The sequence below is a fragment of the Bubalus kerabau genome, chromosome 1, assembly GCF_029407905.1.
Source record: "Bubalus kerabau isolate K-KA32 ecotype Philippines breed swamp buffalo chromosome 1, PCC_UOA_SB_1v2, whole genome shotgun sequence".
In the NCBI taxonomy this organism is placed as follows: domain Eukaryota; kingdom Metazoa; phylum Chordata; class Mammalia; order Artiodactyla; family Bovidae; genus Bubalus; species Bubalus kerabau.
Genome location: NC_073624.1, coordinates 95882457 through 96168586, shown reverse-complemented (window position 1 = coordinate 96168586; position 286130 = coordinate 95882457). Strand labels below are relative to the sequence as shown.

At 44.0% G+C, this 286130-nt stretch overlaps 8 protein-coding genes, 2 long non-coding RNA genes, 1 other non-coding gene and 2 pseudogenes across 47 annotated transcripts; 6 read left to right on the top strand and 7 right to left on the bottom strand.

The window, feature by feature from the left end:
* Window positions 1-22078: 22078 nt before the first annotated feature.
* Window positions 22079-36304, top strand: CALCOCO1 (calcium binding and coiled-coil domain 1). Its single transcript, XM_055584615.1, has 15 exons — window positions 22079-22206; window positions 24346-24525; window positions 24864-24966; window positions 25909-26099; window positions 27548-27706; window positions 28113-28261; window positions 29898-29988; window positions 30940-31095; window positions 31298-31552; window positions 32010-32135; window positions 32620-32715; window positions 33062-33170; window positions 33370-33572; window positions 34119-34225; window positions 35199-36304. Exons 2-15 carry the CDS (start codon window positions 24370-24372, stop codon window positions 35374-35376), a joined length of 2079 nt encoding a protein of 692 aa, XP_055440590.1. The 5' UTR covers window positions 22079-22206; window positions 24346-24369; the 3' UTR covers window positions 35377-36304.
* Window positions 36305-47734: 11430 nt separating this feature from the next.
* On the bottom strand, window positions 47735-64410 carry LOC129654868 (uncharacterized). The gene is made up of 2 exons (XR_008715631.1): window positions 64271-64410; window positions 47735-48601 (listed from the first exon to the last, which is right to left on the bottom strand). It is a non-coding gene; the product is annotated as an uncharacterized LOC129654868 (long non-coding RNA).
* Window positions 63641-72372, top strand: ATP5MC2 (ATP synthase membrane subunit c locus 2). Of its 2 annotated transcripts, none has more exons than XM_055584594.1 (5): window positions 63641-63725; window positions 68407-68476; window positions 69537-69614; window positions 70296-70495; window positions 72114-72372. In XM_055584594.1, exons 2-5 carry the CDS (start codon window positions 68438-68440, stop codon window positions 72226-72228), a joined length of 432 nt encoding a protein of 143 aa, XP_055440569.1. In that variant the 5' UTR covers window positions 63641-63725; window positions 68407-68437; the 3' UTR covers window positions 72229-72372. The 2 variants fall into 2 exon arrangements, with proteins under 2 accessions (XP_055440569.1, XP_055440578.1); XM_055584603.1 differs by lacking the exon at window positions 63641-63725 and adding an exon at window positions 64094-64166.
* Window positions 72373-76953: 4581 nt separating this feature from the next.
* Window positions 76954-77840, bottom strand: LOC129641745 (60S ribosomal protein L19-like; annotated as a pseudogene).
* A 36496-nt stretch (window positions 77841-114336) lies between these two features.
* Window positions 114337-212461, top strand: LOC129654820 (cyclic AMP-dependent transcription factor ATF-7). 2 transcript variants are annotated; one of them, XM_055584518.1, is made up of 12 exons: window positions 114337-114935; window positions 132277-132345; window positions 182006-182102; window positions 186932-187050; window positions 191220-191357; window positions 195504-195661; window positions 196692-196791; window positions 197321-197434; window positions 198013-198165; window positions 200992-201189; window positions 202455-202563; window positions 206976-212461. In XM_055584518.1, exons 2-12 carry the CDS (start codon window positions 132298-132300, stop codon window positions 207191-207193), a joined length of 1452 nt encoding a protein of 483 aa, XP_055440493.1. In that variant the 5' UTR covers window positions 114337-114935; window positions 132277-132297; the 3' UTR covers window positions 207194-212461. The 2 variants fall into 2 exon arrangements, with proteins under 2 accessions (XP_055440493.1, XP_055440501.1); XM_055584526.1 differs by lacking the exon at window positions 114337-114935 and adding an exon at window positions 114981-115268.
* A 1165-nt stretch (window positions 212462-213626) lies between these two features.
* NPFF (neuropeptide FF-amide peptide precursor) lies at window positions 213627-216421 on the top strand. The gene is made up of 3 exons (XM_055584585.1): window positions 213627-215521; window positions 215885-216006; window positions 216119-216421. The coding sequence occupies exons 1-3, from the start codon at window positions 215294-215296 to the stop codon at window positions 216234-216236; spliced, it is 468 nt and encodes a 155-aa protein (XP_055440560.1). The 5' UTR covers window positions 213627-215293; the 3' UTR covers window positions 216237-216421.
* Window positions 216422-216567: 146 nt separating this feature from the next.
* On the bottom strand, window positions 216568-222136 carry TARBP2 (TARBP2 subunit of RISC loading complex). 5 transcript variants are annotated; one of them, XM_055584572.1, is made up of 10 exons: window positions 221717-222136; window positions 220999-221163; window positions 220102-220204; window positions 219732-219761; window positions 219411-219506; window positions 218772-218844; window positions 218426-218543; window positions 218003-218130; window positions 217153-217354; window positions 216568-216999 (listed from the first exon to the last, which is right to left on the bottom strand). In XM_055584572.1, the coding sequence occupies exons 2-10, from the start codon at window positions 221156-221158 to the stop codon at window positions 216842-216844; spliced, it is 1068 nt and encodes a 355-aa protein (XP_055440547.1). In that variant the 5' UTR covers window positions 221159-221163; window positions 221717-222136; the 3' UTR covers window positions 216568-216841. The 5 variants fall into 5 exon arrangements, with proteins under 5 accessions (XP_055440547.1, XP_055440515.1, XP_055440539.1 ...); XM_055584540.1 differs by having other exon boundaries at window positions 220999-221168; window positions 221717-222135; XM_055584564.1 differs by lacking the exon at window positions 221717-222136 and adding an exon at window positions 221469-221611 and having other exon boundaries at window positions 220999-221168.
* Window positions 222137-223571: 1435 nt separating this feature from the next.
* Window positions 223572-238067, top strand: MAP3K12 (mitogen-activated protein kinase kinase kinase 12). Of its 3 annotated transcripts, none has more exons than XM_055584222.1 (14): window positions 223572-223765; window positions 231867-232348; window positions 232687-232870; window positions 233062-233253; window positions 233528-233686; window positions 233841-233999; window positions 234697-234805; window positions 235059-235168; window positions 235295-235411; window positions 235533-235670; window positions 235847-236471; window positions 236637-236707; window positions 236797-237070; window positions 237462-238067. In XM_055584222.1, the coding sequence occupies exons 2-14, from the start codon at window positions 231904-231906 to the stop codon at window positions 237579-237581; spliced, it is 2703 nt and encodes a 900-aa protein (XP_055440197.1). In that variant the 5' UTR covers window positions 223572-223765; window positions 231867-231903; the 3' UTR covers window positions 237582-238067. The 3 variants fall into 3 exon arrangements, with proteins under 3 accessions (XP_055440197.1, XP_055440206.1, XP_055440215.1); XM_055584231.1 differs by lacking the exon at window positions 223572-223765 and adding an exon at window positions 231451-231753 and having other exon boundaries at window positions 231846-232348; XM_055584240.1 differs by lacking the exon at window positions 223572-223765 and having other exon boundaries at window positions 231451-232040; window positions 232140-232348.
* A 729-nt stretch (window positions 238068-238796) lies between these two features.
* Window positions 238797-260094, bottom strand: PCBP2 (poly(rC) binding protein 2). 29 transcript variants are annotated; one of them, XM_055584448.1, is made up of 15 exons: window positions 259958-260087; window positions 257508-257650; window positions 256927-256950; window positions 256806-256838; window positions 256163-256279; window positions 254061-254192; window positions 252976-253104; window positions 251862-251936; window positions 249957-250049; window positions 248809-248850; window positions 247507-247579; window positions 246985-247023; window positions 245991-246046; window positions 245078-245247; window positions 238797-239240 (listed from the first exon to the last, which is right to left on the bottom strand). In XM_055584448.1, exons 2-15 carry the CDS (start codon window positions 257574-257576, stop codon window positions 239204-239206), a joined length of 1089 nt encoding a protein of 362 aa, XP_055440423.1. In that variant the 5' UTR covers window positions 257577-257650; window positions 259958-260087; the 3' UTR covers window positions 238797-239203. The 29 variants fall into 29 exon arrangements, with proteins under 29 accessions (XP_055440423.1, XP_055440404.1, XP_055440413.1 ...); XM_055584429.1 differs by having other exon boundaries at window positions 251862-251949; window positions 252977-253104; window positions 259958-260083; XM_055584438.1 differs by having other exon boundaries at window positions 245991-246043; window positions 251862-251949; window positions 252977-253104; window positions 259958-260082.
* Window positions 255648-255754, bottom strand: LOC129642533 (U6 spliceosomal RNA). The gene has a single exon (XR_008709800.1). It is a non-coding gene; the product is annotated as a U6 spliceosomal RNA (small nuclear RNA).
* Window positions 260095-266229: 6135 nt separating the features above from the next.
* Window positions 266230-269553, bottom strand: PRR13 (proline rich 13). The gene is made up of 4 exons (XM_055584212.1): window positions 269411-269553; window positions 268767-268805; window positions 268048-268412; window positions 266230-266731 (listed from the first exon to the last, which is right to left on the bottom strand). The coding sequence occupies exons 2-4, from the start codon at window positions 268783-268785 to the stop codon at window positions 266690-266692; spliced, it is 426 nt and encodes a 141-aa protein (XP_055440187.1). The 5' UTR covers window positions 268786-268805; window positions 269411-269553; the 3' UTR covers window positions 266230-266689.
* Window positions 269554-269652: 99 nt separating this feature from the next.
* Window positions 269653-270856, top strand: LOC129654700 (uncharacterized). Its single transcript, XR_008715573.1, has 3 exons — window positions 269653-269909; window positions 270057-270142; window positions 270333-270856. It is a non-coding gene; the product is annotated as an uncharacterized LOC129654700 (long non-coding RNA).
* Window positions 270857-276640: 5784 nt separating this feature from the next.
* LOC129652340 (3-hydroxyisobutyrate dehydrogenase, mitochondrial-like) lies at window positions 276641-277953 on the bottom strand (annotated as a pseudogene).
* Between the last annotated feature and the right edge of the window lie 8177 nt (window positions 277954-286130).

Below are 286130 nucleotides of genomic sequence, written 5' to 3'. Positions count from 1 at the left end.
TACTCTTGCCTGGAAAATCCCATGGACAGAGGAGCCTGGTAGGCTGCAGTCCATGGGGTCGCGAAGAGTTGGACAGGACTGAGCAACTTCACTTTCACTTTTCACTTTCATGCATTGGAGAAGGAAATGGCAACCCACTCCAGTGTTCTTGCCTGGAGAATTCCAGGAACGGCAGAGCCTGGTGTGCTGCCATCTATGGGGTCGCACAGAGTCAGACACAACTGAAGCGACTTAGCAGCAGCAGGAGCAGCCCACCACAGAAGGGAGCTGCACTAGGGGCTGCAGAAGGAACCATTGTGAGGGCTTCTAAGGAACTGGGATTTAGGTGCAGGGAAAGAAAAAGGCTCCAGAGGGACCCTAGGTGAAACCTAAGGACTCAGGCCGGTGGAGACAAAACCTTCCCCCAACTTGCCGCCCCACAATACCCACTCTACGGATGACAATAATAAGGGCCATGATTGAAACTCAGGGGTTTGCCTTTCCCCAGCACCTGTGAATCTTGAGGCCCAAGCAGAGAGAGTTCTCCTGTGGACCACTTTGTCCCATCACCAAGGATCCAGCAGGACAGGGGAGTGGAGGATGGAGAATCTGAGGCAGAGTTGCCCTCCCTCAGAACCTTCCTCACAGGTTCCTTTCTCTGGCCACCTTCCCCTCGGCAGCCCTACTAGCTGTGTGGTGGTTCTCTCCATTTCCAGTGCTATAGGAAGGACTGGAGTTAGACCACAGAAGGGTCTTTCTAGATTAACCTCTTGGTCATAGCCACAACACAGGCTGGGGTAGCAAAGGCTAAGAAATCTAGGCTTTTCTGAATAGGCCCAATGAACTGAGCATGATGAAATCAGGGAATCCAGAGAAGATGGGCAATATCCTGGGTATGGTGGGCTTGGAAAGACTATGCAACTATCAGAAGCAGTGACATCCAAATACACATTGGGATTTATTGGGAAGTTCTTCTGAAGGTCAGACCTCAAATCCTCCAGCTTTAGTTTCAGGCTGTTTCTCTTGTAGGGCTCTTTCGGGGAGGGAGAATTTGAATAGTAGGTTTGAGATTTGAGGACAGAGTTTCCATTATCTCTCTCCATCTAGAAGTGACTTTGCCACTTTCCTCCCAGGTTTCAACTCCCCTGCCAATTAAGAATCCAAAGCTCCCTGAAGAAACCACCAATGTCAATTAGGAATTCTGAGGCCTGCTGCCCTCAGTGCACACCCCTACCGGCCTTCCCAGCTCTCTTGCCAAGGAGGTCCCATTCTTGGCACCAGGACTCCATCCCTGCAGTTCTCAGTTCCTGCCACAAGGTGGCAGCCAACACATCGACTGGTCTAGAACTAGAGCTGGTGCCTCACTAGCGCCAGGACCCTCTCCTCCACCCAGATCTCCACTCACCCCACCCCCTCCTCCCTAGGCAGGATGCCAACCCTGCCTAGGCAGGGTGGCATCACGGTGGAGCTTCCTGCCACTCCCCACACCAGGCCAGTGTCCCAAGGGCCCCAGGAGAGTAGTGTAGAGGGGCCTGTTAACTGGGCCAGAGGCAACCAAGAACAGGAAGAGGAACAGGAGCGAGGGGTGAGGCCTAACCCAGAATAAAGACCAAGAAGGGTATGTATTGCCACCTCCCTCCTCGGGAAGAGATCCAGTTGGACACCATTAGCTCTTCCATCCCCAGAGCACAGAAAGGGGACAAGGTTCAGTCAATTCTCCACTGCAGTCCTGACCCTTCTGGTGCATGGAGAGGGGTCCTGGGAGGGAAGAGAAATCAGTCCTGCCATTGAGGCACTTTCCATTCGGAAGTGGGAGCAGGGACAAGGTACACAGCTGGAAAGAGCAGGCAGAAGAACCAGGAGAGACTTGCAGCTACCCTGGCAGTAGTTTAGAAGAACATTTGGGATCCAGAAACAGGAGGATTAATCAAGGAAGACTTCCCAGAGGAGGTGAGTATGAGGTGATATTGCAAAGGGTTGAGAGGCTAGTCTGCCAGAAGAGGAGGAGAGGAAATGGTTTAGACTGGGCATAGACCATGAGGCTAGGAGAAGGCAGGGAGGACCGAATGACGTGAGGGCTGCCCCTGGATGCATCTAAGACAGCAGATGGTGGGGGCCTGCGGGGGGATGGGAAATTGAAGGAACAGGTGTTGGCGGGTGAGGGGCCTCGAAGCCCAGCTGGGAAGACTCGGAAGGAGTCGCTGAAGGCTTCAGAAAGAAGGGGGACAGCCTCCCATTAGCTGAAGTATTCCTCCCTCTCTCCCCAACTCCATAAAACCAAGAGAAGAGAAGCAGAGTTCAGGGTTCCCCACCTCTGAGGCTCCAGCTGCTGTCTGTAAAGTAAGTGAGGTGGAACCTATGGTTTCCAAACTCCTGTCTCTGATATTGTCCTGTGATCATTGCCTTCCTCTCTAAGAATGATCTGACCCATCTATGATCCTCCAGGCTTCAGTCCCCCATTCTCTGAGTGTCCCTAAACTTCAAACCCACTCCCCTATCCAGAAGAAGCTACTTCCATGCCAGGGGGTGCTAGGTTCCAATTTCACAAACTCAGCCTGGGCTTACTGGGCACATGGTATAGCAAGAGGATATAAGGTTAGACCCAGGAAGAACTTCCCAGCACAAGAGGTCTGAAAGCCTCAGCTTGTATGTCTCCAAGAGACAAGGACATTTGTTTTGGACCTGCCTGAGTAGTGCTAACTAGAGAGAAGTGTTCTCACTGTGGTTATGGATCACCACCACCCCCAGAGCCAGAGACCTTCACATGAAGACTTTCGGGGACTCTACCACCCTAAGGCAGAATGGGTGGAGCCTAGAGCTAGGACTTGCAGCCTGGGTAGAAGACACTCCTAAAACCTGGTGAGCAAAGATGTGCAGAGAATAGGCCTGACCCCTCCACTGCCCAGGCCCCTGTCTGGGCCCCACCTCCTCACCGCCCTCCTGGGTCAGAGCAGGGCCTCTGAGCACTTCCAATTCAAGCCCGGAATGAAGACCTCAGGGCCCGGGTCTCCACCCAGCCTCAGACCCGGGACCCTGACACCACCACCCCCATGCCTGGTGGGGCACAGGCACCCACTGTTCAGGCTACCCAACCCCCCGCGTCCCTAGCAGAAACAGCCTTCCTCCCCTGGCCTCTCACCTCAGCCCCACCACATACCACATCCTGGAACCTGTTAGAGATTTCAGCAAACGAAAGATATCTTCGGCTGTGAGGCTCCCCTGGGACATGACACACATCATACACCCATTCACCTGCATAGATGAAGATACACACACACCGAGGCACACATACATACACACAGACACCCTCAAAATACACACACATCCACACTTCACATTCTCACACACACGCAACACAGACACATGCTCATGAACTCATACATATACAGACAAGCATATACACACAAACTTACACATATTCCTGCACTCACCAAACACACGTATACACATACATACATGTGTCTCCACTCCTTCCTCCTGGCTAAGGATGAAGAGGCCAGCCCTCTAGATTCTAGAGGTTCAGAATGCCCCAGGGGAAGCTTAGAAACCCACAGGAAACCTATTTCCAGTTTCCTGACCCAAACTGGAACTCCTATGCTGTGTTCCCTTTCCTGCCTCCAGAATCTCTGGGATTCTCTTCCACTGAAATGGAATCTGCAAAGCTCATTCATTCATTTATACAACATACATGTTTGAGCACCTGTCTGCCACACACATGCCTATGTGCCTGAAGTTGAGGTGGACATATAAGAGTGAGACCTTCTCCCCAGTGGTGTGGTGGAAAGACCAAGAGTTCAGGAAGCAAGGACCTGAATGCAAATCCTACCTTTGCCTCTGAATAAGCTGTGTTACTTAAGACACAGTACACAACCTCTCTAAGCTTCAGTTTCACCACCTGTAAGGTGGGTTAAATAAAATTTACCCAATAATTCTGTGACGATTAAAAGACAGGGAAAGCCTCCATCAGCAATGTGTCCACTGTGGAAAGTCACCTTCTTTCTTTCCCAGTCCCCCTGATGAGGGTCTCCCCAACACTCTCCCAGTCCTGCATCCCTTGAAACAGAAACCCAGCCTCCCTCCGCCTCAGATCCCCAGGTGCGCGAACCTGGGGAAACTTGATCTCGGACTTGGCCGGCTCCATCCGACTCCCCCGCCCCCACCCAGTCCCCGCCCCTCCCGGTCCATCATGCCTCTCGCCCGTTTGCAGGTCGCGTTTTTCGTAATAACCTTTAATGCGGCTGGCCACGGCCCAAATGTTCGCGATGGAGCGCTGGGCCCCGCGCATCAGATGGACGATGAAGTGTTAATCATCCCCCAGGGAGCAGTCCCGCGGAAAGTCGTCATTAATTTCTCTGAATTACACCAATTCCGAGACATTCTTTATGGACAGACAGTGCGGGAGACAGTTATATGACAGGACTTGCTGTGCTAAGCAGATGTGGGAGAGATTGCGTCGTCCCATGAATACTAAACAATCGCTCGGAAGAAACCCCACCAGCTTCTGCTCTCAGAACTGGGAAGCCGCCCAACACACCCCCACCCTAATGTGCGCACCCAGCAGGTGCCTGCGGCTGGGGCAGGGAACAGGATCGCACCCCTACCCCAGCTTCTTAAGCGGCCTCCTCAACGCCCCTCCAGAGTCAGGCCTCAGCCTCAAAGTGGGAAGCGGCTCTGAAGGTCTGACGCTCACCTTCCTAGGACCCTCCAAGGACCCACAAACACCCTAGCTTTCTGTATCACAGCCTTTGCTCCCTACATTCCTTCCAGAGACCTGCTTTCTGAACTGCTGTCTGTCATCCCCACTCTGAGCCTCCTCTGGCTCTCCTTCTAGACAATTCACCACCCTAACCATCTCTGAGCTTCCATCAGGCATTGTCCCATCCTGGTTCTTCCACCTCCCCACCCTACCCCATGTCTCTCTACCACTCCATCCTCCTCCATCTGCTCCATCACTCCACCTCCCGGCCCATCTCCAGCTCTCTGACCCTTTCATCCTGCCCACCTCCCACTCTGCCCTCCTCCTCTCCTCCTCGCTCACCTCCCCAGCCCGATCACCTGCTTCTCTTGCCCACCAGCCCAAACCACCCCACCTCCCAGGGAGCTCTGCTTTCGCGTTACCTCCATCTCTGCAACCTGCTGCATTCTACCATTTTTGCCCCACTTCAAGTTATTGCCCCTACATCTGCTTTCACATCTCTGCCACTCTTCAGAATCTAGAGGGGAAGGGAAAGGTTCAGAGCAGAATAAAACCAAGGGCCGCACTCCCCTACCCCTTTCCTCTCTCCTCAAGCCCTCTGCCTGCCTTCCTCCCTCTCTTCCTTCTGGCAGACAGGACAAGTGTAAACGAGAGCTTAAGAGACTTCTCCCCTCGAGTAAAGCAGTGGGCGGGAAGTGGAGGAGGTGGAAGGTGACCAGGGAAAAACCTGCCGAGGCAATTCGGCCACACCTGAGGGAAGCCCCGCCCACTAGGGCGCGCCCCGCCCCCTCCTCAGTGGCCTCGCGAGGCCTGGCCAGCCCGCAGCTCGCCCCGCCCCAAGTCAGAGAGGACCCTGGGCAGCGCTGGGACCTCGGTCGCCCTAAAGCCACTCCTCCTCAGGAGAAGGCAGAAGGAAAAGGGGGACTGTTCCCCCATCGGGTGGTCTCACCACCCTCGCCTTCACTCGGGCTGGAGGGAAGAGCTCCCCCGCTGCTCCTAGCTTAGGATTGGGAGAAAAAGGAAAGTGCGCAGCCTCTGCGTCTTTTCTCCGCGCAGATAATTTATGTCTGAGAGCCGAGCAGATGGCGGGTAATTTAGCAATTACCGTGTGCAGAAATAGGACTCGCGCCTCCACACGGAAGCCGCAGCCTCATCTTCTTTTCTGCCCGTTTTCTCTGTTCTGTCTCCCCTTCCCCATTCCCGCCACACCTTGCTAAATCCCACCGCTCAAGGGGAGAGGATATCCTTCCTTCGGTCCCTTTTCCTCCTGACCCCTTCCTGGATCGGGCGGAGGATTTCTGCCTCGGGAAACGAGGAGAGCTGGCTGCTCCCTGGAAGTTCTTCCTCTCCTCTCACCTTCGTCTTTCTTGCTGCCATAAGTGACCGTACTGTCCTGGGAAATTATGAGGCTCTCTCCCAACCTTCTCTCCTCCCCCTGTTTCTTTAGGTTTTTCATGGTATTTCTTCCAGGTATCTAGGTTCCACATCCCAGGCTACAGAAGACACTCTGGGCTCTTAAGATAGACCCAGGAGCTGAGGAGTCTGAGTCTCTGTCTGCATGGGCAGCAAGGGGAAAAGAAGGCAGTGGTTATTAAGATGAGAACAGGAGAGAGCCTTTTGGAGCTCTGTGCACACTGTGAGCGGGTAATAAGTGTGAAATGGCTGATTGAGAAGCTGGGCTTAGTGAGGTGAGAGAAGGTAGAGGCAACAGGAATGAGGCTGGAAGGGTCTCGAATGTCTCCTCCCTGTTCCACTCCCTTCCTCTCTGGGCCACCTGGAGAAAGGATGCTCTAAGACAGGCCCCGAGCCTGGAGACTGCTCTAAGCTGAGGGGGCTGTCCCCCCTCCATCCACCTCCACCAGCCCAGCCCAGGACTCCAGGACACCCACCACTGAGAGCCCAGGCCACCGTACCCCACACACCCTCTCTTCAGCCAGGGCTCCCAAGTCTGTGACCCAAACCCTGCACACCAGCCTGATGCACCTATTCTGGCAGAACCTTAGGTGACCTCTGGGCTCTGAACAGCTGGGCTCTTGGGCTTTGAGACACCCCCACCATCAGCTCCCCCAGATCCTCTTCATTCCTCGACACCAGAGGAGCACTAATTAATTAGCGTGTGCAACCAGCCATGGGCACGATCTCGTTACCCACCACAGGGACCCGCTGTTAACACACCAGACCCCTGAGACGCGGGCACACACTAATTACACAGCCAGCAGCTCAGCTAATCACATCTCCTGGTGACACTGTGGCTCACAGAGGAATCCCCAGCTTTTCTCTCCACTCCCCATCAGCCCCTCCCCCAACCCTGCCACCTCCGTCCCCACCCCACCACCCCACCCCTGCTGTGCTCCTGCCTCCTAGAACAGAAAGCTGGAAAGGAGGAGGAAAAGACTGGTTAGAAAAAAGTTGAAACCTGCTGGAAAACAGGAGGCCAGCCATGGAGTAGCTGCAGGGAGAGTGGGGATGAAAAGTTGGGAGGAAAAGAAAATTTTCCTACTAATCACTTTGGGCTATAAACAGCCACTGTGAAATTAGTAACTACAGCAAGAGGGAGTGGTGGTTAGACTATAAGAAGGACTTCCTGAGAAGGTACTAGGGTAGAATTGAATCTGGGAGAGAGCAGCTTTCCCAGAGGTAGGACACGATGGCCACTGAGGTGGAGGAGGATGGGAGAGAGGGGCAGTTCCAGGAACTCAGGTATTGGACTCCATCCTGTCTCCAGCTGCAGTTCAAGGGTACAGAGAGGAGGCTGCCTCACTGCAGACGCAGACAGACGGCTTCCCCCCACACACGTCCCATTGACTTTGCCATTCTGCTGTCACTCCACAGCTTCTCCAAGATTTAACATATTGACTCTTCGAGCTGCAGAAAATTGAATTTTCTTCATTACGACTGTCTCCCGACAAAAGCAGCTCATAAATTCTCCCATCTTTTTCAGGCTTCTGACCCCCTCACCACCCAACATTTCTCGAGGGGATTCACATATTTGAACACACGGTTCACATAGGTGGAAAGACAAGGCATAGCCAGCACGCTCCAGAGACATAGCTCCCACCAGACAATCCCTGTCTGCCCATGACCAGAAGCAGTCTACACCTGGGCCAAGCCGCTGTGCTCAGAAAAGAGGGCACATGGGTTCTACAACCAGGGTCCAAAGATGTGATACTCAGTGCCCCATAGCACAGACACAGTTGGTCCGTGCCAGGGGACTAAAAGGCCCCATGCCTCTGTCACACGTGTACTTCTCCTGTACCCTAAAAGTACTCTCACAGATGTCATTCCCACATGCAACAGATTCATACATGCAGTATTCACGGCAGGTTCACATCTGCGCTGCCTGGGCAGAGCTAAAAGCCCCTCCCCACAGCATCAGAGCCCTGTGCATGGTCCCATCAGGGGATAAACCCATAAGCAGGAAACATGCACCAGCTCACATGATTTGCACAGACACAGAAAGAAGGGGAACATCTCCCAGGACCTAGAAGGGCGTCTTCCTTCACACCCAAGCAACCAATGCTGTCTCCTCCCAACACTGCCCCAACCCATCCCTACACTAAGGGAGTGCTCCATGGACTGCAGCCTGGCATCCACCCCAAGGTCCAGATGACCCTTTCCACTATGGAGGGTGGGGTTGACACTGGTTCCCTACCCAGGGTGCTCTCTCTCCATCTGATTCTCCTTCACTTTGGCCCCAGCAACAGAATTGGGGGAGGGCAGGGCCGAGTAGTAGTTCCTTTTGATACCTGTGCCAGTCTGGCAGCTGAGGCTATAATGGATGGGCAAGAGGCCAGGCTGATGGCCAGCACCATGTGGCTCATGCCCAGGGCCAGATTGGGGCGGGATGTAGTGGGCTGGGTGCCCAGGCACTCCACCCTCCAAAATGCCACACAATCTGTGAGAGGAAAGAGACAGAAAAAGGAACCCAGATAGATACAGACAAGGACACTCCCTAAGACCAGACTAAGCCAATCTCTCCCCCAGTCCTGGCCCCTCAACAGCTGCTCCCTCCCCCACAGCTCTGACCCAGGCATAAAGGGAAGTTCCCCTGAACTGGCAGGAGGGAGGCCAGCCAGTTCTTTCAGGTAAGACAAGTCCAACCTTACACAACAGGAATTAGGAGTTTGGGGTGCAACCAGAAAAGAGAAGGACAATTCCTAAATTAGGAGCGTGGTTGAGATTTGCAGGGGGAGTCTTTATGCATTTTTATGTGCGCTAATTAATGCGCAAATGTTATGAAGTGCAGAAGAGCATCTATTGTCTTTGTAACCCCAACCTGCTCCTAATGGTATCTACACATACACACACACTCTTTATTTCATCTGTGATTGACTCCTGTTCCTGAATTTCTGAACCACCCTCTGTCTTCTCCTTTAAGAGCATGTCTGGAGCAATAGAAAGATTGCAAGAAAGGCCTAGCTCCATAATACAAAGAATGACTCTCTGGAGACCAGGAAGTATTTCAAACCATCTATGTACAGAAGGAGAACAAATTCCTTCACCCAGCCTCACCCTGACACCTGCTCCTTCCAACAAGTTCCCCATCTCAAGGAGGAACTCCCATCTACTGAGCCAAGAACCCGTGATCAGCCATGACTCTTCCTTCTCCCTGGCTTAGGGATAGGACAAGGGAATCTTTTTTTAAGCTAAAAGTCAAACTTTTTTAGAGTCACATTCCATTGGCATCCAAATGACTTCAAAAATCAAAATGTCCTGCCTCCCTCTCCTTCACCCTCACACCCTGTCCATGACACCTCCTAAAGAACTTTTTTGGGCTGCACCAGATGGCAAAGAATCTGTCTGCAATGCAGGAGACAGGGGGTTCAATCCCTAGGTTAGAGAAGGAAATGGCAACTCATTCCAGTATTCTTGCCTGGGGAATCCCATGGACAGAGGTGCCTGGTGGGCAACAGTTCATGGGGTCGTAAAGAGTTGGACACAACTGATTGATTAACACTTTTTCACTTTGAGGTATGTGGGATCTTAGTTCCCTGACTAGGGATGGAACCTGTGCCCTCTGCAGTGGAAGCACAGATTCTTAACCACTGGACCACCAGGGAAGTCCCTAAATAACTCTTGAACCTGCCCACTTGGCTCCACTCTCTCTGGCAGATGAGGCGCTCTCAGCAAGATGACTGAACTGCCTCCTTACTGCTTTCCCAGGCTCCAGGGTTAACCCTCTCTATTCTGATGGCACTGGGGAAGCCCAAGAAGCTTAGAGGACATTTCACCCACACAATTTCCCAGAGAGAAGTATTCTGAAACTGCTAGAAAGGTTATAGAATTGTCAAGTGCATGAAATCAATGACTAAAATTATGACTAACACAGCTTTGTTTACTTTGTGATACTGTAAAAATTTTCAAACTTTTCAGCAGAGTATAAAAATCACAAAAACTACAGAAATAACTCTTTCTTGAGGGGAAAAGACCACTTCTATCACTAGTCACCTTGGGCCCTGATGCTTCACCAACATTTGAAGTTCTCCCCAGAGGCTTCTTTTCTTCCAGGACAACTCTTATCAAATCTTGAATGTTGACTCAACCCCATGTTGATGGAAAGTGGAAATGGCACATGGCTACATTTGACTCCGAGCCCCTTTGCAGTGAGGTAAAGCCATAGAACTGGTTATCTCCAATGGAATATAAGCAGAAGTGATGTGTTACTTCTGGACTGAAGAGGTTAATAGTGGTTACCGTTTCTCCACATGGTTTCTCTTCCCCATCTGCTGGCAGGATGACACCTGGGCAACCTGAGGTCACATAGTTAAGATGACAGATCCACAGCGTGAACAGATCCAGATTCCTGAGTTACTTGACCATAGGCATCCGCACTGGACTATGTGATACTGAAGTCTTTATCATGTTAAGATGCTGAGATCTGGGGGTTGTCTGCTACAACTGTTTTATCTAAAGTTACAAATTAAGGTAACAAGGCTGAAATAGCAAGAAACCAGGCCTAAGGCACCATAGAATTTGCATTGTAATGGATGTAGAAGGTAGAGGGGAGCACTTGGGATTCAGAAATTCTTTATTTTGGGGGCATGCTTTCAGCATGCAGAATCTTAGTTCCCTGACCAGGGGTCAAACCTGTGATGCCCAAAGTGGAAGCGCAGAGCCCTAACCACTAGATCACCAGGGAATTTCAAGGATTCAGAAATTCCTGATTTGAATATTGTACCATCTCTGTGACTCTGTGACTCTGGTCAAGTTATTTAGCATTTTAGTATTTTTGAGCCTTGGCTCCTTCATTGAGAAAAATTACACAGTAATAAACAGGGGCTTCCCTGGTGGCTTAGTGGTGAAGCCACTGGAGGCTCAGGGGTGAAGAATCTGTCTGCCAATGCAGGACACATGGATTGGATCCCTGATTTGGGAAGATGCCTTGGAGCGACTAAGCCTATGCTCCACAACTATTGAGCCTACGCTCTAGAGCCTGGGAGCTGCAACTACTGGATCCCACAAACCCAAGAGCCTGTGCTCTGCAACGAAAGACGCCCCCACAATGAGAAGCCCCCACACTGCAACCAGAGCGGAGCCCCCACTCACTACAACCAGAGAAAACCCCATGCAGCAGTGAAGACGCAGCACAGCCAAAAGTAAATAAATAAATGTTTTTAATTACATAGTAATAATACAGCCCACTTCACAGTATTGATTGTGAGGATCAAATCAGTCCAAGAAGGCAAAAGGCCTTTGAAACCGGAAAGCTACATTGTCATTGGCTATTATTCCAGCTGTTAACACATAATCCTTATTTTAAATGTTTAATAAATAGCTATAAATGAATGAGAATAAATGTATAGGTGAGTTCTCAGAGCCACATCTTCTCATCACTAATAAAGGAGGGACTGATGTGATATGAACACCTTCAGATTAGAGTGGGTCTGAGATTCAATATAGTGAAGGGGAACTCCAGGACCTGAGTATTACTGAAAACCCTGGATCACCCTTCCACCTAGCCTGAAGAAATAGAGCCAAAGAACTAAGAGGACAAAAGAAAATGGGCCAGGGGTCCTAAAGAGAAGTCCAAAAGAATCCAATTTTGCCCTAAAATAATGTTTATATTTTCCTGCTGGTATAGACTGTTTGTGTCCATTCAAAATTCATATATTGAAACCCTAAACAGCAATGGAGTATTTGCAGATGGGACCTTTGGGTGGTAATTAGGGTTAGTTGGTGATGGACAGGGAGGCCTGGCGTGCTGTGATTCATGGGGTCGCAAAGAGTCGGACACGACTGAGCGACTGATCTGATCTGAGGTCATGAGGGTGGGGCCCTCATGATGGGATTAGTGCCCTTCTAAGAAGAGATCAGAGAGCTTGTCTTTTCTCACTCTCTTCCACATGAAGAGACAGTGAGAACTCAGCTGTCTACTCACCAGGAAAAGAGTCCTCTGTTGCTGCTAAGTCACTTCAGTCGTGTCTGACTCTGTGCTACCCCATAGACGGCAGCCCACCAGGCTCCTCCGTCCCTGGGATTCTCCAGGCAAGAACACTGGAGTGGGTTGCCATTTCCTTCTCCAATGCATGAAAGTGAAAAGTGAAAGTAAAGTCGCTCAGTCGTGCCCAACTCTTAGCGACCCCATGGACTGCAGCCCACCAGGCTCCTCTGTCCATGGGATTTTCCAGGCAAGAGTACTGGAGTGGGTTGCCATTGCCTTCTCCAAAAAGAGTCCTCACCAGGAACCAAATCAGCTAGCACCGTGATCTTGCACTTTCCAGCTTCCAGAAACATGAGAAATAAATTCTTGTTGTTTGTGCTACTCATTCTATGGTATTTTATTATGGCAGCCTGAGCAGACTAAGCAGCAGACTAAGCAGACTAAGATACCTACTTCCCACAGAGTCCACAGTTTGGATACACTAGTAACAGCCTACAATGTCTGATGCACCAGCTGCTTCTGTATGTTTGTAAAGCACCCAGCAGAGCGCCTGGCACTGGCAGGCACTCAGTAAATATTAGCCATTATGATTTTCTGAGAAGGCATCTTGTTATAATGGAAAAAGTATGGGTTTCAGAATAAGATTGTTTTTTGAGATCTTGGGCAAGTTACTCTCAGAGTTTCAGATTCTTCATCTGTAAAATCTGACCGCATCTTGCAGGGTTTTTGTGATGATTCAGTGGGTGAAAGGACTCTCTTACACAGTAGGCACTCAACTAGTGGCAGCTCCTCAAAGCATTCCAAGAGTACAAGACTAACTTCCATTCAACATTTATTATGGATCAGGCACTGGGCTAGATGAAGCAATGCCAGAGTTAGGACTTTTACCAAAGAGAAAAGAGATTTTAAACTTCAGGAATATAGGATTCATTTTGTAGCAGCTCCTTCCACAGCCTCTAGAAAGCCTCCCCAGGATCATGGCAATCTTCCCCCAGCCCAATCAGGAGTCAGCCTGTATTCTGAAAATACCAACAGTCCCAAGATCTCACAACCTCACTCAGAAGGATTCTTCAATCCCTACAACTGTAATTTCCACTGGTCTTTTCTTTTTTCTTTTTTTAGGTTGCACTTGGTCTTGGCTGCTGTGCACAGGCTTTCTCTATTTGCAGTGAGCAGACGCTACTCTTCTTTGTGGAGCACAGGCTCTAGGCACACAGGCTTCAGTAGTTGCAGCTCAAGGGCTCTTTAGTACAGTCTCAGCAGTTGTGGCACATGGGCTCTGTTGCTCCAAGGCACGAGGAACCTTTCCACATCAGGGATCGAACCCATATCCCTTGCATTGGCAGGCAGATTCTCATCCACTGTACCACCAGCAAAGTCTAAATTTCCATTGGTCTTCACAATATTATTCCCTTTGTTAAAAAAATTCTCAGTGACTAACTTCTTACTCCTAATGGGAATCAAGTCCAAATCTCTTAATCTGATGGAAAAGACTAGCTACTATCAAACATAAGTCCCCAAATGTTAGTGCTTTAACAAAATAGAAATTGATTTTTTTCGTCAAGTGAAATCTAAAACACATGTTCCTGATTCAGTTCAGTTCAGTTACTCAGACCCCATGGACTGCAGCAACCCAGGCCTCCCTGTCCATCACCAGCTCCTGGAGTTTACTCAAACTCACGTCCATTGAGTCGGTGATACCATCTAACCATCTCATCCTCTGTCTTCCCCTTCTCCTCCCACCTTCAATCTTTCCCAGTGTCAGGGTCTTTTCAAATGAGTCAGTTCTTCCTATTATGTGGCCAAAGTATGGGAGTTTCAGCTTCAGCATCAGTCCTTCCAATGAATATTCAGGACTGATTTCCTTTAAGACGGACTGGCTGGATCTCCAACAGTCCAAGGGATTCTCAAGAGTCTTCTCCAACATTACAGTTCAAAGGCATCAATTCTTTGGTGCTCAGCATTCTTTATAGTCCAACTCTCACATCCATACATGACTACTGGAAAAACCATAGCCTTGACTAGACGAACCTTTGTGGGCTAAGTAATGTCTCTGCTTTTTAATACACTGTCTAGGTTGGTCATAACTTTTCTTCCAAGGAGCAAGCATCTTTTAATTTCATGGCAGCAGTCACCATCTGCAGTGATTTTGGAGCCCCTGAAAACAGTCTGTCACTGTTTCCATCTATTTGCCATGAAGTGATGGGACCAGATGCCATGATCTTAGTTTTCTGAATGTTGAGTTTTAAGCCAACTTTTTCACTCTCCTCTTTCACTTTCACAAGAGGCTCTTTAGTTCTTCGCTTTATGCCATAAGGGTGGTGTCATCTACATATCTGAGGTTATTGATATTTCTCCCAGCGATCTTGATTCCAACTTGTGCTTCATCCAGCCCAGCGTTTCTCATGATGTACTCTGCATATAAGTTAAATAAGCAGAGTGACAATATATAGCCTTAAGCACTCCTTTCCCAATTTGGAACCAGTCTGTTGTTCCATGTTCAGTTCTAACTGTTGCTTCCTGACCTGCATACAGATTCCTCCTCAAGAGGCAGGTCAGGTGGTCTGGTATTCCCATCTCTTTCAGAATTTTCCACAGTTTGTTGTGATACACACAGTCAAAGGCTTTGGCATGTCAATAAAACAGAAATAGATGTTTTTCTGGATCTCTCTTTTTTTTTAATGATCCAATGGATGTTGGCAATTTGATCTCTGGTTCCTCTGCCTTTTCTAAAACCAGCTTGAACATCTGGAAGTTCACAGTTCAGGTATTATTGAAGCCTGGCTTGGAGAATTTGGGGCATTACTTCACTAGCGTGTGAGATGAGTGCAACTGTGCAATAGTTTGAGCATTCTTTGGTATTGTCTTTCTTTGGGATTGGAATGAAAACTGATCTTTCCAGGCCTGTGGCCACTGCTGAGTTTTCCAAATTTGCTGGCATATTGAGTGCAGCACTTTCACAGCATTATCTTTTAGGATTTGAAATAGCTCAACTGGAATTCCATCACCTCCACTAGCTTTGTTTGTAATGATGCTTCCTAACTTGACTTCCACTTGACCTCGCACTCCAGGATGTCTGGCTCTAGGTGAGTGATCACACCATTGTGATTATCCGGGTCGTGAAGATCTTTTTTGTACAGTTCTTCTGTGTATTCTTGCCACCTCTTCTTAATATCTTCTACTTCTGTTAGGTCCATACCACTTCTGTCCTTTATTGAGCCCATCTTTGCATGAAATGTTCCCTTGGTATCTCTAATTTTCTTGATGAGATCTCTAGTCTTTCCCATTCTATTGTTTTCCTCTATTTCTTTGCATTGATCACTGAGGAAGGCTTTCTTATCTCGCTTTGCTATTCTTTGGAACTCTGCATTCAAATGGGTGTATCTTTCCTCTTCTCCCTTACCTTTCACTTCTCTTCTTTTCACAGCTATTTGTAAGGCCTCCTCAGACAACCATTTTGCCTTTTTGCATTTCTTTTCCATGGGGATGGTCTTGATCCCTGCCTCCTGTACAAAGTCACGAACCTCATTCCATAGCTCATCAGGCACTCTATCTATCAGATCTAGTCCCTTAAATCTATTTCTCACTTCCACTGTATAATCATAAGGGATTTGATTTAGGTCATACCTGAATGGTCTAGTGGTTTTCCCTACTTTCTTCAATTTAAATCTGAATTTGGCAATAAGGAGTTCATGATCTGAGCCACAGTCAGCTCCCGGTCTTGTTTTGCTGACTGTATAGAGCTTCTCCATCTTTGGCTGCAAAGAATATAATCAATCAATCTGCTAATTCCTGATTAGCAGACAGTTCTTTGCTGAGTAGTGATCCAGGGATCTAAGTTCCTTCCAACCTGTAGCCCCGCCATCTTTAACATTTAACCTTCGGATCACTGTGCATAAGGTCCTATGCATGAAGCTAAAAAGGAAAGAACATGAAGGGTTTCCCTTGGGAGGTTTCACAAGCCAGGTGTGAGAGTGCAACACATCAGAGAGAAACCAAAAAATGTGGTCCATCTTTATGTCCAGGAAAAAGAAGGAAAGAGATTCTGATAAATACGTAGGAGGCTCTGCTTTACCTGGCATTCAGGGTTCTCCACACCCTAGCTTAAACTTACCTATCATACTTGATACCATTACCTAGACATGTGCATTAATCAGCTTTGCTGCTATAACAACCAATCTCAAAATCTCAGTGACTGACAGCAACAGAGATTTATCTCTAACTTATGTACATGTAAGCCAGCTCTTCTCATCAGGGACTCAGGCAAAAGGAACAGCCCTCATATGGAATATGCCCATTCCAGTGGCAGAGAAGAACAAGAAAGTATAAATTCACACGCTCAAACATGGCATAAGCCACATCTGTTCACATTCCGTTGGCCAAAACATGAAAAGTGATCAAGTCCGAAGTCAGTGAAATGAGGGGACTTCCCTGTTGGTCCAGTGGCTCCATGGTCCCAAAGCAGGGGGCCCAGTTCGATCCCTAGTTGAGAAACCGAGTTCCCACATGCTGCAGCTAAGAGCTCACATGCCACAGCTAAGACCTGGTACAGCCAAAGAAAAAATGTAAACATTACAAAAGCAAAGTCAATAAAATGAGACATGTACTCCTTCCACAGGAGATACTGCAAGCCACATGGCAATGAGCAGAGAAGGAGAAAGTAAATAATCTCAAATAATAAAGTCAATCTAATATGGCCATCTTCCACCTAGAGTACCTGACAGACATTACTAATTAATCCTAGCACTCTTTCCTCAGAACCCTCAACACAACATTTCAGGCAGTCATTACCAATAATCTGAGTTTGGAGGAGAAAAGGTGAAATTGATGTGCAGTTCTTATGTGACTTCCTTGCTGTGCTGTGCTTAGTCGCTCAGTCATGTCTGACTCTTCGGGATACCATGGACTGTAGTCCCCCAGTCCTCTGTCCATGGGGATTACCCAGGCAACAGTACTGAAGTGGGTTGCCATGTACTCCTCCAGAGGATCTTCCCAACCCAGGGATCAAACCCAGGTCTCCTGCATTGCAGGCAGATTCTTTACCACCTACCAGGGAAGCCCATGTGACTTCCTAGGCTCCAGAAAAAGTTATACATTCCCACTGCTGCATCTTTGCTTCAGCCTGGTATAAGCTTATCCTTTTCAGATCCCATTCTATTCAACAAAATGTACTGAATACCTAGCATACTACCTGACACACCTATTTGCTGAATTAATGTTTCACATCACCTCACACCGTGTACACAAATGTTCAGTGAACACTTGTCCACTGAATAATGGCACTGTTCATTAGAACCAAGGGAGTTAGTACTCCAGGAGTTGCTGGGGTGGTAATAAGGTGTATCGACTAGTTTTGCTTGAATCCTAATCCTACCACTTACTAGTTGGATGACCCCAGGTAAGTCCCTTAAATTGTCTGTGCCTCAGTTTTTATCATATGGAAAATGGAAAATGGGGATAATAATAAGGCCTATATATAAGGCCAAAAAAGATGTCCTTTTCATTATAGGGGACTGGAATGCAAAAGTAGGAAGTCAAGAAACACCTAACATAACAGGCAAACTTGGCCTTGGAATACGGAATGAAGCAGGGCAAAGACTAATAGAGTTTTGCCAAGAAAATGCACTGGTCATAACAAACTCCCTCTTCCAACAACACAAGAAAAGACTCTATACATGGACATCACCAGGTGGTCAACACCGAAATCAGATTGATTATATTCTTTGCAGCCAAAGATGGAGAAGCTCTATACAGTCAGCAAAAACAAGACCAGAAGCTGACTGTGGCTTAGACCATGAACTCCTTATTGCCAAATTCAGACTTAAATTGAAGAAAGTAGGGAAAACCACTAGACCATTCAGGTATGACCTAAATCAAATCCCTTATGATTATACAGTGGAAGTGAGAAATAGATTTAAGGGACTAGATCTGATAGATAGAGTGCCTGATGAGCTATGGAATGAGGTTCATGACATTGTACAGGAGACAGGGATCAAGACCATCCCCATGGAAAAGAAATGCAAAAAAGCAAAATGGCTGTCTGGGGAGGCCTTACAAATAGCTGTGAAAAGAAGAGAAGCAAAAAGCAAAGGAGAAAAGGAAAGATATAAGCATCTGAATGTAGAGTTCCAAAGAATAGCAAGAAGAGATAAGAAAGCCTTCCTCGGTGATCAATGCAAAGAAATAGAGAAAAACAACAGAATGGGAAAGACTAGAGATCTCTTCAAGAAAATTAGAGATACCAAGGGAACATTTCATGCAAAGATGGGCTCAATAAAGGACAGAAGTGGTATGGACCTAACAGAAGCAGAAGATATTAAGAAGAGGTGGTAAGAATACACAGAAGAACTGTACAAAAAAGATCTTCACGACCCAAATAATCACGATGGTATGATCACTGACCTAGAGCCAGACATCCTGGAATGTGAAGTCAAGTGGGCCTTAGAAAGCATCACTACGAACAAAGCTAGTGGAGGTGATGGAATTCCAGTGGAGCTATTCCAAATCCTGAAAGATGATGCTGTGAAAGTGTTGCACTCAATATGCCAGCAAATTTGGAAAACTCAGCAGTGGCCACAGGACTGGAAAAGGTCAGTTTTCATTCCAATCCCAAAGAAAGGCAATGCCAAAGAATGCTCAAACTACCGCACAATTGCACTCATCTCACACGCTAGTAAAGTAATGCTTAAAATTCTCCAAGCCAGGCTTCAGCAATATGTGAACCATGAACTTCCTGATGTTCAAGCTGGTTTTAGAAAAGGCAGAGGAACCAGAGATCGAATTGCCAACATCTGCTGGATCATGGAAAAAGCAAGAGAGTTCCAGAAAAACATCTATTTCTGCTTTATTGACTATGCCAAAGCCTTTGACTGTGTGGATCACAAGAAACTGTGGAAAATTCTGAAAGAGATGGGAATACCAGACCACCTGATCTGCCTCTTGAGAAATTTGTATGCAGGTCAGGAAGCAACAGTTAGAACTGCACATGGAACAACAAACTGGTTCCAAATAGGAAAAGGAGTACGTCAAGGCTGTATATTGTCACCCTGTTTATTTAACTTATATGCAGAGTACATCATGAAAAACGCTGGACTGGAAGAAACACAAGCCGGATTCAAGATTGCCGGGAGAAATATCAATAACCTCAGATATGCAGATGCTACCACCCTTATGGCAGAAAGTGAAGAGGAACTAAAAAGCCTCTTGATGAAGGTGAAAGTGGAGAGTGAAAATGTTGGCTTAAAGCTCAACATTCAGAAAACGAAGATCATGGCATCTGGTCTCATCACTTCATGGGAAATAGATGGGGAAACAGTGGAAACAGTGTCAGACTTTATTTTTCTGGGCTCCAAAATCACTACAGATGGTGACTGCAGCCATGAAATTAAAAGACGCTTACTCCTTGGAAGGAAAGTTATGACCAACCTAGATAGCATATTCAAAAGCAGAGACATTACTTTGCCAACAAAGGTCCGTCTAGTCAAGTCTATGGTTTTTCCTGTGGTCATGTATGGATGTGAGAGTTGGACTGTGAAGAAGGCTGAGCGCCGAAGAATTGATGCTTTTGAACTGTGGTGTTGGAGAAGACTTTTGAGAGTCCCTTGGACTGCAAGGAGATCCAACCAGTCCATTCTAAAGGAGATCAGCCCTGGGATTTCTTTGGAAGGAATGATGCTAAAGCTGAAACTCCAGTACTTTGGCCACCTCCTGCGAAGAGTTGACTCATTGGAAAAGACTCTGATGCTGGGAGGGCTTGGGGGCAGGAGGAGAAGGGGACGACAGAGGATGAGATGGCTGGATGGCATCACCGACTCGATGGACGTGAGTCTGAGTGAACTCCGGGAATTGGTGATGGACAGGGAGGCCTGGTGTGCTGGGATTCAGGGGGTCGCAAAGAGTCGGACACAACTGAGCGACTGATCTGATCTGATCTGATATATAAGACTGTTGTATTAATTGGAAAAATCCTTAGCATGGTTTTGTTGTTGCTGTTGTTCAGTCGCTAAGTCAAGTCCAACTCTTTGAAACCCCATGGACTGCAGCACCCTAGACTCCTCTGCCCTTTACTGTCTCCCAGAGTTTGCTCAAATTCATGTCCATTGAGTCAGTGATGCTGACTATCTAATCATCTCATCCTCTGCTGCCCCCTTCTCCTTTTGCCTTCAATCTTTCCCAGCATCAGGGACTTTTCCAGAGTCAGCTCTTTGCATCAGGTGGTCAAAGTATTGAAGCGTCAGCTTTAATGTCACTCATTCCAATGAATATTCAGGGTTGACTTCCTTTAGGATTGACTAGTTTGACCTCCTTGCAGTTCAAGGGACTCTCAAGAGTCTTCTCCAGCACCACAGTTCAAAAGCATCAATTCTTTGGCACTCAGCCTTCTTTATGGTCCAACTCTCACATCCATACATGACTACTGGAAAAACCATAGCTTTGACTATACAGACCTTTGTCAGCAAAGTGATACCTCTGCTTTTTAATACACCGTCTAGGTTTGTCATAGCTTTCCTTCCAAGAAGCAAACGTCTTTCAGTTTCATGGCTGCGGTCATCATTTAAACACATTGTAAACACCAAATAAATGAAGTTATTATTTCTAGCTCCAGCTAAAACTGAGTTTTCCTATAAGCCTTTATTCTAAGTGGAAGACAAAAACCAAGAACAACTGAGACTTGAGTCCCTGGACAGGCCTCATTCTGCGTCCACCCCAGGACCTTGAGCCATCTCAGCAACCAGAAGCTTGTTCCCTAACTCATAAATCCTGACTAATGACACAGACATGTCACTTTAATGTTTGTGAAGCCCAATGACTTATTGTTAAGTGCTTGGTCATCTTCAGATGAAAGGCACCCAAGGGCAAGCACCAGATATCCTTTTCAGTCATAAAAGCAAAATACTACCCCCAAACTTGGAAAAGGCAGAGGCTCCATAACTTAATGCAGGAGAGAATTAAAGTAGGCACCCAGAAAGTGCAAATCAATTCTTAGACTGTAATTCCTTTATACAGAGACAGACACAAAGAGATCATTCTGAATGTCTCAGACTACTTGGAGGGTCCAGAGCGCACAGGGGAAGCAGGATACCCAAGTCTTTAATAAAACTCAGGGTGTGGAAGGAGTGTGAATCTTTCACCTCTCCTAAACAAAAACAGGAGCAACAATATGTCTCTTATCCTAAATTTAAGCCAGTTAAGAGGCTTGGACAAAGTAGTCCCCTAAGTGGCTTTTTCTGGTGTGTGTGGCCCGTCCTGTACTATGCCAGGTTTCCTTTCCAACTTGAACTTCATCTTACCTCCTTCTCCCCCCAACCACCACGTTAGACAATGGATCCTCCTGGACCTAGAGACCATTCCAGGGATGCCAGGCCAGGATTGTATTGGCAGACCTCTGGCACTGAGACCTTAAAGTTGGAAGAAAAAAAAAAGTCGTCAGCGGTGCCCAGCCCATAGTTTTTGCGGGGCTGAACGTGATGTTGAAGCAGAGAAACTACTGCCACAGATATTAGTTTCCTATCCCCTAAACGGTAGGGTCGCCCTGATGTAATGGCAAGGACACTCGGAGTCCTGCAATCCTAACATCTCATAGCTTTGATACTTTAGACCGGTTCCGTAACCATTCTGGGCTTTGGCTCCTACATCTGTAGAGAGTGGATAACAAAACTTCCTATCTCACATGTTGTGTTAAAAGTAAACGAAAGAGGAAAAAAAAGTAAACAAGAGGGTGTACCTGAACGCTTCGGCCGGCTCTAAGGAATTGTACAACGGCCGTTAGAGCCGTAACTCCTCCCCACCCCCTAAACACGCACATTACCAACCGGCAGTCGCCACTAATATAGCTTGCCCCCTCCCAAGGCATCTTGGGCCGTGAAGTCCTTTGGTGGCCCCACCCTCGTTGGCTGCAGTGGAAGTGAGAACTACGCCTCCCAGGATGCAGCGGTGAGGCAGCCACCAAGGCCGCCCTCTACTCCGCCCTCCTTACGCACAGCCTCTTGGGATATGTAGTCCCAGTTCTGCGCTGGTTCAACAGGAAAAAAGTGCAGGGGAACCACAAACCCCAGAAGCCCTCGCGCCCACCCATCTCCCTCCCTCTCGGAGTCCGAGTGCTGTTTTTGTTGTTGGTGAAAGGTGAGGGAACAGCTGATCCGTCTGTGGGGTAAGAAAACTTGGCCTAATTTGGGGGCGATCTTATGGGGGGGTCACCCCACTTTCCAATCTGTGAAAGGATCATCGAAGGGAACCGTAGAAGGGGGAGCAGGAGCGTTTGAGCGTTAACACTTTCCGTACTGGAGAAGCCATCCCCAATGTTTCGGGAGTTCGTGGTCTCATGGGGGGCCTGATCACGGGGGTGCCCTCTAACGGCTCTTGCCTCCCTCTCAGTCCTTCTCTATAAAGCGTGATACGCTTAAGGGAACTCAAGGGAGGCTGAAGTCTGCTCGTTCTCGGCCCAGCAAGACTTGGCCCCACAAACCTTCTCTTTCCCCTTACCCTCTACGCTGCTCCCCGCAACCAGTCCAAAGGCCTTCACTACGCTGGATCCGTGGGGAGGGAAGCCTTCCAAGATGTAGAATGTCAAAGAACTCTAGAGCCCTACAGCGTGGTGGGGGGATGGGAACCCCCCACCCCGACCCCCGCAAACACCTGAATCTGGCTACACATACACACCTTAGGTGCCCATAACTCTCTTTCAAACCTGGGGGATATTTCCAGCTGTTATGAATTTTGTGGGGAATATTGTCTTGGGTCCCCAGGACAATGTCTTTGAGAACAATTCAGCCCCTTTTAGAAAGCCAGAATTGTATTGAAGGGGAAAAACATAGATTAGTTTTCACTAGGGATTTTTCAGAGATGAAAATATAGAGACACCTCTTGTTGTCAATTAAGTCTCCATTTTGGAGGGAGAAGTAGCTCCATTTTATAGAGCTGGCCCACCTTCCCTTCTCTACTGAGTTTCTGTCTTTTAAAGTCCCTGCCCACCTGACTTAAGCCTGGTGTGGGTTTGTGATGTTTGAGGGTGTGCACATGACTAGTGGCTGTGGTTGACACAGGACTGAGCTCAGTGGGCTGGAGATGAGAGTTGACGAGGGCCATCTCACAGTCCTCCGCTGCAGAGTTCTCTTGATTATTGTTACCTTTCCTCACTCTACCCTCAGATTTTCCAGTGAACTCTCCTCACCCAACTTAGAACACCTTTCTTCTTAATCCCATCCTATAGCATGCCTCCAACTACCAGTCCAAGCAGATAGAAGGGTTCAGACATTTAGAATTGAGGCTAAGGGGAACAGAGAAAATGAGGGGGAAGGGGAAAACTAGAGATGGGTTAACAGTCAAACCAGTAGGTTTTGAGCCCTGCTCTAGACCTGAAGAAAAGAATGTGAGGTTCTTTTTGAACTGTTTCTCTTCCTCTCAACATTATGTGTACATTTCCCCATTCCAAGGGCCCATACTTCCAGGCTGTCCCTACTGGGGGTGGGGCTTTCCTGGCTCCAGGCCCCCACATTCCATCTCCCCACAGCACCACATTCCTACTGAGTGTTCCACCTCACCCTTGAAGCAGCCACCTCCAGAATTCTTGACTTTCTGGAGTAATAATTGAGGGAGAGAACCTGTATTTCCATCCTTTCCCTTTGTCTCTTGGATAAGAGTACAGTAGCTTTATTATTATTATTATTCATGGCATAAGACAGGCGAGAGATGGGAAGAGAGGGTGAGAGTTCACGGGCTTCAGGACTGGTCAGCCACATTCCGGCTCCAAAGACTAGCTTGTTACTTTCAGAAATGGCTGCTGTTTTCAGGTGTCATAAGTCATTTCTGGGTACAGCTGGAGTGAGCAAGGAGACCTGCTCAGGATGAGGGAGGGCCCACACCTCAGTTGGAAGTTAAATTCAAGAGCCAGAAGATGTGAGGGATGGGGTGAGGAGATGGAGGCTGAAGAATTTGGAATATCCAAGGCTATTAAGAGATGGAAAAGAAGGGACTGACTTCAGGAAGCAGATTCTGGGGTACTGAGGCTTGGTCAGTGAGGCTGTGAAAAGGGAGCAGAAATTAGATCTTAATTCTAGGAAAAGTCGATGACTCAGAGGGTGCAGTGTGAGCCAAGATTTGTACCGACCACGAAGGCCAGACCTATGCCCTAGAAACAAAGATTGATACCTTTAAAGAGTCCTATAACTCACAGGGGTTGGAAACCAGATACACCTTCATCTCCAGGGGCAAGGGCTGTGGGTGGGTAGGGACAGAGTTGTGGGACAGAGAGGGGAGAGACTTTTTAGAATATTAAATCTTTGTTTCACAGGAGGGCAGATAGCTCGAGACCAGAATGGAAGAGTCATCACTAAGCCGGGCACCATCTCGGGGTGGAGTCAACTTTCTGAATGTAGCCCGGACCTACATTCCCAACACCAAGGTGGAATGTCACTACACACTCCCGCCAGGCACCGTGCCCAGTGCCAGCGACTGGATTGGCATCTTCAAGGTATCCCTAGATCCCCTTTGGGCTCAGGTTTATGGGTCATGGGTGGTTTGGAATAAGGGGAATGACTTGGTTTCTGGATTCGCAACCTCATAATGATAGGGAAGAAGGGAGAAGGATGTCAGAAATGGCTAAGGCCATCTGTGTAAGCAGAGCCCACCTTCTCCCTATCTTAACCTTGCTCTCTCCTGACACACTAGCATCCCTCCACTTTCCCGTCTCTCAGCATCCTTGCCACAGCCACACCATCCTGCCCGCCCCCACTCAGTCCCTCAGCCCTTTGCACCACCCGGAGCTGGGAGGTGCATTGCCATACCCCTCTCCCACTGTGGCTCTGACAGGTGGAGGCTGCCTGTGTCCGGGATTACCACACATTTGTGTGGTCTTTGGTGCCTGAAAGTGTTACTGATGGTTCTCCCATCCATGCCAGCGTCCAGTTCCAAGGTACAAGGAAGAGGAAAAATCGGGAGGGAGGGGTCAAAGGGATAGAGTTTGGAAGAGGGTAATGGGCTCACCAGATATATTGATAGAATCATGGGGTTTTCACAGCATCAGGGGTTCAGACATGAAAGGAACAGTAAAGGGCCAATAACCCTGCCTCCTAAGAAAAAAGGAGGGGACTCCTCCTGTGGAATTAGGAGGTAGGGAAGAGGGAAAAGTGGCATCGTATTTTAAGAAGATGCTCATTAGATTCTGAAAGTGTCAAATCTCAGCTCTAATACTTATAAGCTGTTTGACCTTGGGCAAATTACTTACCCTATCTGTGTCTGTTATCGTAACAGTAAAAAGGGATGCCTGGCTTATAGGAACAATATGAAGATTTAAAATGATACAGATAAAGCTGTTAATACAGTGCCTGGCACATAATGGGTACTCAAAAAAATGATAACTAGTGTTATTACTGGGTTTCCCTAGTGGCTCAGTGATTAAGAATCACCTGCCAGTGGAGGAGATCTGGGTTCAATCCCTGGGTCGGGAAGATCCCCTGGAGGAGGAAATGGCAGGCCACTCCACTACTGTTGCTTAGGATGTCCCATGGACAGAGGAGCCTGGCAGGCTATGGTCCATGGGGTCGCAAAAGAATGGGACATGACTTAGCAATTAAACAACAACAACAGCATTGTTGTTATTGTTGTTGTTATTAAGAGGGTAGGTTTGGGCAAGAGAGGAAAGAGAAGGCGAGGCAGAAAGGAGGGAAAGAGTATCCCAGGGATCAGAAATAGCCTGTGGGAGACGGAGAGGAGAGAAAACAATCTATAGAACAGGGAGCAAGGGGCTGGAGCCAAAGACAGTGGCTAATAAGACACACCAAGGGGAAGAGGGTCTGCTGAGCACCTGAGGGCCTGGCATCATACTGGGGTCCTGGGTCTGTACTTTTCCCCACAGCCAGCTACCTGCCCAAACCCGGAGCCCAGCTCTACCAGTTTCGCTATGTGAACCGCCAGGGCCGGGTGTGTGGGCAGAGCCCCCCTTTCCAGTTCCGAGAGCCACGGCCCATGGATGAACTGGTGACCCTGGAGGAGACTGATGGTGGCTCTGACATCCTGCTGGTTGTCCCCAAGGCAACTGTGCTGCAGGTGAGAAGAGAGCAGCAGGGCTGCTCCCAGGCAAGGGCGCGGGAGGATAGCATTGCAGGGGGCCCCTCCCGCTTCCCTGCCCTTGCTGTAGCCTCAGCTGCGACCTCATTGGGAGTTACCCAAAGCCTTGCCTACAGGAAAGTCTCAGTCCGACACTCACAAACACATAGGATAGGAAAGCAGACCACCCACAGGCCAGCATCACTCAGTATTTCCTAAGAACTTTTTGAACCTCCTCCTTCTGGGGCTGCATCCTTCCCTGGGCTCTAGAGGAAGCTGCAGAGGGTGGAGGGAGGCTCCTTGGGGAAGGAACATTCTGAGGGAGGGAAGGATGAGACCCATTTCCAGGATGAGTGAGGAGGGATAGCAGATCGGTAGGGCCCCAGACCTGCGGAGCAGCTACCCATGTGTGGCTCTTCAGCACTTGAAATGTGACTGGTCTAAACTGAGATGTTCTGTATGGATAAAATACATACTGGGTTTTGAAGACCTAGTATTAAAAAAAGAATGTAAAAGATCTCAATAATGGTTTATATCAATTCCATGTTGAAATGATAACATTTTTGATCGACTGGATTAGATGAATTCCATCTGTTTCTTATTATTTTCCTTAAGCGTCTACTAGAAAATTTTAAGTTATATATGTAGCTTGTATTATTTTTCTATTGGACCAAATAGAGAAGAATTAGGGAGAGGAGGCAGATGTTAGCAAGGAAGACTTCTGAAGGAAGGGGAAAGAGAGGGCCTGATGGGGAGGATGTCCATGCCCCAGACAAGAGGACAGGCCTGGGGAAGGCTCAGAAGGTGGGAATGAGTAGTTTGAGATTTACGCAAACTCCTGCCCTCTGGAACCCTCTAAGTTTATGGAATCACCAGAAGGATGGGAAGAAGATGCTCATAGCTTACGTAAGTCAGCGGTGGGTGAACTCCTACCCACTTTCTGTTTTTACATTCATTTTTCTTATTTAAACCTTCCAACAATCCAGGCTAGGGAATCACACGACAGATGAGGAGAGAGACTCAGAGAAATTAAGTACTTTGTTAAGGTCACCTAGCTATTAAAAAAAAAAAATCATACTGGAGATTTAAACCCACATCTGTCTGACTCCAGAACAAATAGGGTAAAATTAGGGGAGCCATCCCTTTTGTCTGTGTGGATTGAGAAAGACTTCTGCCAGGTGAGGAGTTCCTGCCATTGCTGGGCAAAGAAGGGGCAAGACCTCAGGGGGAAAAGAGAAGAGGGGTGGGCAGTTGAGAGTTCGGGGATCCCGTGTGTGATGGGAGGTGGGCAGGATTTGGTAGCACACCAGGCCTCCCTGACTCTCCCCTTTATAGGCTGTACTGATGTAACTTCCCCACCCTGACACGCATCTGCAGAGTGGTGGGGACAGGACCTTGGAATGGGCGCTTCGCAGGCAGAACCCAACTTCTCATCCTGTCCCCTGTAGAACCAGCTGGATGAGAGCCAGCAAGAGAGGAATGACCTGATGCAGCTGAAGCTACAACTGGAGGGGCAGGTGACAGAGCTGAAGAGCCAAGTGCAGGAGCTTGAGAAGGCTCTGGCGGCGGCCAGGCAGGAGCATGCGGAGCTGGCAGAGCAGTATAAGGTGGGAGCTGGGCCGGTGGGGGGAAGGTCCTGGCTGCCTACCTGGGGTCCAAAATCTAAACCCAGTAAAATGAAGACAGTGAAAGGGAGATGTTAGTGGGCTCTTAATGGTTCTGGCATCCAAGACACAGGCTGAAGGGTTCACAAGTAGTAGTAAACTGGCTGTGATGGGACACTTGTCCCAAATTGGTAGTGAGACTCAGTTCTTTGAGTCACAGGAGTGCAGAGATAGGGTGGAGGTGGCCATCTTCACTGGAAGGGGATGTTCCCTTACAGTTTCTTCTTCAAGGAAGGTGACTGGGTAGAAGGGTAGGTAGTCAAACTTAGGAATTCTCCTCCTAAGCCTTTAGTCCACTCATTGCGAGGTGAGTCTCAGCTTTTCTCTTCTTGGGGAACCTTAATTCCAGGGGCTTTCCCGGTCCCACGGGGAGCTCACAGAAGAGAGGGACATCCTGAGCCGACAACAGGGAGACCATGTGGCCCGCATCCTGGAGCTGGAAGAGGACATCCAGATCATCAGTGAGAAAGTGCTGATGAAGGAGGTGGAGCTGGACAGGTGAGGCACCCTTTCCACCCCCATTACTTCCCTTCGCTTCCTGTGACCCTCGAACCTCAGCCTCCTGTATCAGGCAGGCAAGACCTGCCTGATGGTTTCTCCTTCCCTTCTCAACTTCACTCAGGGTATTCCAGTTCCTAAAGATATCTTTGTCTGCCAAGCTCTCTTCCATCTTTCAGAATAGGAATCCAACCTATTCTGTATTCCTTACCTTTAGAAATAATCATTAGTATTTATTGTGCAGCGAAGGTGAAGCAGGAGCTAGGAGTGCAGCATTTGGAAGAACGGAATGGATAGAATGGTCCAGGCAAGATAAGAGAGGGTGGATTTCAGATTTTACTTCAGCAAAGCATAAGATTAGACTCTGTTCTCATTATTAGGAAATGTTAGAACTGGTGATCAAGAAATGTTATGGGATCTTTGCCCTGAAAACAGGTACAAATCACAGAACCTTAGCATTGGGAGAAATGTAATGTATTTAAGAGGGTATGTGAGGGAAGATCACTGCCTCAGAAGGTGGCCTCTTTATCAGAAAGCCATCATTTTTTTTATCTCTTGTGTCATATTTACTCTGCTGTAGCTTTCCTGATTGGTCCTAGTGTAGACCTCTGGAGCCACATAGAATAAATTTCTATCTTCTGCTAGACAACTATTCTCTCTACCAGAAAGCACAAATATTGGCCACCTCCCTTGCCTCTCCTTCAGATTTTCACCAGGAGAAACACTTCTTTCATCAAATGACATAATTAAGTTTCTTTCATTCAGTGCTGGTAGATTTAATATCTTTTTAAAAACTCTTTGGAGAAAAGCAGCATGCTATCCAAGACCCAGAGTAAAAAGTGAGTTGGTCCCTAAGGCCTCTTCAGTCTAGGATGTGTTAGTCTTGCCCTAGGGAGATACTAAATGTCTAGGTTCTAAATCATGGAATAGAAACGTTGGGATCAAACCAAGCACCTGGAAAAGATCAGGGACTGTCTAGACCAGGGGTCAGCAAACTGTGGCCCACATGCCAAATCCAGCCTACCACGTGGTTTTGTATAGCCCTCAAGATAAGAATGGTTTTGACAATTTTTAATGCTTGAATAACAAAAGAATAGTCATATTATGTGACATGTAAAAATCAGATAAAATTCAAATTCCAGTTTTCATAAAAATTTCATTGAGACAGCCAGGCTCATTCATTTACATACTGTCTATGGCTGTTTCCACACTCCCGTGGCAGAGTTGAGAGGTTGCCACAGAGTCCACACAGCCTGCAGAACTAAAATACTTCCTCTCAGGCCCTTTACAGAAAACATCTACTGACTTCTGACCTAAATCAAAAGTTTGTCATTAACGATGACTGGCCCCTGTCTACAAAAATCTGGATTCCAGTCTCTTGATTGAGTGCGGACAACTGGGAAGCCATCAGCAGAGCTTCCCTCAAAGTGGCACACAGAGAGGAAGGAACAACTGTCTACTCCCAGACTGCGCTCCAAAGCCAGCAATCTCAGATACCTGGGGCTTAGACCTGGAATTTGGGTGTCCCAGAGAGGCTAGATGAGCCCCAGCAGAAGGGCTGATGACAGACTCTGAGTCTTTTTGTTCCTTCTCTGGAAACCGAGAAGTCACCTGACATTGTGTCCACCACTCACAGGGTTAGAGACACGGTAAAGGCCTTGACTCGGGAACAAGAGAAGCTCCTTGGGCAGCTGAAGGAAGTGCAGGCAGACAAGGAGCAAAGCAAGGTAAGGGCTCCAAGTTGGTTTGCTCTCTCAGTTGTCCATCCCATGTTTTACTATAAACTTACTTCTATAAATTCAGATGTATAACATTTCCTTATAAAATGATGAAAGCAATTAGATAATTTTGATGGATACCAAACTTTGAAATTGGAGGTTATGGATGATGGTTTTGTTGGCCTCAGCAGCTAACCTGTTTCTGTATCGTGTGTGGTTATACAATATTGAGTATACCTTGAGTCTCACAGACCAGTACAAATGATCATTTTTAAGCTTCTGCCTTGCAATCTCAGTTCACTCTTCACGTCAATAGAAAATACAGATGAAACTTTATTCTGAGGTTTTCACAAAAATGGATTAACCTGGAAGCACATGTCAGTGCCTGGGGCTCTCCAGTGTGCTAACATGTGAGTCTATACATTGTTTTCCAACATAATTTTTCATAATTTGGAAGAAACTGAAATCAAATATTTAAGCTTCCAAATGGCTTCATCAGAACCCAAGGATGGAGAAGCATCCATCCTCTGGGCTGCTAGGGAGAGAACAGAACTGCACATGGCACCAAGGTGTCCAGCCTGAACGACTTGGGAAGGAGTTGGTACCATGGACAGAAACAAGTGGCAAGGACGGGGCGGAGTGGGAGGTGGAATATGGCGAGTGTGAGGGCCCACACGACATCCAAGTTGAGTTTTGGTCTAAAAGGAAGTGTAGGGGAGCAGACATGAGGCATGGGATGCCTAGATTCACATAAGACCCCAGGCTGTGCCACTGGAGATAGGACGTTCAGGATTGAGTTGCTTTGTGCTGAGAACCCAGGAAGGGCTGGCCAGGGCTGATGGCTTGAGTTTGTGTTAAATCTGAGGAGTGGATCCTTGGCTTTTCTCATCACAGAGGTCCATCTGCCCAGTCACCCCAAATATGTATTCCCTTTCCTTACCTCCTCTCCACCTCCACCAGGCTGAGCTCCAGATGGCACAGCAGGAGAACCGCCGCTTGAATTTGGAGCTGCAGGAGGCCAAGGACCAGCAGGAGGAGCAGAGTGCTCAGGCCCAGCGACTGAAGGACAAGGTGGCCCAGATGAAGGACACCCTTAGCCAGGCCCAGCAGCGGGTGGTGAGTGAAAGCCCTGGGCAACAGGACGCAGCAAACGTTCCAGGGCTCGTTGTAAACAAATAGGGGGAAAGGCATGGCTCAAGACTAAAGAACCCAGGCCTGAGGTCCTGATGCAATGGGGGACAGGAAGGAACCTAGTTGTCTTCCTGGCTCAAGAGATGACTGCTGGGAGCCCTGATTCCATCTCCTCCTTTCTCCCGAGGCTGAGCTAGAGCCCCTGAAGGAGCAGCTTCGAGGGGCCCAGGAGCTTGCAGCCTCAAGCCAGCAGAAAGCTGCCCTTCTTGGGGAGGAGTTGGCCAGCGCAGCGGGAGCCCGGGATCGCACCATAGCTGAGCTGCACCGCAGCCGTCTGGAGGTGGCCGGAGTCAATGGCAGGCTGGCTGAGCTCAGTCTGCACTTGAAGGAGGAAAAAAGCCAGTGGAGCAAGGAGCGGGCAGGGCTGCTGCAGAGTGTGGAGGTAGTGGGATGGGGGATCTGCAGGTTCCTGGTCACTACTGCCCCCACCTCAGTGTGGTCAAATCCCCTGGGGGGACAGAAACAAGGGTGAGAACCTTCATGGACTTAGGGGTGAGGAGGGCCCATGAGGGAGGTATATTCACTGTCCCGGTGTGGCCCCTCCCTGCAAGGAGTGTCCAGTTCCTGATCTTCATAGCACCTGCCTTTGTTAACATCTTGATTCAGATACATGTTCCACCCTACGCCCCAGCCCTGCACGATACCCATTCCTACTCAGCAAGGTGCCTTGCTGTCAGAGCCCTTCCTTCTTTCAGGGAATGAGGAAGGCAAGAAGGGAAGATGTCTCTAAACGGCTCCAAAACATTCAGTCCAATAAAGAAGAGACACAGTGAGGAATGGCTCTGTTACCAGTGGCATCCTTACCCTTAACGTCCCGTTTGCTTCTTCGGCATCTCCAGGCAGAGAAGGACAAGATCCTGAAGCTGAGTGCAGAGATACTTCGACTGAAAAAGGCAGTGCAGGAGGAGAAGACTCAGAGCCAAGTTTTCAAGACTGAACTGGCCCGGGAAAAGGACTCTAGCCTGGTGAGGCACCCAGCCTCCCAAGAGCCCCAGGCGGGGGCCTCCAGAGGCATCAGTGCCCCTTCCCTCTGCCTTGGCTGTGGGCTCAGAAGTGCTGAGCACTCACTTCCCTGGTGGGCGGCATTCCACTTGCAGGCCTCCCAGCCCTCATTGGTCGGAAGCCTGCCAGTGCCTTTCTGCTCTCGGCACACATTCTGGGCCCAGTGGGGATGACTCAGGAGAATTCTAGGGTGGCCCTTCTCTGACCAAGGCCTCTGCACCCCAGTCCAGAGGCAGTCCTCCCAGTCCCCACTTGGGAGGTGGAGGCAAGGACTCAGGTGAGTCTCCTGCGGTTGAGACGGGGCTCTCGGAGGAGGAGAGTCAGGCCTCCCGTGTGTCGGGGCAAGCGAGGAGTGAAGGCATGAAGAGTCGTGGTTCCACGTTGTGGCATCCAGGTTCTAGGAGGCACGTTCTAGGCTCCAGATTCCATCTGGCCCTTTCCCCCCAGGTGCAGCTGTCAGAGAGCAAGCGGGAGCTGACAGAGCTGCGCTCAGCGCTGCGTGTGCTCCAGAAGGAAAAGGAGCAACTACAGGAGGAGAAGCAGGTAAGAGCCCAGAAGCGCCCCTGGATGCCTAAGAGGAGGACCGAGGGCTGGGAGCTCGGTGTCTTCTTGTCATCTCTCGACTTAGAGATGGGCATCAGTAAGAAGGGCCCAGAGGCTAAAAATGGGACCATGGCTCCTCTTAGAAGCCTACCTGGCAGGACAGGGGAGGGTTGCTGGGGGAAGCAGGGTGGGCATGGCGGGGTGGAAATCTGCCTTAAACCCTCCCACCCTTTGATGAAGGCATCAAATTCTCAGGAGCTCAGAGATCACCCTGGACGAGGGGAAGGCTTTGTGGGGCTGCCTGGTTCATACCTTCTCAGCCTCTCACACTTCTCCCCACTTCCAGGAACTGCTGGAGTACATGAGAAAGCTGGAGGCCCACCTGGAGAAGGTGGCTGATGAGAAGTGGAGTGAGGACCCTGCCACAGAGGACGAGGAGGCCGCCGTGGGGCTGAGTCTGTACACCCACAGTCTTGTGACACCCCCACCCAACTCTCCCTCCCCATGTGACCCTCTGGGAGCAGCCTCTGCCCTCCGTGTTTTGCCTTCTTCCTTCCCAGACCCTAGTCCCCGATTTGTTAACTATATTTTTCCTCCAGAGAAGCCAGAGCTGATCCAACCCTCTTTCTTCTCTGCCTGCTCCCTTGCCTGCAGGCTGCCCAGCAGCTCTGACAGACTCGGAGGACGAATCTCCAGAAGACATGAGGCTCCCACCCTACGGCCTGTGTGAGAGTGGGGACCTGGGCTCCTCCCCTGCCACAGGGCTGCGAGAGGCTTCTTCCCTTGTGGTCATCAGCCAGCCAGCCCCCATCGCTCCCCAACTCTCAGGGCCAGCTGAGGACAGTAGCTCAGACTCGGTGAGCAGAGAGGAGAGACTGAACAGGGGCAGGGACAAGGGGTAGGCCCAATCCCAAGTGGCCCAGCCTGCAGAGCAGGGAGCTTTAGCTATGCAGGGCTCTCTTTCTCTTGGAGGAGAGCAAGGAAGGCCCAGGCTGTCTTTAAGGCCACCCAGTAGACACCACCCCAAAACCCAGTCTGACCCAGTAGCTCACTGCTACCACCCCCCTTCCCATGCCCATTCTCTTCCTGTGCACCAGCCCCCATCCAAATGCTTCTCCTGGGACTTCCCTGGCAGTCCAGTGGCTAAGACTGCTCGCTCCCAATGCCCAGGTTCCATCTCTGGTTGGGGAATTACATCCTACATGCCATGATTAAGGCCAAGTACAGCCAAATAAATTAACAAAAATAAACATTAAAAAAAAAATGCTTCTCATGCCCCACTCTTACTGCAGCCCTCTTAACAACCTCAGCCTAGTGTGCTCGTCCCTTACCTGCCCCAGCACTCTGCTCCCCCCGTCTTGGGACATTACCCCAAGACTCAGCCCTATCCCTTTGGTGCCCAGGAGGCTGAAGATGAGAAGTTGGTCCTGATGGCAGCTGTGCAGAGTGGGGGTGAGGAGGCCAACCTGCTACTTCCGGAACTGGGCAGTGCCTTCTACGACATGGCCAGGTGAGTGCTCAAGGGGGCAGACAGCAGGGAGGATGCCCGTGGAAAGGGCACCCAGGTGAACAGTCCTCATGCGCTTCCACCACCTCCCTCTTCTTGGCCCCAGCTAAGAAAAGGAGATGTAGCTGTGTTGACACAGAGAATGACCCAGCACCCCAGATCACTGGTGCCTTCAGGCAGCGCTCCCCCATCCTATCAATGCACATGCGCACTCGGGCCCTGCCTTTAACTGGCTTCTGTGTTGTTCTAGCACCGTCCTTTGCGGAGCCCAAATTGCCCTGCATCCCCCCTCTCCTGCCCCTACCCCTTCCCTAGCCACCAGGTAAGTGCCTAGGCTCTGTCAGGGGTTGAAGGGAGGTGACCAAGGCCCCCAGGGACAGGAACAGAGAGAAGACTGGGGTCCAGCATCCCTCTGATCACCCCGCAGATGCTGTCGCTCCTCTCTGACTCCCCTGGGCAATCCTTTGGGTGGCGGATTCAGGTGTCAGATTGTGCCCCGCCCGCGCCCCCCTCCACCCTCCGCCTTCCCTTTTCCCCCGCAGGTCAAGAGGGGAAGGCAGGGAGGCAAGAGAGGTTTTATCGTCCAGCCCCCAGCTTCGCCTGGATATGAGATGGGCTCGGGGCAAGGAGGTGATGCTGTCATCCTTCCCGGCTGGAGCAGGAGATGAAGGACGGTGTCAGACTCATTTTCAGCCTCATTAGGCAGCAGACGGAGATGGAGGGAGGAGAGCAGGGGGTTGGGGGAAGGGCTTTGTACTGGAGCAACCAGCAGGGACTAAAGAAAAGAGGGCACGGGGGAGCTGGGAAGCTAAGGCTTCCAGTGCTGTGGGGAGACGGGACTGTGAGAGGCTTGGAGAGGACGTTAGGAACAGGGTCATCTGGGAGCCCCCGTATGTGGGTCCCCCTCCCTGAGGTCCAAAAGCCGAGAAGGCAGCAGAGCATGCTGACCCTATCTTTCCCATCTGTCTTTCTCTAGTGGCTTTGCTGTGGGTCCCTTCACAGAGGCCAGCACTGGGGGCCCTGCCACCCCGCCGTGGAAGGAGTGTCCTATTTGTAAGGAGCGCTTCCCAGCCGAGAGTGACAAGGATGCCATGGAGGACCACATGGATGGACACTTCTTTTTCAGCACCCAGGACCCTTTCACCTTTGAGTGACCCCACCCCCCACTCCCAGTCCACACAGACACACACTTACACACATACACACACTCATGCATAGACATACACTTAGGTTTCATGCCCCTTTTCCAACACCCTCCGCTCCATGATATTCTGTTGCCTGAAAACACCCCAGGCTCCCCAACATCATCCTCTCCCAGCTGGCTCTTCTGTCCAGGCAGGGGTTCCTTCTTGGAAGCAGTGGCTGAATTTACTCCCTAAAAGCGGTTTTGGAGGAACCAAGATGGAGGAGGCCTTCTCTAGGGGGAATGGAATCACCCCCTCCTGGCTCCAGTTGCTTCTGTTAGTCACACCAACCACTGCACCACCACCACCACACACACTCACACTCTCTGATGCCCCAAAGCCAATTCTTGGGGCACGCCCCCACTTTTGTTCGGGGTCTGTGTTTGTTTACCTGAGTTTTCTCTGGGGCCTGCATTGACATCATGACCTCTTTAGGTCTCTTCCGGTTCTGAGCTTCTCTGGTTCCTCCTCCTGTTCCCCCGCTGCCTTCCATACCCCAACCCAGCCTTTTCCATACCATTAGATATAAGTTTGGAGGTTTCTTTTGTATTTTTGAGGTTTTCTGTACTTTATCTCCTGTCCCTCTCCACCACCATCCCCCAGGGTCCTCACATGGAAAGAAATAATGTACTTGTGCCTTCTCTGAGGGATGGGGGAACAAATGGTCCCAAGTGTCCCCACTTGCCAGCCCTCCCTCGCTCACCACATCCCCCCTCAGCAATAAGAGCTCCTCCCCCCTTGCCCTCCCCCTGCCAGTAGTTGAACAAATATATTTATATGATATGTATAACTATTCTAATAAAATGTGTTCTTACCATGAGGTGTGACTAGAGCAAAGATGCTCAAGACCTCTGGCTCTTAGACCTTGGTGGAGGGAAGTGGAAGGGAGGAAGGGCCCCCCCGGCCAGCCCCGTGCCTTAGGGAGGAGGCTAGCAGTATTTTTCCATGATGCCTCCTGATATGCTGGCCACCGGTAGAAAGTGAGGAGAGAGGAACCTTTGTCTCAGATGGGGGTCTGGTTGGGGAACACTGCAGTGCAGGAGGGGGCAAACCGAGGGGGAGGGGAGGGTTGTTCCAAGGTGGAGCAATGTGGGACCTGGGATATGGGCCGAGGTGTGTGTCTTGAAAGTAGGGTGAAGTTTCCACCGCTGAGACCTTTACTCTCCAAAGCAGCCTTCACTGTACCTGAGCCAAAGGACAGACATTATTCCCGTTAAGAGTACACCCCTTTGAGTATCAGCTTTGTAAAAAATGTCCTAAACCTATCTCTAGAATTATTTGAATTTCTCCCAACCCTGCCTCCCTCTCTCCCTCTGTTCCAATCCTCAGATACATGCAGACTCTACAAACACAAAAACACATTCATCCACCCTAAGTAGCTTCACAGGCTAGACAGACACACACGCGGCATCACAAAGCATGAATTAAGGACCCACGTGCTCACCAAGGCTCTCGGCAGTACCCGGCATTAGCCATGTCTACAGCCCACTGTTCTCCACTCCAGTTGCTCTCTTATCAGCCACCCTCCATTCCCTTCAGGGCCCATGGATGGGCCACCCCCACCATTCCCTCTCTGCATCCACCTGAAACCTTCCTTGCCCACCCCCTTCCAGCCCCACCTGGGTGACATCTTACATCCTTCCTTCTCTCACGTTGCTGTCTCCTAGCAACCCCATCTCGTTCCCTGAATCCCTTCCAAGGAAATTAGAGATAATGGATCTCTCCTCTCTCCATCTCTACTCCTCTTTATTGATCCTCCTTTAATGAAAGTTAATTATAACAATGATTTAATTAATAGAATCCCTCTCTTCCTTTATTGCTTCCCGTATTAAGACTATTAATAAATACGAGCTGGGCTGACAGAAGCATCCATCACCCGCCTGGGATTCCCCCAACCCTCCTTTTTTCCTCCCCCTTATCGCCTCCCTCTCTTGGCCTATAAACTTGCCGGGGTAGTGGGGGTTAATCAGAGAGGAATTATGAGCCAACATCCCCAGCAGGAGGTGCATTTAATGAAATCACTTGTGATTTATGTCTGGGGGAGGTTGGAGAAGGAAGAATCTGGAACCCAGACATCCTGCTTCTAGAAAGGTACCGCCCCCCCAGTGCAAAAGAGGAGGAAGGGAAGCAGAAAGAGGGACCCAAGGCCTTTACTGCCACCCCACAGCCCCTGCAAAGCCACACACACCCTGGTAGGAGCCACAAGGGTAGCTGCACAAGGCCATTGACACAGAGGCTGCCAGACTTCAAGTGCTTCTGAGGAGTGTAGTGTAAGTTTCACTCTTTCCCACCTCCACAGCTACATAGGCCATTTTCACCTCTTTCCCTTCTCCCCAGCCCAGTTCTGCTTCACCTTCCCAATCTACTCCATACTCTCCTCCTTCATGAGGCTCCCCCAGTCCCTCATCAGACCCCTCAACCTGGGCATCTAGAATTTCCAGCCCCTCCTTTCTCTGCCCTTAGTATGTCTTCTGGTGTGCAGTCTGCACCTTGAGACTAGGAGTTCCCTGGAAAAGTAGAATGATTTCTCTTCCTCACTTATGATTTTCCTACCCCAGGTGCCAGTGCCTGACACGGGGCACTCAGGGGAGAGTAATTGACTGCACAGGCAGGGAAGGAAGACAGCTGGGTTCCCATCAGAGTTTTCTCCTCACAGTGTGGTATTTGGCAACTCAGCCTTCCTACTGTTCCCCTCCTGTAATGGATCGTCTGTCTTCCTCTGTTTCCCAGTACTCTTGCAGAAAGTGATGGACCTGAATGGGCTCAGACCAAGTAGCAGCAAATAGGAACTCAGGTGTCAGTATTTGGGGAGGGATGAATGAGTCCAAACATCACTCCTCCCTTACAGAAGCTCAGCGGCTGCCTGTTACCTACAGCAATGCAATGTGTGCAGTCGGGGCACTTCACCAACTCGCCTTTCCATTTCCTACCCTACCCTGGGGAACCCTGGTCTCCAGTTTTACAGAACCACTCCACAGAAATAGGCACTGCTTTTGTATGCCTCTGAGCACATGCTTTTGCCTCAAAAGACACCTCCTCATGAAACCTTTCTTCATCCCCTTCATTATCCTCTGAGGTACCACATGCTAGCACTTTGTCAAAACTCGCTATATGTATTTGCAAGTTTTTCTTCTCTCTCGATGATATGCAGCTTGAGAGAAGGGGTACTTAATTAATCAAGACTCGGGGAGACAAAGCTTCCTGTGGATAATGACATGGGGGCTGAGTCTTAATCAATGTGTACTTGTTAGCTTGGTGTGTGCAGGCAGACAGGACAAAATAGGGAAGACCGAACTCACTAAGAAATCCCAACCTTCAACACTAAGAATTCTTGATCCTCACTCAACTCTGAATGAGGATTGGATGTGACATGGGAAGTGAAGCTGGACAGATGGATCATAGACATCTACTCATACATTTCCTCAACAAATTCTCACTGAATGCCTACCATGTGCTAGGTGCTGTTCTAAGCACTAGGAAGCTACATGAACAGATAGGAATGTGTACGCTCAAAGAGCTTACACTCTATTGCAAGATCATGAAAGTCCAAAGAAACCAATTAGGAACCCACTGTAATAACCCAGGCCAGAATATTGAGCCTAGAACTAGGGAGTTTCCTGCTGGTCCAATGGTTAGAACTTGGCACTTTCACTGCAGTGGCCCATGTTCAATCCCTGCTTGGGAAACTAAGATCCCAAAAGCTGGTCAGCGAGGCCAAAAAACAGTGTGCACTAAACTTAAGCGGTGTCAAGAGACAAAGAGGCAGAATTCTTTAGAATGCAGAATTAGTGGGACTTGTTAATAATCAGATATGGGAATTGAACAGAAAGAGTCCTGTTGATCCCAGGTTTCTGCTTTCAGTGACCAGATAACCAGTAATGCCATTCACCAAATTAATAATACAAATGGAGAAATAATACATTTAGGGACAAGGTTATCAGTGCAATTTTGCCTTGTTGAATTCTCAGTGTCTTAAAGATCTTTCAAAGGAAACAGGACCCCAGTAGGCAATTGGATAGATATTTAAGTCCAGAGCTCCGGATGGGTTTAGAGCAGAAGAGAGAAACTTAAGATCCTTGTAAGTAAAGATGATACAAGTGAAGAAAGATTACCCAGGCCTCCTTGAGTGTAGAGTGAGAGGTCAGAAGACCAAGGGCAGCACTCAGGAGACCATCAACATGGAAGAGAAGGATGGGGAGTGCTGAGCCATGGAGAAGATAGAAGACTCAGAGAGGTAGGAAGCAACTCAGGGGAGGTGAGTCAAGGAAAACGGCCACAGCAGCAGGTGCAACAGAGAATACAGGGAAAGTTTCCCTGGAAATAGCTGGTTTGACAGCCAGGAGGTCACTGGCAACTCAGCAAGAGGCACTTAAGGAGAGTGTTTCAGGTAGAAGTAATTGTACAGCTGGACTTCATAGAGCCTGAAACAGATACCCTGCAATAGATATGCAATTCTTCTGACCCATGGGAACTGGGGACATGTCTCTAGTCTCACAGAAAAACAAGGACTCCTAAGTCAAGGTGTAAGAACAATCAAGGGTGGGAACCAAGATGTCTGGATCCCACATCAAAGATCCTGCTGCCTGTGACCAATCAGGTTTAGGCACTCTCTAAGCCTGCACTGCCCACATGGTGGCCACCAACCACATGCCACTACTGAACACTTGATTTTTTTTTTTTAATTTCTTTTGCTTTTTGGCCTTGCAGCATGAGGGATCTTATTCCCCAACCGGGGATAGAACCTGTGCCCCGTGCAACAGAAGCTTGAGTCCTAACCATTGGACCACCAGTGAATTCTCCACTAAAACACGCTTGAAATGTGACTAGTGCCGACAGATTTGTCAACTGCAAATCGCATAACAAATTTCATATTTAACACCAAAACTAAAACAAATTTAAAATAATGTTATATTGACTGCATGTTGAAGGGATATAATATTTTGAATAGATTGGGTTAAATAAAATACATTATTAAAGGTAGTTTCACCTAGTTCTTTTTCAAATGTGGCTATTAGAAGATTTTGGGCTTCCCAAGTGGCACTAGTGGTAAAGAAGCCACTATCCAACGCAAGAGACGTAAAAGATGCCAGTAAAAGATGGGTCCAGAAGAGCCCCTGGAGGAGGGCATGGCAACCCACGCCAGTATTCTTGCCTGGAGAATCCCATAGACAGAGGAGCCTGGTGGGCTATGGTCCATAGGGTCACAAAGAATCAGAGACAACTGAAAGCAACCTAGCATACATGCAGGCACTAGATTTTAAATTATGTATGTGACCCGTATTAAATTTCTACTGCACAGCATTGGTCTAAGCTCTGCCACTAAATAGGACCCCTACAACGTGGATATCCCTAAATTCACCCAGCCTCCCAACATCCTCCTAGCAGAAAGAGAAAGGCCTGGATCCAATCCCAAGATTGCATTCAGTAGGTACCTGTATGTCTCATGCTCCCAATGCCAGAACCCATAGCAAGAGATTCCAGTGTTCAGTACCCAAACTCCCAGTTTCTCTGTGCCTGTCCCTTCTTCTCCAGGTACCTGTTGATAATCAGATAAGAACAGAAATGTCCTATTGTAACTCCCAGAAAAGTAGATTTTTTCCGCCTACCTAAGAGTTCCAAATCTGTCTCCCATCCCTAAATTTAAAAGCCATGTCTTCCTGTTACCTCCATTTCTCAACTCCTTCTTTGCCTTTCTGAAACCTTGGAAATCTCTCAAACCAGTAGAAACACAGCGTGGTAGCAATCACCAGGATTTAGAGATCTTGGCAAGCCACTCCAGTACTCTTGCCTAGAAAATCCCATTGATGGAGGAGCCTGGTAGGCTGCAGTCCATGGGGTCGCTACGAGTCAGACGTGACTGAGCGACTTCACTTTCACTTTTCAGTTTCACGCAATGGAGAAGGAAATGGCAACCCACTCCAGTGTTCTTGCCTGGAGAATCCCAGGGACGGCAGAGCCTGATGGGCTGCCGTCTATGGGGTCGCACAGAGTCGGACACGACTGAAGCCACTTAGCAGCAGCAGCAGCAGCAAACTTAGTTTGCCGTATTTCCTAATCACGTGACCTGGAGTGAAACACCTCATCTCTCTGAACCCTCCTCTGCAAAACGGATCTGTGATGATTATATGAGAACAGCTGTGTAAAACACCTTGTGCAGAGCCAGGCCCACAATAGTTACTTTGTAACTTGGGGTTTCTCACTTTGCATCTTTCCCCTGAATATCTGGAGAATTAGGAAAAGAAACAGCAAACTCAGTTTCATGTATATGGACTAACAGAATCTTAAAACCAAAAAGGGGCTTAGAGGTGTATTTCCAGCTTCCCATTCAGTGCAGAAATCTCCTAGACTCCATCCTTCATTGGTAGTCATCCAACCTCTGCTTAAACATCTCCAGGGGCCATTCACTGGTTCACTCAATAAACAAGAACAAGGCACTGTGGGAGCCACAAAGAAGGGCCGACACAGCTCTCGCTGTTAAAGAGCCTACTTATATAATAGCAAAAAGGATAGAGAAATTACTATCACATAAGATAAACATTGGTATGTGCCAGTCAAGGTGTATACAGAGCCAACAACCTTACAGGTTAATATATGTGCAACAAAGTGTAGCTCTAATGTTGAAATCCCTCCTAAATCCCAGACCTCAGTGTTCCCATTCATTTCATGGAAAATGCAGCAAGATGCTTCCACATTAGATCTTGGGTCACTCTCTTTTTTTTATTATTTTGTTTTTGGCTGTGCTGGGCCTTCGTTGCTACATGCGGGCTTTCTCTAGATGCAGCAAACTGGGGCTGCTCTCTAGTTGCACTGTGTAGGCTTCTCACTGCAGGGGCTTCTCTTGCTGTGGAGAACGGGCTCTGGGCACGTAGGCTCAATAGTTGAGGCATATGGGCTTAGTTGCTCTGCTGCATGTGGGATCGTCCCAGATCAGGGATCCAAACCACGTCCCCTGCATTGGTAGGTGGATTCTTAACCACTGGACCACCAGGGAAGTCCCATGGGTCATTCTTAAGGAGGACACTTTTTGTAAAAACCTTTAAAATTCCAGGAGGGTGTGACCATGGAAAAGGCTAGAACAGATAAATGGTAGCACAGGTGTAGGGAGAACTACAAGATCCTCTGGCCTCTTCTGTCTCAGAATTTCTAGGAATCCCTAGATGTCTACCCTAGATGTACAGTCCCTTACGTACTACCAGCAATTCCTATCGCCTTGGGAAGCCCTGAACATCCCCACTCTCTGGGCTCATCCAAAAGTCTTCCTGTGTGCTCTTCTTTTCTTTTTCATCCGATCCCTCTTACATTTTTTCATCTTTTATCACCATCTCTATGATTTTCTTTGTGTCCATCTCTGCTTCAGTCTGTCCCTCTCATTATTTTGATTTGGCGTATCTGGTATTCTCAAGGTCTTTCTGTCTCTCAGTCTCCCTCTCTTTTACTCTTTCATCATTCTCGATTTGTTGGTTGGTTTCCATTTTCTGTCTCTGGCCTCGCTTTCTCCCCAGCTGCCGCAAAGCCATAAACCCAGCCGGCCCTGCAGCAGGCAGCCGCCAATCACTGGGCTCCAGGAGTTGCAGGGAGGGGGCTGCAGAGAAAAGGGGGCTTGGAAAAGCTGGGGCGTTGTTGCTACAGCATGGGAGGGGAGAGGCAGAAAAGAGCAGAGAGATGCCACTCCCAGAAGGCGACCACAGCTTTCCTGCAGGGAGCAAACGCCTGACCCCTCTTTCTGTTGGGAATCAGGGTACCTGGGTCCTTTCCCTGTACTCCCCAAATTGTGATTTCTCATCTAAAACCACAGGTCACAGGTCACTCACTCCACCAGAGATTTGCCGCCTCCTTCATTTTTAGGCTGTCCCAAGATGAAGGAGCTAAGGGACCCTGGGAGTCTCGGGATGTTTGGGACATACGTTACATGAACAATGGGACAATAAATGGATGATCAAGACATGGTGCTGGGAAGACACTGAGAAGAGGCAGACTCTTAATTGGTCAAGGGCGAACCAGAAGGTTGCGCAATCCAGGCTCCTTACCTGCTACTTGCATCCCCAAAGCAGGACTGACAGCCTAAAACCCTGGTCCCTAGCCTAGGCTGGGATTGGGCAGTTTAGGTGCTATATAAGGAGCAACTATCCAGCTCATCAACAGGAAACTACAGGGCCTGGGGAAGGGGAGGGGTGCTAGAAAGGGAAAGCAGGAAAGGGGGGCGATTAGCGAGAGATTTTAGAAGACAGAGGACGAACTTGCCGTTCTGTTCGGGCCCAGCGAGTGGTAATTCCTGGTGTGCCGGCGACCCCTGCTGGCTGCGCACCTCACTGCCTGGGAGAAGGGAAGGAACAGCCGGCCTGTGTGGGTCCCAGCGTGGGTTGAATATGACACGGCGTTTTGTGCGTGTGTCACCGTACAGCGGTCGCGGTGCCTATGGCACCCCACCTGAGATTATATGTGGGCACCCCTGGGTGATGGCAGTAATATGACCGAGCACAAAAGTCACAAAGTTCAGGCTCTGAACTCCTGGCTGCCCCTCAGGGAGTCCAGACTGGGAAGGGGGAGGTCTCTGAGCCCAACAGACGCCTCACTAACGTCATGTACGAACCCACTCGTTGAGGCTCTGCGGGCATCAAAGTAAAATTTACCTGTCCGAGTTTAGGGGGAAAAGTGTGGGCTTTCGAAGCAGACTTACCTAGGTTAAAATCCTGATTCCCTGTACTAGCCATCTGACCTCAGGCAAGTTACTTAACTTCTCTGAGTCCAATTTCTTCACCTGAAAGGCATGTTAATACCCATCTCACAGGGTTATTGTGAGCGTAGCCCAGTGCCTGGCAATGGAAAGCGTTTAATAGATGCTGATTTTCTGCCTCCCTTTTCCTTTACCTCCCACCCCGAAGATGTTTCAGGGATTGCAAAAGGCAAATGAACTGAGGATATTGTTGACACTGATGATGGTGGTGGTTTATATTTACATCACTCACGCAAATCATTTTAAACATATTTTTAATACGTGGCTTTTTTCCTTTTTATTAGCCAAGCACATCATGATCATGTTTTATTGGGATAGAAATATCCTGATGTTATGGCAGGTATGTAGGACAGCCTTATGAAGTGATAACAAGGCATGACAAATCTTTCTTTATTGTGATACATTTTCATTACTCAGGTTAATCAGGAATTACCCATTAGAACAAGGGCTTAAGATAAGTACATGACAGTCATCTGTGCAGATCAGAATCTCCTGATTTTCCAATGGGTATCTAATTGTTATTGCTGTTGTGGGGGGATGATTAATGCTTTGATTGAACTGGTCTTAAAACATTAGAATAACTCGAGATATGACAGGCAGTTAGAAACAGTATATTCTGAAATTTAAAAGAGGACGGACTTCAATTCTACCAAAAAATATCTAACCATTACAGCTGTCCAGTGACAGAGGGCAAACTGCTCATGAAGTAAAGAGCTCCTTTTGGGGAGAAGTACTGAAGCAGAAGCTGGCTGATGCCCTGGCAGGCTTACCGTGAAAGAAATCTGGGCTGCAGAGGGAGCCTGGATAAGAGGCCCTTTGAGGTGCCTCCACGAATACACTGCCGTGAATAATGAATACTTAGCTCTGTATAAGTGTTGTCCCAAATGACATTACTGCCACACCCAAGGCCATTGTTTGTTACCATGGGGTGGGATGGGGGGATAGTAATAATAACTATATACTTTTCCCATTCAAGACTGTTCTTCCCAAGGAAAGTCAAGATTCCGGGATCGTTCCCTCTTTAACCATCCCCACATTCCTCTAATTCTTTTTTTTTTTTTTTTTCTATCTTCAAATATCTTAAAGAAAATTTTGCTTTTTAAAAAAAAAAAAAAGACTTTTTTCATCTTTTAGTTTTCTGCCTCCAAGAGGTGGGCAAGCAATAGGTGGGGGCAGAGGAGGAACCAAACATTTATTGAGTTCCTATTTAGTGTAGCTGCTGTCTTTTTTGCATTTAAGAAGTGTGTATCTGTTCTCATGCAGGTTAAACATGAGAGCAGATACATGTGTATGTGTGTGTTAGTCACTCAGTCATGTCCAACTCTTTGCGACCCCATGGACTGTAATCCGCGAGGGTCCTCTGTCCATGGAATTCTCCAGGCAAGAATATTGGAATGGGTTGCTATTCTCTTCTCCAGGGGCTCTTCCCAACCCAGGGATCGAACCTGGGGCTCCTGCATTGCAGGTGCATTTCTTTACTATCTAAGCCACCTATAGTCTTTTGTAAATGTGATGGGGCCACACATTTTTTTCACTCTTCAGGCTTCTCTGTGGGATTTTGGTTATCTGGCTGCCTGTGGGGGTATCCATATGCAACTCCTCCAAGGATTTCAATTCCTCCTATGTATACACAGGAGTTATTCTTCTGGCTTCAGGATCTTTGTGCAGGACTCCAGCTTTGTCCCTATCCTGGGCACAAGGGTGTTACCATATTAGGACTCCTGCCTCCTCGCATTCCGTATGTGCATGATTTCCTTTTCCATCTTTGTCACAGTGCACGCAGATCCCTGGGCCCAAGCTCCGCCACACGAAGCCATGTGTGTCCCACAACCCCTCCTTCCACCTCTGCGAAGAGTCCTTGGCACCCTCCCCTCCTGGCCACCCCTACTCCCCACTTTCCATGCCAGGAGAGATCTAATTACACAGAAATTAGTACAGAGAAGGATCGTTTGCTTTTATGGCATCAGCGCCAGGGCAGTTGTAAATCTGGGGCTGCTGCTGCAACTGCCTCTGGGCACTGTGCAGGCTGTAGGGGGGCTCTCACCTCTGTACCCCGCTTTGCTCCATCTCTGCCCAGCTGCCCAGGGCTCTAACTCTGCCCAGGACCCCAGAGCCCTATCATATACCCCCTCTCAAAAGGAGGAGGAGGCCTGTGAAAGGGGCGGGGTCAGTCATAAGATGACACATACTAGCTGCTCAATAAATGTTCCCTGAAGAAGAGAAGGGTTAATCCTAGCAATGCTAACCACCACTAGGTCCCCAGCTCTGGTGGCCAAGGGATGACTATTCCTACTAAGATTTCTCCCAAAATATTTAACACTCACTAGAGTGTCTTCCCCACCTTCTTATAAACTCAGATGAAGTTTATGGGTCATCTTGACTTCCACTTTAGAGCTCTTGAACTCCTTCTCAGGCAGTATCAGATAATGAAAACAGCCCAGTTTACTAGCTAAGTGATCTTAAGTTACACACACACACTCACCTGAGCCTTGGTTTCCTCATCTGTAAAATGGCAGTCATGAACCTACCTTTCAGGTTGTTGTGAGACATCCATGAAAAAGCACTGAACCAACAGGAAAGTGGTCCACTAATTGTTATTATCACCATTGATTTCTTGTGAGCTTACACTTCCATTTTCTCACCACCCTTAAACTAGCCTTTATCCCAACCAATGCTCACACAAGTGCTACCACACGATTTGGCTCAATAGGGTATGGAGGCAAGGTTGTGTCCAACCTAGAATGAATGTTTCTTTGGGTTATGAGTCTTGTCCGGAGCCAGGGGTGAGGACAGGTGACTCCCACAATCCTTGGGTACCTGTAGACACTATTTCACCTGTAACCAACTTTCTCCAAGCTCTTATCTTGACAATGATTATTTTGAGCTCCACTATTCTCATGGAGGTTATGAATTTGTTCCTTGGAGTACCTGTGAGTACTGGGTAGAAAGAATCAAGGACTTAAGGAATTAGGAGAGAGCAGGAGCAAGGGAATTAGGGTAGTGACAGAAGATTTTAACCCTAAAGAGGGAGTAGCAAGACAGAAGCCAAAGATCCAGGCTTCCAATTTCCTCCCAACTCAGTCTCCAAACCTAGGGACTTGGGGTCTCCTTCTGTCCTCTCCTACTCTGATGTCTCTAGCCCAGGGCACTCAGCCAGGAATTTCTGACTTTCTGTCTATATGGATAACCCTGGAAAGTTCTAAATGATGTAGGCCAGGAAGTGAAGAGCCAAAGGAAGGAAGGGGTATTCCGCCTTTCTCAACCCAGGTCTGCGCAGATCTCCAAGCACCATTTGGACAAGACCCCCAGCTTCCATCAGTCAGGGGCAGGGAGAGCAGGCTGGAGAAAGCTGAGGCACATCATTGTCTGCGTTCGGCCTCTCACCCCATGATCTGCGTCCCAGGGAGGGTGAGGATTTGGCGTGAAGGGCAGAGTGGCGAGGGGATCTCTGGCCCCCGCCTCCCCCCAACCCCCAACCCCAACTCAGGCTGCAGTCTCTCCTCGTTGTAGCAGAGCGAGAGCAAAGGGACGGGCAGTAAAGATGAGTGATGGCGCGGAGACAAGCAGAAATACACCATCATGAAAATGCTAATGACTCCTTGCTCTCTTTCTTTATGGTTGGAGTAATACAGACTTCAATCATAAAAACAATCTCCCAACATTTTAATGGGCTCCATCATGCCCGCACTTGTCGGTATATTTGAAGAATAAATCACCCTCCCCTCTCGGAATGAATTCGCTGTCAAACTCGGCTCCCTCAGAGAAAATGGATGGGGAGCGAGGATGGAGGTTTTTTTGGGGGGAGGTGGGGGAGTCCTCTCCCCCTCTAACTCCCTTCTAAACTGGGCTTTAGATCGTTGTGCGAGGCGCCTGGATCCTGAGAGGGAGGAAGGGGGCAATTGGGAATTTGGTGGAGCTGAGCCCGAAGGGAGGGTTTGAGGCAACAGGGGGCAGGGCCCGAGGGACTCCACACGGAGAGAAGCCTCTCCTTGGATGGACATGGAAGAGAGAAAGGATCAAGAACTGTCATAGCATTAGACGGAAGGGGGAAAATCTTGATACAGAACCGAGAGAAGGAAAAGAAAATGCAAAAAAGCATACAAATTCGCCTTATTTTTTGCGAATTTCTTTCCGACTGGGCCTCAGACAGAGGAGCTGAGGGAAAAGTTTGAGATATCTCTTTGGCGGAAGAACAGGGAGAGAAGGCAGAAAAAAAGCCCAGGAGTTCTGGCTCTGAGCTTGCAGGTTTCAGTGCAGTAAGCCACAGGTCCACGTCGCAGAGAAGGCGCTGAGAGTCCCCTGTCATTCTCATTTCCATACAGGTGGCCGTCAGCCAATGAAAACTTAGGATGCGCTCACCGCCAGCAGCCAATCCCAGTGAAGGATGAGCCAAACTGCCAGGCCTAATTGCATCTTGATTGGTTGTGATGTTGCTAGGCAGAAATGAGGTCCCGGAGATCGCTGCGGGCAAGACCGGAGAGACAGGTGGATATGAGAATATCTGGAAACCTAGACTCTTGGATTGTCATTTTTCTTCCTGAGCTCCTTCATTCTTAAAGGATTAATGGGGTCAGGGGAATCACTCTTCCTTTTCTCCTCCACAGTGGGACAGAGCCAAATAGTTACCGTTTCCCCAAAACGCCTTCAGAGAAATCTGGCTGCCTCGAAGGTGTTCTAATCCAAAAAAAAATCCCCCGGAGGTATTCCAGCCTCATAGTCAGTCTCCCCATTTAGGAAGTCCTTCCTGAGGCCTACCTTCAAGCCTCCTGGCTGTAGTTTATGAACCATTTTCTCTAACATGCTCAGGAAACGAGAAATCTTGTCCCACGTTCTTCTTTCACACCGCAAGACTCAAAGAGCAAGAGATTTCCCTGCAGAATGGCCCCTCCACTACCACCCAAGGATGCCCTGCAGACCGCGCCAAGGTCGAGGCGGCCATATAGTGGCTATATAGTGGCATTCTCAAACCCGTGGTTTCTGCATCTTCATTTGCATCTCATTTGCATCAATGCCGTTTTTCCGCTACCCCCAAACTCACCCGCCTCTGCCCGGACTCGGCCCCCGCCTCCCCTCCACCCTACATCTGCAGTTCCCTCTCCGTGTGCCTGACTCGCCCCCTCCTCCTCACTCTACCCCCTCTCACCAGCCCGCTCGCCCCCACTCCGGTGTACCCCCGCCTGCAGCCTCCGCTGCAGGAGACCCGGCTCCGGAGCCTCCCGCGGCTCCTGAGTCACAGCATCCCGGGAGGCAGGAGGGGGCAGTGAGGGGAGCGGCGGGGGCCGCCACCGGGAACTGAGAACCCGCTGGTCTGAACTAGACCGTCCGCGAACAATATGCCACCATTTAAATCTGAACGCGCGCCAGCCGCCGATTGTGATGTTAATTCGGGGATGATTTAGGGGGGCGGGAAGGAGTTGGGGCTGGCCGCCTCTCTGTCAAAGTGCTGTCCGGGGGCTTAATATTTGTAATTGAAGCTGATGAGGACTCTGTCTCTGTTTCCACTGATAAAAAAAAAAAAAAAAAAAAGCAGGGAGGGAAAAAGAGCAACTAAATTATGGGGCCGGGAGAAAAACATGATTAATCAAAGGTTTGAACTGTCGTCGTGTTCGAGGCCCAGTAAATCTCGCCCGGCCGGGGCCTATGGAGGCCGGGAGGATAAATCTGAGCCGACCGGTGTTTGCCGCCCCTTTCTGTTTGCCTCTCGGTTAGCACATCAATTAATTCGATAATTGGATTTGAAGAGATATCAGGAGATTATCGAGGGGGAGCTAGGAGGAGTGGATGTGGAGGAAGGGGCCCGGGGATGACATGAGGAAGCGAGAGAGCCGGAGACATCGGTAATGGAGGGACGCAGAGAGCGGACCTGCCCAGAGAGCCCCTCACCCAGCTCGCCACCAGGAAACCCCGGGAAAGGCAGCCCGGGTGTGCGTTCCCTCAGCCACGGTTCCCAGCCCCCCTCGCCGCGCACTGCTCCCTCCAAGAAACTTTCCTAATTTTCTCAGTACTGCCCTTGTGCCAGCACTCTTTCCCAGTTCTGTCCTCCATTTGAAGCTGTGGGTGCCCTTGCGTGAACTCGTTTGTCATTGTATGTTAATGTTGGTTTGTAAACAAAGTTCAAGTGTTCCCTCCTCTGGTTCATCCCATTTGACCCAGAGATCTGCCTCCCAGAAGGCGGGTACCAGGACTTCCCTTTGAATCCCTTTTAAATGATAAGACAGGATTTTTGTCCTCACCAAAATTTCTCTCCCACACTCACAGTTAGAATTATAACCTACAACCAAAGTTAACTTCTGCTTAAGGAAGACATCTTTACAAACCCATAACACACAGGAATACAGGCAAAACTGACAGAAGCAGATTCTTCAGAAATTAAACCCTTCAATAACCTCAGGTGGATCCCCAAAAGGGGTGCATTCATCTCCTAGAAGAAAAGTGATTCTCTCTTTCTCTGTGTTGCTTTTAGGCTTGGGTTTGGGTTTTGGGAGTGATCTTCATTTGGTATTTGGGAGCATGATAAGGTCAGAAGAGAAATGAAGTCTGCCATCCATTCTGTGTGTGTTTGTGTGTGTGTGAGAGAGAGAGAAAGGGAGAGAAGGGGTGGGGTGGCCGGGGGAGAGATTGATTTCTCTTTAGTAGATATTTGTCCCTGTTCTCTGTAGAATTGTATGCAGGGATAGAGAAGGTTGGGGAAAATACAGGAGAACCATGCAAATGATTCTGGAAAACAACAAGAGGAAATTGGAGGCAGGGAAGGAAGTGAGGGCAGGGACATAAAAACCATCCTGCCAGGTTGCCTGGTATTAAAGAAGCTCTAGGAAAGGACACTAGTAGGCACCCCAGCCAGAGGATGCCCTGGTGAGAACAGAACACACGGCTACTCTTGATGCACAGACAAGATAGACTAAGCAGAGAGAGCTGAGTCAAATAGCAACATGAAGGGTACAGCAAGTCATTGGTATTTAAGCATACCAATTTAAAACACTGATGCCAGCTAACCAAGCACACTTGTTCAGATAGTTATTATCCTTTGTCTGCATACAAGGAAGGGAAAATTCCAGCTATGAAGGGACAAAATGGAGGATTTGAGCAGCTTCAGTTTCTATGTGGAGGCTCCTCAGAGAAATCGACCTTTCAAATCCACTCGTGCCTACTCTTTCATGTTACCTGGTCTCAATCTCTTGCCTGTGTTGATCAATCTCCACGCACAGAAATGAATCAGACCCACCACCTTCCTTTTGATTAGTGCCTGGTTTTGGCTGTGTCCTCTGAATGGATTCATGATAACAAGCATCCTAATACTGGGAAATATTTTTACTTAACTAGGAGTTGAGGGGTGGAGTCACAGGAAGAAATTGGGTTCAGGGGTCCTTCTGCAGCTCTATCAGCTGCAGCCATGAACCAAGACATTCAAGAAGTCATCAAGGTCTTCATATATAATGTCTCAGAAAAGGATGCTCCAGTTACGAATAACACAATATCACAAGCTGCCTCTTACACTACAAGGAGATGAAAGATGAGATTTAGGGGATCACAACCAGATTTAGGCAATTGATATTGGTGGAGAAGCAGAGGACTTGAATTCAAAAGAGTAGGCTTTAAGATTGGTGATCAGAAGGGGCCGAAGACCAGAGACCTGAGATGATTTTTGCAGGTCACACAGCAAGCACACAGCAGGGCGGGCTGAAGAACTCAGCTCTCCACTCTCCCAATTCATCGCCTGGACAGCACAGACTTCCTGGATTCAAGTTCTGTCTTTTCTTGCTTCCTACCTGTACCTGAGTTTCCTCTTCTGTAAAGTGGGATAATAATCATATCTACTTCATAGGGTTGTTGTTAGGATTTAAATAATTCATGTAAAGAAATCAGCAAAATATCTGGCACATAATCAATATTCAATAATAGCTGCTTTTTATTATGAAAAATGGACACAGTTCTCATAATTTACAACCTGAATGACCCAAATTGGCAAATGGCATTCACCAATGCCTGTAAAATGCTTTGTGTTTTAATCACTAGGCCTTAAGGGATGGAGTGAACACTGCCTTGAAAAGACAGTAGGCTCTCTGTTTTGATGCCTCTAGAGAGCACTTCTCCCCTCAAACCAGTCTCACACCTTTAAGTCTGTGAGAACTAGTTTCATATAGGAGGGATACACCTGGAACAGCTTGCAGGGTTGCTATCCAGTAATTTCATTCATTCATTCATTCATTGAATGCCTAGTCAAAAAGCAGCATGGTTCATCAATCCATCAAACCTCTGTTGAGGAAGCATTATGTGTTCAACACTTTTATAGGCAGTTATTAAACCATGAGTCCATTACTAGCTTCACTAGTGAAGAGGAAATATATATATTTCATTTTTGTATCCCCAGCACCTGAACCCCAGTTTAGGCACATGGTAACTCAATAAATGTATATTAAGTGAATATATAGACACTATGGGAAATGGAAGAGAAATAGAAATATAGTTCCTTCCCTTAATAAGCTTAAACTCTTGTTGGGGAGATAAGACTTGTGCACATAAAAGGATAAGTGAACAGGACTTCCCTGGCAATCCAGTGGTTAAGGCGTGAGCTCCCACTGCAGGGGGCATGGGTTCGATCCCTGGTTGAGGAACTAAGATCCCACATGCCACTCTGTCAAATAAATAAATTTTTAAAAATTAAAATAATTTTTAAACGATAAGAGAACAAGACTGAACATATTAAGACCATGAATAAATTCCAGGTGATATAGACTAGGGGCTTTCCAGGTGGCACTAGTGGTAAAGAATTCACCTGCCAATGCAGGAGACGTAAGAGATGCTGGTTTGATCCCTGGGTTGGGAAGATCCCCTGGAGGAGGGCATGGCAACCCACTCCAGTATTCTTGCCTGGAAAATTCCCATGGGCAGAGAAGCCTGGTGGGCTATGGTCCATAGAGTCTAAAGAGTCGGACACAACTGAAGCGACCTAGTACAGCACAGACAGACTAGGAAGAGCTCAGAGGAAGTGGGGAGGGTCATACTTACCATGGAAGGAGTGAGCCTGAAATAGTAGAATTTGGAACAGCTGAGAAGGAGCGAAAGGGCATTCTAGCTGCAGGAGTAGAGAGAGTGACAGCATGTGGTAAGAATCTATACATGTCACACAACAACACAAGATCAACTTAATGAGAGGACCAGGCTATGTCTGAAAGATGGAAACCATCTGTGTTTTCAACCATGTTTCTCTGACCATTTTCCTGGTCTCCAAGAAATTATGTTTGGATTTTCTATTCTTTTTCTATTCACACCTTCTTCCCCTGTCTTAACATGAAAACCAAGAATTGAAACAGTAACCAGCTGCTACTGTCAGCAAAACAAACAGATTGTAAAAGCAATTACGCTATTACCATTTCTCATTCATCTACACACAAGACAACTGACTCCCCCTTTCCCACATGGCCCCAGCCTGAGCTGGGATTACTGCTGCCTGGATTGTTACTGTTTCCTTTATAAACTCCTTTTTCCTGGACCCACTCCTCCCAGAAAAACAAAAAAAGAATTTACCTAGAACAAACTTCATATTTTCCCCAGCCTCCATGATTAGTTTGAGGGAAAGCAGTGATGAATGGGAAGAAAACAATGTAAACTGGGGAGGGGAGGAGGGGAATATTAAATACCAAGTGCTCTGCATATATTCAGTTCAGTTCAGTCGCTCAGTTGTGTCCGACTCTTTGCAACCCCATGAATTGCAGCATGCCAGGCCTCCCTGTCCATCACCAACTCCTGGAGTTTACTCAAACTCATGTCCATTGAGTCGGTGATGCCATCCAGCCATCTCATCCTCTGTCGTCCCCTTCTCCTCCTGCCCCCAATCCCTCCCAGCATCAGGGTCTTTTCCAATGAGTCAACTCTTCGCATGAGGTGGCCAAAGTATTGGAGTTTCAGCCTTAGCATTAGTCCTTCCAATGGACACCCAAGACTGATACTCTTATTTAATTCTCACAATAACCCTATGAGGTAGATATTACTATTGCCATTTTACAAGGAAGGAAACAGGCTCAGAGAGTTTGCCCAGGTTCAAAGAAGAGTAAATAAACATGAGAATAGGGGTTTGAACCCAGTCTGTATGATTTCAGAGTCTATGCCCTTAGACCAGGCAAAAGGGACCTCTACCCTGGGCGACAGTTTTAGAGGGTCTCTTCCTCTTGCAGGGGGCGGATAACTTTAGGCCAAGGGGGTGTGCCTACCCAGAGCTCACGCCTGCCCACTCCTAGACCATGCTCCAGTGGCCAGACTATCCTGTCAATTTGCCCCAGGCTGACTTCCAGGACCTCTTCCTGGGGTTTGATTTCCTGAAAACACAGAAGGAGCTGCTGGGGAGCGCAGCACCAGCCTTGTTGGTGTGGAGTTTAGCGGTGAGGCTGCCCCCAGCATGCACTTTGGTGTGAAGCCCCTCAGGTAGTGGGATGGAGTAAGAAACGGAGAGAGAACCCGAGGGTCAGACTGGGGCTGGAAGAGTCCCAGGATTCTAAATATAAATCTCCCAGTTGATATTGATATATTTGTCAAGATAAGAGGGTAGAACATGTTTTATTTAACAGTTTGTTAGCTTTGATTTATAACTTGTACATATTTAGACATTTGGTATGTAGGCTATATTTTTTACTTTGCCCTGGGCCTCACAAGTATAAGGGGTTGGCCTGCGCATCTCACTCTAACCCTCTGACTCTTTTCCAATCAGAGAATGGCACCACTCAGTGACCCAGGCCAGAGAACTGGGCACTGTCTTCACCTGTCTCACCTCCTTCATCCCCCATAACAATCAATCACTGAGGCCCATTCGTTCTTCTTCCTAAACCTCTTGAGCTCTGCCTACTTTTCTCCATCCCAGCTATCACCTCAGAGCTCAGGCCACCACCATCTCCCACCTGGATTCTGACGACAGTCCCCTACAGCGCTCCCTGTCCCCTGTCCTGCCCCCTCTCATCCATTCTGCACACTTGACCTACAATGGTTTTTCTAAAATGCAAATCTGAGCTCATTCTCTGGTTTAAATGGCTTCTGGCTGCTTTCTGGATAAAATCCAAACGGCTTGAGTTTGATGCTCAAGAGCCTTCAGGATCTAGCCACTAACAACCAGTCTCTGCGCTCTGCTGCACTCACAACTATTCATTCTGACCACACTGAATTACTTGCCTTTGTGGAAGAGACCACTTATCCCTCTCTTCAAGCTTTGTCCTTACTACTTCTCTGTGGAACATCCTTCTCTTTCCAGGTCCTTTGAGTTTCTTGTAAATGTCACCTCATCTTGGAAGCCTCCCTTGACTACTAGTTCTCAGGACCGAAATATATGTCCTCCCTATGCATTCCCACAGCATCCAGCGCTTATCCATCTTAGAACACTGTCAAATTGTGTTGAAATTATTTGCCTTTTGCTTCCCTGTATTCCCTGATAGACTAAAGCTTTTTAAGGGCAAGGACTCTATCTGATTCACCATTCAATCATTCACAAAATTTCTATTGAGAGCCTATTAAGTGCCAGGCACTTTTCTAAATGCTGAGGATACAGTGGTGACAAGGTCTCTCAACTAGTGGAGCTTATCTTCTAGTGAAGAAAAAAGCAATAAAAATAAAACTATGATAAGTGCTAAAAAGAAAAATGAAGGAGGATAATGAGATAAAGAAGGGAAGGTAGAGGAGTTTCCTGGTGGTCCAGTGGTTAAGACTCTGCGCTTTCAATGAGCGGGCAGCCGGGCCCTGGAATCTCTGGACCCCTGAACCCCTCCAGGACCCATCTCTGGTCCTGGAATTCAGATATCACAAGCAACGTGGCCAGAAAGTTAAAAGGGGCCGGGGAGTGGCAGCTATTTAGATTGGGTGGTCAGAAAAGCACTCTCTAAGGTGGTGATATTTGAAATGAGACCTAGACGAAATGAAAGTGAGCATAATCTAGGAGAACGATCCAGGCGGAGGAAACAGCAAAGGTTCCAAGCAGAAACAAGTAAGTGTGGTGTGACTGAGGGTCAATAGGAGCCTAGTGTAGCTGAACAATGAATTTTTTTTCTATGAGAACTGGAAAACCATTGGGAAGTTTTAAGTTGCATGATCTGATCTACATTTCATTAGATCACTTTAGCTGCTTATTGGGTGGAGTAGACCATGGTAAGACCAGACTGGAAAAGGCAGAACAGCTAGAAGGCCATAGTAGTGGTCCACCAGGAGATGTCACTGGCTTGAACCTAGATAGATCTTGGAAGTGGTAACTGGTGAGCAAGTGTGGAATATATTCGTATTCTCAGAGTCTAGCATGACGTCTGGCTAGACATTCAATAAATATTTGATGAATGAATTAAGAATTAATTAATCCAACTAAATGAGGACTCTGAGCTGGAACCGAAATCATCCATCCTTTAAGCCTCTACTAAAATCCCAACCCTGCTAAAAACTGGAAGGAGATAACTGATACTGACAAAGAATCAGGACTAGGCTATCTATATTTGTTAATTCCTAAAAATCCACAGGAGATGACAAATAACCCAATAGGAAATGGGCAGAAGACATACATGAATAGGCATTTCACATAAGGAGAAGCATGAGTGGCCAATAAATATATGAAAAGATGCTCAACTTCACTAATAATAAGGCAAATATAATTAAGTATAAATTCAAATCACCATTTTATATCCAACAGATTGACTAACCAAAATTGGTAAGGATAGGGTAGCAATCAAAACTCTTATATACTTTAGTAGGCATAAATATTGGAAAACAATTTGACATTATCCAGAGAGGTTAAAAAATTCATATGCTTCAACCCAGCAATTCATACATATGTACCCTGAAGAAACTCTTACCCTTGTGTACTAGGAGAAATGTTCTGAGCAGCATTGTTTGTAGTGGCAAACAGCTGAAAACAATCCTAAATATTCTTCAACAGGGAAATTAATTGACAAATTGGTGGGCTATGGTGCAGCTGCTGCTGCTGCTAAGTTGCTTCAGTCGTGTCTGACTCTGTGAGACCCCAGAGACAGCAGGCCACCAGGCTCCCCATCCCTGGGATTCTCCAGGCAAGAACACTGGAGTGGGTTGCCATTTCCTTCTCCAATGCATGAAAGTGAAAAGTGAAAGTGAAGTCGCTCAGTTGTGTCTGACTCTTAGCAACCCCATGGACTGCAGCCCACCAGGCTCCTCCGTCCATGGGATTTTCAGGCAAGAGTACTGGAGTGGGGTGCCATTGCCTTCTCCGATGATACATCAATGAAAGTAAATAAACTATAGCTACCTACATCAGCTTCAATGAATCTTAGAAACATAATGTTGAATGAAAAGAGCAAGTAAAGAAGGATACAAATAATATATCACTTTTAGAACAGTAGGGGGAAAAGACCAAAATAAGCAATATGGTAAAAATCTGAGAAAAAATCTTGAAATGATAAACATAAAATTCAAGGATTACTTTACTATAGGAGAGATGCATGGGGGAGGGGGGCTCAGTGGTATTAGTAGGGTTTTTTTTTCTTTTCATAAACTGGGGGTCATTTAATGGATGTCTATTTTATTATTATGCTTCATAATTTATATTAAAGTCACCTCTGAGGAGGCAAGGATTTTTGTCTTATTTTATTCACATCTGTGTTTCCAGCACCTAGAACAGCACCTGGCACATAGTAGGATCTCCAAAAATATCTGTTGCATAAATTATATTCATTAATTGCATTCCTTTATGTAATTCAAATACTTTAAATTTTTTTAAAAGAAGGAAAAAAACTACTTTTTAATCATAGTGCCCCCTTGATCATTCTAAATGGAAATCATACTGCTTCAACTCCTATAACCCATATAAACCATTAAATTTTGCTGCAAGTTATAGTTATATATGTACATGTTTTTCCTACTGATTATAAACTTATGAAGACAAGGGACTGTGCTTTCTCCTTTTTTATTCCTAATCACAATACATGGTTCAGCACCTCACATACAGTAGATGCTCAGTTAATACTGGTCGAATACTTAAAGTCACAGGAGATGAGGGCAAAACAGGAAGAACAGATCTATGCTATTTATATTTAAAGCCAAAAAAGAATTCAATAATCAGCAAGTGTTTTCCTACAATGTGCAGTTAAGAAAACTGAAGTCCAGAGAGGTGAATTGATGTTTTTCAAAGTCACATAATTAAGAACAATCCCAAATTTAGGGCTTGCCTGGTGGCTCAGTGGTGAGGCATCCACCTGCCGGTGCAGGAGACATGAGAGCAATCTCTAATCCGGGAAGATCCCACATGCCTTGGAGCAACTAAACCTGTGGGCCACGATTATTGAGCCTGTGCTCTAGATCCGGGGAACCTCAACCACTGAGCCCATGTTTACTATAGCCTGTGCTCTGCAACAAGAGAAGGCACTGCAACTGGAGAGTAGCCCCTGCTCTCTGCAACCAGAGAAAACTGCACAGCAATGAAGGCTCAGCACAGCCAAAAATAAATCAATTAATTAAATTATTTTTTTAAAGATATTCCCACATCTACATTCAGATCTCTAACTTTCAGTCTTAAGCTCTTTACAATGTATCACAATGACCTTTTTTTTTTTTTCCAATTGGAGTATAACCGCTTTACAATATGTTAGTTTGTGCTGTTCAAGGCAGTGAATCAGCTATATGTACATATAAATCCCCTCTCTCTTGGACCTCCCTCCCACCTTGCCCCTTTCCACCCCTATAGGTCACCACAGAGCACTAAGCTGAGCTCCCTGCGCTGTACAGAGGCCCCCACTAGCTATCTACTTTACATAGGGTGGTATATGTATGTCAATTATCACAATGACTTTCATTTTGTTTTGTCTCTGTGTGTGCTTTGGCTTGGGAGACAATAAATGGCAGGGACCAAATTTGTTCACATAAATACTTAATCATTGTTTCTAGATAAATATGTAGGGCATGTATAAGTTCATCTTACAAATTCAAAAGAACTTAGGTTCTTCCCAGCAAAAACTTGTCTGGCTATCTCTCACCAATCCTTCCACTGATCCCTGTCTTGGAATCCTGGATACCCATGACACTTTTTCTTCTTCCATCTACTTTTTTTTTTTCTCCAAGAGTAGGGAGGTTTACTGATGGCTTAATCCTGTTGTTCTGGGGAACTGATTTAGCAAGAGAAAATAGAAAAATCCATCAGTCAGTGCCTACCAGGCCCAAAAGCTTGAAATTAACAAACTCAAATAAATAGAGGAACATAGCACCCAAGAATAGTCCTTATTGGCAGTGTAAAGTTACCACTTCAGCTTTAGAAAACAGACTGCTTGTCAGAAAGAGAATCAGGAGAGTTAATATTGGATGGAATCTTACAGATCACCTACTTCTCCCCCTGATTTTTCCAAACAGGGACACTGAAACTTTGAGAGATGAAGTAACTTGCATAGCTACTCAGCTAGTTAATAGCAGAGCTGGGACCAAATTCCTAGTCTCCTGCCTCCAAGACAACTGTTCTTCCCATGCCACGTGCTGGCAACATGTGCATCTGACAAAATGCATCATAAAGTAACCTCCTCTTAAACCACCAGAAATGAAAACCAAATTATTCAAATCCATCCTCTTTGGCTTTTTTGTTTCTTTCATTTTTCTGTGTCTTAGTCTCTCTCTTTTTACCACTCTTCTGTTTCCCTCTGTGAATCCCTCTCTCTGTTTGGGTTTCACATTGAACTGTAGCATGCCTGCATGACTCTCTTGATTTTTCTTCTCTAAGCTATTGTTTCCAGTCCAAAGGCAAATATGCATAAGCCAGTCAAGACTCTTTCTTGGTGACCTTTGTGGAAAAAGAACTCTCAGAATTTCTATATGAAAGGTGCTGGACCTCCCTCCTAGCCTCTCCAGTCAATTAAAATGAGTCTCTGGCCCCACTGAGGGTTGTTAACCAATCCTAAGAAAGAAAAGATCAATCTCATTTCACCGTCACCACTGTGCAGGGAGGTGGCTAACCAGTCAGAATCTGCCACTAAGAGTCCTTAGATAAACTGGCCAATCAGGCCAACCTTGTTACATGGTCTGGTAGGAAAAGAAAAGGATTGATTGGAAAGGATAGTTCTGGCTCCACACCCTTTCCTTTCTGGACCCTAGTTTTCCCTCAGTGAAGTGAAGGAAGAACCCTTTCCCAAGCCCTTGGTTAAGAAAATCCCTAGACCCTTAGCTAATGTTCTCTTGGATCATATTTTGCTGTCTTCAAATTCACCCCTCTGCACATACTTCCAACCACGTTTTGTAGTCTCATGCCTCCGGATTTAATGTCTGGTTGCAAATCTGGTAGCAACAGCCCTGGGAATTCTCAGCCCTCGCCACAGATCCCCACCCACTAACCTGTCAAGTAACTCCTTTGTGTGATTTATGTAGGTAAATAAGTTCAGTAAGCCATAGTTTAGTTTCTTTCAGGAGCTATCGTTGCAAGAAGCTTGCAATAAAGTCTCTAGGAAGCAGAGCAGAATTGAGCTGCCATGCTCCCAACTATAACACTACTGCTGCTGCTGCTAAGTCGCTTCAGTCGTGTCCGACTCTGTGCGACCCCAGAGACGGCAGCCCACCAGGCTCCCCCGTCCCTGGGATTCTCCAGGCAAGAACACTGGAGTGGGTTGTCATTTCCTTCTCCAATGCATGAAAGTGAAGAGTGAAAGTGAAGTCGCTCGGTCGTGTCCAATTCTTAGCAACCCCAAGGACTGCAGCCCACCAGGCTCCTCCGTCCATGAGATTTTCCAGGCCAGAGTACTGGAGTGGGTTGCCATTGCCTTCTCCAGATAACACCACTACTAACACCAAAAAAAAAAAAACCAAAACACACCAACCCAGTATTATTATATTACTAGAATTTATTGAACTGTTACTAAGTTCCAAGCTCCTTGCTAAAAGCTTCAGGTATCTCTGCACAGTCATGTCCAACTCTTTGCAACCCCATTGACTGTAGCCTTCCAGGTTGCTCTGTCCTTGGAATTTTCCCAGCAAGAATACTGGAGGGGGTTACCATTTCCTCCTCCAGGAGATCGTCCTGACCCAGGCATGGAAACTGCGTCTCCTGCATTGGCAGGTAGATTCTTTACCACTGCACCACCTGGGAAGCCCAAAAGCTTCATGTATATTATCCCAATATTTGCTGCTGAGCAAGCATTATTATCGGGCTTCTCAGGTGGCGCAGTGGTAAAGAAATCCACCTACCAAGCAGGAGACTTGGGTTCGATTCCTGGGTCAGGAAGATCCCCTGGAGAAGGAAATGGCAACCCACTCCAGTATTCTTGCCTGGAGATATCCCGCAGAGTAGCCTGGCCGTCTACAGTCCATGGAGTCCCAAAAGGGTCAGATGAGACTTAGTGACTAAACGACTATGAAGAATTATTATCATTCCCAAATTACATAAAAGAAGATCGATATAGAGGGGTTAAACAGCTTGCCCAAGGTCACACAGCAATTTGGGAAGCCAGGTGTATGAATCCAGAGCCTACCACTGAATGGAGGTAAGGGAGAAATAAACATCAGACACGGGCGCCTTCTCCAATTCTCCTTTGGATTGTTAGATATCTGAGAGGGGTCTAAATTTTCGCAACAAACAGCTGCAACAACTGGCTAGGGCGCGGGCTAAAAGGAATTCAGTGGGCGAGCTTGGGGTGTCTGGGGACCTCAGGAGATTTATTTATTTATTTTTTTGCCAACTGCTTCCAGGCATGAGGCATCTTAGCTCTCAGACCAAGGATTGAACCCCCACCTCCTGCATTGGGAGCTTGGAGTCCTTACCGCTGGACCGCCAGGGAAGTCCCCCAGGAGATATTCTTGTAGCCTATTTTCCCTTTCTCCTCTGAGCATCTCACCCTGTGCCTGGCACCGCTTGGTACCTGGTAAATACCTGTTGAGTGATTCCCAAGGATACCAGTTCCATTTCTCACCTACCCACAACCTCACCCTCAGTCAACAACTGGAACTGGAGAGAGATCTGGGCATTTCAGGGGAACCAGTGAGAATCCTCATTCTCGAGCTGGAATCTTAGATTTAGGAAAGGCGGGAAGTCTCCCACCCTTCTCCTCCTCGCCCGCTTCTCCGATTTCTCCCTACTCCTTCCCCTCCCTTTCAGAAGCTCAGGGCCATAAAAATGCAGATGGAGGATCGGTGTGAAATAACGGGCCCATATAAATCCCTCTGCCGCCCGCCTGCAAGATGGATTGGCCGCATTGAAATTCCTCCGCGAGGATAATTAAACTCGGGGCCTCATCCGGGCAAAATTACATTCCTGTAATGGCGTCGCTCGGGGTCCCGGGAAATTGCTCCGTGGGCTTTCAGCGGCGGTTTTTATCGCCGGCCGGGGTGTGCCTGGCTGCGGCTCGCCTCTCCTCCGGGACCGTAAAGCTGCTGCCGTGATTTATCCTCCCCTTCTCCCAAATCCGATTAAATGGAGGAGCTCGGGGCCGGGGCGCCGCGGGGCCCGGGAGCCGGGAGGGGGCGGCGGGAAGGACGGGGCCAAGGAGGGGAGGACAAACGGCCCCTCAGAGGGTGGCGGATTTGGCTTTATTTACAGCCGCGGCCTTCTTTTTATTTTTTTATTTTTTATGGGGGTTTGGCGAGCTTTCCCCGTGTTTCTTGTGCTTAGTTCAAGACGATGCCCCTGGACGGCCGAGGTTTGGACGTGAGGGGAAGTGGGTAGGCCTTGTGGACCTCCCTCCAGAGGAACAGGTCAGACCTATCTGGGACATAAAGCAGCCTAGAAGAAGAGGTGAGGGCCAGGAGGCCCCCTACTTTCTCCCATCGAGGAAAGAACGAGCAAAAAGGTCAAGGGGAAGAAGCTGAGGGGCCTCCATAAGAGCACCTCCTAGGGGTGGGGGACTGCTTATCTCAACTCGTGTAGATGAAGCCTGAGCAGAGGCCCTGGCATGCCTGGGGTGACCTCCCAACCTCACTGCTGGTCACTGACGCCCTCTATTCCTCGACTGTCTCGGGCCTCAGGAAAGAATGCTTAGGGTCAGGGCTCTCGAGCCCTAATCATCTTTAGCCCCTATCTTCTGGTTCCCTGATGCTGATTTTCTCATAGTTGATCATTGGAATAAGGAGAGGGAAATAAAGGTGAAGCCACTAGAGGCAGCCGGGGCTTTTTCCTGACTATCCGCCTATTGAATAAGTTTTGCCATCCGTAAAGCCTGGGTCGTTGGCAACAGGCGTCGGGAATCCTGTGACCTCATCTTCCTCCTGCTAGATTTTGGACATTGAACCCCATCTCGATTGTAAGCCATTTAACACTGAAATTCTGGACAGTTGGGTTTTCTTCCGACCGCGCATGCTTGGAAAAGAGACGCAAATACAAGATCCCAGCCGCTGTGCAGAGCAAACCGCAGGCCACGTTACGGATCGGCTTACACTGCGGAGTGCCCTCATTTCTCAGGCTCTGCCTGCAGTTTCTCCTCTCAAACGCCAGGTGGAGTGACTGGCCGGCTACCGCCACAGAGCTGGCAGGCGGCGCTGTGGTGCCTGGGCCGACCCTCAAGTTTGCAATCTCTCTAGCCTTGGCGGAGCGACTCTTTGGTCCGGGCCGCGCCTGCGCTGAGCCTTCCTTTTCCTATTCCCGCCCCCTTCCCGCCCCTCTCTGTCTTCTCTGCACTGGGAGCAGGTAAGGCCTTGAGCCCTCGCGCCCGGGTTGCGCCGCGCACGCGCGCCGGGCGCCCACCTCGCGTGGATGGTCTGAGGCCCTTACCTCGCGTGCTCCCACCTGGGTCCTCACGCCCTCCCTTGCCCCCGTATCCCCGCGCGTTAGGGCTGCCCCTTCCGCGTGCCGGTGACCTCCACCCGCGCGGGTCTGGCGCCATCTTTGATGTCTCGTGGGTGGGGGGAGGGCGCCTTGAGCTGTCGAAAGTCAAATCCCAGAGTGCTCATTTCACCAGTCGCTTGCAAACGCTTTTTTCTCACCCTTTTGCCCTTTCAGAGCTGTCCCAACCCCCAGACTCTCCCCTCCTATCTCTGCTTTCTCTTCTCATCCAGACTCGTGCCTGCCTTATCCTGAAACCTCCAGACTTTTGGCCCCAGGATCTCAAGTGTCGAGCAGTGGAGTTTGGTGGGTCGTCTAAAGCCACCAGTCCCTCTAGGCAGCACCCCTCGATTTAAAAAATAAACCATGAAAGTGGTAGAAATGAACAGCACAGCCAAAGCACCCCCTACCTTCAGGCTGTGGACTGGGAGAGAGCCGTATCAGAAAAGAGGCAGGTTTCTTTGGTACCGCGGATTGTCTCCCAGTGGCGTTCCTTCTTCCACTGCGGTGAAGCGGGAAAAACACAAGTCGTGGCCTGTGTGAGGTTTTCTTCTGAGGCAACAGGCCTAAAAAGTGGAGGGGCCAGCATGGGGTGCTACCCAGCTTTCCTGTCAAGGTGTTTACTGAGAGTCCCCAGACTCGGCCCTCAAGAGGAAAAGAAGGTTAAGGAAAGGGAACGATTAACTAGCAGCCCTGTAACTCCCTGGCTGACCTCCACTGAGGAAGAAACCCATGAACCTGGGTAGTGCTGTTCCCCAAGGTGATATTGGTGAACAAGTGCAGACTTGGCCAAGTTTAGGTGGCCAGCAGAGGGATCACCGCTTCCTGCAGGCCTCCTTCAGTTCTGCATCAGGCTCTTTTCATATGTTATTTTCATTTCATTCCTCTAAGAACTATATTTTTTTAATGATGATACTGAGGATTTGTTGCCTTGGGGGAAAAACAGTCTCTCTCTTTTTTTAAAGCTTAAAAGAAATTTTGGATTTTTGACCTAAGAAAACCTGAATAGCCTGGCAGCAAAATTGGGTTAGTGTTAAATATGGGCAGAAATCAGAGTTCCGGAAAAGACAAGAGTTGAAGACATCCATTAATGTAAAAGTAACATTCTGGAATCGGAAGTTAATCTGGCAACGTATTAGTCCAGTTCATTCAAGGAAGTGTCATTTAACAGGCCTAAGTAATCACTGAGTATTTCAACCTGTAGCATATTAGAAAGCATTAAGAGTGCTGCTGCTGCTGCTGCTAAGTCGGTTCAGTTGTGTCCAACTCTGGGTGACCCCATAGCCCACCAGGCTCCCCTGAACCTGGAATTCTCCAGGCAAGAACACTGGAGTGGGTTGCCATTTCCTTCTCCAATGCATGAAAGTGAAAAGTGAAAGTCAAGTCGCTCAGTCGTGTTCGACTCTTAGCGACCCCATGGACTGCAGCCTCCCGGGCTCCTCCATCCATGGGATTTTCCAGGCAAGAGTACTGGAGTGGGGTGCCATTGCCTTCTCTGCATTAAGAGTGAGAAGAGTTCAAATTCTGATTCTACCACCGCCATAGTTTTAAAACTGTTTAAGACCACGCTCTCCCAAGTACCTAAGAATCATTTGGGAAGCTTCATTGAAATACAGAACGTTATTATTTAGTTGCTAAGTCGTGTCCCACTCTTTTGTGACCCTGTGGATTGTAGCCAGCCAGGCTCTTCTGTCCATGAGATTTCCCAGGCAAGAATACTGGAGTGGGTTGCCATTTCCTTCTCCAGGAATTGAACCTTAGTGTCCTGCACTGGCAGGCGGATTCTTTATCGCTGAGCCACCAGGGAACCCTGAAATAGAGTACTTGGGCCTTATTCCCAGAGATCTTGACCCAAAAAGTCTTAAGGTGAGACCCAAGAATTTGCATTTTTTGTTTTTTCTTTTTGTTTGTTTTTTGGCCACAGCTCATGGTCAAGGGATCTTTGTTCTCTGACCAGGGATCCCTGCAGCAGAAGTGCAGATTCTTAACCAGTGGACTGTGAGAGAAGTCCCACATTTTTAACACATACCCAGCCCCTACCCTCCTGTAACTAGTTCAGGTGGGACACCAGCTGTACTTGGAAAAACCCTGCCTGGAGATCTTTAACTCACCCACTCTTCTCTCAGTTCTACCAACATAGGTACCTCCAGGGTGTTAGCATTGTTTAAGGTCTTTTTTTTTTTTAAGTCTTTATTTGTTTCAACATTGCTTCTGTTTTATCTTTTGGGGGTTTTTTTGCCCTGAGCATGAGGGATCTTAGCTCCCCGACTAGGGATTGAACCCGAACCCCCTGCACAGAAGGCTAAGTCTTAACCCCTGTTTAAGGTCTTGAGGATACAAAATTGAATACCCCTTAAAACAGTGGTGGAAATGAATACTTTAACAGTCATTGCTAATTAGAGTAATGACAGAGTTTCTCCTTGGTCTGCCTTATCTAGTTAATTAACAAAGGAGATAAATATTTTGACAAATGCTTCCTCAGTCTGTCAGTTTAGTCGCTTAGTCGTGTCTCTGCAACCCCATGGATTGCAGCACGCCAGGCTTCCCTGTCCATCACCAACTCCTGGAGCTTATGGAAACTCATGTTCATCGAGTCAGTGATGCCATCCAATCATCTCATCCTCTGTCGTCCCTTTCTCCTCCTGCCTTCAATCTTTCCCAGCGTCAGGGTCTTTTCAAATGAGTCATCTCTTCGCATCAGGTGGCCAAGGTATTGGAGTTTTAGCTTCAGCATCAGTCCCTCCAATGAATATTCAGGACTGATCTCCTTTAGGATGATTTGGTTCGATCTCCTTGCAGTCCAAGGGACTCTCAAGAGTCTTCTCCAGCACCACAGTTCAAAAGCATCAATTTTTCAGCGCTCAGCTTTCTTTATATTCCAACTCTTACATCCATACATGACTACTGGAAAAACCATAGCTTTGACTAGATGGACCTTTGTGGGCAAAGTAATGTCTCTGCTTTTTAATACACTGTCTAGGTTGGTCATAACTTCCAAGGAGCAAGCATCTTTTAATTTCATGGCTGCAGTCACCATTTGCAGTGATTTTGGAGCCCAGAAATAAAGTTTGTCTCTGTTTCCATTGTTTCCCCATCTATTTGCCAGGAAGTGATGGGACCAGATGCCATGATCTTAGTTTTCTGAATGTTGAGTTTGAAGCCAAATTTTTCACTCTCCTCTTTCACTTTCATCAAGAGGGTCTTTAGTTCTTCGCTTTATGCCATAAGGCTGGTGTCATCTGCATATCTGAGGTTATTGTTATTTCTCCCAGCAATCTTGATTCCAGCTTGTGCTTCATCCAGCCCAGCATTTCTCATGATGTACTCTGCATATAAGTTAAATAAGTAGGGTGACAGTATACAGCCTTGATGAACTCCTTTCCCGATTTGGAACCAATCTGTTGTTCCATGTCCAGTTCTAACTGTTGCTTCTTGACCTGCATACAGATTTCTCAGGAGGAAGGTCAGGTGGTCTGGTATTCCCATCTCTTTAAGAATTTTCCATAGTTTGTTGTGATCCACATGGTCAAAGGCTTTGGCATAGTCAGTAAAGTAGCAGTAGATGTTTTTCTGGAACTGTCTTGATTTTTCGATGATCCAGTGGATGTTGGCAATTTGATCTCTGGTTCCTCTGCCTTTTCTAAATCCAGCTTGAACATCTTTAACAAATCTTTTGACATGTTTTGACAAATGCTTCCTGGTAATTCAATAAGAGGATTGTTAGAGACTCTTTCAGAGCCTTCACCTTCCACACGTATCTTCCAAGAGTCTTTTTTATTTTTTTTGACTTGTGCCATATGGCTTACGGGATCTTAGTTCCCCAGTCAGGGGTTGAACCCATTCCCCCTACAGTGGAAGCTCAAAGTCCTAACTACTGGACTGCCAGGGAATTACCCTGAGGGTCTTAACATTACGTTAAGTCACTTCAGTCGTGTCCGACTCTGTGTGACCCCATAGACGGTAACCTACCAGGCTCCCCCGTCCCTGGGATTCTTCAGGCAAGAACGCTGGAGTGGGTTGCCATTTCCTTCTCCAATGCATGAAAGTGAAAAGTGAAAGTGAAGTCCCTCAGTCGTGTCCGACTCTTAGCGACTCCATGGACTGCAGCCCACCAGGCTCCTCCGTCCATGGGATTTTCCAGGCAAGAGTACTGGAGTGGAGGGTCTTAAAGGGCATCATTTTGAGATCCAGGAAATGAAGGCTTGAGAAGAGTTCCTTTTCAGTAAGAGACTGGGGGGGAAACTTGGGCAAAAGATGCTGGGAAAATTCATCTACAACCCCAACTCATGAGGCTATGGAAAGAGATAACATGTCTTGAAGCTGGGACCAAGTGGCTTCTTGTTCAAACCAAGAGAAGTCACTTGATTATCAGGAAAGCTTAGAAGCTGTGTGGAGGAAATCCTGACTTCAGGGTTCTCATTTCATCTCTAAGACTTGAGGTCAGTCACTGCTTTCTGGGCCATTAAGTTTTCCAGAGCACTTGCTAATACGGCGGTCTTTTGATGAGCAAGAAAAAACATTTACACTGCTGCTTCTGTAATTGCAGCTCTCCTGCCGCAGCCCTTCATCCCCTGAAAATGTATACTTGCACCAAGTTCGTCTCCACCCCCTCCTTGGTGAGTACCCACCTTTCCCAAGAAAGTTTTTAAGGAGCGGTGTTTTGTCTTTTCCTTCTCAGACCTTATGCGTCACAGTTGGGCCCTTTGCTTTGCTAGCCTGACAAGAGAGTGAATGCTTCCTAGGCGTTCCTTGCCTTGTTTCCCATGAAGGCCGGTTGATATTTCTCATGCAGTCATAACAGAAGAGCATAAATGAGCATCTAGGCTAAGATCAGGTTATTCCTATCCAGAAACACTGTGTCCTTGTAAACTGGAGCCCCACCAGAAATGGTAAACATGAAATAAACTGCCTAAGTCAGACTGAGTGTGCACTGTGTACAGGATCTTGTCCTGAGTGTCAGAGAGCTGTAGCTAGGAGTTCCTCTGGAAGCTTAAATTTGGGTGGGAAGCTAAAATACACATAGGAAAAATATTTGATTCAAAAGCAACAAGATGGAAGAAATGGAAGAGTATTAGATAGTGGAGGCAATCGGTTCATTCACTCATAAGTGAAAAGGAGTTGGTATTATTTATTGAGCACTTGCTATGCCTGGCATTAAGTCTACCAGTTTATGTACATAATCTTATTTACTCCTCCAGTCAACCCTGAGATATGGTATTCCCATTTGATAGATGAGAAAGCAGGCTTAAAAAGATTTACATGACTTGTCCTAAGATCACACAACTCAGATAGAGCTAGGATTTGAATCTAGTTATATATGACTAAAGCCCTGGCTGTTAACCACCATGTTGTCTATTTTGGAGACGCTGGCTTGGAGTTAGAAAAGGGCTTCCAGGAGGGGGTACATTTTCAGCATAGGTCTTCATGTCTATTTTCCAGAACAGTGTGTTCAGGGAAAGATGTTCCGGTCATTCACTTCCTTCTAATGAGCTTGCCATTACCAGTATATGTGTAGATTTCTTATTGAGTGAAGTAAATGCTTTAAATGAATGATTCCAGATTCTTTTTTGAGGTTCCAGTTTAAGTTCTAGTGAATAAATGCGGTATCTCAGTAATAATTTGCAGTAGTTCTAAAACTCTCCACAGCCTTTTTTGACCTTGTATTATTCCGGCTAGATCAGGAGAACCTCGACGGCATTGAGCCGATCACTGTCTGCAGTGGTGGTAAGACAACCGGAGACACTGACGGATGAGGTACCTTATGAGTGGAACTGGGCCTGTGGGGACGGGGTGGGGAAGGGAGGGTTACCTGACAGAACCAGGAGGGGGGCTGCTGAGGACTCATGATACCATATACCATGTGATATGTTCCCTAGTGTTCCAACTTTCGCCACTGGCAGCACATGCCCCTGTGTGCTGCTTATAACTCCCATTTTACTTGATCTAGCGCTTTGACTTGAGTTGGGAGCATGTAGCCCAGGAAGATGATCTCCTCAAGGCATCAGGAACAGGCCAGGGCTGTAGTCTTCCATTTCTAGACTGTACCTGAGTCATGAAGGTATTTGACAGTGGCTCAGAGGTTAAAGCGTCTGCCTCCAATGCGGGAGACCTGGGTTCGATCCCTGGGTCGGGAAGATCCCCTGGAGAAGGAAATGGTAAACCACTCCAGTATTCTTGCCTTGAGAATCCCATGGACGGAGAAGCCTTGTAGGCTACAGTCCATGGGGTCGCAGAGAGTCGGACACGACTGAGCGACTTCACCTTCTTGGATTTAAGCGTTCTGCTTGGCAGTAGAGTTTTCTGGGGAGTTAAAAGATTTTCTGTTTGGAGGAGAAACGATGGGATTTGATAGCATAAAGGGATTAAGTGGTACAGAAGTTTTCCAAAGCAAAAAAAGGGTTTCCTAAAAACTTTCTATCTGCTGCTTCTTCACAGAGCCACAGCAGCTTGGCAGTAGTTCCCCGTCCCCTGACCACCTCACTTACTCCTAGCCGCAGCTTCCAAACCAGTGCCATTTCAAGGGACATTGACACAGCAGCCAAGTTCATTGGAGCTGGGGCTGCCACAGTAGGGGTGGCCGGCTCTGGAGCTGGAATTGGGACCGTGTTTGGGAGTCTCATCATTGGTTATGCCAGGTAAGATGGGCCCTCCATTGGCTCTCTAATGTGCTTCCACCGGTCTGGGCAGAAATATTTGGGGTTCTGGAGCTGCAGTATCCTATACAGTAGCCACTAACCACGTAGTGCTATTCAAATGTGAGTTTTAACTAAAAGTACACTGACTTAAGTGTACTTTTGTATACTTTCAGTGTAGCTCAGTAGCCACATGTGACTCGTGGCTACCATTTTGGAAAGTTCTGTTGGACAGCTTTGGTTTAGAGTAGGAGTTAGCAAACTAAGGCAGGAGGTCTGTATTGGGCCAACCTGGTTTTGTATAGCTGAACTAAGAAGGGTTTTATACTTTTAAAGGGTCATGAAAATAAAACAGGTAACAGGTTGTATGTGACCCACAGAGCCTAAAATATTTGCTGTCTAGCCCTTTACAGAAAAAGTTTGCCATGTCTACCCCCCAGTCTGAAGCCTCAGTCAGCATAGTAGCTTCGCTGCTGTTTTTCCCCATCCCCGGGAATTCCCTCATCACTCCTGGGAAAACTGCTTCTGCATCCAGCCCCAGTGCTCCCTGACACTTGAGACTATTTGGTCCCCAACAACTCTGGGCAACTCAGTGTTAGAGCTAAATTAATTCTTTAGAGACCTGCAAGTTCTCTCAGTGTCTTTGGGGAAATAAGTTTATTTCTTAGGATTTGTATGAAATAAGAAACTTCTATGTCCACAATTCTATTAAAAGCTAGTGTTGCTTTACCTTATCCATCAAGTCTTCCGGAGGCAACAGTAAGGGAAATAGAAATTATATATTGATTTTCAGAATTAGGGAGGGATTGAGGGCAGGAGGAGAAGGGGACAACAGAGGATGAGATGGCTGGATGTCATCACTGACTTGATGGACGTGAGTCTGAGTGAACTCTGGGAGTTGGTGACGGACAGGGAGGCCTGGAGTGCTGTGATTCATGGGGTCGCAAAGAGTCGGACACGACTGAGCGACTGATCTGATCTGATCTATCCCATTTTGACTCATATTGTCTAAATGTGTGCCCCCTCCCCTCCCCAAGGCGGTTTGTAGCCCAAAATCTTTTGACTATTTTGAAATAAGAGAAGTTATTTGTCCCTCTGATGTCCTTGTCCACTAGAATAGTGTTTCTCTAATTGTGTTACACAAGCCCTAGGGTTCTGAGAGTACACCCCAGAGACTTCTAGAGAATGAAGGGGAGACCAAACAAGACTTCCAACTCCGCCACTCCATTACACTTTAGCAGTTACACGTTTTGTATTATGGGGTTCTACTGCTTTAAGTTTGGAAACGCTGCTCTGATAGACTCTGCCACCCAGAGACGTCTTCCATCCTGATTGAGCCCTGGATAGTTAAGTGTCCAGACCCAGGGAAGATGTGGTGATACAGTAGAGGAAGTAATGTTTGTACCTGGGCTGTGTTGGAGAATTTTGGATTGTCCCCTCCCCCCTTCATCTCTGTAGGGACCTTAATGTGTCAGAGCAAGAAATGGGGCATGATGGTGTCACCCTGAGAGACTCGTTACTGAAATGTCAGCTTGAGATGGATTCTACCTGAGCTCTCCTTTAATGTTTGTCTTTTGCTTTATATGGACTAGAAATTCAGTCTTTTCTCTTCCCCTCCCAGGAACCCTTCTCTGAAGCAGCAGCTCTTCTCCTACGCCATTCTGGGCTTTGCCCTCTCGGAGGCCATGGGGCTCTTTTGCCTGATGGTGGCCTTTCTCATCCTCTTCGCCATGTGAAGGAGCCGTTTCCACCTCCCATAGTTCTCCCGTGTCTCATCTGCCCTGTATGTTTCTTTTCCTGTACCTCCCCAGGCAACCTGGGGAAAGTGGTTGGCTCAGGGCTTGACAGAAGGAAGACAAATAAATACTGTATTAATAAGATGTTTCTTGAGTCTCCTGTGTATATTTCTTTTCCACAATTGGCTGAATGCCTTGGTGAAAGTATAAGGCCAGAGGTTAGTGATGGTTTTAAACTCAACGTGGATCTGGGCTCACTTATTTTTCATTCTCTATGTTGGGAAAGCTTTATTCAAATTAGTGCTCTTTTTTAATAATTTTCGCTTGGGATGGCCTATTACCATGGAGAATTGGGACAGAAGCAACATACAGAGCTGGTTTAAAATTTTGACTAAAGTGGCTGTCTGTTGCCAGTGCCACTGCCCTGGCTGATGCCTTTATTGCCACCCACTGGTCTATTGCAATAACCTCTTAATTGGCCTTCTGCCTGCCATCTCTACCCTCTGGCATTTACTTCTGCCCACCACTGCCAGGTTAATCCGTAAATGCAGGACTGGTTCTGCCACTGACCAATTCAAAAATAGTCTGATTCAACTTTCTCAGCTTTATGTCTTATTCCCATTACACTCTACCCAAAGTGGACTGTTAGTCATTTTTCACTTTCCTGCTTTCCTGTCCTTACATATCTGCAGGCCTTGCACTTTGTCCATCTGTTTTCTTTGCCTGAATCTTTAGTCACTTTCCTCTTTTTTTCAAACTCTCCCTGTTATCCTGAAAGAGTTACTTTAAATGCTGCCTCTTATTCCATGAAGCTTTCGTCTGGTTTCCCTCTACTTTCAGTCAAACGAGCATTAGTCCATATAAAGGACTATAAAGCATGCTGCGTCCTTTGTAATGCTTAACTGTGTATGATAAATGTGGGCTTATGTGCATGTATGCACAAATGTGTGCCTTATCTTCTAAGTTAGATTGTTAGTTTCTTGAGGCAGGGACTCTGTCATACTCGTATCCTTAGAAGTATCTTAGCATGACACATCTCAGCAATATCTTAGTCAAATTTTCAATTTAATTGTCTAAACCAGCCACCTCACTTCACAAGTGAGGGAACAGACTTTGAGATATCAAAGGATTCTCCCACGAACATTTATTAGCAGAGCTTGAGTGGGAGCACAGGTCACGTGTTGTAGTCCAGGGTGTATGACGACCGCACTGTTGGTCTAGTTCTCTTCCAGTGTTGCTGGTGACTGCTGTTTTCTCAAGCAATCCAAAAAGAGCAGAATAAGCAATGATAAACCTTTTTCCTTAAAAATGCCTCAAGAGGGACTTTTGGACAAGGGTTAGTATAAAGGTAAAGGACTATTATTTTCTAAAGGCTAAATTTTCGGGTCTTTCCTGGTGGTCCAGTTGTTAAGAATCCACCTACCGGTGAGGGGACACGGGTTCCATCCCTGGTCCAGGAATCTGACGTGCCTTGGAGCAACTAAGCCTGTGTGCCACAACTATTGAGCCCACGAGCCACAACCCCTGAGCCCACATGCTGCAACTATTGAAGCCCATGCTCTGCAACAAGAGAAGCCACTGCAATTACGAAGCCCCCGCTCACCACACTAGAGAAAGCCCACGTGCAGCAACAAAGACCCAGTGTAACCAAAAATAAATTAAAAAAAAATTTTTTTTTAAAGGGCTAAACTTTAGAACTGCCCTAATGGTGCAGTGGCTAAGAATTTATCTGCCACCGCAGGGGACATGGGTTCCATCCCTGGTCTGGGGAAGATTCCACATGTTGCAGAGCAATGGAGCCCATGTGCCACAGCTAGTGAGTCCACATGCCTGGAGCCTGTGCTCCTCAACAAGAGAAGCCATTGCCATGAGAAGCCTGAGCACCGCAACTAGTTGGCCCTGCTCACTGCAACTAGAGAAAGCCCAAGCGAAGCAACGAAGATCCAGCACAGCTAAACTGAATTTTTTCTTAAATCTTTTTTGAAGTAAAGTGTTAAACTTCAACTAAGACTTATCTTACATATGCTTGAAGTTGGGTATAAAAGTCCTTTCATGATAATGTCGATGATCATAACAGTTTTTCTTTTGGTTCAATCAGTAATTAAAGCCTAGAGCAGATACTTGACCCCACAATAAACTGATGCTTAGGAAGCAGGTCACCTCGAATTATTCACCCTGTCCTTTCGCTATTGTCATCAAGGATTGAATGGGATCGTATCTTCAATTTGCTTCTAGATTGCTATACTATTCCAAAAAACTATACCCTACTGCCCTTTGGGGTTCTAGGCGGACCTCACAAGAATAGCTCCTCCAGCCATAAGTAGGTATGGGTATGCACATATTTGGGGATAATCAAAGTGCTCTCTCTGTTTTGTTCACTTAAGTTTGAACCTCTGGTGAGTGCTTCTCTTGCCAGTTCTGTTACCAAATCATCAGATCAAACGCATCCGTGTTTTATTTCTCTCCTTGGCCCTTTCTTTGGGATTGAAACTGACTCCTTAACAACTCAGGCGCTTGGAGAGAGCACATCTGGTGGCCCACGTGTTCTTGTTCTCTCTGAGGTGAATGATGAGATGGTGCTGCAAGACGCTTGGAAGCAAATTTCTTCAGAAGGAGCTGAGGCAACCAGGATCCTCTTAGTTTCAGGTCCCAAGAGGTATCTATTGGCAACCCAAGTTGCCAAGTTTGGGGTGGAGGAGTGCTTTGTTTTAGTAGAAACAGGGTCCAAGAGCAACTTTTCTGAAGATCTTTCCAGTTTTGATAACATGCAATGAAAGCTTTCTATTTGTCCTTGTAATTTCAAAAAGATTGCATGATTTGAAATTAGATGTTATTGTAATCTTTCTTCTCCCTGGGCCACTGTGATGGTGGTCAGATCACAATAAATAACTCTGGGACCTCAGTTTCTCCCCATCTATTAAATCGCGATAATAATTCTCATCCAAAGAATTAAGTGCATGTACACAAAGGTGACCTTGGGTATTTGTAAAAGGATGGTGACTTGAAAGATCAATGTATATTGATTATAATTTTCTTTCTCATTCTCCATGAAACTCAGAGCCTGTTACAGGCATTTCACACAGTTTCTCCCTCTTGTGGTTGGCAAGTCTGGCCATAAAGCACCTGGAGGAAAAAAACCCCAGGGATGCTGAAGGCAGCAAGTCTTGGTTTCCCTCTTTTTTAAAATTTTTATTGGAGTATAGTTGATTCACAATGTTATGTTAGTTTCAGGTGTACAGTAAAGTGAATCAGTTATACACATACATATATCCACTCTTTTTTATATTCTTTTCCCATATAGTTGGTCCCCTCTTCTTAGATTTCAGTTTCCCCAAGTTGTGTTTCTTCAGTACCAGGCCAAAGTATCATCCTAATTATAAAATGATGTTCTTTGAAAACCATCTACATGCTAAATATTAATAATGAGAAACCCTGTTCCAGCCTGCCTTCCAGGATGGATTTATTAGTTTGAGATCTTCTTAGGTCACCAGGATGAAAAAGCAGCTCAGGAACAACCCTGGTGTTTAGCCGAAGTTGGTACACAGGAACATAGAGGCTGCTCTGTGTGTTAACCTTCACTGAAGAGAAATGAGGTGAAGGGATGAATATCCACCTTGAATCCTGAAGTAGAACATGTAAGAGGAGTACTGAGGTGTTATCCTGGTCCTCCGAGTTTTGAGCAGTGAAATTCTCTCTTAGTTGAGCCATATCTAAAAAGCTGCACTTTCCAACGTGTTTTCTTAGGACAAGTTCTTGGAGGGTTTGGTGTTGACACCATTTGATGAGGAAAAACTAAAGCATGGCAAGAGTTTTTTAGTGCCCAAGCATTCCTTAAAATGTCTATTATTGACCATTTACCTCAAGACACTGTGATAGGACATTGTGACCAAAGTAGCCACTCTAGAGGTGGCAGAAGATATAATGGGTAGGACACCATGGATGAGGTCAGGACTCTCATCGCAAATGCTTGGCTTCTCCTGTTAGTATTTTACTTAGAGAGAGTTTATTCCCACTTCCTTCTCCCCTGCATCCCAAAAGAATTTCCTTTCATCTTTTGAATAAGTGCTGTGGCAGGCAGAATTTCTAAATGACCCCCTAAAAATAATCCCCAGAACCTGTGAATTTGATTAGCTATTGCACCTGTGGTAATGTGGTTTTTTTAACTTGGCTCGTAGAGCAGATACTTTATTGAAAAATTTATTGGTTATTACTACCAGATAAGAGGCAAGATAAAACCTACTTCTCATTTGCAAAAAGAGTATAAAGTCAGCTCAAAATGGCTGTGACAAGTGTGTATGTTAGGTGCTTTTATTCCAACTCTTGCCAAGAAAGATTTTTTTTTTCTTTGGACCACTTTTGATGGTTATAAACCGAAAAACAAAACAGGAAACAGTACTGATAAGGACAGGAAAGAAAAATAGGTTTAGAAATAAAAATAGGGATACTCCAAATGATGGCTTCAGTTCTGTCTCAATAAGGCTCTCTAAAGACAGCTCGGGCAGCAGGCAGCAGTTCAGGTCGATCATACCTTCTGGAGTGGTGGTGGTTCAGTCCCCACTGGCCTGGAGTTCTAAGGCAGCAGACTGCAACCTTGAACCTCAGTGCAGTTGAGGAGTGCAAGCATACTATTTTCTGTTGTTTTTAAATAATGTGACAACTCCCAATTGAATAACAACCAACATCTGAGGCTGTGTCTGAGATCCCACTCATACTCTGCTGTAAAGGGCAGTTTTGAAGCACAGTATCTGAAAGTTGGATAGAAGTCATTCCTCTCCTCCCTTCAAAGTAGGCCCCACACTCCATGGATGGAGGGGGCATGAACCTGACCAGAGGCTAAGAGCCAAGGAAGCAACAAAGCAGGAACCCAGAGAAGGGCCTGTATCCCGGTCCTCAGTTCCGGTCCAGTACACAGTGAAGACCCACCAGGCAGCCAGAGACTTTGGAAGCAGAGAGGTAGGCTTGTTTTTTATTGAATGAGTGATCTATGCAGTTGCCAAAGCCACTATGTACAGAGAAGAGGCGGGGAACTTTATTTCTTGGTCTCTTCCTCCTTGGACAGAGTCTTAATGATTTCCTCCTTGGCCTGAAGCTGCTCTTCACCACGCTTGCGGGTTTCCTTGGTCTTAGACCTGCAGGCCTCAGCCTGTTCCGCCAGAGGCTTCTTGCTAGCCTTGTCGCCTTCAGCTTGTGGATATGTTCCATGAGAATCCGTTTGTTTTTGAACACGTTACCCTTCACCTTCAGGTACAGGCTGTGATACATGTGGTCAATCTTCTTAGATTCACGGTTTTGTCTGAGCAGCCGGTGCAGAATTCTCATCCTCTTCATTCAGGTTACCTTCTCGGGCATTCAAGTGTTGGCAGTACCCTTTCGCTTACCTATGCCCATATGCCTGCCTTTCCAGCAAGCCAAGGTGTTTTCCAGCATCAAGCCCGTGAATGGACAGTCACAGGCTTCCGGATGATCAGCCCATCTTTGATCAGCTTCTGGATCTGCTGGCGGGAGTTGGCATTGGCGATTTTGTTAGTCTCATTGGGGTCCAACCAGACCTTCTTTTTGCCACAGCAGTGGACACTGGAGGCAAGCCTCTTCTGAAGCCTGAGCATACTCATGGCTGCGGCCACAGAGGTGAAAGGAAAGCTATTGTAATGTTATATATGGCACAGCTGACTCAGATAGGGAGGTTACCTGCGTGGGCCTGAACTAATCAAGTGGCCCTTAAAAACAAAGAGCTTTCTCAGACTAGTGGCAGAAAGAGAAATCAGATTTGAAGAAAGGATTTGATACACTGTTATTATTGGCTTTGAAGTTGGAGGGGACCATATGTAAGTGGCTTCTTACATCTGAAATTGACCCCTTAACCAACAGCCAGCAAAGAAATGGGACCTCAGTCCAACAACTGCAAGGAACTGAATTCTGCCAACAGCCTAAATAAGCCTGGGAAGTGGATTCTTCCTTACAACCTCTAGATAAGAGCCCAACTCAGTCAACACCTTCCTTGACTTGGGATTTGTGAGACACCAAACAGGAAACATGGATTTCCCAGGTGGCACAGTGATAAAGAACCCGCCTGCCAATGCAGGAGACACAAGAGACGCAGATTCAATCCCTGGGTTGGGAAGATCCCCTGGAGGAGGAAATGGCAACTTACTCCAGTGTTGTTGCTTGGAAAATTCCATGCACAGAGGAGCCTGGAGGACTACAGTCTGTGAGGTTGCAAAGAGTCGGACATGACTGAGCACACACGAACAGGAAATGTAAACCTGCCTGGATTTTATGATCTACAGAAAGTAAGAAAATAAATGGAATTTGTTTTAAACCACTGAGTTTATATAGTTTGTTATGTAGCAATAGAAAGGGAACACAAGTGCAGTTTTCCAGTCTGCAAAAGGAGTGAAGTTTCATCTGAATCTTGTGTTGAAAGGAATTCTAAGGTTGACTTATCTGACCCTCTGCCTCCTAACTTCATTGACTCCAACCTAGCTCAAGAAGGCAAAACAAGGAAAAATCTTTTAATTTTATTTACTTACTTATTTGCCTATTTATTTATTTTTTGGCAAGACCACGTGGCATGCAGGATCTTAGTTCCCTGCTGCTGCTGCTGCTGAGTCACTTCAGTCGTGTCCAACTCTGTGCGACCCCATAGACGGCAGCCCACCAGGATGCCCCGTCCCTGGGATTCTCCAGGCAAGAACACTGGAGTGGGTTGCCATTTCCTTCTCCAATGCATGAAAGTGAAAAGTGAAAGTGAAGTCGCTCAGTCATGTCCTATCCTCAGTGACCCCATGCACTGCAGTCTTCCAGGCTCCTCCATCCATAGGATTTTCCAGGCAAGAGTACTGGAGTGGGGTGCCATTGCCTTCTCCGCTTAGTTCCCTGACCAGGGATCAAATCTGTGCCCCCTTCAGTGGAAGCATGAAGTCTTAATCACTGGACCACCAAGGAACTCCAGGAATGACATATAAGCAAAAACTGTGTGCCTATAGCTATTTTTACTATAGCTGTTTCATTTGTGTGAGGTAGATATTTTTTTCTGGGCTTAACAAGTGAGAAAACTAAGACTCAGATTCAAGAATCATGACTTTTTTCTAGAGGTCACCCAGGTGGAAACTGATAGAACAGAACAGAAACCCATGACCAGAGCTCCTTGCATTATGCCACACCACAAGGTGTGGGGGCCAGGATATCATTGAAGGAGAGGGAAAGATGAATCTGGACAGTTTTTTAGATTTCTCAGTGAAGGAGACTGATCTGTTTTTCTTATAGTTATCGTCTCTGTGGTTACCTTGCAGATAGTTAGCATTTGCTTACCCTTGTGTTCATTTTATCCACTGCTGGTAATTTCCTGGCCTTCTGGGTAGGCTCAGTTTAGCTGGTTGGCTCAGCTCTTGCCCCAGGATAGATATTTTTTTTAACTATTGTGGATTAGAACCTTCTAGGAACTGTGTTGCTGCTTTTAGAGAAACCAATTCTGTAGATCTTACTGGGGAGGGTAGTTGAGGGGGTAGTGTTTATATGTATGTTGTGGAATGATATCTATGCCTAACAGATTTCCATCCCCATTGCACCCCTAAGGCTTTTCAATCCACTTCTTCCAATATCTGAAGCAAGGACTTTTAAGTTTCCAAAACATAGCTGCAAAGTGTAACAAACACCTAGCCCATAACTCCCTTAACAACAGGGGGATAGTCAGTGGGGATTTAGCTCAGGTAAAATCTGTACAATGCAAAAACTCATAAATTTTTCAAAAACAGCTTAGCCTATGGAGTTGACCAGATTGAAAGTCCCACAATCCTGGGTTCAAGTCACTTTTGGTTAATTCTTCTCGTGCTTCAATTCCTTCCCCTTTGTGAAATGAGACGCACATTTTCTTGAGATGTGCCTCCTAGAGATGACATAGAAATAAATTAAATCAGATTTTAAAATTCTTGCTGGAGGAAATTTCCCTGGTGGTCCAGTGGGTATAACTCTCGTCCCCAATGCAGGGGACCTGGGTTTGATCCCTGATCAGGGAACTAGATCCCACTTTCCAAGACTAGGAGTTTACATTGCTGTAACTAAAGATCGAAGATCCTTCGTACCACACCTAAAACCCAGGACAGCCAAATAAAAAAAAAAAAAAAAAAAATTCTTGCTGGAGACCTAGATCTTGTAAATTGTCTTTATCTCTTCTGTTTCTTAGTTACCAATTTACCAGGAGTAATTTAACACTAGGACTCTCTGCCAGGGCTAAAATTAGACTCCACCACTCTGGGGCTTCCTTTTCTCCTTCTTGCTTTTGTTTTGGGAGCTGGAGGGAAACATATGTGCTGCTGGAGTTAGTAAACTAAAGACCACAGAAAACTTTTCCTGCTAAAAAAACATTGTTTTCATCCTACCCACCTTAATATCCTTTTAAAGAAAGAACCCAAGTCTGCCCTGGATTTTGTCTATTTGATTCACTCCTAGATATGGACCTGGGAAAGCCTAGGAATCCCTGGGGAGTGAGAGAGAGAGAGAGAGAGAGAGAGAGAGAGAGAGAGGGGATAAACAGAATTGGAATGGAGACAAGTTAGGCTCTTGATTGCTCCAGCCAGCCTCCCTTTCCCAGCCAGACAGGCTTTCTGCCACCAAAACTGTAAGGTTTTCTGTCATGTCACAAAAGGGTCTGCAGTTACTCCTGTGGGCTGACATCTTTTCTGAGGGTGGAAGGCTTCAGATATCGGACACCTTTCTTGTCCAGGGGTCTAGGGAAAAGGATCAGGCAAGGAGGGAGTCAATCTTTTCCAACTTTAACCTAGAGAGAAACGGAACAAATTCTTCACCAGGGAAGACTGTGTAAACAGTGCCTTTGGCTGGAGCCATAGAGTTGGGGAAGCAAAGAAAGGGATCTTTGTTCTCCCCTACCCCAGCCAGAGCACAATCGTAGAGCTGGGATTGTTTGCTTTGGCAAGAGACTCCCTGCTTGAAAGGACTAGGCGTTCCAGAGACTGGTGAGGCCTCTGTTAGGTTTCCCTTATGGATCTGAGAAGAGGACAACCCCCAGCCTAAATCTTTTACCTAAGGAAGTGAGCTGGGAAAGCTGGAGGCTTAAGGCATCTGGCCCATTCTTCTCCAGCTTTGTTCGCTTCTTTCCTTCCCAACGTTACCGCAGCATAGGATGTTAGTTAACCTCAACCTTCCTGCCTTTGAGGGTGTTTTTGGTTCTTCTACTAGTGTTCTGTCCCCAAAGAAGCTACATTTTCACAGAATGCAAGACAATCCCAGGACTCCTTTCTAAGGAGTCCAACAGGAAATAGGGATCCCAAGATCATTTTCTCCAACCTGTTCCTCTTAGGTTGTATTGCACATGACTCTTATACTTGTAGTCAGTCTTTCCCAAAATGTCCAGAAATGTCCCATTTTCCTTAGATAGCATTGTTGTTGTTCAGACGCTCAGTCATGTCCAACTCTTTGCAACCCCAAGAACTGTAGCCCACCAGACTTCTCTGTCCATGGGTTTTCCCAGGTGATGATACTGGAGTGGGTTGCTATTTCTTTCTCCAGGGGATCTTCCCTATCCAGGGATAAAACTTGTGTCTCTGTGTCTCTTGCACTGCAGGCGGATTCTTTACCACTGAGCCACCAGGGATGCCCACTGGGTAGCATTGAAAGAAATCTTAGCTGCTCAATCGTGTCCAACTCTTTGTGACCCTGTGGACTGTAGCCTGCCAGGCACCTCTGTCCATGGGGATTCTCCAGGCAAGAGTACTGAAATGGGTTGTCATGCCCTTCTCTAGGGGATCTTTCCAGCCCAGTGATTGAACCCAGGTCTCCTGCATTGCAGGCAGATTCTTTACCATCTGAGCCACCAGGGAAGCCCAAGAATACTAAAGTGAGTAGCCTATTCCTTCTTCAGGGGACCTTCCCAGGAATCAAAACAAGGTCTCCTGCATTGCCGGCGGATAGCATTAGTGTCTCACAAATGTAAAATAGTATTTATGCAGTGCCAGATGATCTACAAATCCCATATCATTTCATCTCTGTAACCATTTTATCAGGTAGATACAATTGCCTCCATTTTACAGATTAGGATACTGGAGATTAGCAAAATAAAATAATTTGCCTAAGTCACACAGATGGTGTATTAGTTTCCTAGGGCTGCCATAACAAAGTACTACAAACTGAGTGGCTTGACAGAAATGTATTCTCTCACAGTTCTGAAGGCTAAAAGTCTAAGATCCGGGTGTTGGCTGAGTTGGTTCTTTCCGAGGACTATGAGGCAGAGTCTGTTCCATGCCTCTCCCCTCTCTTCTAGTGGTTTGCTGGTAATTTTTGGCATTCTTTGACTTGTAGATCTATGCTTTCATATTTAGGTGGCATGTCTGTGACCAAATTTCCCCTTTTGTATAAGGACACCAGTCATATTGAATTAGGAGCCTGCGTTACTCCAGTATTAGCTTATCTTAACTAATTACATCTACAATGACTCTATTGACCAAAAAGGGCACCTCTGAGGTACTGGGGGTTAGGACTTTGACACATGAATTTGGAGGGGGACACAGTTCAAGCCGTAGTAGATGGTAACTTGCTATGCCAAGATTTGAACTTGAGTCCCTCTGATTCCAAAGTCATTTGTGTTCTTTCTGCTGTACTATGCTACCTCCTAAAAATCAGAAAGTTACTCGTAATGTCTGCTGCCTTCCGTTATCTCTCATCTTCAATCCAAACTCTATATGGCTGTTCTCTAACGTGTAGATTTGATCAATCATTCTCTTACCTAAAAATCTTTTAGTGACTCCCAGTGACTAACTGGATAAGGACCAGACATTTTATGGTGATAAAGAGGGCCTTTCTTTCATGCCTGTCTTTTCAGCCTACTTTCTCATCACTCTCTTCCTATGCAATCACCATAAACTCCAACCATACTGACCTATTTGCAGTTTCTCAAATACGTTATGCTTATACAGTCCTTCAGTTCTTGATTTCATTCATCACCTCTCCCAATATATCCCTTTTTGCAGTTATCATCATTTCAATTATTCAGACAAAAAAAAACAAACTGTAGGCTAATTTTATTTTTAAATATTTTTTTTGGCTGCACTGCACTGCATGTGGGATTTTAGTTCCCCATCCAGGCATCAAACCTGTGCCCCCTGCACTGAGAGTGTGGAGTCTTAACCACTGGACTGCCAGGGAGGTTAGGCTCATCTTTGATTCCTCTACTTCCTTCACTCTATACATCCATCTCCACTGCTACCACCCTCGTCTCAGCCACCATCCTCTTACCTGTACTACCAAATGACCTCCTAATGGTCTCCTTGCCTTCATTCTTGACCACTCCATAGTGAAATGATTACTGAAAATGAAACTGGTATCGTGATTTGTATTCTTTGGGATTTGTAATCACTGTTCTGAAATTGTGATTCATATTCTTCTGAATAAAACCACCAGTGGCTTACCATTAGACTTGGAATCCAATCTGAAGTTGTCACAATGCCTGTTAAGTTTTTACAAGATCTTGTCTCTGTCTACCTCTCCAACTTTACCTCAGATTACTCCTCTCATCTCAATAATCTATTTACAATTGTCTAACAAATTACCCCAGACTTACTGGCTTAAAACAACAAATATTTATTATCTCAGTTTCTGTGGATCAGGAATTCAGAACTGGCTTGGCTAGTTGCTTTTGGCTCAGGATTTCTCATGAGGTTGCAGACAAGAAATTGGCCAGAGCTGCAGCCCCTGTTGACTCAAGGATTGAGGTTCAAGGATCTAACTCCAAGATGTCTCACCTAAATGGTTGTTGGCAAAAGAAGTCACACACTGTCCCTCTGCCATCGTCTGTTTCTTAGCAGTGTGTCACTAAGTCAGCGCAGACTACACCAAAGGGGAGTAGAGTTAGGCTCTGCCTTTTGAAGTGAGGCATGTCAGAGAATTTGTAGATAATCAATTCTCAGCCTTCTGACTAAGATCAAGTGTAGAATTTGTGGGAACATTTTAAAACTGCACTTATTCCTATAGGTAATTATTTTTTAATTCAGACCTAGTAAGGAATTTACGTACAATAAAGTTCACCATTTTTATTTTTATTTATTTTTTTAAATTTTATTTTATTTTTAAACTTTACATAATTGTATTAGTTTTGCCAAATATCAAAATGAATCCGCCACAGGTATACATGTGTTCCCCATCCTGAACCCTCCTCCCTCCTCCCTCCCCATACCATCCCTCTGGGTCGTCCCAGTGCACCAGCCCCAAGCATCCAGTATCGTGCATCGAACCTGGACTGGCAACTTGTTTCATACATGATATTTTACATCAATGCCATTCTCCCAAATCTTCCCACCCTCTCCCTCTCCCACAGAGTCCATAAGACTGTTCTATACATCAGTGTCTCTTTTGCTGTCTCGTACACAGGGTTATTGTTACCATCTTTCTAAATTCCATATATATGCGTTAGTCTACTGTATTGGTGTTTTTCTTTCTGGCTTACTTCACTCTGTATAATAGGCTCCAGTTTCATCCACCTCATTAGAACTGATTCAAATGTATTCTTTTCAATGGTTGAGTAATACTCCATTGTGTATATGTACCATGGCTTTCTTATCCATTCATCTGCTGATGGACATCTAGGTTGCTTCCATGTCCTGGCTATTATAAACAGTGCTGCGATGAACATTGGGGTACACGTGTCTCTTTCCCTTCTGGTTTCCTCAGTGTGTATGCCCAGCAGTGGGATTGCTGGATCATAAGGCAGATCTATTTCCAGTTTTTTAAGGAATCTCCACACTGTTCTCCATAGTGGCTGTACTAGTTTGCATTCCCACCAACAGTGTAAGAGGGTTCCCTTTTCTCCACACCCTCTCCAGCATTTATTACTTGTAGACTTTTGGATTGCAGCCATTCTGACTGGTGTGAAATGGTACCTCATAGTGGTTTCGATTTGCATTTCTCTGATAATGAGTGATGTTGAGCATCTTGTCATGTGTTTGTTAGCCATCTGTATGTCTTCTTTGGAGAAATGTCTATTTAGTTCTTTGGCCCATTTTTTTATTGGGTCATTTATTTTTCTGGAGTTGAGCTGTAGGAGTTGCTTGTATATCCTCGAGATTAGTTGTTTGTCAGTTGCTTCATTTGCTCTTATCTTCTCCCATTCTGAAGGCTGTCTTTTCACCTTGCTAATAGTTTCCTTTGATGTGCAGAAGCTTTTAAGGTTGATTAGGTCCCATTTGTTTATTTTTGCTTTTATTTCCAATATTCTGGGAGGTGGGTCATAGAGGATCCTGCTGTGATGTATGTCAGAGAGTGTTTTGCCTATGTTCTCCTCTAGGAGTTTTATAGTTTCTGGTCTTACGTTGAGATCTTTAATCCATTTTGAGTTTATTTTTGTGTATGGTGTTAGAAAGTGTTCTAGTTTCATTCTTTTACAAGTGGTTGACCAGATTTCCCAGCAGCACTTGTTAAAGAGATTGTCTTTAATCCATTGTATATTCTTGCCTCCTTTGTCAAAGATAAGGTATCCATATGTGCGTGGATTTATCTCTGGGCTTTCTATTTTGTTCCATTGATCTATATTTCTGTCTTTGTGCCAGTACCATACTGTCTTGATAACTGTGGCTTTGTAGTAGAGCCTGAAGTCAGGTAGGTTGATTCCTCCAGTTCCATTCTTCTTTCTCAAGATAGCTTTGGCTATTCGAGGTTTTTTTGTATTTCCATACAAATTGTGAAATTATTTGTTCTAGCTCTGTAAAGAATACTGTTGGTAGCTTGATAGGGATTGCATTGAATCTATAAATTGCTTTGGGTAATATACTCATTTTCACTATATTGATTCTTCCAGTCCATGAACATGGTATATTTCTCCATCTATTAGTGTCCTCTTTGATTTCTTTCACCAGTGTTTTATAGTTTTCTATATATAGGTCTTTAGTTTCTTTAGGTAGATATATTCCTAAGTATTTTATTGTTTCCGTTGCAATGGAAGTTCACCATTTTTAAATGTGCTGAGTTTTGGTGATGTGTATAGTAATAGCATCATTGCAGTTGAGATATGTGCATTTCTATGACCTCAGCATCTTCTTTTATGCCCCTCTGTAGTCATTCCCCTCCACCACCACCACCACAGCCTCAAGCAACCACTGAGTTGATTCTTGTCCCTATGGTTTGTCTTTTCCAGAATGCCACTAAATGGTATCATGCAGTATGTAGGGTTTTGTGTCTGTCTGCTTTCCCTTAACGAAATGCTTTTGAGATTCATCCATGTTGCATGTATTATTCCTTTTTGTTGCTGAGTAGTATTTCATTATACAGATGTACTATAATTTATGTATATATTCACTAGTTTATAGCCATTTAGGTAATTTCCAGTTTTGAGCTATTATAATAAAGCTCCCACAGGCACTCATGTACAACTCTTTATGTAGGCATAAGATACTTACTCCTTGGAAGGAAAGTTATGACCAATCTAGACAGCATATTCAAAAGCAGAGACATTACTTTGCCAACAAAGGTCTGTCTAGTCAAGGCTATGGTTTTTCCTGTGGTCATGTATGGATGTGAGAGTTGGACTGTGAAGAAGGCTGAGCGCCAAAGAATTGATGCTTTTGAACTGTGGTGTTGGAGAAGACTCTTGAGAGTCCCTTGGACTGCAAGGAGATCCAACCAGCCCATTCTAAAGGAGATGAGCCCTGGAATTTCTTTGGAAGGAATGATGCTAAAGCTGAAACTCCAGTACTTTGGCCACCTCATGTGAAGAGTTGACTCATTGGAAAAGACTCTGATGCTGGGAGGGATTGGGGGCAGGAGGAGAAGGGGCCGCCAGAGGATGAGATGGCTGGATGGCATTACCGACTCGATGGACATGAGTCTGAGTGAACTCCGGGAGTTGGTGATGGACAGGGAGGCCTGGCGTGCTGCGATTCATGGGGTCGCAAAGAGTTGGACACGACTGAGCAACTGATCTGATCTGATCTGATCTGATGGGTAAATAACCAGAAGTGGGATTTCTGGGTTATATGGTAAGTGTATGTGGAACTTTATACTGCTGCTGCTACTGCTGCTAAGTCACTTCAGTCGTGTCCGACTCTGTGCGACCCCATAGACAGCAGCCCACCAGGCTCCCCCATCCCTGGGATTCTCCAGGCAAGAACACTGGAGTGGGTTGCCATTTCCTTCTCCAATGCATGAAAGTGAAAAGTGAAAGTGAAGTCGCTCAGTCATGTCCGACTCTTAGCGACCCCATGGACTGCAGCCTACCAGGCTCCTCCGTCCATGGGATTTTCCAGGCAAGAGTACTGGAGTGGGGTGCCATTGCCTTCTCTGGTAGAACTTTATAAGAAACTGCCAAACTGTTTTCCAAAGAGGGTATGTCATTTTACACTCCTGTCAGCAGTGTGTGAGTGTTCCAGTGGCTCCTCACCCTCCCCAGCATTTTGTATTATCTGTTTTTAATTTTAGCCATTCTAATGGGTATATGGTAATATGGCACAGTGGTTTAATTTGCATTTCCATAAAGTCTAGTGATGTTCAGCATCTTTTTATATATTTGTTGGGTGAAATGTCTGTTCAAACCTTTTGCCCATTTTAAAAGTTAGATTGTTTTCTTCTGAGTTGTGAGAGTTCTTTTTGTATTCTGGATAGCAGTCTTTATCAGGTATATGTTTTTCATACATTTTCTCCCCATCCATGGCCGTGTTTTTCATATTTTTAAATAGGATCTTTTGGAAGACAGACGTTTTTAATTTTGATGAAGTCCAAATTTATCAATTTTTTAATGGCTTGTGGTATTTGTGCCCTAGATAAGAAATCTCTGCTTAACCCAAAATTATAACGACTTTCAGTTATATTTTCTCATAGAAGTTTTATAGTTTGGGGTTTCATAATTAGGTCTATCATCCATTTCAAGTTGACGTTTTTATGTGGTGCAAGGTATGAGTTGTAAATTCTGCAGCATGTGGGACCTTTCGTTGTGGTTCATGGACTCTCTAGTTGTGTGGCCCAGGCTTCTCTAGCTGTGGTGCACAGGCTTAGTTGCTCCACAGTAGGTGGGATCTTAGTTCCCAAACCAAGGATTGAACCTGAGTACCCTGCATTGCAAGGCAGATTCTTAACCCCTGGACCACCAGAAAGTCCCTATAGTAAATCTCTAAATCAGGTTGTGTGAGTCCTCTAACTTTGTTTTCTTTTTCAAAAGTGTTGTGGCTATTCCAGGTCTTGTTACCAGCAGCTCTTGCATTTGAGTTCCCCTCTCTCTCCCCATCTTTTCACGTCTGACTCCTCCTTGTCATTCAATCCTCACCTTAAATGGTTTCTCCTCAGAAAGACCTTCTCTTACCATTTTCAGTTTAGAGTGGACACACACTCATACACTGTGTAACACTCTGTCATTACCTTGCTCGGTGCCCCCACCACTTGAGTGTAAGCTCCACGAAAGCCTAGCTCTCCCCCTACTCGTTTATCACTGTATCTTCAGAATTTAGAACAGTACCTGCCATAATACAGATCCTTGATAAATATTTATTCAGTGAAGGAATTAAGTCCTTTGAATATGTCTAATCCTCCACCCTCCAAATCTCATATTTGTCCACTAAAATATCTCAGTCAAAAGCCCAAGTTCGTGAACTCACTCTAGAGTTTGTTGTTCCTCTTTGTGTCTGTATATACATTTATTATAGTACTTACTATTCATACTATCATTATATACGTACATGTCAGTCTTGGCCACAAGACTGTGAGCACCTATGATATAGTAGCCACTCAATAAATATTTTTTTAATGGATGAATGAATGAAAGAAATATCCTACATTATGGGTTATCTTACAGTTTATCTTTCTACAAGGTGCATGCTAAATCTCTTGGGGCAACTTAAAAACTAAAAAATACACATACACAAAATTTGAAAATAAAAATACCATAAAGGACCACTCTTACTATCAGATGTAAGTCATAAAAACTAACATTTACCAAGTACTTATAATGTGCCAAACAGGAGCAGACCCAGATGAGTAGGGCCTGAAGTTTATACAATTTGGGGATTCTCTTTAAGAAAAAGAAAAAAATTAGAAATATAAAATTAATTGCAGGGCCATGGAGGTACCCTGTGCAAGTGAGAGTCCCTGAAACTTAAATATCTTTAGTTTTCAAGGCAAATCCACCTCTAATGCCAGACACTGCTTTAAGGGTATTGCTTAATCTGCTTAAACAACCCTGTGATACAGAATTTCCATTTTAGAAATGAAGATGTTGAGGCCTAAAGAGGCTGAGCAGTTTTTGCAAGCTCCCACTACTGGTAAATATGAGAAGGCAGATTGGAAGCCAGTGTGGGTTCAGAGCCCATGCTCTTTTGTGCTGCTGCCTTCCTGAATCTGTGTGAAATATTTATCATCCATTATTGGTCCAGATCTGACATCTCCCATCTAAGATAATTCTCAAATCTTAAAACTGACTCAGTATAACAAAAGCTGCAGAGCATGGCTTATCTGTAAGTGTCTGAGGCATATTCTTCAGCTAGAATAGAAGCCTGTACTTCAGAGCTTAGTCAAAGATGAAAGAGTAATACTGAGTGGTAGCTCTCTTGGACCCAACTATTCTATTTTTCTTGTCTCCTAAATTTGCATATCTGGTTATCTGAAACATAGTTCTTTAGGCTATAACTATGTAAATCATTAAAAATACCATGAACACAGATTAACCATACCCAGTTTAATAAAACCTCATTTTCTTTTGGCCACAAGTAAAAGAGCAGCCATCAATACTCCTATGAATGACAATCAGCAATCAAAATGATTGGAGGCTTTTTTCCCCTTAGTGAAGAAATTATGAGCCTGCCTATCTTCTTACTTTCCTTCCTTTCTTCCTCCTTCCTTCGTGAATAATTCAGCCTAAAAGCCATTAAGTGGGGAATGTAGGAGTCCAGCTAGAATGAGTAGCAGCAGTGCCTCATGCAGTATGTTAGGGCCTGAAGAGGGTCAAGAGGGCTCCGATTCCATGTTTGGAAACCATGGTGGGAGCCTGGCATGGAGCGTTGGAGCTTACGCAGGCATCTGTGGTCAGGGAGAGGGAGCGGCAGCAACAACAACAGAAAACTGGTTATATGTAAGTGGGATTGGTCACATAAATATATTGAGGATAAAGGGAGCCAGGTTTCTTCTGCCAGATAAAAGGCTCAACTGTGGAAAAAAAGAAAATCAGAATGAACCCTGTAACATTAGGTTAGAATTATAGGTATCTGGGTAAAATGTATATACAAAAAATATTCCCAGGTGGCTCTAGTGGTAAAGAACCCGCCTGCCAATGCAGGAGACATAAGAGACACCAGTTAGATCCCTGGGTCAGGAAGATCCCCTGGAGGTAGGGCAAGGCAACCCAGTCCAGTATTCTTGCCTGGGGAATTCCATGGACAGAGGAGCCTAGCGGGCTGCAGTCCATCGGGTTGCAAAGAGTCGGACACGACTGAAGCAATTTATTTATTTATTTTTTCGACTGAAGCAATTTAGCACACACACACATACACACATTTCTCCCCAATTCAGTTCACTGAGAGGACTTGGGAATAGTGATACCCCAAAACATTGATCTATGGTTTCTAAATACTAATTCTCTACTGAAAAGAACCATTGCTCCATGGGAAAATGGTTGTTTCAGGGTCTGGGGAGGGAACTACAAGATGAACCTGAAATATATGGTTGTTCCAGGACAAAGTGTGGAATGCTCAAATAATGATGGGGACATGTCACTTATAAAATCAGTCACAGATGTGGTGTACAGCATAGGGAGTAGTCAATAATATACTGTAATAACTTTGTATGGTAACAGATGGCAACTAGACTTATCATGGTGATCATTTTGCAGTGTACAAAAATATCAAATCACTATGTTGCACACCTCTAATATAAAATTGTGAGTCAATTATATTTCCAAAAAATGATGGGGACATCATTTCAAAAGGATATAAAAGAGAGCTTTAAAGCAACTATTCCAAATAAAAAAAAGTAAAAAAAAAAAAAAAGAGCTTAAAGGGGCTCCCACTGGCCAAATCTGTGATAATTTGAACATCAAACTAAATAATAACAGTAAAAGATTATAATCCACTGAATAAAACAGGAATCTGTGAGTCATTCTGATAGTAATAATTAATAAATAGAAGGGAAGAAGAAAAAGGTTTTCTCAGTAAAATGACAACTAATTAATGCAGAAGCAATGATGGACTTAGAAAACGCCATTTAGAAGCCATCAGTAATAATTAAGCCACAAAACACCAATGAATACTAAAACAAATGAAAATTTGATGACGGGTAGGATATTTCCATACTCTCAAAGTACTTTCCCACACAATACTCATTAACTAAAAAAGGGAAAAGAATAATTTTACAGTGGAGAAATCTGGAAGACATCACCATAAGGGATGAAAGTTAGTAACATTACCATTAATGGGACAAATCAAAATAATATACAGGCTTGAGAATGCAATTAGAACATCACTTCCATTGTAATTCCTGACAAAAATGCATAATCTGAATAGAATCATGAGGAAATATCAGACATACTTGATTGAAGAACATTCTACAAAAAACTATCCTATAATCTTCAAAAGTGTCAAGATCATGAAAATCAAGAAAAGGCCAAGACAAATTCCGTATTGAAAGAGAATGAATGCAACACATGACCTCTGTGCTACCTGAGTAGCACACACAAAAAAAGGGAATCCTTTTGCACTGAGGAATATTTTTGGACAACTGGCAAAACTTGAGCAGGGTCTGTGGGTTATATGGTAGTAGTATATCAAATATCAATTTCCAGATTCTGATGGCTCTATTGTGGTTGTGTAGGAGAATGCCCTACTGGATAGAAATCAGACACCAAAGTATTCAGAGCTGATGAGACATCATGTCTCAAAGGCGGGGGAAGAGTTATTTGTACTATTCTTGTGTTTTTCCTTTAATTTTGACATTTAATTTAGAACATCACTTCCTTTACTATTTAATTTAGAACATCATTTCCTTTACTATTCTTGTGTTTTTCCTTTAATTTTAACATTTAATTTAGAACATCACTTTTGAAGATTATAGTATAGTTTTTTGTAGAATGTTCCACAATCAAGTATGTCTGATATTTCCTCATGGTTCTATTCAGATTATGCATTTTTGTCAGGAATTACAATGTAGGTGATGTTCTAAATGTCCTTTGAATTTGACATTTAATTTCAAATGTGAATCATTTGAAATATATAGAAATGTACCAAGAATTATAGAGATGTCTGCTCTCACCAGGCTTTCCTGGTGGCTCAGCTGGTAAAAGAATCTGCCTGCAATGTGAGAGACCTGGGTTTGATCCCTGGGTTGGGAAGATCCCCTGGAGAAGGGAAAGGCTACCCACTCCACTATTCTGGCCTGGAGAATTCCATGGACTGTATAGTTCATGGGTTTGCAAAGAGTCAGACACGACTGAGCGACTTTCACTTTTCACTGTTCTCACCACTTGTATTCAGTATCATATTCAAGATTCTAGTCGGTGCATAAAGAAAAAGAAATAACAAGCATACATTTTAGAAAAAAAGTAAAACTGTCATTTTGCATAGGTAACATGATTACTTTTACAGAAAATTCTAGACTCTGCTAAAAAACCACTAGACTTAAGAATTTAGTGAGGTTCACGGGATACGAGATCAACATGCAAAAATCAACTATTCTTACATTGGATTGGCCAAAAGTTCACTCGGTTTTTTCCATAAGACCTTTTTGGCCAACCCAATACATTAGCAAAAATAATCAGATGTTGCCACCCAGCAGACTATAATTGAGTCTCACTGTTCTATCAAACCAACTGCTTTTAGATGGTAGAGAACATGGTAAGACCAGTGAATTCCATGAGCATGGACCCACTGCTGCACTTATTCTGCTGTGAAATGAGTTCCTTGATCAGAAGCAATACTGTATGGAATCCCACAACAGTGGATTAAACATTCCGTAAATCCATGGATGGTAGCTTGGGCAGAAGCATTGTGTGCAAGGAAGGAAAAATTCATATCCAGAGTATCTATTCCAGTAAAAACAAAATGCTGCCCCTTCCATTGTCCAGGGTATTCAACCTGCCACCAGGTATCTGGCTGATCACCCTGAGGAATGGTGCCATAATGGGTGCTCAGTAATGGCCATAGTCAGGTTGGCTTTAGTGAATGGAAGTCCATGTTGTTGAACCCATGCATAACCTCCATCCCTGCCACCATGGCCACTTTGTTCATGAGCCCACTGAGTAATTACAGAAGCAGCTTGGGAAGGAGGCTGACCAATATCCACAGAATTATTAAAATTCTCTGCTGAGGTCATCCTTTGGTGACCTTTCACAATGTACACAGATATTCCAACTTTTTTTCTGCCTATTCAAAGAAGTCTGAATACATAACTTTGTTTTTCTTTCTTTCTTTGTTGTTGTTTTAATTTTTTTGATTGGGCCACATGGCTTGCAGGATCTTTAGTTCCCTGACCAGGGATTGAACCCAGGCCCACGGCAGTGAAAGCACTGAGTCCTAACCACTGGACTTCCAGGGATTTCCCTGTGTACATACTTCTTCCCTAAATTTCCTTGTCCCCAATTTTCCACTTACGTTCCTTCCAAGTCCCTGACCTCCTGGCCAAACCATTAACCACAGCCCATAAATCGGTATATATAATCACATGCCTGGCCATTTCTTCTTTCAAGCATAGTGAGCAACCAGGTGTACTGCTTTGAGTTCTGCCCCCTGGGAGGATTTCCCTTCTCCAATGTCCTTCAAAAATATTCCTGAAAGGGGCTGTAATACTGCAGCTGTCTACTGTGGCCTAATACCTGCACATCACATAGAACTGTCTGTAAACCAGGCCTACATCTCTTCCTTTGTCAAGTGATCACAGGATACTCTGGATGAGGCCATAGTTTCAGGCTGGGAGAGAGATGGCAGTGTAGCAGGAGTGGGGATCATGGGCATTTGAGCCACTTCATATAACTTACTGTGCCCTCAAGGCCTGGTCAAGCCCAATCTCATATCTACTACTTCCATCTGACAATAGAGTACTGCTCTGCACACACAACTTTCTCACTTAGTGGGCCAGGTAACACCCAGTTCATGATGCTGGGCAGCTGAGGTTACATGGTAACTTGGTTGCTCAGTGATAAGGATTCAGTCTCTGGAAAGGTCCAATAGCAGACCAAAAACTTTCTCAAAAGGAGAGGATTTATCTGCAGAGATGGCAGGGTGTTGCTCCAAAATTCTAAGGTGCTATGATGCAATTCACCAAGAGGAGCCTGCCAAAAACTCCAAAGAGCATATACACAACTCACATCAAGCACCGTTGGGTCTGCTAGATCATGTGGCCAAGTGCGAGAGCATCTTGCACAAGACTTGTTGCAGAGCCTTCTTGTGTCCTGGGCCCCTCCCTCCAAACTATCAACTTTTGAGTCACTTTGGAACACATCCAAAGGAGAAATATGTTGCCTCCAAAATTCAAAGAGGCCCACACTAAGCATTGTTCCTCTTTATTGGTTGCAGGAGGGGCCAGATGCAACAACTTACCCTTCATCTTGAAAGGGATATCTTGATATGCGCCACACCACTGGATCCCTAGAAATTTCACTGAGGTAGAAGACTCCCGAATTGTCAGATTTATTTCCCACCCTCTGCCATGCACATGTCTCCCCAATAAATCTAAAATAGTTGCTACCTCTTGCTCACTACATCTGTAAACATTCTGTCAATGATGAAATGAACCAGTGTGATATCTTGTGGAAACGAATGACCTTCAAGATCCCTGTGAACTAAATTAAGACATAGGACTGGAGAGTTAATACACCCCTGAGGTAGCACAGTGAAAGTGTATCACTGGCCTTGCCAACTTAAAGCAAACAGCTTCTGGGAGGCTTTATTGATAGAGGAAAAAAAAAAAAAACCCAGATTAAGAGTTGTGTGTTAATTTGCTAAGGCAATGAAACTACACCTCATCCTGCAGTTACAATTGGAGTGATCACCGGGTTAAGCCTATCCATTGTCATTTCCCAAGATCCATCTGTCTTCTGCACAGACCAAATAGGCAAGTTTTATGGGATTATGCATTCTGGAACTGGGTAAATAAGCACTGGATGGGTTTGGGGAAACACTGGGCCTACTGTGAGAAGGACCTGAGCTAAGTCTCCATTGATCACCTAACTTCCTACTCTGACTAGTTAGCCACAGTGATGTTTGTGTTTGATTTGAGTTTCTTGAAATTAATGTCAATTCAGAGTTAAGGCACAGTAGTCCCTGAAAGGTCTGATTATTTTCTTTTCCCCAATGCAGTCATCCTGGTAAAAGGCTTTAGGTCTTTTTGGGGAAGGATGAGAGAAAGATTATGAAATTTTTGGTGGTGTACCAGGGTGCTTCCTCAAGGGAAGGAACCCAGCCTCCCCTTCATTCAAGTGGTCCCAAGTCTGTAAAGTAGCTCAAGTGTGGGAATTGATTGAAGGGCAATGACTCTCTGTTTTCAGGATCCAAGTTATGTCTTTGTTTGCCTTACCTAGAAATTTTCTCCTTATACAGCTCAAGTAGGAAATTTAGTAGACTTCTTGTCTATTTCACTTCTAGGAATGTCATGATCAACTAGCCGATGTCATAGGTCTGTGAGAGTCAGACTATTCAGACTGCTGCTTTGACTCTGCTATTCACTACGGCAACTATGCCTACCTTGCCTTTGGTGTTGAGTGCTGCCACTTGGCCCCTGCCACCCCGAGATCCAATTACTCCCACCATATTTAGGTTTCCCAGTTCAGTGACTGTAATGCCCACTGTAAGGTCTGGCCTACAGAGAAGAGCGATCACAGATTCCAAGGATTCTGGGGCTCCCTTTACAAATTTCTCACAGTAGTGTTGAAAGATCTGTCTTCTGGGGACTACCCTGGTGGTCCAGTGGTTGAGAATCTGCCTTGCAATGCAAGGGACACAGGTTCGATCCCTGGTTGAGGAACTAAGATCCACATGCCACAGAGCAACTAAGCCCACACTCCACAACCACCGAGCCTGTGGACTGCAACTGGAGATTTCAAGTGCCACAATGGAGGATCTTGAGTGCCAATGCTGGGGCATGGCACAGCCAAATAAATAAACAATATTTTTAAAAAATGTATGTCTTCTGGATCCTCCCACTATGGTTAAGTCTTAAATGACAGATTCATTCCAGTTTCCCTAAGGCTTTGAATCCCTTTCTCTACATTAAACTAAGGCATAACTGGTTACTCTAATTTGCTCACTGTGCGTCATCTTTTGGTCCATATTTTAGACAACCAACCAAAGATTTGTTACAATTCTTTCTAATTCCCCTTGCTGCAATATTAAATGCAGACTCTCTGCTTAGTGTGGCCCTGTCAATAAATTTGGCCTGATCCAACTTTAGATTCCTTCCACCATTATCCCACGCCATTGGTATATGTAGTTCCTAGCTTTCTGTCTGCCTAAACCAAAAAATTCAAGTAGTTCTTCTGGAGCATAACACACTTTCTCATAGGTCCACTTGTTATCTCATCTTCAGGGGTCTGCTGGGACTTGAGTTTAGTTACCAGTCCAGAAGTAAAGAGAGTGGCAGTAAGTCTTGAGGAGAATCAACCTTGTCTTACATGGCGAATGTCTCAGGAGCAATCATTAGTTTCCTCAGGCAATGTAGGATTAGCCCCCTCAGATGGGTATAGGAAGACCAATACCACTGTGTGTGGGAAGCCACTTATGCTGGGGGTGGGGAGGTCTCTTCACTGGCAAAGAAGACTCATCAGAGTAAAGGCTCAACATCCTTACCATCATCAGGTTTTTCCCACATATCCCCATCCCATCTTAAAGGACCCCATTCTCTCCCAATCAATGCCCCACTTTAACAATAGATACTCTGCAAAGCTGGGAATTCAACTTGAGTTGTAATTCAGCTAGTCACGGAATGAAATTCTAGATTTGATTTTCTGAGACGTAAGGGTCTCCTTTAGGGTACACACAGAAGCCTTCATTTTATATGTGGTGACTGAACCGAAAACTTTAATCTCGGAACTCGTCCTTTTTTTCCAATGCTGTCCAGTAGCAGGAGCAATCAGGCAATTTCATTATATTTGTTAGTTTTCTTGAAATGTTTGCCATGTGTAAAATAGACAGCTGGTGGGGAAACTGCTGTACAGTATAGGGAACTCAGCTTGGTGCTCTGTGGTGCAACCCACCCTCTTAAGGTGGGATGGGGGAGGTGGGAAGGAGGTTCCAGAGGGAAGGGATATATGTACACAGATGATTAATTTACTTTTTGTACAGAAGAAACTAATAAAACATTGTAAAGCAAATATACCGCAGTAATAAAAAATTTTAAATAATAATAAAAAATGTTTGAGGTATCACATACCACAGTCAACCAGCTGTTTCTTTCTTTCTTTTTTTTTCAGTCAGGCTGTGCATATGGGATCTTATTGTTGTGTGTGTGTGCTCAGTCATGTCTGACTCTTTGGAATCCCATGGACCGTAGTCCGTCTGACTCCTCTGTCCATGGGATTCTCCAGGCAAGAATACTGGAGTGAGTTGCCATTTTTTCCTCCAGGGTATCTTCCCGATCCAGGGATCCCATCCATGTTTCTGATTGATAGCATCTATCAATCTAATTAGATTAGAGAGTCAGTTTCAGAAACCCCAGAACCAATTCAGAACTCATCCTTAACTTTCTTTTTTTTTTTTTGCTATGCTGTGCAGCTTGCAGGATCTCAGTTCTCAAACCAGGGACTGGATTAGGGCCATGGCAGTGATCAACTGGAATCCTAACCATTAGGCCACAGGAGAACTCCTTCATCCTTATGTATGAGATTTATTATAAGATGTATTAAAATAATTCAGTACCAGTAATTTGATTATTTGTTGATTTATTATAAATAAATAAATAATTGGCTAATGCAATTGTAGAGGTTATCCCACAATCTGCTTTCTGCAAACTGGAGACCCAGTCCAATGGTGTAGTTTGTTTCCAAATTCAAAGTCCTGAGAACCAGGAGAACAAATGGTATAAGATCCGGTCCAAGTCTGAAGGCCTGAGAACCAGGAGCACCATTGGTGTGAGTTCTAGTCCATGTGCAGGGGAAGGCTAATATCCCATCCAGAAAACAGCAAATTCTACCTTTGTGTGTGTGTGTGTGTGTGTGTGAGCTCAGTTGTGTCCAACTCTTTGCAACCCCAAGGACTGTAAGCCGCCAGGCTCCTATGCCCATGGGATTTCTAGGCAAGCATACTGGAGTGCTGTTTCCTTTTCCAGGGGATCTTTCTGACCCAGGGATCAAACCTGGGTATCTTCTTTACCATCTGAGCCACCAGGGAAGCCCCTATCTTACCCTACCTTTGTTTTATTCAGGCCTCTAGTGGATTGGATGAGGCCTGCTCACACTGAGGAGGGCAATCTGCTTTACTCAGTCTACTGATACAAATATTAATCTCATCCAGAAACACCTCACAGATACACCCAGAATAATGCTTAATCAGATATCTGGATACCCTATGTCCCAGTCAAACTGACACATAAACTTAACCAGACAAAAATCAACAAATTGGATTTCATCAAAATTAAAATCTTTTGTTCTTCAAAAGACACTGTAGGGCTTCCATGGTGGCCCAGTGGTTGAGAATCCATCTGCCAAAGGAAGGAACCTGGGTTCAATCCCTGATCCGGGAAGATTCCACATGCCATGGGGCAACTAAGCCTGTGGACCTCAGCTATTGAGCCTGTGCTCTGGAGCCCGCGAACCTCAACTATTGAGCCCGTGTGCCACAACTACTGAAGCCCGCATGTTCTAGAGCCCCTGCCCCACAAGAGAAGCCACCGCAATGAGAAGCCTGAGCACCACAGCTAGAGAGCAACCCTCACTTCCCACAACTAGAGAAAGCCCTTGCGCAGCAACGAAGACCCAGTACAGCCCCCAAAATAATTAATTAAATTCTTAAGAAGACACTATAAATTAAAAAGGAAGGCAAGCCACAGACTGGGGAGAAGTATTTGCCAAACACATAGCTGAAGAAAGATTTAAGTGTGAACTATTGTAAATAATCTTCATAACTCAAGAAGGCAAGCAACCTAATATTTTTAATTGGCAAAAATTATTAACAGATAATTCACCAAGAAGACATGTAAATAGCAAATGAACTCTTGAAAAGATGATGAACATCACTAGTCACTAGGGAAATGCAAATTAAAACCACAATGAGCTGCCACCACACACCTCTTAGAGCCAATGGAACTCTTAGACACTCCTGGTGGGAATGAAAAATGATATATTCAATTTGGAAAGTTCAAAAAATAAATCACATCTAACATATGATTCAGAAACTCCACTCCTAGGTATTTCCCAAAGAAAATGAAAGTGTATGGCCAGCCACTCCCATTGGAATCGGAAATGTATATGTTCACAGAAAGATTTGTACACAAACTGCAGTGTATCCAAATAATGGAATACCGCTCAGCAATAAAAAAGAATGGACTACTGGTACATGCACCAGTATGGATGAGTCTCAAAATAGTTATGCTGAGTGAGAGGCTGGATTTTTAAAAATAGTACATACCGTATGATTTTGTTGTACAGAATTCTAGAGAGTGAAGGCTCATCCATGGTTATAGAAAGCTGGCCAGAGGATGAGTAGGAGTGAAACTTTTGGCGGTGATCTTTTTCTTATTTGCTTTTTAAATTTTTTTACTGCACTCCATGGCTTGTGCAATCTTAGTTCCCCGATCAGGGATGGAACCCAGTTCCAAGCAGTGGTCTTATCCACTGGACTGCGGTCCATCTTTGTAAGTGAAAGTGTTAGTCCCTCAGTCATGTCCGACTCTTTGTGATCCCATGGATAGTAGCCCAACAGGCTTCTCTGTCCATGGGATTCTCCAGGCAAGAATACTGGATTGGGTTGCCATTCCCTTCTCCTGGGGATCTTCCTGACCCAGCGAATGATCGCGGGTCTCCCACATTGCAGGCCGTACTTTACCATCTGAGCCACCTGGGAAGCCCCCCATCTTTGTAAATGTCAATGTTATTCACTCATTTTAACTGCTCTATGGTAGTCACTTTCCCACTGAGAGACAGTTTCCAGCAGTGTAGCCATGAACATAGTATGCATGTCTCCTTGTGCACAAGAGTAAATATTTCTCTAGGGAAGATTCCTCCAACTGAAAATACTAGGTAAGGAACTATATGTATCTTCAGCTTTATGAAGTATTGTCAAATTGTTCTCCAAAGTAGTTATTCTTAACATTCCCACCAGCTATATTCTTACCAACAATTACTGCACTTCTCCAAGTTTTCATCTGGCAAATGGTATGAAATGGAATCTCATTATTTTAATTTTCACTTCCCTGATATTAGAGAGATTGAACATCTTTTTAAATATTTAGCATCCATTTGGATTTCCTCCTCTGTTTTCCCCTTCTTATCCTTTGCCCAGTCTATTTTTGTACTGTGGTGTTTGTGCTTTTTTAAAAAACTAATTTCCATGGACTTCCTTCGTGACACAGTGGATAAGAATCTGCCTGCCAATGCAGGGGACATGGGTCCAATCCCTGGTGTGGGGTGATTCCACATGCTGCAGAGAAATTAAGCCCGAGCACCGTAACTTCTGAGTCCAAACGCCAGAGCCCACAGGTCATAATTACTGAAACCCACATGCCCTAGAGCCTGTGTTCTGCAACAGGAGAAGCCACTGCAGTAAGATGTGAGGAAGAGTACCCCCTGCTCACCACAACTAGAGAAAGCCTGTATGCAGCAACAAAGAGCCAGAGCAATCAGAAATAAAATTTAAAAAATTAATTTCTAGGAGTTCTTTATATCTTCTCTATGCTAATCCTTTATGTGGAGTGCACATATCTTCTAGTTTGTGATTTATCTCTTTATTTTATGTTATCTTTTGATATCGAGAGTTTAAGTTTTTTTAGTATTTTACTTTATAGGTATGTTTCTTAGTTTTCTTCAGGATTCATTCCCTGGGGTTTCCTCAGTGGCGCAGCAGTAAAGAATCCTCCTGCAATGCAGGAAATGCAGGAGACTCAAGTTCGATCCCTGGGTTGGGAAGATCCCCTGGAGGAGGGCATGGCAACCCACTCCAGTATTCTTGCCTGGAGAATTCCATGGACTGAGGAGCCTGGCAGGCTATAGCCCATAGGGTTGCAAAGAGTCAGAAATGACTAAAGCAACTGAGCACATACACAAGATTCAGTCAGTATCATGTTGTCATAAAAATATTCTCCCATATTTTCTCCTGAAGTAAATCCCAGCTCTGTTACTTCTGTTCAGTTCAGTTGCTCAGTTGTGTCCGATTCTTTGCAACCCCATGGACTGCAGCACGCCAGGCTTCCCTGTCCATCACCAACTCCCAGAGCTTGCTCAAACTCATGTCCCTTGAGTCAGTGATGCTATCCAACCACCTCATCCTCCATTGTCCCCTTCTCCTCCTGTCTTCAATCTTTCCCAGCATCAGAGTCTTTTCCAATGAGTACACACACAGGATTCATTCGCTATTGTGTTGTCATAAAAGTATTCTCCTATATTTTTTCCTAAGGTAAATTCTACCTCTGTTACTTACTAGCTATGTAATCTTGGGCAAGCTTCTTAATCTTTGTGAGACTCAGAGTTTTCATCTTTAAAATGAGGATGGTAATAATGTCTACTTCGTAGGGTTGTTCTTAGGATTATTCATCTGTATGAGGCAGAGACACAAAGAAACAGATGTTACTTTTAAATTAGGATGATACAAGATGGGTTATTTACAGAGATATGGATAGTAAAGGGGAACCATAAGAGGCAGTACAATATCCTGAGGGTAGTAAGAGCAGTTCTAACACTGAGGCCCAAAGGGAGGAATAGGGTAGGTGGTGGTTATTGGAAAGATAGTGATCTCAGATCTAGGCATAGGGTAAATCTGAAGCAATTTGGCAGGGAAGAGCCTGTGAAATAGGTACTCTGATTTTGCTGTCCTTCCATCCTCCAAATGTCCCTCTTCCGTCTGTACAGGCTGAATCCAGAGGGCAGAGGAGTCCACTAATGTCCATACTAGACACTGAGAAAACGGTGCAGAGTGGATCTGGAGAAGCAAATGAAAGATAATGACATACTTTCAACCAGAATTTATTGGTTGCCAACATGAGCCAACTGTTCTAGGCACTAAAGATAGAACAATAAACTCCATAACAAAGTCTCTAACTTTATGAGCTTACATCCTAATGGGAGCAGAAAAACAATAAATATGAGTAAATATAGTGTCAGATAAGTGCTAGGAAAATATAAACCAAGATGAGGAGGATAGAGTGATGGGGTATGAGGTGTAGAGTTGTCAGAGGAGCATCTCTGAGGAGATGTCATTTGAGCCATGATTTGAAGGAAGTAAGGGAATGTGCATACCTGGTAGAAAAATGCAGGACCATGCTTGGCAGTCTTAGGAAACGTGAGGAGGTGGTGTTGTTGGAAAATAATGAGTGATTAGAAAGGAGAAGGTGGTGATGATTGGTGGCACCCTGGATATATTTTGAAAGTAGAAAATTTTTTGCCTCTACAGGATTTGTAAAGATATAGGATGTTGAGAAAGACAGACATCAAGGATGACTCTAAAGAATTTGACTTTAAAACAATTGGAAGGAGTGACATCAGCAAAAATGGTGGAATAAGAATCTCCAAAAATCTACTCTTCCATAAACAATGAGAACACTGGCATAATTGTCAGGATCAACTTTTCTTAAAACTTTGGAAATTAACCAAAAGTTTGCAACAATGAAGGGAGAGTTTATGCAAAAAAAAAAAAAAAAAAAGATTGAATCTCAGTAAGAACAGTGAATTATGTGGCATTTTAATTTGTCCTATTCCCATCTTCACCTCCTCCAAGCTCCATGATAACCTTGAAAACCAAAATCCTGTAACCACGGTAAAAACCCGCAGCCTCATAGCCTTGTGGAGGGGCAGAATGGGGCTGGAGCGCCTTCAAAGCCTCATCCTCAGAGAACTGTCATTATTCGAACTGCTTGGTGGTTCTCTGGAAGATCGCCACTCAAGGCTATCTTTATTTGATCTAACTCAGAGCTTTCCTCATGCAAACAGCTTATTTCCTGGAGGCATTAGTTTAAAATAATATGAGGCAATTTTTCAACATTACAGCTGCCTGTAGTGGTGGACAGCAGTTGAGGTAAAAAATAAATAAATAAATAATAGGCTACCAAAAAATTTAAAAGGAAAATCTGAGGATTATAATATCTGCTAGACTTAAATTGAAGAAAGTAGGGAAAACCACTAGACCATTGGGGTATGACCTAAATCAAATCCCTTATGATTATACAGTGGAAATGAGAAATAGATTTAAGGGCCTAGATCTGATAGATAGAGTGCCTGATGAACTATGGAATGAGGTTCGTGACATTGTACAGGAGATAGGGATCAAGACCATCCCCATGGAAAAGAAATGCAAAAAAGCAAAATGGCTGTCTGGGGAGGCCTTACAAATAGCTGTGAAAAGAAGAGAAGCGAAAAGCAAAGGAGAAGAGGAAAGATATAAACATCTGCATGCAGAGTTCCAAAGAATAGCAAGAAGAGATAAGAAAGCCTTCTTCAGCGATCAGTGTAAAGAAATAGAGGAAAACAACAGAATGGGAAAGACTAGAGATCTCTTCAAGAAAATCAGAGATACCAAAGGAACATTTCATGCAAAGATGGGCTCGATAAAGGACAGAAATGGTATGGACCTAACAGAAGCAGAAGATATTAAGAAGAGATGGGAAGAATACACAGAAGAACTGTACAAAAAAGATCTTCATGACCCAGATAATCACAATGGTGTGATCACTGACCTACAGCCAGACATCCTGGAATGTGAAGTCAAGTGGGCCTTAGAAAGCATCACTAAGAACAAAGCTAGTGGAGGTGATGGAATTCCAGCTGAGCTATTCCAAATCCTGCAAGATGATGCTGTGAAAGTGCTGCACTCAATATGCCAGCAAATTTGGGAAACTCAGCAGTGGCCACAGGACTGGAAAAGGTCAGTTTTCATTCCAATCCCAAAGAAAGGCAATGCCAAAGAATGCTCAAACTACCGCACAATTGCACTCATCTCACACGCTAGTAAAGTCATGCTCAAAATTCTCCAAGCCAGGCTTCAGCAATATGTGAACCATGAACATCCTGATGTTCAAGCTGGTTTTAGAAAAGGCAGAGGAACCAGAGATCAAATTGCCAATATCCGCTGGATCATGGAAAAAGCAAGAGAGTTCCAGAAAAACATCTATTTCTGCTTTATTGACTATGCCAAAGCCTTTGACTGTGTGGATCACAACAAACTGTGGAAAATTCTGAAAGAGATGGGAATACCAGACCCCCTGATCTGCCTCTTGAGAAATCTGTATGCAGGTCAGGAAGCAACAGTTAGAACTGGACATGGAACAACAGACTGGTTCCAAACAGGAAAAGGAGTACGTCAAGGCTGTATACTGTCACCCTGTTTATTTAACTTATATGCAGAGTACATCATGAGAAACGCTGGATTGGAAGAAACACAGGCTGGAATCAAGATTGCCGGGAGAAGTATCAATAACCTCAGATATGCAGATGACACCACCCTTATGGCAGAAAGTGAAGAGGAACTCAAAAGCCTCTTGATGAAAGTGAAAGAGGAGAGTGAAAAAGTTGGCTTAAAGCTCAACATTCAGAAAACGAAGATCATGGCATCCGGTCCCATCACTTCATGGGAAATAGATGGGGAAACAGTGGAAACAGTATCAGACTTTATTTTTCTGGGCTCCAAAATCACTGCAGATGGTGACTGCAGCCATGAAATTAAAAGACGCTTACTCCTTGAAAGGAAAGTTATGACCAACCTAGATAGCATATTCAAAAGCAGAGACATTACTTTGCCAACAAAGGTCCGTCTAGTCAAGGCTATGGTTTTTCCTGTGATCATGTATGGATGTGAGAGTTGGACTGTGAAGAAGGCTGAGCACCGAAGAATTGATGCTTTTGAACTGTGGTGTTGGAGAAGACTCTTGAGAGTCCCTTGGACTTCAAGGAGATCCATCCAGTCCATTCTGAAGGAGATCAGCCCTGGGATTTCTTTGGAGGGAATGATGCTGAAGCTGAAATTCCAGTACTTTGGCCACCTCATGCGAAGAGTTGACTCATTGGAAAAGACTCTGATGCTGGGAGGGATTGGGGGCAGGAGAAGGGGACGCCAGAGGATGAGATAGCTGGATGGCATCACCGACTCGATGGACGTGAGTCTGAGTGAATTCCGGGAGTTGGTGATGGACAGGGAGGCCTGGTGTGCTGTGATTCATGGGGTCGCAAAGAGTCAGACACGACTGAGCGACTGATCTGATCTGAGGGTTTGGAATGTTTTGACATGTTCCTAGGAGTCTAGGAGGCCATGCACATTCATAAGTTTGGGTGCATGGTCAGGTAAGACCTTAGAAGCTGTTAAACTCTCACCACTGACTAAACTTAAGGCTCTGTACAAGCAGAAAGTGAAGCTTAAGGTAGAGTTGTGAACTGCCTGGCTGAATGTTGAAGACAAACCCCAATATGTTGAAGACAAACCCCAATATGAAATCAGAGTCCCTTGGCAAAGACATGTTGGTCCCAGGCATTTAAGAAAATCTCTGTCAACTAATTACCTATTGCTAGGCTAACTCTGCAGAGGCTTCAGAGGATACACATGACAAAGAATACAGAATTTACAGAATTATTTCAGAAAATCCTCTAAAATAAACAACTACCAACACCAAGCAGCATCAAAACAGGCCTTGGGGGAGGGGAAGAATCTGATTTTTATTGTTGCCACATTATATTATTTTAAATGTCCAGTTTTCAACATAAAATTATGATATATTCAAAGAAACAAGAAAACACAGATTATACAAATAAAAAAATGTAGCCAATAGAAACTGTCTCTGAGAAGGATCAGATAATGAACTTACTAGACAAAGACTTTCAAACAACCATTTTAAATATATTCAAAAAACAGATAAAGAACATGTGATACACACATACACACACACAATGGAATACTATCCAGCCTTTAAAAAGACGAAATCTGCCAAATGCAACAATATGAGTGAAACTTGTGGGTACTATGCTAAGTAAAATAAGACAGATGGAGAAAGACAAATACCATATGATTTCACTCATATGTGAATATTATACGTATATATATGAATAAACCAAACAAAAGCAAACACATTGATGTAGAAAGAACAGAGATGGGGTGGTGGGGGACAGAGAGCAAAATGATTAATGGGGGCCAACTCTGTGGTGACAGAGTTGGAAACTATACTTTTGGTGTGAGCACACTGTCGTGTACAAGGAAGTCAAAATATAATGTTGTACACATGAAACTTATATAAAGTTGTAAACCAACGTTACCTCAGTTAAAAATAAATAAAATATATTCAAAGAGCTCAAATAAACCATGTCTACAGAAATAAATGAAAGAGAGTGTCTAACCAAATAGAGAATATCAGTAAAAACATAGAATAATTTTTTTAAGAAGCAAATAGAAATTCTGGTGTTTATTAATGCAATAACAAAAATAAAAACATTCACGAGAAGGACTCAACAGCAGATGTGAGCAAACAGAAGAGAGAACAGTGCATTTGAGGGCAGGTCAATTGAAATGATCCAGTCTGAGGAATAAGCAGAAACAATGAAGAAAAATGACCTGTGATATGCCATCAGTTGTACTGCAGGATGAGAGAAGAAAAAAATTACAGAAAAAATATTTGAAGAAATAATGACCAAAAATTTCTCATATTTGATGACAAAACTTAATGTACATATCCAAGAAATTCCACAGATTCCAAGTAGGAAAAATTCAAACAGATCCTTACTTATACACATGATTACCACACCATCAAAAAGCAAAGATTGAATCTTGAAAGCAGCAAGAGTGATGCACCACATACGTGGAATTCTCAATACAATTTCTCATCAGAAACCATGGAGGCTAGAGGCAGTAGGGTGTCATACTCAAAGTACTGGAACAAAAAGACTGTCAAACAAAAATCTTATATTCAGCAAAGCTTTCCTTCAAAAATGAATAAGAAATTAAGACATATCCAAATAAATAAAAATGAGACGAATTCATCACTAGCAAGCTTGTCCTATAAGAAATACTAAAGGGAATTCTTTAGGCTGAAGTGAAAGGTCAACTAGACAGTAACTCTAAGTCACATGAAAAAATTAAAAGTAGTAGCAGGTAAATATAAAAGATGGTAGAAACATAATTTTTGTTTGTAACACTGTTCCTCCTATAGTATTTAAAAGATAATTATATAAAATAATAATCATGAATCTATATTGATAATCATACTGATTCTGGCAGTGAAAAGCTAGAAGGACCTCAGTTCTCGTCTTCTTTGAAGAAAGAATTCAGCAAAGAGACCAAGATTGTGAAAAAGATAAAAGGGTTTATGAGAAGCATAGTGTGTGTGGAAGAACACATGGGCAGACTTGGAGTCAGTTATATGGGGGCAGTTTTCCGGGTTGTTTCTGGCCAATCATTTCCATATTTGGTCCTGGTGTGCATGCTAATCTCTCAGCTAGAATGGATTCCAGTAGCATTTTCTCTCTCCTTCAGTCCTTCCCCTAGCCTGAGGGCCTTCTCTGAGCATGTGTTGGGCTGGAAAATCCACAAGAATGCACCAATCAGGAGCCAGTGCTCCCACCGTGATACCATCCTGAAGCATCAGCAGGAGACCAGCTATAGTGGCTCAGCCTGGGAAGCTAGTTGCAGCTGTTCGGCCTGTCTATCCCCTACCTCAGTACAATACGGAGAGACGCAATTTGTATGACAACAGCAGCACAAATAGAGAATATCAGTTAAAATATATATGATTACAGCAGCAAAAGGAGAAAGGAAATAAGAGCAAAACTGTATAAGAGCAAAGATTTTGTTTGCTATTGAAATTAGGTTGGTATCCATCCAAACTTGATAATTATAAACAAATAACCCAATTAAAAAATGGGTAAAGGACTTGAATAAACATTTCTTTCAAGAAGATATATAAATGGCCAATAAGCACATGAAGCAATGTTTAGCATTATTAGCCATTAGGGAAATGTAAATCAAAATTACAATAAGATACCATTTCACATCCACTAGGATGACTAGAATCAGAAAGATGAATAAAAAAGTGTTGGTGTTAGGATGTGGAGAAATTGGGATTTTCATATAGTGCTGTTAAAAGTAAAATGTTCCAATTGGTATAGCGGTTTCTCAAAAAGTTAAACATAGATATAGATATGACCCAGTAAGTCCATTCCTTGGTATATATCAAGAGAATTGAAAACAATGTCCCTGTAAAAACTTATAAATGGATGTTCAAAGTCATATTATCATAATAGCCCCAAAGTGGGAGCAACCCAAAAGTCCATCAGCTGATAAATACATAAACAAAAATTAGTATACTGGGGACTTTCCTGGTGGTCCAGTAGTTGAGACTTTGCCTTCCAAGGCAGGGGGTGTGGGTTAGACCTCTGGTCAGGAAGCTAAGATCCCACATGCTTCTCATCCCAAAAAACGAAACATGAAACAGAGACAATACTGTAATAAATTCAATAAAGATTTTTTTAATGGTCCAAGTGAAAAAAAATCTAAAAATATTGGTATATTCATTCAATAGAATATTACTCAGCCATGAAAGATATAAAGTACTGATTGATACACATTACAACGAGAATGAACCTTGAAAATATTATGGTAAGTGAAAAGGCCACACATCATATTATTCAATTTATACAAAATGTCTGTAATAGGCAGATCCACAAAGACAGAAAGTAGGTAGTAGACTTGTGGTTACCAGGGTCTGATGGAGGTGATGCGGAGTGACTGCTAGTGAGAATAGGGTTTCTTTGGGGAGTGATGAAAATGGTCTAGAATTAGGTATTGGTGATAGCCACATAATTTTGTGAATATACTAAAAATCACTGAATTGTATACTTTATTTTTGAAATACAGTTGATTTATATGTACACTTTAAAAAGATAAATTTGGGGAGTTCCCTGGTGGTCTAGTGATTAGGACTCAGTGCTTTCACTGCCATGGCCTGAGTTCAATCCCTGGTGAGGGAATTGAGGTCCCACAAGTTGCATGGTGCAGCCAAAAAAAAAAACAACAAAAAAAAAGATGAATTTTATGGTATATGAATTTTATCACAATAAAAAAATACAACTGGAATGGTAACTTTTACTAAGACAGGGAAGACTAGGGAAGGGGCCCATGTGGGAGAGAAAGGAAGACTTTGTTTGGCACATGATAAGTTTGAAATACCAAACTTAGACATCCAAGTCAATCTGTTAAGTAGGCAGTTGGAAATATTAGTCTGCAATTCAGGGGAGATATATGGATTGGAGATATACATTTGGAGAAAAATGAATACATGTAATACACATAGAATGGTGCCTGGAACATAGTAAGATCTATAAACATTAGCTATTATATTATTTTGTATGTGTAGAGTAATAATCAGTTGGCCTAGCATAACTTGTGGAATCCCTTCTTCTCTGATTTGTAATGCCACCTCTGTTATACACAAATCTTCCACATACATTGAGGGTCAGTTTCTATCATTGCATTCCTTTAAGTAGGAATTGTTTTAGGAGAGAGTAGATTGAAAGCCAGCGCTTCCCTGGTGGCTCAGTAGCAAAGAATCCACCTGCCAATGAAGGAGATTCAGGTTCAATCCCTAGGTCAGGAAGATCCCCTGGAGAAGGAAATGGCAATCTCTTCCAGTATTCTTGCCTAGGAAATCCCATTGACAGAGAAGCCTGGTGGGCTATATAGTCCATGGAGTTGCAAAAGACTTGGACATAACGACTAAACAACAACAGATTGGAGCCAAGACTACTCTCAACTTTTCTCACTTCACACAAACACAAGGGACTATACATTTCTATTTCACCTTTGTTTGTTTGTTCAGTTGCTAAGTCATGTCTGACTCTTTGCGATCCCATGGACTGCAGCACACCAGGCTTCCCTGCCTTTCATTATTTCCTAGAGTTTGCCCAAATTCATGTCCACTGAGTCGGTGAAGCCACCCAACCATCTCATCCTCTGTTACCCCCTTCTCCTCCTGCCTTCAATCTTTCCCAGTGTCAAGGTCTCTTCCAATGATTCAGCTCTTCACATCAGGTGGCCACAATATTGGAGCTTCAGCATCAGTCCTTCCAATGACTGATATTTAGGGTTTATTTCCTTTAGGATTGACTGGTTTGATCTCTTTGCAGTATAAGGGACTCTCAAGAGTCTTCCCTAGCAGCACAATTCAGTTCAGTTCAATTCAGTTCAGTCGCTCTGTCATGTCCGACTCTTTGTGACCCCATGAATCGCAGCATGCCAGGCCTCCCTGTCCATCACCAACTCTCGGAGTTCACTCAGACTCACGTCCATCGAGTCGGTGATGCCATCCAGCCATCTCATCCTCTGGCGTCCCCTTCTCCTCCTGCCCCCAATCCCTCCCAGCATCAGAGTCTTTTCCAATGAGTCAACTCTTCGCATGAGGTGGCCAAAGTACTGGAGTTTCAGCTTCAGCATCATTCCCTCCAAAGAAATCCCAGGGCTGATCTCCTTCAGAATGGACTGGTTGGATCTCCTTGCAGTCCAAGGGACTCTCAAGAGTCTTCTCCAACACCACAGTTCAAAAGCATCAATCCTTCGGGGCTCAGCCTTCTTCACAGTCCAACTCTCACATCCATACATGATCACAGGAAAAACCATAGCCTTGACTAGACAGACCTTTGTTGGCAAAGGAATGTCTCTGCTTTTGAATATGCTATCTAGGTTGGTCATAACTTTCCTTTCAAGGAGTAAGCGTCTTTTAATTTCATGGCTGCAGTCACCATCTGCAGTGATTTTGGAGCCCAAAAAAATAAAGTCTGACATTGTTTCCACTGTTTCCCCATCTATTTCCCATGAAGTGATGAGACCAGATGCCATGATCTTCGTTTCCTGAATGTTGAGCTTTAAGGCAACTTTTTTACTCTCCTCTTTCACTTTCATCAAGAGGCTTTTTAGTTTCTCTTCACTTTCTGCCATAAGGGTGGTGGCATCTGTATATCTGAGGTTATTGATATTTCTCCTGGCAGTCTTGATTCCAGCTTGTGTTTCTTCCAGCCCAGTGTTTTTCATGATGTACTCTGCATATAAGTTAAATAAGCAGGATGATAATATACGGCCTTGACGTACTCCTTTTCCTATTTGGAACCAGTCTGTTGTTCCATGTCCAGTTCTAACTGTTGCTTCCTGACCTGCGTACAGATTTCTCAAGAGGCAGGTCAGGTGGTCTGGTATTCCCATCTGTTTCAGAATTTTTCACAGTTTATTGTGATCCACACAGTCAAAGGCTTTGGCATAGTCAATAAAGCAGAAATAGATATTTTTCTGGAACTCTCTTGCTTTTTCCATGATCCAGCAGATGTTGGCAATTTGATCTGTGGTTCCTCTGCCTTTTCTAAAACCAGCTTGAACATCAGGCAGTTCACAGTTCACATATTGCTGAAGCCTGGCTTGGAGAATTTTGAGCATTACTTTACTAGCATGTGCTGCTGCTGCTGCTAAGTCGCTTCAGTCGTGTCTGACTCTGTGCGACCCCATAGATGGAAGCCCACCAGGCTCTCCCATCCCTGGGATTCTCCAGGCAAGAACACTGGAGTGGGTTGCCATTTCTTCTCCAATGCATGAAAATGAAAAGTGAAAGGGAAGTCGCTCAGTCGTGTCTGACTCTTAGCAACCCCATGGACTGCAGCCTACCAGGCTCTGCCGTCTATGGGATTTTCCAGGCAAGAGTACTGGAGTGGGGTGCCATTGCCTTCTCGTGAGATGAGTGCAATTGTGCGGTAGTTTGAGCATTCTTTGGCAATGCCTTTCTTTGGGATTGGAATGAAAACTGACCTTTTCCAGTCCTGTGGCCACTGCTGAGTTTTCCAAATTTGCTGGCATATTGAGTGCAGCACTTTCACAGCATCATCTTTCAGGATTTGGAATAGCTCAACTGGAATTCCATCACCTCCACTAGCTTTGTTCGTAGTGATGCTTTCTAAGGCCCACTTGACTTCACATTCCAGGATGTCTGGCTCTAGGTCAGTGATCACACCATCATGATTTCAGCCTTCTTTATGGTCCAACTCTCACATCCATACATGACTGCTGGAAAAACCATAGCTTTGACTTTAAAGAACTTTGTCGGCAAGGTGATGTTTCTGCTTTTTAATATGCTGTCTAGGTTTTTCATAACTTTTCTTCCAAGGAGCATCTTTTAATTTCATGACTGTAGTCGTCATCCACAGTGATTTCAGAGCCTAAGAAAATAAAATCTGCCGCTGTTCCCATTTTTTCCCCATCTGTTTGCCATGAAGTGATGGGACTGGATGCCATGATCTTAGTTTTCTGAATGTTTGGTTTTAAGTCAGCTTTTTCACTCTCCTCTTTCACCTTCATCAAGAGGCTCTTTAGTTCCTCTTCACTTTCTGCCATTAGAGTAGTATCATCTGCTTATCTGAGGCTACTGATATTTCTCCTGGCAATCTTGATTCCAACTTGTGATTCATTCAACCTGGCATTTCAGCATGATGTACACCACATAGATGTTAAATAAGCCAGGTGATAATATACAGTCTTGATGTACTTCTGTCCCAATTTTGAACCAATCCATTGTTCCATGTCCAGTTCTAACTATAGCTTCCTGACCTGCCTACAGGTTTCTCAGGAGGAAAGTCAGGTGGTCTGGTATTCCCATCTCTTTAAGAATTTTCCACAATTTGTTGTGATCCACATAGTTAGGCTTTAGCATAGTCAATGAAGCAGAAATAGATGTTTTTCTGGAATTCCCTTGCTTTTTCTACGATCCAATGGTTGTTGGCAATTTGATCTCTGGTTCCTCTGCCTTTTCTAAATCCAGCTTGTACATCTGGAAGTTCTCGGTTCACTTACTGTTGAAGTCTAGCTTGAAGGATTTTGAGCATTACATTGCTAGCATGTAAAATGAGCATAATTGTACAATAGGGAGAAATCACCTGGATTCTGTCTACCTTTCAGAGGCTAGGAAGATAAATGAGATCCTAGGAAGGAAGTTCAGAAATTTGAGTAATATAAAGCCACAAAAGGAAGTTACCTGAGAGAAAATAGATTCCATAGGTAATATTTTGAGTTAACCCTCTTTATAATTACATTAACATTTTTAAAGTTTTTTGTTGTTGTTGTTAAGTTGTGGTTAAAAAAAAAAACAAAAAACAGAAAAAAACTGCATAATATAAAATTGTTACCCCTTGGTAACAACATGAGAAAATTTTAAATACAGCCTTTACATTTGATGTTCCACCCAAAATCTTCCCACAGCTGTCTCCTCATTGTTCAACTCAATACAATGTTTACTTCTTCAGTGAGGTCTCTCAATGCAGAAGTAAAGTTGCTTTCCTACTCTTGGTCACTTTCTGTCTCATTACCTGAAAGCCTTCTTCACTAACTGAAATATTTATGTTTATTAACTGTCTCCCCCTCCCCACGGAAGGGCTTCCCAGGTGGCTCATGTTAAAGAATTCACGGGTTCTAATCCTGGGTGGGGAAGATGCCCTGGAGAAGGAAATGGCAATCCACCCCAGTATTCTTGCCTGGGAATTAGAGCCTGGAGGGCTACAGTCCATGTGGTCGCAAAGTCAGATGTGACTTAGTGACTAAACAACAACAACCTCCCTGCTAAAACTGTAAATTCTACCAGAGTAGGGACCTGGTCTGTCTACTCTTCTCCCCATGCCTAGTTCTTTGTACACAGTATGTTCTAAGAATTTGTTAAAATACTTTCTGAGTAATAAGTATAGTGCCTTTTAATACCAAACAAGTTTCATATAGCTTATCTCATGATTATTACAACCCTGAGTAAAATGGGATTGCTGGCCCCACTGTAAAGATACTCAAAGAAAATGATAGAACTCTCCACCTCCATATACAGCAACCCCTTACTCCCATACACACACAGAGAGAGCAGAGACTACGGCTACAGTGATGCTATTCTAAGTGCCAAGAAGAAAATGCAACTACTCGACTGTTTGGCACACTGAATCACCTTGTGTAGCTGTCTCGGTTTTTCCCCCCTTTTAAAACGATTTTTTAAAAAAAAATTAAAAAAAATTTTTTGGCCGTCCCACAGGGTTTGCAGGATCTTTGTTCCATCCCCAAGGGTTGGAACCCGTGGCCCCTGCAGTGGAAGCGCGGAGTCCTCACCACTGGTAGGCCAGGGAATTCCCTTCCCCCGTTCTTTAAAAAAAGAAAAAAGAAAAAAAACCCAAACAGCTTTATTGAGGTATATAACCTTGTCTTGTTTTTAAAGTGTGCTCTTTTGTAATAATCTAATTCTCTAGTATGAAAATACTTTGGATCTCCATTACTACAGGCACCTGTAAGCATTCCCTTTCCTTCTTTTTATTTTTCTACCCTTACACTCTGCAGTCGAACACGTGTGACCAGCGCCTAGGGAACTCGCTCAGCCTCCCTCCCTAGCCCTGCCCACCGAAAGTCGCGCCCCTTCTTTTTCCGGAGTCCGGCCCCTCGGCTTCTTTCCGACCTGGCTCGGCGGATCTCGCCCTTCCTCCAGCCCCTCTCTACATCTCGCGAGAAGTGAGAGCGCCTGGCCGGACGAGAGAAAAGTATCTGCTCCGCTGAGGGGGGAAAGAAGGAGCTGGAGATAGATTGTGGGACCGATCGCGGGCGGGCGGGAGGCGACGGAGCTACCAGAGGGTGAGTCCTGTTAACATTAACTAGTCCATGACCTGACGGGCGTCTCCCCGTCAACTCTGGTCAATCCCAGCGTCCCAGACCGGGGTCTCCCCTCCCAGTATGTGTTGGACGGGGGCGCTGAGGCGGTGGCCGGGCCCTGTCTGAGGAAGAGGGTGGGGCATGGACTAACGCCGACCAATAAGAAAGAAGGAAGCTACGATTGGCGGCCACAACTACTAATGAGAGGTCATCTTTACCTTGCGGAGTGACGCCCCTCTTCTCTCCCTCCTCCCGCCTCCTTCCTTTGGGGGGGGAAGGCGGGGCCAGAGGCCTGAAGTGTGGGGAGAACTTGGGGTAAGTAGCCCCGGGGGGCACAGGGCGTGGCAAGAAGAGGGGAGTTGAATCCTGAGGGAATGGAAGTCTAGTGGAGCCTGGAATGGGGTGGAATGGGAGAAAGGGGAAGGGTACTAAACTGATTGAAGACGCTGGACTTCTCCAAAGAGTGGGGTTAGAGGCTTGGCATTGGAAGAGTTAGGGGTAATAGGCAGGAGGTAGGGTTGAGTAGGTGAAAACATAGCATTTGGTTTTGATGGGAAGATAGGAAGGAGTAAGTGGAAGTGAGAGCGTGGCATTTCTATTGAATTATAAGAAAACCTATCAGGGACAAGATATCAGAGAAAAAGTATGGATATGAAGAAAATTAAGTGGATGAGTTTAGGAAGATTTAATAGGGGTGGGTGTAGTGGCCAAAAGGCATCACTTTGGGTAGGGTATGGGGGAATCCAGAAGGGTAGGAGAGGTATTTGGTTGGGAGACGGCTGATATGGACAGGTGTTTAGCTTAGGTATCAGAAGTCTGAGAAGTGATTTTAGAGCTTTTGGTGAATATGGCATCCAGTCTGGTAACCAGCCTGCAAGAAAGCTGGGATAGTGGTAAAGAGAAAAATAGAACACTTTCATCACTTCTACTCTGATTTCCTTTCTCCGTCTCTTCCTCTTCCCGACTTCATCTGTTCCTCAGCTCAGGGATGGGGGATTGGGACTTCGGTGGCCAAGTCAAAGCCCCATCGGGAGTTATATGTTGCTCTGAATTGCTTGTTATGTTCTCTGACTGGGGTGTTTACTGCCCAGGGCACCTCCTACCCAGATTCCCGCGTTGCTACTTTCCTGACTCTAAAAGTTTGTTTTCTATTTACCAGAGAGTGTTTTAGTACCTCTGAGGGTTGTGTCATAGTTAAGTGTAGTTTTGTGGGGGTATGCAGAGTTTGCTCTACAAGCTCACTTGATTCCTATGTTTAAAAACTTTGCATTAGTGTAAGTAATTCTTGCAGAGACATCGGTCTTTATAGGTATTCTAAGCACAGAAAAATGTACTATACTGAAGTTTGTTTTGTTAATTGTTTCTTTCCCACTTGAGTTGCCAAATGGATGGTTGCAGTTAGTTTTAGCCAGCTTATGTTTTTTTTTAAGTGGTGTAAATAAAATGGACACGTATTTCAGGAAAGTGAAAATTTTTCAGTTTCTTCTTTTGTGTCCAGATCAGAAAGCTAAAGATATGTCATAATATCTTAGGGGCAAGGGTTGGGGAAATCAAACACAATTTGTACTTAAACATGGAGGATATAAGGTAAGTGGAGACTATTGCGAAATGTAACATGTCAGTAATAAAAGAAGCTAAAGAAAAGTCTGGCAGCTATACTAAGTAGTCTTACCAGTTCTTAATTCTATACAAAAAAGGGACAAGTCTTTGCCCTTTGTTTGATATTTGTTTATTATTTAATAACGAGCTAGTACAGTCAATTAATAACTTCTTTGCTGTTGCACAGATTTGTCTTTTACATTCCTTTTCTTCTTTTACTTTTGGAAGCAAAATGACATCTGAAATACCAGTAACGGTGTTATATGAAGAGAAACCAGAGTATGTTGCTTTGTATTAACCTTTGGTTTTCAGCAACCATTTATCCTCCTGGTCAGGAACTTACCCCTACAGCACATTGAGACTAATTAATTACTGTCCTTATAGCATTAATTACTTAATTGGGTTCCAGTATTTCACATTCAGAGCATTGCTCTTGGATATTCGGACATTTTCACAGTTTGCCTGGCAGTAGCACAAAGAAATTTCCAATGAGAGAGCAAAGTTCCTTGTTTTATTCTTCCATCCTAGAATTTGTGATGACTTTGACTTGAGCACTGTCTCGTTAGTGTTACCACCTAGCAGAAGGCTAGAGAATAATAAACACTGCTCATCTTTAAACTTGTTGATCAACGGGTACAACCTGTGATAGTTTCAGTGTTGTAACTTTTAAGCATTTTTGCTTACCATGGCTTTAAAATGTTAATAAATACCGTTGTATATCTCCTTTCTCTTCCCTGTCCCTTTCCTCTCCCTCTTTCGTCTCCTTTCCTTTCCCACGTCCAGTTCAGAATTAAATTTGTTTTTTCAACCAACTCTCAAACTGCTGCTTTAAGTCCCTGGCTCTGCCTGAACACAGCTGCTCTGAAATTCTCACAAGTTATTGTTTTGTACACGTCAAGAGTGAGTTTTTCCTAGGCTGCAGTAGGAGGGAGTCAGTGATACAGCAGCCTCCTATCCGTGTCTGATGAGGAGGAACCTTTTTGAAAGGAAGTTTTAGGTGGAGCAAATAGCATTGCCATATAAATGTCTAATAAAAACAGCTCTCTTTTTGAAACTAGTTGGCAGGCTGGCATACAGTCCCTTATCCCTTGATAAAGGTACAAAAGTTAAGGTGCATATGTTGTTTCTTTGAGAAAAACAAATGCAGGATTCATTTAAAAAGAAAAACAGTATTTCTTTTGTTGTTGGTTTCTCTGATTGTGGCAGTATGATTTTAGAGTTCATGGGAGAAAGTCTTCCATTTCCAGAAACATGACAAAATGATTTTTAGTCTTCTCATTTTTGAATGTTGCCTTCCCCTAGCAGGCCTATTTTTAGGATCAAGTATATTCTTGAAATGTGGAAATACATCATTTTGGAATGTTTGGTGGATGGTCTTTTAACTTTTGAATGCTGTGAGGAAGCGATCCCTACTTCATAGACACCCCGTTCCATTATTGGAGCTCTACTTTTAGAACATTCTTTACATTGTGGTGCTCTTTACTCCTGCCATCTGAAGCTACAATAAATAAACCTAATTCCTTGTCAACATGGTAGCCCTTCAAATGTTTGATGACAGTTATGTCCTGTTAAAACTTCTCTCTTACTGGGGTAAATATCCCATGTTCTTTCAACCATTCCTTAAGTTACATTTTTAATAAAGTTCAGCCTCCTTGTCAACCTGCTTGAGTTTTTAGAATTTCTTATTTAGATCTGAATATAACATTTGATATAATCTGATCAATACAAAGTACAGGGGAAAGTAGAGCTTCTTTTTTCACTGCACTCAATAGTTTAAAAAAAAAAATTGATTTTATTTATTTGGCTGGGTAGGGTCTTAGTTGTGTGAGCTCTTAGTTGCATCATGTGGGATCTAGTTCCCTGACCAGGGATCAAACCCAGGCCCCCTGCTTTGGGAGCGAGGAGTGTTAGCCACTGGACCACCAGGGAAGTTCCAGTACCTCTGTTCTTAAAGCCTAAGATCCAGTTAATTTATATAATTAATTTTAAAATTTCAGTTGAATTTGCATTATCCCTATCTATGTTTTATGTTTGAAATAAACTATAGCATTTGTGAAGAAAAAATGTACACATATATATGTATATTGTTGTTTAGTTGCTAAGTTGTGTCCACCTCTTTTGCTATCTGCACGGACTGTAGCCCACCAGGCTTCTCTGTCCATGGGATTTCCCAGGCAAGAATACTGGAGTGGGTTTTCATTTCCTTCTCCAGAGAATCTTCTGACCTAGGAATCGAACCTGTTGTTTCCTACATTGCAGGTGGATTCTTTACCACCAAGGGAAGCCCATATATGTAAATACATATTTAAATTATAGTTTATTAGTGTGGTGGTCTAAATTTGTCTTGCTCTGTTCTGTAGGTAAAATTGTGCTTACAAATGAGATAAAACATCAGAAGACATCTCTAGGGACTGAAGACTTTATGTTGGCAGCCAACAACTTCACTGTGTGTTAATTTTAGCCTGATAGTTCAATTTATGTTTGAGCAATTTTAGCTGATAAATGCAATTTTAAAGCATCTTCCTCTTTTGGGGTTTTAATTTTTACTTTCATTTTTAGCAAATTGCACATTCTGTATGGAAATGTTTGTGTGGAATGAAGTAGCACGCTATAGGGACAGAATACATTTTCTTCTGATACGTTCTCATCCATCTAAAATTGTAATTATGAATTCTCCTAGAAAGCAGAAATATGGACTTGATGACCCCTCAAAGTCCTTTCCAGCCCCAAAATTCATAAGTAGAGGCTCAGATCAAGGAACTTACTATTTAAGAATCAAGAAGAAAAGTAGAATGTAAAGAAAATGAAATTGAAATGGTTCTACTGACCCAGTGGGAATGGATAAACAAAAAGCAAGGAACATAAATGACAAGAAATAATAATTCCTGTGAGCTAAAAGCAGAACAAAAGTCATCAACAACAAATATTTTGCATTGGGGTCATTTTATGTCTTAAAGTATTTTATCATGACATTTTCTCTTCAGAATTTCCCTGGTGGACACTGTGTTGAAAGAATGTGGTTGGTTTTGTTTTTTTTTTCTTCTGTTAAATCATAGTATTTTGTTTCCTTTGGTTCTCTTGTTTGTCCTTTTGTTGAGAAACTTAAGGGAAAAAAAATCTGAATAATATATTCACTGCCTGTATACAGTGAAGCAAATTTCAGTTCAGTTTTGAAAGTAAACATAAACTCCTTGGCTTCCTTGGAGAGGAAGGATGAATGTTAAAATTCAGGAGAGGTTTTATGAAAAGACAAATTTACTATTCAGTTTTTAAAACTTTTGAAGCAGACATCTAGGAAAGATTCCCAACTAAACCAAAGGTGAGCTAATACAGTAGTGTCATGAGGGAAAACAAAACTCATTACAAACTCACAACTTTGTTAGCTTCTCATCTTTTGGTGAATTTAATCCTAAATGTTTTCATGTATTTGAAACCTGACTGTGCCAAAAGTTTCTCTAATTCAGTACTGCATTTATCCTTAATAAATATCAATTTGTGAAAGTCTAACAAGAGCCAAGATGTAGCTTGAGAAGTTACTTTGTGAGTTTATGTCATGGGCTTCCCTGGGAATAGTTTTCTTCTGCCATAGTCTCACCTCCTCACAAAACCCAACTTGTTTTCTTTGAGTGAAGTTATTTACTAATATCTTCTTATCTGGTATGGTGCTTCTTTCTGACCTAACAGAGAGAGATTTATGTTCTAAATTGGTCAGTTTTATTTGGGGCTTAAAATTTACCATGTAAGAGAAATGTCACTTTTTCAGATTAAAAAATAGAATATAACCATTCTTTTTGAAATACGAATATGCCTGCCTTTATTATAAAAACAGGATGATTTATTGAGTATAACACGATTGCTATAAATGATTTGTGTTGTCACCAAATTTCTTGCCAGTAATGTTTATTTAAGCTTTATCAAACTTAAATAAAACTAGGATTTAACATGATTTTTCTGGTATTTCTGGTACTGATATGTCTTTCATAGCACCATTTAATTTTTTTTAAGTTTTGGTCAAGCAGTAGTTTGCTAATATTTTACATATCTATGTTAGGGACTTTTGAAAGTCATTGAACATTGCAATACCCTAGATAGGTCACTGTGTTGCCAGTATGTGGACAGTATTAGAAAATAAATTTTTTTCTTGAGAACTTTTGAGGGCCTCCATGATTATCATTGTGGGATATTATAGCTATTTCCTATCTGGGACCAAACTCATACTCGGGTTTAATATTAAAGTCTATCAGGTTTGTTGTTGTTTGCAGCCTATTTAAGTCCATGAAGATTTAAAATTTATCCTCAAAGATTAGTGTTGGCCCTTTGATTGCTATTGCTTTGTTGTTTCAGGGAACACACTTTACCTGAAAATGAGTAGGAAAAAAACAAAACACAACACCAGATTTTTGACAGCCTACCAGTTTCCAGGAATTTTTTTACTTCTAAAATCTTATTGAGACCAAGCATAGATAGGTATAATGTTCTCTAGTTGTTTCTAACTCCGCTTCCTTGCTATCACTTTAGCAAGTTATTTCTTCTTTGTTTTTGCTTTATTAACCTTCCTGAGAATAGCTCAGAATAGTTGCTTGAATCCTCCAAAAGCCTGGAGAGGCTTTTAAAAAGTTCTAGTCTAGTAATTGCCTGTATGAAGCTACTTCCATACAGCTTCTAAGCTTTGACCATGTGTTGCCTAACTTATGATTCAGCCTAATTCTCACTCCCATCTGTTTTCAGTCATTTGCTACAAAACTATTTGGTCTATTTGAACTGGCTCCTTTCTTTGAAACCTGTCGCTGCATGTCTGAGCCTGAAATCCAGAAATTAATTTTAACCTTCCCTTTGATCAATTCAGGGCACTCTACTGTTTATTTCTCAAACTGTGGGTCTCAAACTGCTTTTGGTCTTAGTACCCACCCCTCTACACTCTTAAAAATTATTGAGGACTCCAGAGAGCTTTTGCTTATTGTAATTGTATCTACTTGTATTTACCATATTAGAAATTAAAATGGAGAAAATTTTAAAATATTTTATATACTTATTTTAAAATAACAGTATAAATGTATCTATAGTTTTAAAAAGTTGGGGAGAAGAACATCAAATGTCTGGCTGATAGAAAATATCTGTATTCTCGTATCTGTTTCTGCATTTAATCTGTTAACAATATGTTGTTTGGTTGAAGTATCTGAAGAAAACCTGTGCTTACACAGATATGTAATAGGAAAAGAAAAGATTCTTTTCAGATAACTGTTGATAATCTTTCTTCTTTGATAACTACATCAAAATCTGAAAAGTGATAGCTTCTTAAAAGTAGGCTGTTGTATAGAATCTGATACCACATCTGTGAACTTTTAACACCCAGACTTATGTTGCACCTTAAACAGGTCTTTTGCCCATGTATGTTCTGAATACCCATGAACCCTCTGTAAGGACCTGTAAGGATCCCTGGAGCCCTCTTTGAGAACCACACTTGAAAAATACAGCTGTTTATCATGTAGGAGGAATATCCAACCATCTTAATGCTTCTCAAAGGGTGGGTTACTGACCACGTGCATCCGAATTACCCAGGGTGTTTTTTAGTGTCGATTTTTGGGCACCAAAGCCAAGAGAATCCAGGAGGAGGTCTGGGGATCTGTATTTTTACACTGTGTCTACATGAATATGCTAAAGATTGAAAACTATGGAGATAGCTTAATCATATTTTAAGAAAATCTATTTTCTAAATTTTAAGAAGTCAAATAAAAAAATTGGTACTTGAATAGTCCTAATATAAGTCCTTATTATCAAGCACTCTGACATTTGTCATATTTGGGATATCTTAATGTTGTATTTTAATTAATAATAGTTATCATAATACCAAAAGTTTGCAAACTAAGGCCTCTTGGTAAATATGTTAGGCTTTGAAGCCATGAGGTCTCTGTTACAACTACAACTCTGCCATTGCAGCACAAAAGTAGCAAGCCAGGGACAACGTGCAGAGAATAAGCATGGCTGTGTTCTCATAAAACTATTTATGGACACTAAAATTTGAATTTCATAAAATTTTCACGTCACAAAATTTTTTTTTTCTTGTTTTACTTCTGTGTGGCTTTTTTTTTTTTTTTAATTTTACATAATTGTATTAGTTTTGCCAAATATCAAAATGAATCCACCACAGGTATACATGTGTTCCCCATCCTGAACCCTCCTCCCTCCTCCCTCCCCATACCATCCCTCTGGGTCATCCCAATGCACCAGCTCCAAGCATCCAGTATCGTGCATCGAACCTGGACTGGCAACTTGTTTCATACATGATATTTTACATGTTTCAATGCCATTCTCCCAAATCTTCCCACCCTCTCCCTCTCCCACAGAGTCCATAAGACTGTTCTATACATCAGTGTCTCTTTTGCTGTCTCGTACACAGGGTTATTGTTACCATCTTTCTAAATTCCATATATATGCGTTAGTATACTGTATTGGTGTTTTTCTTTCTGGCTTACTTCACTCTGTATAATAGGCTCCAGTTTCATCCACCTCATTAGAACTGATTCAAATGTATTCTTTTTAATGGCTGAGTAATACTCCATTGTGTATATGTACCATGGCTTTCTTATCCATTCATCTGCTGATGGACATCTAGGTTGCTTCCACGTCCTGGCTATTATAAACAGTGCTGCGATGAACATTGGGGTACACGTGTCTCTTTCCCTTCTGGTTTCCTCAGTGCGTATGCCCAGCAGTGGGATTGCCGGATCATAAGGCAGTTCTATTTCCAGTTTTTTAAGGAATCTCCACACTGTTCTCCATAGTGGCTGTACTAGTTTGCATTCCCACCAACAGTGTAAGAGGGTTCCCTTTTCTCCACACCCTCTCCAGCATTTATTACTTGTAGACTTTTGGATCGCAGCCATTCTGACTGGTGTGAAATGGTACCTCATAGTGGTTTCGATTTGCATTTCTCTGATAATGAGTGATGTTGAGCATCTTGTCATGTGTTTGTTAGCCATCTGTATGTCTTCTTTGGAGAAATGTCTATTTAGTTCTTTGGCCCATTTTTTTATTGGGTCATTTATTTTTCTGGAGTTGAGCTGTAGGAGTTGCTTGTATATTCTCGAGATTAGTTGTTTGTCAGTTGCTTCATTTGCTCTTATCTTCTCCCATTCTGAAGGCTGTCTTTTCACCTTGCTAATAGTTTCCTTTGATGTGCAGAAGCTTTTAAGGTTAATTAGGTCCCATTTGTTTATTTTTGCTTTTATTTCCAATATTCTGGGAGGTGGGTCATAGAGGATCCTGCTGTGATGTATGTCAGAGAGTGTTTTGCCTATGTTCTCCTCTAGGAGTTTTATAGTTTCTGGTCTTACGTTGAGATCTTTAATCCATTTTGAGTTTATTTTTGTGTATGGTGTTAGAAAGTGTTCTAGTTTCATTCTTTTACAAGTGGTTGACCAGATTTCCCAGCAGCACTTGTTAAAGAGATTGTCTTTAATCCATTGTATATTCTTGCCTCCTTTGTCAAAGATAAGGTATCCATATGTGCGTGGATTTATCTCTGGGCTTTCTATTTTGTTCCATTGATCTATATTTCTGTCTTTGTGCCAGTACCATACTGTCTTGATAACTGTGGCTTTGTAGTAGAGCCTGAAGTCAGGTAGGTTGATTCCTCCAGTTCCATTCTTCTTTCTCAAGATCATTCTGTTGTTTTTTTCCAGCCATTTAAAAGTGTAAAAACCACTCATAGCTCGTGGACCAAAAAAGACCAAATGGCAGGCTGGGTTTGACCTATGGGCTGGAGTTTGCCAATCCTTAATGTATACTGTAACTGGCTTATGAGTTTAAAAATTATTATGATAAAACATACTTATTGTTAAAGCCATAAACATTATTTAATTTTCCTAGACAAAAATAATGCTCCAAGAAACTGTAGTCCTTCAAAGTCATGTTTCTGGACATTCATTTATATAAGAAACACTTGTGTGTAAACTTGGAAATGCTCTATTCAGTTGAAAGTGGTCATACAATATGCAAGTTACCATACAACTTTCAGGTATTACAAAAAGATACGGTGTCCATTTTTATATCTTCTTTGGGATGTGTGAGAACAGGTAACTAGGATTTAGTCCAACTTCAACTACTTGACTTATCTTTTGCCTATTTTTTTTTAACTCTCTACCTCAGTTTTCCAATTTGTTACCAAAGTACCTTATAAAAGGCTAATTAAGTTTATAGAAGTATACATGCTTTTTATGTAATCCTTTTGAGGCATTTGGTTTACCTGCTAATGAAATAATGTGTTAAACTGTTGTTATGCTAAATCATACAGTGGCAAATGAACCCAGATTTTATGAACAGAAATTTCACTTCCTAAATAATCTACTGTCTGGTTAAACTTGAGTCTTCTATGGTGTCTGGGGTTAAATACCTTCATTATAGTCTCATATGTTTATTGGAATCCTTTCCTTAAGTCAGTGTTTTGGGTGTAATTCGAGTCACAGCAACACAGTATCCTACTGTGTGTAGAATAAAATGTTGAGACTGCTGTGGTGGACCCCTTCAGTGTTTGTGCTCTTTGCTCGGCAGCAGCTAAATTATCTTAGAATCTGAAACTTGGTAACCAGAGTTATGTTCTTAGAAGAGAACTGTGTATAATTTTTTTCTTTTCAGTATCATAGGGGCATAGAGCCTATAGAGCTCTGTTTGGGTGTCTGAATGTTTTAGCTTGTTTGTAGCTCACTGAAAGACATTCTGTACCTTGATTTCAGCTCTGTTCCCTTTGTGATGAATGGTTGGGCAATTTCTAGGTGTTTTAATAATAAGTACTACTTTTTATTGTTAGGCAGCATTCGTGGGTTTCTGAAAATGGATCCTAAAGGGTAACAAAGAAGGAATTATCTTGAAATGCTTGATTTACCCTGTGTATCAGTCTGAGTTTCTACCACATCTATTTCTATTGATCTATGATGCTGTTAGTTTATATTTTTAGAAAGCTTTTTTGGTAGTCCATTTTGAAGTTATCAGTTGACTCTATGGTTCTGTTGCTTTGTAATGTAGAGTGAACAACTTTGTATGGTTTTTAAATACTATACTGTTCGTGGTTTAGAATAGTCTAGCAGATACAAGCCTTTTTTTTAAAACTCAGACATTTTTTAGTCGTGCAAATCAGTATTTTTACTATTAAATTATATTATTATTTGATTTATTAGAAGCAATCTATGATCATTGTAGAGACTTTGGGAAACACTTCAGGTAGAAAGTACAGTCATCTAGACTGCTACTGTCCAGAGATAACCACTGTTAACATTTGATGATGTTGCCCTCATCTTGTTCTGTGCTTATTATTTTGTTTGCTTTTTTATAGATTTGGAATTATGGTGCATGTGCAAGTTTGTATCCTACTTAATGTATAGCACTTAATGTATAGCATTTTCTCATGTTGTTAAATAGCTTTGAGAAATGTTATTATTAACAACTTATATATATTGTAAGACAGTGTTTCAGTTTATATTTTTCCATCCTTTGTAAACATTTTATTTAATTCCTTTTCCTTTTTTTGTTATAAATATGACTGTGGTGAACATTTTCATATATAGATTATCCATGTTTCTGGCTTTAGCCTCAGAATAAAGTCCCAAAAGAAGAATTATTTGTTCAAAGGATATAAAACATTTTAAGACACTTAATATAAACATTGCCAGATTGCTTTCCAGAAAGATTGTCCAAATAATGTACTCCCCAAAGTCTCATATTAAGGTTCCCTCTCTGCTGCATCCTTGATTAGCAAGCATTCTTTTATACTTGAAAATGTATCTTAAAATCTGTGGTCTAGGTTTTGTTTTCAAGGGTCAATTAACTTGATGAATACCTCTCTTCTCCCCATTTTTAACACTCTAACCAAAAACTGTAGAACTTCTTCTATGTTATTTGTATGATAAGAACATAGAATTGATTGGGTGTAGTCACATAAAGTTCCTTAGGCACAAGGTAATTGTAAATATGTATTTAAAATAATGTCTTAAATATATATTGCTTTAACTACATAAATAATCTACATTGCAGTTGTCTTGTGAACCCAGCAGCTTTCTGCAAAACTTGGAAAGATAAGTGTAAAATTTCAGCAAAGTATACTTGAATATCGGAGAAGGCAACGGCACCCCACTCCAGTACTCTTGCCTGGAAAATCCCATGGACAGAGGAGCCTGGTAGGCTGCAGTCCATGGGGTCGCGAAGAGTCAGACACGACTGAGCGACTTCACTTTCACTTTTCACTTTCATGCATTGGAGAAGGAAATGGCAACCCACTCCAGTGTTCTTGCCTGGAGAATCCCAGGGACGGGGGAGCCTGGTGGGCTGCCGTCTATGCGGTCGCACAGAGTCAGACACGACTGAAGTGACTTAGCAGCAGTAGCAGCATACTTGAATACTGACTTCAGATTAAATTAATAAACATTTATTGAACATCAACTGTGTTAAGAAAGGAAGGGCTTCCAGAAGTTTTAAACTGAATCTCTATATTCTACCCCATTTTCCTTCTGGTCACAGATAATACAGCCATTTCCTTTTTATTTATGAAACTAAAGTAGTCCACTCCTTGTTACTAACACATTACCATTGCATCTTTTATAGCAATTATCTGCTATTAATGTGAAATTATTTTTACCTTGTATTTGTTTCATCTTTGTAGACTCTTAAGTAAGCACTATGAGGGCAGATATCTTGTCTGACTCATTGTTGAGTTTTGGAGCCTAGAGTGTGTGTTAGGTGCTGAATAAAGGTGTTCAGTGAATTAATGAACTTTTTAATTAAAGTAAATTTATATATTAATAATCTATTTCATTATTAATATATAATTACATATTAATAATTATATATAAATATATAAATTTACTTTTTGATCCCAACGATGAATCTTAGTTATTAGTTTCATACATCTCTTTGTCAAATATTTTACCAAGACCTAACCATCTCTTTTGTGCTCATGTATATATATTCTGGAATTGCTAGCAAAATAATTTGATAAATGATCTTAAGGAATAGGAGAAATAATAAGAGATCTAATATGTACACTGATCAACCTCTGACTAATTGAACTTGTAAATTAAGCCATCATTCTTATCTTAACTTGGCATGTTTCATGCTAGATAATAGGATTCTTTGCCTGGCCAAACTTTAGTCAGGCTCCTGAACCTTCTTTTAGGCCCATCTCCCTTGTAAAATTGAATTTTAGCAAGAACCTTGCTAAGTCAGTTTACCAAGAACCCCCTCCCCCTCAAAATCTGTTCATGCTCATATCTGATCAGGTTCTTCATCCTCTACCATCACTCAGGTGATGTCTGATCGTCCTGGCCTGTCTTTAGGAAGAATCTTGTTAGGTTAGTTTAACCAGACTCTTCCTTATCCCTTATAGCTCCTCTTGGTAATTTTCTAGTCACTGACCCCCACCCTATACCTTGGCTATAAATCCCATTCACTGATGGTATATTTAAAACTGAGCCCAGTTACGTACTGAAGTCTCTTAGCTTCTGTTGCAATGCTCCTAAATAAAATCTGCTTTTTACTGCTTAACTACTGTCTGGTGGTTTAGTCACGAAGGCGTGTCTGGCTCTTGCGACCCCATGGACTGTAGCCTGCCAGGCTCCTCTGTCCATGGGATTTTCCAGGCAAGAGTACTGGAGTGGGGTGCCATTTCCTTCTCCAGAGGATCTTCCCGACCCAGGGATCGAACCCAGATCTGCATTGCAAGCAGGATCTTACCTGCTGAGCTACGAGGGAAGCCCTGACTACTGTCTAGTTCTGGGTTTTTCACACAGATGAAAGATTGTTTTTTTGCAAATGACTGTTGTCTTTATTTTTATGTCTACTTTGCCTGGCACTTAGTAGTTTCTTCGTAATGTTTTTGAAAATGCATGATAGTTAGTCTGAACCCCTTCTAGATTTTCATGAATCTTTGATGTTTATGGTGCATATGCCCTTCTCATTTTTTTGTACTTAGGAATATCTGCTTTTTGTTATTAGGAACCTAAAACAGGCCCTTGGGTGTGTTTGTACGTGGCTTTTATTCCTTACCATGGCTTTTATTGCTTACCTAAAGTTGGGTCATCTTATTAACATCAGTTGGTTACTAAAGAAATGATCATTACCACCAGTTCCAGAGAACTGACTTTGTAGACCTCAGTGACAGACTCCATCCTCATTCTGTTTAAAAAAAGAACAGATAGATATACATATGTGTACTTATGTATATACATTTTATATACATTTTAGGGTATATTTCTGGCTCTGACAAAATTATATAAGAAAGATTCTATTAAATGACCCCAGTCATTAAAAATCATTCTCTAAACCTAGGATTTTCTTCACTTTTTTCCTGTCAGCATTCAGATAACTTTCTCTCTTTTAAGTGAGTACCAGTTTTATCATTCCTGCATTCTGGTGAATCTGAGTGTGTGAGCCTTTTTCTTGGCCCCTAGTACAGCCCTTTTTTGCATCTTTGTTTTCCTGTTTTGAGATCTCCATTGAGAGCATTTCACTTTTCCTTGGAAATGTTTCTAAATATATGTATCCTCTGTCTGTTATTTATTGCTTAGTTCTGTAAAATGCTTGAGTTTCATCCTGAAGAATAGATTGAGAAACAGACCACAGACTTGAGTGCCATGCCTGGACACGTGATCTACTTGTCAAGCAGTACAGTTACAGATGGGCTGTGAGTTAAATTCTAGTCAATGACAGCATCATCATTCAAGATTTAACCTTTTGTCTCAGTCTTTGTACTACAGAAATGTGTTGCTATTTGTTTTTTGAGAAGCATCAGTTTGACCTTTCGTAATTAGAGATTTAAGTATCAAAGAGGAATAGGCAATCCCATTCTTTAGGTGCAGCAGTTGATACAGCAGATTGGGAATGAAAGAGAAATTTTTTAAAGGATGCTAACTGGAAATTCTTTTTTAAGTGGGGAGACAGATCATTATTGTAGTTAAATATTTCTAAGAGACATCACTTTGAAGCTAAAAGCAAGAACGATGGAAATGAAAGAAGGCAAGAGACTGAGGGAATGAATTGTAGGGGGATTTTCCTGGCAGTCCAATGGTTAGACTCCCGGCTTCCAATGCAGGTGGTGTTGGTTCGATCCTTGGTCAGGGAACTAAGATCCCACATGCGTTGTGTTGCAGCCCAAAAAGAGAAGGAGAATTGTAGGTATTTAAGAGAGAGGGCCTTCTTCCTCCCATTGTGGTCTCCCTTTGGTGAAAATGGCAAAACAAAAGCCAGCAAAATGGGAAGGAAGCAGGAAATCCTAGTTAGTGACTGTCAAATTTGAGTATTTAAGAGGCATGAGAATGCTTGCTTTTGTTACATTTTAATGCTTTTCCCCCAAACTTATTTTGCCCTTTTCCCCACTTTTAGAAAATCATAGTTTTTCATCTCTATTTTTTAGTAAGGGTGCAATGAAATAAAATTTGAAAACCATATATTGTGATGTGACTGTGCAAAATCAAAACTTTTGAATTCTGTGGTTTGAGGAAAACCATTCCAGTACTGTCCCATTCCTCAGCCAAGACCCTTTTTTTCCCTCTAAATCGGTAGAAAACAGAAAACTTAGCCTCCAAAAACAACCGAGGTAAAAAATTAGGAATCCTGCCTGGTTCTTTGTGTTATATCTATTCTAGACCTTGTAGCTTGCTTCCTGGTTAAAAATATGTTAGAGGATCTTGTTGGAATAAAATTCTCATTTAGTGATTATATTAGGAAAGCAGGTTCTGGGACTAGGAAGTAGAATTATCTCTAGCAGAGCAGTTGTTAGGAATTTTTCCGGAGATCAATTGCTTTCCAGAAATGTTCTGAGTTTTCAGCCATAGTGGCATTGGTCTTTGCATTTATTTACTGTTATATATTGATATTTGTATTTATTTTTTGCACTATGATGTAGTTGTAGAAACTGCTAAAAAATCATCATGTATTTAAAATAAACAAACAAACCAGAAAACCCCCTTGTCCTGGGGCTATGTGAAGAATAAAGCTCTCATTTTCCCAGTACCCCGTCATCAGCTTGAACTGGCCTCTCCCAGGAACAGAATTTATTGAAGCAATTTATCCTGGCTAAATGTGAGATAAATCTGTGTACACCTATGTACATACAGGCCCTCTTCCATTACAGCAGTGCTGCAGCATCAGTTTCCTTCATAGTTAGACCCTGTTCCTATCACACTGAAGGATTACTAAGAAGCCCTTTCTATTTTATGGGGCACCCCACAATTTTAAACACCGATTAGTTGTGGAATTACTGATCAGACTACCAGAAATACGGGCTTCCAAACCCAGAGTGAGTCTTAACAGAGTAGGAAAGATGTTTCCACTCCCATCTGAGTTTTAAGCATGTTTTTAAGTTTCTGATTGTCAGATTCCATCTAGCACTTTAATATTTTATTTTGATGTAGACCTGACTGAGGTTAACCTGACATTTTGGTTTATCTTCAAGATAAAAATTCAAAGTTTGGCCACAGTTCTGAAATCGTTTCTAGGTATATTCAGATTGTAGTTCTTCTCTTTCATCTTCTCTTATTCTTGTTCTTTCATACAGCTTTCTCTCTCGTAGAAGGATGTTTGAAAATGTCCTTTAGGGGTTTTATTTTAAAAGACTATTTTTGTGACCCTCCATTTTTTCTGTTTTACTCCTTCAAAATATGGTATATCTTTTAGGAATATTTTTACTATGATTTACATTTCTAATCTATTCATCTCCACCTCTATTTTTATTCCTAGTTAGGATGTGAGAAATTTCCCCCAACACATACATTTGGAATTATTGTTCTTTGACAAAGAATTTTGATCAACATTTCAAGAATTTAGCTTCAATAATTAAAAAACAGCAACAGTATAAACCCTGTTAATTCTTCAGAGAAACAGAGAGGATGGATGGTGATGCCTTTTAGTGCCATTTCTTTTATCCCCTGCAGCAGCTCACATCTGTTGGCTGCAATGGAGCAGCCCAAGAACTCTGGCCGAGAGCAGCACAAACAGCCGGAACATATTCACCCAGTAAACCCCCAAAGAGTCGACATTTGTTTTATTGCTGCTTTTAAAAACCTAGCCATAAATAGAATCAGGGGGGAAGGGCACCGATATTTCTCCATTTGCCACAGATGATTGGTGGGGGGAGAAGGAGGCTCCCCATAGGGAGAGAAAGGTTTTATTTTTATTTTTTTATTAATGAAAGTCATTTCCCATGTAGCCCAATAGGATGGGTGCTTTGTTTTCTTTGGCAATAATCTGGGATAAACAGCCCTTGCCAACAGTCTCATAGTTTATACACCAGGGAGCCAGATTATGGCCCTGTAAAATGGAGCACCCCTCCTATAATCCCTTAATTAATTAAATGACAAATTTTGGTCTTCTCTAGTTCAGAAATATGGCTTCCGCATCAAGCGTTCAGTGGATTTATTGACATAGGGAACTACACTGGTTGTAATTCAGCAGACTGGAGAAGTGTGTTATATACTATAGCAGAAAGAGGGAAAATAGCAAAAGGTTTGAAATTCCTTGACTCTTCAGGTCTACATTTTTCTAATTAAAAGTTTCAATTGAGGCACAGTAGATCATATGCCACCTGTCTAGTGGGTCTCCCCAAAGTAGCCTGTGTTTACAGCTTTGATAGACAGCATTCTTGGAACACCTGTTTCTGGGCTTGATATTTTTGAAGCACTTTTTTTTTTAAACTCCTGCGTATTTAACATAACTTTTCCCCCTACCTCCCCCTCCTCAGCTCCGCTCTGCTCTATGAAATATGGGAGACGACAGACCGTTTGTGTGCAATGCCCCGGGCTGTGGACAGGTACGTTTACAATATACTTTATTGTGAATGTCTCGTTGTGAATCAAAGTGGCTGTTTTATCACTAAGGCAAAGAGTTTAAAGCCGGTGTTTTACGTGATCACTGGAGGTAATCAGATCAGAGGATTTGCAGTGTGTAAATCCAAGTTATGAGGAAGGGTAGGCACTCTACTGTAATGAAATCTGCCTTGCTCTCTTTCATATTGTTATTCTGCTGGTGTTTGTTTCCCAGTACACTGTGTTTAGGAATACATGTTGCTCTTGCACCCTTTCTAAAGCTGTTGATATAAATACAGAGCAAGTTTAGAAGTATCTTCTCTTCAGCCTTCATGAATATAAAAGTCTGTTCAACATATTTGGATAAGTAGCTGAAAATGCACCCATTCATTGTGAACCTCTATTTGGCAGAGCCTATTTTGGATTTTTTAAATAAGAAAAAAATAGTTTCTTTTGTTTGTTGACCCAGAAAATCATTGTTAGCAGCTAAGGCAAATACCTGTCCAGGAAAGACAAATCCAACACAGAACCCAAGCTCTCACAGCAATATATAAACACAGGAATTCTCAGCCATTTTCCCTGTCTGATGCCGTAAGATACCTCCTGTGTGTTAGCTGCCGTGTCATGGTTTGTATGAATATCATTATATATCAGTTTTTCATCATGTACTTTTTAAATAATTTTGTTGAAACTGCCTTTTTTTTTTTTTCATTTTTTTATTCAATACCTTCTTAACTCTTATTCCTAGACCCTCCCCTTCTGCCATGTTCCATAAAGGATGAAGAAAGGAATACAAAGAAAGCCTTATCAAGAAAGTTTTATTTCCCTCATGAGTTGATTTTCTGGAGCCTGAAGGGTTGAATTTCTGTTCAGTTAGGAATATGGCCAGAGTTTCCCTGGTAACTAGATTGTAGAGAATCTGCCTGCAGTGCAGGAGACCCAGGTTCAATCCCTGGGTCGGAAAGATCCTCTGGAGAAGGAAATGGCGACCCACTCCAGTATTCTTGCCCGGTGAATCCCATGGACGGAGGAGCCTGGTGCGCTACGTTCACGGGGTCACAGAGTCAGACACGACTGAGCGACTAACACACACACACAGGAATATGTCATGTGACTGTCCAGTGACACTTACAGGTAGTATGTGAGATTGCAGACTAGTTCTATTAAACATTGTAAATACTTTAGAGAAGTATAAAAAGAAAAGAGTTAAGTTCCAGAGATTCCTAAGAATTAGAATTTGAGAGGGGGATGGGGTGGATTGATAACAAGAAACAGTCAGAAGGGCGATTCCAGATTCCAATAAATGCTAAAAATTTCATAAAAGACTAAGAAAAACCAATATACTCTGAGTATTTATCATTGTAAGGTTTATATAGATATATATATAATTTTTTTTCAATAGAAGCCACTTGGAAAATTAGAGTAAATTTGTTTCACTTTTCAAATGGCCTTATTGAAGTACACACCTAAATTTGATTTATCCAAATTTTTGTGTGTGAATTTGTTGATAATTGTACTTACTGTGACTCCCATGATTGAAACCTGGTACCTTTTTTTTACAATACTTCTCTCACTTTAAGAGTCTGCACTTTTGATGAAAAGATTTTTCTTCACTGACTGTTTAAGCTGCTCAGTGCCCCCACTTAGATGTTGTATGCTTAGACTACCCAGACAAGGACTTAAATAAATAAAAATGGAAGATAAAAATAAAGGAATACATAGGAAGAGCATCTCTTAAACTCTCTAAGAAAGAAAATATAGCAGTAGGGTTTCTTCAGGCTGTCTCATCAGGAAAAAGTAGTTTTCACTGAGATTTGTGATATCCCAGAAGGGTTTTGTTTTTGTTTTGCATTATTTTTGAACTAGAGGTAGGAAAACAGAGACTCTTTACTTTAGTTCTTTCTTGTGTTGTCGGGTTCTGTTTACCATAAGCCTTTTCCTTCTCTTACTCCTCCTTCCCATTTCTGAAATTGTTTGTTGGTATTTGGGTTATTAGGATTCCTGTAACCTCTGGCATAGATTCTGAAGGCTTTTTTTTCCCCTCAGTGAATGTCGAACTGAGGGAGATTGCTACCTTCTTTTGGATTCGAGTTACTTGTTTCATAGAAAAAAAAGGATAAAAAGCTGTAACTTAAGGCTTTGGGGTAGCATGATTCATCCTTTACCTCCTTTGCATGTCAAAAACCTTATAGTCATGTGAGACTGCAGTTCTTTAGTAATGTTTAGTCTCCTTTCAAGTTTCCCCCAATATCTAGTAATAACTCTAGAGAGGTCTCTATAAGATTTACTGTGATTGCTTTATGTTATATAAAATAGTGAAAATCTGGCAAAGAAGATAAATTTGGTAAAGTGAACTACCCTTGGCTTGTTGTTCCAGCTTCCTTATATACCTTGAAAATGGTTTCATTCTGGAGCCTCCTTGAGGCCTTCAAGTCTGTTCATAATCGATCATCATTGATTCAAAGTCATTACTCCAGAAATGGAAGAATAATAAAAAGGTCATATAAGTCCCAGGAGAGGTAATAAGGACCATGGTAATTTACACAAGGCATGTTTAGAACTCAGCAACCATAGAAACCTCAAAAATCAGTGGCTTCTACCAGTTAGAGGAAGCAGGAATGAAAGCAAATTATAATTCAAGAGATCTATGCATAAAGCAAAACCTGTAGGAATCTTGTAATTATTTACATATTTGTTCTCTGCCCAGGTTTTACCCTGTATACCCCTAAACTCAGAAATCATCTTACACTTTAATATTAAAGGGAGGTGAAAGGAAAATTCACCTAAAATAGACTAGCGGATTATGCTGTCCACCATATAATCAAAACCACCGGGCCTTCAATGGATACGTAAACATGTTTTGGTTGCTAGGTCTTTAATGGCTGTTATTTTTGGATTCTGTTCATGATCCACTTCCCAAAAGTAAGTCTGATGTGACACAGCTGAGTTCTAAATACACTACATGTACTTTTTAAAAAAAGATGGTTGCTGAAGGTTGTGTTCTTTGCATTCTTATCTGAAAAGACAGGTGATCGGGTTTTCTGAGCTCTCTCATTCCTCTTCTTCTGTAGTCTCTGTTTCCCCTGAGCCCTCATCACCCTCAGGAAGAGGAACTTGGGGAAAGTAATATCCCTGCTAATATCTCTCTCTGGAATGTGGTAACAGTAGTAGTAGAACTGCCTTTAGAGAAGGGGTTAGTGTTGTTAAGGCAACAGAGCCCCAGATACTACTCTGTGGTAAACGGCTGGTTGAATTTGAGGTGTATGGGTCCTAGAAATGTTTATAAGATAGCATCTATTTTAAAATTCTGTAACTGTAAATAGCTTTGCCTCTTTGTTATTAAAATAATATGAATACAGTTTGATTCTAAATCTAGGAAGTCATAAGTTTTTAAAGCTTTGAGGGGCACTTTTACTTGAAAGTGGATTATAAAATTGTTCTTATTGCATGTGGAAGCAGGAAAAATTACTACTGTGTCTGTGTCAGTAATCTTGAATTTGAGGTGTTACTTCACGTGGATACGGTTAGATAACCTAACCTTTTGGATACTTTCTGTCCACAACTTTTTTTTTTTCTTTCCCATGCCTGTGGGATTTTAGTTCCCCAACCAGAGATTGAACTTGGGCTCTTGGCACTGAAAGCATGGAGTCCTAACCACTGGATGCCACGTAGTTCCTAGTCCAATTTTTTTACCAAATGTCAACAATTTCTATATTCCTAGACCTCCCTCTGAGGCACGTGACACTGGTTTGCAGTACAAATTATGCAGATTTAAGTAGCCTTTCCGGTTACCATAATCAAGTCTTTGAGCTGGTTGTATAAGCTTTTTACTTAGAATGTCTATTTCCTTAAGAACAGGAACACATTTCCTCTGAGAAGATACTATTAATGGACAATTAGTGTCATCCCATTAGCCATGGAGAAAGGTTTCTATCATAACCACTCAGTATCAATTTTGTCCTTTAAAGGAAAAATCCTTTGATTGTTTCTCTGTCAGTTGTGACCCTGAGGAGCTGTATTTTTTTCCCCCTTGAGGATATCTACTACCAGATCTTTTCTTCTCCCAGAGAACATTTAGGTACAGGTTGAGATTCTGTTCATATCTTTCTGAGACATGAAATGTATAACTAGCTCATAGACCTCCAGGGCTTGCTTTCCCTTTCTGAGGCCAAGGGTAGCAGTAGAGCCTTAGTTGTGGTGGGATGGAGGGCTGCTTCTTTACCTCCTTATCTTGTCATATAATAGGAATAATGTTTATGGTGCTGTAGTCCTGGCTTCACTTGGCATTTAACCAACCTCCAGTGCTGTTTATTGCTTTGTATCCTCTGCCTCCATGAACATTATCCCTTAAATCTCTATTGCTTTGTAATATATGAGGCAACAAATAGCTTCTATGATTGGTTAAATGCTGGCATGCTACAAAGGTGTGTATTTTATTGCCTATATAACCCACATCTATAGAGATTATTCCTGTTATCCCAGCCCTCCCATTAAGTGGGCCCTACTGGTACTATGGGACTCTGGATTTTTAATTCTGTCCCTTTGGCAAGTTTTCCTATTAACTGGCATTGGCACAAAAGAAAAGCAGGGAAGAATGACTGGTGCTGTTACTAATTCTTTATGTTAGAGGAGCATCTTGAATTAGAGAATTATATAGGAAAAAATGGCTCTGGTACATAAATACCATTTGTGGTGATATGTGCTATCTTTACATGCTTCGACAGGTGAGGACAGTTTCGGGCAAACAAATAAGCCTTTTTTTCTCACCCCCTGCCAAGAGTTTAAAAAAATTCAAATTTTTATTTAATAATTCATATTTCATTCAATAATTCATCCAGTTCCCATCTGGTAAGAGTGCCTGCATGCTGTCAGGCTGCTGAAAATACACTGCATTATACACAATTAGGCCAAATGCTAACCTTGTTTTTTGTAATAATATGTTGATTTTGCAGTAACTTTCAGTCCACTCTGAGAATGCTGCAGTTTTATGTAATCTTGTAATAGAAGTAGACATAGTAAAGAAGAAAACTGGGACTGGGATGAAAAAAATGTAGACATGTTAAGAGCAAGAAATTAAACCCTAGTTTTTTCATGTCAGATCTGGCACTCTTGACACTTGCCCTTAGAAACAAGTGGTTGGTTATTTTAGTTTTTTGTGTTGTATTTGTTATTATGTTACTAAGAGCATAGTAGGTTAAAAGCATCCCTGTTCCAGTGTGCCAAAAAGAGAGACTGTTGTATGAACCTAATTGGAGCTATATTCAAGAAATTAAGGTGAAAATTTTCAGTTACTCACTCTTGTTTTTCCTTGGATATGACTTAATATTTGGAACGGGAGCCCAGAAACTGTTCTCTGAATATTCCTGGTGGAAAAAAAATCCTCTATCTTTGCATCTCAGTTCATCCTTAGTCAGGAGAAGGGGCTCTTTCCTAGTCCCTTCTTTTACAAACTGCTGAGTTTATATACTGCCTTCTAGATCGGAGAGCCTGTCTTTCATTCATCCCTCTTTTGCCACCCCTGCAAAACCACATACGTATTGCTAGGCTGTTAACTTACAAGATATTGTCAGCATTATATAGAATTCTTCATTCTTTTATCGAATACTCCTCCAGCTAATGAGGCAGATTGGAGAACAGTCAGTGTGCTCCCTCTGTCTGGTTAGCATGTTTCTTTAATGCAGATTGACTTGCTCAGCAGTTGCATTTTGTCTGAAACCCTTGTTAAGGCCTACCCGGTATGTGGATTCATAACACATCTGTGTGTACATCTACAGTGCTGTATAAATAATAATAAGTAATCACCAGATGGCCTATAACTGCTCCTCTGGACCCGCTGGGTCTCTTGAAGCTGTTAGGAGAGTCTTCTGGCGTTTTGCTGGAGAAAACTTGTCATAGATTTATTTCTAAAAAAATTCAAACTCACAACTGGGTGTTTAGGACTAGCTATTGCTGTCTGTGTTGTAAATATTTAACAGGCTTTGTACAATGACAAGTAAAAGCGCCATTACTAACCACGCACAGTGGCTGTGGAGCTCTTCTTCCCTCCCAGCCATTTAGAAAGGAAACAAAATGCTGATAAATTGTGCATTATGAACAAGTTGCAGGAGATGTTCTTTGAATGCTTTTTCGTAGGAGAAGAAAGAGAACTTCAGTGTTCTGCTCAAAGGATGTAACTGGGCAAACTTAAGCATTTTAACCTTATGCTGGTGACTTAAATGAAACAAAATGCCCCTTTTAAATTGGACTTTATAATACAAGAAAAGCCCCTTCAGCTGAAGTTTGGTCATGGCCAGGTTTCAGTCTTAATTGTCTTTATACCTAAATGATAAATCCCTTTGAAAGAGTTATAGTTGCAAGTGTTAGTAAATGCTTAGCATTTAGCTAAAATTTTAGACTTTGGGTTATGTCTAAAATTTAAGGCATATGTTGTTTGTCCATATTATTTTTAGAGCAAAACATTTTAATTTTTGTCCTCTTCGTTTTTCTAAAAAGGGTTATGTATTTTGTTGGGGGGAACATATTATTCTGGTTTAGCCTGTTTATAATTTTCTATTCTATATCTTGTTATTACTAGTCCCCTTCCTCCAGTATCTGTTCTAGGATCCTTGCTCAGTACAATAATGCATGTTTTTGAAAACCAAAATAAAACTGATTACCTCTAAACATTAATGTTTTTAATCTTGTCTTACCATAAGGTAACATAAAAAAGGTTTTTTAAAAATTGGGTATCTTTTAACTCTTCAGCTTAATTTTCTTTTGTCTATTTAACCACAGAGGGAAGTCCTATAAATTATCACAGGTGGCTGTTACATCCCAGTTAGAATGTATAGAAAGCTTTTCTCTTTTAAAAATCTCGTCTCTAAGAAGTGACATACAAATTGTGAGCAAGAAATGCTGCTATCAATAGTTTATTGTAGATAGATTTTGCTTTTTAAGTCTTCACATAAAATTATCAGGTTAAGGAAACGATTTCAAGAAGGAAAGCATCATGGAGAAAAGATGGAAGTTTGGGGATTTATCTCTTTGTGTTTTTACTTTCAAGTTTCTTTGTGCAGTGAAACATGCTACCTAAGATTGTGCTTTGATAAGAATCTGGACTATTTGCAATTGTCATGTGAAAGTACAGAGGGAATGAGAATGAATTTTGTGAAATTAGCCCATTCCCAGTCTGGCACACCATGTGCCCTGTGTGGCTGCCGATTCTGCTGGCAGATTGAAGAGCTGAACCAACTTCTGCTCTAAAGACTAAAATTGCCAGCCATCATTCCAGCTTTTAAATCTTGTTGTTCCCATTGATGATGTCAGAACTGGGACACACCTGGTCCTGTCTTTCGATCCCAGGTGAAATTTGCGATTCCTTGGATTGGAAGGAGAGAGTTCTTCCTTTTTTGCCTTTGAAAAACTTAAGGAGCTCTGCAAGGAAAGTCAGCAGAATAAATGTGCAGCTTTGCCGTGTCCTTTGAGTCATTGTAGAAAGCTGAGTACTCTGTGCGGCATTCAGCAGATTGGCTGTCAGTGTTGCAGCCCTGCTTATCAAATACATAATCTCTCTGAGAGCCATTTATGTTATTCCGGAGAGAATCATCCAATGGCAAAAGGAACGCCTCTTTTCTCCTCCCAAGGGTCAGATCCTCTTTCTATACTGGTCAATTACCCCTTGATTTTTCCTAAAAAATACCTCAAGCTACTATAAAGATTGGCACCAGCACAGGCTGCAGACTCGGTTACAATGACAAGCTCTGATTTCTTAGCCACAGGGAGAGACATCAGGGTGACACTCATAAGTATGCCAGAGGCTTAATGGTGGTGGTTTTTCTGCTGAGTATCTCAGTCCCCTGTATAAGCTTGGCTTCTCTTCTCTCTCTCTCAGAGAGATAACATTTACTTTAGTGTTTTGCACACCAGTCACTATGAAAGTGCTGCAAGAGTTGTCTTTCTCAAGTCTCTTTCCTTGTCTTGAGTTACTGTCCTCTCCAGTTTGAAATCAAGCCCCATAGTCTTAAATTTATTACGTTTTTGCCTTCCTCTTTTACTGCTTATCTTGGCTCTTATGAGCCATTGTACCTGACAGGGATTATTAACCAATGTTTCCTCTAATTAAGAAAAATAAATAGGCTTTATTTTTTTAGAGCAGTTTTACATTTACAGAAAAATTGAGAAGAGAGGAAGCATATACCCCCACCTTGTTCCACCCTCAGCTTTCCACGTCTTGTATTAGTGGGGTAGATTTGTTACAACTAATGAGCCAATATTGATACATTCTTATTTAACCAAAGTTCAGAGTTTACATTAGGGTTCACTCTTTGTGTTGTACTTTCTATAGGTTTTGACAAATATATAATAACATGTATCTTCCATTTACCATGTCAAATAGAATAGTTTCAGTGCCCTAAAAATCCCCAGTTATTCCACCTATTGATCCACTACCCCATCCCAGACTTTGCTAATTACTGACTGTTTTACAGTCTTCATGTGAAAGTGAAATGTGAAAGTGTTAGTCGCTCAGCCCTGTCTGACTCTTTTGAACCCCATGGACTGTAGCCCGCCAAGCTCCTCTGTCCGTGGAGTTCTCCAGCAGGAATATTGGAGGGGTAGCCTTTCACTTCTCCAGGTGATCTCCCCAGCCCAGGGATCGAACCCAGGTCATCTGCATTGCAGGCAGACTCTTTACCGTCTAAGCCCAGAATGTTGTATAGAATCACGCCTTCCTCTGATTTTTTTTTTTGAAGTCGTGAGCAGATAACCATATAATTTGGAATAGCTGGGAAAAGGAGGAGAGAAAATTAAGCCATGTGAAGTCATAGCTCTGAGGTCTTTCTCAAAGTACAAGAATCAAATCTAGGGAGCTTTACGTGGCCAGCTGTACTGGGAGTCTCTCTGATGTTCAAGACTTGGCTTGCCTGGTGACATATTTACTGATTCTACGTATTGGGAACAAGAACTGGATGAACGCTGAATGGACTGTTTGGGGAGTCAAAGTATTAGGGCTGGGCAAGGTGAGAGGAAGTAAAACCTATGATTCCTTTTCATTTGTTGAAGCTGAGAGCAATAAAATCTCTCCTCTCCCATTGGCAGCCTTATTTGTGATTGAAAAAAATCAGTGTAAATAAACTCCTGTACTTTTAAATTAATTATTCATGTAAGTAAATATTATTTTAAAAAATGGGAGCTGACAATCACACTTAGGTTAACAAACACAGTTGTAATATCGGCTACATAAAGTAATAAAGTGAAAGTCACTAAGTCGTGTCCGACTCTTTGTGACCCCATGGACTATACAGTCCATGGAATTCTCCAGGCCAGAATACTGGAGTGGGTAGCCTTTCCCTTCTCCAGGGGTTCCCAACCCAGGGATCAAACCTAGGTCTCCCACATTGCAGGCGGATTCTTTTACCAGCTGAGCCAGAAGGGAAGCCCACATAAGGTAATAGATGTTTTTATTTGGGTTAAGGGTTAGTAGATGAGAACTGGCTTCCCTGGTGGTGCTAGTGGTAAAGAACTCGCCTGCCAATGCAGGAAATATAAGAGATGTGGGTTCAATCCCTGCGTCAGGGAGATCCCCTGGATTAGGAAATGGCGACCCACTCCAGTATTCTTGCCTAGAAAATCCCATGGACAGAGGAGCCCAACCAGCTACAGTCCATGGGGCCACAAAGAGTCACAAAAACACGACTGAGCAGATGAGAACTGGCTTAGGAGGAATGGCCCCTGAGCAAAGGAGACGTGGCAACTTATGAGGATGTCAAAAATAAACAGATTTACTTGTTAGCTTTGTTTGGGCTATCTTGACTTCCTTCTGCTAGATACTAGTTGAGAAGTAAAAATTGTGTGTGGGGGATGTGGGGGATCATGATGCATGGCTTGCAGAGTCTTAGTTCCTCAACCAGGGATTGAACCCTGGCCCCAGCAATGATAGCACCAAGTCCTAGCCACTGGACTGCCAGGGAATTCCCAAGAAGTATAAATCTTAAGGCTTCCCTGGTGGCCTTAGTCGATAAAGAATCTGCCTGCAATGCTGGAGACCTGGGTTTGATCCTTGGGCTGGGAGGATCCATTGGAGAAGAAAATGGCAACCCACTCCAGTATTCTTGCCTGAAAAATCCCGTGGACAAAGGAGCCTGGCAGGCTACAGTCCATGGAGTTGCAAGGAGTTGGACACGACTTAGCGACTAAACCACCACCACCATAAATTTTAAGGGCACCAATAAACATTAGAAACAACTTAATTCTTTTTTGATAGAGACATTTCCTGCTTGTCCTGGTTTGGAAATTTTATTTCTTATTACTGCTACTGCTAAGTCACTTCAGCCGTGTCCGACTCTGTGTGACCCTATAGACGGCAGCCCACCAGGCTTCCCCATCCCTGGGATTCTCCAGGCAAGAACACTGGAGTGGGTTGCCATTTCCTTCTCCAATGCATGAAAGTGAAAAGTGAAAGGGAAGTCACCCAGTCTGACTCTTAGTGATCCCATGGACTGCAGCCTTCCAGGCTCCTCCATCCATGGGATTTTCCAGGCAAGAGTACTGGAGTGGGCTGCCATTGCCTTATTTATTTTGGCTGTGCCTCCAGGCTTGCAGGATGTTAATTCCCTGACCAGGGATTGAACCTGTGTCCTTGGCAGTGAAAGCATGGAATCCTAACCACTGGACCACTAGGGAATTCCCATGGACATTTTAGATTGATAAAATATGAGAGAAATGGAGTGACATGATTTCTTTAGTTCTGGGATTCAAATTTCCTGTCACTTAGAATGTTAACTCCATAGTATTAGGCAAGATCTCTTTTCATAGAGATACTAACTCTTTACCTTTTAGATTTGGCTATATATGAGATTCATTCTTGGCCTCTGCTGCTGCTGCTAAGTCGCTTCAGTCGTGTCCAACTCTGTGTGACCCCATAGACAGCAGCCCAGCAGGCTCCCCCGTCCCTGGGATTCTCCAGGCAAGAACACTGGAGTGGGTCGCCATTTCCTTCTCCAATGCATGAAAGTGAAAAGTGAAAGTGAAGTCGCTCAGTCCGACTCCTAGTGACCCCATGAACTGCAGCCCACCAGGCTCCTCCGTCCATGGGACTTGCCAGGCAAGAGTACTGGAGTGGGGTGCCATTGCCCTTTCCGATTCTTGGCCTCAGTACTTATTTAATTTCCTTACTTGTTGAACTGAGATGACTTAATGGTAAAAATGAACACTAACCTAGGGTAGGCTCTATAGAATAATGTTTAGAGTTAACATCAGTTAGTGCAGGCCAACATTGTATATATGCATACATACATCTACAACTTAGAGGAAATATTGTGTTTATATAATGTACAGGAATTATGTGGAGATCATATGGGGGAAATGGGAGAGAACAAAAGCAAAGAAAAGGGTTTAACTTTATCCATGTCTAATAACAGCAGAATAATAATAACTAGAGCTAACTGAGCTCTTATATACTGTGCAGAAGTAGTTTACAGATATTATTTTATTTAGCCTAGAAATCCCCTGAGGGACAGTATAATATTATCTTCATTTTACAATACAGAGGAGAAAATTAAGGCTCAGAGAGGTTAAATAACTCGTACAAGGTCATATAGTACTTTGTGATGGACCTATAAGGCCAGACAGACTTCAGACCACTTTTACTAGAGTAAATTGCTTCCTTATTCTTTCCCATAAACATATAAATATGCACACCTAGCACAGAAGAAGAACAGAAGTGGTGGGTTTTTTTGCACTGGTCCAAATGCAATCTCTTAAGTTTAAGTCCTAGCTGTAGTTTGTTACTGATCTAGATAGACATCTGGCTGCCATACCAGAGAGCTGGATCAACAGCTGAGCTCTGCCTGTATGAAGAGGTAAGGGTTCTTACTAAAATGAAGAGCCATCTCTGCAACTGCCTCAGCCTTATTGATCTGCGTTTTTTATCTGCCTGGGAATGCTGCTGAGATGTATCTAACTCTCTGTGAGGCAAACAGCTACTGTTTAGTAGCAAGGGCATGATTTTAGGATGGGAAAGAAAACCAATTCTTGACTAACCAGAAATGTAGATAGAACTGGAAAACTGTGACCTAAAAACCATAACTTCAGCCTCCCCACTAATGGGCCCAAAGATGCACTGTGCTGTCATCTTTGTGAATTGTAGACTTAGTCACTTCCTGTTTTATATTCCCTTCTTTCCCTTCTTAGTTTTATGGCTGTAAGATGCAGAGGATGGTATCTGGGTGTCTTGCTTTATGTAGTGCCATGTAGCAGTGGGGCTTTTGTTATTGTGGCTGTAGCACTGATTGGTAACAAGAGGAAACATGACTAAGGTGGAATTAGAGTATGATTTGGAGTGTATCACCAGTGTAGTGTCAGTCAGTAAAGAATCTGCCTGCAGTACCAGAGACCCGGGTTCGAACCCTGGGTTGGGAAGATCCCCTGGAGGAAATGGCAACCCACTCCAGTATCCTTGCCTGGAAAATCACATGGACAGTGGAGCCTGGTGGGCTGCAGTCCCTGGGGTCGCAAAGAGTCGGGCATGACTGAGCGACTAATACTTACTTGACAGTGTAGTGAGATATGTGATTTGCCCAGTGGTTGATAACGCATTTATTTTCTGACTTTCTGGAGGTATGATTGCATGGAAGGTCTTAACTTGTTGACTTAATAGAATTCGTCTCCACTCAGATCTCACATTCTTTCCTTCTTTGACTTCGTAACACTTCCATGGATCTACTTTTTCCTTTTCTCTTATGAACTGTGGTGTGTTGATGCAGTGGACATTTTATCATTGGAAGTGGAATCACATAACCAAGTAGATACATGGAAATATTTATGTGAAATAATTTGTGATTTAAAAAATATGTACATGAACACATAAAGGATCAAAAGAGATTGGAGAGTCTTATCAGATCAAATCAGATCAGTCGTTCAGTCGTGTCCAACTCTATAGTTGATGTTTTTAGCAAAGGTATTCTTTGTATGTTTTGTCTAAATGTCTTCATTCTTTACTGGAAAGTTGCTTAAAATGTACATTTCCTTCTTGATTCTGATAGTGATTCATTATATAACTGTGGACTGTGTGAAACTAACTCTACATTCAGCTGCAGGATATGTCTGACTGGAGTCTTTTCTTTTCTACCTCTGACAATGAAGTCAAATTCTTGGCTTCAGAGCTGAGAATGCCTTCCTTATTGGGCAAGGTCACAAACTATCAAAATGATAACTCTGGATGTCCAAAGATCTCATTTGTTTATTTTGTTGGATACCTCTGACAAGCCAGTTAGTTGTGTGCGTGCGTGTGTGTGTGTGTGTGTGTGTCTGTCTGTCTCCTGCCAAAAGTTTCTGTAAAATTGTAAATACAAAGGAGAGGTGACTCAGAGCAACAGCCTATCAAACAGAAACTGCAAGCTTGGCTCCTAAGAGGTTATCAGGTAGACAGTGACAGCTTAGCAGGATAGATGATTATTTTTTTAAAAAGAAAAAGGCCCTACATTTTAATGCTAGCCTCAGTTACCTCCTTTTTGTATCTCTGTTCTCAAGCTTACTGACCAAAACAACAACAGCAACAAAAATCTTTCACTGCTATAAGTTATTTGACTCAAGTGAAGAGAGTTGTTAAGATAGTTTTAAAGATCTGTTGTGGTGTGTAGGTGGAGATAACTGTATAATACCAGAGTGGGCAAATAATATTACAGACATTTGTCACTTAAGTGAGCATCATTTTTTTTTTTTTACATGGTGGCAATCTGTGTGCATTAATTTTTTTCACTGTGTTAACATTTATTCAGTTTCAGGTATTTCTTGGGATTAAGGAAGAGACTGCAGTCCACTTAAACTGTGTTGAAAGGGAACAGTAAAAGTAGTTACTCTAAAATTTTCTGGGGTCTAGATGTCTACATATGTTCTCTAAAGCATCATGTTAGATTCAGTAATTTGCCTATTCCCTCTTCAGTCTTTCTTTTTCCTCCCTTTTAATTTTTACCTAGATAATTGCAAAAGTGAAAAGGAGAGACTATTTCATCATTCTTTTAATTTTACTTTATATGCATTTAAAGCTACAGCCAGACAGGGCTTCTTGGAGGCTTGTACTTTCAGTTATGCATGTGACTGCTCAGAGGAGAGAGTTGTGTGCGCACATATAGCAGCTCATGGCAGAGCAGTGGTTAAAGGTTTGAACATATTGTACCTTGCAGTCCTAAGGGAGGCATTTTGCTCCTCCATAGACAATAATCGGCTTGTCAGAGTCGAATGGCTTTTTGTTTTTTCTTTATCTAGTAAAATGCAGTGGGCTAAGCCTTTCTGGGAAGCAATTTCTTCCTCCACCACATGGACAGAAGGTCGTGGATGCTGTCTCTGAAACAAAGGGGAAGTGGTGATAGAAAAATCAGTGGCTAGGGCATAATTAGATTGGAGCTCTGTCACAGAGACAACAATTCTTGTTTGAAAGCTGGACTTTCTGCTCTACCATGCTTTTCTGTCTTCACAGTAGAAATATAAGCAATGAGTATTCATTCTACTTCAGGCTTAATTTTTCAGGCTCTTTTCTAAGCACTCTGAAAATAAACTTGGAACAATTTACTTTTCTTGGTGGTTTCCAAAAATATTTAAGATTGCTTTCCAGCAAAATTGAGAGGACGGTACAGCGATTCCCCATATACTCCCTGCTTCCCTACAGACGTAGCCTTTCCTGTGGTCAGCACGCCCCACCAGAGTGGCATATGTGTTTCAACTAATGAACCTCCACTGACACACCATAATCACCCAAAGTCCACAGCTCACCTAAGAGTTCACTCTTGTTGGTGTGCATTTGATGGGTTTGGAAAATATATAATGACATATAGTCATCATTATATTATCACACAGAATAGTTTCACTGCCATAAAAATCCTCTGTGCTCCACCTATTCATTTTCCCCTCATCCTCCCCCACTCCGAGCAACCACTGATCTTTTGCTGTCTCCATAGCTGTGCCTTTTCCAAAAAGCCACATAGTTGGAATCATATAGTATGTAGGTTTTTTCAGATTGCCATCTTTTACTTAAAATGCTTAAGATTCCTTCATGGCTTGGTGCCTCAATTCTTTTTAGCAATGAGTAATATTCCTTTGTCTGAATGGACCACAGTTTATTTATCCATTAACCTACCGAAGGATATCTTGGGTGCTTCCAAGTCGTGGCAGTTGTGAATAAAGCTGCTGTAAAAATCCATGTGCAGGTTTTTGTGTGGACGTAAGTTTTCAAGAGACTGCCAAATTGTCTTCCAAAGTGACTCTGTCTTTTTTCATTCCCACCAGCAATGAATGAGAGTTCCTTTTGCGTCACACCCTTGTCAGTATTTGTTGTTGTCAGTGATCCAGATTTGGGCCAGTAGGATAGATGTGTAGTGGTATGCCCTTGTTGTTTTAATTTGCATTTCGCTGATGTCATACGATGTGCAGCATCTCTTTATAGGTTTTTGTTTGCTATCTGTATATCTTTGGTGAGATGTCTGTTAAGGTCTTTGGCCTGTTTTTTAATTTGGTTGTTTGTTTCCTTATTGTTGGGTTTTTGTTTGTTTGTTTTTTGCTGCACTGAGCAGCATGTGAGATCTTAGTTCCCCAACCAGAGATCAAACCCACACCCCCTGCAGTGGAAGTGCTGAGTCCTAACCACTGGGCCAATAGGGAAACCCCATCCTTATTGTTGAGATTTAAGAGTTCTATATGTATTTTGGATAGCAGTCCTTTATCAAATGTGTCTTTTGCAAATACTTTCTCTCAGGCTGAAGCTTGCCTTCTCATTGTCTTGACATTGTTTTTCACAGAACACAGGTTTTTATTTAACGAAGTCCAACTTATCAATTATTCCTTTCATTGCTCATGCCTTTGGTGTTACCTCTAAAGTCATTGCCAAACCCAAGATTATACATAGGTTTTTTCCTATGTTATCTTTTGGGAGTTTTATAGTTTTGTGTTTCACATTTATGTTTAGGATCCATTCTGAATTAGTTTGCAAAAGGTTTAAAGTCTGTGTCTATATTCACTTTTTTGCTTATGGATTTCAAGTTGTTGAAAAGCACTATTTCAGAACTATTTGTTGAAAAGATTATCGTATTGCTTTTGCTCTTTTTTTAAATGAGGTGTAATTGGCATATAACATTATATTAGTTTTAGGTGTACAGCATAATGATTTGATATTTACATATACTGCAAAATGATCACCACAGTAAATCTTGTTAACATCCATCACCTTACATAATTACAGAATTTTTTCCCTTGTGATGAAAACTTTCTCTCTTAGCTACTTTCAAATATGTAATATATTAACTGTAGTCACCATACTGTACATTAAATCCCCATAATTTATTTATAACTGGAAATTTGTGCCTTTGACCCCCTTCCCCTATTTGACCCCCTTCACCCCCCATCTCTGGTAACTACCAACTTGTTCTCTGTAAGTTTGGTGGGGTTTTGTTTTGTTTTAAGATTCCATATATGATTGGCTCTCTGTATCCATGGATATGGAATAGTGTTGTCCAGTATCTTTTCATGTATCAGTTGGCCATCTGTATGTCTTCTTTGGAAAAATATTCGGATCCTCTGCCATTTTTAATTGAATCGTGTGAGGTTTTGCTATTGAACTGTATGAGTTGTTTATGTATTTTGGATATTAACTCCTTATCAGATATATGTTTTGCAAATATTTTCTCTTATTCAGTAGGTTGTCTTTTCATTTTGTTGATGATTTTCTTTGTTGTGCAGAAGCTTCTTAGTTTGTTGTATTCTCACTTGTTTTTGTTTTTGCTGCCTTTGCTTTTGGTGTCAGATTCAAAAAACAGTCACCAGTATGGATGGCAAGGAGCTTATTGCCTCTTGTTTTTTCCTTAAAGAGTTTTATGGTTTCAGGTCTTACATTCAAGTTTTTAATCCATTTTGAATTTTAATATTTGTATTTGGTATTAGATAGTGGTCCAGTGTTTATTCCTTTGCACGTGACTGTCCAGTTTTCCCAACACTATTTTTTGAGGAGACTCCCCTTTCTCCCATTGTCATAAATTAGCAATATATGCATGGGTTTATCTTGGGCTGTCTTTCATTGATATGTATGTTGGTTTTTATGCCAGTATCATACAGTTTTGATTACTGTAGCTTTGTGATATAGTTTGAAATCAAGGAGCATGATGCCTCCAGGTTTGTTCTTTCTCAAGATTTCATTGACTATTCGGATTCTTTTGTGCTTCCATACACATTTTAGGGTTTTTCTTTTTGTAAGAAATGCCATTAGAATTTTGGTAAGGATTGCACTGAACCTGTATATTGCTTTGGATAGTATGGGCATTTTAACAATATTAATTCTTCCAGTCCATGAACATGATTATCTTTCCGTTTATTTGTGTCTTCTTCAGTTTCTTTTGTCAGTGTCTTAAGAGTTCTCAGTGTACAGGCCTTTCACTTTTGTGGTGATATTTATTCTTGGGTATTTTATTCTTTTTGATGCAATTATAAATGGTATTGTTTTCTTAATTTTTCTTTATGATAGTTCATTATTAGTGTTTAGAAATACAACATTTTTTTGTATATTGATTTTATATCCTCAGCCTTTGCTGAATTCACTTTAAGAATTTTTTGGTGGTCTTTAGGGTTTTCTATGTATCATCTGCAAATAATGACGGTTTTACTTCTTCCTTTCCAATTTGGATTACTTTTATTTCTTTTTCTTGCCTAACTGTTGTAGCTAGGACTTCCAATACTGTGTTGAATAAAAATGGTAAATGTGGTGTTTTGTTTTGTTCCTGATCTTAGAGGAAAACTTTAGCTTTTCATTGTTTAGTATGATGTTATGGGCTTGTCATGTGTGACCTTTATTACACTGAGGTATGTTTCCTCTATACCACTTTGTTGAGAATTTTTATCATAACTAATGTTGAACTTTGTCATATGTTTTCTGCATCTAGTGAGATAATGGAATACTTTTTATCCTTCATTTGGTAAATGTGGTATATCACATTGATTGGTGTATTGGATACTGAACCATCCTTGTATCCCTAGAACAAATCCCATTTGACCATGGTATATGATTCCTCTTAAGGTATTGTTGAATTCTATTAATATGGTGTTGAGGATTTTTGCATTTATGTTTATCAGGGATATTGGCCCATAATTTTCTTTTCTTGTAGTATTCTGGTTTTGGTATCAGGGTAATGCTGGCCTTGTAAAATGAGTTTGTAAGTATTCCCTCTTCTTTAATTTTTTGGGTGTTTGAGGATTGGTATTAATTCTTTGAATGCTTGGTAGAGTTCATCTGGTCCTGGACCTGTGTCTGTTGGGAGGCTTTTGTTTACTGATTCAAACTCCTTACTGGTAAACAGTCTGTTTATATTTTCTATTTCTTCATGACTCAGTCTTGGATACTTGTATGTTTTTAGGAATTTATCCATATCTCTTAGGTTGTCCAGTTTGTTGACTTACAGTTGTTTGTAGTAGTCTCATATGATACTTTGTGTTTCTGAGGTATCACTTGTACTGTCTCCTCTTTCATTTCTGTTTGGTTTTTCTTGTTGCTTTAAATATTTAGTGCTCTTTTTTTTTGGTGATTCTAGCTAAATGTTTGTCAATTTGTTTATCTTTTCAAAGAACCAGCTCTTGGTTTCTCTGATCTTTTTAATTGTCTTTTTAGTCTCTAATTCATTTATTTCTGCTCTGATCTTTGTTGTTTCTTTCCTTCTTCTAACTTCAGGCCTTGTTTGTTCTTTTTTAAGTTCCTTGAACTATAAAGTTAGGTTGTTTATTTGAGATTTTTCTTATTTCTTGAGGTAGGCATTTATTGCTCTTAGTTTCCCTCTTAGAACTGCTTCTGCTGCATACCATAAATTTCAGTATTTTATATTTCCATTTTACTTTCTCTAAAGGAATTTATTTCTCTTTCAAGTTCTTTGTTGACCTATTGGTTGTTCAGTAGCATATGTCATTTCCACATATTTGTGAATTTTCTAGTTTTCTTCATGTGACTAATTTCTAGTTTCATACCCTTCTGATCTGAAAATATGCTTGGTATGACTTCAGTATTCTTAAACTTATTAAGACTGTTTTGTGGCCTAACATGTGATTCATCCTGGAGACTATTTCATGTGCACCTGAGAAGAATGTTTGTGTCTTTGCTCCATTGTTAAAACTAAATTGACTATATTTAGATGGGTCTATTTCTGGACTCTCTGCTCTGTTCCACTGATCTTTTAATCTGTTCTTTCACCAATACTATGTCTTGATTACCCAGAGCTTTATAGTGTATCTTGGAGTTAGGTACTGTTGGTCCATCAACATTGTTCTTCTTCAGTATTATTTTGGCTATTTTGGGTTTTTTGCCTCTTCATATGAACTTTAGAATCAGATTGTTGACATCCACAATAATTTTGTGGGATTTGCTGGGATTTTGATTGGGATTGCATTAAATATATAGATCAAGTTGGGAAGAAATTATATCATCTTTACAATAAATACCCGTTTAGTTGTTCTTTGATTTCATTCATCAGAATTTTATAATTTTCCTCATGTAGATCTTTCACGTATTTTGTTAGATTTATACCTATGTATTTAATTTGGGGAGGTACTAATGTAAATGGCATTGTGTTTTTAATTTCAAATCCCACATGTTTATTTCTGGTATATAGTAAAACAGATGATGACTGTGTATTAACCTTGTATCCTGAAATCTTGCTATAATTTATTCTTAGAGTTTTTTGTTATTTCTTTTGGATTTTCTACATAGATGATCATGTCAACTGCAAACAGTTTTCTTTTTTCCTTCTTGATCTCTATGACTTTTATTTCCTTTTCTTATCTTATTGCATTAGCTAGTGTATCCAGTACAATGTTGAAAAAGAGTGGTGAGAGTGGGGCATGTCATTGCTTTGTTCTTGATTTTAGCAGAAAAGCTTTGAGCTTTTCACCATTTAGTGTTAACTGTAGGTATTTTGTAGATGTTCTTTATCAAGTTAATGAAGTTCCCATGTACTCTTAGTTTGCTGAGAGTTTTTATCGTGAATTCATGCAAGATTTTGTCAAGTGCTTTTTCTTTATCTATTGATATGATCATGAGATTTTTCTTCTTTAGCCTGCTGATGTGATGCATTGCTTTCATTAATTTTTGAATGTTGAACAAGCCTGGCATACTTGAAATAAATCCCACTTGGTTGTGGTGTATAACTCTTTTTATACGTTGTTGGATTTGACTTACTAATATTTTGTTGGGGATTTTTGCATTAATGTTCATCAGAGAGAATGGTTTGTAGTCATATTTTCTTGTAATGTCTTTCTCTGGTTTGGGTATTTGAGTAATGCTGGCCTCACAGAATAAGTTAGGAAGTTTTCTCTCTGCTTCTGTCCTCTAGAGGAGACTGAAGAAAATTTGTATAGTTTATTCCTTAAATGTTTGGTAGAATTCAGCAATGAACACATCTGGGCCTGGTGCTTTCTGTTTTGGAAAGTTGTTAATTGTTGAGTCAATCTGTTTAAAAGATACAGGCCTTTTCAGATTGTCCATTTCTTCTTGTGTGAGTTTTAGCAGATTTTGTCTTTTAAGGAATTGGTCCATTTCATCTAGGTTATCAAGTTTGTGGACATAGCATTATTCATAATATTCCTTTATTATCCTTTTAACATCCATGCAATCTGGAGTGATGCCCCCTCTTTGATATCTGGTCCTAGTAATTTGTGTCTTCTCTCTTTCTTGGCCTGTCTAAAGGTTTATCAACTTTATTGACCTTTTCAAAGAATCAGGTTTTGGCTTTATTGATTTCTTGTATTTAAGTATATTTTATTTCTGTTCTGATTTTTATTAATTTTCTTCTACTTACTTTGGCTTTAATTTGTTCTTCTTTTTCAAGTCCATTGTGATCTGAGAGCAGATAGTGTATGATTATTTGTTAAGGTCTGTCTTAGTGAATGTTCCTTCCATGTGAACTTGAGAAGAACATGTAATCTGCTATTCTTGGATGAAGTATTCCATAGATGTCAATTATATTCAGTTGATTGATGGTGTTGAGTTCAGCTGTGTCCTTCCTGATTTCCTACCTGCTGATCTGTCCATTTCTGATAGAAGAATGTTAAAGTCACCAACTATAATAGTTGGTTTATCTGTTTTTCCTAGCAGTTCTGTCAGTTTTGGGGTCACATGTGTTGACACTCTGTTGTTATGTACATACATATTAAAGAATTTTTTTTTTTGTCTTTTTGGAGTATTTATCCCTTTATCATTATGTAATGCCTCTCTTTAGCCCTGATGACTTTCCTTGCTTTGAAGACTGCTCTCTCTGAAATTAATATAGCTCCTCCCCTTCCTTTTCACTAGTGTTACCATGGTATTTTTCTCCATTCCCTTACTTTTTAAAATTTTTATTTTAATTGGAAGATATTTAAAATAACTTTACAATATTGCAAAGAAATAGAGGAAAACAATAGAATGGGAAAGACTAGAGATCTCTTCAAGAAAATTAGAGATACCAAAGGAACGTATCATGCAAAAATGGGCACAATAAAGGACAGGGACGTAGCCATAGACCTAACAGAAGCAGAAGGTATTAAGAAGAGGTGGCAAGAAAACACAGAAAAATTATACAAAAAAGATCTTCATGACCCAGATAACCACGATGGTGTGATCACTCACGTAGAGCCAGACATCCTGGAGTGTGAAGTCAAGTGGGCCTTAGGAAGCATCACTATGAACAAAGCTAATGGAGGGTGAACAAGGGGGCCTTAGGAAGCATCACTATGAACAAAGCTAATTCCAGCTGAGCTATTTCAAATCCTAAAAGATGATGCTGTTAAGTGCTACACTCTGTATGCCATCAAATTTGGAAAACTCAGCAGTGGCCACAAGACTGGAAAAGTTTTCATACCAATCCCAAAGAAAAGCAATGCCAAAGAATGTTCAAACTACCACCGAATTGCACTCATCTCACACGCTAGGAAAGTAATCCTCAAAATTCTCCAAACTAAGCTTTAACAGTACATGAACCAAGAACTTCCAGATGTTCAAGCTGGATTTAGAAAAAGCAGAGGATCAGATCAGATCAGTCGCTCAGTCATGTCCAACTCTTTGCAACCCCATGAATCGCAGCACGCCAGGCCTCCCTGTCCATCACCAACTCCCAGAATTCACTCACACTCAACGTCCATCGAGTCAGTGAGGCCATCCAGCCATCGCATCCTCTGTCGTCCCCTTCTCCTCTTGCCCCCAATCCCTCCCAGCATCAGAGTCTTTTCCAATGAGTCAACTCTTTGCATGAGGTGGCCAAAGTACTGGAGTTTCAGCTTTAGCATCATTCCTTCCAAAGAAATCCCAGGGCTGATCTCCTTCAGAATGGACTGGTTGGATCTCCTTGCAGTCCAAGGGACTCTCAAGAGTCTTCTCCAACACCACAGTTCAAAAGCATAATTCTTCGGCGCTCAGCCTTCTTCACAGTCCAACTCTCACATCCATACATGACCACTGGAAAAACCATAGCCTTGACTAGACGGGCCTTTGTTGGCAAAGTAATGTCTCTGCTTTTGAATATGCTATCTAGGTTGGTCATAACTTTCCTTCCAAGAGGTAAGCGTCTTTTAATTTCATGGTTGCAGTAACCATCTGCAGTGATTTTGGAGCCCAGAAAAATAAAGTCTGACACTGTTTCCACTGTTTCCCCATCTATTTCCCATGAAGTGATGGGACTGGATGCCATGATCTTAGTTTTCTGAATGTTGAGCTTTAAGCCAACTTTTTCACTCTCCACTTTCACTTTCATCAAGAGGCTTTTGAGTTCCTCTTCACTTTCTGCCATAAGGGTGGTGTCATCTGCATATCTGAGGCTATTGATATTTCTCCCGGCAATCTTGATTCCAGCTTGTGTTTCTTCCAGTCCAGCGTTTCTCATGATGTACTCTGCATATAAGTTAAATAAACAGGGTGACAATATACAGCCTTGACAAACTCCTTTTCCTATTTGGAACCGGTCTGTTGTTCCATGTCCAGTTCTAACTGTTGCTTCCTGACCTGCATACAAATTTCTCAAGAGGCAGATCAGGGGGTCTGGTATTCCCATCTCTTTCAGAATTTTTCACAGTTTATTGTGATCCACACAGTCAAAGGCTTTGGCATAGTCAATAAAGCAGAAATAGATGTTTTTCTGGAACTCTCTTGCTTTTTTGATGATCCAGCAGATGTTGGCAATTTGATCTCTGGTTCCTCTGCCTTTTCTAAAACCAGCTTGAACATCAGGAAGTTCACGGTTTATGTATCGCTGAAGCCTGGCTTGGAGAATTTTGAGCATTACTTTACTAGCGTGTGAGATGAGTGCAATTGTGCGGTAGTTTGAGCATTCTTTGGCATTGCCTTTCTTTGGGATTGGAATGAAAACTGACCTTTTCCAGTCCTGTGGCCACTGCTGAGTTTTCCAAATTTGCTGGCATATTGAGTGCAGCACTTTCACAGCATCATCTTGCAGGATTTGGAATAGCTCAGCTGGAATTCCATCACCTCCACTAGCTTTGTTCATAGTGATGCTTTCTAAGGCCCACTTGACTTCACATTTCAGGATGTCTGGTTCTAGGTCAGTGATCACACCATCGTGATTATCTGGGTCGTGAAGATCTTTTTTGTACAGTTCTTCTGTGTATTCTTGCCATCTCTTCTTAATATCTTCTGCTTCTGTTAGGTCCATACCATTTCTGTCCTTTATTGAGCCCATCTTTGCATGAAATGTTCCTTTGGTATCTCTGGTTTTCTTGAAGAGATCCCTAGTCTTACCAGAGGTCAAATTGCCAACATCTGTTGGATAATAGAAAAAGCAAGAGAATTCCAGAATATCTACTTAAGCTTCATTGACTACGCTAAAGCCTTTGACTGTGTAGATCACAATAAACTGGAAAATCCTTCAAGAGATGGGAATACCAGACCACCTGACCTGCCTCCTGAGAAATCTGTATGCAGGTCAGGAAACAACAGTTAGAACTGGACATGGAACAACAGACTGGTTCCAGATTGGGAAGGGAGTACATCAAGGCTGTGTATTGTCACCCTGCTTATTTAACTTATATGCAGAATACATCATGTGGAATGCTGGACTGGATGAAGCACAAGCTGGAATCAAGATTGCCAGGAGAAATATCAATAGCCTCAGATATGCAGATGACATCACCCTTATGACAGAAAGCAAAGAGGACCTAAAGAACCTCTTGGTGAAAGTGAAAGAGGAGAGTAAAAAGCTGGCTTAAAACTCAGCCTTCAAAAAACTAAGATTATGGCATCCAGCTCCATCATTTCTTGGCAAATAGATGGGGAAACAATGGAAACAGTGACAGGCTTTATTTTTTGGGCTCCAAAATCACTACAAATGGTGACCGCAGCCATGAAATTAAAAGACACTTGCTCCTTGGAAGAAAAGCTGTGACCAACCTAGACAGCATATTAAAAAGCAGAAACATTACTTTATCGACAAAGGTCTCTATAGTCAAAATTATAGGATTTCCAGTAATCATGTATAAATGTGAGAGTTGGACCATAAAGAAAGCTGAGCACCAAAGAATAGATGCTTTTGAACTGTGCTGTTGGAGAAGACTCTTGAGAGTCCCTTTGACAGCAAGGAGATCAAACCAGTCAATCGTAAAGGAAATCAGTCCTGAATATTCATTGGAAGGACTGATGCTGAAGCTGAAGCTCCAGTACTCTGGCCACCTGATGCGAAGAACTGACTCATTTGAAAAGACCCTGATGCTGGGAAAGATTGAGGGCAGGAGGAGAAGGGGGCGACAGAATATGAGATGACATCACCAACTTGATGAAGATGAGTTTGAGAAAGCTCTGAGAGTTGGTGATGGACAGGGAGGCCTGGCGTGCTGCAGTCCATGGGGTTGCAAAGAGTTGAACACCATTGAGCAACTGAACTGAACTGAACTTAAAATATTGAGGTGGTTTAACTTTACAATATTGGAATAGTTTCTGCCATACATCAGTATGAATCAGCCATAGGCATATACTCATCCCCTCCCTATCCCATAGTTTGAATCTATATATGTCTTTATACTTATAGTGAGTTTCTGGTAAACAACATATAGTTGGGTCTTGTTTTATTTATTTATTTATTTATTTTTGGCTGTGCTGGGTCTTTAATCCTGCACGTGGGCTTTCTCTAGTTGTGGAGAGCACAGGCTACTCTCCAGTTGGAGTGTGAGGGCTTTGCAGAGCACGGGCCCTAGAGTCTGCAAGCTTCAGTAGTTGCAGTGTGTGGGCTCAGTAGTTGTGGCTTGTGGGCCCTAGAGCACTGATTCAGTAGTTGTAGAGCACAGGCTTATTTGTCCTGTGGCATGTGGGATCTCCCCTGACCCAGAATCGAACCTGTGTCCCCTCCATTGGTGCAGATTCTTTACCACTGAGCCACCAGGGAAGTCCAGGTCTTGTCTTTTGATCCACTCTGATCATCTCTTTTAATTGATGTATTTAGACTATTGACATTTAAAGTGACTATTGATTACTGATAGTTGGTTTAATATATACCGTATTTGTTATGCTCACAGTTCAGGTGGCCAGAAGTCCAAAATCAAGGTGCAGGCAGCGCCACACCCCGTCTGGAGGCTCTCAGGAGAATCCTTTCCTTACCTCCTTAGCTCTTCCAGCTTCTGATGACTGCCAGCATTTTTTGGCTTGTGGCCACATCATTTCAGTCTCTGATTCTGCCTTCACATCACCTTTTTCTTTGTCTATAAGCACCTCTCTTAACAGCGGTGCTTGTGATGGCATTGAGAGCCCAATTGTATAATCCAGGATAACCTCTTCATCTCAAAACCTTTAATATAGTCATCATATAAAGTAACATTCATGGGTTCTAGGAATTAGGACATGGGCATATTTTGGGGAGCTGTTATGAGTTGAATTATGCCCCTAAATATACATGTTGAAATCTTAGACCCAAGTACCTCAGAATGTGACCTTATTTGGAAATAGGATCATAGATGTAATTAGTTGATAATGAGGTCATACTGGAGTAGAGTAGGTCTCCAATCCAGTGTAACTGATGTCCTTATAAAAAGAGAAAATGGGACACAGATGTATACCCAGGGCATAAAAGGTGGAGTTATGCTGCCACAAGCCATGCAACACCAAAGATCACTGGTAAACCACCAGAAGCTGGAGAGGAACATGGGTTGGATTCCCCTTTACATCCTTCAGAAGGAGCAAGCCCTGCTGACATCTTGATTTCAAACTCTGGCCTCCAGAATTATGAGACAATAAATTGTTATTTACACCTGCAGGTTTGTGGTACTTTGTCAACTCTAGTGAGCTAGTATGGGAGCCACTGTTGGCCTACCATGTTGCGGTAGTGGTTTGTTGCCAAAAAGTGGAAACTAGGAGTACCAGCGTCTTATTAACTCCTCCCTGACACCCATTGGTATGCTTAATGGCTTTTATATTTATCCTTTCTCTCCTATCTTCCCCTAACTGGTGAATGGACATGCTGTAATGGGATATGATGGTTAAGAGGATCCCATTACCACCGAATGGATGGAGGTTCTATGTAATTGGAGCAATTTGTTATCATTTTAAACCACAATCAGAAATTGACTATTGGTTTTCACAAAGGTCTCTAGTAAGACTGTGTGCACAAAAAAGATCCATTGTTAAAATCAAGGCATTTCCCTTTGTGTATTTTGCTAGATACCTCCAAACTTGAGTAAGCCTGGAAACAGGTTTACAGAAACTAGTCAATGAATAATTTTCTCAGTTTCTTCAGATCTTCTCTTTAGCTTTTGTGGATTCAATTTAATTAAAAAAAATTTTTTTTAATATCTGCAACGTGCTCGGCATAACACTAGATACTGTGACAGAAAGATGTGTAAGACATCAACATATTCACTGTCTCATAGGGGAAGCAGACATAAAAATGTAGTTACTTGTAAGTATTCTCAAGTATTGAGAGGTCTATTTGACATCAGGGAAGGTTTCATGGAGGAAATGATGCTTTAACTGGTTTTGAAAGATAAGTAGAAATTTGCCAGACAGAAGGTGGATAAGAGTATTCCACACATAAGAGAACAGCATATACAAAAAAATGAAGCAGCATATCATGTTCAGAGAAACTGCATATAGTTTTATGTTGCTGGAGCACAAATTGTGATGCAGAGCAGTCGAAGATGAGGCTGGAGAGGTTAGCAGGGGCAGTTTCCCCACTACCTGATGTTGTTGCTATTTTGGATCACTATGAAAGTCAAGTAGCATGTGGATAAGTGTTACTGTTAGGCAGCATAGATTCCATTCTTTTCCTCTGCCTGCCTGTGTTCTTTTATTATAGACATCTATTCAGTGGCCAGCATTCTAAAATTTATCTCTAATGTCTAAAAAGCAAACATTCAAAGTTTAGTAAGTTTGCCATTTGCCTGGTTTTATTTAAAAACTATTTAGACACAAAAATATATCAGCCAAATACGTCAACAAATTGGGGTAAGAAGTTTTTGCTGTATTAAATTAAGGTTGCAAGGCAGAATCAGTATACCTGTGTTGCAGGAAGGGGGACCCTTCCGGGGCCCAAAAGGTTAACACTCGGAAATGAAGTACCCAAGGAGATACATGAGCTGACAAAGCAAGAGATGTTATTGGGAAGGGGGGCTGGGCGGAGAGCAGTAGGGTAGGGGAAGCCAAGAGGACTGCTCTGCCACATGGCTAGCAGCTTGGATTTTATGGTGATGGGATTCATTTCCTGGTTGTCTTTGGCCAATTGTTCTGACTCAGAGTCCTTCCTGGTGGTGCACGCATTGCTCAGCTCAGATAGATGTCAGCAAGAAGGATTCTGGGAGGTGATAGGACACGTGGTGTCTCCTTTTGACCTTTCCCAAACTTTTCTGGTTAGTAGTGGCTTTTTAGTTACGTGTTCCTTACCAGGACCTCCTGTCATAAAATAACTCACTCAGATGGTTACTATGGTACCTGGCCAGGTTGGGTGGTTTCAGTCAGTGTGCTTCCCCTAACAGCTATAAGGTGATTTATTCTAGAGGCTGCCAAACCATTTGAGTCTTTGTCTTTGCCCATTTCTTTATCAGCCTGTAACCTCTTCTGTGGTTGCTAAGGCTCTGGGCACTTAAGATTTGATAGTTTATTTAAAACAAAAATGCATTGCTGTGTTTTGGAATTATTTAGAGTGAGTGAGTGTAATCTTGTAAGCTTGCCCCAACAATCTAAGCACACTTTTAGAGACAGATCTCTCTCTCCTTCCCCTCTGCCCTCCATCTTTCTCTCTCTCTCTCCCTCAGCTTAATTTTTCTTTTGGCTTAACTGTTACAGTAGTAAGTTCTATATGCCCTTACAAGGCAGGGTTTTAGTTATTGTATACTCTGTTCTGTGACTCATATATGCTCTGCTCAGCTTATTGTAAGCATTCAGAATCTCCTGTATTTACAAGATGTGTTTCAGTTGGTTCAGTTCAGTTGCTCTGTCGTGTCTGACTCTTTGTGACCCCATGGACTGCAGCATGCCAGGCTTCCCTGTCCACCGACTCTCGGCACTTGCTTAAATTCATGTCCGTTGAGTCGCTGTTGCTATCCGTCCATCTCATCCTCTGTCTTCCCTGTCTCCTCCTGCCTTCAGTCTTTCCCAGCATCAGGGTCTTTTCCAGTGAGTCAGTTCTTTGCATCAAGTGGCCAAAGTATTGGAGCTTCAGCATCAGTTCTTCCAATGACTATTCAGGACTGATTTCCTTTAGGATTGACTGGTTGGATCTCCTTGCAGTCCAAGGGACTCTCAAGAGTCTTCTCCAACAGCACAATTCAAAAGCATCATTTCTTTGGTGCTCAGCTTTCTTTATGGTCCAACTCTCACATCCATACATGACTACTGGAAAAACCATAGCTTTGATTAGACAGACCTTTGTTGGCAAAGTAATCTCTCTGCATTTTAATACGCTCTCTAGGTTAGGCATAGCTTTTCTTCCAAGGAGCAAGCATCTTTTAATTTCATGGCTCTAGTCACCATCTGCAATGATTTTGGAGCCATTGTTTTCCCATCTATTTGCCATCAAGTGATGGGACGGGATGCCATGATCTTAGTTTTTTGAATGTTGAGTTTTAAGCCAGCTTTTTCACTCTTCTCTTTCACTTTCATCAAGAGGCTCTTTAGTTCCTCTTCACTTTCTTCCATAAGGGTGGTGTCATCTGCATATCTGAGATGTGTTTAGATGTGTTAGAGTATTCTTTTTCCATAATCAAATTTTTTGCACCCCAAGAGAAAAACACAGTGTAGTAGATTTTCCTAACTTTAATGGTTAAGGTCCACACTGTTCACACTGCATGTTTGTTCTTCCACCCATATGTGTGAGTCCCAGGAATGACATTTTTTTTTTTTTTTTACTGTGTAGGAAATTAAAAAATAAAAGTATTTGATTTTTTTAAGAGCTCATAATATCCTAGTAAGAATTTGGGAAGAGAAATGAGATTGAAAAATATTAGCTTGTAATATCAGTAAGAACTTAATAGGACTGTGTGGTAATCATTTGACCCAAAAAGAAGCTTTCCTTGCTTGGTTAAGAACTAAAGCTGTTCCTTAGGGAACTTTAATGGTACCCCAACTAAGTGGCTACATCTGGAAAGTAAAATATTAAAAGGTCTACCATTAGGCAAGAGCTATGGAGAAAGCAATTAACCATGTAACTGACACAGGACCCAGCCCTGCTGAATTGTCCCTGGGATTTCTGTGCTCTTAGACACTGGTCCTTTAAAGTTTGTTGAGCATTTAATCTATCCAGGTAGCTGCCATCTAAAGAAAGATAATGGATCTACTGTTGTTAAATCTTTAGCATAGTTCCCAAGAGTAGCCTGGTGTTTAATGAAGAGCCAGCCATTAAGTATTGAGGAAGAGGGGCAGCCAGGAATAAGAAAAGATGTGGTTCAGACTCAACCTCCGTACCTTAGTAATCTTCAACTGCTTCAGTTTCAAGAGCAGCATCATAGGTAGCTTCACTCTTACTGTTTTGCCCCTTCCCCAAACCCAGATAGTGTGTAGGCATTGTTTTTAAGGAGCCCGGGAGGCTATAGCTGATGATGAGATAGAATAATTTATTTGGTATACTGTGTGAAAGTGAAAATGGAATTCTGCAGTAGAGTACAATTGATAACTATTCTTGAAGACATAGAGCAAGATATTTTAGTGCATATTCCATATCCACGTTCCTTAAATAGAAAATGAGGAAAAATCTATATCCTGAAAACCATTATGTATGGGTTAGGAATGGTTTCAGTTGCTGATACCTAACAGTAACTTAAAACTTTATAAATACATGTAACACAAGAAGTTCTAAGAATTAAGGTGGAGCAGTTAAGCAAGGTTGTTGAAGACAGCTCTTTCTGCCTCTCTGCTCTGCCCTTTTTTTAGCTATTTTACCTTTCAGTCTCAAGTTTTGTTGCCTCACTGTCAGATAAGGAAGAAAAAAGGAATAGCACCAGAAGGCAATGGCACCCCACTCCAGTACTGTTGCCTGGAAAATCCCATGGATGGAGAAGCCTGGTGGGCTGCAGTCCATGGGGTCGCTAAGAGTCAGACACGACTGAGCGACTTCACTTTCACTTTTCACTTTCATGCATTGGAGAAGGAAATGGCAACCCGCTCCAGTGTTCTTGCCTGGAGAATCCCAGGGACGGGGGAGCCTGGTGGGCTGCCGTCTATGGGGTTGCACAGAGTTGGACACGACTGAAGTGACTTAGCAGCAGCAGCTTTCCCTTTTGTAAGGAAGTAAATGCTTTCCCAGAAATGCAGTCTTCTACCCTGACTCACAGTAGTTTTCTATGTCTCATTGGCCTGAACGGTATGACAGATTTAATCTTAGCTGCATGTGTAACTGGAAAAGTAAGTATCTGGCTTTTCAGCCTTTGTGATGGGAGGCATTGGAAATAAGGGTTGGGTTTTAAAACTAAAACTTATTGGGGTTTAGAAGCTAATAAACCTACTGGGGAGTAAACCTATTCCCCAAACCTATTGCCTGTCCCCAGACCCCATGCCAGCGCCCTACCTTCCCCCAAACAATCTAGTATGCAAGGCATTAATTGACAACAGTCTTCTCAGGACCAGAGAAGCCTAATAAGCTATATAGATTTCTACTTTTAAAGCCATTGGACATAGAATTTATTTATGGCCTTACTGAAAAAAAAAAAAAAGTCACAAAAATATTATTAAAAAGAGAAGTAGGGATTCTGGAAAGGTGGCAAAGTAGAAAGGACCAGGAATCTGTTTCTCCGCTTATGCAGCAGTTGCACAGGCAGAATCTGTCTGATGTAACTATTTTAGAACTTTGGAGTCTGTTGAGGGCTTACAACTTCCAGGGGAAGAATTGAAGGGTAAATTGTGGCTATTTCTGTCAAGTTTGGCTCTACACAGTAGCAACTACCTATCCTCCCACCCTTAGCCAGTGCCAGGCAGCTGTGCATGCAGTTTGCACACAGAACGTGAGGGAGCTGAGATGGGCAAAAAGAACCCTTTCTTCTAGGTATCAGGGCTGTATCTCAGGGTGCTGATTGTTGCTCTGATCACAGAGGGGTAAACAGGTAACCATTTTGTTGAATCTCCTCATATTGTTAAAGTCTAGGACATTCAAAAACAACCACATATATGTGGAAAGTTAGAAAGTGATTGTGCATGCCTGGGGAAAGGATCAAGAAAGACCTGAGAAAACATTAAATTTACACCTCAGGCTGATCCATAACACAAAAACACTCTACAACAATCATAAAAACAAAACAAAACAAAAAAAAGCAAAAATCAGCAAGTTCTGGGAAAGGGGAGAAAAAAATCTGATTTCCAGAGTTACTGTTTTATTAGATTCAAGTAACCAATGTTCAACAAAAAATGACAAGGCATACAAAGAAACAGCAAGATATGGCCCATTCAAAGGGGGAAAAAATCAACATAAACTGTCCCTAAGAAATACCTGATGGCAAATCTGCTAGACAGAGACTTTAAAACACCTGTCTTAAATCTCAAAAGAACTAAAGGAAGATGTGGAGAAAAACAAGAAAACAATGTATGAACAAAATGGAAATATCAATAAAGAGATAGAAAACCTAAAATGAAATTCTGGGGCTGAAAAGTTGTTACTGAAATGAAAAATTCACTAGAGGGTTTCAAAGGCAGATTTGAGCAGGTAGAAGAAAGAATCAGTGAATTTGAAAATAGGAGTTTGGGGAATTTCCTAGGTGACTACTGGTTAGGCCCCAATGCTTTCACTGCCAGGGCCTAGATTTGATCCCTGGTTGGGAAACTAAGATCCCACAAGCTGCACAGCATGGCCAAAAAAGGAAAATAGGAATTTGGAAGTTATCAGGTGTGAAGGACAGAAAGTGAATACTGACAAGAAGCAAGCAAAGCCTAAGGGACCCCTGGGATACCATCAGGCAGACCAGTATATGCATTGTGGGAGTCCAGAAATAGAGGGAAGGAGGGAGGCAGGAAAGAGAGAAAGAGGGCAGAACAGAGAGAAACATTGAGGAAATAATGTTTGACCACTTCCCAACCAAAAAATCTCAAACTCCAAGAAGGTGAATTCAGAGACCCACATCAAAACACATTATAAGCAGATTTTCAAAGTCAAAGAATCATAAGAGCAGCAAAAGAGAAGTGAACCATCACATACAAGGAATCATCAATAAGATTACAAGCAGACTTCTAATCAGAAATTTTGGAGGTCAGAAGACAGTTGACCAAATGTATGCAAAATTCTAAAAGAAAGAAACTGTCAACCAAGAATCCTATATCCAGCAAAATTGCCCTTCAAAAATGAGAGAGAAATTAAGACATTCCCAGAGAGGTAAAAGCTGAGGGAGTTTGTGACTGCTAGACCCGACCTGAAAGAAATGCTTGGGAGTCCTGAAAAGTGAAATGAAAGTGTACAAGACAGTAACTCAATGCCATTTGGAGAAATATTAATAAGAATCTCTAGAAAAGTAAATACATGGGCAATTATAAAACTAATATTATTACTACAAGAATGAATGACTTGTAATTGCACTTTTTGTTTTCTGTATGATTTAAGACAGTAATGCATTTAAGGAAAAACATTTCTATTGTGAAAGATAGTATTATTGTAACTTTGGTTTGTCACTTCAAATCTTGTTTTCCATGTAATTTAAGAGATTCATGCATTTATAAGAATTATTTATGTTTTGGGAGTTTGCAGTGTATAAAATTTTAATTGTGTGACATAAGCAATGGAAAGAGATCATCAGAGAACTGTAAAGGAGCAGAGTTCTTGCTTATTATTGATGTTAAGCTGGTAAAATTCAGATTTGAGTATTAAAACTTCAGCATGTTGAATGTAATCCCCATGGTAACCACAAAGAAACTAGTTGTAGAATATACACAAAAGGAAATGAGAAAGAAATTTAGACTTTTCACTACAAAAAATCAACAAAAGAAGATAGTAATGTAGGAAATGAGGGGTAAAAACTATAAGGCATGTTGAAAACACATAGACAGAAGTAAGTTCCTCCTTATCAGGAATTACTTCAAGTATAGATGGGTTAAACTCTTCACTCAGAAGACTTAGATTGGCAGGATGGCTAAAAACACATGATCCAAAAAAGAATGAAATATTGCCATTTGCAGCATCATGGATGGAGCTAGAAAATATCATGCCAAATGAAATAAATAAGAGAGACAACGTGATATCATTTATATGTGAAATCTAAAAAATAATACAAATGAATCTTTTACAAAACAGTAACAGACTCAGACATAGAAAACAAACTTATGGTTACCAAAGGGGAAAGTAAGTAAGGGCATGAATTAGGAGTATGGGCTCAACAGATAAACACTACTGTATAGGAAACAGATAAGCCACAAGATTTACTGTATATTGCAGGAAACTATTTAATATCTTGTAATAACCTATCATTTAAAATAATCTGAAAAAATATAACTGAATCACTCCCTGTACACCTGAAACTAACAAAATATTGTAAATAACTGTACTTTAATAAAAACAAAAGAAGCCCACATGATCCAACTATATGCTGTCTATACGAAACTCGCTTGAGACCCAAAGACACAAACAGATTGAAAATGAATAGATGAAAAAAAGATACTCCATGCAAGTAGTGACTGAAAGAGCACAGTGATGACTATACTGATATAAGAATAAATAGATTTTAGATCAAAATGAAAGTTAAAAAAAAGTTACAAAAGATAAAGAAGGATATTATATGTTAATAAAAGTTTCAGTGCAGTAAAAATACGTAATGACTGTGTAGAAAACTCTTAAAAGAAAAATAGGACAAACGCTTCATGATACTGGATTTGGCAGTGATTTCTTGGATATAACACCAATGGAACAATTAAGAAAAAAATAGATTGGATTTTATTTAAGTAAAAATTTTTTTATACATTTAAAGACAGTATCCACAGTAAAAAGGCAACCTATACAATGGAAGAAAATGTTTGCAAATCGTATATCAGATAACGGATTAATACCCAGAATATATAGAAAACTTCTAAAACTCAACAACAGGTCTTCCTTAGTGGTGTCCAGTGGTTGAGAATCCACCTGCCAGCGCAAGGGATACCAGTTCAATCCCTGGTCTGGAAAGATCCTGCATGCTGTGCAGCAGCTAAGCCGTGCACCGCAACTGCTAACCCTGTGCTGTAGAGACTGTGAGCCGCACCTACTGAAGCCTAGGCGCTCCAGGCCCTGTGTTTCACAACAAGAGAAGCCACTGCAGTGAGAAGCCCACGCACCACAACCAGAAAGTAACTCATGGTCAGCGCAACTAGAGAGAGCCCTCACACAACAGTAAAGATACAGTGTGGCCAAAAAAGAAAATAAAAATTAAAAATATAAAAAATAAAACTCAGCAACAACAAAGCAACCAATTAAAATATGGGCAACACTCTTGCCACTGTTATTCAGCATAATTATGGAAATCCTAGCCATGGCAGTCAGAGAAGAAAAAGAAATAGTAGGAATTCAGGCTGAAAAAGAAGTAAAACTCTCACTACTTACAGACAACATGATACTATCTGTAGAAAACCCTATAGGTATGATCAGAAAACTACTATAGCTAATCAGTGATTTAGAAAAGTCACAGGATACAAAGTCAATACACAGAAATCCCTTGTATTTCTCTATACTAACAATGAAAAATAAGAAAGAGAGATTAAGGAATCAGTCCCATTCACCATTACAATAAAAAGAATAACTAGGAATAAACCTACCTAATGGCACCCCACTCCAGTACTCTTGCCTGGAAAATCCCATGGATGGAGGAGCCTGGTAGGCTGCAGTCCATGGGGTCGCTAGAGTTGGACACGACTGAGCGACTGCACTTTCACTTTGCACTTTCATGCATTGGAGAAGGAAATGGCAACCCACTCCAGTGTTCTTGCCTGGAGAATCCCAGGGACAGGGGAGCCTGGTGGGCTGCCGTCTATGGGGTCGCACAGAGTCGGACACGACTGAAGTGACTTAGCAGCAGCAGCAGCAGCAAGGAGACAAACGAGCAGAAAACTATAAGACACTGATGAAAGAAATCAAAGATAACATGAACAGATGGAGAGATAGACCATGTTCCTGGATTAGAAGAATCAACATTGTGAAAATTACTATATACTACCCAAAGCAATCTACAGATTTGATGCAATCCCTATCAAGTTCTTGCCTGGAGAATTCCATGGACAGACCATGGAGTCGCAAGGAGTCAGACACGACTTGAGTGGCTAACACTTTCACTTTTCACTTTCTGTCAAATTGCCAATGGTACTTTTCACAGAAATAAAACAAAAAATTTCACAATTCATATGGAAACACAAAGACCCTGAATAGCCAAAGCAATCTTGAGAAAGAAGAATGAAGTTGGAGGAATCAACTTTCCTGACTTCAGACTATACTACAAAGGTACAGTCATCAAGACAGTATGGTACTGGCACAAAAACAGAAATATAGACCAGTGGAATAAGATAGAAAGCCCTAGGATAAACCCATGTACCTATAGGCACCTTATCTTTGAGAAGGAGGAAAGAATATGCAGTGGAGAAAAGATAGTCTCTTCAGTAAATGGTGCTGGAAAAACTGGACAACTATAAGTAAAAGAATTAAATTAGAACACTTCCTAACACCTTACACAAAGATAAAATCAAAATAGGTTAAAGAGTTAAATATAAAAGCAGAACCTATAAAACTGTTAGAGGAAAACATAGGCAGAACACTCTTTTGATATAAATCACAGCAAGATCCTCTATGACCTACCTCCTGGAGTAATGGAAATTAAAAACAAAAATGGGATATAATTAAACTTAAAAGCTTTTGCACAGCAAAGGAAACCATAAACAAGATGAAAAGACAACCCTCAGTATGGAGAAAATAATTGCAAACGAAGCTACTGACAAAGGATTAATCTCCAAAATACACAAGCAGCTCAGGCAGCTCAATGGCAGAAAAACAAACAATCAAAAGATGGGCAGAAGACTTGAACAGACATTTCTATAAAGTAGATATACAGGTGGCTAATAAACACATGGAAAATGTTCAATATTTCTTATTATTAGAGAAATGCAAATCAAAACTACAAGGAGGTATCATCTCATACTGGTCTGAATAGCCATCATAAAAAAAAAAAAAAAAAAAAAACTACCAATGGTAAATGCTGGAGAGGATGTGGAGAAAAGGGAACCCTCTTTCACTGTTGTTATTTAGCTGCTGAGTCGTGTCTGACCTTTTGCAACCTCATGGACTGTTGCCCGCCAGGCTTCCCTGTCTGTGGGATTTCCCAGGCAAGTATACTAGAGTGGGTTGCCATTTCCTTCTCCAGGAATCTTCCCAACCCAGAAATTGAACCTGTATCACTGTCATTGGCAGGCAGATTCTTTAGTGCTGAGCCACCAGGGGAAGCCCTGTTAGTACACTGTTTGTGGAAATGTAAATTGATATGGCCACTATGGAGAACAGTATGGAGATTTCTCTAAAAACTAGGAATAAAGCTACCATATGACCCAGCAATCCCACTACTGGGCATATACTTTGAGAAAACCATAATTCTAAAAGACACATGTACCCCTATGTTCACTGCAGCCCTGTTTATAATAGCCAGGACAGGGAGGCAGCCTAGATGTCCATCAACAGACAAATGTATAAAGAAATTGTGGTACATAGATATACAATGGAATATTATTCAGCCATAAAAAAAACACATCTGAGTTACTTAGTGAGGTGGATGAACCTAGAGCCCATTATAGAGAGTTAAATAAGTCAGAAAGAGAAAAACAAATATCATATATTAACACATATATATGGAATCTAGAAAAATGGTATTGATGAACCTGTTTGCAGGGCAGCAATGGAAATGCAAACAGAGAGAACAGACTTGTGGACACAGTGGAGGAAGAAGAGGGTGGGATGAATTGAGAAAGCAGCATTGAAACATACACATTTCCATATGTAAAATAGATAGCAGCAGAAATTTGCCGTATGACGCAGGGAGCTCAACCTGGTGCTCTATGACGACGTGGAGGTGTAGGATGGAATGGGAGGAGGAGGGAGGTTTAAGAGGGAGGGGACATATGTATACCTATGGCTGATTCATGTTGATGTAAGGCAGAAGCCACCACAACATTGTAAAGCAGTTATCCCCCAATTAAAAATAAATAATTTTTTTAAATGGGCAAAAAGCCTTGAATAGATATTTCTCCAAAAAAGATCTACAAATAGCCAACCAGCACATGAAAAAATATTCAATATCACTAATCACTAGGGAAATGCAAATTAACACTACAGTGATAACTACTTCACACCCATTAGAATGGATGCTTCAAGAACAACAACAACAAAAAAACACCCAGATAATAGCAAGTGTTGTCAAGGATATGGAGAAATTAGAACCCTTGTGCACTGTTGGTGGGAATGTAAGATGGTACAGCCAATGAGGAAGACAGTATGATAGTTCCCTCAAAAAATTAAAAATAGAATTACTATTTGTTGATATATAATCCAGCAGTTCCACTTTGGGTATATACCCAAAAGAATTAAAAGCAGAGATATTTATTCAACTGCATTCAAAGCATTATTCACAGTAGTTAAAATATAAAACAACCTAGCTGTCCATTTACTGATAAATGGATAAACAAAATGTGGTATATATACATACAGTGGGTTTTCATGCAGCCTTAAAAAGAAATTCTGCAGTATGCTACAACATGGATGTGCTGAGTGAAATAAGTCACAAAAAGACAAATACCACATGATTTCACTCATATGAGGTTCTTAGAGTAGTCAGAATCATACAGACAGAAAATATCATGGTGGTTGCCAGAGAGTGGGGAGGGGAAAATGAGGAGTTACTTTTTAATGGGTATAAAGTTACATTTCTACAAGAGGAAGAGTTATGGGGGGTGGATGGTGGTGATGGGTGCACAATAATATGAATGTATTTAATACCACAGAACTGTACAGGTAAAACAGCTTATATGGTAAATTTTATGTCATGTGTATTTTATCACAATTAAAAAAAAAAAGCAAGAGGAGGAGGAAAGATTTACACTTCCTGCTTTACTGTGATACTACGGAATCCCTTAGAAGTTGAGATGACCAGGACTTTCTAAGTACATTGAAACCTGAAGTAAAATTATATTTCTCAGTCCCATAGTAAGTAACATTCATAAATAAAGTAAAAATAAAATACCTATTTTTATTCAGTTATAAAACTCACAAGAAATTATATTTGCCATTCCCTTTTCTACACTGCCCAGTCCCTGGTTGGAGTTGGCCTGTATGACCTTTGGAGCTCTTTTCCTTTCTGCTGTGATTTATTAGGCACCTGTAACTTACTTGGCAAAAAACACTACCCATGGGGCTCATGATTTTTCACATTTGTCATAAACAGGAGGAGGGAACAGGAACAAAAATAAAAATGAGTGATGAGGTGTGGCTTAGCATTTAAAACTTTGCATCATTCGTCTGTATGTTATGAATAATGTGTTAGTATTAACCCCAGATCCTAACAGTGAAGATCCAGCAATTCAGTGTTGACAATAGGTATGAATATTCTTTTTCCAAATGCCAACTGGTTTGTCAGTTTGATTGTAATGTACCTTTTCCTCTTGTCAGATACTCCAGGGCAAACATTGTAAAGGGAGGGATCCAGTTCTTGATATGGCTTGATTTCTGTGTGTGTTGCTGATATTCTGCCCAATAAAATTCAAGTAATTGGGATCCTAAAAGAAAATGCTTAAAAGGATGTGGTTAAAACTACCACTGGTGGTTTGGGGAGTGAAGAAGGAAAAGGTTGCTGTTGATGAATTGATATTTTTTTGCACAGAACATTTTAGTTGGTAGTAAAGTTCAGTGAGGCCTTCCCAGGTGGCTCAGTTGGTAAAGAATCTGCTTGCAATGCAGGAGACCCAGGTTCAATCCCTGGGTGTTGAAATGCCCTGGAGAAGGAAATGGCAACACACTCCAGTATTTTTGCTTGGAAAATCCCATGAACAGAGGAGCCTGGTGGGCTACAGTCCATAGGGTCGCAAAGAGTTGGACATGACGTTGCAGCTACATCAACCAAAATTCAGTGATGGAATCAGATACCCAAAGACAGTAAATTGATCCGCAAGCCGTGGCTTGAATGCCCTTTCATACAACAACAATATAACTGCAGTTATTGAAAGTGTCCAAAGTGCCTTTCTATAATAAAGGGAACCTGGTGTCTTAACAAAATAGTAGGGGGATACATTGATTCTCATTTATTTGCTTAGTGAAATATACTTTGGAAATGGAGATGGAAAGGGAGCAGATCATTCTGAAAGTGTACCTGTTAAAGGTCTTAGAATCTAAAGGTGATAAAAGCTTTTCAACAATTATACCACTATATAAAACTTGACCTAATCACTGTGTGGATCACAATAAACTGTGGAAAATTCTGAAAGAGATGGGAATACCAGACCACCTGACCTGCCTCTTGAGAAATCTATATGCAGGTCAGGAAGCAACAATTAGAACCGGACATGGAACAACAGACTGGTTCCAAATAGGAAAAGGAGTACGTCAAGTCTGTATATTGTCACCGCGCTTATTTAACTTATATACAGAGTACATCATGAGAAATGCTGGGCTGGAAGAAGCACAAGCTGGAATCAAGATTGCCAGGAGAAATATCAATAACATCAGATATGCAGATGACACCACCCTTATGGCAGAAAGTGAAGAGGAACTCAAAAGCCTCTTGATGAAAGTGAAAGAGGATAGAGTAAAAAAGTTGGCTTAAAGCTCAACATTCAGAAAACTAAGATCATGGCAAATGGTCCATCACTTCATGGGAAATAGATGGGGAAACAGTGTCAGACTTTATTTTCCTGGGCTCCAAAATCACTGCAGATGGTGATTGCAGGCATGAAATTAAGACACTTACTCCTTGGAAGGAAAGTTAGGACCAACCTAGACAGCATATTAAAAAGCAGAGACATTATTTTGTCAACAAAGATCTGTCTAGTCAAGGGTATGGTTTTTCCAGTGGTCATGTATAGATGTGAGAATTGGACTGTGAAGAAAGCTAAGTGCCCAAGAATTGATGCTTTTGAACTGTGGTGTTGGAGAAGACTCTTGAGAGTCCCTTGGACTGCAAGGAGATCCAACCAGTCCATCCTAAAGGAGATCAGTCCTAGGTGTTCATTGGAAGGACTGATGTTGAAGCTGAAACTCCAATACTTTGGCCACCTCATGCAAAGGGTTGACTCATTGGAAAAGACTTTGATGCTGGGAGGGATTGGGGGCAGGAGGAGAAGGGGACAACAGAAGATGAGATGGCTGGATGGCATCACCGACTCGACGGACGTGAGTCTGAGTGAACTCTGGGAGTTGGTGATGGACATGGAGGCCTGGCGTGCTGCGATTCGTGGGGTCGCAAAGAGTCGGACATGACTGAGCGACTTAACTGAACTGAATCACTGGAAAAGGAATTTATTGAGTACCCATTGTGTGCTCTCTGCCAAGTTAAGCCCCAAGATGGCGTTGGTTGGGAGGGTAAAGAATATGTATGGAGAATTCCCTGGTGGTCCAATGGTCGGAATTCAGCGCCATCACTGCTGGGGCCTGGGTCAGTCCCTGGTTGGGGAACTGAGACTCTGAAAGCCACTTGGCATGACCAAAAAAAAATAAGTGTAGGATACACTTTTAACTGTCTGGTAGTTTATAGTCCACTTTAAAGGATAAAGACTGTGAGACCATGTAGACTAGAATTCTAAATTATATGGTGCAGATTGTTCAAAGTGCCATACAAGTTCAGGGAAGTTAGACTACTGAAGGTTAGAATCATTAGAGAAACTTTCAAAAAGCAGTTGGGTTTCAGCTGAGCCTTGGAAGGTTATAGTATTTAGATAAACTGAGGCAAGAGAGGAAGGCATGTCTGAGAGTAGAGGGATTGTGTGTAGGCACAAAATTGAAAACAAGTGCATTTTGCAGATCAGGAGAGACTCACCTGGATAGAAAGCACTAATGGAAGAACAGGAGAAAATAGTTATAAAAATAAAAGAGGTCCAGAAAACGAATACATTTTACATTCCTTTAAAATCTCCTTTGGGAACGATTTCAGCCCCCTCACCCTCAGAGTCGAGAAATTCTTCTCAGTGATTTAAATCCCTTTTGCTGTTGTTTTGACCTTTTCATGTTGTCTTAATTTTTGAAATTCTATTTTTTTCTTATTCTAAGCTCCTCCCATTAGAGTATTCTTGGTCCTCACTGGGCCCAGCCTTTAGTTCTATAGGAAAGATCTAATGTTTATAATAATATCAACTCCCCTTTTGAATATTGATAATGAAAATGCTCGCACCATTGTACACATGAATAAGAGTTTTCTAAGTTGGGGGTGCTTTGTCGCCCTTAATGTGATATGCTAGTTGGCATCTATTCAACAAATGTTTATTAAGCATCCACTGTGTGCAGGTACTGTTCAGTGCTCATGGTACTTCCATAAATGAATGAGGATTCTTGCACTTGAGGGGCTTGTATTCTATCAGATGGCTTCTCTGCCAGGCCAACTATCAAATAATGTCTCTCCTCTAAAAATTCTTTCTTTTTTCAATGGACTAATTTAGTCATCTGCCAAAATCTTCTCTTTAAGACACTCAAACAGCCTTTTCCAAGCAGAAAATGTCTCAGTCCACAGACAGAAGGATTTTCTTTAGGTACAGTTTGGTGGATTTTTTTCCCCCTCCCTTCAGTTTATATCCTTCATTCCCCTGACAACATTTTTCTCTTAGAATATTTTGGGAAGAAGTTTCCTGCTCTTACTTTTCCTCTATAAATTACCTTGCTCACACATGCAGCCTAGGAGCTGCTGCTGCTGCTGTGGTTGTGTTTATTTGCTGAACAATCCTGTGCTTTGAAATGATTCATTCAAGAGCCATGAAGCATTCAAAGCAGGATGTGTGACTCATTTCATAAACAGCAGCATCTTGAAGTAGAAAGCAGGAACCTAAGATTAACTAAGGTACAAATGAAAGTTATGTTGGATTGAGGTGTGTGTGTTTAGTCCCTTCCCTTCTCCCTTTCCCCGCTTTCCCAAACCTAAATGATATCTTGCATTGGGAATAGAAGTTCTCCAGTGAGGGTGAGAAGTGTAAGACTGTTGGAGATCTCCCAGTTTGTTCTTTCAGAATACATGATCAGTTGAAGTGATTAAATAGTGTTTTTGAAAAGGTCAGCTATTCTTTCCACCCTGCTCAGCACCAATATCACTATATTCTAGAGCTTTCTACCTATAGTTATCAGTTTTCTCCTGCCTTTTCAAACTATTTTCTTTCATCAGGATATGCTTGAGTGTAGATATTATAATAAAAGAAAGCTATTCTGTTCATAAAGTGCTGCCAAACCCACAAACTTTGGAGAAGAGTATAGTTAGGTTTCAGCATAAGTGATTTTTCAGACTATCATAAGTAGAAACTCAGTTCCCTGATAGTTTAGGCATCCAGGACTCATTTCCTAGTAACTAAAGAGTTCTGATTTGTCTCCTTCCCCCAGTCTTCTCTTCTAAAACAAGGAAAGGGACGTGAATTAATCATAGGTCAGGATATAAGAGCATTTTAAAATGTGAGGCAAATCCACATGGAAACTGGAGCTGTGGTGGCCAAAAACAACATTTCAGGAATGAATTTGGCTAAGGGTGGAGTGCATATTGCACAGAAATTTCATTGGTCACAAAAATTTACCAAGGACTTAGCTTAAAACTACTACATTTCTAATGCCCATATGCTTATGCCTGGCTCAAAGTCAATAGACAAAAATTTATCTTTAGTTTGGGCTAAGCTCTCATTTGCCCTGAGCCTTCTCTTCAGTTCTGTTTAGCGGTGCTATTTCAACAAGTGTCTGGGAAACTTGTCTTAACGGGATTAGGAAAAAAACTCTCTCTGCATTGACTCATTTAGAATTATTCTACAAAGAAAAACTCATTTTTAAATATACCTGTCTACCTTAAGATTTAAAAAGGGAAAGAGGGGAGAGCTAACTGAATATATGCTGTGTGCCAGGTACTAAGTTTTATATAACTATTTCATTTAAAAGCTTAAGAAAAGTGGGGTATGAGGGTTCCTTCTGGGGAGCCTGAAATGTTTTCTATCTTGACCTGGGTTGTGATTACACCAGCGTAGGCTTCCCTGTGGCTCAGACAGTAAAGAATCTGCCTGCAATGTGGGAAACCTGGGTTCAATCCCTGGGTTGGGAAGATCCCCTGGAGCAGGGAATGGCAACCCACTGTAGTATTCTTGCCTGGAGAATTCCATGGACAGAGGAGCCTGACACAGTACAGTCCATGGGATTGCAAAGAGTCGGGCACAGCTGAGCAACTAACGCTTTCACTTTATTTATTTTCATACTTATATAAAAATTCATTGAGCTCTACACTTGAGATTTTTGCAATTTATATACATTATACATCAACTTTTTAAAAACTTAAGGCTTCATTCACTGACATGTATTCCTGATTTCCAGTTCCCACTGTGCTTATTCTTCAAGCCATTCCTAACTTTTTACTTCGTTCTGTTTATTTAGTCCGTTTGCTAGCAGGTGGGAGTCCAGTTTCTTATTACAGGAGACTGGGTGAGAATGAAACCTCCTAGAAATGGAAAGTATTTTTTACCAAAACTGTACCTTCTGTGCCCATTCTGATACTATCACTTTTCAGATTGACTTCCTCATAGTCCTGTAGTCTATTTTATGCTTTTTAAACTAAAAAAATTTCCTTTCTTGATATTTTTTTTCCCTCTGTTGAGGAGTGAAAATCCAAAATAGCCAAAAAGGAAATAGCCGATTTGCTTTTTTGGTGTTACCTCTTTGCTACTAACAAGGCAGTGCATGACAGCTGCATTTAGTCTGTTCTTCTCCCAGTTACAGTGCCTTCTGTCTCATCTTCCTAATTTCCCTCTCCTAAGTATTTGCAGATTGGCAGTACATCAGCCATTTTCTGAAATGAGGTTGCGAGTTTTCTGCCTGTGTTTTTTTCCTTCCAAGTTTCATATCCAAAAACATGTGTTGGCAGTTCGGCAAAGGAAACTAAAAAACAGCTTTTTTGTTTGTTTGTTTTTTCTTTTCCCTGTTATCTTGAAGCAGAGTTTCTCAGCAGAGACACAAATGACATTTGGGGTCAGATAATTTTGTTTTTATTTTAGAGAGCTGTCCAGTGCATTTCCCAGGCCTCTGCCCTCTATAGTTCAGTAGCATTCCCTAGGTTATAATAAGCAAATGTTACATTGCCAAGTGTCCCCTGGGGGGCAGAGTTGCCCCTAATTGTGAACCACTACCATAGAGTGTAAACTGTATTTAGAGAAAGTGTTTGAGGGGAAAGAAGCAGGTTTGGGGACTTCACTAGCAGTCCAGTGGTTAGGGCTCCGTGCTTCCACTGCAGGGGACATGGGTTCCATCCCTGGTAGGGGAACTAAAATCCCACAAGCTGTGCAGTAAGGCCAAAAAAGTTAATTTGGAGGAAAAAAAAAAAAAATTAAGTGTGGCACATGATTAAAATTCCCATTGGATCTTCAGGCATGTTATCTAGATCAGAGCTCTCCAAAAGAAATATATTGCAAGTCACAAAATGCAAGCTACATAAGTAGTATTGAATTTCCTAGTAGCCACATTAAAAAGTAAAAATAAACAAGTGACATTAATTTTAATATATTTTATTTAAGCAAATATATTCAAAATATCATTTCAACATAGAATCAAAATAAAATTGAGATATTTTATGTTCTCTTTTTCATTTTTCATACTAAGTCTTCAAAATCCAGTATGTGTTTTGACTTAGTACATGCGTGAGTGGGTGCTAAGTCTCTTTAGTCGTGTCCAGCTCTTTGCAACCCTGTGGACTGTAGCCTGCCAGGCTCCCTCTGTCCATGGAATTCTAAAGGCAAGAATACTGGAGTGGGTTGCCATGCTCTCTTCCAAGATCTTCCTGACCCACGGATGGAACCCATGTCCTCCTGTGTCTCCTGCATTGCAGGCAGATTCTTCACCCACTGCACCACCTGGGAAGCCCTTGTGTGTACAGCACGGGACAGTACATCTCAATTTGGACAAGCCACATTTCGATTGCTCAATAACCACATGTGGCTAGTGGCTACCATATTGGATAGGGCAAATCTAAGTCATCTTGGGCTCTAGCTATGATGCAAATTAGCACATAATACTTTCCCTCTCCCATTTATGCCAAGAAGCTGTCCTGATGCATTTATTTGGGCAAATAAGACTCTCAACTGTTTAACTTTATTGTGTTACTATTTACATCTTCTCCCAAGGCATATAAACTGCCTTTGTGATCCAGTATAACTTAAATTCTTCAGTCCAATTTTGAATAATATCAACCCTCAGTTGTCTTGGAGATGGTTAATATCTATACATTTATTGAAAAGTATCATTTTTTACTCTACAACCAGAGTGAATATTCCCCTAAATTGAGTGGCTCTTTGCCAAAACCTTAGGAATAGGTAAGAGCAAAGAACAAAGGAAGACTCACTAACTGTATTAACACATGAGAGAGCTGGATTTTTAAATGGGCAATAATTCAAAAAGGAGATCTTTTTAAGAAGCCTCTCCACCCATTTTATTTAATTCAATAGAATAATCTATTTTTAATAAGGTCAAATTTTTATCACTGAATAATTTTAGACTTTTTAATTGAGAAATTGCTTTTAAAGGGATGGTTTCCTAAGCATGTGGTTCAAGATTCACCTAGAAGCTTCCCTCATAGCTCAGTCAGTAGAGAATCTGCCTGCAGTGCAGGAGACCCAGGTTCAATCCTTGGATCAGGAAGACCCCCTGGAGAAGGAAATGGCTACCCACTCCAGTATTCTTGCCTGGAAAATCCCATGGACAGAGAAGCCTGGTGGGCTGCAGTCTATGGGGTCGCAAAGAGCCAGGCACAACTGAGCGACTGACACTTCACAGAGAATTCTTGAGTTAACTCTTAAATATAACAAGAGAGAATATAAGGAACAATGAAAATAATAGCCAAATTGACATTCGCTTTGATTAAAAAAAAAAAAAAAGTTTAGGACTTCCCTGGTGGTGCGGCGAACAGGAATATACCTGCCAATGCCAGGAACATGGGTTCAATCCCTGGTCCGGGAAAATGCCACATGTCATGGAACAACTAAGCCCCCACACGACAGCTACTGAGCTGGTGTTCCGGGACCCTCAAGCCATATCTCTAACGAACCCCTGGGCCACAACTACTGATGCCCATGCGCCCGAGGCCTGTGCTCCACAACTAGAGAAGCCCGTGCACCACGACTAGAGAGTAGCCACTACCCTCCGCAACGAGAGAAAGCCCGTGTGCAGCAACAAACACCAACACAACTGGAAATTTAAAAAACCTCGACACTCTTTCACTAAAAAAAAAACTTTAGTAAACTTTTATTCTCTTCCTTACTCTGGCAGGCAGAGGTGACTGGAGCCAAACCATGCCAGTGCCCTGCTTCTTAAGCTCCTCCTCCTGCCATTTTCCCTCCTCCTCTGAAGCATACTCTGATTTAGTTCAGAAGGATTCTTAGTTTTTGTAGTGTCATAATCCACAGTGGCAGTTTGATGAAGCCTATGAACCCCTCCTCAGAATAATATTTTTAAATCAGTAAAATAAAAGACATAGGATTACAAACAAAGTGATTATTTTGGTATACAGTTATCAAAATACTTCTAAAATATTTGATAATACATGTGCTTTTTTAAGCATAATACTGTCTGTAAGTTCTAGTGGTAGGTCTGGTGACTGTCATAATTTTGAAATAGTGATGAGTAGAAAGGCTATTCTGAGATACTTACAATAACTGTAATGTAATATGAGAATATGTGTAATTTCTATGATGAATTAGGAATGCTAAATTTCAGAGTTTAGTGAAAATGAAGATGTAATTTTTTTCCTATGATCACAGTTTTCAAAACCCTATGAGATGCTGATGGGTGGGAGATCCCTTTAGTCATGTTCAGTTCTCTTCAGACGCCAGCTATTGGTTTGGAAAAAATAAACCGCTGAAAGGGGAATAGGGTAATGTGAAGGGAGTGGGGTTGTGTAGCAGAGAGGAACAAGAACTAGAGAACAAACAGATCACAACTATGCAGAAAAGTTGTAACAAGAAGGGAAGTTGCCTTTTAAAATACTAAATGATCCTAACTAGAGCAAAGCCTGGAGATTTAAAATCTTTCTCCAAGCTAGATTTCTGATAGTAGAAGAGGACTTTTTGCTTGAAAGTCATTCTTGTGTATTCTAGAACATTGTGCCAAATTTTTTAAACTACCTACAGAAAATTTCATTGAAGTACCTATAAATGTATTTTTGAAAAAAGATTGTCATAACATCACCAGTACATTTTGAAAACATATACCCTAATCCGCTACCCTTCCTGTCCCTGTAAAGTGATTGTTTTCTCTCTTTCGTAGACTAGTTCTGCTCATTTCCTTTTACCAAATACCCAGCAATCCCAAACCCTCTGCACTGATTTGTTTAACCTAGAAATGTCATACCCATGGTTAAAAGACTATTCCCCCCCTTTCCCACTCTCTCCATCCTTTCCTTAGGGAAAAATCTGTGACTGAAAAAGTTGATGCCTGTGATAACTAATCAATGTCTACGTTGCCTAAAGTTGGCCAACAATGGAGAAAACTAAAGTTCTTGGCTAAATATGCACACAGTCTATTCAGTTTTGTCCAGGATCCATTGCAAACAACGAAGGCAGTCTTCTTTTGATTCTTTTACTTCTTGATTCTTAATATGTTTAATTGAAAATTCCCTTTACCCTTCAGGCTTGTAGGCCTAGCCTGGAAGGATTTTAGGTCTTAAGCTTCAGTTATGATAGAGCTTAGAGAAAATGTGGGGAAAGCTACTTTTAGGTAAAATAAAGAAATTTTAAAAGTTCAGTTTTGCTTTCTTGCCTAGATAGGTGCTAGGATGGAGCCAACTCCTGACTGGTTTGAAGTCAAGAAGAGCTGTGGATAGAGAGCCAAAGGAAGAGTTTTGGTGGGAAATGTGTATCTATCTAATAAGAGTGAAAAAAAGAGGACTAACCAATCATTATTTTTAGAAACAAAAAGACAAATAGAACCATGTTTCAGAGCCTGGCTAGTGAAAGAGCTGTGGAAAACTGCGGCATCCAAGCTGTTAACTGTGTTGCAGGCATGTTTTAACGAAGGAACATGGCCAGGCAGCCTCAAAGGGAATTTTGAGGGTATCATTCTTTTGAATTACTGCTGTTCATCTGTTCTCTTCACCACCCCCTTCTAAAGAAAGGGGGGGAGCATAAATTACTGTCCAATAACCCTGTCTCACTTAGTCATAAACTGAGGCAGACCTAGCCTCACATTTTCATTGTCCTTTCACCAAACCCCTAAATAAATACAATTTCCATACCATCTCCTTTTTCTCTTCCCTCATCCTGCCTACAGGCTTCTCCCTACCCTAAAAAAAAAAATTTTTTTTTTTTTTTGCTTGCATTTTTATTCTACCATTATGTAGTCAACAGCATTGCACTGGCCCCTTTATGGCTGATGGAGCCCAGGCGGGCTGCCCGATGAAGGGAGACAGCATTTGGCCGATGGGGCTGGTGTGTGCCATTACTTCTGGCCATTGGGCCTCTGTCCTCTACAGCTCCATCCTGGCTCGTTAAAACCCTCAGCCAAATAGCTGGGCAGGCGCCTGCTGCAGCACTGTAGGGGCCAGGAAGTTAAATGGTTCTCCTAATCCTGCATAATTTATCTCTCTGTTAGGCCCCTCATAAATAGTCCAGTTCAGCCCTACCATGGAGAGCTTCATTCTGAATTTCCTATATTTTCGTGATGACCAACTAGTACCCAGCCTTTCCCTTCTCCTTTCTTTATTATCATTATTAAACATTATTTTCCCCTTGCTTGCTACGAGCTAGCCTTAATGTTTTTTTCATTTGGAACCTCCTGCCTGGATCCCACTTCACCAACAATCTGTCCATTTCTCTCATTTGGACCTGGTATTACAGAGCAGTTGGTGCTACGGTCTTCCCCTTCCCCTCTCCTCCAGATTTCTAGTGCTTCATTTTCTCCTTTCCTATTTTCTCTTTTTGAATCCATCTCCTCTCCTTTTCCATCATTTCCATTTTTTTCTTCCTTCCCATTCCCTCTCCAGTCCCTTTCCAGGGACCAACCTTACTGTAGGATGTTTGGTAGGACATTTTTAAAAGGGCACTGAGTCACTTCTTTTTTTTTTCACATCTCTGTTTCTGTTTCGTTTCAGAGATTTACAAACGAGGACCACCTGGCAGTTCATAAACACAAGCATGAGATGACATTGAAATTTGGCCCAGCCCGAACTGACTCAGTCATCATCGCAGGTATTTGCTGCCCCAGAAGCCACGTGCCTTGATATCACCAGACAGTTAAGATTAATACCAGGGACCAGATGTACTGGGAGCTGTACTCCCCTTCTCCCATTAAGAGCCCTTATGTGATCTGCATTTAATCAGGAGAAAGGAACAGTAAAAGCTCCCAAGTTTCTATTGTGCCCTCCACTCTCTCAGTTTTTAATACAAGATTGGGTTCTGCGGTTTTTGAGGTGGGTGTGTTGAGGTTTTTGTCTTAGCTGTTTTCAGTCTATTCCCTCCTTCCCTTCTTTTTATTAAGAGTTTGGAAGATTTGCAGACAAAAGATGCCTTTGACATTTTTCCCTACCCACAGCAAAGGGGTGAACAAAAGAGTGCAAGGAAGTTGGCCTGGCCTGGCTGCTTCTCTTCCACTGGGTGTCAGTTTCCCCCCAAGCAGGCAGGTTGTCGGTTCGTAGATTCAATTTCCCTTATGACCGTGGACATGACTGAGGGCAAACAGTGGGCTTTTCTAGGGCAGTTGGGCAACTGGAACCTCTCACCGGTTGCTCTAGATACTGTTTTGCTTGCCTGTGCCATTCTCAAGGGAGCATTCTCAGCAACTCCTCTCAAACACTGCAGCAGTTCTCTCATGCTGTTTTCAGCTAGACAGGCAGACAAAGTGGGCTCTTTCTTTTGCTACCACAAGGGGTTCTGATTTAGCCTGAGTTTAGCAAGCTTACCTCCATGTTTAACCAGTGGAGAATTTAATGATGATTATTGTATAGTATCAGTTAATAATACAGGTAAGGCACAATTTCTCTAAGTGTGCGTGTGTTCAGTCATGTCTGACTCTTTGCAACCACATGGACTGCAGCCCGCCAGACTCCTCTGTCCATGGAATTTTCCAGGCAAGAATACTGGAGTGGGTTGCCATTTCCACCTCCAGGGGATCTTCCCAACCTGGGGATCAAACCCACATCTCCTACATTGGCACCCCACTCCAGTACTCTTGCCTGGAAAATCCCATGGACGGAGGAGCCTGGTAGGCTGCAGTCCATGGGGTCGCTAAGAGTCGGACACGACTGAGCGACTTCACTTTCACTTTTCACTTTCATGCATTGGAGAAGGAAATGGCAACCCACTCCAGTGTTCTTGCCTGGAGAATCCCAGGGACGGGGGAGCCTGGTGGGCTGCCGTCTATGGGGTTGCACAGAGTTGGACACGACTGAAGTGACTTAGCAGCAGCAGCACCTGGAAAGCCCAATCTCTCTAAGTACTACTAGCCAAAGTGCTGTTTGAGACACAGAGGAGAAAAGAGAGAACCTCCTCCCATAGTTCTGTACATGAAGGAAGGGGCTTGCCCTACAGATCTCCTGTACCTTATTATTTGTTGAATATCTACTGTGTGTACCAGGCACTTTGCTGGGAGCTTGTGGATTGTAATTCCTGAAAAAAGACTAAAGTTGGGGACATTGTCATTAGTAATCCTTAAAAAAGCCTGGGGAAGGTCCTTGGACGAGTGGAGAGGGCATAAACATGTATGCAGGCAACACATACTTAAGTTTATTGTTGGGGCATGTATATGTGGAAAAAATTTTAGTATTTTAAGTCAAGTATAAGTGAATAATACAAACAGCATCAGTACTCAGAGAATTATTATTAAGTGAAATTGATCGAAGAAGTTTATGAAAGAGGTAAATTTGGGGCTCTTGAAAGTCCCTTGGACAGCAAGGAGATCAAACCAGTCAGTCCTCAAAGACATCAACCCTGAATATTCATTGGAAGGGCTGATGGTGAAGCTGAAGGTCCAAAACTTTGGCTACCTGGTGCAAAGAACCGACTCATTGGAAAATAAGACCCTGATGCTGGGAAAGATTAAGGGCAGGAAGAGAAGGGGGCGACAGAGGATGAGATGGTTGGATGGCATCACCGACTCAATGGACATGAGTTTGACAAACTCCAAGAGATAGTGAAGGACAAGGAAGCCCAGCATGCTACAGTCCATGGGGTTGCAAAGAGTTGGACACAACTTAATGACTGAACACACACACCAAATTTGGGGCAGAGTTATCAAGTTGGAGAAGTTATTCCAAATGCGTGGAAATGCCTATGCCACCCTCCATGAGTGGGGAGAGAAAATGACACAGGACAGTCCCAAAGAGATAAAATGTTTTTCTGTTATTCTTTGCCTTCTGTTTCAGGGCATTCATCCCACTGCCCATTTCAGCTCTCCTGTCTAGTCTGGTGATTCTCATATCTCCAAATTAAGACCTGGTACCTCACATGTATTTCAGCCCCTACTGAACACTTACTTGGCTATCTTTCTGTTTTCAGATATTAATGTCAGTGACTGTCAATTAAGGAATTCCTTGTCCCCAAAACCAGCTCCTCCTCTTTGATATTCAGTGATATCAATATTCTCACAATCTTGTATTGTTTTATTCTTTCAATTCTGACTGTTGTATTCCTTTCTATGCTTCCTGCCATCCACCATCAGTGTGCTTGAATCCCTCCATAGTCTCCTAGCTGGCCTTCTTGACTGGTCTCTCATTCTCATCCATCTTGCATTCTGTTGAAAAGCCAGACTTCTTGAAATTCTTGTCCTCTGCTCAAAATCTGTCATTATCTTTTAAGGCTATTTTTATTTGGGTTTTCAAGCTTTCTATAACATTGCCCTGTGGTATTTACCCATCTTAAATGCAACTTATATCCCTAACATGACTGTCTTTTGACCTGCACATACCTTTTTCTCCTCATCTATGTATTGGTGCCATACCTGCTTCTCTCTGTGCCTTCACCTGCCTGACTCCTCTTAGCCTACTAATCTTCTCTCTTATCTACCCTCTGAAGCCATTCTTTAAGGCCCAGCTCAAGTCCCACTTCTTGAAATCTTTCCTAATTGTTCTGCCATTAATTTGTCTTTATTTCTGTAACAGTTTTATTCTCTGCCATACATGGCACATATCTTTTGTATACTGTGATATTCTCTATATAAATTAATTTTATTTCTTCAACTAAAAAATATCCTCTTAGTTCTCTGTGGCAAGAACCATATCTTCTTTTTGGCCCAAACTCCTATACTTCTATCTCTCCCTCTCCCCCTCCCCCCAACGTACACACAGTTTATACATATAGCAGCAAAACACAGAAAGCATTCAATAAACACCTGTTGATTTCTCTGGAATCATCAGAGCAAGCTAAGGGTTTTCTTATATACATTTTCTGGCTGTTTGTTCAAGAATGGAAAAAGTTTATATGAGCCTCAGATCAGAGATCCAAAAGGCCCTCTTCTGCTGTAACCATGCCCTTAGCTGCCCCGTCCTGTTCCACTTGAGTTGTGATTTTTTTATGTGCCCTTACTGAAGTACTCTCTAAGCATAAGGGAATATTACCTCCACTCACCCGGGGATGGAGGGAAAGTGGCTTTATCGTTGGCCAACCAAAGCTGCCAGAGAACCTTTTAAAACTATTTTGGGAGGTTAGTGGTAAGTTTTCCAAACACTCTGATTCAGAAGAGGTTTTGTTTAAATTAAAAAAAAAAAAAAAAGTTACGTTGTTTCCATGGAAAATCCCACTGGACTATTCTCTATTGATCATGCTAGGAGGAGTGATTTTAGCCCCAGGTCTCACTCCTTAAAATATTGTTTAAACATCATTCTACCCCTATCATTCGGTTTAGCAGTTTGGAATATGAAATGAATCCCCAAGGTGATTAGCAGTGCAAGGAAAACCGTCATAATTGAGTTAGGACCAGAGAACAAGATTCAACTGACCTAAGAGAGAAAAGGGGCTTCCCAGGTGGCACTAGTGGTAAAGAACCCACCTGTCATTGCAGGGGATATAAGAGATACGGGTTCAATTCCTGGGTCAGGAAGATTCCCCAGAGAAGGCATGGCAACCCACTTCAGTATTCTTGCCTTGAGAATCCCATAGACAGAGGAGCCTGGCGGATACAGTCCATAGGATCACAAAGAGTCAGACACGACCGAAGCAACTTAGCATGGGAAAACTAGAAAAACAGGATGGGGAGAGAGAAGCTCAAATCTCAAATTCAAGTCGCTTGAAAAGTTCCCGTGGGTTACCCAGAGCCTCCTTCTTCCCAAGGGCAGAGGCAGCGTGCTGAGGAAAGATTTGTGCAGCCTCTGAGAGGATATTTTGGCTGGCAAATCTAAATCCAAATATCCTGGTTTCCGGAATTTGCTCTTGGTCCCAGGTCTCCGTGCAGTGAGGTCTATTGTTTGCAGTTTCCTTTTCTAGCTCACGATCTTGCTATCTTGTTCCCCAGCCCCTAGATGTGCCTGGAATGCCTTCAAGAAGGTAACAGACTCTTACCTTAGTGACAGCTGAAAAACAAGGCACCATTTCTTACTTGGTAGCTTTAGCAAGTAGACTCAGCCATCTGATCCTCAGTCTCTTCTCCTCATCAGATTTTAGTGTCCATCTGCTTACACCTACTCACTTCAGACCTAGCAGAGAATAAGTGTAAAGAAAAAATGTCACTTAACTGTACTTGATTTTCCCACCTAAAAGTTTCACAGACTCCACCTGGGCGGGCAGTTTTTGTTTTGTTTTGGGGGTGAGGGGGCTGAAACCAGCCTCTGAAAGGCGGTTACATATGGATGGTCACACAACGGAACACCGTTCTGTCGTCCCCCTGCTGGCCTTGAGGCGACACGGCGCAGACGCCCTCTGGTGGCCCAGCACCAGTCTTTACTGACCAGGGCTCCATAAAAGTGAACCTGCCTAAACACAGAGGTTCTTTCCAAACAGAAGAATAAAAATGTGTTCTTGATGTGCTCTCTAGTTTTAATTTCGGATCAAAACTAAAATAAAGGTTCCTTTTCTTTTCATGTCTACAGATCAAACTCCTACTCCAACTCGATTCCTGAAGAACTGTGAAGAGGTGGGACTCTTCAATGAACTAGCTAACTCCTTTGAACATGAATTCAAAAAAGCTGCAGATGAAGATGAAAAAAAGGCAAGAGGCGGGACTTTTGCTAAAAAATTGCTGGTGTTCAGATCTAGGCAACTTGCACTGTGCCCTGGGATAATTTGCATAATTGGTTAAAGCAACAAATTATGGGCTTGGTTCTATAGAACCAGATAATACTCACTTATCCTTGTCAGCCATTCAGGTCTTTAGGGGGTCCAGGTGATGGATAAGCACAAGTGTTGGGTCTTCATCAAAAACCAGTTTTCTTGCCCTTCTAGTGGACATTGTTCAGTAATCTATTTTTTAAACTATTTTTGTTCTGGATATGTTACTCAAATTTTGTTATATAATGGGTTTTTGGTTTTTTGCCAAATCCCACTCTTTTCTGCGCTAATCAGACTTCTCACCTGGATTGTTTTATTCAGTCAGCCAGTCAGTAGACATTTACTGAATTTTGACTCTTCTTTGTTTCAGTGTATGTAACTCCTACCTCCGAATAACTCTGTAGTAATAGTCAAGAAGACATTAAGCTTAAGGAAGGATGTTCTTAAAAGCCTTTCAAAGGAGATCAGCCAGGATGGTGAAAGAACCAGAAATTAGGTCACTTTGGGAACATTTAAAGAAACCGCTTTTTTTTTTTTCCTGCATACACATTTTATTGCATAGAAAGGATCATACTTGTCTCCTGTTTTATTTTCTTATTTTGATTTGGCCACACCCAGTGCCATTGCGGGGAGAAGGCAATGGCAACCCATCCAGTACTCTCGGCTGGAAAATCCCATGGACGGAGGAGCCTGGTGGGCTGCAGTCCATGGGGTCGCTAAGAGTCGGACATGACTAAGTGACTTCACTTTCACTTTCCACTTTCATTCATTGGAGAAGGAAATGGCAACCCACTCCAGTGTTCTTGCCTGGAGAATCCCAGGGATGGGGGAGCCTGGTGGGCTGCCGTCTGTGGGGTTGCACAGAGTCGGACACGACTGAAGTGACTTAGTAGCAGCAGCAGCAGCAGTGGCCTTGGGATCTTAGTTCACCAACCAAGGATCAAACCCATGCCCCCTGCAGTGGGAATGTGGAGTCTTAACCCCTGAACCACCAGGGAAGTGTGAAAAGAAATTTTATTGAAACAAAATTGCAGTCTTCAAATAGTTGAAGAGTTTTTGTGTAAGAGAGGGGTTAAACTTACTCTCTGTGGCCCAGAAGTAGAAATAGGACCAGGATAGGAAGCTATCACAAGGTATGTCCAATTATATGGAGGTCTCTTAGGATAGATATTGTGGAGAGGATTAAAATATTGGAATCACTTCAGATTCTGAGATGCTGTGATCATGATTTTAACCTTTATATTCAAGATCCCTAGAGAATCCTTTAGTTTGGAAGATCAGAGGAAATAGTTCAAGAAGCAGAGTCAAAGAAAAATAGTTCCCATGGAATAAGGGGTTTGGGGGCAAAAGAAAAAGTCAAAGTTTACTCTATTTTAGAATTATAATTCTGGGTTATTAGTCACTACTTAAAATCAGATATCTGTTCCATAATAATTCAGAAAAAATTCCAGTATCTCTATCTCAGAACATATACACATTAACACATGTACCTCCCATAATTGGATGGTGCAGTGAGGCATGGAATCTTATCAGAATACAGGAAAGCCAAGACTTAAGAAAAAATTTCCAGGGAGGACTCTTTCCCTCTAAGAGGGAGATAGCAGTGAGAGAGCTTATTCTTAGGTATGTCGATAAGGAGACCAGGGCCCTTGGAAAGCTCTGAGTTGTTATGGCAACAATCTGTTTCTACTGAGACCAACTTTAAGTCCAGAGCTAAGGATTACACAACAGAACAGCACATCTTGCTCAATGGTGTGTTTTTCCTTAAGCTCTGTATATAGTATATAATTATTATATAACAACAATATATCTCAGAGAAGGAAAGGGCAGCCCACTCCAGTGTTCTTGCCTGGAGAATCCCAGGGACAGGGGAGCCTGGTGGGCTGCCGTCTATGGGGTCACAGTCTATGGGGTCTCACAGAGTTGGACTCCACTGAAGCGGCTTAGCAGCAGCAGCAACAATGTATCTTTCTTGGAGACATGCTTCTCATTAACAGAAACCTTCTGACTAATCCTATTATTTTAAGATTATGTTGTGGGAGTGGGTCTGATAAGACCTTTACAACCTTAAGATACCCTTTTGATCTATTGTTGGTACCAACTGAAAAAGTATATAAAGCCCCACCCAAACTAGTGATTGGGGCACTCATTGCCCACTTCTGATGTCTATGTCTGAAGCTGTCTCTTTACACTGTAATAAAACTTCTGCTACCCAAAACTCTGAGTGATCAAGCCTTGTCTCTGGCCCCAGATCAAAATTCTCTCCTCTCGAGGCCACAAATCCAACACCATTCACTATAAGCTATCAGCAGGTAAATCAAAAGAGTTTGTGCACAATTTTTCCATCCATCTTAAATTATAAGAATGAAGTGTTCCTATCACTGGGGGTCCTTCCAAGTTCTATAGCTTTCTGTCATCTTCATTTCCTGTTATCTCCCACGTATTAAAAGAAAGTTGGGGGAAACTCAGTGGCATATATTTGTAGTTCTCCTTTCAAATGGCAGAACTTGCCGTGGTCTATCAGTCACTTGCTTACAATCTATGTGGTATAATTTTATTTTACAGTTTCTCTACTTCATCCCCCCTGTCATTTCTTCCTCGCCCCAAACAAAGAAATCAGTCAAATTGTTTCCACCAGGTTGTGAAGGATTTTAAACCAAACTCATTATAGGGAAATTCAAGAAAATTAGCCTCCTCTTAAAGGCTCCAAGTCTTTCCCACTGCCCTTTTAGCTCAGTTGACACAGTCATGCCTTTACTCACTGGGCATCTCTTGGTGTTTCTCCCTGCTTGGTCAGGAGTGGTCTTCACCTCTTCTTGATGAGAAGCATAGGCTCAGTGGAAAATTATCTCCAGGAGTGTTTTATGAGCCCAAAACTTCTCTGAACCACAACTTTTCTAGGAGATGCCTCTAGGAGATTTTAAACTTGTGGTTGTATTTACTTAAGAGGCCCCTCCTTCCCACCACCCTCTGACTTCAGGGATCCAAGAATTAGCCTACTTGGACCTGACATCTGTGTAGAAAAAAATGAGGGCAGAAATGGAAACCATCTTTGCTGTTGCTCATCCTTATCAGATTGGAGAGAAAGAACCATTACCACCTTCTCTAATGTAGTAGATACCAGATTATCTTCAATTCACTCAAATACCAGGATTTCTAGTGATTAAAATAGCAAGGGATAGATTAAAAACAAGCTCCTCTTTCACCAAGAAGCCTAGGATGTGGGAAGAATAGAACCAAGAATCCACTTTGTCATGAAACTGAACTGCAACGCCAGCCTCCCTGTTGTGCAGTATCAGGGTCATCTTAGACGGTTTATTGTTCTCTTCAAAGCCACTTACGGCTCCCCAGTTCTCTGAGGTGATTGCACCACTGCCAGAAGAGTGCTCTTTCCCTTCTCGTTTTCTCCAGTCCTGCCCCTAGTCCCAAGTTCTAGTTTCTTTGACTGATCAAATGATCAACCTTTCCTTTCTTTGTTACCCCAAAACCCTATCTTCCTAACTTCTAGCGCCTAGCATCAGATTTGGGGGTGAGAACACCATCAAGCATGGAGAGTTCCCCAGAAAAGATATTTCCTCTTTCATTGACAGTAGTTTAATAGCCAATTTTATTTTGTTTGCTTTTGATAATTGGGTAACCTAGTCATTCTGATTGGCAGAAAAAGTGTTCACAGCTCTCTAGTAGCCAGTGGAGCTGGTTGAGGATAGGAAGGCGCTGGATTCAGGAATCGTTGTGCTTTCCTAAAAAATAATCATAGAATTTGATGGATAAATGACATCTTTTTTTTATTTTCTCCTTTCACAGTCTTCATAGGCATTTAAAGGTTTTTTTCCCCTCCTTTCAGAATCTTTATCAGTGTTCATCCATGGTGAGGCAGGTGTAAATAACCTCATTTTATAGTTGGGAAACAGAAGCCCTGAGAAGTTAAACGATTTGGCCAGAGTTGTGTGTAAAATCTGGGTTCCACATTTCTTTGACTTTCAGTTTGGTGCTTTGACCAAGGATTGAACTTCTTAGAAGTATATTCCCTCATCTTTTAACTGGGAAGATATAGATCAAACCTGAAGGGAATCATGGGATTGAACTATGCTCATTTCTCTTTTTTAACAGGCTGCTTCTGGGCCCCTTGACATGTCTCTGCCTTCTACACCAGACATCAAAATCAAAGAAGAAGAGCCAGTGGAGGTAGACTCATCCCCACCTGACAGTCCTGCCTCTAGCCCCTGCTCCCCACCGCTTAAGGAGAAGGTAAAGCTGTTTACCAGGAGTCATCTGAAACTTTAATTGATAGATGATGTTTTGATGTGATAGTTGTATAAACATAGTGTGATACAGAAGGATTGATTATGTTTAAATAAATGTTAATTGTTTAGAGGATTTATATAAAAACACCTATTCTCTGACCCAGCAACTCCACTTCTAAGTCTGTATGGAAGAGAAATTAGTGCATATGTCTACCAAAAGAAGTATATAAGGATGTTCATAGCAGTTGTATTCATCAGTTCAGTTCAGTCACTCAGTCGTGTCCGACTCTTTGCGACCCCTGAACCGCAGCACGCCAGGCCTCCCTGTCTATCATCAACTCCTTGAATTCACCTAAACTCATGTCCATTGAGTTGGTGATGCCATCCAACTATCTCATCCTCTGTCGTCCCTTCTCCTCCTGCCCTCAATCTTCCCCAGCATCAGGGTCTTTTCAAAGGAGTCAGCTCTTTGCATCAGGTGGCCAAAGTATTGGAGTTTCAGCTTCAACATCAGTCCTTCCAATAAAAACCCAGGACTGATCTCCTTTAGGATGGACAGGTTGGATCTCCTTGCAGTCCTAGGGACTCTCAAGAGTCTTCTCCAACACCACAGTTCAAAAGTATCAATTCTTCAGGGCTCAGCTTTCTTTATAGTCCAACTCTCACATCCATACACAACCACTGGAAAAACCATAGCTTTGACTAGATGGACCTTTGTTGACAAAATAATGTCTCTGCTTTTTATTTATTTATTTTTTGTCTCTGCTTTTTAATATGCTGTCTAGGTTGGTCATAACTTTCCTTCCAAGGAGTAAGTGTCTTTTAATTTCATGGCTGCAATCACCATCTGCAGTGATTTTGGAGCCCCAAAAAATAAAGTCAGCCACTGTTTCCCCATCTATTTGCCAGGAAGTGATGGACCAGATGCCATGATCTTAGTTTTCTGAATGTGGAGCTTTAAGCCAACTTTTTCACTCTCCTCTTTCACTTTCATTAAGAGGCTCTTTAGTTCTTCTTCACTTTCTGCTGTAAGGGTGGTATTATCTGCATATCTGAGGTTATTGATATTTCTCCCCGCAGTCTTGATTCCAGCTTGTGCTTCTTCCAGCCCAGCATTTCTCATGATGTACTCTGCATATAAGTTAAATAAGCAGGGTGATATACAGCCTTGACGTCCTCCTTTTCCTGTTTGGAACCAGTCTGTTGTTCCATGTCCAGTTCTAACTGTTGCTTCCTGACCAGCATATAGGTTTCTCAAGAGGCATCTCTTGAGTGTTCCCATCTCTTTCAGAATTTTCCACAGTTTATTGTGATCCACACAGTCAAAGGCTTTGGTATAGTCAATAAAGCAGAAATAGATGTTTTTCTGGAACTCTCTTGCTTTTTCAATGATCCAACAGATGTTGGCAATTTGGTCTCTGGTCCCTCTGCCTTTTCTAAAACCAGCTTGAACATCAGGAAGTTCACGGTTCACGTATTGCTGAAGCCTGGCTTGGAGAATATTGAGCATTACTTTGCCAGCGTGTGAGATGAGTGCAATTGTGCGGTAGTTTGAGCATTCTTTGGCATTGCCTTTCTTTGGGATTGGAATGAAAACTGCCCTTTTCCAGTCCTGTGGCCACTGCTGAGTTTTCCAAATTTGCTGGCATATTGAGTGCAGCACTTTCACAGCATCATCTTACAGGATTTGGAATAGCTCCACTGGAATTCCATAATCTCCACTAGCTTTGTTCATAGTGATGCTTCCTAAGACCCACTTGACTTTACATTCCAGGATGTCTGGCTCTAGGTGAGTGATCACACCATCGTGATTATCTGGGTCGTGAAGATCTATTTTGTACAGTTCTTCTGTGTATTCTTGCCATCTCTTCTTAATATCTTCTGCTTCTGTTAGGTCCCTACCATTTCTATCCCTTATTGTGCCCATCTTTGGATGAAATGTTCCCTTGGTATCTCTGATTTTCTTGAAGAGATCTCTAGTCTTTCCCATTCTGTTCTTTTCCTCTATTTCTTTGCATTGATCGCTGAGGAAGGCTTTCTTATCTCTCCTTGCTATTCTTTGGAACTCTGCATTCAGATGCTTATATCTTTCCTTTTCTCCTTTGCTTTTCGCTTCTCTTCTTTTCACAGCTATTTGTAAGGCCTCCTCAGACAGTCATTTTTGCTTTTTGCATTATTTTTTCTTGGGGATGGTCTTGAACCCTGTTTCCTGTACAATGTCACGAACCTCCATAGTTCATCAGGCACTCTGTCTATCAGATCTAGTCCCTTAAATCTATTTCTTACTTCCACTGTATAATCATAAGGGATTTCATTTAGGTCATACCTGAATGCTTTAGTGGTTTTCCCCACTTTCTTCAATTTAATTCATATTCATGATAGTAAAAAAACTGGAAGCAGTCCACATGTCTTTCAACAAGGGAATAAATAAATGGTGGTATATTTCTAAAATGGAATACCACATGGCATTAAAAAAGAATAGACTAATGATATATACAGCAATGTGGACATTATGTTGAACAACAACAACAACAAATTTCAGACACAAAAGTACGTACCATGTGAAGCCATTTACATCAGATTCAAGAACAGGCAAAACTGGGACTTCACTGGCAATCTATTGGTTAAGACTCTGAGCTCCCAATGTAGCGGGCACGGGTTTGATCCCTGGTTGGGGAGCTCACATCCCACATGCCGTATAGCCAAAAAAAAGTAAAGAAGAGGCAAAACTATTTGAAGATGATAGAATTCATCTTCAACTCTTTACCTCTTTTTTTTTTTTTTAATTTATTTATTTTTAATTGGAGGAAACCCTTTACCTCTTGAGGGAAGGTATGAATTAGGAAGGAACACAGGAGAATGTTCTGGGGTGCTAAAACTGGGCTTTGTTTTTATTTTACATATGTATTTTTGTTTTATCCTTTAAATTTATATACTTTATGTATATTGTACTAGATCATATGTGTTGTACTACTTCAATTAATAAGTGAAAATGAAAAATCACATAATTCATAAATTGAACATTAAACCATTTAGAAAAAAAAATCTTCCCAAAGGAACATTTTTAAGTGATTCGAAGGAAATATTTATCAGAATTCTTAGTGTTACTTTTTTGAAGCAATCACTTTGTGAGATATTATTTTTTATAAATTTATTTAAATATAGTACACATACAAAAAAGCACATAAATTGTGAGTATACAGCTTACTGAATTTTCACAGTTTACAGTGTATATAACCAACACTTTGAAAATATTATCAGAACCTCAGGAGTCTCCTTATGGCCCCTTCCAGCCTCTACTGTGGTTATTATTTAGTATCCACTGTGGATAGAGCATCTGTACCTCATCTTAACCTCTCCAAAACTAGTTTGCTAACATCTCAAAACTATTCCCTCCATAAACATTGCAGCTATCCTCCCCTCCTCCTCTTTCCAGCAGCAGCCAGGTCCTAGAGGCTGCTTAGAGAAGTTTTCAGGGCCACTGTGGGCACTGGCAGTCTAAGGTCCTAATGGGTTAACAATGGGAAGCAGTTTGTTTTATCACAATATGGTCATTATTCAGACTTCCATAGCCCTTTTTTTAAGTGGTCTGTAGGAGATATTGGATTGCCTTATTACCAGTCTTATACTTGTCTTTTCCCATTAGAGATCAGTGGACACTTGAGCATCAAGTTTAGAATGAAAGTACCTAGATTACGAAAAATTATAATGCTCCTGGGATTTCCCTTTTGGTTCAGTGGTTAAGACTCCATGCTTCCACTACAAGGGGATGCAGGTTCAATCCCTGGTCAGGGAACTAAGATCCTACATGCTGCACAGCATGGCCCCAAAACAAACAAAAATTATATCACTCCTTAGAATTTATATGCTACTGTAATGCTTCTACAGAGATTTCAAGTGGTCTTCCAAACTGTCATCCCACTCATATTGCCATTATCCCTGGAAGGGAGATAACCAAAGGTCTTAACTCATCATTCCTTCTGAATGGGTTAGTGAGGTGTGGATCCATGATCACCATGGAATCAGGTCACGATTTACCTTAGTAGCCTGAGTGCTCTTTCTAATAAATTTATACTAGATTTTACCAGCTCTGTATTTCCCTATAAGCACCCCTTAAAGCATTTTGTGATCTGTTGGTTCTTCTCCCCAGGATGTTGCCCCAAAGTCTGTTGTGATCTCTACTCCCACGCCTACCATCGTACGCCCGGGCTCCCTGCCTCTCCATTTGGGCTATGATCCACTTCACCCAACCCTTCCTTCCCCAACCTCCGTCATCACACAGGCTCCCCCATCCAACAGGCAACTGGGGTAAGTATAGAGAGCAGGGAGAAGCAGCAAAGCTTAAATCTCTTTGCTCTGTATGAAATTATTTTATAAAATAGAGACTGTTTCTGAATTCTCAAGGAAAACAAGTTACTGAGATTGTGTCTCAAAATGAATTTTTTTCACCCCATAAACAGAATCTTCTTTACCTTTTTGGTAGGCAAGCAAGTATTTATTTGAGCGTGTACTTCCTTAATTTGGAGGTTTAATACTTATTCAGCCTAAAAGAAGAATCCTTTGAACTTTAGGAAGTTCATTATAATGGTTGAGGTCACACAGGAAAGTATATATTTAGTTCTTGGCCTCAATTTTATAGAAGTTTATGGAGGAACTACTGAATGAGGGGCTGAAACCCATTAAGTCATCTTTTTTAAGTCGGGTTGCTCCCCTCAGTCCCAGTTAAGGCTCTTGGTCTTTGCTATCCCTAATTTTGTCTATTTGTCTTCACTCCTAGCGTGGCCCATGCAGATTTCCTAATGGGATGACTTAAGATCCTGTCTCCAGGTACCCATGGGTTAAAGAGGCTGTTGTCAGGCTTCAGCCTCTGAAAGCTTATTGTTCTCTAGACCCATTAAGAACAATACAAAGGAATGGCTAGAGTAGAACAAAACATGGAAAGGAACAGGAGTAACTTACTCAGATTTGGCTATCATATGACACAGCCTTGCAAAATGGCAACTTTGATAGAAGTAGTCCTTATCTAAGGTAGCACAGAATTTATACATGCCAGTGTAGGAATGTTTATTTATTTGTTCTAAACTCAGTAGTTAGCTTCCCACCCACTTGAATTCAGTAGTGTTTGCTTAATTTGCAAGGTGTAAAGGTCTTGCCATTTCTCTCCATCTATAAGGTAAGGTAAGTAGCATTCCCTGCTTTATCTGCCATCATGAGGGTGTCAACATTTTACAGTGTTACCATAACTAGAAAAGACTGGGGAAATCTGCTATAATTACAGGAAGAAGATCATTGGCAAAGGAGTCTGCATTGTGAGCATTTCACTTTATATCTCCTCTAGGTCTCCCACCGGCTCCCTCCCTCTCGTCATGCATCTTGCTAATGGACAGACCATGCCTGTGCTGCCAGGGCCTCCAGTACAGATGCCTTCTGTTATATCGGTGAGTTCTGTAGTTGGGGCAGCCAACCCTACCAACACACGAACCCCTCCCTTCCACCTGAATGCTCATAAACACACATGAGCCCCAGGGAAACATGGGCTCTGGTCTGTATTAGTTGAGCATGGCAGCCTGCCCATACTTTTCACTAACTGCTGCCAATCCAGCACTATGGAACACTAGACAAAGGCTCATCTGGACCGTTGGCTCCTGGTCTAGGAATTGATCTTGCCAGCCTGCTGATTGGCTTATTTCACTTGGCACTAAGTACCTCACAAATTGCCCACCGCTTTCCTCAAGACACAGCCTCAGCCTTTCCCATAGAAACTGTCACAGCGCTGAAGGATTAGATCCCCTATCCTGTGGTGCTCCATGAGGGAAGGTATTTCCCAGACTTTCTGCATGCCCCATGGACAGGGTGCATAGAACAGGCCCTAATGTGCCAGCCTCAAAAGCACTTCATTTGGGGACGCTGTTGCCCCACTAATAGCATTATGTCCCCTTCTGATTTTTCTTCCTTTTCTTGATCCAGCTGGCCAGACCTGTGTCTATGGTGCCCAACATTCCTGGTATCCCTGGCCCACCAGTTAACAGCAGTGGTTCCATTTCTCCCTCTGGCCACCCTATGCCATCAGAAGCCAAGATGGTGAGCACATCCCAACCTGGAGCAGTGCTGGCCCCTCTGAAAGAAGTGGTATCTTCTGGGGCTTGCAGAGCTAAAAGACCTACCCAGTTGCCGGGTCTGGAGAAGAACAGACCCTGATTCATGACTCTTATCTCCTCTCTTCCACCTTTAGAGCCTGGTACACAGGCCATGGCAGTGAAAAGAAGCAGCACAGATTGTTTGGATGGAACTCTTGCTGTTTCAGTTCCAGGGTGACAGATGGAGGGTGGATGAGTGGGCAGGAGAGCTGGCCAAGAGGTGAATAACTGCGTAACCAGCCCCTGGCCAGGTTCCAGGGTAGAGCTTTCATCTGGACTCTATCGGTTCAACAACCCCCACCTTCCAACTGTGCCCAGGATGATAGTGAGGGAACAGAGTAGGTATTTTAGGGGTCATGGGCACTCTTTCTCTCTATGTCATTTTCTTTTAATCCCTTTGTTAAGGGAAAATCACTGTGGGAATTTTGTCTGTAAGGCCAGTAATAAAATCTAAGCCCACTTTTCTCACCCTTAATAAAATCTCACCTTTGACAAGCTATTTTTTCTTATCCTTTACCACAGAGACTAAAAGCTACCCTAACCCACCAAGTCTCCTCAATCAATGGTGGTTGTGGAATGGTGGTGGGGACTGCCAGCACCATGGTGACAGCCCGTCCAGAGCAAAGCCAGATCCTCATCCAGCACCCTGACGCCCCATCCCCGGCCCAGCCACAGGTCAGTTAGACCCTTGATGGGGGAACCAGCTTGTCGCTGTTACTCTTTAGGTCATATCTGTTTTTTCAAGGAGCAGGAAAATGAAGGAGGAATGGATTTCAGCCTTCTGGGCTTCGACTTGCACTTTGTTTCTTGTTGACAGTTTGACAGCAAAATGCACTCTGCTTTATCCGTCCTTTTGTTAGACAAAATGCAAGCAGACTGGATAATGCAGAACTGCCGCAGAAGAGGTCTCAGTTTTTGTTTTCTGCTTTTTTGTTATTTCTACATGTGAGTGCTCTATCTGTAGAGTCCTCTAAAATGTGACTGAACCTCATTTCAAGCTACTTTATACAACAAAGTCTCTAGTCTCTCCTATTTTAACCCCCACCAACCCCCAAAAAACTTAACTGATTATATTTATAAAAAAATCAGATACTAACAATATATTAATAAAATATGATGTCACAGCATTAAGATGGCTCAGTAAACAAATACATATGCTGAAAAACACGTTTTCCTTATCAATTTAATCTTTCTTTATCAGGAGAAATTAAAGTCTTAAAAAAGCCAGAGAGATCTTTAGAAGCCCAATTCTTTTTTTTCAAGGAGGCCTCAGTTTTACTAAGTTTCTTTGGAAACCGAGTAAGCCTTGGTTTCGTATTGTCTGTACTGGTTAGGTGACAACAACCTGATATCAGTTTGTAGAGTTACGTCTTTGGCCCATCCCCTTTTCCTGATGTCACCACCTACTTCATCAGTTACCACCACATGTCCTAACATTTAATGACCATATGCTGCCTTAAAGCTTGGCCAACAACAAAAGCTTTCATTTGAGTTTTCTTGTTAGAAGCTAAGCCTGCCCACCTTCCTGTAACCCCTTCTGATGCCAGTCCCTTCTAGAAATGGTAAAGCAGCAGCCCCCTTGCCCAAACTGTGCTGCTTCCCCTTGAGGAAATGACATGACTTCGTTTTTAGTTACCACTAATTCCTTTCCTTCTATTCTTCCCAAGTTTCTCTTGGTCTGTTCTCTTACCTCCATTCCCTGCATGTATTATTAAGTTGCCTATGAGAGAATAGGAATCCATCATTTCCTTTTCCCCATTCTCCTCCTCAATTGCCAGTCTTTACGTGTGCACCAGTGAGCTTAGAACAAAGAGCAAGTTGAAAATCACAAGAGAATCTGTGTAAACTTCCCTTAGTACAGTAAGAAGCAGCAACCCCAAGGCCTGTAGCTCATTAAAATGAGTTTGAAATTTCTTCTCCACTTTTTTTCATTTGGGGGAGAGACTATTAATCTGAATAATTAAAATTATCTCTTCATTATCTGTATTACTGGAGACTGTGATTCAGTAGGGCCCAAAGTAGAATAAGATTCTGCTTTCTTATGAGTTTATGTTTATCCTCATGCAACTGATTTGAGCTCTGGCATTTGGAAACTACCAATATAGATGTTCTCTAATAGCAACAGATTCGGGAAGAATTAATTTTTGGCATTGTTTTACATTACATAGTTTCTTTTATACAGATGGCTGACCTTTCTATATTTTAATTTTGGCCATTATTATAAGATTGGTCTATCTTCTTTGAATACATACCAGCTAACAGAAAAGGAAGATGATTCAAAAGTGCTTTAGAAACAAGAGACATCAGCCTAAAGTTTAAAAACAAAAGAAAGGGCTTTCCTATTGGTCCAGTAGTTAAGAATACACCTTGAAATGCAAGGGATACCAATTTGATCCCTGGTCTGGGAAGATCCCACATGCCATGAGTCAGCTGAGCTCGTGCACCACAACCACTGAAGCCCGAGTACCCTAGGACCCATGCTCCACAACAAGAGAAGCCACCATAATGAGAAGGCCTCACAAAGCAACTGGAGAGTAGACCCCACTTACCACAACTAGAGAAAGCCCACACGCAGCAACGAAGACCCAGCACAGCCGAAAATAAATATTTTTTTAAAAAAAGATGGTCTCAGGGACTTCCCTGGTGGTCCAGTGGTTAAGACTTCACCTTCCAATGCAAGGAGTACAGGTTTGATCCCTGGTCTGGAAGCTAAGTTCCACATGCCTCGAGAGCAAAGAAACATTTAAAAAAAAAGCTAAATTGTAATAAGTTCAATAAAAACTTTAAAAAATAAAAAAAGATGGTCTTAAATCACCAATTTGTAAAGGGATTTAAAAATGTTTTTCTCTTTAAAAACAGAACAAACAAAGCAGGAAGCAGGGCCATTGTTGAGGATGACTAATAACTGATTGTAAATAAAAAGAGTATACTAGGGGTTCCCTGGTGGCCTAATGGCTAAGATTCCAGGCTTTCACTGCCACGGCCCAGGTTTAGTCCCTGGTCAGGGAACTGAGATCCCTCAAGCCTCGTGGTACAGCAAAAAAAAAGAATATGTTAATTCATATATCTCCATGATAGCTCGTATCTCACTGATGGTAAAATCTCTTCTCCTTTTCTGAAATTTGCAGCATGCAGTTGTGTGTCTATATTGCTGGGCCAAGTCAGTAGTTCTCCAATTTTTTATTCCACAGTCTCCCTGAAAGTTCCCCTGACACTTCTCCTGATTATAATTTCCCTGCCCACCATATTTACTGTTAAGAAACAAAAAATGATCCTAGTTTCATTTTTGTCTGTCTGTCTCAGAAACAATCAGAGTTTCCAATTGAACGGTAGTTTGTCTAAGTATGGAACTGAGAAGACTGAAAGGAAACAGGAGGCAGAATGAGGAACTACTGCAAAAGAGAAGCTAAGGGACAAAGTGAGGAGACTTGCTGTGGTGACAGAGGCTGGTAGATCCTTTAACCAGATCTTCAAGTAACTCCTCTTCCTTCTGGGCAACAGGTCTCACCAGCCCAACCCACTCCTAGTACTGGAGGTCGACGTCGGCGCACGGTTGATGAAGATCCAGATGAGCGGCGACAGCGCTTTCTGGAGCGCAACCGGGCTGCAGCCTCCCGCTGCCGTCAAAAGCGGAAGCTGTGGGTGTCCTCCCTAGAGAAGAAGGCTGAGGAACTCACTTCTCAGAACATTCAGCTGAGTGTGAGTGGGTCCTGGGTGCTTATTAGGATTGTTGAATCTGGAAAGTGATGTTGAATCATGAGAAAGTGGGACAATATAGTAGAAGATGATAATTCTTTAAATTAAGATGGATTCAGAACATATGCCAGGAAGAATACAGAACGAATGTCTTACCAGTCAGACTTGAAATCTCTTCCCTGGGGACTGGAAAGGACACTCACCATCTAATCCCAAGTCAGCTACAGAATGAGTCATCCATAGACCCTTTTGGATGAAGGAAAATAAATGAAGTGCCCCAGGGTGCTCTCTTAAATCATCAGTAAAATCTGACTGGTAGTGGAACACCTAGAGGGAAAGTATTTGTCCAGATAATGCAGCTTAATAAAAGAAAGAAAGAAAGGCCTCTCTGACCTTCTGAGATGGCCTAACTCTGTCTATGAAGTGTGTTTCTTTCCTAAATGAGCTTTCTTTCACTTAAGAAAAGAAAAAAACCACACAAGTACAAATAGAACAGTTATAATCCAGATATTTTCTTGAATATTTTTCCCTTCTTCTGATTTTTAAAAATATTCAGTTACAAAGGTAATATATTTATATAACATATATGTAGTATACACATACATACACACACAGAAGTATAGATTAAAAATAAAGTCTCTCTTCAGTATGTCTTTCCCAGTCTCATTCTATTCCTTGTAGATAAGTTTGTACCTACCAGATCTATATATATTTCTAATATTTTTTTCATTTTTTAGCTTTTGTAGGGGAGCCATAGAGGGACTATATGTCTGTTTTAACATAAAACAGTTATCTTCTGGAGATCTAGTCATGCATACAGAGAACCTACCTCATTTTTTTCAATAGCTGTACAATGTAGCATTCTATAGTTTGGTTATAAGATTCAGATCATGTTTTTAATTTTTTGCCAGAACAGCAGTGTTGCAGTGTACATTGTATGCACTTGAGTAAATAGCTCTGTTAAATAGATTCCTAGAAGTAGGCTTTACTAGTCAAAGGACATATGTATTATTAATTTTTGTATAATCATATTTACCCTACAAAGGAGTAAGTTTTCTGTGTAAAATTCCTACTATCATTGAAAGCAGCTTCTGTCATTGAATTTGTGGCCATGTTGGCCCTGGGCTGTCTGAAGCCTTGCTGGATCTTTTCTAGATTCGAAGGGGAAAATCCAGGCAGCCTTCTGTCCTCACTCTGAGGATAGTCACTGGGGCTTCAAGAGTGGAGCATGCATTTTCTTCATATTCTTTTCTTACCTTTCTCCTCAGAATGAAGTCACATTACTACGCAATGAGGTGGCTCAGTTGAAACAGCTACTACTAGCTCATAAAGACTGCCCAGTCACAGCACTACAGAAAAAGACTCAAGGCTATTTAGGTGAGTGGCTCACAACCTAAGCAATGTCAGTCAGTCAGTAAACTGCATGTAATGAGTGTCTCAACTGTTTATAATTTTATAACCCCATTCTGAATGTTCTGGGGGGCCCAGACAGATGAGTGAGCAGCCTTTGTGGAACAACCAGTCCTGCCAAAAAAAATTTTTGAGAACAACGTAGTTATCCTAATTATCTGTCCTTTTGGAGATAAAGGGTAGCAATATATATTGGGTACCTGTTTTGTATGAGGCACTGAACCATCTTCCCAGTTCTCTCATGAAATAGATATTACTTCCATTTCTACTCACTCATATTAGTCTCGTAACTGAAGTTACGCCACTGGTGAAGTGGCAGACCCAGGATTCACGTCCAGCTCTTCCTTACTCCAAAGCCGCCATCTTAGTCTAAAGAGGATATAACAGCAGATGATATCTTGGGGTTTGTCAAGCATTGAGATTTGGCGGTATGTTTTATCTTTCTAATGACAGGATAATGTTGGTTTCTTCTTGTAATCTGTGAACGCATAATATAGGGCTAGGAAGAGCTGGTCACAGTCATGCTCAGGATAAGCACAATCCTGAAATTAAAATTACTGTGAATAATTTGTTTATGGACAGTAAAAACTAATGATTTCCCTTTACAAATTAAATTCATAGAAATGTTGGCTATCAAATTTTGATATATTGAATTATTTTTCCACTAACTCTCTTTATCATTTCAAAGATATGTTCCCATAGAAAGAGAGTGACCATATCACCAGTTTTAAACATCTCTATTTAAATTTAATTTAAATAAAAACTCAGTGGAAAAGACCCTGATGCTGGAAAAGATTGAGGGAAAGAGGAGAAGGGAGCGACAGAGGATGAGGTGGTTGGGTGGCATCACCAACTCAATGAACATGCATTTGAGCAAACTCTGGGAGATAGTGAAGGACAGGGAAGCCTGGCGTGCTGCAGTTCATGGGGTCACAAAGAGTCAGACACGACTTAGCAAATGAACAACAATTTTAATTTTAATGTGTACTTCAGAGTACATTCATTCATCCAGCAGATATTGATTGAGCCTGTCCTAGGCACTGTTTTACATGCTGAGGGCGTAATATGGAACCAAATAGATTAAAGTCCCTGCCTGTAAGGGGCTTATATTTTAGTGGGTGAGACAGACAATAAACGAGATAAATAGGTACAATATATATTATGTCAGATAAGAGTAAGTGCTTAGAAGAAAAAAACAAAACGGAAGACGAACATGAAATGTTAGCAGCAGGGTTGAAATTTTAGATGAGGTGCTTTTTGACTTTTAAGGAATTGAGAGAGCTAGCCACACATTAATATGGGAGAAAAGTACTGCAAGCAAGAGCAGCAACAAATGCAAAGATCCAAAGTGGAAGCATGTCTCACACATTCTGGAATCATCAGGGAGGCTAGTGTGGCCGGACTGGAGAGAATGGGGACTAGAGAGTATTTGGAGATGAGGCAGGAGGAGCAATGGGAGCATTTTTCTGGAGGGCCTCATCGATCATAGAGAGGACTTCAGGTTTCGCTCTACTTTGGGGACCCACTAGAGGGTTTTCAGCACAATAGTAACGTGACTGATCTGACTTAGTTTGAACAGGGTCACTCTGTAGAGAATGAGGAATGAACGGGCAGGAGCAGGCAGTCTGCTTAAGAGACTGTCACAGTCCTGAGCAAAAGAGGATGGAGCCTTGTACCAGTTGGTGGTAGTGAAAGTGGTGAGAAGGGATTTAATTCAGGATAGATTTTGAAGTTAGAGTAACAAGGTTTGATGATGGCTAGATGGGACAGTATATGTGAGGAAAAAGAAGAATCAAAAATTGCACCCCCCCCCCAAAAAAAATGCACCAAATTGTTTGGCCTGAGCACCTACAGGAACAGAGCTGCCATTGACTGAGATGGGGCAAGTGTAGGAACAGGTGGACTCGCTGGTATATTAGGAGCTCAGATTTGGAAGCCTCTTAGGCTTGCAGGTGGTGCTGTCAACCAGGCAGTTGTATGGGTCTGCAATTCCAAGGAAAAGCCGAAGGTACAACTTTGACAGTCAGCAGAAGATGGTTAGTTTTTAAAGCCATGAAACTGGATGAGATGCTATTGTCAAGACAGAGTGCATAGGTAGAAAAAGAGAAGTTCCGAGACTGAGCCCTGGGTACTCCAACATTTAGAGGTCAGGGAGATGAGAAGGGACCCATAAGAGACACTGAGAATGAGCAGCCAAACAGGTAGGAGGAAAACCAGCTGAGTTAGCTGGGTGTGGTGTTCTGTAAGCCAAGATAAGAAAGTATTTCAGGAAGTTTAGTGATTAGCTATTTCAAATCCTTTTGATGAGCTAAGACAAGGACTGAGCATTTATCAGTATGAAGTCTATATACAGTAGGGTTTCTATTCAGTCCCTACAAGAACTCTGACAGGTAGTTAGTCTTTGAAATCACTTGTTACAGCAAAGATATATTTAGTTCCTACTGGGTGGTGTGGACATTGCAGTGAGTGCCTGACACAAGACCAGCGAGACACTGTCCTTATCTTTGAGAGACTCATAGGTAAGGTAAGCACAGATGTGCCAAAGACCCCCTAGACTGGGAACTTCCTGAGGACCGGAAGCCTGTATATTCTTTGTATACCCCAGTGCCTGGCACACAGCCAATACTTGGTAAATCTTTAGTGAATAAATGAAGTATGCTCTGAAAGCACAAACAATGAAATAGTTAAATTTCCTGAGCATAACAAAAAGAAGGCTTCACAGAGGAGGTAATATTTAAGTTGTGAAAGAAGACACAGGCATTTATCAGGAGGTCAAAAATACAACCAACTGTTGGAATTTGCCCTTACTCTACACATCTCTGTTTAAAGAGCCAGAGAGGCTATCCAATGTTTAATGAAACTCCCTGAATGTTGAGCAGCATGTGGATATCTTTGTATGCACCTCAGACACTTGTGTTTAGTAGTAAAGTGTTACTGTCACTTTACATGGGGTGGTATAACTCAGAGTAAATGTGTTAAATCATTAATGCCTAGCTAGTTGACAATCAGGAGGGTCTGATAGACCTCATGTAGTTGGTTGTGTTAACAGCCTTGGCCAAGGACTGGTCATTCATAACATGATTTGAGTGTAGAAACACTGGACTGGAAGAAACACAAGCTGGAATCAAGATTGCCGGGAGAAATATCAATAACCTCAGATGTGCAGATGACACCACCCTTATGGCAGAAAGTGAAGAGGAACTAAAAAGCCTCTTGAAAGTGAAAGAGGAGAGTGAAAAAGTTGGCTTAAAGCTCAACATTCAGAAAACAAAGATCATGGCATCCGGTCCCATCACTTCATGGGAAATAGATGGGGAAACAGTGGAAACAGTGTCAGACTTTATTTTTGGGGGCTCCAAAATCACTGCAGATGGTGACTGCAGCCATGAAATTAAAAGACACTTACTCCTTGAAAGGAAAGTTATGACCAACCTAGATAGCATATTCAAAAGCAGAGACATTACTTTGCTAACAAAGGTCCGTCTAGTCCAGGCTATGGTTTTTCCTGTGGTCATGTATGGATGTGGGAGTTGGACTGTGAAGAAGGCTGAGTGCCAAAGAATTGATGCTTTTGAACTGTGGTGTTGGAGAAGACTCTTGAGAGTCCCTAGGACTGCAAGGAGATCCAACCAGTCCATTCTGAAGATCAGCCCTGGGATTTCTTTGGAAGGAATGATGCTAAAACTGAAACTCCTGTACTTTGGCCACCTCATGCGAAGAGTTGACTCATTGGAAAAGACTCTGATGCTGGGAGGGATTAGGGGCAGGAGGAGAAGGGGACGACAGAGGATGAGATGGCTGGATGGCATCACCAACTGACATGAGTCTGAGTGAACTCCGGGAGTTGGTGATGGACAATGAGGCCTGGCATGCTGCGATTCATGGGGTCGCAGAGAGTCGGACACGACTGAGCGACTGAACTGAACTGAACTGATCCTTAGTGCAACTCCATGCTAAAGGAATATTAAAAGTAATAGAATGATTGCAGTGTTGTGAGCATTAATGAGAGGATAGCTTAAAAAGAGAGATTTATTTTAAATCACCTTTAAAGACATGAATAAGAGGAAGAGTGTTCCAATGGGTTAATGAACTATGCAGAGACCAAGAAGCCAGGTAGTGTAATTAACATGTTGGGGATTTCCTTTATTGGGATGAATAGGTGAATTTTGGCCTAGCTTACTTCCCTTCTCACAACTAGTGGTTTCCTAGCCCATTTGTGCCTTAGAAGCCAAGATTCTGGAAAGTTTCTCCCACTGAAAATATGGGCTTCGTTTTCCTTTGGGGCCCTTTAGAATTTTGGGGAAAGGTAGTTCTGCCTACGTCCACGTGGATTCTGTTTCCTAACCACTTGCTCTGTTTTTTGCCCTGCTTCCTGACAGAAAGCCCCAAGGAAAGCTCAGAGCCAACGGGTTCACCAGCCCCTGTGATTCAACACAGCTCAGCAACAGTCCCGAGCAACGGCCTCAGTGTTCGCTCTGCAGCCGAAGCTGTGGCCACCTCAGTGCTCACTCAAATGGCCAGCCAAAGGACAGAACTGGGCATGCCCATACAGTCGCATGTGATCATGACCCCACAGTCTCAGTCTGCAGGCAGATGATGCCTCCCCTGGTGGAGGGGTCCCCAGCCAGAGCTCGCCCGCCCGAGAGTCAAGAGAGACGTCATCTTACGCTCTCCCGTCTGCCTTGGACACGGCAATATGGGGGAGGGAATTGCGTATTGTGAGTAATGGTCAGATGTGGGGCTTTTCTCACACAGTCATGTACGTTGACACCTGTACTAGGAGCCTCCCAGCCCCAGAGCCACATAGATCATTCCCCAAGAGGGGAGTTTCTGATGTACCCACAGCCAGAGGCCTTTATGGATGGTCTGAACAATCACCCTGCCCATGCACGTGTACCTGTCTCTTAACACTAACGCTTGCACTTCTGGGATTCAGTTTCTCAGTTGCCTCTCTTCCCACCCAGCCATGGATGATACCTTCTTGATCCTTAGCAGCATGCCACTTCCTGCTCGGTAGAGGGAGGCTAGAGTCGACAGCATATCACTGCTGACCCGTCCCTAGCCACCCTGTGGACTCAGGACTTCATCTCCCAGTAGCTGCTTATTGGTCCCATTTTCCCCTTCATAAATTCTAGTTAAAACATTGACTTACGGAGAATGTAAGGTTACCTCTAATGTATGAATTAGCAGTATTTCCCAGCTCTTCCATAAACTTTAGCCCTTCTCCCTACCAGCCACCAAAAACAAAAAGAAATGAAATCTTAAAAGTTCTAGTACTTTCTCATTTATTTCAGAGCTATTTGGGTACCTCATTTTTTCTCTTGAGTTTTCCCAGTCTGGTGGTGAGGTCTTTTCCACCTCCCACTAAGCCTTAGCAACTTCATCTTATGGCCTTATTAGATACTGCTCAGTAGTGAAAAGAGAAAACGCCCAGGATCTGACTGGCTGATTCCCTTCCCCTCTATCCTCCAGGACAGAGAGGAACAATGTAGTTTTAAAGCTTGTTCCATCAGTTTACTGGATTGATTATGTTTTACAACAGTATATCAGCCAAAGCATACATACTCCTTTTGGTCATCTTTACACTCCTGTGTCTCTGTCTCTTTGTCCCCCTGCCTGCATCCCTGCCTCTGTCTCTCTTCTGTAATTGGTTCTGATGCAGCCCTCTGGAGGCTGTCATGTGGGGGACTTTTGTGCTCCCTCACTCCCCTCACCCCCATCTCTCAGCCTCACATGCCTGTCTTCTTTTATGAGCAAGGGTCTTACATGCACGAACGAGCCTCACTGATCTACCTTCTTTCTCGCACGCGACTCCAAGCCTGGCCTCTAGGTCTCCTGGTTCTGTAGTGTTTCTTTCGCTCTTTTCTGCTCTCTGCCCCCGGGATGTGATGCTCCTCTGTAGTCTAAGCCCCAGGACTCAGGCATCCTAGCCAAGGTCCGGAGTGGGTTTTCTTGAGTATGAGATAGGTTGGAAGGAGGCACGGGAAGGGGAGGTGGAATACTGATGTCCACCAAAGAGCCCTGTTTGTTGAAAGGTCCAACCTGCTGGGAAATTAGTGACTATTGCTCTCAGCCATTCTTACTTTGAAAAGTTGGGTTGCAGGGGGGACATTTTTATCCTTCTTGCCCCTCTTTCTTCCCCATTAAGACTTCTCGTCTTCCTTTGGCTCTGAACTATGCAATTTCTACCAAGGCCATAGGAAGCAGTCCAAAGCCAGAGGCCTGTGGATAGATAGGTCAGCTTTAATAGCCCTTCAGTATGAATCCCTTCCAATTGTCCCAGAGCCACTTTCTGCCATCTGCCTATGTCAGTAATGTCCCTTTCTCTCTGTCTCTCTCTCTCTTTCCTACTTCCATCTTATACATGCATACAGAGTAACTGCCAGCTTCCTTTCTTATCTTCCAAAATTGGCTGTCAGAGACGAATGAGGAAATGGTCTAAACTACAAGATCCCTGTCTCCTCAGACTGATAAACTGGTGAGCCAGCCAGATGACATGTTTACTGCATTTGTTTTTAATTTCCCTTCCTGTGTTCAGAGCTGGTGCTGAAGAAGCCACACCTGGTGAAGAGAAAGGAGAGAAAAACATGGTTTTCTCATCCTCCCCCACCTAGGACCCAACAGGAACAGCCCCTGTGGTGACTCAGACTAGCAAACGGCACGGCAGATGGTCAGGATACAGGTTACCACCTCCAGGGACTCTGCTTGCCTTTAAAACTTCACAGCCATACTTATGCTCAGGACATTTCCTGTAGATGGCTGCTGTCTGGGATTTTCTTCTGCCTTAGCTGTGTTTCATTTTTTTGTTACCTTGATTTCCCACTAGTAGCCTTGCCCTAAAGCTTGACTGCGTTTATGGCTCCTAAGGAGCCTTCATAAGGCCCTTGGCTAATTTTCTTCCCCCTTTAGTCAAGTGTCTTCAAATTAAGGATCAGGCTGGCACTGCACGTGTGTGCCTCACTGCCTAACCTTGAGGGAAGTTGGAGTCCCTGCTGGTCTTCCCTGGGTAGGAAGTCTAATTTATGGAGCGGGTCTTAATTTCTTAGTCCCCATGTCTAAGTAAGTCCTTATTTTATTTTCGTCAGTGGGAAGTTAGTCCTGGGGACCTGAGAGGCATTGGCAGAACCTTAGTGGAGCAGCAGTGAGTTGTGGAAGGGACTCGACAGGACCGCCCCGACCCGTACAGCTCTCTTGTTGGTCCTTGGTCTCACTGAGAAGGCAGAGCAATTGCTTGAGCTGAAGCCTCTCCTGTAGTCAAGGAGAATGACACTTACCTTGTTACTGCAGCCAGCTGTGTGGCCACTCACCCCGCTCCTTGCCTTCCAGACCCATATGAACCAGAACAAACATCATGGAGGGTGTCACTTACTCCTTCTGAAGGACCATGGCCTTTCTATGGGCCTAAGGGAGGACACATTCTGAAAGCGGCTGGGAATGGGCTTCCCTGGGGGCTCAGATGGTAAAGAATCTGCTTGCAATGCAGGAGACCCAAGTTCCATCCCTGGGCCAAAAAGATCCCCTGGAGAAGGGAATGACTACCCATTCCAGTATTCTTGCCTGGAAACTTCAATGGACAGAGGAGCCTGGCAGGTTGCAGTCCGTGGGGTTGTAAACAGTTGGACACAACTGAGCGACTAATACTTTCACTTTTAAGGGAAGACATTTTCTGAAAGGGGAATAGTGATGCCTTGGGACTTTCCTAAGTGAACACAGGACTCAGTCCTCCCACTCACCCCAAGGACACAGCTGCTAGAGATGCAAGGCCATAGAGGAGGGGCCAGAACCAGGTCTTCTGGTTCACAGACTTTAAGCCACGTTGTCTTAAAGCTTGTTTGGAGTTGAAAAGTCTGGGAAAGCCTCCCACTCTATTAGGAAGGACTAGAAGGAGTAGGACCTCCTTTGCTTCATCTTACCCTGTTGGTTGTATGTCCCAAATCTGGCTTCCTTTGGCCTCTGGTCCCCTCCTTGGCCCTGAGCCCTAGACTCTACACTCTTGGTGGCAGTAAGGAGGAGATGGCGTAACTGAACCACATTTTGCTGCCTTCCCTATGCCTGTTCTGCTGTTCAGTTCCTTTCCTGATTTACTGCCCTCCCGCACCACCCATCCTGGTAGACGGTGCTTTACCATAACAACGCCCCAACTACAGCCTGAAACCACCAAGCAGACACCAAAGTATTCCTCCCCTGTTCGCTCACACTGAGAGGCTCCTTGAAAGGTGCTAGCCCTGAGACAGCTCTTCCCCACAAGGATCCCATTTCTTTCCTAACTTCCTTCCCATCCCGAAATCATTATTTTTCAGTAATATTATACATTGTATACACAGGAAGGAAATGTACTCTTTTTTTTTTTTAATGTCATAACCAGTCTGTTTAGAATCCAGTCCTTCTAGCTGTATATCACATATGCCTTTGTTGATACGCTCTTTCTGCTTTCTTTAGACATTTTTTGACAGGGGTGGAGGGAAGAGCAGGACAGGTGAGGATCCTAACGCAAATTAAAGGATCCTGCCCCGCAGTCCTACTTCAGCCTCCCACAACCCTAATCATTCCCTTCATTGTAGAGAACTGATTTCTCTGTTTCTGCATGCACGCATGCAGGCGCACACAGGCCTAAACGCCACACTCCAGGGCGGTGACCCGGCAGGAATGAGCAGAGATGGTTGCTGGCCAGCATTCCCACCCTCCAGACCCGTTCATTCGTTTCTGTTTGGGGTAAAGTTCTTCCCAGAATGAGAAGGGGCTGGGGAGTGTAGGGCAGCTTAGGGCAGCTTCCGTCCTTGGCAGATGCAGGTTTGTATCACAGAGTTTCTCTTTTTAATGGGGGCTGGTAGCCTAGAGCTGTCTCATCAGCATTAACCTCTGGTGAGTGCTGCTTTAGCTGTAAGAAGTGGCTATGAGCACTAGTTTCACTGACTTTCCCTTAGGGCAGTGGTTCTCAGAATGTGGTCCGGGGCCAGCAGGACCATCGTCTGAGAACTTGTTAGACATGCACGCTCGGGCCCCATTCCAGACATACTGAATCAGAAATTCTGGGGATGGGCTCTGACAAGCACTCAGAGCCATTTTCAGACACACTGAGGTTTGAGAACCATTGCCTTAGGGGCGAGCTGGGAAATCCTTGTAGGGTGTCCCATCCTCTGCCGTAGCACTAACATTTTTCCATTTTGTCCAGTCCCTCTCTCCACTGCCATTAAAACAATAACAACATCACTCATCTCAAAACCTAGATTTGTCTTCCTGTACTTACCCCCAAAACCTGTCCTGCATGGATCCGGACAGGAGTTGGCCCATACCCCCTCGCGGACGGATTACTCCATGTTCTTTGTTACAGGAAGGACCAGCTGTCCTGTTCTCCCACCCACCACACCCCCTAACACACCTTTCAGGCAGGGAGATGAGCCTCCAGCCCCAGCAGTGGAAGCCATAGTCTCCTGACATAGTATCTGTTGAAAAGAAAGCTGTGTGTATCTATGGTTCTTTCTCTGTTCATCTGTATATCTTTGACATGTAGCAACACCTCTCCATGTCATTAAGGAACTTGACTCTGGGTCTGGGTTTCCCCGGGCCCCAGTGGTGGACTTTGACAGGCAGGAGGATGCAGTGCTACAGGCTGTTTTGTTACAAAACTGTCTTCCTTTCTCCCCCCACCCACTTCAGCATGATCCCTGTGAGCAGGTTCTCACAGTCTCCTGGGACGGGGCTGAGGCGGAGGCTTCACTCTATTCTCCCTTCCCGTCCCTCCTCCTCTCCCCTCGCCACATAGCAGTCACCCCAGCCATGCCTTCTCCCTCTCCCAGCCTTGCCCTGACGTATATTGTGCCTTATTTATGCTGCAAATATAACATTAAACTATGAAGAGAACCACTGTCCTGTCTGATGCTTCAGTCTACAAGTCCCGTTCTTTCTGGGAACTCATTGGGCTCATGCCTGTGATCTTCACTCTCCCAATTCTTAGGACAGAAAGAGCTGGCATTCTTATCCCTCCTTTTTATGCAGGGGAAGACACAGCCTAGAGGAGGTGGGTGGTTTGTAGGAATTACATAACACACCAGAAGGCTCAAGCTGTGCCCTGGGGACAAGGGCCCTCGGCATCATGGGAGCCCACCTAGAAAGAACTCGGAGATCAGACGATGTTGGAAGGCAGGTGAAGTGGCCTCTTAGCCTTTCAGCATTTTGTCCCCACTTCCCCACAATTAGAGAATAATAAGCCCTACCCTCAAGAAGCTAGGAGTACACGAAGACTTAGAGAAGCATTCTGTGAATCTATGGGTGTGGGAAGAACAGAATCTAGAAATGAGAGGTGGAGTTTCTTTAGAAGCAGATAAGGTAGTTCACAAGAAAATCAGGTAGTACTCAGGAACTGTGAGGAGGTGTGGGCAGTCACTACCAATGTCTTGTATCTCTGCGTTCCTTGATACCACAAATGAGGAGGGTGAGCAGGCTGAAGAAGCCGACTGGGAGATAGCCAGCTGCCTCCAGGGGAGTGTCCAGGAGGAGAGGCGATTTACATGCCGTTCATGGCTGATGTTTGGTGCAACTGACACAAACAGGGAGCTCCAGTCTGCGGGAGAGCAGGAAGGCAGGGTGGTCCTCACTGTGGTCGAGAGCACGAGAATCCAGCGAATGGCAAAGGGCGTTGCCAACGGCCAAATACCAAAGCCGAGACAGAGGCTTGGGAGGCTGAGATGAAACTGAGAGCAGGACAGTTTCCCAAGGTAGAAGAACTAACCCATTCTAACTTCTCGCCGAAGGAGAGGCCCATCACCTCCATCCGGGACACAGGAAGCAGCTAGAACAGCTCCTTTCTGAATCAGCCTCAGCTCAGATCCATCTGTAAGTGGTGATCAGAGAAATAACAGGATAAATGTGTTCGGTGAGCCCGCTCCGTGCTTGGTGGAGTGCTAGATGTTTGGCATTCATTAAGTCACTTACCGTTTGCAAGCGCTCTGGATAACGAGTAGTTGCCTCCTGTCACGGATGATGAGGTATAGGTTGAGACCCTTGACCAAGGCACACAGTGAAGTGTTAACAGCTGCATTAAAACCTTTCGACCCGGGAGCTGCTCTGCAGTGCGCCACCGGCCTCATACCCTGCTCCTCTGAACTTTGTCGGAAAAGAATGGACAAGGACCTCAGTATGGTGCACAATCCATTTCCCATGGAAAACCATCTACCCGTGGACATGACACTTCCTTTTAAGAAGTGGTGAAACTATAAGACACGATGACGATGAAGGTCAGGTTCTGTGCTTGGCACCATCCAGAAGACAAACCTCACAGAAAGGCGCACCCTAACTGAGGTTGCACGGATAGAAACGAGTATCTAGGCCATCCAGATCAAAACCTGCTCTCATCTACCTTTCCAAAGTGTGAGTTGGTTTCTAGATGCCTCACTTTAAAGAAAGTGAATGCTTCCCAAGTCTACAGAGTGGAAGAATCGCAATCTGTCTTCAAACATGGGAAAGGCTTGTAATGTGAGATGACAGGTCCACTCAGAGTGGGGCAAACCAGAACCCCTGGTGGAGGCCACAAGATGAAAGCCAACTCCTTGCAAGGATGATTCTGTCTGGACTGCTCAGGAGATGGTAAATTCCCCGGGACCCGGACGTGCAAAGACAATCACAGCTAGTGTTTTAAGGACCCCTCCTCTATGCCAGGGTTACCAAAAGCGTCTCAAATAATTTCCCCTTTGAAAGTGCTTCCTTTTAACGCTGCCATGTTTTAAGTGAAGAAACTTCACTTACAGAGAGCTAAGCATCTCTCCCAAAGCTGATTCATAGGCCCTTTATGTCATGAGACCTCTCTGGCATCAGCTAAAGAACCACACTGGCGGGAATACTGAGGAAGGACTAGGATCAAAAGGGTGACTTTGAAGGGAATACTTCCTGAGAGGCAGTGACTGATTTTTCCTAAGGGGGATTCTAGGTACCTGCCCCAATCGGTCAGAGGCAGAGCCAGGAAGAGACAAAAACAACAATCTAACCCCAGGATCCTGCCCCTGCCTTTCTGGGACTCTGACGTCAGGGCCTTGGGACCTCGCCTTCATTGAACTCTACTCCAGAGAGAAGACGGCCAGGCCGGGCGTGCACAGCCGTGGCCGCAGGGTGGCAGCGGTGCTTCGGCCACAGAGCCCTGCTCCGCACTCCAAAGTGGGGCTGCTCCAGAGCAGTGCTGGTGAAGATGGGGTCTGTCTCCAAACATCTGATGCAATCTCCACTTTCTGGGGGGCTCTGAGACTTCTTTTGTCTCCTGTACCTCACTTTTCTCTCCACAGGCACATCTCAGAGTAGTGACTCCATTTTTAACCCTCCAAGAGGCATGTCCACGTGGGTGTAAATGGGCCAGGAGGCCCTGCCTGCAGCCTCCCAAGTCCCCAGACGGGATCACCCTGGCTCTTTCCTCCTTCCTTTCCAGGACATGATGCCTAGCCTGACAGGGCTTTCTCTGTGTTTTATTTTACAAGCTAGCAAAGAGAGGAGGTGATCCATGGGAGCTCTCCAACCTGTTGAGGGATTGGGAGTTCTTGAAGGCCCCCCAGGGCTCTGACAAAGCATCTGCAATTAATGATGCTTCTTGAGCTCTGGAGACAGGATTTATGCATCTAATAAAGTCTGTAACTCCAAGCTTAGGGGCTGGGGCCGGAGGCTGAGAGCAGGAAGTCCCACAGGGGCCGGGGAGGGGGGTCCCAGGCGGCTCTTAATGGAGCTGTGCATTTCCATTGCCTTTTCTAGATTCCCCCTCAGGCGGCTGTGGGAGGTGAGGAACAGGGGGACAGCAGGTATAAGAGGCGGGTGTGGCCACAGCAAGGCAGATGGCAGCATGGACGCCAGGCAGGCAGCAGCGCTGCTGCTGGTGCTGCTGTTAGTAACAGACTGGAGCCACGCTGACGGACCAGGGGGCCGGGATGGAGGAGACCAGATCTTCATGGTAAGTGAGCATGCCCGTCCCCATCTCACCATTTTCCTGGACCTTGGTTTGAGACTTCTAGAGAAGGAAATGGCAACCCACTCCAGTATTCTTGCCTGGAGAATCCCATGGACAGAGGAGCCTGGCAGGCTACAGTCCATGGGGTCACAAAGAGTCGGACACAACTGAGTGACTCAAAACAACAGCTTGAGACTTACACTCCAGGTTCAAATACTCTGGCTCCCAGGGTCACTGGGTCCTCACATCTGAGGAAATGACTCCTTAGCCTCCTACAACTTGTCCTGGAGGTCACTCCCTTCCCTTTGTGATCTAAATGCCCAAGGCCCTCACCCATCTTCCTTCCTGGATGGCTCTATACCACAGGAGGAAGACAGCGGCGCCCACCCAGCACAGGATGCTCAGACCCCTAGGTCGCTCCTGCGCTCCCTGCTCCAGGCCATGCAGAGACCTGGCCGGAGTCCAGCCTTCCTGTTTCAGCCCCAGAGGTGAGTCTAGGAGGGTCAGAGGTAAGGCCAGGGCTGAAGGGAGAGGAGTGGGAGGAGAGGAGGAAAGGGGGGATCTGGAAGGACCCATAGCTGAGGGTGGATCTCTCCTAAGGTTTGGCAGAAACACCCGGGGCTTCTGGAGCAACAGAAGACTGAGTCCTCGAGCTGGAGAGGGGCTGAGTTCCCCCTTTTGGAGCCTGGCTGCCCCTCAGCGCTTTGGGAAGAAGTGACATGCCATCCTCTGAGGTTTGCATGCAAGGCCCACACCCCAAACTGCCATGTGTCCCCTGCAAATAAAGCTGTCTGGCTTCTGAATCCGTGTGCATGTGTCTGCATCCACATGAGACATGGGAGGGAGTCCCAAGACAAGAACCACAGCCTCCCCCACCTCCACTAAACCCAACTCTCCGGGAACACAGGCGATGGTGTGCCCAGACGTCAGCGCACCCAGCAGAAAGGGAAACATGGGGACGCGTGGGGAGCAGAGCGGGGAGGCGCACCGGGGACGCCAGCTGGCGCTAACCCCCCTGCTGCTGACCACTCAGGGAAACAGACCAGGACTGAAGAATCCAAAAAGCAGCACATTTATTTGGGGCTCTATTGGGAGAGCCCCCAGTTTCATTCCCCTTGGTCATCACCAGTTACATGACGGCAGAACCTGGGCCAGCTGAGGCCCTGTGGTCCCTGGCTCCTGGCCCTGTGCCCTCCTCAGCCTGCAGTCTGTGTCAGAGGTGGAGGGGGCACCTCCAGGGGGTACCAGAGCTGGGCAGGCGCACAGGCCAGGTGCAGGAAGAGCAGGGAGCAGAGGATGTATTTCATGAGTCCTGTCGTGGCTTCACTTGCTGCCCGCCATGATCTTGAGGTACTGCAGGGCACGGCGTGCAGCCTCGCCACGGGCTGCCTCCCTGGTGGCTGCAGAGCCATGACACACGGTGGCCGGCTGTGTGGACAGCTCCACCAGGCACTGGCACAGCCCACTCAGGCTCAACTCCTCTGGAGACCGAGAGAGAAGAGGGAGGCAGTGTTGGGCAGGAAGGCAGCACCGGGGCAGGTCCATGTCACTGTCATGCCCTCCGGAGCCCTCATTCCCATCCATACTTGCTCTGGTCTAGTCCCCACCGGCCCCCGGCCCCCGACTAGCCATACCAATATCCAGGTAGCTGACATGGAAGGCCTGCTCCTCAGAGAGCTCACTGAGCACACTGCAGCAGGCAGGGCCCAGAGCGCCCAAGGAGCCCAGGGAGCAGCTGCGGAGGGACAGGATCTTCTCTCCCACAGAATTCCGCAGAGAATCCCAGGTGCAGCCCGGGCCCCGGTTCCGAAGTCCATCTAGGCGGGAGCCCACACCCTGACAAGACAGGGAGGGGGAAGGATGCAGCCAGGGGCTCTGAAACCAGGCCCTGAAGAGACATTCTATGCCCAAGGAGAGAAAAGCCCAAAGAATGCTTCCTCCTGTTTGCCTCCCACCTGCCAGTCAATCCCTGGATTGTCTGGTCTCTAAGTTGTGTCTGACTCTTCTGCAACCCCACAGACTGTAGCCCACTAGGCTCCTCTGTCCATGGAATTTTTCAGGCAAAAATACTGGAGTGGGTTGCCATTTCCTCCTCCAGGGGATCTTCCTGATCCAGGGATCGAACCCGTGTCTCCTGCTTGGCAGGCAGATTCTTTACCACTGAGCCACCTGGGAAGCCCAATCCCTGTGTGGCCCCTTCTAACTACTAGACTGTGGACCAGATGGTCAGGCAGCCTTTCTTATTCCAATAACAGAAGCCTACAGGTCCCTTGCCCTAGGCCAGCTCCCTCCCCCAAAGCACTCACCACGCAGGCCTACAGCTGAGGCTGAAAGGGGGCCCACGGGTCCCTGTGTCCAGAAGGAAAATGGGCAGAAGGCGGCCTGGGGCCCAGGAGGCTCACTTCCAAGTCACAGACCTGAGTCCTCAGTGCCCTGCCCTGGCATGGAGGATGGAGCACGGGGCATGGCCCACAAGCCACTCACAATGGAAAAGTGATCGTCTTCGGGCTCTGCCTCGTTCCCGTCCCGGGCATCCAGAGGCACTGTGTGCACTCGAAGCAGCATTTTGGCCGCTGCGTTACGCTTTGCCAGCTTTTTGGACGTGCCACTGCCTGCACAGGGGAGAGGGCTGCTGAATTATGGCTCCCAATAGACCCGTTGCTTCCACCCAGCTTAAACTTGGGCTGAGGGTCCCCTCAGTGGCTGTCAATTGAAAAGGGGAGCTCAGGACCTGCCAGGCACCCGGGAACCTGGCTGGCCAGAAGAGAAAGGCAAGAAAGGGTGCAAGGAAGCAGCAGCCAAGCTGGGGTCTCAGCCAGGAGTGCAGAGAGAAGCTGGGAGCGGCCCCTGGCCAGGGCTGGAGTGCTGCGGGGTAGTCACTACAAGCACTCCCCTCCGCCCAGTTACCAATCTCAATGAAACGCTCCACTCGGCAGGTCATAGTAAACTCTTTGCGGTGGGCTGGCCCAGACTCCTGGGTCACCGTGTACTCAGGCAACCGCCAGCCTTTCTGCACCACCAGCTCCTTGGAAGGGAGAAACAAGGGCGCGCAAGAGTGTGAGAGAGGAGTCCTCACATCCTCCCCGCTCCCGTCCTGGGAGTCTCAGGTTCCACGTTAGAGGAGGAGTAAAGGGAGGTGGGTGGGAAAAGCCCTCAGAACAGGGTACCCGCCCCCAATCAGCTTCCGCCACAGCCCCGGGGACAAGCAAAGGCAGGCAGGCAGGCAGGAATGGGAAACGAGGATGCGGCGCACCTGCAGAGCACCAACCGGGTTGCACTCAGACTGCTGAGGAGAGACTGGGGGCTGCACCTCCATGGGGGAGCTCCTGAAGGAAAAAGGGCCCGGGGCCAAAGCTGAGGGGGCTGGCTCCTTCTGCAGCTGCCCAGGAGTCCTCCGCCCTGCTCTTGTTTTCCCCACTGCCAGCTCCCTGCTCCCCACCAGGCAGGCAGCTGTCTCTCCAAACATCAAGACCGCCTCCCACCCCCTCCCCCCAACGAGGTCTCCTCCAGATCCCAGGCTCATTTCGATTTTCTGGAACACTTGATCACCACCTAGACAGGACAGTGGAGAGGAGGGTATATCCAGTCCCCAGAAGCACCTGATGGGACTCAAACACAGGACCATCATGCGGCCAATTCAGAAGAAAATGGGACCAGCAAGACCTTTAGTGTGGTCAAATACCATCCACATGGTACTGCCAAATTATAAATTACCTCCTGTCTCAAGAGCTTACCAGCTGGTGCAAATTCTTCAAACTCTGGTCCCCAACTATTCCATCCTCTGTTCACTCTCAGACTTCCTCATGCCTGACCAGCCTGGGTCTAAGGGCTGGGAGGCCGGGAGCCAGGACCCCTTTCCACCCTCCTCAGGCAGTCAGGAGAGACAAGATACCTGGTTGGGACAGCAGATGGAACGGGAGTAGCAGCCGCCGCAGCTGTAAAAACCGGCACGTCCTCAGGCAGTGAAGAGTCTAGGGGAGAAAAAGAACTTCCCGAGGGGAAGGGGGCCTTTGATTCACACCCACATGGGGTGGTGGTGGGGAATAAAAGGTGGGGGACCCAGGTCCTCCTGACCTGCCCTCCCCTAAGAAAATCTCTTCCCACTGAAGCCAAAAACTCAGGGAAGCTCAACCACCAGTTCCACCTGAGATCTTCTGGTGTCAAACACTTGATCAAAAATACTAAGAAAAGTGGGAGGGGTGTTTCTTCCTACCCAAGAACCGTGGAAGCAACCAACGCCAACCTGAGTGCGGAAGAGGGAACAACATCTTGCTGGAGAGAAGAAGTATGTTGGGGAGCAACCCCCTCCAGCCTCAGCCTCCACCCCTCTCCCTCTCCAGGCCCAACCTGGGACCCAAACCACAGCCACAACCCCACACTGCGGCTGGCCACTGCCTCCCAGCATCCCTCACAGCAGCAGGAGCCCTGGAAACATCCTGCTCAGGTTTCAGGGGAAGCTCTCAGGAAGCAGCCACGTCAAGGCAGTACAGTGTCACCAAGCGAAGCCTATGGGGCAGAGGGGCTGACGCAGGGGCCTGGGTTCCTGACAGAGCCTCTAGGATCCTCGGCCGTTCCTCCCTCACCTGCTGTCCTCCAGGGCTGGCTCCAGCATGCTCCCCCCTTTGAGGTGTTTGAGGGCCACCTCAGCTGCCTTGTGCTTGGCTGCTTTCTTGCTGGGGCCCTGACCTGAGAGAGGGGGTGTGGGCAATACTGGAGGTCACTAGAAGGATGGAAGAGAAACCAGCATCCCACAGCCTCTCTCCTCACAACCAGAGGGAATCAACCAAGCCCCATCTCACCAACCTCCCCTTGCCCAACGCTGAAAGTGTTACTCTAACTGCTGGAAGGAAGGGCCCTTATCTTTCCACAAGTTCCCCAAATCAAGTCATGCCAGGTAGAATTATCCTTGAGGTTAGCCATCTGGAAGTTTTTGCTCTGCCTTACTTTCCTCTGGGGAGCACTTTCTTTCAATAGAGATTGCTGGAAAAATAGTAAAAGTGTAGGCTCCAGAGTCAAAGCCTGGTTCTGCCATCTACTAGGCATGTGGTCTCACCCCAGCCATTGAATCTCTCTCTTGGTTTCCTCGCATTCAACATGAAAATACTACCACCTACATCACTGGATTCGACCAAGGTTTAAGATTAAGTTGAATTTGATTAAGCACCTGGAACAGAGTCCAGCACAGCAGGCACTCACTCCCCCAAATGCTGCACTGAGATTTCGATTTAATCTCCTTTTTCCTCTAGGATGACAACGATCTGCCCGATCACTGTGCCAGTCCTGCTTGCTCCTCTAACTCTCCTAAGTCCTACGTACCTCCTCACAGACCTGTTCTCCCAATCCAGTCAGTGATTTTTCCCCTAAAATTTCTCCTTCCCTTACTGGTCTTGGAGAAGAGGACCGTGAAGAGACTCCAAGCAATAAAGCCAATGGGGCCCTGTGAATGCACACCCCAGCCAGGCTGCCCAAGCCTTCCTCACCAGTGCAGCTGGTGTCGCCAACGGTGACCCGGAAGGTGAAATTAGGCTGGTGGGCTTGGCCCTCGGCTTTGAGAAGGTCGTACACGGGCGTCTTCCCTATTCTGGTCCCATACTCCTGCAGAAGGCTGATCGGGGTCTTGCCCGGGTTGGCTGCCAGCATTTGCTCTATACTGGGGGGAGGGGCACAGACCCTTCATCACATCTCCCCTCTCTGCACCCACCTGGCCAAGCACTGCCATTATCAGACCCATGCACACTATGGGGGACACTGGGTCCAGGAAACCTCAGGCAGCCACTGGCTGGGGTCAAAGTGGAGTAGAGGTGCAGGCTGGGAAAGCAGGGTCCACTGCCCCAGGGCAAGCAGGGAAAGCACTGTTCCTGTCTCAGTTAGGGCGGGGGATCCTGTACCCCAGTGCAGGTTGGAAGTGCATGTCCCCTGACACAGTGCAGGCCAGGAACCCAGTACCCACCAAATGCACTGAATGTCGGGGGCATAAAGCCCAGTGCCCCAGTGCAGTCTGGGAACCGGGCCAACCCCCAACTAGCTAAAGCTGGAGGCAGTGGCCACTGCCGGGGTGCATGCCGGGAACCACGGCCCACTACCCCAGTGCTTGCCGGGAACAACCCTCAGGCCAGGTGCATGCTGGGGCCGCGCCGCTACTCTCTCCGCACCGCGGCAAGCTCTGCGCCCTGCAGGGATCGGTACCAGGCGGCTCACCTGGGCAGCCCGCAGCCCGTGGTAGTGCCGGAGCCTTGCTCCTCTTCACTCATTCCCTCCTCCGTCCCCGCAGGCGCCACCGTGACTGCAGCCTCCACGCGCCCCAATACACCGCCGACGAGCTAGGGCCGGGGCCAAGCCCCAAGTCGCAGCCGGTCGGGCCCGCCGCGGGGCATGCTGGGATATGGAGTCCCCCGCCCACCGGACTCTATGAGCCTCCATCAGGAGGGGAGCTATCCGCCCCACAACCCTCCGCGTGGTTCGTTCAGGCAGGCAGCACCGCCTTCTGGGAGGAGTGGACCCTTCCACTGTCGCTTCCCGAGTTGAGGGTGGTTTTTTGTTTTTTTTATTTTTAACAACGTCCCGCCTCCTTCCTTCCGCGTCTCCTCGCCCCGGGCTGGGACTCGGGGCATGCGTACCAGCAGAGTGGAAGTGGCTGGGGGCGGGGCAGTAAGGGCGAACTCAAGCCTAGGAAGGTGGGGAGGGATACTTCGGGTACCAAGAAAACTACAGAACCCAGGAGCTCGCGCGCCATCATTGTCGCAGCTGGGAGGCAGCATGCGCGAAAAGTTTCGCGGCATAATTGGCTAGTCCTAATTTTGCGTGCTCGCTCCAGGTGGATTGCGATTGGTTACCTCATCTAAAGGGGCGGTGACAAAGGAAGAGTCAACCCTCTTGACCCCGCCTCTTTCTTGAGAAAAGGTTGTGATTGGCCCAGGTGAGAGGCCGCTGTCGGTTGCTGACTCTTTGCAGTCTAGGAGGGTGGGCCCTGCCTGGACGCGGGAGGCGACTATTCCCTGCCCCTCTGAGCTGGGGCAGTTGTAAATCCTGGTGCACCTCAGTCTCAGTTCGCCCTCAGCCTTTGGCCTAATCCTCTGGCGCTCGGGCCTTCGTCTTATAGAACCTGCTTCTTTTTCCTGTGTTGTCCTTCACCACCCTTCTCATTAATTCTGCAGGCTGTCGATTTCCGCTTATTTTCTAAAGCCTTTTTAAAATGGACCTACACCTTTTCCCCTTACACCACGAGATACCTCCGGGGCCTGAGAATCAAGCTATAAGGGACAAGATAAGAAGGACTAAGGCACATAGTGGTCTTAATACCCTCTGCCGTGTGTCCCGGGTCTCAGCTCAAGAGAGGGCAAGAGAGAATTCTGGCCTCTTAAGATTAATCGACTAATCTGTGCGGAACAGAACCCGTATTTTTGGGTCCCAGAGTTCCATTTTCTCCTCGCCAAAGTCTCAGCCACTAGCGTGAAAGATGTAGGGAAATTTTTGTGACCTTGGAGAGAAAGAAATAACGAAAAATGTCTGACTCTAATGAGGCTTCTGGGAATGGGTCAGAGACGAGATGGGCTTGCTCCGTGTGGGGCTAGAGGTCCGATGGAATCTTGGAATAAAAACGAGGGGTCATCCAGGAACACTGGAAAGGGACGGGGCGTTGAGCTGAGTGGATTCCAATTGGTGGACCCGGAGTGGTGGCAATTAGGGAAAAGAAGACAGGCAAGATCGTTTGACAGGGGGAGCGATGCAAGAGCGCTGAGCGGAGGAGGGGGTTCCCATCTGAGGGGTTGCTGTTTCAAGGTATAGGAGGGAGCTTATAAGACCGGTCATAGGGCTTAAGGTCGGGGGTGGGATCGCTCCAGGTCACCGCCAGCAGGGAGGTGCGAGGACCAGACGGGCCAGGGACTAGCCTGGAGCGTGCCGGATGGCAGCAACGGGCTCCTTTAAGAGGCCGTGGCTCCAGCGCAGCATCCCCCGCTCAGGGCGTGTCCGTCCCGGGGGGCCTGGGGCGGGGGCCTCGGAAGGAGCGGGAGTTCAAGCCGTGTGAGGACTGGGTTTGGGGTCGGGGGGTGGGGGGAGAAAGCTGGAACTGACACACCCGTGCACCCGGACACCTCACGAGCATCGCCTGTGACGGCGCCCCTGGTCCGGTCGAGGGCAGTGGGGGGAGGCGGGAAGGAGGAGGAGAAGGAGGAGGAGGCGGGAGCAGCATCCGGAGCCGAGCTGCAGCAGCGCCGCCTTTTGTGCTGCGGCCGCGGAGCCCCCGAGGTGAGAGCCGGGCCGAGTTGTGGAGGGTGGGGGGCAGGGATGGGTCTGGGTCCTGGGATCCAGGTCCCAGGGAGGGTCGGGACGCAAGATGTGGCGGGGTGTGGGGAGGGTGGCGCGGGGATGCTGAGACGGGATGGAGGAACTGGGGACCTGGACCCGCCGCCTGTGGGGATGGGAAGGAGGGGAGCCGAGCCGAGGGACGCCGCGGCCCAGCTTGGAGGCGAAGGGCCTCCAAAGCTGGAAAGGAATGTATGGGGTGGGGGTAGGGGGATGACTGGGGGACAGACTTAAAGGACAGCGGGCAAGAGAACATCTTCCTCTCCTCCCACTCACCCTCAGGAAGAGGGAAAGGGAAGGAGGAGGAGGAAGAGTTTCGGCCCCACAGGGAAGGAGAGGAAGGACAAGGCCTCATAGGCCCCTCACTCCCCCTCCCCACCCCTTGCGCGCACAGGCACACTTTGCAGGCTGGACCTGAGGATTATAGGCAGACAGCACCTGTTCCTGGATGCCCAGGTGATGGTCATCTTCCCCTCCCCCATCCATATATGGCTTTCTCCCTTCTCCATCTCTCCATCTGCTCTGGCTCCTCTAACCCATTTCCCCAGCCCAGGCCTTTCATGAACCTCCTCCCTTTTCCCTACACACTCTTTAAACTCCTTGGCCTAAAAATAAGCAAGAATCCTTTCCACAGAGTTAAAACTCCTCTAACCATGGCCTTGGCTAAGGGGTCAGAGTGTGCATGACAATGGAAGGAAATAGTGGGGTGTCCCTTAGAACTGAAGGAAAAGTCCCACCGTTAGCTCCGTCTTGGGAGGAGAGTGGGTCAGGGCCTTAGGAAGGGGTGCACACGAGGTCTCTCCTGCACTCAGGGTCCTCTCAAGCCACAGTCAGTGCCTCCCTCTAAACACCATTTCCCTTCCAGCTCACAGAATGGACACCATGGCTTTGAGAGCTCTGCTTTTTCAGCCAGAGGGTCATACCTAGGGAAGGCAAGTAGCAGGGATTCAGGAAGGAAAGGACTTGAGTAAAAGCCCTGGGTCTTCCTGTCCAGACACTGAAGTTTCTCTGAAGCTTTAGGGCCTGCTCTGTCCTATCTCACACTTAAAAGTGGAAAAAAATTCTGCCCTCTCCAGCCGGGCAGCCCATCCACTCACTCACTATAGGGACTACGGGATGCTGGGAAGACCAATGGTGTGAGACACTAACTCCAGCACTTGTGAAAACAAGCAACTAAATATCCACCCTGTAATTCAACCCAGTTACGGGCAGGAGAGTCAAGAAGTTTACATAAAAAAGTGGCTCAGGACTTCTTGGGTGTCCTTCCAGCTAAGGAAGTCAGAACCCGTCTAAAATCCAACTGCTGTTTGTAGGCTCCTCCCCGAGAGGTGATGATGTGTTACTCTGGCTTTGCCAGGAAGAGGACCCTAAATTCTAGTACCCACTACATGGACTCGCCCTGTGACTTAGCACAGGCAGTCCCACCTTGCCCTGCTGGGCTGGGAGAAAGAAAGGATTAGGGAATCAACCCTTTCAGGAGTCCCTGTTGGGGCAGAACAGAGGATAGTGTGGAAATGACACCAGCAGGGGACACAGGAGCTTCACGATGGCTGGCCACAGACACTGGTCTGTCTGCTTCATTTGCTCCCAGAAGAACTAGGGGCAGCTGTGTGTTGGGGAAAGGTGATGAGGAGGCAGGGGCGCTTACTCCAGAGTAGACTAAGGATCTTTCTCTGGTTCCTTCTCTCCTTACTCCCTTTTCTATCCCCTGTGTTTACCCAACTCTCTCTCCATTTGTACCTTCCCCGCTGCCTCTTGCTATGAGGAGGCAGACAGGGGAAAGAAGGGAAGGGACACTGTTTATAAAAACCTACTGCTGCTTCTTAGGTCCTTTCCATATGCTAATGTTTATAGGGAGCTTCCTGTATGCCAGGTAACAGGCCCACAAACTTTATTTGGATTATCTCAATACCACTCATAACAATACTGAGAGGTAGTGTGATCATCATCTCTATTTTAGGGATGAGGAAACTGAAACTTAAAGAAGTTAAGTAATCTGTTCAAAATCAAAAAATCAGTGGCCAAAGAGTTTAGGATTTGAATCCAGGTGTGTCTGACCCAGAGCCTGTGTTCTCACCCTCGTAATAGCTTGCATTGCCACCGTGTGAATTAGTGAGTCCCCATTTAGAGATGAAGAAACTGAGGTTTGTTAAGTCTCAGGCAGGGACTCTGCAGGTGGTCCAGTGGTCAAGACTCCATGCTCCCAATACAGGAGGCACAAGTTCAATCCCTGGTCAGGAAACTAAGATCCCACATGCCTCATGTCACGCGGCCAAAAAAAAGTCTCGTAGTCCAGGTCACCCAGCTGGAGACTGCGGTCAAGAGCAGAGACAGGCCCTCAACCAGGCCACTCTGCTTCTCAGGTCATCCATGCTCCCTCCCTATCTTACTGTCCAAGGCTGGGTGACAGAAATCAATAAAAGGCATTCTGTAATTTTCATTTCTTCTTTTTCAACTTAAAATAGGTTTTTAAATTTCTTAATAAAAATACCCACAATTCCATCTACTTAGCAATGGTTATACATTGGTATCTGTCCTTCCATATCTTTTTCAATAGCACCCGGCTCAGGAACAATTTGTTAAAAATACACAGAACTTCTTCCAGGCCCACCTGAAGTCCTGAGTAGCAGGGACCCCTATGAGCCACCATACCTTGCTATTTGCCTCCCCTTCCCCTCACATCTTAACGGTAGGGCTGAGGGGTGATCCTGGGCCACGAGAACCATGGGGTGACGACAGGGTGCAGAGAAGGAGGCCTTCCCCCTCAGTTCAGAGGAGGTGGGATATAAGGATTTGCAGAGGAAGGACGGGGGGCCTCTAAGCACACCACTGCCATTGGGACCTGAAAACAAGTTGTGTCCTGGGGAAATAGGTTGGAGACCCAAGTCTCCCTTCTGACCAGAGAGAAGAGACGGCCTCTCCAGACTCCAGAATCTACAAAGACCTGGTGTCCAGCCAACCAGAAAGACAAAGCCAGGAGCCCGGCACTGTGCTCATGGCATTCCCTACATCATCTTACTTAGCCCTCACTACCCCATAAGGTAGGGGTGGGAATCTCAGAGGGATTATGGTCCTTAAACTAATTCGTGGCAAAACCAAGGTTCTAGTTCTGATCTCTCCAAATCCAAAGCTGGTTCCTTTTTTCCTAAGCAGTACTGCCCCCTCCCAGCCCTTTCAGTACCCACTCTACTGGAAGAAGTGGTGCTGGCTAGAGGTTTAGGGGCTGGACCTGTGTGAGGCTGGGGGCCTGGAGTTAGGGGTGATCTCCAGTTTTACCCTGGCTCTCAGGGGAAAGCATTCCCCCCTCAGGAGGACATAACAGACAAGCTACAGTTCTTTCCAGCTGAGAATAACCCTGGGGCCAGGACCCTTGGCCAGGAGGGGTTAGAGTCCTTTATTCTCTCAGGATCTCAAATCCTGCACTGAGATCATTCCCAGTCCCATGTCTTGGGGCTCCTTTCCCTGGGAAGACATTCCTTACACCCCCACTCAAGAGAGATGGGGAATCTTCCTCCCTTTCCTGAGTGCAAAACAGAGTCCAAGACAGTGGCGAGGGCTCATTATGGGAGCCCAAGACTTAGACAGATGGCCTGGCCTCTCAACTGAACCCCCAAGACAGCCAGACAAGCAGCCTGGCGTTGACATTCTGCTGTTAAACAGGAGGGAGAGAGAAAGGACTTAAAGGCTTACCTTGCCACAGGCCTCCAGCCTTTTAGGCAGGAGAACCAAGGTTGGGGGGGGGGGCGGGTACTTCCTGCCCCCACAGTACCATCAGCAAACAGAGAATCTGGTACCTGAAACTGATCTGGCCCCCCCCCCCGGGTGCTCACAGAGCCTCTTTTGCATAATTTACGGGCCACTCTGCCCCATACCCAATCTGAAGCAGAATTCTGCACTGTGAGCATTTGATAAACATGGGTGACAGAATGACTGACAGGTCCACCCGCTCCCATCACATCCCAGCCCTTCCCCCACACTCTGCATAATTGATGGCCAGGGAGACAGCTCCCCTCCCCCCGGGTGACCGGGTGTCTGGGCCAGGGGCTCCTAGCCGTGATATCCCCCTCCAAAGCCTCGGCGCCAGGGCCCAGCTGGGGGGCAGTGGGACACAGCTGGCAGGTCAGAGATAAAGGACACAGAGAGGGTGTGCACGGGGAGAGAGGAATCTCTCCTTCACTAGAATTCCCTGGGGCCTCAGCTCTGCCACCTCCACTCCCCTCAGCACACACACGCACGTGCACACCACACTCACTCCTTCAGGTCAATCTGGAAGAGCTGTCATTAGCCTGAGAACCTGGAAAGGGTGGGTTGAGCCTGGCTGGGTTCTCTCCCTTTTCTTTGGTCCCATCCACTACTTCTTCAGCTTCTTCCGCTGCCCGAAAAGACAAACAGGTGAAATGGCTTCTCTCGCTCCCCAGCTGCCGGCCCTGGATACAGGAGGGGCCCCTGGGGAGACCTGGGCAGCTGGAGGGAAGATTGGCTTCAAGTGTCATGGATCGTGTCACCCTCTCTATGCCTAAGCCTCCTGGTTGCCAAACACCAGATGAAGGCTGAAAAATTCCTTTACAAAGCCAGGTGTTGTACCTACTCAGAACTCAGCTTCTAAATAGGAAAGGAATCAGGGAGGGCACAGATCTCCTGTTTTTCAATCCCCTTTCATTCAGCTCCTTTTTCCGTGTCCTTTGCTTCCCAAATCAGTTTTTCAGTCCATCCTTCTTAGGACTGCCTCTCCCAGTGTTTCACGCTCTTCTGTTTCTCAGCTAGACAGGTCCTCCTTTTCTGGTCTGCCTTTCGCCCTTTCTCCTGTCCAGTCTCCCAGTTTTCCCATTTCCTGCTTTCTCTATGGCACCGCACCCCCAATGCCGACCCAAGTCCGCTCTCTTCACCACCACAGCTCTCCCTCCGCTGCACTCGGGGACGGGGATGAACATGGGGAAGACGGGACGCAGACGCGGTGGGTGGCTGGGGTCAGTGGTCCCTGCCTGCGAGCCCGCAACCAGCACGTGGGCCAGCCCAGGTCAGGGGCGGGGCCCTGGCGCGGCCCCACCCCCGCGGTCGCCGCTCACGTGACTCCGGGCTAATCTTGTCCCGGTGACTTCACGCGCCGCCTCGGGTCCAGTCGTCATGGTTACGCCGCAGCGCCCAGCGCTTCCCCCAACCCGCTGCGTCCCCTCCCGGACCCCCTCCTCTCACGGCCGGGCCCCCGCCCCGCCCCCAGCTCCGCTCCACGTGACGGCCAGGAAGGAGGTCGGGAAGGGGAGGGGGCGCTGGGGCCGTAACCCCTTCGTCTCCGCTGCGAACCGCCCTCACTCTGGCTTCTAGCTGTCTGAGCGCCCCAGTCCCGCCAGCCCTCCCCGCAGACCCACCCGGGCGGAGTGCCGGGAGCCCCAGCCTTCGTTCTCAGCGGCCCCAAAGGGGCGGTCGGCTTGAGGGGGCACAGGCAAAAGCCCTCGGGTCCTCCAGCGGACGTTCTCCAGCGAATTGGCCTGTCGTTTGTCTTACTATGTGCATCTCACTCCTTGAAGCCCCCGTTATCTCGCAGGATATTTTGGGGGTCCGGAGGCTGGGATTTCATCTTTCTGAGCCTCGGTTTTCTCAAGAGTGTAAAGAGACCTATAATAATACCTCCTTCCCTGGAGAGTTCTGAGGAGTGAGGGAGCTAATGCTTGCGTAGAGTACATGTGGTCCTTAGGACGATCCTCGGATGCAAAGAACAGTGGTTGCACCTAACTGGGCACCTTCATGCGCTCTGGATGCTGTTGGAAGCCCTGGGATCCCGTGTGGCGTCGTCACTCTCAGGAGTACAGGCTCTCAAAGGACGCCCGACCGTACTGTGCCTCCAGCATGATGGGAGCCATCATGCAGGAAGCACAGCTCAGACGGGACATTAACTCAGAGCATGGGGAGGGGGGGGCACTTCCAGGATGAAGTGAAACTTGGAGGACAACAGATGGTGTGTGAGAAGCGCCTTCCAGACTGAGAACGACTGGGCACTGAGCTGGAGCCTCATCCTAGCTGAAGTACTTAGGACAGGTTATTTAAGCCCTGTAATACCTCTGTTAAATGAGAGTAACTTAGACGCCTAACTTAAGAGATTTTAGGATTAAATAAGCTAATGGACCTATAACAGAGGCTAATATGGGCGGCGGCTTTCCATAAGTGTGAGCCATTCTCATTAGGTGCCCTGGCCCAAACACCTGATGAAGCTTGGGAACAGGCTCAGTTCAGTAGGGCCTGGGTACAAACAGCAATGGAAGATGAGGCTGGGGAGGGGCCAAGAGCATGGAGGTGAGGCTACAGGACCAAGGAGGGGCTACTAGAGGGTTTGAAGAAAAGGGGAGCTCCAAAAGGCCAATTTGTGCTTTAGAAAGATCCTTCTAAAGGGTGGGTGGAGAATGGGGTGGAGGGGGATCTTGGAAGAACTTGGAGACCATTCAAGGGGCAGTTGTCCTAGGTCACGTGACAGCTACTGAGGCCTGGATTAAGGCAGTAGTGTGGAATAGAGGAGAAACTAGTAAGGCATTGGTTCTGGTCTTTACTGATGTGCCAGGCGTAAGTATCACCTCAGGTGCTTGTTAAACACTTAGGTATTTGAGAGGCCTGGAAATTGTTAAAAGAGCTGAGCCCATCAGAGGTGCCAGGCCTCTCTGTGCATACATCCCCACCCAGGGAGTCCTTTTTATTGTAGATTCCTGCCACCCCTCTCCAGTAGTGACTCAGAAGCTCCGGTGCAAGGGGTCAAGGAGGGACCCTACTATACTGAGTAGTGTTAGAGAGGCATTTTGGCCTCCGAAATCCCTACCTCTCAGAATCTGGTAACTGGTAAGATGTGGTGGGAGATGGGAGATGAGATGACTTCTGTCAGGCTGAAAAATCTGCTGTGCCTGAACGATAGCTAGTCTGTCCTTTTGTGCAGTTGGAGAAATCAAGGCTCAGATACAGCTTGGCTGAGGTCAGCTATCAATTGGGACAAATCTCCACTGATTGGAAAGCTAGGTAGTAGGAGACAGAGTAATGAAGAGGAAAGGAGATAGGCCCTTCTCTAAGTGAGCCCTGAGGGAGCAGCTGGACTAATGGGAGGGATAAGGTGGGTGGATGGTGGAGAGGGGGGACCCAGCGAGCAGGCTACACAGCCTGCCCTGACAGCTTCTGCCTCCTCCTTGGACAGTTCTACCTTTTTCCCTCTGTGTCTGTGCTGGGCACAGAGCTGATCAGCTGTCGCTTGGATCAGCCCAGGTGTGTAGCTGTGAGCACCTGAGAGACCCAGATGTGAGCCTTGAGTGTGCCTTAGGATAAGACTCTCAGCAGGATCACGTATCAAGTACATGAGTGTGAGGCCCCGGTGTATCACATGCACGCAGGAGGGGTGGAAATGTCATTGAGAGTGCCTGAGGGCAGAGTCTGAGCAGTGTCATCTGTCTTTGCTTCAGTGCGAGGGAGGCCTGCATGTTACTGTTAACATGTGTAAGATTGAGACTCAAAGTAAAAGTTGTGTATCTGAAAGACCCTAATACAACACTCGTGTGCATGTGAGCCTCAAGTGAAAGAAACATGTTTTCCAGAGGTGAATTACAGCACTCTTACAGGGAGAAGGGATCTAGTCTGTTACCATACTTGAGATTGGGATATACTTCCCCAGTATCTACCTGAGCAGGGCTGTTAGCTGTATCCACCTGAGAGTGATACTTAGGTATGTTGCCTATATACCTGAGTAAGGAAGACTCCGGGAGTTGGTGATGGACAGGGAGGCCTGGCGTGTTGTGATCCATGGGGTCGCAAAGAGTCGGACACGACTGAGCGACTGAACTGAACCGAACTGAAGGAAGACTTATGTTACTAATAGATGCTAGAGAGGAAGCCTGTGTATCAGGTTCCCCAAGATGGGTCCCAGCTGAAACTTGGAGGAAGGTGGGTACCTGAAGCTAAAATACGTGTTACTTCTAAGAGTGTTCTTGTGTGCCCAGCTCCCCAACTTGTGCCTCTGCCTCTATGTACCTGAGCTGGGCACCTGTGGCTTTGACAGCTCCTCCCTCTTTTTCCACAGGGCCCACCGCTTACCACCACACTGGGGCCCAGAGGCCATGGCCTGCCTCCATGAGACCCGCACACCCTCCCCTTCCTTTGGGGGTTTCGTGTCCACCCTAAGCGAGGCATCCATGCGCAAGCTGGACCCAGACACTTCCGACTGCACCCCCGAGAAGGACCTGACGCCTACCCAGTGTGTACTCCGAGACGTAGTGCCGCTCGGGGGTCAGGGCGGGGGCGGGCCCAGCCCCTCCCCAGGTGGAGAGCCGCCCCCTGAGCCTTTTGCCAACAGTGTCCTGCAGCTCCACGAGCAGGATGCAGGGGGCCCAGGGGGAGCCACTGGGTCCCCTGAGAGTCGGGCGTCCAGGGTCCGAGCGGATGAGGTACGGCTCCAGTGCCAGAGCGGCAGCGGCTTCCTGGAGGGCCTCTTCGGCTGCCTGCGCCCTGTCTGGACCATGATCGGCAAAGCCTACTCCACGGAGCACAAGCAGCAGCAGGAAGGTAGGCTGTGTCCATAAGGGGGCCCTTTCCCGTCTCCCTGAGCCCGAGATGTGTTTGGACAGCCGCACCAAAGTCGCCTGATGACCCTTTCACCCCCCAGAGCCCAGCCCCCGCCCCTTATTTGTCCATCAGCCGCTGAGTCCCCAGCTTTATTTTAGGCCACCTCTTCATTTCCTCCTGTCCCCTCAAATCTAACCTTCTTGGCCTATTTTAGCTGCTTTTCTACCTCACCCTCTTTGAGTCATTTCAGCCAACCCCAGGCTTTCCCCTGTGCCTGACCACCCCAAGGCCCTGAGTGTGGCTCTCTGAGCCTATGGCACTGTGCCTCCTGTCCACAGACCTTTGGGAGGTCCCCTTTGAGGAAATCCTGGACCTGCAGTGGGTGGGCTCAGGGGCCCAGGGCGCCGTCTTCCTGGGGCGCTTCCATGGGGAGGAGGTGGCTGTGAAGAAGGTGCGGGACCTGAAAGAAACTGACATCAAGCACCTGCGAAAGCTGAAGCACCCAAACATCATCACCTTCAAGTAAGGTCCAGGGCAGGGGCCGTGGTACTCTCCCCTCAGCGCACTCTTCTGAGGGCAGAGACCTACTTGGGTAGCAAGGGATCTTCCTGAAGTGGGTATCAAAATGGCACAGTTGGGAAGGGGGTACCAGGTGTGAATCACGGGGCTGTTGGGATGGCTGAGGCCTTCATCCCACTGTGTTCGGCCCCCAGGGGTGTGTGCACCCAGGCTCCCTGCTACTGCATCCTCATGGAGTTCTGCGCCCAGGGCCAGCTGTACGAGGTGCTGCGGGCTGGCCGCCCCGTCACGCCCTCCTTGCTGGTTGACTGGTCCATGGGCATCGCCGGTGGCATGAACTACTTGCACCTGCACAAGATTATCCATCGGGACCTCAAGTCCCCCAAGTGAGTAAGCGAGCGAGCAGGAAGACGCGCCTGTGCAGTCTCCCGTAGGTGTCCCCACCCAGGGCAGTGTGGCCATCTCCCTGCTTTCAGACCCTGTCCTAAAGTCCACATGGCCATGTCAGAAACCCTTCCCAAGTGACAGCCCTATCTTGAGAGGGCTGTGGTAAGCCCTCCATTTCCGGGTGTCCCAAACGACTTCAAACAGTAAGAGTTGCTGCAGCTAGAGGAGGCGCGTGGAGGGGCGCGGACCCCAGCTGACTACACTCTTTACCAGCATGCTAATCACCTACGACGATGTGGTGAAGATCTCCGATTTTGGCACTTCCAAGGAGCTGAGTGACAAGAGCACCAAGATGTCCTTTGCAGGGACAGTAGCCTGGATGGCCCCTGAAGTGATCCGCAACGAACCTGTGTCTGAGAAGGTTGACATCTGGTGAGGGCCAGGTTGAGGACCGAGGGTGGCAGGTGGCCAGCGGTGGGTGGGGAGAGGGTTGTTCCAGGGCCTGAGTGCAAGTGAGATGAGCCTGCAGTGAGCAGGGCCTCTGGAGGAGGGCCTCCTCCAAAGTGCTGTCCCCTCTCATCCCTAGGTCCTTTGGCGTGGTGCTGTGGGAGCTGCTGACTGGTGAGATCCCCTACAAAGACGTAGATTCCTCAGCCATCATCTGGGGTGTGGGAAGCAACAGTCTCCATCTACCTGTGCCCTCCAGCTGCCCAGACGGCTTCAAAATCCTGCTTCGCCAGTGCTGGTAAGGACCACCTGGGAAGCAAGGGAGTATGGATGATGGTTAGCCAGCACCCAGGATCCGGGCATCCAGGCCCAGAATCCTCAACAGGGAAAGGGGAACCGGGCTCCCAGATACGGCTCTCCAAGACCCTAGGATTCAGAGTATGGATCAGGGGCGCTAGGATAAAGAACTGAGAGGAGCTGGGGAGACCAGTAGTCTGCAGGGGTGTGTGTGACCTGTTTCCTTATCTGCAAAATAGGGACAGCAGCATCTGATAGAGAGGGTGCTTATGAAGCGCCAGTGCAGGCCCAGCACAGCCGCCGAGCACGGCTGGCTGGACCTCAAGTAGACTGCCTCAGGACACTCCCTGGAAGGCCAGGGCCCTGCATCCTTGTTTGGAACCTAGACCGTGGAGGAAGGTGGGAGATTTCTAATTTTTCACTAAGCCATTTCCCAAAGTGTTTTTTTAATGGAGTTACTCAAAAAGGTTTGTTTTGGCAAACAAGTTGCAAGGTAGGATTAAATAGGTTTCCTTACTGCAGGACTTTGAGGTACTACAGACAGCTTGTAACATGTCCTGGCTAGTTGACCAGGGAATCCTTTTGTCACAGCAAACATTCTAGGGTTGGATTCTCCAGGACCAGGACACACTTCGGGAAAGGGTGCTCTAATTCCTTTCTGAAATGCCTCTCTCCCCCACAAACTTTATTCCATCTAGGAACAGCAAACCACGAAACCGCCCATCATTCCGACAGATCCTGCTGCATCTGGACATTGCCTCAGCCGACGTACTCTCCACACCCCAGGAGACTTACTTTAAGTCCCAGGTGTGCTGTGGAGAGGAAGATGAATGCCCCGGCTCCCTCTCTTTGCAGAGATAATGATACCCTTTGAGGGGAGGCTGGGAAGAAGGGTGGCTGGGGATGGGTAGATCAGCTCTTGAAGGGCTGGGACCTGTCTTGGTTGATCCCGTGCCCCAATCCTTTTTGCTCCCACACCACAGTCTGCAGCAGCGCAGGCACCTACAGGTGTGACAGGTAAAGGGATGTCCCTCACTGCGAAATGTCTCTCCACCCCCAGGCAGAGTGGCGTGAAGAGGTAAAGCTGCATTTTGAAAAAATTAAGTCAGAAGGGACCTGTCTGCACCGCCTAGAAGAGGAGCTGGTGATGCGGAGGAGGGAGGAGCTCAGGTGCGTGCCGTGTTTGGCAAGGTGACCTCACCAACTGCAGGGCCGGTAGAGTGGTTCCCAGAGACTGGGATAAATGATGGCAGCAGGTGAAGCCAGCTCACCTCTCAACACTTCTACCCATTTCAGACATGCCCTGGACATTAGGGAGCACTATGAGCGGAAACTGGAGAGAGCCAATAACCTGTACATGGAACTTAATGCCCTTATGTTGCAGCTGGAGCTGAAGGAACGGGAGCTACTCAGGTAACCACACACGCCCTCACCTCAAGCACCAATTCCCATCTTCTAAAGCTGTACCTGACTCCGAGTCTACTGAGCCTTGGCCCAGCTCCCTGGTCACATGCCTAAGGCGTTTTGTCTTTAGGAGGGAGCAAGCTTTAGAGCGGCGGTGTCCAGGTCTGCTGAAGTCACACCCTTCCCGGGGCCTGCTGCACGGGAACACAATGGAGAAACTAATCAAGAAGAGGAATGTCCCACAGAAACTGTCGCCCCACAGCAAAAGGTAGGACCAACCAGAGTTGACAAGTGCCACAGTTCCAGAATGGCAAGGGGGTGCTGGAGAGACAGGTGTAGGGCTCAAGAATGCCAGGACAGACGATACTTAGGTGGGAGAGAGGTACCTTTTACTGCCTAAGTAATGTGTTAAATCTCCAACTTGCACTTTCCCTCTCCCACCAGGCCAGATATCCTCAAGACTGAGTCTTTGCTACCCAAACTAGATGCAGCCCTGAGTGGGGTGGGGCTTCCTGGGTGTGCTAAGGGCCCCCCCTCACCAGGACGGAGTCGCCGTGGCAAGACTCGTCACCGCAAGGCCAGCGCCAAGGGCAGCTGTGGGGACCTGCCTGGGCTTCGTGCAGCCGTGCCACCCCATGAACCTGGGGGACCAGGAAGCCCCGTGGGGCTAGGCGGGGGACCCTCAGCCTGGGAAGCCTGCCCTCCAGCCCTCCGCGGGCTCCACCATGATCTCCTGCTCCGAAAGATGTCTTCATCATCGCCAGATCTGCTGTCAGCAGCATTGGGAGCCCGGGGCCGGGGGGCTACGGGGGGAGCTGGGGATCCTGGCTCACCACCTCCAGCCCGGGGAGACACGCCCCCAAGCGAGGGCTCAGCACCTGGCTCCACCAGCCCGGATTCACCAGGGGGAGCCAAAGGGGAGCCGCCTCCACCAGTAGGACCTGGTGACAGTGTAGGGCTGCTGGGAACTGGAAGGGAAGGGACGGCGGGACGGGGAGGAAGCCGGGCTGGGTCCCAGCACTTGACCCCAGCCGCACTGCTGTACAGGGCTGCCGTCACCCGAAGTCAGGTAAAGTATGATGCTGCCTGACCTCTTCCCCTTCCCTTCTCCCCAGTGTAGCTCCCACCTTCCGTTCTTTTTCTCAAGCCATTCTAACACTTTATATAACCGTTTCCTTATCCTGAGTTCTTGACCTCTTTCCTCCTCTGACCAGTCCACTCATCTTTCCTGTAGAAACGTGGCATCTCATCAGAGGAAGAGGAAGGAGAGGTGGACAGTGAAGTGGAACTGACCTCAAGCCAGAGGTGAGTGATGGAATTAGGAGGTAATGGCATTCTTCGCTTTCCACTGCAAGGTGTAGTCAAGCTGTGACCCTGGTTGTTCCCACAAACAGGTGGCCTCAGGGCCTGAAAATGCGCCAGTCACTATCTACCTTCAGCTCAGAGAATCCATCAGATGGGGAGGAGGGCACAGCTAGTGAGCCTTCCCCCAGCGGCACACCTGAAGTCGGCAGTACCAACACAGATGAGCGGCCGGATGAACGGTCTGATGACATGTGCTCGCAGGGCTCAGAAATCCCACTGGACCCACCAGCTTCTGAGGTGGTTACTGGCCCAGAACCCAGCTCCTTGCCCGTCCCACACCACGACCTACTCAGAGGGGAGCAGGTACGTCACACCAACCAGGTACCGACCAGGGAGGAGACAGCCTGATCATTTGAGGGCCACTGGGTTGACAGATGCACAGGCCAGAGAGAGAGGTACTTAGCCTCTGTCACTCTGTAGCTGAAGCTGTTCCCTCCCATACTGAAGAGCAGATATTCACCTGATCGACTCTGGGAGGTTTAGAGTACTTAGTAAGGTTGCTTGCATGCTACCTATAAATTGCAACCAGGGGGAAATCCTGACAGTCTGGTGCCTTGGAGAATGGCCTGAACCACTGAAATTTAGAGACAGTAAAATCACTAACTTGTTACTACAAAGATCTCAGTGAAGGATTCTGAAGCAATCTATTTGCCAAGAGACGCCGAGTCTCACCTCACTGTCTTCTGCCTCACAGGGCCCTCCCAACTCTGAGGACTCAGACTGTGACAGCACTGAACTGGACGCCAACAGCGGTGAAGCCTTGCGGCCCCCGCCTCCCTCCCTCCACGAGAGCCACCCTCGTCCCTGTACATAGAGAGATATTTATATAAGTAATATATATGCGCCACATAATCAATACAGACAGGGCTGTCCCAGCCTTAAGTTGGGCTCAAGGGAGACTGACCCCTAACCAAGTCACCTGATAAACTCTAGGGACACTGGCAGCTGTGGGAACGAAGGATAAATACTGCCCTAGAGATATGGTTAAGGGCAAACTGGCCCCTTCCTGCTTCACCCCCATGAGTTAAACCAGTGGTGAGGCAACATGAAAGCCCAACTTGCCTATGTTCCTTTACTTTTTCTACCCAACCCCTAAGGAGCAGGAAAGGGAGCCATTTAGACTGCACTTTTTTTTGTTTTCTGTTTACTCTGTTTACACATTTTGCACTTGGGAGGAGGGAGGCTAAGGCTGGGTCCTCCCCTCTGAGGTTTCTCAGGTGGCAATGTAATTTCTTTGTCCCTCCATTTCTCTGCCCAAGCCCTGGCTTAAGGGCCTAGGGGAGGCCAGGAGATTGTGAAAGCATGTGATGGCTCAGGCTGAAGAACTGGGGTATTGTTTTAAGTCCCTACTTTTATCTTGGTGCCTGACTGGGGTGGGGACTGTCATATTGTAACCCCTGTGAAAAACCTTGAAATATAACCACTCCATGCAGGCCCAGCTGTTGAGGGTTTTCTTGGTGAATGAATGGGGTAGCTTGCATGGTTAAGTAGGAGCCGTGGGCTTTGGAAATTACCTAAAACGCTGAATGACTTGCTCCTTTCATGCTTTAAGTGATGCTAACCACTTAGAGCACCAACCTAAAACCTGCATAAACAGGTCTATCTTTATAAAGGATTGTACTAGGACAGACCTTAGATAATATCCATCCTTATTAAACAGAGTGATTTCTGGACAAGGGTGTAGGTATTCCCAGGAAGGTGAATCCCAGTGAGACAAATTCTGCTGCTTCTGTGTGTATGCGTGTGCACCCTTCCAGTGGGAAGTGCTTGCTTACATTTTGCAGGCATGTCTTAGAAAACTGTAATCCCCCTTCTTTTGGACCAAGGGCACAGCCAGCTTGCTATAGCTATTATTAAGATCACTCTGCAATGCACGCTCAAGGGCTACAGAAAAAGATGGGAGTGGTAAAACAGAAGAAAACATCTTCACTGGAACAAACGCTTAAAAACCCAAGCAGGGTACTTATCCTTTTGAGGGATAAAAGGTGCAAAAATAACAGCAAGACACCAGAATAAAACCCACATGAAATCACTGTGGCATCCAGTTTCTATTCACAAAGAAAAAGCTCCAGTCCATCTTTTAATTTTTTTGAAAAATTCCTGACATTACAGAACTAAACTGAAATGTATTAATATTCCACTCTTACATTTCCATGACAAACAAAAAAAATTCATGAGCCAAAAAAAAAAAAAAAAAAAAAAAAAAAACAGGGAGAAGCTTATAAAACTAAATATGGATCTCAGCATTAACAGCTGAACAGAGAAAGGAATTAAAACGCTTTAATTAAAAAATCACGAGTGGATGATAAAAGTGTGTAGAAACTGAAAATTTACAAACTATTTAAAACCTGGAATCGCTGACTGTTCAGAAACTACACAGATGGATCATGGGTGGTGGTGAACAGCAGAAAGGATTATGGATGAATCTGCATTGTTCTAGCTGCTCCCCATGCCACCCGTCTCCGAGGAAAGCCTGTAACACACACACAAAAAAAAAAACTCGAAGTTAGTTTCCTGAGTGCCCGGCAGTACCTCACCTCCAAAACTTTTAGTCTGGTTGATAAGATGTGAAGGAGTACATAAATCTGTTTCTGCATCAAGGGAGGCATTGATTTTAAGATTTCTTGGGTTAACCAGTACCGTGGTCCTATATAAGCCCTGCAATCCAAGCTTCCTAGGGCAAATTACCTCAGAACCATAGTTCTCTCTCAAACTATGCTCTTCTTAGTATCTCTGTGGGATACATTAAGCATTCTCTCAAAAATACACCACACACACAAAAGCCTCCTCTTAGGACTTTACTGCCCAGCTTTATTTTGGCTTCTTCTAAGCTGATAGAACAGTCCTGGGTTTCTCTATCAATGTAAAGACTATTACTATTAAGAGATACTAGTGTTTTATAACTAAGCCATGTTAAAGAGGGAGCAAATACAGTAAATTTGGATTAAGAATTATACTCAACCTAAAATTTTTAGGTCTAGTTTTCAAGACTTGGAGTGGAAATCAAAACCATTTTCAGCAACTCCCTAGGCTTGCTCTAAGGGCTCCCCAATTTGTGGTCTTATTAGGCCAAACTCTCCATTCAAATACATGTGGCAACAATGCCTGTTTCAAATAGATCATTCGAAGTCCTGGAATCCAGCTTGGGGCTTTGAAGGAAAGGTCTTTTAGGTGTTCAGTGATCAGCTTGCTTCTCTGATACTAAGTAGGCAGCAAGACTTGGCTCCCATTTTGAACAGAGCTAAATGTCTAAGACCCAGTCTCATTTTTACTTTTTTTTTTTGTGGGCGGGTGGCGCACTTCAGGGCTTCCCCAGTGGCTCAGACAGTTAAGGAATCTGCCTGTAATGCAGGAGACCAGGGTTCAATCCCTGGATTGGGAAGATCCCCTGGAGGAAAGGATGGCAAACCACTCCAGTATTCTTCCCTGGAGAATCCCCATGGACAGAGGAGCCTGGCGGGCTACAGCCCATGGACACAGCTGAGCAACTGAGCACCTACTAAGCACAGCACACCCTCACCTTGGGGCGTGTGGAGCTTCTCCATCCCCCTGCAAAGGAAGTGTGCAAGCTGAACCAATGGACTACCAGGGAAGCCTTGCACTTTGTAACTTTATTTTGTAAAGATTTAAATGTAATGGCATTCTTTGTCAAGAGAACATGAATACTTCCCCATTTGAATCTCTTCCAGAATAATGCAAATTGAAAAACTGGCCAGGAGGAAAGCCAGGAAACACAGAGCTCCTTCAATTACAAACTGCATATAGTTTCAAGTCAGAAATGGTATTTTGACCTCAGTATAAAGGAAAACAGTTAATAGGGGACAGATTCTTGCCAACCTCAAAATGGGATGATCTAGGGCAACATAAAAAACAGACCGTTAATCAAAGACTTAAGTAGGAACTGAAGGTTCAGGAAAGGAGCTGCTGCAAACAGATCTAGGACTTAAAAAAATTAGTAAGTTCACACAAGAAGGTGGTGGCACTCTGACACCAAAAAGAACTCAAAAAGGACTGTCCAGAACTTACGCCCTGTATGGGCAGGAATTGGGGGTGGCAGGGACAGAGAACAAAGAAAGGGAAAACCCAACTAAAATATATTAAGGACTCTACAAAAGAAAGACCACATGGGGGAGCTGTAAGCTGCTAAAAAAAATTGAACACCAAGGACCTCTGGATTTTAGTCAGCACTTAGGAAAAAAAAAACCTCTGACTTTCTTCCCAGCAATCCTTTAGGGAGTACTCATTAGGTCAAGAACTAGGTAAAAAATAATAATAAAAAAAAAAAGGTTTCTGGGGAGAGATGGTATCAGCAAGCTATTAAAAAAGCTTATTAAGGGGCACTGCACCACATGATAAAGCATCATCTAACAACCAACAAAACCCCCATCTGGACAATGAAACTCACCCCACTAGTCCTTCATGCAGACTTTTTTACAGCCCCAATCTTAAGGCCAACAATATACTGTAGTTAATATACTACAATATAATTAGGTTTTTTTAAACAATGTAAGCTGAAGGGGGATGTGGGAAAAGGTCACCGGGAAAAAAATGTCTCCACACTGGTTCTCATAAGCCCTAAGAGCACTGTACTTTCATTACCCTGGCAATATATACTCAGGCTAAGTGGAGACTATCAGAGGCCTTCCACCATTTTACTCAGGGCATCTCTACTCTTATGGAGAGAGAACTGTGATCTTGGGATACAAAAAAGAATAAGGCTTGGGAGAATTTAGAACAATCTTAAGTGGATCAATGAGTTAAAGTTGATCTTACAGGTCTTTAATCCTCTAAGTATGACAGGGTTGGTACCGAGGGACAGACAGGTTGGTGGGGATAAAAGGGTAAAGGGTCCTGTTTGAGTAATCAGAGTTGATTTAGGATAAACAGGCAGGATCTTGCCAAATTTGAGGCAATGTCACTGGTTGGTTGGTTGAGATTTAAGTAATACTAGTTCAGAGGAATGCAGACAGAAGCTGGCAAACTTTATTAGACTTTTCCCAACTTGCCTCCCCATTTTGGGTAAAGAAAAACTTCTTTCCTACACAGCAGTCAACTAAGGTTCTTACTGTGGCAACTTTATTACAACTAGAAACACAAATCTGGCCAAGGAGGACAGCTGATAACTTAACCATGAAATAATTAAAAGAAAAAAAAAGTTAACTGAAAATTTTTTATTCATTAACACAGAGCCTAACACATTGTTATATTGCAAGGCAGAATAAAGCTACAAAAAGTAACAGAATGAGAAAGAAGAGCAAGAACTGTGGCTCTAGATAAAGAATTCAACAAGTCAGACTCTGAAACAGGCACTCAGCAGAAATGGCCTAAACCTAAACAGTTTCCCATAGCCCCTACCCCCACCCTGTCACCCCCCCGAAACAGTAAAAAGGAAACGGTCACAAGCTCACAATTGTTTGGTTCTCACCAATATTTAACAAAGGGGAAAAAAAAACAAGAAATACTTGAGGGGGTGCCCCAAGACATATGCCATCAGTAGGGAGAGAATCTCTGTTTCTCGCCTTTCAGTTTGTTAGTTACACATGGCACAGCAGAGGTGGTGGTGGTGGTAGCTGAAGCCCCGGTACCCTTAGCAGCAGACACAACATTTAGAGCCAGGAGAGGGATGGGTTTCATGCCAAGCAGACTGGAGACACAAGGGGCGGTCGGAAGAGGGTTGGGGAGGCTGGAGGGTGCGTCGGAGGTCCCCGCTGTGGCGAGCGAGGGGGTGGTGGTGGAGGAGGAAGAAGAAGAAGAAGGGGTGGAGGGTTGAGAGAGGTTGATGCTGAGGTGATCGGGGATCGTGACGGAGGCTGCCTGGGAGGAGGGTTTAGCGTTTTCTAAACTGTAACAGAGGAAAAAAAGGAACAAAAAAAAAAGGGTGGGTGGAAGGGAAGACCACAAAAGGGAAAAAGTACAGGACAAAATCCGCTTCAGTTATCAGTAAGTGCCTCTGGTTGCCAACTACGAAAACTTCTATCAGCTTGTGACAAGCTTTTATTCTGTGTCCCACCCTCTAAAAATGCATTCTTTGCCAAATTCCATTCCAATGCTATCGAGAACTTCTACGTGAAGAAAAGGCTGACAGACTGAGAAAAGACATCACACACTTTCATGTACCTGACATACTGATGCAACCCAAAAGGCAGAAAAAGATTTCAAGCAGAAAATGAAAGAATACTCATCAATTCCCAAATAAATGTTTCATCCACCAAGCACTTGTGAAGCTTTAGGACACTAACCCCAAGAATTTTTCAAATTGTTTTTTTTTCCCCTGTAATTAATATCAAAATTTGTTTCCATTGCCAGTCAACTAACTAATATTATCAGGATAGAAAGGGACAAGAGCCCAAAGTAGGTCACTCATTTCAAACTCTGTAGCATTTTCAATGAAAAATGCTGAAAACAGAAGCACAGATAAGCCTTATTTCTGGTGATGGGTGAGGAGAAAAGAAGGTTCTTTTGTTTAACTGACCATGCTTCTTACACAGACTTTACAAAACTAGAGAAGAGAAACTTCATGCACTGCTGAAAAATTCAGTTTAATGAACTAAAAACATCACTTCTACTTCTAAAATGAGCTCTAAGTAATAGTGATGACCTGTAGCTCCCAATGCCTCCATGGGCCTATGCCAGAACTGCAGCTATGTGCTGAAGTCTGTTGGACATCCTATGGCATAAGACTAACTCTTCCAAGGCAGGGAGGCTCCTCAAGACTCCCATTTTGTCTACCTAAATCCAAGGACAGTTAAAATCCATAAAAGCTGCCACAATCAGCAGAAACTCTCAAAGTCTATTACTAAAAACAGAGACATCTTTCTTGCCTAATATTCATAATAAAATCAGTCTTCTTTCTGTGTTCAAATTGGGCCAATATGAGTTAGCTGCGTGCATGCATAGTCCTTGATTGTTAATAAATCAAGTTTTTTAAAAGTTTTGTCCCAAATCCACAGCTTGGGCAGTTTCATGTAAAAAGGATGGTCCTGAAAAGAGTGACTAAATCAAGAAATGAAGGTGGAGCCAAGTTTTGCTTCCTTAAGACTTAGCCATCAACCTAGTAGAGGGGTCAGGCAAGCAGGTTACATGGAAACACTATCTGACAATATTCAGTGCACATCTACTCAAGCAGACGCGTCCAGCTTCCAAGAACGTAATTCTTGCCTCTTAACAATACAGCACCACAATCAGAAACAGGGGAACAAACCCTTGCAAACAGCAAGAAGATAGAAAGCAGATCTAGGTATAGAAATCTTTTCTACACAAAGACAAGAAAATACTTCAAGGCATGAAGAGATATGGTAACAGTTGGAACCACTACTGGGAAACTGATAAATTCTTACAGGGGATAAAAGACCATGGAATAAATATATGGTCAGCGTAAGCATGGCAAAAAATAGACCCCATACCATACTTATGAATTCCTTTCTCTGGCACTACATTTAGGAACCCATAAAATCTGTCTATACAACAGAGACCAACTAGTTGTGACAGAGATAAACAACTTAGGTAAAAGTCTACATAAAAGGGAAAACTAAGTCCCTTACGGAATGGGCTGCTTTAAGATGTTAGTAAGCAATTAAGAACACGACTTAAGTACATGTGCTGAGAAAGCAAGAAATACAAAATGCCCTGCAAGATGCCCACTAACTGTAACAGTGCTGCTACAACTGTGTGTGTTAACATTAGCTACCTTTGGATAAGAAAAGTAAAACCTCAGCAGGTCAATACGGGATGAGATGAGATGGTGGGCGGTAAAGAAAATACTAAGCATTTCTAGAAATTTCCAATACCTGTACCTCTCCTTTCACACAAGCTCTAAACAATGGAACACAATGGCACAAATGGATGTGTTCAGAATAAACAGTAATGACTGCTTCGAAGCAACTATCTTGCTGTCATTATCTTTATTTCAATTAAGGGTGCTTGGGAGCCTAAACCCAGTGAAGTATTAGTCTGTATGACACCTACAATGAGACCTACATTTGGTTTTAAGTCAGTATGGGTGCTCCAGCCAGAGCAGTCCTACAAAGGGAAGACATGCTCCATACCTTCCATTCCCCAAACCAACAAAACGTCAAATGCAAACAATCCACTTCCCTTCCCCCAACCCCATGCAAACTCATTACAGTCTGGTTACTTTTCCCCCTATACTAAAGGATGAGAAGTAGAGCTAGATACTTTTTCTTTTGCAATCTCTACCCTTCCCATTTCCATCCCCCAGAGAATCCCATACTTAATATTACAGTGTAACTTTTCCCAACACACACATTACTTGTGTTGGCATCAATAACACAAAAGATAGGGAACCCTTACCTGACATTGATTAGATATTGAGCCAGGCTAATGCTGGCAGCAGATCCAGTGATGGTAACCTGCCTATCAGTAGATCCTTCCACTGGGTTCGCAATTTTGATCTGCGCCCCAGACATCTGACGGATCTCATTGATTTTGGCGCCTTGACGCCCGATTATGCAGCCAATCAACTTAAGGAAGAAAAACAAGGCATACCAAATTAAGAGTTGCATGGCTAGGTCCCAGCATTCCACCCCACCCCTCAGGCTTCTATACCTCAGGCCCACAAACATGGCATTCAACTCTGAACTGAGTGACTCCTAGGACCATTAGCTCATTTCTTCAGAGTACTAATTCCAAAGACAAAGCAGTACAAAGATGATGATAAACCTACTTTACCAGGGCTAAATGTAAAAGTATATTCTGTTTTTGGCAATAAAGATGCCTTAACTCATCCTGCCATGATTATTACTTTACTATAGTGACAAGGATTCTGGCTAATTTCTAACGCTTTTGCCTAGGAAAAAAGTAAACAATTGGTCAACATTTGCACTCTCCAATACTGTAGACACTAATAATGTCATTACTGAACATTGATGTGGCCAGTGAGATTGACAAACTTGAGTTTATCATTTTATTATTCTCAATTCAAACAGCTACATGTGCTTAGTGACTACCATGTTGGACAGCACAGACAACATCCAATGACCACTCCATTAGGGATTACATATGCAGATTCTACAAGAAGCAAAAGCAAATGGGAATTTCTATTTGAGACAAAAAGTTTCCTCTGGCTCAAGATAACTCACACAATAATTTCATCAATCTCCATCAGTTTTTATTTGAGATTTTACAGTCTTAAGAATTTTAGTGCCTGTAACTCCATTTTCTTCCCCAAGGTGTTACGAGTAGCACAACCTCTATTTTTACTTACATCGTTTGGAATGGTGAGTTCATGAGAAGTAGTCTGAGCAGATGCATCCAAACCTGCTAAAAGACAGAAGACAGCAAAGAAGTTCAAGGCACAGCATACAACTCCCACTGATTTGCACATTAACCTAACAGAAGGAAAATGAACTGGAAACCCAGCATTGGCTGTTGGGATTCATCTCTAACTTGGAAACCTCCAAAGAGGAAAGAGGGGGAGAGGGGTGTAGAAATAATGCTGGAAAGGTTCCTCTGTACCAACAAAAGAGGCTGATTTCATGCCATTTCCTGCAAAGCCCAGGCTATTAGGGTTTAAGGGGGTGGAAGCACGGGGCAAGGGGATGTGGTATTCTCAATTCTCAGGACCGAAATCTAACCAAGTCCTTCTGCACTTCTCCCCTTTTCTGGTTGGATTTCCTATTGTTGTATCCCAATTTTATCTCACCTGATGCTATCACCAGCACCACTACCATGCCTATTACTGGGTAACATGGACTTTTGGCACACATGCAGAGTTGCTTTAAATATACCTATACCAGATTAACCAATCCCAACACCCTTACCCTAACCTATACTTAAAGGTCAGTGAGAAAGAAATGGCAGTGAGGTGTGGGAATTTCATTTCTCCAAACTACTCCCTGTCCTTTGCTCAATAATTTGTTCTGGTTTTTGCTTTCCAAAGAAAAAGAAGAAGAAAAAAAAATCCTATCAGCAAACACCCATACCCATCTATATGACACCTGGACTAGACAAGGCCAGCTGGCTAACTCGTAAGTCCAGTCCTGCTCTCAGCTGTGGCTGCTGAAACAACATTTTTAGAAGGGGGTAGGCCAGATCCATCAAGGGACCCTCAGGGGCACCAGGCCCACCCCCGCTTTGCTCTCTCAGCTCCTTTTTGCCATGTGCATGTTCTGCTGGTATGTCATGGGCAGTGAAACAAGACTCCCACCAGTTTATTAATATAACAGTAGAATACTACAGATTTTTTTTTTAATCATTACCCCAATAGCCTTTCACCTCTGGAGAGCTGGATTCAATGCCTGTTAAGATACAAGTGAAAATGAGTTTGGTGGTCTCATCCTAACCCTATCGGACAAGTTATTCCTTATATAGAAAAGCCCAAAAAAACAAAACAAAACAAAAACACACTACACAAATGGATTGTTTCTACCCAGATCTATGAATAGCTGGTGGAGAGAAAGGGGGTGCCGATCAGATCAAAGGGGCAGCAATAAGGATGGGTTAGAAGAAATATCAGCCTACCCTTTGCCTGACAAGCATCCCCAGACCTCACCCCAAACCTTCCAAGGGCCTTTCTTCTCTTTTAGAATAACTCACCCCAAATGAAAACCAAGTTAACAAACATATTACCTCCTTCGGTTTAGCCATAGAAAACAGGCAAGTTTAAGCCAGCAGGACGCTGGGTAATGAAGTTTGTTTTAAACAGATGTCAAATGGAGACCTTGGGGCTGGCCTCTGTCTTGTCCTACACCTTACAAAAATCAACACTGAGGTATCCATACCACTGAATCCGGTGTTGCCATGCGTCATGGGAAAATGAGACTGTTGCATTGCCAACTGGTGCAGCTTGGTCAACTGCAGGAAGGAAACAGAAGAGGTTGACATTAAAAGAGTAACACAGCCAAAGCTCAAGCACATTCAAATTAGAAAATGTAGAGCTCCTGATCCTCAAAGTTGGCTACTACTCAAACTATGACAGAGGCTAAGGAATGGGGCTGGTATCACAATCCTGGGGATGGGCACAAGGTGAGGGTTAGAAATGGAGTATCAGTACAAAGAGAATATATGCGTTTGGGGTGTGTGAAATGCAGCAGCACCGCCTGACAACCACCCCCTTGTGGGCTATTTAATGAAGGTGTTTGCAGCCATTGCAACAGTTGCCCCCAGGGACAAGCACAGACAGGCTAGGTAAACAAACTGTGCAGTGGTGCTAGGGAAAACACACCATGCAGGGTTCCGTCAGTACTGGGAGGAGGGAAGGAAATGAGGGGATAGGGAGACTGCGAGGAGGAGAGATTAAGGCGAAACCAAACTGGGTTTAGCAACCCTGACCCTATGATTTCTCTAGCTATTTTTCTTCATCTATATAAACTGTCCTGGCTGTTGTAAAACCATCTCTCTCCAAGTCTACTTCTCCTCCGGGGGCCTACCACTAACCAAAAGCCAAACTCCCAACTTTTCAAATCTAAAGCTCTCAGCACCTGAAAAGGTTAGTAAGGGCAGAGAGTAAGTGCAGAAGGAAATGCCCTTAAAAGTCTAAATACCAGCACTTTTTAAATTGGAGTTTTTAGTGACAAGGAATCTCACTGAGTTGAATCCAAATTATTTCGCTCCTAACCCTCCCTGTTAAATAAGTCCCTTTCCCACCCCTCCAGATGCTTTTTACATTACCACCTCAGACTGAGTACACAAAAGCGAACCCAACCTCCCACCCCCTCACCCTCCCTCCATAGAAAGGACTTCATGCAAAGATGCACAGTCCACACTGTAAATTTACATTGTGCCCTGGGATAACCAATGACGGTAAACAGTGGAACATTTCTCTTTCAGAGTAATCTGTAACACGGGAGAAAGTAGAATATAATAATCTATTACATTATAATTTCCAGGGATTAAATTTCAAAACAAGGTGCTACTTTTTCCTGATTAAAGATTATTTAAGGGTCAAAATACAGACTTCACCTTGTGAGGGAAACAATACTGCAAATGTTTGAGACCCAGCTCACTTCTGCCTACAGAGAAAGGACTGAGACAATTTTGGATGGGAGAGGGAGCTTTTCAAAACAAGTGAAAACAAAACTTACATCTGGCTGTGGAATGGCATACTGTCCTTGAATGGTATAGGCCTACAAAAGGAGGAAAACAGTTCCTATTAAAAACCAATCACGGACAGCCACCCAGTTGGGGGGTGGGGGGGTGGGGGGAGACAGATTTCAACTAGCCAGGAAGCCAGAGTTGAACCAGAGAATGGGGAGGCCAGGGGTTGAGCAGTAGATGGTATCTCACAAATACAGTCAAACCCGAGTTGGCCTTCTTTATACCCTAAATATGATGGCTTATTTCAGGATGCCTATAAAGGGAGCCATGTTCCCTGCAATCAAAGACAAAATAACACATTTGTTTCTTAACAAAAATGTGGGAGATAGGATTAAACAATGCCTTGATTGCCTGAGCCCCCTTCTTTCTCCCTTTGTACAAGATGGCCTAAGAGGAAAATGATTTTTTTCCTCAACCACCCCAACCCTTCTACCAATCATGGTGACATGTTTTATATCTGCACAGACCCACACGGCATGTTAAAACAAAACACTTCCCTTTTCCTATCTTACTTTTCTCTACATCTGCCTAATGACCTTAAGTGCACTGGAAGCTAGTTGGGTCCCTAGCACTAGGGAGCTGACCGTAGGAACACATATACAAAAAAAAAAAAGAAAAAATCTTATGTTCTAGGTCCTGCTTTCTCCCACCTCCCCTCCATAAAAGGCACTTGCAGCTCCCACTACGCCCTCCTCCCCCCACACCATAACCTCCCAAAAAGGGAGCTGGGTCTTTAGGGCAATGGGGTGGGGGACAAGGAGAATCAGGAAGGGAAGAAAGGAGCAGCTGGTTAACAGGATGTGAAGCTTCTCACATCACAGTGGCCAGTACCCCCAAAAGTGTACCCAGGTGGGGGTGGGAAGGTGAAAATGGGGTAGGAGGAATAGGAGACAGGGAAAAGGGGTTGAACAAAAAAAGAAAAAAAAAAGGGGAAAAAAAAAAAGAGAGTTGGTGTTACCATCTGGTGGGCTACGCAGCCTGTGTGAAATGAGGTGGGGGGGTCAGTCCAGGTCCCCGTGGACAGGTGGTGTCCACAGCACAAAAATCACCAGCGCCACTGGCCCCCCGCGTGTTGGCAGTCTCGGCTGAGGCGGAAGGATTGAGTGAGCCTTGGAGACTGAACATCCCCTCTCACCTCTAGAGGTGGTCCCTCCAGGTCAGGGTTGAGGCACATGGACGGGGTGGTGTGGGGAAAGCTCGCACTGTCGCTGCCTGTGCTGTACCTGTCCTGTGGATAAATAGAGGATTTCAGTCTCCAGGGCTGTCAATCCGGCACCTTGTCACCAGCATGAAATTCACACAAAAAAAGTTGTTTAATTTTTTCTTTTCCTTTAAAAAGGAGCTCACAACACAATTTGAAACGAGCTGCAATCAGTGAATTTAAAAAAAAAGTTACCTATAGTGGCAGATTTCACACTGCACAATTGGACTATTTTCAGTAAGAATGAAGGAGTGGGGCAACAGAGCTGATGCCAGCTCCTGGTCAATGTGGGATTAAACTGCACCCCTATAGAGCCCACTTTGTCACAAAGGAACAAAAGACACAGGTTCACCTGTGGACAATGCATAAACTGGTCCATTTAAAAAGGCCCATGGGAATAATCCAAGACAGGGCCACTCGTGGAAGAAGAAGCTGCAAGCTTTTAGAGTGGTCAACTGAATAAAGGGGAGGGAGGGAAGGAAAGCAAAGAGGTAAGAAGGAGGAAGTGGGAAGAGGAAGGAAGGAAAGGGAAATGAAGGCAGAATTGTAAACAGAGAGGACTGCTGCTGTGCGGTATGGACTCTAGATAATCCCAAGTGACCTGGAAGAATCCAGAAAAGTAGGAACTTGTAGTTCCAGGGGAGAAGGGAAAACACCTGAAGCTAAACCTCCCTGCTACTCTAACTCTGGGCCTTTGTTTATCCGCCTAACTACCCAGACTCACGAAGCACACTTTGACCAAACCAGTTTGTACAATGCTAGTATTAAAAGGTACAAAACTGTGATATGATTAACTTCCTATGAACGCTTCCAGAATTACAAGACAAACTAAGTTCCCCAAAACTTGTTCAGTTTTATGACAATTCAATAGAATGGGAATGAGATGGACTCTAAGAGCTCCCCCAGTTTAAATACAAGATGGAAATAGGTGAGTTATCTGCGTTTGTTAACAGGTCAGCCCCACGTAGGAAAAGGGACACTTGTACTTGTTTAGGCAGCTACCAAAATGAAGGTCACTATTTCAGCCTGAATCCCAATTATTTTAAAACTGACCTACCTATGCCTCAAACACTAACCAAAAAGCATAAAACTAACATGATGCTAATCAGTGCCTTTTGTCATAAAACTCTAACTTCAGAATAAACCATGTACCAAGGATCCAGAGTTTAGGTTGGTGAAGGAGGAGAGGCCAAGGGGTGCTTTGGTGTTCTTACTCTAACACCAAAGGTCACAGCCCAACATGCTCTTCCCGCTCCTAGACACTGAACTCTTACCCCAGCTGATTTCAGTTATGCCATGTGGGTTCAAACCAGTGTTTGAGGTTAAGAGCCCAGGGACAACACACTGGAATTTGGGAGTGAAGGGGAAGGAGTAGGGGAGGTGAGGTGGGGAAAAGGGGAAGTTTGTAGGACACTCAATTTCAGGAGCCCCCAATTTGAGACCACCATCCAAGAATCTATTTCATAGGTCCAACTCCTTATTATGTTTCATTTGGACCTCTAAAGAACACCCCACACATGAAAAAACATGGATGGGGTGGGGGTAGGGAGAGCAGTGACATCAAAGCAATTTTATCTTTTCTTCTAACCCAACCCACCTTAAATTACTAAGCAGATTACCTCTTCCGAGTGCCTACAAAACTCCCAATGCCTGCTAATAATTAAATAAGGTGGCATTCATAGCTGTCTTCAGTACAAAAAATAAAACTGAAAGCAGGTCAAACTATGGCCAGAGTACAGGTTTCAGCAAGCATGCAGAGTGGCCTGGTGTGCTGCTGGCAAAGTTGACATTTCAAATACAATCTTGTTCACCTTAGCCCACCAATAAAAAACTTCTTACCTGACCACCTGCAAAGATGACTGGAGAACTGGACGGCTTGGGCCGGTACGGGATGGTCACGCCCTTCGGGGGGGACTGGGAGAGAGTCAGAGGGGAAAAAAACAAAAAGAGATAAGGTTTCAAAGCTGCTTCAGCTGTGTGGCTTAAGCTCACACAGGTCAGTTAAATTAAAAACTTTATTATTTCCACCCCTTCACCTACCAACTTTGTCTCTGGCTAAATCTAATTTCAAATCATCAGCAGTTATTTGCCTCTAAAACAGTAAGGTGGTCCGTGGACTATATAGTTCACACTAATTCTCACCAAGGCAGATTCCCCTGTAATAATTTAGGCATTATTTCCATGTGTTCAAATTGTTCTAATTAACACAAAAAACCAAAACCTCTAGATGTACCCATGTACCTTTGAGTTGGTAACTACATTTTGACCTGAATAGGAAATAAAATCAAATAGGAAATAAAGCTCTCAAACTTTTAATCTAGGGTAATTCAGGACTTTCCATTAATAGCTCAATGATTCAGTCAATAGTTTGCTAAACTCGACCTAAAAGCTCTACTTTCCTTTCTCACCAATATGGGACCAATTCCCTATGACAATTCTAGAAAGGTTTAATTCTCCTTAATTTTATTATTCTTTTTGTTAATTGAATAACATCCACCAGGACCTCGTAAGTCATTCAGAAACACTACTATGGATATTTTTTGTTATTATCAATCATTTTGAATAATCCTGCCTTATAACATAGAAATTAATTTGAACGTATCCAAGTTGCATGTAGCCAAAATACTGTAACCTGAAAGAAAATTTAACTTAGCTTCTCAAGACCCCAGATACATCTTTTGTCCTCGAATTCCAAGTGGCAAATCTTCCCCCTACCAACCCTGCTAAAATTGCTATAAACCAAATGATCACTGCTGCTTAAGTTTCTATTTTTGCTTGGACTGTAAGAAAAGTCAAAGCTAGGAGAAGGAAAAGATGAACTCAGGGAACCTCTTCCCCACCCCCATGTGAGGCTTCTAACAGCCTCACCTAATTCTAGTCTTACTAAATATAGATCAGTCTGTCTCCCTAAATCACCCTCCCCCCCATTCTCAGCATGAGCCTGAGGGCTTACCTCCAACATAACCACGCAGATCTGTTTCACACACTCAATGATGGATTGCGGAATGCCAGCAATAGTGATGGCCCGCTCAGTTGAGTTGGGGAGCATATCCCCTGCCACTTGGACCTGAGCCCCTGTACTCTTTGGGGTAAAAGGAAATTTTAAAAATCAGAGAAACAGATCATTCATACCATTTACATCTCCCTGCAGAAATTTTAGAGTCTGAAGCTCAGTAAACATTTATCCCATCTCCTATCTAACCCTTTTAATCCTTCCTCCCCTCTCTTTTCTTATTCCAGATAAGACTGTTTAATCACAGTTATAAATAAATTAGCCTCTGAAAGCTGAGAATAAGCCTGAATAACAGCCTAAATTTAACCTGCTCTTAAGAGAAAGGTCCTTCTAGACAGTTTCCTCTCATTTAATGATAGCTCTATGGGTCATCAAACAAAATATTCATAAATATTACCCACCTTTTATTCAGCAAATGTTTATATTAAGCCCATTCTATGTGCCAAGCACAATCCCAGGTACTTGGAATGTATCAATGAGCAAAATAAAAATCCCTGCTCACATAGTATGTGTAATAGGCTCCCAGGTAAGTCCAATTCAAATAGGAGCTGTTCAAATTTCATCCCAACATCCAATTCAGTAACTCCCAGATATAAATAAAAGCTCCCATAATTCACCATTAACTTTCATAATTTTGAAGGGAGAATTACAACTACATCCCAATATACCTTCATTTCCTCCATGCTATTTAAGAATTTGGCCAAGAAAAACACTTGATATTATTACATATCAAATTATAAGTTCTTTAGACATAAAAAAGGATTATGTAGCCTCATGGAAAAGTCACCAACAGGTCCCACGCAATAGCTAGAAATTCTGGTTAACTTTTCTGATTTACTGTTGTTGACATATATGAAATCTAAGAAAAATATGCATATCAACCAAATTATAGTCTTCTAGGACTATTACTTTAATAAAAATCTTCATCTCAATAAATGCTAACTTTTCCTAGATAATAAAAGCTAGTAGAGGAAGCTCATTTAGAATTTACACTTCAAAAAGAGAAAGAGCACAAATTAACCAACCTCTCGTATTTCCTTGATCTTGCAACCACCTTTCCCAATGAGAGAGCCACACTGGCTAGCAGGGACCACCAGCCTCAGGGTGACTGGGGGTCTACTGGCAGCTGTGCTATTGGTCATAGAGCTGCTGATGTCCTACAAAAAGCAATTGGTCAAAACACCACAAGAATATACAAGTTTAAAGAGATCCCTGGGAACCCCTAACTGGCATAAAAGAACCTTATGAGGGACATATTATGTCATGATCTCCAACAACATTTAAACATTGCCCCTGCCCCAAACAGTAACAACTTATTACTAAAAAAATAAAATGGCCTACAAATATCCTCAGATTTAGCCTTAAATATATGTTCCTTCATGCCAAAAGCAGTGTTCTTAGTAGAGAGAAAACTTATTTTGTTAAGTAAAATAAGAAGTTTTCTCAGCAAAATAAAACCATACTGGTGAAGTCAACATTAAACTTGAAGAGAAAAGATGAGACAATGCAACCCAAATTCAAGCGACCAATTTTGTCCTCTTAAACTATGTAGAGATTAAAAATAGTGTACTTTTATTTATCCTTTTTTCTTGGTATGAAATTGAAGCTGAGTACTTACCCCAATCACATCTGAAAAGTTGTAGATTTTAAACTAAAAGACTGTATTGGCTTCAAAGCCCATAGTATCTCCCATAACAATATGCTGCATCTTGTCTATAAACTAATTAAATTTAGCCTTCTGAGGATTTAGCCTAATCTCTATGTATATAGTATGTATGTATTTAGATAGACCTGGGAATTTCTCAGACATAAGCCCCTTAAGTCAAGACCATGTTTCTTATTTGTTAAAGTATGAATAGATTTTCTGAATTTTTTTAAAGCTACAAGCTCTGGGTTAGCAAGGTCTTACAGGTCAAAAAGATAACATTTCTGATCTTGGCAAGAGTAAGATTTCAGGCACCATTAAGGCATTAGCAACAGCCCAGAAGCCCTACTCTGCCTGCAGTATCAATTCCATTATTAGCAGCATTACTACAGAAGCTGGGACACTGAAAACTGGATGAACCGAGGGCAATGATGGTTCAGCACTGTAAGGCTGAGCAAGTTTAACAAACAGAAAAAAATCCCCACTACTGACATTTTGCTTCTGGTAACTATTCCCTCCCCTCCAAGTATAGCTCTGACAGTTTCCAGGCTTTTTTTTTTAAATGTGTAACTGCCTACCTGTATTTATAGAGTATTAGTGTTTAGCAGGGCTCCTAACAAATCCCTATTAATTTAGTTCACTCAACTAAAAGTCAGGGGACAGAATTATGAACACAATGGTGGCATACCTTCAAATTGTTGGTAAAGAAGTAAAAGATGCTGTTTTTTTACATTTTTTTAGAGTCCCTAATAACAAACTATTTGGGGTTTTTTTGGTTGTTGTTTTTTAAATTCAAGCACAGTCAATGTACACTCTGGTTTCAGGTGTACACGTATTGTCTGACATTTAAATTCATTAAAAAAATCACCAAAGTAAGTCTAGTAACCGTTTGTTACCAAAGTTATTACAGTATTACTGACTACATTCCTTATACTGTATATATAAACCCCCAACGACTCATAATTGGGAAAATATGGAATGCGTCACAAATTTGTGTATTATCCTTGCACAGGGGCCACATCAATCTCTTCTGTATCATTCCAATTGTAGCATATGTGCTGCCAAAGTGAGCACTCTAACTATAGCTGGAAGTTAGGGGTGCTGACCCCCCACCCCAGTCAAAAGTCTAAGTATAACTTATCCATAGTTCCACATTCACGGATTCAACCAATCGCTGACTGTGTAATTCCACAGTACATATTTTATACTACTGTAATACATTATTTATTGAAACAATCAAACTACAAGCAGACCAGCATAGTTCAAACTCATGTTCTTCTATGGTCAATGGTATTTTTCTAACCAACTCAAGTGACTTTTTAACTATAAATGGTCCGATTTTGGGGATGCTGAATGGGAGTAAAGAACCCATTTACAGAGCTTTATGACCTAGTCTGTTCTTCAATTTTAAAAGCTCTTGGAAATCACTAAGCTATCAAGAAGCAATAAAAAATAAAGAATGAGGGGCAGGGAACAACAAACCTCTTCCAGTTTATCAATGATCATAGCAAAGGCTTTGAAGATGGCATTAGTGGGTCCAGCCAAAGTGATAATCCTTTCAGGACAATTCCCTTCTGAGATGTTTATACGTGCACCACTCTGGATAGAAACAAAGCCAAAAAGTTAATAGACAAAAAAGATCTAAGCACAGACACACATACAAATACATAAATAATCCCTCTTAAACAAGACGGGCAAGAAGCTGCCTATGTACATGATCCTGATAAAAGGCACCATCAACATCATTTAAAATACAGCTCCATATTTATCCTCCAACAAACTACAGAAGCTGCTTTAAGTCTTGAATGCAGACTTCCTAAAACTACATTTCCCAGCATACTATTTGTCATACAAATAACCCAAGCCAGAAAAATAACCAGCTTCTCCTATTAAGATCTTCCCTTTTCTGGGACACTTCCCTGGTGGTTCAGTGGTTAAGACTCCATGCTTCCACTGCCCAGGTTGGGGAACTAAGATCCCACATTCCCACAGTGCAGCCAAACTATTAAAAAAAAAAAAAAAGTCTCCCTACCAATCTCTCATTAAACAGAAACTTTGCTTTTGTTTTAGAAGTTTCTAACTTTCCAAGTTAACAGTCCCTATCCCTCCATCCCCAATAACTCACCTCCTCGCGCATCTTCTTAACTGATTCTCCTTTCTGAAAGAGGAAAAGTAAAAAATGAGTTCCAATTATTACTTAAACCCAGGCTGACTAAATAGTAATTAGAGTTCAACTGATGCCTTACCTTTCCGATGATACTGCCAACTTCCTACAATGGAGAATACTTGTGTCAAATATGAGGAAACTTGAAGCAATGGTTATCACAAAAAGTAATTTTTAAAACAATCCAAAGCAATGGAAAAACTAGGATTCACTGGGAAGGGGAATGGAAAGGCTTATTATTTTCTTTGCTCAAAACATAAGGGAAGCTATCAAAGAATTGTCAAGAAATAGTGGAGTAATAAAGTGCTGTCTTTAATATAAATCATTTTTTAAAATATCAAGTACCAGTTCACCTTAAAGTTACCCAAAATTGTTTGGGCAGTGGAAATCTACCTATCACAAGCTATAACAACATCCATGAGAAAAATCTTATCATCTAGATAGTTTTGGCTCTAGCCTCTGGTTAAGCCTTTCGTGCTCAGTGGAGCTTCCTAGTAAAGTCTGTCCATTTTCCCACTACACTCTCATCTAGTCCACTAGAGAAGGAGTGCTAAAGCCAGACTTCCCACAGAGCTAATCTGATGAGCTCCAAGATCCATGCCCTCTCTTCCTGGCCCCTCCTCTAGCAGTTACTATGACCCAATTTCCCAAGCTGTTGCATACCTTTCCATGCATAAGTAGCCGGATGGTGAGAGTGACATTTAATCCACCTTCAATCACTCCGGTGTCCATGTCGAGCAGTGTTCTGAGGAGCTGGACTTTGAGTGGTCAAGTCTTTGGTCACTGGTGGGGGTGAAAGCCAAAAACTGAAATGCAAACATGACCAAAATCAGAGTAGGAAAACAATAGAAATATTTCCCAATGTTACTTTAGTCATTATCAATGTTTTCTAGCTGACTCTTCCTTAAATGACAGTGTATCAGTCGGCAGGCTTGTATACATCCAGCACAACTGCAGTAACAGCTCAGATTCTGTTACAAAGTATATAAAGCAACTTTCCAGTCTACTCTCATTAATGATAGGGTTTCCGCTGACTGTCAGGATGTGAAAGATTCCTTCAACTGGCAATGGTTCTAAGGGAACTGCTGAACGTGCACCAGTTGTCCTTCAGCAGAATAAGCTTCAAAAGAATACAGAAACACCTGGAAATTATGAGGGCAAACCTCAAGCTAACTATACACTGAGGGCTATGACTTTGGCTTCCCTGTTATGAAGCCATTCAGGTTGAAAGCTACAAAGGACACATGTAAATGTTTTTATTGGCAGCAATTTCTAGGTTAAAAAAATTAAGATGTATCTTCACCTTAAAATTCTGAATGTGAATACATGTCACCAAATAATTTTTAAAAGATTTAAATCAACAACCTCACTGAAAAAGGCATTATCTGAAATGCCTTCTATGCAGGCTGGGTTCCACATTCCCCTTTGGGAAATGACTCAATACATTAAGTGCAGCCTGAGTCCTCTTTTCCCAACCAAACTTGATAGTCACTCAAGATCTGAATTTACCTGTTTCCTTATTAACCTGTTACTACTCAAGTCTTTATTCAAATTATTTAATCTTAAATTTTCTTCCAAAGGAAACAATCAAAATGATAGCTGGTATCTCTAAAAATTTATTGTGTGGTTGTTTTAAGCAAGAGCAGTAATGAGACTTTCCTACTGAGGCCCTTTCCCCATGTAAGCACTAAAGCAATGTTACTAACATTTCTGCTTTAACTGATAAAGAATGTTTTTGAATATACGTCAGCCTACAATGCTTCCTTAGGACCTAACAGTGTTAGTTTTGAAAAGGACCTCCCCAAAGTGGTGAAATGTCTCCAGTGACATTTTTAGTATCCACCTCTTGTTCAAAACAACATCAATGTCTCTCCTACAGCCAGTCTTCCTCCTTCACCAAACCAGCCACCTTTTCAACTTTGCTCTAACACAAAGCCATATCCTAAACATCCTAAAAGTGTTAAGTAGCTGCCAGACCATCCTGTATATAGCAAGCTGCCCCATGGCTACCTCAAGTGTGTGATTACTTAAAAGAAGGGCTTTGCATCCCCAAAGAACCTCATTCCCCCATTTTCAGAATACAATTGCTGAAAAAAATCCCAGAATTCAACACTTTTCACTCAAGGAAAAACAACTGTACTGGGGGTAGGGAGAAAATAGTTGGGTCTGTAAGGACGACTTTAATAAGACATGGAAAAAACGTGGCAGTTTAATCCCTTATCCTCACTCACAGAATAAGAAGCACTTTACAAATACCATGACAAAAGCAAATTCGAAAGGGCAAGAAAATTGGAAACCTATTTGCAGCCATTTCTTGAGGTATGGCACAAAGGTGCATTTCCAACACCAAACCACTCAAGAAATCCCTGTCATGTTTCTCTCCTGATTAGGAGAATGTAAGTGTACCCAATCCCAGGAATCCAGCTGTTAATCCTGCATCCATTACCCCTTCTCCTATAAATAGCTCGGTCTGGGTCTATAGCGGCAGGCATTTTGTAATTTCAAAATTCGTTACCCAGAGAAAACGTCCTGAATAACTCGGTAACTGGGAGCCCGTCTACCCTTTCTTTAACTCCACAGCCCCCCTCCCCTTGGCCATCCAAGCATTTTCCACTCAAAAAATGTACCCCCCCATCCCTCCACTAGAAAAAGAGAAGGAAAAAATAAACGGTTCGGTCGGGGGGGGGCGCTGCGATCCAGGGGGAGGGGCCAGACTAGTAGCGCCTCCTCGAGTGGCTGCGCCAGCGCCTGACCCCCGCGGGGAGCCGCGCTCACCCGCCCGGCCAGCAAGCCGGCCATCGCCTCCCCAACCCCCCTCAACCAACAAATCCACCGCCGCCCCCCCCTACCGCGCGCGCGCCCTCCTTGACTCCTGCGCAGCCGCCACCGGGAAAAGGCGGGGGGAAGGGGAGGAGGCCTTGCGCGAGGCCTACTAGGCCTCGTCGGAGCCAGGGCCTCGCGTGAATGGCCGGCCAAGCAGAGGGAGGGAGCAGGCGCTCACGCGGGACTACGCGAGGCCGGGGCTCGTGACGAGGACCGGAGCCCGCTAAGAAAGATGGCAAGAGTAGAAATAGAGCCATAGCCGCGGGCGGAGGGAAAAATTTGAAGCTTACCTGCAGGCGCGAGGCGACTGAGGGGAAAAGGGGAGCGGGCGGGAAGGGGAAGGGCGGGAGGCCGGGGGCGGAACAATAGGGGCGGGCGGGAAGGCGAGGGGGGCCCCGCGGGCGGGCGGAGGAGGAAGGGGGGGGTGGAGGAGGAGGAGGAGGAAGGGGGAAAGAGACCCCGGGGCGGGTGGAGGGCGGCGGAGGGCGGGCGGGCGGGCGGAGGGCGGGCGGGCGGGAGAGGGCGCAGGCTGCGGCTGCTCCGGCTGCTGCCTCTGCTGGTCTGGGAGGGGGACGGGGCGGAGCGGCCCGCTTTCAACCCCGCGCACCCTCCGACCCCGGAAGCGCTAACCGCCCCGGGGGCCGGCGAGGCGACTGCGTCGTCCAAACCTTCCCCACGCAATGCGGACGGCCTCCCAACAGCCTAGAGCGGCTCCGTGGACAGCGTTGGCACCAGCGAGAGAACAACCGGTAGCAAATGGCGAAGAGCGTGATAGAGCGGCAGCGTGGGGGCAGGGAGGAAACTAGTGTCCCCTAGCGGGCTGGTTCGAAAGCCCAGACGTTTAAGTGCGGAGAGAGTTGGCAATCGCCATGGATAAACCAGACAGGAAAACGGGATGTGTGAGGAGAGACTACTGGGACAAACCCCTAGTTTATAGTAATACAAATAGGAAAAAAAGCTAACTTGCCACCTTGGAGGTCACTTTTACACCAACTCTTTACTCTGAAAATTGGTAATTAAAATGAAAGAAGCACTTTTTCTTTTAGGAAGAACTGTAGTTCATCTTTAGTCAACAAGGGAAAACTTTTTTTCAGGAATTCCATATAATGAATGTAGAGAAATTTAAAAATTAGAAAATCATTCATTCTCCAACCCAAAATGAAATAATTGACTTAAGCAAGTGTCATCAAATCATCAAAGCTTTAAGGGAAAATTTGTTAGGGAAAAGGATGCTAACCTGGTGACAAATATCACCACATGATTATTTGCAAAAAAATAAAAAGGAACCCAAAAGTTTTAAATGGAAAGATCAGATAGGTCACCACCTTATCCAAGTGATCAAACCTTGTATCACTAATAGCACAACTCTGACATAGTCCTTGATGAGATGCAGTAAGTAAATAGCATCATCTATTAAGTATTCTTCTCAAGTGCTTAATCTTAATCGAATTAAACCTTCAGACCCAACTTGCAATTTACAGGAAATTTACAAGGGATCAAGGAAAAAGTTAAACATCATAATCAGCAAATCCAGAATCCAAGACATTCAACAAGACAACTAGCCTGTTCTCATCAAAATGAAAATGTAATAGAACAGAGGGGGGAGGAAAGAGACGATAAATTCAAAAGACAATAATAATCAAATATAACGTGTGGATCTTGTTTGGATTCTGGTTTGTTTTTTTTATAGCTATATAAGACATTTTGGAGACAGCGGAGGAAATTCAGACATGAATATTAGCTAATATAAGGAGGTATTGTTAATTTTCTTAAGTGTGGTAATGGAATTATGACTAGCCAGGAGAAATGCTGTTCTAAGAGGTACATAATGAACTATTTAAAGTGAAGGGTCGTGATGCATGGGAACACTCAAATATTTCACGATTAAATCAATAAAGCAAATTTGGTAAAAATGTTGACAGTTGTTGAGTATAGATGGTAGGTTTATAGGTGATCATTGTACTGTTCTTCAGACTTTTAAAAAATAATTTTCAGGGAATCCCCTTTCGCTCCAGTGTCTAGGACTCTGTACCTTCACTGCTATGGCCCAGGTTCAATCCCTGGTCGAGGAACTAAGATCCTACAAGTTGTGTGGCATGCCCAAAAATAACAATAATAATTTTCATAATAAAAATTGGAAAAAATATGATGTGGAATGGAACAAGATTGGCAAAGTGTGGGACTTCCCTGGTGGTCCGGTCCAGTGACTAAGACTCCATGCTCCCAGGGGGCCCAGGTTTCATCCCTAGTCAGGAAACTAGATCCCACATGCCACAAAGAAGATCCTGTGTGTGGCAACAAAGAACCCATGTGCCACCAACTACAACCCAGCACAGCCAAATAAATGAATAAATAAAGCGAGGCACTGCTGGGTCGTATTTTTTAAATGCTTAAAAAAAAAAGTCTCTGTGCTTCCACTGCAGGGGTTTCAGGATTGATTCCTGGTTAGGGTGTGTGAAACACACACATACACACACACACAAACCAACCAAACAAAAAAAGATGAACAAACTGTTAATAATTACTGGAGCTAGGTTATGGGAAATCTGCTTTCCCTACTCTTGTACATATCTGTAAGTTTCCACATTAAAACCTTTGTTCAAAAAATAGAGAACTCTGAAAGAGAACAAAACAAAATTTTAAAAAAGGCTATTGAAAGAGATAGCTACTATGGGGTTATTGTTTATCCACGTTCAAGTTCTTTGGGTGTCAGTTCTGGCCTTTATATTCATCAGGTTTTATTGGACAACTTCAATTCAGTGGAGTTATCTGAAGAGAGATAGCTTTCTGAAGTGGAAAAGAAAGCTTGGGGACTCCAACGTTTTTCCTGCCACCTTCCAAATGATAGGTGGGCATTAGGAATAGTGTGAGAAATAAAAAGAAGTCTGTCATTTAACAAAAGCAAAGAGCAGAGCAAATATTGAAAGAGAGTAAAGGAAGTAGGAAAATGTTAGGACACCCAGAGAAAAGCAAACCAAAGAGCAGTCTTACAATGAGGCCTGGGTTGCTCAGTCGCTTCATGCCTGATTCTTTGTGATCCCATGGACTGTAGCCCACCAGGCATCTCTGTCCATAGGATTCTCCAAGCAAGAATACTGAAGTGGATTGCCATGCCCTTCTCCAGGGGATGTTCCTGACCTAGGGATCAAACCCACGTCTATTGTTGCTTTGCAGGCAGATTCTTTACCCACTGAACCACCTGGGAAGCCCCAGTGAGGGCCTGGGCTGAAGGTCAAATTAACCTCAAGATTTTGCAGTTGGGTCATTTACACCCCAGGGACTCTAAGAGCTGGAGTAGAAGTGAGTGGCAAAAAAATAAAGTGAGTGGCTATCTGTGAAGTCATCTCTAATAATGGTAGACAAAACAAAGATCAAATTAAAAGTTGATAAAATAACACGACTTAGTGACTGAACAACAAAGTAACACAACATAACTCTATTAACAATAACCTGGCTTCTGGTGGGGCCAGCCAACAGTTGCAGCCAGCTTTGAAAGAGATGCAGCCAATAACAACATTCAATGGTTTTATGAATTAATAAATTCTTCTCAGAAGGAGAACCAAACTAGTCAAGAGAGTGAACTTGTCTATGACTACAAAACACCCTGATACAGGGAAATGATTCCGGAAAGACAGCAAACTGATGCTTCGCCCCATGACTTACAGTCCTCAAAGTTGAAGTGTCAATTTGCATTTCAGATTTAATGGGTTTCCTATCCTTTCCCATTTTCAATTAATTGTGTGGAACTCTTACTATACTTAGTTTCTAGTAAGGACAGAATGGTAGAACTCCAGATCCTCTCATGGACATAGGGCATAAAATAAAAACATTTGACAACCACTATCTTTGGAGTCTTACACTAATGCACAAAACAGGGCGTGCCAACCCAATGCTCCGGAGAGCCAGGCAACTAATGTAACTTGCCTGAAGAAAGGCAACAGGAGGCTGAAAGGACGATTAAGACTGGAGAGCATGCATGCCTGCCTGCTGAGTCGCTTCAGTCGTGTCCGACTCTTTGCGACCCTATGGACTGTAGCCCACCAGGCTCCTCCGTCCATGGGATTCTCCAGGCAAGAATACTGGAGTGGGTTGCCCTGACCTCCTCCAGGGGATTGAACCCAAGCCTCTTATATCTCCTGCATTGGCAGGCGGGTTCTTTACCACTTGTGCCACCAGGGAAGCCCCTGGAGAGTATAGAATCCATCTATAAGGAAGGGTCAGTAGTGGTTCAGAAATTTCTGTCTTCAGAAACGTGAAATCCAAACCTTTATTGAAAAGGTCTGATAATTAACATAGTCCCTCAAAAAAAAAAAAAAGTCCATAGCCAGAAATAGCCATGAGCAACCAATGTTCCAACCTCTGGCAAAGATATACATACCAAAATTTCCCACAGCAGTTAAGTGTATAGCAAAGATGGAAACATTTTTAAATTCCAGCAAAAAAAAAAAAAAAAAATTGAATAAAATGCTATTAAAAACAATGTTACCAAAAAAAAAAATGTTACACACACACACTGATATGGAATCAACTCCAATAGATAATTAAATGGGAAAATGTTAGATCCAAAAGAGGGCTCTCATTTGATATAAAGTGGGCTAGAAGCAATAGGAACCATGTAAGGTAGAAACAGAGAGGATGTTTACTTATGTGCAGAACAGCTCTGAAAGTTCACAAAATAATTTAGTAGTCATAGTTGCCTTTGGGGAGTAAACTAGATGTCTGCTATGAGGAGAACCTTACTTTTCTGCTGAACATCCTATTAGAAACGTTACATTCCGCACCCCCGCCCCCCAGGTACATGTATTACTTTTAGCTTTCAAAAAGTTAATGGACTTTTGAAGATACAAGGATAGCAAAATAGCAAGGTGCTGTTAGAAAAATAAAAGGCAGGAAGGGGAAATGGGCTGTTTATGATTAAAACTGGGCAAGCAGGTGGGTGAATTTTCTCCCTAACTTGTTTCTCTTTGTGTTCTCCCCCGTGAGCCATTTCTCATTGTCTCTCCTTAATTTGTGGTTTATTTTTCAACACTGTTTTTCTTTCACCTCACAATCCCCTTATGCCCACCTTTCCCTTCTCCTCCTGGAAAAGGAAGAGCTAATAAATAAATGAAAACAGTGTTACAGAGGAAGAAAATTTAGAATGGGGCCTTAGAATGGCCCCAAAATTAGGACACTGGAAAACAGGTCTTGGTGCTCAGTTGCTCAGTCCTGTCTGACTCTTTGTGACCCATGGACTGTAGCCCGCCAGGCTCCTCTGTCCATGGAATTTTCCAGGCAAGAATACTAGAGTGGGTTGCCATTTCCTTCTCCAGCTTGGTCTTGGATTTCCTAATAAAATTAGAAGCTAGATCTAATATATTTAAGCATGTACTTCATATATCTCACCCCCAGGACAAGTCATAGATGAAACCCAGTCAACTGAAAACACAACTTCCCTGTTCAAGTCCCACACTTAAATCCCTAAAACCCTGTGGGTTCCACCTAAGAAACATCGCTCAGGTCCACTCCTTCTGCTATCAGGCTCTGGTATCTCCGGCTCAGGAATTCCTGAACGTCCATCCTTCACCTTTTTACAAATCTTTGCCTCTACAAAACTGCTTCTTCTGCTGGAAACCCACTGGGTTACAAGCACAGACACAGGACCCACACTGCCCAAGTTCAAATCCTGACTGAAGTTTTCTTCTTCCTCAAAATGGGAAGAGTAGTACCTACCTCATAGAGCTGCCATGAAGATGAACACAAGTTATAAATGCAAAGCGCTTAGTGCCTGGGGCATAATGAATGCTGGGTGTTAGCTTTTGTAATTTATAACAGGGAAACCCCTATGCATCCTGAGGCCCAGCAAGGACCTCACTCATTTCCCAGTGGCATTGTCACTCCTCCTTTGCTCCCCAACTGCTTGATCCCTGCCTCATTCACTTCTACAATACTATAATAACCCATTCATATATTCACATGACTATCTGCTTCATTAGCTCTCAAAGGCCATGAAGGGCAGAGACTGTGTTATTCTAAATCTTTGTACCTTCAGCACCAGAACACAGTATTTCCTCAATAAACACTTTCTAGGGAACTAATCTGGAGAAGGAAATGGCAACCCACTCCAGTGTTCTTGCCTGGAGAATCCCATGGACAGAGAAGCCTGGTAGGCTGCAGTCCATGGGGTCACACAGAGTTGGACATGACTGAAGCGACTTGGCAGCAGGGAACTAATCTAGCCCCACTGGGATGGATACCTGTGATTCCCAAACATGCTGTGGAGCTTTAGACCCTGTTCCCTAAGCACACGCCTTTCCCAGCTCCTCTCCACCATCCACTTGATAAATCTATCCTTTTTTTTAGGGCAGAACTAGTAGAAGGTGCTAACCAAGGTAATGGTACAGGTGAACAGAGACCAGGAGAAACAGCTTTATTTGGACTGAGAGTTGGAGAGTGGGAGGAGGGCCTGAGACAGCATACTGAGTGAGAGAAGAGAGATTAGTTTTCAAAATGGCAGTCAGGGCTCATCCACCAAATAGACTCGACCTGCCATCAGCCTTGCAGTGAGCGCCACCAATAAGAGGCCTGCTGGGAAATGTTTATTTGCCACTGAATCACCCAAGCATGCTACAATTCTAAGAAAGGTACAGGTCGTTTTTCCTTTCCATAACTCAATGTCCACAGCATCTCCTCAATCATAAGTATTACAAAAGAAAGTAAAAAAAACAAAAATCACATTTTACAGATCTTAGACTTGTCTTTAGTATTTTAGCTCAAATCTTACCATCTTCAAAAAACAGTTCTATCAAACCCATCAGCTAAAAGTTCTATCCAAGCAGTGAGAAGACGGCCTTTGTTAGCCCATGGCAATTCTTTTCCAATTTGTCCTAGCTAGTTAATGCTGAACAGCAGAATGAGGCTTAGATTGCAGGGGTTGGGGGAAGGGGTAGCAAGAGTTAACTTCCCCCAGTACAAGATGGCATCTGAAGCTTGATGGGAGAGCTGAACTGGAGAGACTTGAGGGAAGGGTCCAGGCCCTGTTTTCAGTCAGAGTCACTGCTGGAAGAGGAAGAGGAGGAAGAATGCTGCAAGGGGAAAGGGGAAAGGATACATCAGATCCAAATGACTTTTGTTACTTTGTGGGACATTCTTTGGTGCCCTATACCTCCACCCCAGTGCCCTCTGCTTTCTAAGAAGGTCAGGAGTCTTCAACTCGACTGTCCCTTAAACAGCAAAAGCAAGGATTTCCTTCAGCAGTGAGCATACAGGAATGGATGAAACCATCCTAAATCATTGCACAGAATTTAACATGCTGCATTTGGAGAAAGTTTCCAATTTTCTTTACCTGAGCCAATGCCTAGGCAAGGAATAAATTATAGGCACTAGAGTAGAATTATACAAGGAAACAGCTGGTCCCTTATAGTATTTATTAGCTGCATGGACATTCCTAATGGCTATGAGACTAAGAAAAGTGAGTAGAACCAGTAGCTGTGTGTGCATCTATCTCTACTTTTTCCTAAGTCCCAACTGGGAGAAAGTGAGGAAAGTGGGAGAGGAGGCTGGGAGAGTCCTAGTCAAGGTTCTTTACATGTATACTCCCATCAAAACTGTCATCAAAAACATTTTTGAGTGTCTCCATTCAAGCTCACCTTTCCTCCTCCTCAGACTTCTACCAAAGATGAAGAACTAGAGTTAGCATCCAAAGCCATAAGGCAAATAAATATTGGGCAGAAAAATGTAAATTAAGGCCTCCTCAAGATCAGGGTTGGTTCACTCCTTCCAGAGTTGTCCTGAGAGCTACTTTTACTCTTGCTAATGAACAATCCTCTGGAGTAAAGATATTTAGCCTTGGGGCTGAGCATGAAACTCAGGTTTTATTAGAAGCTGAGAGTCACTGACTGCTCTCGTCCTCAGTTTCCCTACTGAACAGTAGGACAATGGGGCCCATGTAACTAACACAACACCCTGAGAACACTGAAGGAGAGAAAGAAACTCCAGGACCTAGGGCCAGATTATTACAAGTTAATCATTATATAAGACATTGCTTTGTCAAAGGACTGACTCTATTACTTGATGTTTGACCACCTCAGTGGGTGTGTCCAACTTGCTAAAACAAGCATGGGGTGCGGGTGGGGTGGGGAGTTCTAGGAAGAGAAAGGCAAACTAGAAAGACTTTTGATGCTGACATCCATTCTGTAGCTCAGCCTAGCACCTCCCAGATAGAAGGCCTAATAAGCCTAATAAAATTTTTTAGGCTTATCAGATTCTTCCCAGTGGGAATCCTTTACACAGTCACTGTCCCACATCCTCAGACTTCAAACCCCCCATTCCTTGCCCTCCCCTGCCTCCTTAGTCCCTTGGAAGGGGCACCCCTTCCCAGCCAGGCTCCAGGGGCACTTACCTTGCCATGCTTATGGTGTTTCTGCTTCTTTTTATGAGCTTTCTTCATTTTCTTGTGCACCTTCTTGTCAATCACTATTCCTGGTCCCACTATACCAGGAACCAATGGATTCACAGGACACATGCCAGGGCCAGGTGGTGGGTATGGAGGTGGGTAGGGACCTGAGGGCTGGCATCCTGGATATCCTGGCTGTGGCACAGGATGACAGGGCCCACCAGGGGGAAAGGCTGGATTCCCCTGGGGTGCTCCTGGGGGAGTGGGAAAGGGGCCTGGAGGAAAGGGAGGGTTGGCAGGTGGTGGATGGGCAGGATTGCAAGCTCCAGGATACCCAGTGTTAGGGGGGTGTGGATATGGTCCTGGCTGCCCTGGTGGAAGAAACAAAGAATAAATTAGGATTACAACTGCCCAGAGCCTCTGACAACAAACAACAACAAAAAGAATCACTCGATAGTTAAGGGCAAATGGGAAGGTGAGGAAAGAGAATGAAGGGAAGGGGAGGCAAACTTAACAGTAGAGAGAGAAAAGGGAAGGGCCCTGTCAGGGCGGGGGAGAAATGGAGACAGTGAACTCTAGGGAAAGACGAGAGGATGGGTCAGCAACTAAGGACTTTGCTTTTGCGGGTTAGTGGAGAGGAGGAGGAGAAACTGACGCAGAAACCCCCTGTTGTGGCCCATCTGAAAAGGGGTTGGGGCGAGAGAAGCGATCCCCCAAACACCTACCGGCATTGGGATTCCACATGTTCAGATGTTTCTTTCAGCCTGAGGAGAAAGAAATGAAGGCAAACAGCTGATGGCCCACAAGTAGGTGGGGGTTTTAGAGACCAAGCCCCAGGCCCAACTCCAACGACTCCGGCTCCACTCTATGCAGTCCCTTAGAGAACTTCCACGACCTCCACGGAAGAAATGTTTCTTTCCACACATTCTTTCGCCTGCCAATACCTAATTCTATCCCTAGTTCCCTAGCCACAGGAACCTAGCTCCCAGAGCCCCTCCACCTTCCACTAGTTCTGGCCGCGGCAGGAGGCTTCTAACTCCTCTCTCCTGTCGGGAGAGAGGCTGAGTCCGCCAATCTCCCTAAACCTAAACTCCCTATAAACTCATCTGCCTTTCCATGACCGAGTCCGGAAGACTTTAACCACCCAGAGGCTGCGGAAAGACCTTAAACACTTTACCGCTCCCGGCGGAGAGAGACGGGGGACAAGACCCCCACCCCAGGCTAAGAGAAGGACCTGACTTGAGGCGAAAGGAGGTAGGAGAATCAGGAAAGATCCTCAAATGCTTACATAGTAGACGCACCCCCTCCCCCCCGCCATTCAAAAGGGCAAATAAAGATCCTGACTCCCAGCTGCGAAGGGGCTCCTCACCCAGGAATGGAGAAAGGAGGAGACTGGGGTATCTAGCTGTCCGGTCACCCTTAGACCACTGCCTGGGCGGACTTGTCCTTCTTAGCCTCCACTCACTTCCTGGTAACCCTCCCAACCATAGGCTTCAGCATCCGCCCCTGCTACCGTCTAATTGGTAATATGTGTTCATTCTGCGTTAGGATTGGAGAACTTACTCGTCAATCACTCCATTCCCTCTCTAGGCTAGAAGGCAACGGTGGCAGTAGGGGCGGAGCCAAGGGCTTCAGGGAGAGGCGGGTGCAAAAGGGCAGCCGGAAATCCCCGTGGGCGGGGCTCAGAGAAACAAGCTAGGAGAGGGCTGGGCAGTTTCAGGGCGAGGTCCCCAAGTGCCTAGAGGAAATTCGACCCTTGACTTCTGAGCTGTTCGTCTAGTGGGTGCCACACCCTTCCAATATGAATTTACGTTCAAGTTATGAACTTTCGAAGATGTGAATGTGCGTATGTTCACGTGTCCAATTAGGTAAGTTGGTTCACTTGTCTGGCGTACATTGTCACGTGCAGCTTGCCCTCTGTCTCTAATTGCTGACGAATCCCTCCGCTCTACCCTCGGCCACCTCTTCTCCCTCCTCCAGTCAGTAATTTTTCTTCCCTGTTCTCTTGATGCCAGCTCCTGTATGTCAGCTGCTGTACTATTGTATGCCAGCTACTACCACTACTGTATGCCAGCTGTACTGTACTACTATAATTTTCAAGGTACTTTAAATTTATTTTCCTTATTTTTTGTATGTATTATTTGTGTGAAAGTATTATAAACCTATTACAGTACAGAGACATCACTCTGCTGACTAAGGTCCCATATGGTCAAAGCTATGGTTTTTCCAATAGTCATGTATGGATGTGAGAGTTGGACCATAAAGAAGGCTGAAGAATTGATGTTTTCCAGTTGTGGTCCTAGAGAAGACTCTTGAGAGTCCCTTGGACTGCAAAGAGATCAAACCAGTCAATCCTAAAGGAAATCAACCTTGAATACTCATTGAAAGGACTGATGCTGAAGCTGAAATACTGTGGCCACCTGATGGGAAGAGCCGACGCATTGAAAGACACCCTGATGCTGGGAAGGATGGAAGGCAGGAGAAGGGGACGACAGAGGACAAGATGTTGGATGGCATCACCGACTCAATGGACATGAGTTTGAGCAAACTCCAGGAGATAGTGAAGGACAGGGAAGCCTGGTGTGCTGCAGTCTGTGGGGTCACAAAGAGTGGGATGTGACTTAGCAACCGAAGAACAACTATAAAGCCTATTGTGTTAGCCTATATAGCCAAAATTAGTTAGGTAACCAGGCTAACTTTGTTGAACTTACAAACAAATTGGACTTAAGAACACACTCTTGGAATGGAACTCATTCTTCCATAGGGACTTACTGTACTGTGATGTGTTGTACAGATACACATACATACGCAGAGGGCTTAAGGAATGGCAGGGAGATGCTCTCACCCATAGCCTCAATATTTGCCACTGCCCTCTTAGCCCCCATAGAAAGCAAAGAAACATTCTTGGGGGAAATATAGATGTCTAATCTCTCCTAGAATTCCCTATCTCAATTTCATATATCTTGGCAACCCACTCCAGTATTCTTGCCTGGAAAAGTCCATGGACTGAGGAACCTGGCGGGCTGCAGTCCATGGGGTTACATGACTGAGCATGCATGCATGAGGGTGGAGGGAGATGGGTTGCTGGCAATAAACTGGTAGAACTTAAAAAAAAATTTTTTTTTAATTTCATATATCTGCCATCTGGCAAATTGCATAAACCAGAAACCAAGAAAGTCATCCTTAATGGATCTCTCCACATTCCTCCCATCCCCCTCCAACATCAGGAAGGGTCTGTTTTGTTTCCCAAATAAATCTGGAATCTCTATACTTCTCTCCATCTTCTCTGCTCCTAGCCTACCATCATCTCTTAACTGGACTGCTGCAATGGCCTCAATTTTTTTTTTTTTTTTTTTAGTAACCCACTTAACAAGCTTGATTTAATAAACATGTAGAACCATTCACCCAAAGTAAAAACTACTTATCCCTTTTAAGCGTACATAAAACATTTATAAAAATCGGTCTCAACGAATGTAATTCAAACTTGAGAATTGTGTAATACATACTGTATTCTTTGACCACAGTGTAAAATATAAATACAAATGAAACTGAGCAGGGCCCTGTGGGGCCTTCACGTGTACCCGTGAAGGCCCCACAAGCCTTTTCCTGGTCCCCTTTTCTTGTTTGTAGGAAAACGGATTTAACTTCCTAGCATGCATGCTAAATCACTTCTGTCAAGATCATATGGACTGTAGCCCTCCAGGCTCCTCTGTTCATGGGTTCCCCAGGCAAGAATATTGGAATGGGTTGCTGTGCCCCGCTCCAGGGAATCTTCCCAACCCAGGGATCGAACCTACATCTCTTATGTCTCCTGCACTGGCGGGTGGGTTCTTTACCGCTAGTGCCACCTGGGAAGCCCTCAGCTTCCTAGACTGTCCCAGAATTCCAAAGGGCAGATTCAAATAGTTGCTAATCTGGGAAGATAGAGAATGCAAAAAAAAAGGAGGAACTGTTAAAAAACAATAGTGCAGTCATAAAGCAGAGCCCTGGTTTCTCCTCAAGGGAAATATATAACAATTTATTTTTTAGTTTTTCTGTGGGAAATAAGACCCCCAACCAGGTAAAGAATGGTAGCTTTCTTCTGAGCACAACATTCATGTAATACCATCCTGTTACCTCACCACCAACCAATCAGAAGAAAGTCATGTGCCTTGCAGGCTTAGCCCCCAATTTTGCTTATAAAAACTCCTCTCCAAAAACTATCACAAAAGTTTGGGTTTTTTGAACACTAACCACCAATTCTCCTTGCTCAATTCAGCAACATACCTTTCTCTGTTCCAAACTCCAATGTTCTGGTTTGTTTGGCCTTCACTGTGTGTTGGACACATGAGCTTGTGTGCATTCAACAAAACAAACATATATTTGGAAGTTAAAAAGGCAAAAGTCTTCCAAATAACTCTGAGTCAAAGAATAAAATAGTATGGAAATGAAATACTTTAAACCAAACCATAATGAAATATTACATCCCCAATTTGTAAGGTACAAAAATATGAAGATATATCTTATGCTGAGTTTATCGTCTTGAACAAAAATTGATAGATTTTAATTTTTTAATTAAAAGTTTTTGCTATGAGCCTATTATACAGAGTGAAGTAAGCCAGAAAGAAAAACACCAATACAGTATACTAACGCATATATATGGAATTTAGAAAGATGGTAACAATAACCCTGTGTACGAGACAGCAAAAGAGACACTGATGTATAGAACAGTCTTATGGACTCTGTGGGAGAGGGAGAGGGTGGGAAGATTTGGGAGAATGGCATTGAAACATGTAAAATATCATGTATGAAATGAGTTGCCAGTCCAGGTTCGAAGCACGATACTGGATGATTGGGGCTGGTGCACTGGGACGACCCAGAGGGATGGAATGGGGAGGGAGGAGGGAGGAGGGTTCAGGATGGGGAACACATGTATACCTGTGGCGGATTCATTTTGATATTTGGCAAAACTAATACAATTATGTAAAGTTTAAAAATAAAATAAAATAAAAAAAAAACGTTTTTGCTATATATTTTATTGAAATACACTTGACATACAATACTATGTTTTGCATAACCACAGTACAATTTGATGTATTTTTATATCAGGCTTCTACTAGGTATTTAAGATGAATTGGAACTTTTTTTAAAGCCAAAGAATGCTCAAACTACCACACAATTGCACTCATCTCACACGCTTGTAAAGTAATGCTCAAAATTCTCCAAGCCAGGCTTCAGCAATACATGAACCGTGAACTTCCAGATGTTCAAGCTGGTTTTAGAAAAGGCAGAGGAACCAGAGATCAAATTGCCAATATCCGCTGGATCATGGAGAAAGCAAGAGAGTTCCAGAAAAACATCTGTTTCTGCTATTGACTATGCCAAAGCCTTTGACTGTGTGGATCACAATAAACTGTGGAAAATTCTGAAAGAGATGGGAATACCAGACCACCTGCCTCTTGAGAAATCTGTATGCAGGTCAGGAAGCAACAGTTAGAACTGGACGTTGAACAACAGACTGGTTCCAAATGGGAAAAGGAGTACATCAAGGCTGTATATTGTCACCCTGCTTATTTCACTTATATGCAGAGTACATCATGAGAAACGCTGGACTGGAAGAAACACAAGCTGGAATCAAGATTGCCAGGAGAAATATCAATAACCTCAGATATGCAGATGACACCACCCTTATGGCAGAAAGTGAAGAGGAACTAAAAAGCCTCTTGATGAAAGTGAAAGTGGAGAGTGAAAAAGTTGGCTTAAAGCTCAACATTCAGAAAATGAAGATCATGGCATCCGGTCCCATCACTTCATGGGAAATAGATGGGGAAACAGTGGAAACAGTGTTAGACTTTATTTTTCTGGGCTCCAAAATCACTGCAGATGGTGACTGCAGCCATGAAATTAAAAGACACTTACTCCTTGGAAGGAAAGTTATGACCATCCTAGATAGCACATTCAAAAGCAGAGACATTACTTTGTCAACAAAGGTTCGTCTAGTCAAGGCTATGGTTTTTCCTGTGGTCATGTGTGGATGTGAGAGTTGGACTGTGAAGAAGCCTGAGTGCCGAAGAATTGATGTTTTTGAACTGTGGTGTTGGAGAAGACTCTTGAGAGTCCCTTGGACTGCAAGGAGATCCAAGCAGTCCATTCTGAAGGAGATCAGCCCTGGGATTTCTTTGGAAGGAATGATGCTAAAGCTGAAACTCCAGTACTTTGGCCACCTCATGCGAAGAGTTGACTCATTGGAAAAGACTCTGATGCTGGGAGGGATTGGGGGCAGGAGGAGAGGGGGATGACAGAGGATGAGATGGCTGGATGGCATCACCAACTCGATCAATGTGAGTCTGGGTGAACTCCGGGAGTTGGTGATGGACAGGGAGGCCTGGTGTGCTGCAATTCATGGGGTCGCAAAGAGTCGGACACGACTGAGCAACTGAACTGAACTGATACCTGATTTTTTTTCTTTCTTGAAAGATCATTGAGTTTGAAAGAAATTATGAGTATGTCTGTATGGGCATGATTCCTCTTAGAATTTATCATTTATTTATTGTCTTTTGGTTGCACTGGGTCTTTGTTGCTGTGCACAGGTTTTCTTTAGTGTGGCAGGCGGGGGCTAGTCTTCACTGGTTCGCAGGCTTCTTATTGCAGCGGCTCCTCTAGTGGAGTACAGGCTAGACACACAGGCTTCAGTAGTTGCAACATGGGGGCTCAGTAGCTGCGGTGTGTGGGCTTAGTTGCCTTGCAGCATGTGGGGTCTTAGTTCACCGACCAGCAATTGAACTTGGTTCCTTTTCATTGCAAGATGGATTCTTAACCACTGGACCACCAGAGAAATTTGAAAACTATCTCTTATTTAAAGTAGCTTTATTGAAATATAGTTCATACAATTCACCCATGTACAGTGTACAGTTCAATAGTTTTTAGCATTTCATGAGCTTGTGTAACCATCGCCATTATCTAATTTTAGAAGATTTTTTTGTCCCCCTTAAAATAATTTCATACCCATTAATAGTGAATCCTCATTTGTCTCCTTACCTCTCCCTCATTTTACTCAAGCCCTAAGCAACCACTAATTAATGTTTGCTATAAATTGTCTTATTCTAAACATTTCGGACACGACTGAGCAACTGAACCGAACTGAACTGAACTGAAACATTTCATACAAATGGAAAATTGTATATGTGACCTATTGTGATTGGCTGCTTTCACTTAGCATATTTTCGAGGTTCACCCATGACATAGTATGAATCTTCATTCCTTTTTATGAAGGAAGTACTGACTAGTATGCCAGTCTTTGGCTATACCACATTTAGTTATCCATTCACTTGAAGAACATTTGAATTGTCTTACATTTTTGCCTATTATGTACTTGGTGCTGTGGACATTCATGGACAAGTTTGTGTGACCATATGTTTTTTTTTTATTATCAGCACAGAAATTTATTTGAATTCAAGATTATATGGTTATATTTAGAATAATGTAATAATTATCGAAAGCACGTATCATTCTTGGCTTTGAAACAGTTATAAAGGTATACTTTTGAAGTCAAAAATATGTAGTAAGAATGTACAAGGAAGCAAATATATAAAAAACAAGCTTACTAAGTATTGGGAGTTGTACAGAGGGACACACCAAGATAAATGTAACAGAGTCCAAATTATACAACATACCGCAAGGCGTTCTCTTGCTTTATCAACTCCTAGAAAATAAATCAGTAACCTCAGTAATGCATCATCGTTGACTCAATGGATATGAATTTGAGCAAACTCTGGGAGATGATGAAGGACAGGGAAGCCCAGCGTGCTGCAGTCCATGGGGTCACAAAGAGTCAAACACAACTGAACGACTGAACAACGACAGTAATGCAAGAATACTACAAAAGGGACAAACTTTCTGAGGGACATCGGTAGTAATTCACTATTCTTTCCTTTTTTCTATCTCCTTCCCTCAGGGCAGTTTCTTTTCTTCCCTCTAAAATGGGTTTTATTGTATTGAAAAAAATAGGTTTTATTTGTCAATTGTAGTAATTGAAATATGCAACAATTTACTTAAAGATGCTCAGGGATCTTTTATCTTTTGGTTGTCCTGGGTCTTCGTTCCTGCGCTCGGGCTTCCTCTAGTTGCGGTGAGCTGGGGCTACTCTTTGTTGTGGGGCCCGGGCTTCTCGTGGTGGCTTCTCTTGTTGTGGAGCACAGGCTCTGGGTGCACCGGCTTCAGCAGCTGCAGCACATAGGCTTGGTAATTGTGGCACATGGGCTTGGTGGCTCCGCAGCATGTGGGATCTTCCCTGACCAGAGATCAAACCCGTGTCCCCTGCATTGGCAGGGGGAATCCTTATACCACCAGAGAAGTTCTCAAATTTTTGAAAAAGCCAATCAGCTAGTTAGCAAGGGATCATTAGTGGCTTACAGGGAAAAAAATTTCAGGTATTACATATTTGCTAAATAGATTTAAAAAAGAGTAAGCAGCTAAAAATGGGTGAAAAAAATCCCAGGGTTTACTGTGACCTAGACAATTGAAAACAAACAGACCTATTTACTTGCAGAGTGAGCAAGAGAAAGAGGTTCCGAGATAGAGTTTGGTTTCCAACAGTGTCCACTGCCAAAGGTGGACAGACTCAGAATGTCTCCTCTTCTCATAGAAACTGGAACACGGACAAGCAGCTTTTCTTTGAACAGCCCTTTGCACACATCATCCACAGAGATCTGATGGATTTGACTGCCCAGAAAGATTGGTGTGTTTGTGCTAACATTAGAGTCTTGTGCTAATCCCAGATCGTTAACCATGAGTGTTGTTCTGAATCCACCCTGATATTTATTAGGGAAGGGAACTCCATCAATCACCCCAGATATGGGATTATAAGCAGCACTTTACCAATGCTGTCCTGAGCTCACATTTAGGATTTTGGCCGATAGTTTTGGGTCAGGTCCTAACCTGATTCCCAGATTCATAGCATCAGCAGTTTCACTCATACCAATAGCTAACAGTATGTTGTAGCAGATCCTCAGAGCCTGCACAGGCCCACAGGCTTCACAGTACAGCGCATTGGAATCCTTGCTCCCCAGCAACTCTTGGGCAGCAGCAAATTTGTCTGTGACTCCTTCAGTGGCACTAGTGATAAAGAACCCACCTACCAACACTGGAGACATAAGAGACACAGGATTGATCCCTGGGTCAGGAAGATTTCCTGGAGTAAGAAATGGCACCCCGCTCCAGTATTCTTGCCTAGAGAATCCCCATGGACAGGAATCTGGCGGACTACAGTCCATAGAGTCGCAAAGAGTAGGACACAACTGAAGCAACTTGGCACAGCACACCTCCCACCACAAACGTGAGGTCCCCAGACTGAGCAGCTTCCACACCACCAGAAACAGGGGCAACCCTGAAAATTGCTCCCATTTTCTCAACTTCTTTGGCCAAATCTTCCCAAACTATTGGAGAAGGCAATGGCAACCCACTCCAGTACTCTTGCCTGGAAAATCCCATGGGCAGAGGAGCCTGGTAGGCTGCGGTCCATGGGGTCGCTAAGAGTCGGACACGACTGAGCGACTTCACTTTCACTTTTCACTTTCATGCATTGGAGAAGGAAATGGCAACCCACTCCAGTACTCTTGCCTGGAGAATCCCAGGGACGGGGGAGCCTGGTGGGCTGCCGTCTATGGGGTCGCACAGAGTCGGACACGACTGAAGCGACTTAGCAGCAGCAGCAGCAGTACTAGAGTCTGTTAATAGTGAGCCTTACTTTGCTTTTTTTGGAATCCCATTTGCTCCAGAATAAGCTTCTATTCCATTGATACTGGTGGGCAACATTGTAATAATTCTGTCCTTGCCGGCTACATCTGCTGGAGAAGACACTACCTGTTCACTTGCTTCTAGAAATTCTCTGCATGCGTCAGGAAACACATCATAAATAACAAGCAGATAGCCATGTCCGTGGTGTATATATATATATATATATATATATATATTTTTTTTTTTTTTTGCCATGGGATGCCCCATTTGCCTAGTCCAATGAATCCAGCTAGAGCCATTGATGTAGAACACACCACTGCAAGGCTGGCCCCTGCCAGCAACTCCAGTAGGGAGGCTAGAGGCACTCCACAGAGCTATAAGGAGGCTGCCTTGCTGCCCTAGCTCACCCACTCACTGCAAGGGTGCATGGGACATGAGCACTGACATATATTTTCAATTCTATTAGGTATTTACTTATGAGAGGAATTGCTGGGTCATAAGGAGTACATCAAGGCTGTATATTGTCACCCTGCTTCTTTAACTTATATGCAGAGTACATCATGAGAAATGCTGGGCTGGAAGAAGCACAAGCTGGAATCAAGATTGCCAGGAGAAATATCAATAACCTCAGATATGCAGATGACACTACCCTTATGGCAGAAAGTGAAGAGGAACTAAAAAGCCTCTTGATGAAAGTGAAAGATGAGAGTGAAAAAGTTGGCTTAAAGCTCAACATTCAGAAAACTAAGATCATGGCATCTGATCCCGTCACTTCATGGGAAATACATAGGGAAACAGTGGAAACAGTGTCAGACTTTATTTTGGGGGGCTCCAAAATCACTGTAGATGGTGACTGCAGCCATGAAATTAAAAGATGCTTACTCCTTGGAAGGAAAGTTATGACCAACCTAGATAGCATATTGAAAAGCAGAGACATTACTTTGCCAATAAAGGTCCATCTAGTCAAGGCTATGGTTTTTCCAGTAATCATGTATGGATGTCAGAGTTGGACTGTGAAGAAAGCTGAGCGCCGAAGAATTGATGCTTTTGAACTGTGGTGTTGGAGAAGACTCTTGAGAGTCCCTTGGACTGTAAGGAGATCCAATCAGTCCATCCTGAAGGAGATCAGTCCTGGGATTTCTTTGGAAGGAATGATGCTAAAGCTGAAACTCCAGTACTTTGGCCACCTCATGCGAAGAGTTGACTCATTGGAAAAGACTCTGATGCTGGGAGGGATTGGGGGCAGGAGGAGAGGGGGATGACAGAGGATGAGATGGCTGGATGGCATCACCAACTCGATGGATGTGAGTTTGAGTGAACTCCGGGAGTTGGTGATGGACAGGGAGGCCTGGCGTGCTACAGTTCATGGGGTTGCAAAGAGTCGGACACGACTGAGCGACTGAACTGAACTGAACTGATGGTAACTCTTTGTTTAACATTTTTGAGGAACTGCCAAATTATTTACCAAAATAGCCACACCATTTTATATCCCCACCAACCATGTCTAAGGGTTCCAATTTCCCCCCATCTGCGCCAACACTTGTTACTGTCTGTCTTTATGGGTATAGACATTCTAGTGCGAATGAAGTGGTGTCTCATTGACTGTCCTGTCAGCATCCACTCTGGCCCTCTTTCAATTCATTCTCCACATTTCAACCTTGGAAATTGTCTTCTAAAGCCAACTCTGACATCACCCTGCTGCCTAAAATTCTTCAGCGGCATTGCATTATCCTTTAGACAAAGGTTGAAACTATTTTTACATGAATGTATTCATTTTTGTTGAAAAGGTAATATGTTAGAAAACCAAAAAGGACCAAGTGGTATAAAGGGAAAAGTCTCCCTTTCACTCCTGTTCTCCATTTACCCAACTTTCCCAATTCACATAACACATATAACCACATAATTGGTTTCTTGTATACATTTCCACATTCTCTTCATTATAATCAAGCAAATGCTGACATAAATTTATATCCCCTCTCTTAAATATACAAACAGCAAACTATGCAGAGTTTAGTTTGCAACTTTTCTCCCCCACTAAATATATCTTGGAGATGTTTCTATATCAGTAGAGAGTATGTCCTCACTCTTTTTCACAACTACATTTTATTCTTTTATATGATGTACCATAATCAGTTTAACCAATCGAGAGATTTGTGTTATTTTCAATCTTCTGCTACTAAAAACAATGCTGAAATAAATAACCCTGATATGTCATTTTACATATTTTGGCTTTTTATAGATATTGATGAATTATCCTCCATAGAGGTTATATTAATTTACTTCTCACCAGGCTTCCCTGGAGGCCCAGACGGTGAAGAATCCGCCTGTGATACAGGAAACCTGGGTTCCAGCCCTTGGTTGGGAAGATCCCCTGGAGAAGGGAATGGCTACTCACTCCAGTATTCTTGCCTGGAGAATTCCATGGACAGAGGAGCGTGGCAGGCTACAGTCCATGGGGTCACAAAGAGTCGGACGTGGCCGAGCAACTAAGACTTTCATTTTTCACTTTCACCTTCTCACCAGCTGTATGAGTATCTGTTTCTTCCAACTTGTCAAACCAAAAAAACTCAACATCGTATTACTGCAGTGTCTGCAGTGGTCTGACCCTACTGCCTCTCTGCTCTCCTCTCATACTCCTCACCCCTCGTTCTCTGCTCTTCAGCCCCCAGGCCTCTTTCTTCCCTGCAGAAAATCTTAGTTCCTTTTGCGGGAGGGCTTTTGCACTTGCTGCCCCTGCAGGCTGGAATGCTCTCCCCATTTCTCTCCACTTTGCCTACTAAACTCCTGCTCATTCATCAGCTCTCAGCTCCAGGATCACTTCTTCAGGGACGCCTCCTTGATACTCTAGTCAGGTAAACTCCTTTGTTGTAGCCGCTAGTAGGTCCTAGCCTTCCCTTTAGCATATCTATCTCAGCTTATAATCATGCATGAATGAGTAATTACTTATGTTAGCTTCCTGCATTCGACTGTAAGCTTCTTGAAAGGAAGGACACTTCACAGTTAACAGTTCACACAGTGCCTGGTACATAGGAGGGTATCAATGAATAAACTTAAATAACTACATGAATGAATGAATGAACAAATGGAGGAATAGAGCATGATGGTTCTGGAGTTAGTCAGACAGACCTGGATTCAAATCATGACTTTGACACTTAGGTGTGACCTTGAATAAGGTAACCCCTTGGATCATCAATTTCCTCATTTGTAAAACAGTGGCAATGGTACCTACCTCATAGGGTTGTGATGAGATAATTGTGTATCTGTCACATAATAAGCACTTATATGCTACCATGTAGTAGTATCATGATTCTCATTTATATTAAGAACTATTACTGTTAGATTCAGGTGATTCCCAGGATTCTTCGGCTTCCCTTGTGGCTCAGCTGGTAAAGAATCCACCTCCAATGCAGGAGACCTGGGTTCGATCCCTGCCTTGGGAAGATCCCCTGGAGAAGGGAAAGGCTACTCACTCCAGTATTCTGGCCTGGAGAATGCCATGAACGGTATAGTCTGTGGGGTCGCAAAGAGTCGGATGCAACTAAACGACTTTCACTCAGGATGATTTTTAATCTCCCTACAGGACCCTTATAGATTGCCAGTATCTTCCATACCTCTCTTCACTTACCTGTTAGTTGGGAAATTCTTCCTCAGGTTGAAACTCAGATTTCTTTTTTTTTTTGACTGCACTGTGCGGCTTGCAGGATTTCAATTATTTTATTTGTTTTTGGTTGTGGCGGGTCTTCCTTACTGCATGGGCTTTTCTTTAGTTGTGGGGGCTTGCATAGGGGCTGGTGTCTAGTTGCAGTGTGCAGGCTTCTCATTGCAGTGGCGTCTCTTATTGAAGAGCACAGGCTCCAGGGGTCCCAGGCTTCAGTAACTGCAGCACATGGGCTCAGTAGTTGAGGTCCCCAGGCTCTAGAGCACAGGCTCAGTAGTTGTGGTTCCTGGGCTTAGTTGCTCTGCAGCACATGCTGCAGAGCATGGGATCTTCCTGGACCAGAGATCGAACTCGTGTCTCCTGCATTAGCAGGCAGATTCTTTACCACTGAGCCACCAGGGAAGCCTAGCTTGCAGGATTTTAGTTCTCTGATCAGGGATCAAACCCATGCCCCCTGCAGTAGAAGTACAGAGTCCTAACCACAGGACCACCAGGAAATTCCCTAAACTCAGATTATTTAAAAGCATGTAAATAATGCTTTTAAAGCTCATATTGCTCATTCATTAAGTCTTAAATGATTGACCATGCTTCTGTCATTCATTCGTTCAACAAATACTTCTCAAGCTAGCCGGGTACTGGAGACAGAGTGAAAACACAGAAGAAAAAATCCTTGCCTTCATAGAGGTAATATCTTGGTGGTAGAGGCAGAATATAAATATATAATAACATTATTATATAAATTATGAAATTGCTATTATTATTATTATGGCTACTGTGTAATAAAAGAACAAAATAGAGCTGGTTAAAGTGAAGCAGGGAACCCAGTTAGGAGGTTGCTGCTGTGGTCCAAGGGAGATGGTGGTGGCCTGGATGGAAGTGGTAGAGATGATCAGGGTCAGACTCTGGGTGGTGGTGGTGGTGGTGTAGTCGCTAAGTCGTGTCCAACTCTTGCGACCCCATGGACTGTAGCCCGCCAGGCTTCTCTGTCCATGGGATTCTCTAGGCAAGAATACTGGAGTGGGTTGCCATTTCCTTCTCCAGGGGATCTTCCTGACTCAGGAATCAAACCTGGATCTCCTGCATTGCAGGCAGATTCTTTACTAACTGAGCTACAAGGGAAGCCCCCAGACTCTGGGTATTTTTTTTTAATTGAAGTACAGTTGATTTATGGGTTCTTTCTTTTTCTTTTTTTAAGGTGGAACTCAGCAGGCTTGGACTGGATGTAGAGGTGAAAGGAATAGAGACATCAAGAATAAACCCAAGAATATTGAGTGGGAAATAATGGTGTCATTTTCTGAGATGAAGATGGGGGAGGAGCAGACGTAAGTATTTTTGGACAAGGTTAAGTTTAGGAAGCCTATCAGATATCCAAGTGGAAATGTTGAGAAGGCAATTCGGTGCTCAGGAAGAGGTCTTGTCTGAAGAGAAAACAATTCAGAGTTATTGGGGTATCTAAAGGAGCTAGTAAGATCGGTGAGAGGGCACGGGTAGCCAGAGTAGGAAAAAAGGCCCAGAACTTGAACTCCCGCCTGCCAGTATTTAGAAATTGGATACAGAAAGGATAGATTCTCCCCTTTCCCAGTGAGTAAGTGGGAAATCTGAGGAAAAGTGTGAAGAAAGGATTCAAGGAAGAAGCTATCAAATGTTTAAATGCTGTTGATAAATTGTGTAGGAGGCAGACTGAGAACTGGCCATTGGATTTTGAAGAATAGTGAATTTTTTTAAGAGTGGTTTTAATTACATTCTAGGGATGAAATTTTGCCCGCCACAATTTGAGGAGAGAATGATATGTGGAAAGGTGGAGGTAGCAAATAAAAGTGATTCTTCCAAGCAGTGTTAGTAAGCAAGGAAGCAGAGAAATGGAGCAGTAATCATAAGAGGGTGGGGGTGGTGGGGGGAAGAAGAGGACAGGCAGTCTGGGAAGGACTTTTTAAGATGGGAGAATTTAAAGCATGTTTTTAAACTGATGGGAATCATCCCGTAGAGAGAAAAATGGAAGGGATAACCAAAGGAAAGTTCCTAAGTGACCAGGAAAAAGGGGGTTCAAGTTTACAGGAGAAAACATTGACCCTAGATAGGACAGTTCACTTAATACAATGTAGTGGTTGAAGGAATGACCCGTGTGTGTGTGTGTGTGTGTGTGTGTGTAAGGTGTAAGTATGTGTTCTGACTTCATTGATTTACATGCAGATGTCCAACTTTTCCAACACCACTTGCTGAAGAGACTTTTTCCCATTGTAGTGTATTTCCTTTTTTTAATTTGATTAAATGTATTTATTATGGGGTGTGCTGGGTCCTCGTTGCTGCACGTGGGCTTTCTCAAGTTGTGGCAAGCAGCGGCTGTTCTCTGCTTGAGGTTCTCAGGCTTCTCATTACGGTGGCTTCTCTTGTTGTGGAGCACAGGATGTAGGCTGCATGGTCTCCAGTAGTTGTGGCACACAGGCCTAGTTGCTCTGCGACATGTGGGATCTTCCCAGATCAGGGATCGAAACCGTGTTGCCTGCGTTGGCAGGCGGACGCTTAACCACTGGACCACCAGGGAAGTACCAAGAATGAGCTCTTGTTACCTGAAAACTGGGGTCACCTCTTGGTAGGTGTCAAGCCAAAAGACACAACCAAGCCAGAGAAGAAGGAAGGATTTATTGCCTGCAGCAAGTAAGAACACTGGGAATCTGTCCCAAAGTAGTGTTTCCCTGAACAGCAAGACTGGGGAAGTTTTAAGCTAATAGTACATGCATATTCATGAAGGGGTGTGAACAGAGGAGAATTCAGCATAGAAGTGGGGCAAAGGTTGACAGAGTCCAAGCTTTAGTTGGTTGAAGTCATAAGGGTCAGAAAAGGTCAACATCATTAGTCCATTCTCCACCTTGGTGGGAGTTGGCAGAACTCAAAGCCATGTATCAGATTGTTATGTATACCACTTGAGGAGGAACTGGGACTCTGTTTTATCCATGGATTATTGTTTCTTTTAAAAAAAAAAAAATTATTTATTTGGCTGCACCAGTTCTTAATCGTGGCATGTGGAATCTAGTTCCCTGACCAGGGATTGAATCCAGGCCCCCTGCATTAGGAATGCAGAGTCTTAGCCACTGGACTACCAGGGTACTTACCCTGAACTATTGTTTCTTGACTGCTTTTCTTTCATTCCTACATTCCCTCGATTCCCTTAAGATAATTGAATACTGAGACCTGTTCAAGGACAAGCACTGTGGCCAAAGTTAGATCACAAAATGGCTTAGGCCAAAAGGACTTCTCTTGTGTCAGGAAAGTCATGCTTGGTTCTCTTTCTCCAGGGATCCCCCTACCCTATCTGCTTATACTCTGAATCCAGAATACTTTCTTTGTAACCTTGGACAAGGTAATGCAAAAGAAATTTCCCTGTTTCAGTTCCTATTTCTAAAGTGAGGGATAATAATACTTAATTCATAGTGAGGATTAAATGACTTAATATATGCAGGACTCCAAACACTGCTGAACATATAGTAAGCCCTAGACTACATGTGTTAGCTGTTACTGTTGTTATAGGAGGGAAATCAGAGTCCACAGATCTAGATGTAAATGCATTGGTAGATTTAGTGAGGGGGAAAATGGGACTCTACTGCTTACTCCTGATCTTTTTTTTCTTCAGGGAAATAAGCAAGATTATCAGTTGAGAGTGAGGTGGAGGAAGAAGGTCAGGAATAGTCATCTCATAAAGTGTGCAAATGAATTAACTAGGGGACTGTATTAGGATTGTCGGTCAGTATGGAGGGCTGACTTGAAGTCTATGGGCCACATGTAAAGGGAGACCCATCAGCACAGGTGGTAGCTTCTTCCAGTTAAACGCCAATGCTTGGGTACAGCTGTGAAATAGGAAGAGAACTGGATTTAACTTGGGATGAGGTTTGCCTGCAAAATATAAGAGAAATGGAAAGAGGGGCAAGACTGTTGAGAGTGTAGCGATTATGACGAAAGACCATGGAAGATAAACTGAACAAAGAAGAGAAAACTTAAGGGGTGAGATGAATAGTGAAAAAGTGACAGGGTGAATGGATTGGATGTGCCAATAGAGGCTTTCTAGAGTAACTGAGCTGAAAAGGCAGGAGTTGGTACCCAAAGAATGGAATGCTTGAAACAGATTTGGTGGCTAAGGGTGGTAAAGGAAAATCTTGTTGGAAGGAAAAAGGTCAAGATGAAAGGATTAAAGTAGTGACTTAAGTCACTAAGAATGATGATAAAAGTAATGATGAAAAGAAAAAGACTTTGACCAGATACTAAAATATTCAACAAATACACAAGTGACCAGGAGGTCTGCAGATAACCACAATGCAGATCATGTGGTCTGATGGCATGCATTTCAGAGAAGTTTGGATTTTTAAGGAGAAAGAGAAATGGTCTAGAAGCAGCAACAGAGAGCAAGGAAAATATCCACCTTCCTCCAGTGTCTGTGAAAGAAAAAACAGTTAACACTCCAGGAAAAGCAAGGTTCATTTTAACAGGTGGGAGAAAGAAAAGAGGACATTCAGAGAAGAGGTTGAAGATATAGAATATTTGTAGTTGTTTTCCTACACCTGAGGAAGGCATTGCTGTTGCTGCTGCTACTGCTAAGTCGCTTCAGTCATGTCCGACTCTGTGTGACCCCATAGACAGCCCACCAGGCTCCCCCATCCCTGGGATTCTCCAGGCAAGAACACTGGAGTGGGTTGCCATTTCCTTCTCCAATGCATGAAAGTGAAAA

Coding starts and splice junctions, on each gene's coding strand:
- CALCOCO1 (XM_055584615.1), top strand. CDS start 24,370: ATGGAAGAGTCATCACTAAGCCGGGCACCATCTCGGGGTGGAGTCAAC. Junction 31,553..32,009: donor GGCTGCTGCAGAGTGTGGAG/GTAGTGGGATGG, acceptor CGGCATCTCCAG/GCAGAGAAGGACAAGATCCT. Junction 33,573..34,118: donor AGGACAGTAGCTCAGACTCG/GTGAGCAGAGAG, acceptor TTTGGTGCCCAG/GAGGCTGAAGATGAGAAGTT.
- ATP5MC2 (XM_055584594.1), top strand. CDS start 68,438: ATGTATACTTGCACCAAGTTCGTCTCCACCCCCTCCTTG. Junction 69,615..70,295: donor CGGAGACACTGACGGATGAG/GTACCTTATGAG, acceptor GCTTCTTCACAG/AGCCACAGCAGCTTGGCAGT. Junction 70,496..72,113: donor CTCATCATTGGTTATGCCAG/GTAAGATGGGCC, acceptor TTCCCCTCCCAG/GAACCCTTCTCTGAAGCAGC.
- LOC129654820 (XM_055584518.1), top strand. CDS start 132,298: ATGGGAGACGACAGACCGTTTGTGTGCAATGCCCCGGGCTGTGGACAG. Junction 191,358..195,503: donor CCCCACCGCTTAAGGAGAAG/GTAAAGCTGTTT, acceptor TCTTCTCCCCAG/GATGTTGCCCCAAAGTCTGT. Junction 195,662..196,691: donor CCATCCAACAGGCAACTGGG/GTAAGTATAGAG, acceptor TATCTCCTCTAG/GTCTCCCACCGGCTCCCTCC.
- NPFF (XM_055584585.1), top strand. CDS start 215,294: ATGGAGCTGTGCATTTCCATTGCCTTTTCTAGATTCCCCCTCAGGCGG. Junction 215,522..215,884: donor GAGGAGACCAGATCTTCATG/GTAAGTGAGCAT, acceptor TCTATACCACAG/GAGGAAGACAGCGGCGCCCA. Junction 216,007..216,118: donor TTCCTGTTTCAGCCCCAGAG/GTGAGTCTAGGA, acceptor ATCTCTCCTAAG/GTTTGGCAGAAACACCCGGG.
- TARBP2 (XM_055584540.1), bottom strand. CDS start 221,769: ATGAGTGAAGAGGAGCAAGGCTCCGGCACTACCACGGGCTGCGGGCTG. Junction 219,507..219,731: donor GTTGCTTCCACGGTTCTTGG/GTAGGAAGAAAC, acceptor CCCCTCGGGAAG/TTCTTTTTCTCCCCTAGACT. Junction 218,845..219,410: donor CCATCTGCTGTCCCAACCAG/GTATCTTGTCTC, acceptor TTTTTCCTTCAG/GAGCTCCCCCATGGAGGTGC.
- MAP3K12 (XM_055584222.1), top strand. CDS start 231,904: ATGGCCTGCCTCCATGAGACCCGCACACCCTCCCCTTCCTTTGGGGGT. Junction 233,687..233,840: donor TCTGAGAAGGTTGACATCTG/GTGAGGGCCAGG, acceptor TCTCATCCCTAG/GTCCTTTGGCGTGGTGCTGT. Junction 236,472..236,636: donor CTGCCGTCACCCGAAGTCAG/GTAAAGTATGAT, acceptor TCTTTCCTGTAG/AAACGTGGCATCTCATCAGA.
- PCBP2 (XM_055584254.1), bottom strand. CDS start 257,576: ATGGACACCGGAGTGATTGAAGGTGGATTAAATGTCACTCTCACCATC. Junction 246,047..246,984: donor AGAGGTGAAAGGCTATTGGG/GTAATGATTAAA, acceptor TCTGTCTTTTAG/CAGGTTTGGATGCATCTGCT. Junction 242,610..245,077: donor CAATATCTAATCAATGTCAG/GTAAGGGTTCCC, acceptor CCTCTGTTACAG/TTTAGAAAACGCTAAACCCT.
- PRR13 (XM_055584212.1), bottom strand. Junction 266,732..268,047: donor AACACCATAAGCATGGCAAG/GTAAGTGCCCCT, acceptor TTCCCCTTGCAG/CATTCTTCCTCCTCTTCCTC.